This window comes from Cricetulus griseus, chromosome 2 (genome assembly GCF_003668045.3).
Source record: "Cricetulus griseus strain 17A/GY chromosome 2, alternate assembly CriGri-PICRH-1.0, whole genome shotgun sequence".
Lineage (NCBI taxonomy): Eukaryota > Metazoa > Chordata > Mammalia > Rodentia > Cricetidae > Cricetulus > Cricetulus griseus.
This window is the reverse complement of record NC_048595.1, coordinates 436856247-437094338: the sequence shown is the minus strand read 5'-3', so window position 1 is coordinate 437094338 and position 238092 is coordinate 436856247. Positions and strand designations below refer to the sequence as shown.

The 238092-nt window shown below is 42.0% G+C and overlaps 5 protein-coding genes and 1 pseudogene across 28 annotated transcripts; 4 read left to right on the top strand and 2 right to left on the bottom strand.

Moving 5' to 3' along the window:
* Positions 1 to 24200: 24200 nt before the first annotated feature.
* On the top strand, positions 24201 to 29900 carry LOC118238207 (the record flags this gene model as incomplete). Its single annotated transcript, XM_035438851.1, has 2 exons — positions 24201 to 25728; positions 29620 to 29900. Coding segments are annotated over exons 1-2 (1491 nt in total), but the record flags the coding sequence as incomplete, so codon positions are not given.
* On the top strand, positions 29332 to 31939 carry LOC118238429 (MLV-related proviral Env polyprotein-like). The gene has a single exon (XM_035441083.1). It carries the CDS (start codon positions 29903 to 29905, stop codon positions 31880 to 31882), a length of 1980 nt encoding a protein of 659 aa, XP_035296974.1. The 5' UTR covers positions 29332 to 29902; the 3' UTR covers positions 31883 to 31939.
* An 11459-nt stretch (positions 31940 to 43398) lies between these two features.
* On the top strand, positions 43399 to 61868 carry Slc16a14 (solute carrier family 16 member 14). Its single transcript, XM_035441082.1, has 4 exons — positions 43399 to 43657; positions 50016 to 50159; positions 55980 to 56954; positions 61717 to 61868. Exons 1-4 carry the CDS (start codon positions 43399 to 43401, stop codon positions 61866 to 61868), a joined length of 1530 nt encoding a protein of 509 aa, XP_035296973.1.
* Positions 61869 to 67621: 5753 nt separating this feature from the next.
* Fbxo36 (F-box protein 36) lies at positions 67622 to 120234 on the bottom strand. Of its 2 annotated transcripts, XM_027397416.2 has the most exons (4): positions 119618 to 119844; positions 82693 to 82801; positions 74323 to 74495; positions 67622 to 68116 (listed from the first exon to the last, which is right to left on the bottom strand). In XM_027397416.2, the coding sequence occupies exons 1-4, from the start codon at positions 119711 to 119713 to the stop codon at positions 67925 to 67927; spliced, it is 570 nt and encodes a 189-aa protein (XP_027253217.1). In that variant the 5' UTR covers positions 119714 to 119844; the 3' UTR covers positions 67622 to 67924. The 2 variants fall into 2 exon arrangements, with proteins under 2 accessions (XP_027253217.1, XP_027253216.1); XM_027397415.2 differs by lacking the exon at positions 82693 to 82801 and having other exon boundaries at positions 67623 to 68116; positions 119618 to 120234.
* On the bottom strand, positions 107251 to 119551 carry LOC100753863 (annotated as a pseudogene).
* Trip12 (thyroid hormone receptor interactor 12) lies at positions 119327 to 237357 on the top strand. 23 transcript variants are annotated; one of them, XM_027397409.2, is made up of 43 exons: positions 120260 to 120393; positions 146044 to 146190; positions 160534 to 160659; positions 161957 to 162612; positions 162700 to 162759; positions 171940 to 172045; positions 173737 to 173873; positions 179465 to 179548; positions 180564 to 180659; positions 188589 to 188737; positions 188909 to 188944; positions 189026 to 189121; positions 190104 to 190196; positions 190380 to 190541; positions 192005 to 192073; positions 192160 to 192325; positions 194776 to 194902; positions 194992 to 195151; positions 196838 to 196991; positions 197956 to 198184; positions 198465 to 198583; positions 202263 to 202470; positions 204575 to 204675; positions 204826 to 205000; positions 206114 to 206255; positions 207526 to 207717; positions 208966 to 209117; positions 211228 to 211400; positions 211698 to 211771; positions 212439 to 212638; positions 213371 to 213498; positions 214079 to 214230; positions 216215 to 216357; positions 217564 to 217720; positions 219649 to 219747; positions 223887 to 224001; positions 224271 to 224425; positions 225573 to 225737; positions 229519 to 229683; positions 232292 to 232405; positions 232750 to 232844; positions 233117 to 233220; positions 233808 to 237355. In XM_027397409.2, the coding sequence occupies exons 2-43, from the start codon at positions 146093 to 146095 to the stop codon at positions 234002 to 234004; spliced, it is 6129 nt and encodes a 2042-aa protein (XP_027253210.1). In that variant the 5' UTR covers positions 120260 to 120393; positions 146044 to 146092; the 3' UTR covers positions 234005 to 237355. The 23 variants fall into 23 exon arrangements, with proteins under 23 accessions (XP_027253202.1, XP_035296971.1, XP_027253210.1 ...); XM_027397401.2 differs by lacking the exon at positions 120260 to 120393 and adding an exon at positions 119327 to 119350 and having other exon boundaries at positions 161957 to 162759; positions 233808 to 237357; XM_035441076.1 differs by having other exon boundaries at positions 161957 to 162759; positions 194992 to 195148; positions 196919 to 196991.
* The last annotated feature ends 735 nt before the right edge of the window (positions 237358 to 238092 follow it).

The window sequence follows — 238092 nt, the reverse complement described above, 5'->3', positions numbered from 1 at the left end:
CTGACAATGCACATGACCTCTGTGTCTTTCCAGGCTCCAGACCTGCTCCCTGGTATATGGAGATGACTAAGAAACGTGTCTGTGGACAAAACTGAAGAGACATCCCCACACTATTGCAAGGGAAATTCAAGCCACTGGACCTGATGATTTTAAAACCCAGTTGTTACAACAACCACAGTGTGGTAACGGGCAAGAGAAAAGGCCATTCTGAGCTTCTGCAAGGGCGGGCCAGTACTTCCTGATTGCCAACACCTCAGCTTTAAACTCACAAGCATTAGTTACCAGCTGTCCCTCATAGGCATAGCCTTTCTCTTTGAAGTTGTTCAAGTTGTATGCTTGTTGTCCAAAAAATGTAAAGTACAAATGGTAAGCATTTTTTAAAGATAAGGATTTCCTCTTAGTGTCCCCCATTTGAAGATGAGCACTGAAGACATGACATATATCCTGTTCTCTCTCTCTCTCTCTCTCTCTCTCTCTCTCTCTCTCTCTCTCTCTCTCTCTCTCTCTCGATAAGGGATGTAAGAGTTTCAGCATCCTTTACATTCTACTCCATCAGTGAACACCCAGGGGATCTTGCTGTAATTTTTCTGTCCCCATCTCCAGTAATGGATATGGTTTGGGGGACCAGTGACATGCACTAGACCTAAGCCAATCTATGCATTATGCTAAAACACCCATGACTAGCCAAATAGTCATGTATGCCTGTAATCCCAAGAAGCTGAGCAAGAGTGCAAGGGATCATCGAATTGGCCTGGCCTAGCTTCCTTGAGAGGCATGACTCATAGGTTTTTCAGGTTAGAGTCTGTGGCTCCTGGGGCACTGTGCACCTTTCAGTTCTTGAGAAACTGAGGCACTCCCTCAGGCAATGAATCATTCATTGCCTCTGTGTTTCTCTGTGTTCCTTAGAAATTGTGGTAGTTTGAAAGAAAATGCCCCCCTAAGGGAGTGGCACTATTATTAGGAAGTGTGGCCTTGTTGGAGTAGTGTGGCCTTGTAGGAGGGAGTGTGTCACTGTGAAGGCCACCTTTCAGGTTTCTTTTGCTCAAGCTTCCTTCAGTGTGATTGTTAGTTGACGTCCTGTTGCCTGCAAGATGTAGGACTCTCAGCTCCAGTACCATGCCTGATTGCATGCTGCCATGTTCCCTGTCACGATGATAATAGACTGAACCACTGAAACTGCAAACAAACCACCCTGATTAAATGCTTTCCTTTATAAGAGTTGCTTGGTCATGGTGTCTCTTCACAGCAATAAAAAACCCTAACTAAGACAGAAGTCAATGAAGCTTAAGAAATTTGACAGGACGATTGGTCTTAGACATTAATCTTGTGTACTCTATACAGCTTGCAAAAGTCATTGTATGCTGTGGGAATTTGATCGCACTGTGAAATTCCAAGGCTGTGATAATAAAATTAACCTTTGGTCAGGGGGTAGAGTCAGTAGTCACAAGAATTAGCCTTAGAGAGGATGGAGGATCTGGGAAGATGGAGAAAGAGAAGCACAAGAAGGAGCAGGGAGGGACTTAGAGATTCGAGGGCCCTTTTGGTTTGTGACAGATGGAGAGATGCTTTCTTGCTGGGTCTCTGGCCTAAAAGGAAGATCAGGTGGTTGCTTCTCAGTTTCTTTGATCTAGCAGGTTTTCACCCCAACATCTGACTCCCGAGTCTTCATTGGTAAATAGAACAACTTAGATTAAAAACAACATTTGTATCCTGGCAACTGTCATTATATTTTATCTCTGATAAGGGTATAAAATGTCTGATTGCTTGCAATAAACTTGTCACAGCTTCAGTCTTGCTGTGACCTCCTCCAACCTGTACCTGACAATATTCATTTCTCACCTGCTGTATCAGGTAACCTTGGCCAGATAAGTTAAGTACTGACACTCACACAAGAGTTTCTCAAATTCAAGTTCAGCCTGATCTACTTAGACTATGTACTGTGATTCTATCTCAAATTCGAAAGAGGAAGGAAGAGGAGGAAGAGGGTTTGGGGGGTGGCTGTGTATTGACTCCATGGTAGAGTGTTTGTAGACTGGGTTTGACTCTTGGTTCAGCAAAACAAGGAAGCACATGATTAAGGCAGTCCAATCAGATGAAAGCCTGAAATCACCTGAGGGATGAAGAGAGCTATTCCTCTAGGTCTACAAGAGGCTGTCCTCAACACTGTTGGCCAACATCTCGTCACCATAGAGGAACAGTGTTAGGCAGAAACAGAGAGAGGAAAAAAAGATGAAAATTGTTGGGCCTGAGTCACAAGGATCCCCAAAGAGACCAGGGAGATAGACCACCCATGCAAATACATAAGGTTTATTAAATTGTTTATCCTACACCGAGGGAGGGACCCTGTCTAGCAAGCTGACATAGCAGCCTCCAGAAGGGGTGAAGTTCCCTGTCTACTGCTGGGTTTTAAAGACAAAAGGTACAGGATTACATCAGTAGATACTGGTTGGTTTCTGATTGGTTGACATTTGGGGAACAATCAAGAAATTTCTCAAAGTCATATTTTGGCATGAAATACCTGTGTATCAGGTATTCTCATTGGTCAGTGCTGAGAGGGAACATTCTGTGGTTTCTATGGCTTTGTCTTGTTACTTGTAGGTGGCCCATTGTTCATAGATATCAATAGTTTTCAGAACTGTATCCTGGAGACTATAGGGGAGGTTTTGGTTTCCCCTGGAGTTTCTTTTGTGGCCAAACAGTTCTCAGGAACCAAGTACGTAGGAGGCTGGGGGGGGGGGCATCTGGAGTTTCTTTGTGTTTAGTTTTGGTCCTGGGCTCCAGGAGGACAGAGAATCTAGAATTTCCTTGTGTCAGAGGTCTACGTGTCTTTTCTGTAGCCTGTCATGGCTGCTAAAGCAGGGGGCTGAGTGAGGGTCTGGTCCCTTTATTTTTAAATTACCAGAAGTGAAGCCTTTGAGTTTAGTTTTCCCCTTTCAAAATTAAGACATTAAGGAACTTTCTCAAGGAGTGGGGGGGGGGCTGGAGAGATGACTTACCAGTTAAGAGCACTGACTGCTCTTCCAGAGGACCTGGGTTCAATTCTCAGCATCCACTTGGCAGCTTGTAACTTCCTATAACTCCAAGATCTGATACCCTCACACAGACATATGTGCAGGCAAGACATTAATGCACACAAGAAAAAAAAATATTATTTTTTTAAAAATTAAAAAAAAAATTTTCTGAGTTGCTAAGATAAATTAACACCAAAGTCTCTCACTTCTGAAATTTCTAATGATAAGACTTGATTAATTTGATTGGTTGTTAAAAACAGCTTAAATTAGTTCATGCTGCTATTTTTATAAAAAATGCATGGCAGCCAGGCACAGTGGCTGATGCCTATAATCTCAGAACTTGAAATTTGGAATAGGAGGATTGAAAATTTGGGGCCATCCTGGGCTTCAGTGTGAGATTTTTTTTTAATCTCTAAAAAACTAACAAATTGCATGATCCCATCACACACACACACACACACACACACACACACACACACACACACACACACACACGTGCCTATGAGACTCATTCTCATTCAAACCACCACAGCCACTGTTATGATAATCTGGGTGGATTCCATGGCAGGCAAGGGTGACCAAGGCAGGGAACAAACCTACCAGGCAGACAGAGCTTAGTGAGTTTTATTAGAAAGGGAAAGGGGGTGGGGAAAGAAAAGAGGTAAAGAGACACAGAGAAAGAGACAGAGAGAGGACAGAAGAGAAGAGGGAGCAGGAGAGAGGGAAGAAGGAGCATATGTGGGCGGGGTCTTTCTTTTAAAGGAGTCATTCTTAACTTATGATGCAGTAGGATGGTGGCCTAGGCAGTCTGACAAAGAACTTGGAGCCACTGGCTTAGAGAATGTCTCACCTTACCTCACGTCTGTTCAGGCTAATAGACTGATTAAAAATGTGTAACTCCTTGTTTTTGCTAGCATTGTTAAGCTATTCTTGTAAACTGAGTCATACAAAAAGCTGTTATATTCTATAATAGTACTATGTAAGGATCAGGAAAGTTCTCAGTCTCTTTGTGGGCCATGTTCCTAAGTCAAAAAAAAAAAAAAAAGTCTTATCTTGATATTAAAAGAGCCTCAATTCAGAAATTGTCATTTTTATTATAAACTGATAATGATGATTAAGCCTTGAAATGTTCAGAACTATATTTATAGCCATGCTAAATACTAATGTAATTAAGTACAGTAAAAACTTTATTTGTTTAGTTTAGGTATACTTAATAGATAATGGTCCTCAAACTTTCAGAGATTTGCTGAATATGGCATTTAAGGTATTTAAACTTAGATGACAGAGACTTCTAGGTCCTAGCATCGACCTCCAAGGCCTCCAAGAAGACAATGGAAACAGTGACAGATGACTCCACCTGGATTGTGGTAATGATAACTACTAAGCAAGACTGGCCCAATGCCTCACCTGCAGTCAAGACCCAGCCCAAACTGTGAACAAGCAGGACACTGGAGAATTGATTGCCCCCACTTTGCCCAGACAAAGTAAGGTCAGTGCCTCCCATGCTCCTCCTCCATAGAAATGTCTCTTATCTTCTGGGCCCAGCAGTTGGAGACTCATGCTATCCTGGTACCTCTGCACCCAACACCATGGAGACCACAGGAGCCTGGGATAACTGTCTAGGCAATGGACTATGGACTAGTCTCTCATTGCGGTTGATCCTTCTCAAGTCTTGGATCACATTGACTGCTAGGCTAACTGTGGCTTTGTCAGCTAGGCAACAGCAGACAATCAGTTCATTGCTCCAAGACTGCAGCCACCTGGTTAGTTCATTAGCTAATGCATTAGTTAAAGCTACCACGTAGGGCGAGCTTGTTGGTTTAAGATACCTTTATTCAGATAAATACCAGCTAAACCCAAGCCAGATCGTGCCCAGGGGCAGCAAGGCAGGGAGGCCAGAGAGAAGGGGCAGCAGAAGGAGGAGAGAGGGTTCCATGTGCTCGTGGTCACTTAAGAGCCCATGCCGTGTCATTCTGACCTCACCTTGACCACGCCTTGACAGGTGTGCTCAAGCACACCTGTAGCCAGCCCTTAGGAGGTGTGGTTACGGTGTCTCCCTACAATTCCCCTTTTAGTCTAAAAGAGGATTAAAACTTAACAGTGTAAAGCATCCAAAATTAACAACCATAAAGGTGAAATACAAGAAATCTGCTATTGCACATACTAACCATGTCTATTCCAGCTAAACCCTAAAGTCATCTGAAAGAGGTGTCCAAACCTGAACACCTCCTTCCAATCCCAACCCTAAACAATAGGAAAGTCATTCTTAACTTGGCTTACACTACCCTAATAGACAATAATGGGGAACGGGGACTTGGCATCCTCCAAGTTACTTCCTGCTGAAATGGGACGATGGTAGCCTTGTGGGGTCCTGGGGGGGAGAATGTTAGTATAGTGAGTCTCCAATGGATTATATCTAGTCCATGTTAGATGGGATTTGCTTGATTGAAGATCTAGGTTGAAATCCTCAACTTGATTGAAGTCAGTACTCGAGCTCTAGTCGGAGTGTCAGTTGAAATGGAGTAAGTTGGATCTAGTGCAGTCTGGGAGGTAAGGTCCAATTCCTTTTCCAGAGCATCCAGGGATTGTTGTCAGGAGGGTCTTCATTGGCTGTGTGGGACTCAAACATAAGTGTTAGCAGAGAAATGTTTGCTTGTATATGTATGTATGCTAGAAAAGACAATCGTGGAAAAATAATGATTGTGAGACAGTGTACACCTTGAAGGAAAGAGTCAAGAAAGACAAAGACAGTCCCCAAATTCCTCTCTCGTTCTGTATGACATCAATTGGCTTCTTGATATAATACAGAAACTCTAAAGTTTAGTTAAACAACATGCTTGGATTTTAGGGGAGGAAAGCCAAGTCCAACTCTAAATCCAGCATTGGTTTACTTGAATAGGGACTAGGAAATGAAGAGAAATAGAGTTATTTGAGAGAGAGTTGTAAAGTTTACCGTATGGCACCATTCCTTTTGTTTGATTATTATAGCTACCTTCTCTTCTTAGGCATCTACCCATGTAGTGTTTTTGGACTTCTGGAGATGAGTTTTCCTGTGAAGATAGAAACAAAGCACATCCCTTTCCTTTGGGAGGTTTCTATTTAGTTTATGAGATATACCTCAGTAAATACCTGTCAGTCGTCCTTGTCAAGAGGTTTGTCTTTTTCAACTCGAATCTTTATCAACTTTGATGGTATCCAAAGTTTTTCTTCTCCTGTGGAAACCAATGCAAAACCTCTACCCCAATGTAACACATGTCCAGGCTTCCATACTGAGGTCAGTACATCTTTGAAGTATACTGGTTGATTCAGTTCAACAGTTTTTTCCGTAGTCCAGTCTTTCTGTAGCTGTTTGTCCTTTGTCGTTGGCATTAAGAAAGTTTAGTGTCAATAAAGCATTATGCAACCTATGTTTGTGGGATTTTGACTTACCAGCTTGTCTATGGAGCATCTCCTTAAGTGTCCTGTTGGATCTCTCAATGACTGCTTGTCCTGTAGGATTGTATACCGGTGGTATACCGGTGACATGTTTTATGTTATAGTATTTGAAGAACTGTTCCATTTTTGTGGAGACATATGTGGAGCATTGTCAGTTTTTATCTGTGCAGGTATACCCATAATTGCCATCACCTCTAGCAGGTGTGTAATAACAGAATCAGCTTTTTCAGAGTTGAGAGCAGTAGCCCATTGGAAACCTGAGAATGGTGTCAATGGTATGATGCACATATTTCAAATTTCCAAATTCTGTAAAATGAAAGACATCCATCTGCCAGATCTCATTCCTCCAAATGCATTTAGGATTACAGCCTCCTGGCAGTGGAGTTTGGTTATAAAAGGAACAAGTAGGACAGTTTCTCACTATCTCCTTGGCTTGTTGCCAAGTGATGGAGACGTCCTTTTTTGAACCTTTGCTATTTACATGATGTTTTTTTATGAAATTCTGAGGCTTCTGGCCCACTACCAGTTAATAAACAGTCAGTCTCATCATTGGCTTGTGCTAGTGGGCCTGGCAGACCCGTATGGGATCTGACATGTGTAATGCATAGAGGATTGCTTCTGTTTCTGATTGTTTCCTGTAATTGTAAGAACCACGAGGTTAATTCTGTATTATCAGGAACGAATTCTGTAGTCACTATGTGTAAGACGACTCTCTCTGTATATTGGGAATCAGTAACTATGTTAAGAGGTTTTGTAAAATCCATAAGCACCATGAGAATTGCATATAATTCTGCCTTCTGTACAGATGTATACGGACTTTGAACTACTTTACTTACCTCACCTGCTTTACCTGATTTGTTAGCATCAGTGTAGAAGGTAAGAACTCCAGAAATGGGAGTTTGTCTTACAATACGTGGAAGGATACAGACTGTCTTTTTTATGAATTTAATTCTGTCTGTTTTGGGATAGTTGTTGCTAATTGTTCCCAAAAAGTCAGTCAGTAAGACCTATTCTTTTTAAGAAAAGGCCGGAAGGTTCACCTTGTTCACACTTTCCACAGTGAAGAATAAACAGCTTTCAGACATAACTTTCCACTAAAGGAAGATGCTTTGTAATGGCTGTTCTCAGTACTTGTGTCTCTGGTAAATGATTAGGTGGACAGAAAAAGTGGTTCAAAGTCCATACAAGTCTGAGAATGTAAAAACTTAAATAAGTTATAAGGGTCTCAAAAATGATTTAAGATATACAAATACGAGCTGTAAAGGTATATTGTTATACTTGTATTTCAAGGGTTCAAAGGGATTTGGAAGGGAATGTTTGTTTTGGTTTGGTTTTTCAAGACAGGATTTCTCTGTATAACAGCCTTTGCTATCCTGGAACACTCTCTCTGTAGACTTGGCTGGCCTTAAACTCACTGAGATTCACCTGCTTCTGCCTCCCAAGTGCTAGGATTAAAGGCATATGCCACCACTGCCCAGACAGGGTTCAAAGTTTTAACATTGATAAATGGAGTTCTGATTAACTGGTAGAAGCCTGATTACTTACTATTTAGTCACAAGCTCAAGATTTTAAATTTCCTTCAGTTATCTTCTAAGTACAGACTTAAAGTGCTTTCATCAGGCTAAAAAATGTCTCTGTCCAAATCTATATACCTAGCTCTCTGAACAGAAAAAAAAAAAAAGCTCATACATTTTAACCCAAAGCCATAGCATTTGCTATGACTCCAGGCATAAATCTGTTCCAGCTGTTTTAGAGACACCTGTTAACTGCTTTTCTCCTACAATGTAGATTTCAATACAACAGAAATGTTAATATGCCTAGAACCTTTATATCTCCTTTGGTAACCCAAAATTCATATAAGCTTCAGGGAGCCAAAAAGGTCATAAGCCTTGGATCTACCTATCACAGACAGATCAAACGAACTCCAGATAAGTAAAAGTTCCAAATGCAAGGTTTTCCTTGAAGTTCCTAAACTTTAACTTCTGTCCCTAGTCTGTATTTGTCTCAGCAGATTTCCACTTGACTGACAGATACCATCCAGGGAGCACCTTTGGACTGCAAACTGCTGAGCCCTGGACTTGCAAAAAGCTGATATAATTGCTCCTTGTCTCTTCAGCTGGATCAGCTAATCTGATGTTTGTACATATCCCATTGCCCAACCTTTCACCAGTCCTTCAGCCTTCCTGGGCCCTGACAATTAACATCCCAGTTTCAGCTGGAAGCAGCTATAGAAAAGAGTACATCATCCCTGCCCAACCGCCCACCCCTCCCTGTAACAGGCTGAATAAGGCTAAGTCAAAAGGAAAAGCCCTGACACAGGGGACAAAATGGCTACCTGTAATGCCAAGAAAAGTGGGCTCAGATTTATCAACAGGTAGATTCAATAAATAAAATAGTTCTATAATATAATAGAACACTTGGCCTGCTTTATGCAGAACAGAGAAATATCTATCACAGTGCCTTGGGACCTTCTGCTTCTGCTAATTTCTGTTGACTCTTACATCATTGATATAATAATTAAATGATAATTCCCACCTGGGTACTGAAAAGTTTCTACAACCAATACGTCTCTCTGCCGATGCAGCAATCCAAATCAGAACAAATCAACCCAAATTTATTTTATTTTATTTTTGTTTTTTTTAAATATGTTTTTTAAGATTTTATTTATTATGTATACAGAGTTCTACCTACATGTATACCTGCAGGCCAGAAGAGTGCACCAGATCTCATTATAGATGGTTGTGAGCTACCCTGTTGTTCCTGGGAATTGAACTCAAGACCTCTGGAAGAGCAGTCAATACTCCTGACCTCTAAGCCATCTCTTCAGCCCCCTATTTTTTGGTTTTTTGAGGCAGGGTTTCTCTGTGTAGCTTTGGAGCCTATCCTGGCACTCGCTCTGGAGACCAGGCTGGCCTCGAACTCACAGAGATCTGCCTGCCTCTGCCTCCCGAGTGCTGGGATTAAAGGTGTGCGCCACCAATGCCTGACTCACCCCAAATTTAAAAAGCTCAACTTTAATGGTTACAACACTCCAGGATGGCTTTCCAGCTCCCCCACACACACCCGCAGAGAGGAGACAGAAAACCACACGTCTATTTTCTGGGGGGGGGGGGGGAGCAGTTTAAACACCCTGTGAGAGTGATCTTGAGCATCTCTGCTGGAGGGGTCATCAATTGCTGGGCTTTCTGAGATGCAGCAGGGCTTGAGAGAGATAGGGCCTTGGGTAGAATTTCCACTATAACATCCCAGACTCTTTGGGTATGTGGATGCCAGGGGATGGGGTAAAGTTTCCATGGTTATTAGATGCAGTACCCATCACTGAGTCATGGATTTGACCCAGGATACAACTCTAGATGAGAATGTAATACCCTAAATTAACTTGTAATTTCCACCTGCTCAAGTACCAGATAACTTCCTAGGACTCGGGGAGTTGTAGTTCTTGAAGGTAACAACAAAGCCCCATGGGAAAGTACTGTGATCTATTGGTTTTGTCTTTATATGCCCTGACACCACAAGTGTTGGATACACTCAGCTGGACGTTGTAGGGAGACACCGTAACCACACTTCCTAAGGGCTGGCTACAGGTGTGCCTGACCACACCCGGCAGGGTGTGATCAAGGGGATGTCAGGGTGAAGTTTGAGAGGTTTTAAAGGGATAGACAAGGCACATGGTCGCTCTCTTTCCTTGATGCTTTGGCAGCTCTGTCTTCCTGTTGGTTGGCATTACCTTTAAAAGATATCCTGACCTTAAGGGCTACACATTAGTTATTATTAGTTCCAGGGAGTGATCCTAACCAAAGTCCATCTTGGTCAATATTTAATAATTTTATAAAGTTTGCTTCAAATTTGGCCCAAAGTGGCAAAGCTCAGAATTCACACAGACTTCATGTTTGTTGTGGGGTGGGAATGTTGGGAGGTGGTTAAGATAGAGAAAAAAACAGTGAGTTGAGTGGGGAGGGAGGCAGGGGAGGAGTTGGAGGATGGAAAGAATATGATCAAAATATATTGTATGAAATCTTCAAAGAAATCATTCTTTTTAAAGGAAGACAGCATGAAGGGGGGAGGGAAGGAGAGACGAGGTGGGGCTGGGAGGAGGGTCAGCAGGAATACACTTGCAGACAAGCCTAATCTGAATTATACTTGATAAGTAAGAACCAACTCCTACAAGTTATCCTCTGACCTCCACACACAGAGCGTGACTAACTGAAGGGACCAGACCCTCACCCAACCCCCTTCTTTAGCAGCCATGAGGGCTGCAGAAAAGACTCAGCAACATGTGCTTGCCTGACCTTGCCAGTCTTCCCAGTCACTGGGAGCTCAGATACCCTCCATGTGGCAAGGAACCAATCAGAAGTTAGCTGGCAGGCTCTGGGTGTGCTTTACGGTAAAAGTGGTGTAACAGTGATGTGCAGAGCATAACAACCAGTTGACCAATCATCACAGGACAGGTCGCCCAAGCCTGGAAGCACACCAATCCTGAGACTGTTGGGTACCCCTAGGCACTCCCCTACACAACCCAATAAATTCTCCACCTTGCGGTTTCCCTGGTGCTTCTCACTCCACCTGCCATGAGGGACATTGGACAGAGGGCCCGAGTTAAGGCAGTTAACTCATTAAATTTAAAAAAGTCTCTTCGCTTTTGCATCAGAATGGGTCTCTTGGTGATTTAGGAGTTCGGAATTTGGGCACGACACTAACATGTGAACATGCATGCAGATAGATATGCATTAGTGCTCAAATTCACACACACATAAATAACACACTATTATTTCTTTTTTTAACTTTATTTTGCAAGGATACTTACAGGTGCTGTTTTAACACTCTTTTATAAAGGAAGAAAGGGAAGGAGGGAGGGAAAGAGGGAAGGAGGAAGGAAGGGGCCAGGGGACACGAGCTCCAGAGTTCTTGGAACTAAGCACCATTCAGCCTCTTTGGCTGGAATGAACACAGCCTTTCTCTGAGCCAGCCATGGCAGGAGAACAGGAGCTGCCACATTTGACTTAAACCAAAGCATCATCTATGAGAAACAACTAGGAACAGAGCCAAATAATCGAGGGGGTTTAGTCTTCTATGCCATCTTCACTATTGTTACCAGGTTTAGTAATTGATTTACTGATTGCTTTAAAACCAACAGCTGCAAGGCTGTGAAAAGCCCTGAATAGCAGATCAACAGACAGACAGATAGACAGACAGACAGACAGACAGACAGACAGATATTACATGTGTGTGTACACACACACACACACATATTCCTGATAACTTTACCTTCACTGTACGCAATTTTAGACCTGATCCATTTTTAGACCTTAAACAAGGAAGTCCAAAACAGTAAAAAATTGATTTTGCAAATAAGAAAAAGTCAGAATATAGCACAGCCAAAGGTCCAAACATCAGGGGCATTTTGCTCACTTTGTCTTGATGGCAGTAAATGAACCTTCACAAAGTCTGTTAGTCAGCCAGGAAATCCCAGGAAGCTGAGACAGGAGGAGTGCCAGGACTGGGATGGTCTCCAGAGTAAGAGTCTGTCTCTAATAATAATAATAATAATTAATATTAATAGTAACTTAAAATGAAGATGAAAATGAAAAACTGACATAATGAGAAATGTCTTGAGTTTTGTGTCCATCTGTCAGGTGTGGTGGCACATGCCTTTTAATCCCAGCATTCAGGAGGTAGAGACAGGGAGTTGGAGGCCAGCTATGGTACATAATGAGTTCCAGGACAGCAGAGAGACACAGAGAGACCCTGCCTCAAAAATGAAAAAAAAAAAAAAAAAAAAAAAGAAGAAGTAGTCAGCACTCAACCCTTAGCTGCCTAGCTTGGGGGAGCTCTCTCCTCTCACTTCCTTGGGGATGTCCCTGAAAGAACTATTTGCATCACCAGATTGCTTCCCACAAAACCTGCCTAGCAAGACACTGGTGAGATGAAGAACAGGTACCTGGCAAAACTGTTCATTTGGGTCTAATTCCACTCTTGGCCAGATAATCTTCAAGCTAAAACATCAGGTCCATGCTAAATAGAATGAAGGTGTTTTGAAGAGGGAGCATTATGTCTTTGTCCCTCAGTACTGCTCACGCCCCCACCCCACTCCCTCTCCACCCCCTCCCCACCTACGCCACCCCTCCCCTCAGTTTGAAGCAATCAGTAGAAACAAAGGAAGAAGAGCTTAAGGGAAAAGGTGTGGAGCTGGATTCAACAGAACTCTGAGCCAAATGTGATTTACAGCTGAAGGAAATGTTCCTGGGCCTCAAGCCAAACCCCTAAATAAAGAGTCTTCAGAGGTGGGACTTGGGAAGTCTCCTCTTTGTTTTTTCTTTTCATATAGGTGTGGTGGCACATGCCTTTATTCATTTATTTGCTATTTAGCTATATTTTTATGCATATGGGTGTTTTAACCTCTGTGTATGTTTGTACACATGTGCAGGCCTGGTGCTTAGGGTTGCCAGAAGAAGGCACTGGATCGCCTAGAACTGGAGTTACAGATTGTTGTGAACTGCCATGTGGGTGCTGGGAATTAATCCCCATCCTCTGGAAGAGCAGCCAGCTCTCTTAACCCGTGAGCCACCTCTCCGGCCCCACCAGGAAGTCTTTAAGAATAGCTGTAGTGATAGTCATGCAAATAATGTTTAGGTGAATTTAGAACATAAGAAAATGGTTCTTGCCAGGCCTCCTGAACTTGGGTGTCAGTTGGGAGACCTGGGCAGTCTATGGGGCCTCTGTCAGTGGAACCAGTATTTATCCCTAGTGCACAAATGGACTTTGGGAGCCCATTCCCTATGGAGGGATACTCTCTCCATAGCCCATTCCCTATGGAGAGATACACATACTCCCGTGTGTCTAGGCTGAGAGAGTATCCCTCCATATTGGGGGGGGGCCTACGTCCTGCCCCAAATGATGTGACAGACTTGATGACATGGGAGGCCTCACCCTCCCTGAGGCGTGGATGGGGGATGGGATGAGGGGTTGGTGGCAGAATGGGAGGACAGAGGGAGAGGGAACTGGAATTGGTATATAAAACAAGATTGTTTTTAATTTAAATAAAAATTAATTTAAATAAGAAAAGAAAGCTGAGCCAGGCCTTGGTGGCGCACACCTTTAATCCCAAAACTTGGGAGGCAGAGGCAGGCGGATTTCTGTGAATTCGAGGCCAGCCTGGTCTCCAGAGTGAGTGCCAGGATAGCTACACAGAGAAACCCTGTCTCGAAAAGCAAAAAAATAAAAGAAAGAAAGAAAAGAAAGCCGGACGGTGGTGGCACATGCCTTTAGTCCGGGATCTCTGTGAGTTCAAGACCAGCCTGGTCTACAGAGTGAGTTCCAGGACAGCCTCCAAAGCCACAGAGAAACCCTGTCTCGAAAAACCAAAGAAAAGAAGAGAAAAGAAAAGAAAATGGTTCTTCAACTCCAGAGTGGAAAAACTAGATGTTGGGTGTTAGACACTGGCAAACTACATCTTCTGCTCTCTTGATATCTGACACCAGCAGGGATTAGCCCGGGGCTGAGAGGAGAGATGAGCAGAGTGCTTGGCTCAAAATCAACTAGATAGAAGCTGGACTTGCTGATACAGCAAGCCGCATTCCAACACACATCAAGCTCCCAGCAGTGAGGGAGTGGGAAGAATTCATAACTCATGGGACAATCCTAGAGCTGGGTATATTCACACCCATGTGTACCTTTGTCTGATAGCTTCATAAAATACAGCCTCGAAAACTTTCTCTTTTCTAACTTGCATCTGGATTATGTCAAATTACAAAATTGCTTGATCATGTACAAGTAATGACTAAGATACTTATCAGTAAACAATCTATCTCTTCCTGCTCCAAGCCCATATCTCCTTCTTCCAAACATCTTGCTAAACACCGAAACTGCTGGTACAGGTTTAAAATACCATTTGTGGATTTACATATTTTTCATGAAAGACCCAACTCCCCCACAATAATTCCTCTAAAACTCTGAGAACCAATGGAATAGAATGGCTCGGCTAGGTGTGGTAGTACACACCTTTGGTCCTAGTACTCAGGAAGCAGAAGTAAGTAGATCTCTGTAGGTTTGAGGCCAGCATGATCTACATATTGGATTCCAGGACAGCCAGGGCTACATAATGAGATCTTGTCAAAAACAGGACAAAAGAAAATCTGTCAAGGCCTGTGCAAGTCAGGTTACTTGGACCATGCTACCCTGAAGTCCAGAGCTGGGTGGCTTTCTTGGGGTATGTAGACCATTTCCATTGAGAATGGGAAATGGCTCTTCAAGCCCTTCTGGAGAGTCTCCAAGAGACCTTCCAGAAAATGAGCAATTTTTCTCTCTGTTGTTGTCCAGCCTTGACACAAGCACCAGGAAGCCAAAGATGTTGAGCAGTGTGCGATGGAGGAGATGATTGTGCAAAGACAGAAATTTAGTATCAACGTAGAGAGAAGCCAAATGGCTCTGTTTCGGCCATGTGCCAGGCGATCCATTTCTACCTTCATTATGCAAGGAGGATGGGAAGCGATGGAGACCAAAGAAACTGAAGAATAAATATACAGAAAGCATCTTTCAAAGCTCCTCCCACCCACATTATATTTTGTGACACAGCTGAGGAGGCAGGAAAAAAAAAAAAAAATGGCAAGACAATACATGTGGCAAACTGCAGCTTCCTGAGATGGTCACAGAAGTATCTCTCATTCCCACCTGCTCTTCCAGAATGGGAATCAATATTCCTGTCATCAAAACGTAGGATCCACACCCTAACTCTCTTGTATCTGGGTAGGCTGATTACTGCCTCTACCAAAAGAGAACGCTTCTGTTGTGTTTTAGAACCTTGCACAAGGATCCCTGAGTACCTGTGTAAGTAGTCCAATGATGCCGCCCTGGGTACCATGCTAGAGAGGCCTTGAGTAGGAACACCAGTCAACACTCCAGCTGACCCCCAACTAGCCATAGAGGGCCATCCTTCAGGTCCAACCCTTGACATGTGACTATTTCCAGTTAAGACATCTCAAGACAGAACTAGCCAATTGAGTCAAGTTCCTGATCCACATAACCTCTAATATATATGTGTGAACAAAAGTCAAAACTGAATCTCAAGGGCTGGAGAGATGGCTAAGTGGTTAAAAGCACTGGCTATTCTTGCAGAGGACCTGGGTTCTATTCCCAGCACCCACATGGTGGCTCACTACTGCCTATAACTCCAGCTCCAGGGAATCTGACACCCATTTCTGACCTCTGTGGGCATGGCATTCACATGCACATATCCACACAGTCACACACATACACATATTTACAAAATAATAAATCTTTTTGTGAGGGAAGGGGTTCAAGACAGGTTTTCTTTGTGTAACTCTGGCTATCCTAGAACTTTCTTAGTAGACCAGGCTAGCTTCTAACTCACAGAGATCCACCTACCTCTGCCTCCCAAGTGTTAGGTTAAAGGCATGCACCACCACCACCCAGCTAAAAATAAATCTTAAAAACAAAAACAAAAACACCCAAATCTTAAACTTTCCAGAACTGAGGTTGACTTGAAATGGAAAAGGAGATAATTATCCATGCATGTGGTTTGAAAGGTGGTTCCTTCCTTTCTTCCTCATTAAGTCTCTTCCCCAATTTGTGAAGATACTCACGGTCCTATCACTAGAAATTACCTTTCTAGGATAATCTAATTTTTTTAGCTTTACAATTAAGTAGTAGAACAAAAGAAAATGAAAACCACCCAAGAAAATTAAAGAATTAAAATAATTAATAAAATATTGAACATTCTAGACTAAAGAATCAGTGGTTACAGGAAGTGAAAAATATGTTAGAGGGTAGTCAAGATTTGATGGTCACTTGTAGCAGAAGTAGAGTTATGTTAGAATAAGTGTTGGCAAACTTTGAGAAGGAATGACATGCTGAAGTGGAGGTGCCGAGGGATCATGATGGTAGAAATATCTAATAGGCAATTGGAGTTAGAGACATGTATATGTACATGTCTAAAAATCAACATATGGGGGCTGGAGAGATGGCTCACTGGTCAAAGCACTGGCTGTTCCTCTAGAGGTCCTGAGTTCAATTCCCAGCAACCACATAGTAGCTCAAAACCATCTCTAGTGGGATCTGATGCCCTCTTCTAGCATAAAGCCCTACATGCAGATAGAGCACTCATTCGTAAAATAAATAAATCTTTTTTAAAATCAGCATATGTATTGATATTAAGAGCTCTTAAGTTCATAAGGCATATCCTATCCTTTATTTTTTTTAATGTAATAGTTGTCTTAGTTTTGTTTTCTGTTGCTATAACAACACCCTGAGACTGGGTGATGACAAATTCCTTTAGTTCCAGCATTGGGGAGACAGAGGCCAGTGAATCTCTGAGCTCCAGGATGGCCAGGGCTACACAGAGAAACCTTACCCCCCCAACCAAAAAAGGAAGAAAAAAAACCAGAAACAAACAACAGCAGCAGCAACAACAAAAACACCCCAACAAAAGTAATTTTAAGGAAGAAAGCATTTATTTCACTCACAATTCTGTCATGGTTCATCACTTTGGAGGAGTTGAGGCAGCAGGAACTTGAAGCAGCTAGTCACACCTACTGTCAAGATCAGAGAGCGATGAGTTAATGCTTGGATGCCTGCAGTTAGATGGATTTCTCTACTTTTATACAGTCCAAGATCCCCTGCCTAAGGAATGGTGCCACCCACTGTAGGCAGGGTCCTCAACCTTAGTTGATAAATTGAGATAATCCCCTAGAGACAAAGCCACAGGCCAGTCTGATGTAACAATCCCTCTCCAAAACTCCCTTTCCACTGTATCAAGTTGACAATTAAAACCACCACAGTAGTCTTTATCTGTTTCTCGACTATTGTATTAGTTAACTCCCCCACCCCATGCAGGATACTTATGAAAAAAATGGATTCTCAAAATAGCAATAATATTCCTCTTTACTGCCAATAAAAATATATATATATCAGCTTTTCAGGACCTGTGGTTGATCTCCATTGCAATTATTCAGCTCTGTCATTTAACACAAAGACGACCATAGGCAATTCTTAAGTGAATCTCAATGATATTTTATTTCTCTCAAATGGGTAACAAGCTGTCTTGTTTAAAGTTTACTGGCACTCATGAATCTATCAACCCAACATCTCCTTAGACTCACAGCATGACGAGACTCACGAGAGACAGAACGTGACTAAGCCTGCCTGGACTGCTCTTTCGATCACTCTGCCTCCATGCTCACTCTTTCCTGGCTTTGACTCCCTTTAGGCCCAACGCTTTGTTTGGACTTGCAGCTTCCTAACGGAGACACCTCTGTTGTGCCCTGAAGGCTCTCTAGCTTGGCACATCCGTTCTGTATGAAAACACGCCGTCTGGCCTACACTGTATCAGTTTCCTGCTCTTTCCCAAGGAATTGAGCAGCTGATATATTTAACTTCTTCAGCGGAATATGGCTCCCCTCAATGAAATCAATTAATAAGAACTATTGGGGTGTCCCAAAAGGAAAGCTTTGTATTAGTCACTCTTACCGTTGCTGTGACAAAATACCTCACAAAAGTAACTTAAGGAAGGAAAGAATGGATTGTTCTGGCTCGGAGTTTTGGGGTATAAAGTCCATCATGGCAGGGAAGGCTGGCATCGGGGCATGAGGTAATTGATCACATCATATCTTCAGTCAGGAGGCAGATAGATGTAGACAGAAGTTTCCTGTCCCAACTGCCTGCTCCCAAATAACCCACAGCTGTTTCCCAAATAACTGATTCAGAGACTGAATATAAGTTATAAATGTTCCACCAACAGCTCAGGCTTGTTACTAACTAGCTCATACAACTTAACCCATTTCTATTAAACTATGTGCTGCCTGAGGCTGGTGGCTTTTTGTGTCTAGGCTCTGTCCCATTTTGTGTGTCCCACTTGTTCTCTGTCTGACTGGCGACTCCTCTGACTCCACCCTTCCTCATCCCATCATTCTCAGTTTGGCTTTCCTGACTAATTTTATCCTGTTGAGCTATTGGCCAGTCAGCCTATTTATTAAACCAATCATAGTGACTCATAGTCACACAGTGTAGAGAAGCATTGTTCCACAGCACACAGAGGAAGCATGGTTGTGCTCAACTCCTTTTCTCCTTTCTATTTGGTTTGAGATACCAGGATATGAGATGGTGCAGCCGACATTGAGGGTGGACTTTTCTAATTAACTTGAAACTCCATCACAGACATGCCTAGAAATTTGTCTCCAAGGTGGTTTGAATTTCCTGTCAAGTCATCAGTGCTAGCCATCATTGGTCTCCAAGAGCTTCTGAGGGGATTTTTAGGGAAGACGCTTCAACTTGTGCTACAGGGACAAGGAAAGTAGTGAGTCCTGTCCCTCTAAAGGTCTCACAAAATGCCTCAGGAAAAACACTTGCAGCCAAGTCTGGTGATCTGAGTTCAATCCCTGGGACTCAAACTGTGGAAAGAGAGAACTAATTCCTATAAATTGTCCTCTGACCTCTATACATGCACCATGACTTGAGTGTGCGCGCGCGCGCGCGCACACACACACACACACACACACACACACACACACACACACACACACACACACGATTTTTGTTTATTTGATTGTTTTACAAGACAGGGTTTCTCTGTGTGACTCTGGTTCTCCTGGACCTTGCTCTGTAGATCAAGATGGCCTCAAACTCACAGGGATCCACCTGCCTCTGCCTCTCAAGTGCTGGGATTAAAGGCATGCACCACCACCACTTGGCAAACATTTTCATTTATAAGAGCATTGGGGGAAGGCCCGGCATTGGTGGTGCACCCCTTTAATCCCAGCACTCGGGAGGCAGAGGCAGGCAGATCTCTGAGTTCAAGGCCAGCCTGGTCTCCAGAGCGAGTGCCAGGATAGGCTCCAAAGCTACACAGAGAAACCCTGTCTTGAAAAACCAAAACCAAAAAAAAAAAAGAGAGCATGGGGGGAGGGGAGAGGGAACTAGGAGAATGAGAAGGGGAGAAGAGGAAGGGTGAGGAAGACATGATGGGGCAGGGAGTTGGGGGAAGAACAGAAGAGAGCAAGATAAGAGATAATATAATAGAGGGAGACATTATAGGTTTAAAGAGAAATCAGGCACTAGGGAAATGTCTGGAGAGCTGCAAAGATGACACCAACTAATAATCTAAGCAATAGAGGAGAGGCTACCTTAAATGCCCTCTCCTGATAATGAGATTGATGGCTAACTTATATACCATCCTATAACTCTCATTCAGCAGCTGGTGGAAGTAGAAGCAGACACCCACAGCTAAACCTTGAACTGAACTGAAATCCAGTTGCAGAGAAGGAGGACTGATGAGCAAAGGGGTCCATACCAGGCTGGTGAAACCCACAGAAACACCTGACCTGAACAAGGGAAAACCCTTGCTCCCCAGACTGATAGCTGGGAAACCAGCATGGGACTGATGCAGACCCCCTGAATGTGATGTCAGTGAGGAGACCTTGGAAATCTATGGGGCCCCTTGAGGTGGATAAGTACTTATCCCTAGCATAGGAATGGACTTTGGGAGCTTATCCCACATGGAGGTATACTCCCTGAGCCTAGACACAAGGGGATTGGCCTGGGCCCTATCCCAAAGAATATGACAGACTTTGAAGACCCCCCTATGGAAGCCTTCTCCCTCCCTGGGGAGCAGAAAGGATATGGGATAGGTAGGGGGTTAGTTGGGGGGGCAGGGGAGGAGGGGAGAGAGAGGGACCTGGGATTGACATGTAAAATAATTTTCTTTCTAATTAAAAAAAGGGAAAAAATTAAAAATAAAATAAAAAATAAAGTTTCCCATTTAAAAAAAAGAAGAAGAAGAAGAAGAAGAAAGATACTGGATAACTTGGTAAATACCATGTAAAAAGTCGGTCAGAACCCAATTCTCATTCCTGGATTGAATGTAATTTTTTTTTAGTTTAAAAAAATGTTTCACCTGGTAGTGGTGGTAATCCCAGCACTTGGGAGGCAGAGGTGGGTGGATCTCTGAGTTTGAGGTCAGCCTGGTCTACTGAGGAGCTCCAGGACAACCAGGACTACACAAAGAAACCCTGTCTCAAAAGAAAAGAAAAAAAAAAAAATATATATATATATATATATATATATATATATATATATATCTTTTCTTTTCTTTTTTTTTTTTTTTTTTTTTGGTTTTTCAAGACAGGGTTTCTCTGTGGCTTTGAAGGTTGTCATGGAACTAACACTTGTAGACCAGGCTGGCCTTGAACTCACTGAGATCCACCTGCCTCTGCCTCCCAAGTGCTGGGATTAAAGGCATGCGCCACTACCGCCCTCTTTACATATTTTTTATAAATATTTATTTTATTTTATTTTATGTGCATTGGTGTGAGGGTGTCACATCTCCTGGAACTGGAGTCACAAACAGTTTCTCGCTGCCATGTGGGTGCTGGGAATGGAACCTGTGTCCTCTGAAAGAGCAGCTAGTGCTCTTAACCTCTGAGCCAACCCTCCAGCCCTCTCTTTACATATTTTACTTATTCCCACCAACAATTCAATGAGACAAATTCTATTTTCATTCTAATTTACTCAAAAAAAAAAAACTTGAAACCAGAAATGTTAGGTAAAATGCCCAGGATCACCCAGCTAATGAATGGCAGAGCTGCCTTGGGAGTTCAGGCAAGATGGACCCCAGGATCATAGCCACACACTATTATGCTTCTCTGCAATGATGGATTAAACCCTGGTCCCTTACAGAGACATCCGTGATGAAGAACAACTGGACCACAAGCTGACTGTGTCAGATGCAAGAGAAGGAACAAAGGTACAGGTCAGTTCAGGGCATAATGAGAACTCTCCAGCTGAGAGGCAGACTGAGGTCAGCGTGTCACTGACATCCACAGAGGACTGCGCCCTCCTACCGTCAATCATTAATGAAGAAAATGCCTCCCTCACTAACTAGCCCACAGGCTAGTCTGATAGAGGTATTTTCTCAATTAGGGTTCTGTCTTCCCAGATGACTCTAGCTGTGTCAAGCTGATAAAAAAAACAAAGAAACAAACAAGAATACCTGTCCTAAGCCACCGCATATTGTATAAACAGTGGGTTTTCAGGCTGTGCCTTGCCCTGAGTGGCTCCATTTTACAAGCAGCTTTTGACTCCGTTTTGAGTATAAATATAGAGGCAAGATGTGTCTGCACTTTGGTGGGCACTTGAGCGACATCATCTATCTGTTACTACCCACCAGACACAGAATCTATTTCTCAAAGAAACCCTGTCTCAAAAAACAAAACACACACACAAAAAGAAAACTATTTCTAAGTTGAAAGGTTGCCACCTTATAAATTTATCAAAGTAAATCGAGTTTATAAAAATGCATAGGCCTAGTAAAATCATAGCAGACAAACAAGGCCTAAGATTACCAGGCACACCAGACTAAAGAAGGGGTGTGAGTCCCTCACTTCAACCCCACAAAGAGGACTCTTCACACTGCAATGGCAGTGGCCCCACCAGCCTGTCCCTGACCACAGGGTCAAAGGACCAACTGATAAAGAACTCTCAACTATCCCAAGGACCACAGTTCAGGGTCTGTTAAACTTCTGCCCACCCACCTACCTGTTATCCCACCTGGACTTTACCTCTGTGGCTCCCACAGCCCCACACCTCACTTCTGTAGCCGGACTTGATGCTGAAGCTCAGATCAACTGTGACTCCACAGCCTGCCTCCACAAGGGCATATGGAGCCAGATCTCCCCAGGCTGACATTTGACTGCCTCCACCCCAGGCTGACATTTGACTGCCTCCACCCCAGGCTGACACTTTCTTCAGATCCATCAGTTTCCAGCTTCCACCTGTGTCCAGTCTCTTCTACAACTCCTTGAATTCCACTGTGGCTCCTCTAACTTCCCAACACACAAGCGGATACATTTACAGTGTGACATGTGATTAGTAGCTAAGGTTGGAATAAAAGAACCCATGTTTGCCTTGGCAGGCTATCAGGGAAATCACTGGCAAAAGGGATCCCGACAAAAAAACAACATATCTCATGAATTTATTCTTACTCATTAAGTTCTGACTTTGAGCTGGGCATTGGTGGCTCACGCCTTTAATTCCAGCACTCGGGAGGCAGAGGCAGGCGGGATCTCTATGAGTTCGAGGCCAGCCTGGTCTCCAGAGCGAGTGCCAGGATAAACTCCAAAGCTACACAGACAAACCCTATCTCGAAAAACAAACAAACAACAACAAAAAAGTTCTGTTTCTGACTGAATCACTCACAACATTTGTGATGTTTTTTCAAACAGTCTGGGGTGAACTTAAAGAAAAACACAACGCCTCTCTAGTCCCAGGATGGAGTCTCTCAAGAAACAGGGCACAGAGGAGCTAATGTCTGCTGAGGAGGTGAAATGATGTTTGCCCAGAGCGGCTGTTTGCCACCGGCATTGGGAAAAATTTGGTTCCTAGAGAAGAAAACAGAGGAGACAAGCTCAGCAAATACAGTGGGGTAACTCCTTTGGGACTTTGCCCCTAGTGTATACTTTTAGTTCCCTTTACTTCCCCTGCTCCTCCTTGCTCCCCCTCCCTTTGGACCTGCATTCTAAGTTTTAAAGGGAAACCCTGCCTAAATGGTTACAAAAAAAAATCACTGCTAAGTGGTTTAGATTTACAGAACCAGGCAGGACATTTGATGACCTTTGTTTCTTCTTTTTTTTATGTTGGTTTTGCCTCAAGTTTATTTGTAAAAACAGCACAGGGCACGATTACCCGCAGATAGTGTGTAGGTGTGTCCCACCAGTCCATCTGTCTTCACAGTGGCAGAAACCTTTTCTATGGGGCCTTCAAGGGGTCTGGACACCTTTGGGAGCCTGAGCTGGAGCTGAAACCTGGACCTTAGCTGGAGCCAAGGCCTCTGCCTTGGCTTGAACCTTGGGCTTTGGTTGGCAGAGCCTACGACCTGAAAGACCCCTCTCCCTTAGCCCTTTCTTTCTCAAGTTTGTCTCCTCTTCCTCCTGTCGGCGGCTTCCCCGATCCCCACCCCCGGTGGCCTTTCCCCGCCCGGCCCGAGAACAAGCACCGGGTGGGGCCGGCCCGAGAACAAGCACCAGGTGGGGCCGGCCCGAGAATGAGCACCAGGTGGGCCAGCCCGAGAACGAGCACCGGGTGGGCTGGCACGAGGGCGAGCACCAGGTGGGTCAGCACGAGGACAAACACCGAGTGAGCCGGCCTGGAGCTCTGCCCCTGAGCCCCCGCCCCGCCCGAAGAGAAACACTCCGTCCCAAGGTCTCCGCCCCCAAGGTCAGCCATCAGGAAAAGGGGGGGAATTGAGTCTGCTGTACCAGACACCAGACCTTGAGAATATGCTGATCTGGAATGGCTCTGTGTCTCATTTGAACCATCCAATGGAAATGATTCTGTATTTCGCCTCATTTGAAAGACTCTGTGTTTCACCTCATTTGAATAACTCTGTACTTTGCCTCATTTGAATAACCCTGTATAGCGCCTCATATACATTGACCAATGGGAATAGCTCTGTATAATGCCTCATTAGAATTATCCAATAGAATCCTTGCTCCTAGCTTGCGCCTTTTTCCTATATAAGGACCCCTTTTCCCTTGGCTCGGGGCGCTTAGCCACACAGAAGCTAAGTCGCCCCAGGTACCTGCGTCTCCAATAAAGCCTCTTGTTTTTTGCATCCAGTTCGTGGCCTCGCTGATTCCTGGGTGTGTGGGTCTCCCTCTACGAAAGTATCCCTTCGGGGTCTTTCATTTGGGGGCTCGTCCGGGATTGAGACCCGCCCAGGGACCACCGACCCACGTCTGGGAGGTAAGTGTTGTGCGGATCCGCTGTTTTGTCTTGTCTGGTCTGAGTCTGTCTTGTGAATTGCGCTTGCGTTTGTAGTATACAGCTGTGTACATTTGTAGGCGGATCCGAGGAGGGACTGACGGGTCCGAACTCCCGACCGCGGCTCCAGGAGACGTCCTGGTAGCGTTTGAAGCCCTCAGGAAGAGGGATTTGTATTTTGAACTTGGGAAGCCCTCAGGAAGAGGGATTTGTATTTTGAACTTGGGAAGCCCTCAGGAAGAGGGATTTGTATTTTGAACTTGGGAAGCCCTCAGGGTGAGAGATTTGTACTTTGAACTTAGATCTATGACTGGACATTTTCCCAGTCTCTTTGGAGAAGGCCCTCGGCTTGAGGGATTTGCAATCTTTACTGGGGACGAGGAAGGAGGGCCCCCTTCCTCGACTCTCTCTCAATTCCTTCTGTCGACTCTCTGTCGAAACCGCGCTGCGAAAGTCTGTTCTGTGTTATTCGGTCTTTGTCTTGTAGCTGTCATTTGTGCCCTCCTAAGCCTAGAAACTATGGGGCAAACTGTCACCACTCCTTTGTCCCTAACACTCTCCCACTGGAAAGATGTACAGGAATATGCTCATAACCAATCTGTTAATGTGCGTAAACGCAAATGGATTACTCTTTGTTCTTCAGAATGGCCGACCTTTGACGTAGGCTGGCCGCGAGATGGTACCTTTAACCCCCAGACTATATTCCAGATAAAAGAGAAGATTATGGATCCTGGACCACACGGGCATCCCGATCAAGTGGCTTATATCGTCACTTGGGAGGCTTTGGTTCAGGACCCCCCTCCCTGGGTACGTCCTTTCTTACATCCCAAGGGCCCCTCTCTCCTTCCCCCCTCTAACCGCTCCAACCGACCCATTCCTTCGGCCCCTACACCTCCCACTCCTTTGATTCCTCCCAACCCCCCTTCCCATTCCAACCTTTACCCTACCGTGGTGAAAGACACTAAGGCTAAAGAAAAGAAGACACCTAAGGTACTCCCTCCGGGAGAAGACCAGTTGGTTGATCTATTAACGGAGGAGCCCCCGCCATATCCGCCACTGCCGCCCCCACCAGAGGCAGAAGCGGACTCCGCCGCTGCCTTGGCGGAAGCGGCCCCTGACCCTTCACCAATGGCTTATCGACTAAGAGGTCGTAGGGAGCAGCCCGTTCCAGATTCAACCACTCTGCCCCTCCGAACTGGGCTGAACGGCCAACCTCAGTATTGGCCATTCTCAGCATCGGACCTCTATAACTGGAAAAATAATAATCCTTCTTTTTCTGCAGACCCCGTGAGGCTGACATCTCTCATAGAGTCGGTACTCACGACTCACCAACCCACCTGGGATGATTGTCAGCAGCTTTTGCAGGTCCTTTTAACCTCGGAAGAGAAACAGCGCGTGCTACTAGAAGCACGAAAAAATGTCCCAGGAGTAAACGGGCAGCCCACCCAGCTACCCAATGAAATTGATGCGGCTTGCCCTCTTGAAAGACCTGAATGGGATTTTACCACCGAAGCAGGTAGGACCCACCTGCGTCTCTATCGCCAGTTGCTGGTAGCGGGACTCCGGGGGGCAGGACGCAGACCCACTAATTTGGCCCAGGTGAAGCAGATAATACAGGGTGCGGAGGAATCACCTGCCGCTTTTCTAGAGAGATTGAAAGAAGCGTACAGGATGTATACTCCCTATAATCCGGAAGATCCAGGTCAGGCCACCAACGTTTCTATGTCCTTTATTTGGCAATCAGCCCCGGACATAAGAAACAAGCTTCAAAGGCTAGAAAATCTACAGGGATATACACTCCAAGATTTGTTGAAGGAAGCAGAACGTATTTTTAATAAGAGGGAAACACAGACAGAAAGAGAAGAACGTTGGAGGAAGGAAACTCAGGAGAGAGAGGAAAGACTAAGACAGGAAGCTGAGGAAAAAGAGGTTGCGAGAGACCGTAAGCGGAATAAAGAAATGAGCAGGTTATTGGCCACAGTAGTGACAGGCCAGAGACAGAATAGACAGAGGGATGACAGAAGGGGGCCCCACCTGGACAGGGACCAATGTGCTTACTGTAAAGAAAAAGGACATTGGGCAAGAGAATGCCCTAAGAACCCCCGGGCCAAGCTTCCACCGCCAAGGGTTTCTGACCTCCTGAACCTAGAAGATTAGAGGAGTCGGGGCCAGGAGCCCCCCCCTGAGCCCAGGATAACACTGCAAGTCGGGGGGCATCCGGTCACCTTCCTAGTCGATACAGGGGCACAACATTCCGTTCTGAATCGGTCACCCGGACCCCTGAGTCACAGGACTGCATGGGTACAGGGAGCTACAGGCGGAAAGCAGTACCATTGGACTACAAATCGGCAGCTCCAGCTCGCGACCGGTAAGGTTATGCATTCTTTCCTCCATGTGCCAGATTGCCCCTACCCCTTACTAGGACGGGACCTATTGACCAAATTAAAAGCTCAAATACACTTTGAGAGGTCAGAAGTCAAAGTCACAGGGCCAGAGGGAATTCCCCTTACCATCTTGACAATGTCCATAGAAGATGAATATAGACTCCATGAAAAGAGGACTAATTCGAACAATCAGGAAACCCTTGATCACTGGCTTGCGGAATTTCCCCAAGCCTGGGCTGAAACAGGAGGAATGGGCCTTGCCATTAACCAGGCCCCAATTATAGTAACCTTAAAAGCTGCCATCCTTCCTGCATCCGTCAGACAGTATCCAATGCCTAAAGAAGCCCGCGAAGGAATTCGGCCACATATTAAAAGGTTACTTGAACAAGGGATTCTGGTGCCCTGTAAATCTCCTTGGAATACACCCTTGCTACCCGTTAGGAAGCCGGGAACTAATGACTACCGGCCAGTGCAGGACCTGAGAGAAGTCAATAAAAGGATAGAGGACATACACCCTACTGTCCCCAACCCTTACAATTTGCTGAGTGGATTGCCACCTAACTATACCTGGTACACAGTCTTAGATCTTAAAGACGCTTTCTTCTGCCTCCGCCTGCATCCCACCAGCCAGCCTATATTTGCCTTTGAATGGCAGGACGCGGCCCTTGGAATCTCTGGGCAGCTGACTTGGACTAGGCTACCTCAAGGGTTTAAGAACAGCCCTACCCTTTTTGATGAAGCTTTACATCAGGACCTGGCAGAATTCCGGGTTAGGTACCCCGCTCTAATCCTCTTACAATATGTAGATGACATTCTCCTGGCAGCCAAAACCAAAGGGGAATGCAAGGAAGGCACTCAAGCCCTCCTCCAGACTCTTGGGAGCCTAGGGTACCGGGCATCCGCCAAGAAGGCCCAGATATGTCAGAAACAGGTGACCTATTTAGGATACAAGATAAAGGATGGACGTCGATGGCTAACGGAAGCCCGTATGCGAGCCATCTTAGACATTCCCACCCCACAAAATCCCCGCCAACTGAGAGAATTCTTGGGAACGGCAGGCTTCTGCCGCCTATGGATCCCTGGGTTTGCCGAAATGGCGGCTCCCCTCTACCCCCTCACTCGGCCAGGGGTTGCTTTTAAATGGGAAGAGCCCCAAAAGAAAGCCTTCACCGACATCAAAAAGGCTCTCCTTGAATCACCAGCCCTGGGTCTACCGGACTTAGCTAAGCCATTTGAACTTTTTATAGATGAGAAGGAGGGCTATGCTAAGGGAGTCCTCACCCAAAAACTGGGGCCTTGGAGAAGGCCCACTGCATACCTCTCCAAGAAATTGGATCCTGTGGCATCGGGATGGCCACCCTGCCTTCGAATGATTGCTGCTATAGCCCTGCTGGTAAAAGATTCTCACAAGCTAACCTTGGGGCAGCCTTTGACCATACATGCCCCTCATGCAGTAGAGGCAGTCATCAGACAGCCTCCAGATAGATGGCTTACTAATGCCCGAATGACTCATTACCAGACTATGCTGTTAGACAAAGACCGGGTCCACTTCGGGCCTTTGGTGACTCTGAACCCAGCCACCCTGCTCCCCCTCCCTGGGGAGCCCGAGGCTCATGATTGCTTACAGGTATTGGCCGAGGCCCATGGAGCGAGATCCGACCTGACTGACCAGCCTCTACCTAGCCCGGACCACATCTGGTTCACGGATGGAAGCAGCTTTTTGCATCAAGGAGAACGAAAGGCGGGCGCGGCAGTCACCACAGAGAATCAGGTCGTCTGGGCCCAGGCACTCCCCCCTGGAACTTCCGCACAGAGGGCAGAACTCATAGCACTCACGCAGGCTCTAAAATTGGCAGAAGGTAAGAGGCTCACCGTGTATACAGACAGTCGTTATGCCTTCGCCACTGCCCATATACATGGAGAAATTTACAGACGGAGGGGGCTGCTTACCTCCGAAGGGAAAGACATTAAAAATAAGGAGGAAATCCTCGCTCTCTTAAGGGCTCTTCATCTGCCCGCTGCCTTAAGTATCATACATTGCCCTGGACACCAAAAAGGGGATTCTTTCGAAGCAAGGGGCAATCGAAGGGCAGACTTGGCTGCCCGAGAGGCGGCCCTGACCACAGACACCACTAACCTCCTGGCTCTAGAGCCCACCAACGACCATCCCTTCCCCTCATGGGACTATGAACAAAGAGACATCCAAACCCTAGAGAAATTGGGAGCCGCAAAGGAACCAAACGGGGATTGGACTTATGAAGGAAAGACTGTCATCCCCTACCGGGTAACCAAGTACCTAGTGACATTTTTACATAAGATGACACATCTGAGCTCCAAGAAGATGCGGGAGCTCCTCGAACGAGAAGAGGAATTCAATTTCCTTTTGGGGAAGAACGATATTCTAAAACAGGTAACTGAGCAATGTGATGCGTGCGCCCGAGTCAACGCATCCAGACTGAAGCTTCCTCCCGGGAACCGGGTCAGAGGCTACCGGCCCGGAACACATTGGGAGATAGATTTCACTGAGATTAAACCAGGAAAATATGGATACAAGTATCTATTAATTTTTGTAGACACCTTTTCAGGATGGGTTGAAGCCTTCCCTACTAAACATGAAACAGCCAAGATCGTTACTAAGAAATTGCTTGAAGAAATCTTTCCCCGTTATGGGATGCCTCAGGTATTGGGAACAGACAATGGGCCCGCCTTCGTCTCCCAGGTAAGTCAGTCAGTGGCCACCTTGTTGGGGATTGATTGGAAATTACATTGTGCTTATAGACCCCAAAGTTCAGGACAGGTAGAAAGGATGAATAGAACAATCAAGGAGACTTTAACAAAATTGTCGCTTGCAACTGGCACTAGAGACTGGGTCCTCCTACTCCCCCTAGCACTCTACCGCGCTCGTAATACCCCTGGACCACATGGGCTCACACCCTTTGAGATCCTGTATGGAGTACCTACTCCTATCATTAACTTTCTTGATCAAGATGTCTCAGATTTTGCTAACTCCCCTTCTCTCCAAGCTCATTTACAGGCCCTCCAACTAGTACAACGGGAGGTCTGGAAACCCCTTGCTCAAGCTTATAAAGACCAGAGGGACCATCCCACCATCCCCCATTCCTACCAGATCGGGGACACTGTTTGGGTCCGGCGTCACCAGGCCAAGAACCTTGAACCCCGCTGGAAGGGACCCTACATCGTTTTGCTTACCACTCCCACCGCACTCAAGGTAGACGGCATTGCAGCTTGGATACATGCTTCACATGTAAAGCCAGCCCGACCCACCGATTCAGCCACTGCATCAGAATGGACCGCACACCGCACTCAAAATCCTTTAAAGATAAGACTCTCTCGTACACCCTCCTGTTGATTGGTTGTCTGTTTACCCCCCATGTAGCAACTAACCCCCACAGGGTTTATAATATCACCTGGAAAATAGCCAATCTAGGGACCGGGGAAATAGCCAACCTCAGCACTTATATAGGGACTCTACATGATGGGTTCCCTCCTCTCTATGTCGACCTATGTGACTTAGTAGGGTCTGATTGGGATCCCTCTGACCAGGAACCATTCCCAGGGTACGGATGCCACCACCCTGGGGGAAGGATAGGAACAAGAAGCAAGGATTTTTATGTTTGCCCCGGCCATAAACCAACTCATGGCTGCGGGGGGCCGCAGGAAGGGTACTGTGCAAGATGGGGATGTGAAACCACAGGGGAGGCTTACTGGAAACCCTCTTCCTCTTGGGATTTCATCACTCTCAAACGGAGGGAGATCCCAGGGTACGCAGGGAAAGGACCATGGAGATGTGGGCAAAGAGCCTGCGGACCTTGTTATGATAGTGCCGGAGGGGGAGGTTTTCAAGGCGCCACCCCCGGAGGAAAATGCAACCCTCTCATCCTAAGGTTCACAGATGCTGGAAAAAGAACTACTTGGGATAGTCCTAAGGTCTGGGGACTCAGGCTGCACCGAGCAGGGAAAGATCCGGTGACTTTATTCTCCCTGTACAGACAAATTACTCCCCTAAGCCAACAATCAGTTGGGCCAAACATAGTAATAGCGGACCAGAGATCCCCAACCCATTTTCAAGTCCCTAAACCCCCTACCGTTCCTAAAGCTATCACTCCTACACCAGGTGCTGTCACCTTCTCCCCCACCCCAGATGCCCTAAACATCGAGATAACCAGAGACCCTCCAGGTACCAGAGATAGATTATTACAATTAATCCAAGGAGTTTACCAAGCCTTAAATTTTTCAGACCCCAACAAGACTCAGGAATGCTGGTTATGCCTAGTTTCCCGGCCCCCATATTATGAAGGCGTGGCAATACTGGGCAACTACTCCAACCAGACCTCAGCACCTACCAGTTGCGGAGCTGCTATGCAGCACAAGCTCACAATATCTGAGGTCTCAGGAAAGGGGCTATGCATAGGCAGGATTCCTTCCTCACATCAAGAATTATGTAACCAAGTAGAGCCATTATCTCAGGACAGCCGATACCTTGTTGCCCCTTATGGAACTTATTGGGCTTGCAGTACTGGGTTGACTCCCTGTGTCTCTACCACTGTTCTCAACACCACCATTGACTTTTGTATATTGATAGAACTTTGGCCCAAAGTCACATACCACCAACCTGAATATGTTTACAGCGTACTAGAGAAATCAACCCGATATAAGAGGGAGCCAATATCCTTTACCGTGGCCCTATTATTAGGAGGAATAACAATGGGGGGCATAGCAGCCGGCATAGGGACCGGAACCGTTGCCCTACAGGGAATTAATCATTTTAAGCTTCTACAACAAGCCATGCACACGGATATCCAGGTCCTAGAAGAGTCAGTCAGTGCACTCGAGAAATCCTTAACATCACTCTCTGAGGTGGTCCTGCAAAACAGACGGGGATTAGATTTATTATTTTTACAGGAAGGGGGGCTATGTGCTGCCCTCAAGGAAGAATGCTGCTTTTATGCAGATCATACAGGAATAGTTAGGGATAGCATGGCCAAACTTAGGGAGAGGCTAAAACAGAGGCAACAGCTATTTGAGTCTCAACAAGGATGGTTCGAGGGATGGTTCGCTAAATCCCCCTGGTTGACTACCCTTATATCCACGCTCATGGGACCTCTGGTTATTCTATTTTTGATCCTCATATTTGGTCCCTGCATTCTGAACAAACTGACTCAATTCATCAGAGAACGACTATCTGTTGTACAGGCTTTAGTCTTAACTCAACAATATCATCAGCTAAAGCAAATAGATCCAGAGTATCTAGAGACCTCTGAATGAAAGATTCCATTCAGTTACAAGAGAAATGGGGGAATGAAAGACCCCTGTCCCTTAGCCCTTTCTTTCTCAAGTTTGTCTCCTCTTCCTCCTGTCGGCGGCTTCCCCGATCCCCACCCCCGGTGGCCTTTCCCCGCCCGGCCCGAGAACAAGCACCGGGTGGGGCCGGCCCGAGAACAAGCACCGGGTGGGGCCGGCCCGAGAATGAGCACCAGGTGGGCCAGCCCGAGAACGAGCACCGGGTGGGCTGGCACGAGGGCGAGCACCAGGTGGGTCAGCACGAGGACAAACACCGAGTGAGCCGGCCTGGAGCTCTGCCCCTGAGCCCCCGCCCCGCCCGAAGAGAAACACTCCGTCCCAAGGTCTCCGCCCCCAAGGTCAGCCATCAGGAAAGGGGGGGGAATTGAGTCTGCTGTACCAGACACCAGACCTTGAGAATATGCTGATCTGGAATGGCTCTGTGTCTCATTTGAACCATCCAATGGAAATGATTCTGTATTTCGCCTCATTTGAAAGACTCTGTGTTTCACCTCATTTGAATAACTCTGTACTTTGCCTCATTTGAATAACCCTGTATAGCGCCTCATATACATTGACCAATGGGAATAGCTCTGTATAATGCCTCATTAGAATTATCCAATAGAATCCTTGCTCCTAGCTTGCGCCTTTTTTCCTATATAAGGACCCCTTTTCCCTTGGCTCGGGGCGCTTAGCCACACAGAAGCTAAGTCGCCCCAGGTACCTGCGTCTCCAATAAAGCCTCTTGTTTTTTGCATCCAGTTCGTGGCCTCGCTGATTCCTGGGTGTGTGGGTCTCCCTCTACGAAAGTATCCCTTCGGGGTCTTTCAGACCCTTGGCCGGGTAGCTTCTAATCCACTTCCCAAGCTTGGAGTGAGTGATGAGAGCAAGGTGGCTGAGTTTTCAGCTGGGGCCCTTTGGCATCTTGGGCTTAACCACCTGGGGCTACACAAGGTCCTTGATGGCTTCTGTACTCATTGCCTTTGCATTGTTTGTCTGTCTTCTTCACTCTCTTGTTAGGTGTCTTGGCAAAATGTATGTTCCTCAGGAACTTGAGGTCCACCATTTTTGGAACTGGTTGTGCTTGCCGTGGTTCTTGAACCAAGCCGTGTCTTCACAGTCAAGCATAGCTGTCCAAGTCCCTGGGACAGGAAGGGGAAGAACATTATTTGTTTGTTTTGAGATGGAGTCTTACTTAGAGCTCTAAGTGGGCCTCAACCTTACTCTGTAGTCCAGGCCAGTCTCAAACTTGTGATCTCCCTTCCTCAGCTTCCTGAGTACTGGAATCGAAGGTGTGTGCCATCACTTGCAGCTCTGCTCTCATGCCCCAGGGCCCCAGGGGAGCTTCTACACAAGGAGCCGGAAAGCCACATGTGGCTTTAAGTAGTTACTTTTTCAGACACCTCTCTCATCCTCCACCTGACTATCCCATCCCACAGGGGAAAGGAACCACAGGAAACTGTGAAGGACTCTCCATGATTGCTTCTCTCTCCAGCAGCCTTCTCCACACTGGGCACAAGGTTGCTCTGCCAGGACCATGTAGTCTCAACCACGTCCATAGTCTAGCTGAGTACCACAGGTAGACTCACCTTCTAGATGCCCAGCACACTAAACTAAGAGCCTGAAAGGTGGTGAGATGAGAAATGCCCCCAAGGGCTCAAGTATTTGAGCAATTGATGCCCAGTTAGTGGCACTGTTTGGGGAAGTTTAGGAGGTGTGGCCTTGCTGGAGGAGGTACATCACTAGGGGTGGGCTTTGAGAGTTCACAGCCTTGCCTCGGTCCAGTTTGCTCTCTCTGCTTCATGCTCTCTGCTGAAGATGTGACCTCTCAGCTTCATGCTCCTATCACCACGCCTGCCCCACCAAGCCTTCCCCCCACCCCCACCATGATGGACACTTAGCCCTCTATAGCTATAAGCCTAAAAAAAACCCTCCTTCTTCCAGAAGTTGCTTTTGGTTATGGTGTTTTACCACAGTATCAGAAAAGAAAGTAATATAGACCAGAAGTCTCATCGTGGTCAGGAGGAACCAAGGGGCAAAGATGTGAAGCATGAGCAGGACAGAGCTTCCCGGTATTTTCTGGACCTGCACAAGATGAAAAGGCAAAGGCTGGCAAACAGGAAAAGCAAAGCAGGCAGACTACACTGGTTTCCTGCAACACTATTAATGAAGGTCAGCAGGTGTCTTAGTAAAGGTTTCTATTGCTGTGAAGAGACACTGTGGCTATAGCAACTCTTATAAGGGAAAACATTTAATTAGGGATCAGAGGATTAGTCCATTATCATCATGGCAGGAAGCAGGGCAGCATACAGGCAGACCTGGTCTGGGGAAGGAGTTGAGAGTTCTTATATTTTGACTCACAGGCAACAGGAAGTGGTCTGGCTCACTGGGCATGGCTTGAGCATTTGAGACCTCAAAGGCTGCCTCCACAATAACATACTTCTCCTAACAAATCACACCTACTCCAACAAGGCTACACCTCCCATTAGTGCCACTCCGTTTGGGGGACTTTTTTTTTAAACCACTACAGCAAGGGAACGTGGACCACTACAGGGATTTCAACACCGAGAGGGCGGGATGACTTTATTAAAATAACTGCTGAGTCTCATGGAGAACTAGTGCCTGGCATTATGTACTTGTCACACTTTGGTGAACATTTTACAGACATGAAACAGGAGTCTTCTTGAACCCCAGTACTAGTCATCACTTTCAAAGACAGACAGAACAATATCCCTGTTACCCAGTCCCTAGACCCCAGACAGACGAAGCCAGTGGACTCATCGGTTAAAGTGACCCAGGCCCACACACTGACACTAGATGTCATGTCTTATGTCTCCCTTAGTCTGAACCAGTTTCAGATATTGGTGTTTCAGGACACTTTAATCTTTTTGGATTTTGTTTTGCAGTCCTGGGCCTCATGTGAGCTGGGCAACTGCTCCACCACTGAGTCATATGCCTCATCCCCTTAACACTGAGCTTGTGGAAGAGTCCTGGGCAATTATTCTGTATAATGTCAATCAAGCCTGTTTGCTAAGGATCCTACACACCAAACTGGAGAACAGGCTCAGTGGTTAAGAGCACTGGCTGCTCTTGCAGAGGACCCCGGTTTGATTCCCAGCACCTACATGGTGGCTACCAACCACCTGCAACCAACTCCTCCTTCTGATCTCAGGAGGAACCAGGCACACAAGAGGTAAACATACAAACTACATACAGGCAACACATGCCTACACATAAACATAAATAAACCTAAAATTTAAAAAGACAGATAGAGACCAGATGATGATGGCACATGTCTTTAATCCCAACACTTGGGAGGTGGAGGCAGGCAGATCTCTAAGTTCAAGGCCAGCCTTGTCTACAAAGTAAGTTCCAGTATAACCAGGACAGTTACTTAGAGAAATCCTGTCTCAAAAAACAAACAAGCAAACAAGCAAACAAGCAAAAAGACACATAGATTTTTTTTTTTTGAGACAAGGTCACTCTATGTACCCCTGGTGGTCTTGGAAATCACTATATTGCCTCAAATTCAGAGATGCCACCTGCCTCTGCCTCCCAAGTGCTGAGATTAAAGGTGTGTGCCACCACACTTTGCCTAAAAGAACATTAAAAGGTGTGAAGAGCCTCATCCTTGCATGAGCCCTCAGGCCTGCAGTATTTCTGTTCATCAAGATGAGTGATAAGTCATACTTGTCGGAGGTGAAGTCTGACAGATCAAAATTGAAAATGAATACAAAGGAAAAAGAATTACTTTTCCCTCACATGAAACTGCAGTAGGAGAAAGAAGGCTTAAACATAAAATGGGGATCTTCTTTGCCCAAGAGCAAATATTCAGCAGGGCCCAAGAGTCTTGTTTTTAGGCTTGTTTTTGTAAATATTTGGGGAGATTTAGGCGTTTACTGATGGCTTTTCACCTGTACCGCCTGCCTGAGGAGTCAGCAGCAGCCAATGTACCAACATTCTTTATATTGGTTTTTAAGCTTCCAATTGGTGTGCAAATCCCAGTTGGCAATGTCACCTTGTTGGCCTTGGTGAGAGTCTCTTCCTTCACTTCCTACAAAGTGAACTGGCTTTAGCCTAGCTGGGCACCTCAGTGGCTTCTACAGTTGCTTCGTCAGCTCCTGGAGTTTACTCTCGTCACTAATGTCACATTAAACACAACCCCACTCCCACCCCTTACCCAAAGAAAAGATGTGAAGTAATTGATGAGAAGTGAAATTTTACCGAGGCCAGAGAGTCTCTGGTTTGTTTTTTGCCTTACTGTGTGTTCCCAGCTGCCCTGGAACTTGCTATGCAGACCAGGCTGGCCTCGAACTCATAGAGATCTACTTGACCTCTGCCTCCTAAGTGCTAGGATTCAAGGCATGTGCCAGCTGCCTTCAAGTCTTATGATTGCCCCGATGATTTATGCTGCCTATCAAAAGGACTATGGTACCAAAGGAATGTGGTTGAGCATGGTGGTGAGTGCCTGCAATTTTGGAACTCAGAAAGCCAAAGCAGGATGATGGAGTTTCAGGGTAGCTTGCACTACATAGCCAGATCCTGGGGAAAAAGTGCACCAGTGTTTTGGACAATTTTCTGCATGAAGTTTGTAGGCCATTCTTACTTTAGGAAAAAAAAAAAAACAACAAAAAACAAAAACAAAATACCAGGAGCTGGAGAGATGGGCCCAGTGTTTAAGAGTACCTACTACTATTAATTACACCTACTACAGAGAATGCAAGTTGGCTTCCTCATATCCACCACAGGCAGCTTACAAATGCTTATAACTCCAGCTCCAGTGGATTTGGCACCTCTTTTCTCTGTGGTCACTTGTTCCCAATGCACTCTCGTGTATGCACGTGCGCGCGTGCGCGCACACACACACACACACACACACACACACACACACACGGCTGCTTGGGTTTTTGTTTTTGTTTTTGTTTTTGTTTTTTGAGATAGAGTTTTTCTGTGTAGCTTTGGAGGCTGTCCTGGTACTTGCTTGTAGACCAGACTGACCTTGAACTCTTCTGCCTCCCAAGTGCTGGGATTAAAGGCTCGCACCACCACTGCCAGGTTAAAAAAAAAATTTTTTTTTTAAAGAAACAGAAGACTCCAGGTGTTGGTGGCGCGCGCCTTTAATCCCAGCACTCGGGAGGCAGAGGCAGGCGGATCTCTGTGAGTTTGAGGCCAGCCTGGTCTCCAGAGCGAGTGCCAGGACAGGCTCCAAAGCTATGAAGAGAAACCCTGTCTTGAAAAACCAAAAAAAAAAAAAAAAAAAAAATAGAGAAGTTGAGCCAGGACCAAAAGCAGATAAAATTTTCATAGTCTGCCCACAGCCACTCACTTCTTCTAGCCACACCACGTGTCCCAAGCTTTCCATAACCTCCCCCAAACAACACTAATGGCTGGGGACCAAGTGTTCCAAATCATGAGGGGGGGGATGCCTCACACTCAATTCAATCCATAGCACCTCTTTTAAAAACAGATGGATCCTCTGTACTTGAGATACTTGCTTGGAACTCACCACCTTAAAAAAAAAAAAAAAATGCTCTTTTGTAGCCCAGACTAGCCTTGAACTTCCCACCCAAGTGCTAGGATTCTAAGTGTGAGCCCCCACACCTGGCTTTCCCAGCTCTTGACTTGCTGTCAAAAGCCTGTTTGGAATGTATGACCTCAACAGCCTAAGGGAGTACTCACCATCCATTTGTTCTGCTGCCATCATCAGAGAAGTGTTCCTGCAAATGTCCTCATTTAGCCATCCCTCAGCTCACCTAGTTATTAAGATGAATCTAGGAAGGCTGGGAATGGAGCTCAAGCTGGAGGGCACTTGCCTAGCATGCACCAAAGACCTGGGTTTCATCCCCAGCCCTGTGTTAACTGACTGTGGTGGTCTGTTCCTGTAATCCCAGCACTTGGGAAGTGGAGGCAGGGAGATCTGAAGTTCAAAGCCATCCTCAGCTACTATCGGGCTAGCCTGGGGCAGATGAACTGCTATCTCTCAAAAAAAATAAAAAATAATGGCAACACCAATACAAAATCCAAACGAATGTCTTTTGGAAAAGAAAGGAGAAAGGAAAGGAAATCCATGGTGGGCAGCAGAATAGGTTCCCCCCTTGAGAAATCTATCTCCGAATCCCAGGAACCTGAGACTATGTGACCTTAAATGGCAGGAGAAGAATCAAGGTAGCAGATGGAAGTACATTGCTAGTCAGCTGGCCTTAAAATAGATGTGTGAATTATCCAGGCAGGATCAAGATCACCCCAAGTGGAAGAGAAGGGGCTGGAGACAAAGCTCAGCAGCGAAGGGCCTCTGCTACCAATGCCTGTCTAATCCCCAGAACCCACGAGGTGGAAGGAAAACCGCCTCCCGAAAGCTGTCCTTTGGCCTCCACACACATACGGCGGCATGCAAGCACGTACACACCCAGTAAATACATTTTACATGTTTAAAAGAATTCGAATGAAAAAGGAAGAGAGAGGGGCAAACAATGGAGAGAAAGTGACCTAGTACCAAGACAGACAGAATGATGCAATGTAGATGGTTCTGAGGACGAGGAAGTGGCTGCCAGCCAGGGCATGTGGGCAGCCTGGAGAAGCTGGTGGCTCAGCTGGAGCTGCCAGGAAGAACACAGCCTTCGGAGTGCCAACTGCATTTTAGTCCAGCAAGGCCCCACTTCAGGTTCTGACTGCCAGGAATGTAAAATAAGAAATTTGGGTTGCTTTCAGCCACTATGTTTGTGGTAATTTATAGCAGGAAAGAATAGAACCGGTCAGGTTAGGTTAAAAAGCGCCTGTTTCATTTATTTAACAAAACACTAAAAATTCTCCGAGAGCAAAGCATTATGTTGCCTGCCTATGAGTGCAGATAACAGGTACTACAGCAAGATGGAAAGCGAAGGTACCCAGGCTGGGACGAAAATGAGGGATTTTCAGTCCACTGTGACCATGAGTATTGAAATTCCTTTTCTTCGCTCTACAAACAGCTCTTTTTTGGCGGAGATTCATACGAAGGTCTTGTTACTTCCCTCCTGGTCCAGAAAAAAAAAAAAAAAAAAAAAAAAACAGGGGAGGGTACTTCTGATTTCCCACACACCCCTGAGATTTCTGGCCATTTCCTAAGGTTGCAAATGTGCACAGCATTGACGAATCTTAGCCACGGGATAAACTTCAACCGGCCACAAGAGTGTGCCTGTGAGGAGCCCGCAGATTCTTTTTTTTTTTTTTTTCCCTGCCAAACCAGAATTAGCCGGTATAGGGATGAACCAGCGTGGAGATCTGAAATTGCAGGGATTGGAAGGAAGCTTCGGGTAGGCTCGGATCCTTTAAAAAGGCACCCTTTTTAAAGGCTCCCGGACGGAAGCCTTTAGGCTCCAGAAGGTTCACCTGGCCAGACAGCAAGCGGAGGTCGAGTCCGGGAGCCCCTCACCGAGCGAGCGCACGGAGCCGGGCGTAGAACCGAGCCCCAGGCGCCGCATCTACAGGATGCTGGTTGATATTGCTACCAATACCCAAGCCCAGAGCCTAGGGGTTCTTGGAGTGGACCTTCAAGTTCACTGGTTGAGACTAGGAGCCGAGTGAGACCGTAGCCCTGCGGGGTGCTTGCGGTGAGTACCCTGGGGCTGTGCTGAGCCGAGGCCAGGGACTGAAGGGTTGGAGCATCTCCGAGCCGGCAGATACTGGTAGATACCGGTCGATACTGGCGGCCACGGCTCCACCAGGGACCCTCACCGGGCGAGAACCCGGGACAGGATGGGAGAAGACAGGGACCTGGGCAGGGCGGCGGTACTCCCTTGTCCCCCAGAGCTGCAGGCGGGGATGCGCACGGTCCAGGGCGTCGCGCGCCTCCCTGGCACCAGAACGCGCGTCGCCTCCGCGCCCGGCCTGGCGCTCCGGGGCTCTCGAGGCCCCGGTTTACTGCTCGAAGTAGACAGTGATGGAGCTACAGCTAGCGACCTCCGGGGGCGCGGGTGTCTCTGTGTCGGGGTCCCCTGGTGGAGATGGAGACTCGGGGGTACAGCATCGCGCGCAGATGGACCAGGGCGGCGGATGCTGAGCCCCCGCGAGCCGCTCGGATCCAGCATCTCCAGAGAGGAAAGGGGAAGACTCAGACCATTAAGGGCAGGGGCTGCCAGTCTGACGAGGTTTTATGAGCTCATCTCTTCTTACCAATTAAGCCCTTTCTTCCTGCGGAAAAGTTGGTTCAGCCTCAGGCTCATTAGCAAGGATGGCTCGGGGTGCTTATTAGGGATTAGAAAGATTCTCCTTCGCCTGGTCAAAGGAGAGGGGATGAGGGAAAGGGAGAAAGGGAGGGGATGGTGCGGAGAAGAGGTTAAGACTGAGTATAGGTTTGTTAATATTTGGAGGGCACCCATTAAACAACTGGCTCACTTTCAGGACGGGGTTGTACCTCCGTTGGTAGGGTGTCTGCCTAGCATGCATGAGGCCCTGGGTTCAATTTCCCCAGCACTGCCTAAATCCAGCACTGTAATACAGCATTCATCCTGCAGGGGGATGAGAAGTTCGAGGTCATCCTCCAACCTGAGGCCAGCCTGGGCTACGTGAGACCCTGTCAAACACACAAATATGTTTCAGTTGTCTTATCGGTAAAACGGGGTTGTTTGGTACCTCAATACCAACCGGCCAAGATCGTTGTGGCAAAAGCCACTGAGCACAGCCCTGGCTCATTGGTAGCATTTCTCTTACAACACCCGGTCCCCAACCCAATGGCAAGCTGGAGTTCACTGACTACACTAGGCTGCCTTTCTTTTCAGCTCCGCAGCCTCTTGGTCTGGAGCGCGCCCTCTACCGGCTTGAAATTCCCTGTGTTGAACTGTTTTAGACTAGAGCTGAGGAATTCACATGCCTACCGGTAGCTCTGACTCCTTTGGGAAGAGACTGTAATTTTAGTTTTAACTTGTCACGCACCCCCTTTTGCCACTCATTATAATTAGTTCATAGAATGTTCGACATAGTGACAGCCCAATTAAAAATGAACAACTTGGGACTGGAAAGAGGCTCAGAGGAGCCAGGCGTTGGTGGCGCACACTTTTAATCCCAGCACTCCCGAGGCAGAGGCAGGAGGATCTCTGAGTTCGAGGCCAGCATGGTCTCCAGAGCGAATGCCAGGATAGGCGCCAAAGCTACACAGAGAAACCCTGTCTCGAAAAACCAAAAAAAAGATGGCTCCGAGGTTAAGAGCACTGACTGTTCTTCCAGAGGCCCTGGGTTCAATTCCCAGCACCCACGTGGCAGCTCACAACCGTCTGTAACTCCAGTTCCAAGGGATCTGTTACCTTCACACCAATGCACATAAAATAATGTTAAATAAGTTATTAAATAAAAAACTTGCTTGTAAAAATTCCTCCGGTGACAGAATTGTAAAAAGTTAATTATATTTTAATATTATAGACGTTTTCATTTTCCCCATTACTCCATTATGTAGCCCTACATTTGTCGCTTTAGTGCCACCCCTCCCCCATTTATGACTTTTATTTTTTATTTAAAGATCTTTCACATTTTTTAAATGTGTATATGTGGGGCTGGAAAGATGGCTCAGCAGTTAAGAGCACTGGCTGCTCTTCCAGGGGGACCTGGGTTCAATTCTTAGCACCCACATGACAGTTCACAAACATCTATAACTCCTGTTCCAGGGGGTCTGACACTGTCTCACAGACATGCATGCAGGCATAACACCAATGTAAATAAAATACAAATAAATTATTATTATTATTATTTTGGTTTTTCAAGACAGGGTTTCTCTGTGTAGCTTTGGAGCCCATCCTGGCACTTGCTCTGTAGATCAGGCTGGCCTCAAACTCACAGAGATCTGCCTGCTTCTGCCCAAGTGCTGGGATTAAAGGTGTGCACACACCGGGCCTAACAACCATATTTTTAGCCCACAAAATAAATAATTCAGTAAGAATATAAAGTTCTTTTTTTTTTTTTTTTTTTTTGGTTTTTTGAGGCAGGGTTTTTCTGTGGTTTTGGAGCCTGTCCTGGAACTAGCTCTTGTAGACCAGGCTCACAGAGATCATCCTGCCTCTGCCTCCCAAATGCTGGGATTAAAGGCATGCGCCACCAACGCCTGGCCCGAATATAAAGTTCTTAACATTTCCACAGAAAAATACTTTTCTGTAGATTGGAAAACTATCCTTTTATTTTGTTTATGTATATGTCCGTGGCTTTGCACATATGTGTAGGTGAGTGTATTACATTTGGTCATGGAGATCAAAAATCAGTGTTAAGTGTCTTCCTTGATTGATCTCCACTTTTTTACTTGTTATATTTTCAGATGCTTTAATTTTGAAAAAATATGTATTGTGTATGTATGTATATATGTATGTGTGCATGTGTCTGAATGTCTGTGTACCATGTCTGCAGTACCTGCAGGGGCCAGAGGAAGGTACTGGATGCCCTGGAACTGGAGTTACAGGCAGTTATGAGCCTCATGATATGCGTGCTGGGAACCGAACCTATGGCCTCATGGAAGAAGAGCAAGTCCTCTTAAGCACTGAGCCGTCTGTCCAGTCCCTGGTTTTCCATCTTCTATTTGGTTTTTATGGTACTGGAAGGCAAACCCAGGACTTCACTCACTCTGGGTCAGTGCACTTCCACTCAGCCACAACCCTCTGTTCTGACATAAATCAAAGTTGATTTCAATTTCAAAGAAAATAGTCAAAGTGAGCGAACCATTGTTTTATATATATTGACTGAAAATGTCACTCTCCAGACCAGCCTTTCACCTCACAGCCTTGCTCTCCTTTTCATTATTTCTTTTTTTTTTTTTTTTTTTTTTTTTTTTTTTTTTTTTTGGTTTTTTGAGACAGGGTTTCTCTGTGTAGCTTTGGAGCCTATCCTGGCACTCATCTGGAGACCAGGCTGGCCTCGAACTCACAGAGATCCGCCTGCCTCTGCCTCCTAAATCCTGGGATTAAAGGGGTGCTCCACCACGCCTACATTCCTTTTCACTGTTTTAAACTTAAACAGAAATAAAATCTCCAGGCAGACAGGTAGGGTGCTGTGCAGTCAATAACAAAAGTGCTGCTCTGTTCACCTCAAGTTCATAGGCTGTAGCCCAGATCATTCTGAGGCAGGCTCCCATTGCTCAGCCTCTTAAGAGCTTACTCTCCAAGTAACATGGGACTTGGGGCCACTTGTGAGGTCAAACTAGGAGTTCTCTGAAATAGCTGCCATGTAAGTTTGCAGTAAAGATAAGTATAGGAGCTGTGGGGATGGTTTCCTGAGACCTGCCTCTGCCTCCAGAATGCTGGGACTAAAGGCATGTGCCACCAATGCCTGGCTCTGTGTGGTGATTTTAAAGACAGACTTCAAAGTGATCTGTAAATATGTAAAATGTGTCCCCAGACCCACCAGTGACAAACACTTATCTGAGCATCATTTGACCCTGAAGCCGCTTTGATCTCAGTGGGAGGTGGAGCTGTCCCAATACGAGGAAGGTATTTTCTGTGTCCATGTGTGATGAAATTATTTCCTTCGTGTGTTTCAGGAAACCTTAGAAAATGTATACAAGTCATGAAGATATCGGGTATGTCCTTGACGATGACCCCAAGGCTAAGAAGCCCCTGAAGCCCCACCCGGACATTGACGGCGGGTGGGCCTGGGTCATGGTCCTTTCGTCCTTCTTTGTGCACATGCTCATCATGGGCTCACAGATGGCCTTGGGAGTCCTCAATGTGGAGTGGCTTGAAGAGTTCCAGCAGAGCCGTGGCCTCACCGCCTGGGTCAGCTCCCTGAGCATGGGCATCACCTTGATCGTGGGTACGTTCACTGCCACCTGTTCTAAGAGGGGGTAGCTATAAAATGACAAGTCCTTGTTGAGAGTAAGTCATCACAGTCCTGAAACATTAGGGGTCAGATGCCAGTGACATCACCAACTTTTAAAGTCAAAGTAAAATATTCAGAACACAAAATTTACCATCTCTCTCTGTCTCTCTCTGTCTCTCTCTGTCTGTCTCTCTCTGTCTCTGTCTCTGTCTCTGTCTCTCTCTCTCTCTCTCTGTGAGTGTGTGTGTGTGTGTGTGTGTGTGTGTGTGTCCATGGCACTTATGTAGATCAGAGGACAACTTGCAGAAGTTGATTCTCTCCTTCCACCATTCAATCCTGGGGATGAAGCTCAGGTTTCCAGACTAGCCAGCCATCTCACTGACCGAAACACTGATTTTGTAATTATCGATTCATTTTCATCACTTTTGCTTGTTTAACCCTTCTGTTGGAAATGGCCTTAGCTCCGTGGTTCCTTAGAGTTTGCAACATTTCAGTTGTTTTGAGACAGGGTTTCACGTAGCTCGGGCTGGCCTTAAACTCAGTACATAGTGGAGGAGGACCTGAACTTCAGATCCCCTGGTTCACATTCCAGATGCTGGGATTACAGGCATGGTCCACCTCACCCAGTTTATTTAGCATTTGTGAATGTTTTGGAGGGCACTGCTGGGATTCAGGTCCAGGGCCTCAGACATGCTAAACACGCAGTCTACCACTGCACGGCATCTGTTGCTCCTCAATGAATAGTTTTAAAAGATTAACCAAGGTTGGCTACTTTTCTATTATTAAAAAAAAAAAAAAAAAAAAAAACTCATGGAAGAAAGTTTATTTTGGCGTATGGTTCCAGAGGATTAAGAGCCAACCATGGTGGCTTGGGGCGGCAGGACACAGTGGGTAAGGGGGCCGGAACAGGAAGCTGAGAGATCATGTTTCTGTGTGCGTGCCAGAAGCAAGGAGGGCAAACTGGAAGTGGGGTGAGGCTATAAACCCTCAAAGCCCGCCCCCAGTGACATACTTCCTCCAGCCAGGCTCCACCTCTTAAAGGTTCCATAACCTCCCTAATAGTACCTACCACCAGCCCAGGGTGAAGTGTACAAATATGTGAGTCTAAGGGGAAAATGTCCCATTCAAATCACCACAGAGGAGGATTAGGAGTTCAAAGCCAGCCTCAGCTACATAGTGAGTTCCAGAACAGCCTGCATACATGAGACCCAAGAGCACAAATATGTATGTGAAATGATTGTTGATAGCCAAGCAGTGGTGGTACAGGCCTTTAATACTAGCACTAGGGAGGCGGAGGCATGGAGATGTTCAAGGCATGTGAGTTCAAGGCCAGCCTGGTCTAAAAAGAGAGTTCCAGGACAGTCAGGACTGTTAAACAGAGAAACCCTATCTCAAAAAACAAAAACAAACAAAAAATTTTACAAATGTCTATGACATTATTGACTCCTTCATTTCTTCATTGGTCTTAAGACTAAGGCAGGGGTCTGGAGAGATGGCTGGGTGTGGAGAAATTAGAGGTTAGAACACTTGCTCTATCAGTTCCCAGAACCTTTGTGGTGGCTCACAACCATCTGTTCCCAAGCAAGAGTCATAATGAAATCACTGGATCTGGGTTTTACTGTTCTTTTGTCCCAAGAGTGTGGAGTAAGTGTTCTTTATTATTGGCCATGTGTGCATGCCTCTCTCTCTCTCTCTCTCTCTCTCTCTCTCTCTCTCTCTGTGTGTGTGTGTGTGTGTGTGTGTGTGTGTGTGTGTGTGTGTGCCCGCGCGCGCGTGTGTATTGTGGAAGTCAGTTCTTTTTATTTTTCTGGAATGGCAGTTGGCTCTTTGCAATGCCTGCTGGCCATTCACAAACAATTCTAAGAAACAAAACTAAGCCAGAAAGTTTGGAGTGGAGTTCCCGCCCCATACCTTTAATGTCTGTATTTCCTAACTACAGAGGATTTACAGCATTTCCAGTCTGACTTTGCTCATTACAAACCGTTAATGACTGAAGGAATCCTCAGCAAGCAGCAGTCACTTAACTGGAAATCCATACAGTTATCAACTAAAGGCCATCGGCTGTTATCAACTTAATGCTCTTGTCTGTACAGCAGCTAATACCTTCCCTCTGGCTTGTAAAATCACTCTGACTCCTGGCTTCCCTTTCTTTTTGTTTCCCAAATGTCTTAGGATATTTCATAAGCATGCATATCAGGAAAGCTCTCCTCTGGAGCCTTCCTGTTATGTGGGAAGCATCGTACTGTGGCCTACCGGTCTTTCATCTATCAAAGGGCCGTCAGCAGCAAAACTAGAAGTCACACATGTTCCATTATGGGTCACTTGGTCACCCAGCTGTGGCATGGTCGAGTGAATATGAATGTACAACAATTTTGTGGGGCTGGAGAGACGGCTCAGTGGTTAAGAGTACTGGCTGGAGCTGGGCGTTGGTGGTGCACGCCTTTAGTCCCAGATCTCGGGAGGCAGAGGCAGGTGGATCTCTGAGTTCGAGACCAGCCTGGTTTAAAAGAGCTAGTTCCAGGACAGCCTCCAAAGCCACAGAGAAACCCTGTCTCGAACCCCGCCCCCCAAAAAAGAGTACTGGCTGCTCTTCCAGAGGACCTGTCATTGAATTATTTTTAATGTATATAAAGAAATATCTTCAAACCTAAGGTATCTCAATTTCAGTTACTGCCAGAAATTCATCCAGATGTTCATAACAATGGGTTGATTTTATGTTATTTATATAATATACATTTAATATGTAGCATTGCTATATAAAACTATATTTAGTATGTAATAAGTGTAAGACATTAGCCCAATTGTTGTCATTAATGTCAGAACTCATTAAATTTTTTACATTCACATTTCAAGTTATGCACCAGACAAGGAGCTGGAGAGGTGGCTGGGTGGTTACACACATTTGCTGCTCTTGCAGAGGAGCTGGGTTCAGTTCCCAGCACCCATCTAAGGTGGCTCACAACTGCCAGTAGCTGCAGCTCCAGGAATATCTGACACCTCTGGCCTCCACAGGCACCTGCATGCACATGCACAAACCCATAATATACAGACATACACATAATTAAAAACAAAATAATAAAACTGGAGTGATGTCTGTGGCTAAAAGCACTGGCTGCTCTTCAGAGGACCTGGGTTTCATTTCCAGCACCCACAAGTACCTCATAATCTAAAACTCCAGTTCCAGGGGATCTGACACCCTCTGCTGGACCCTGCAGGCAGCAGGCGTGCACATACATACATGCAGGCAAAACACTCATACACATAAAATAAATAAATGCATTTTAAAATAAATATTGCTGGATGTTATAGTACACACCTTTAATCCTAGCACTTGGGAGGCAGAGGCAGGTGGATCTCTGTGAGTTTCAGGCCATCTTCGTCTACATAGCAAGCTCCAGGCCAGCCGGGGCTACATAGTGAATTAATAAATAAGCAAAAATAAAATAAATCTTTAAACACATACACACACAGCAGACAAGGCTGGGTTATAGCTGAGTGGTAGAGCACCTGCCCAGTGAGGTGATACTCACTCTTCATTATCAACTTGGCAGAGCTGAAGTCACTAGGAGACAAACCTCTGTACAGTTTCTGGGTTGATTTGACCCAAGAGGTAAGACCCACCCTAGCCGTGGGTCTGGAGGAAGCTGGCTGAGCACCAGTGTTGGTCTTTCTCTGCTTCCTGATGACAGACACAATGTGGCCAGGCACTGTGCTGTCCTTGATAAAGGAACCCCTTTAACCCAGGCCCAAACAAACCTCCCCATAAGCTGTTTTTATCAGGATTGGTCACAGCCAGAGAAAAGTAACTAATGCACCCGGCACGTGGGAGGCACTAGTCCTTCTCCTGCACAGAAGAAAGAGACCTCCCAAGGAAATGTTATTTTAGTTTGGGCTAAGCAGGGAAACTCCTGAGAGCTCAATTATTTTATTTATTTTTCTGTGTGACTGTGGGCAAAAGTGTGCCTCAGCCCGTGTGTAAAGGTCAGAGGACAACTTTCAGAAACCTGCTCTTTTCCCTGCTCTCCCCACTATAATTTCTAGGAATTGAACTCAGGTCATCAGGCTGGCACAGCTGGCTGTTTTTACCCACTGAACCACCTCTCAGACCCTAAATTAGTTTTTAAGTGGATCAGCCCCACTCAAGTGTAGCACTCAGTAACCACATAAAGTGATGACATCCATCCTAGGTCTCTACATCCCCGGGGGGCTGGAGGGTGCAGTTCCACTGTAGCACACCTACCCAGCATGCATGGAGTCCTGGGGTGCAGGTTCATCCCTCAGCACCTAATAAACCAAGCATGGTGGCAGATGCCTGTCGTCCCAGAATTTGGGAGGTGGAAGCAGGCGGATCAGAAGTTCAAGGTCACCTTTGGTTATATAGGCAATTCGAGGCCAGCTTGGACTGCATAAAGCAAAAATATCACGGCCTAATGGTCTCAGAGGAGAACTGGGGGAGAAAGCAGAGCCCGAGTGTGTTGAAGACAACAGGCCCTTTTAAGTTCTGTTTGCGTTGGGTGCTCTGTGATCAGCTGTAGGTCAGCATTTTCCAGCATTTCCTTTAGAACTGGAGTCAAGCTGGACAGTGGTGGTGCATGCCTTTAAATGCCAACACTCAGGAGGCAGAGGTAGATCTCTGAGTTCGAGGCCAGGCTGCTCTACAGAGTGAGTTCCAGGGCAGCTGGGGCTACACAAAGAAACCCTCCAAAACAAAACAAAAACCGGAGTGAAGATCTCTGATGTGGGTCAAGGAAATGGTTCAGTGTGTACTTGCTACCAAGCTTAACTCCCAAACCCATATGGTAGAAGGAGAGAATTGACTCCAATTAGTTATCCTCTAACCTCCACCAGACAGACAGACAGACAGACAGACAGACAGACAGACAGACACACACACACACACACACACACACACACACACACACACACACACACACGGTGCATAAACAAATGTTTATGTGAAATTTAGCCTCATCTGCATAAGGAATCGAGAAGACCAGGAAGACAATAGGCAAGGGTAGAAATTACTACCAACCTGAGAGGGTGTGGCCAAGCCGGAGTGCCAGCTATCACACATGGCCCCAGTCAGTTGTAGATAGGTAGGAAACTAGTCCTCATTGCTACTGAGTTTGTGTGTGTGTGTGTGAGTGTGTGTGTGTGTGTGTGTGTGTGTGTGTGTGTGTGTGTGTGTGTGTGTGTGATTTCTCTCATTTTCAAGTGTTTGCTTATTCCACATGTTTTCAAACTTTGTGTAAAGTAGAGGAAATGCATGCCAGGTGGGATCCTGTTAGAACACTGGCTGAAGGCTTGTTTTGTAGGCAGAATGAGACTGACTGCATGTTCCAGTCTAGAACCATCTGTTCTCTGATGAGATTATTATATCCATCTGCAAGGTTTGTATACTTTTAAGATTGTTGGGGGCACAAAGGTCCTTGTGCCCACAGATCTTGAAGGAAACCAGAATATTCATCACTCAGGGGTGTCTCCTCAGTGGACAATAAACACTGTGTTACCTCTCCTCAGTAAAATACCTGCATTCCATGCGGAAAGCTGGAGTGGATGTTGTTAATGACCTGGTGACCTTTGCAAACCATAGAGGCAGACCTCATCCAACCCCCAGAGTGATTATCCAGACTCTCCCTCCCTAGACCTTTATCTTTAGCTCCCAATCAATAGAACCCATCCTTAGGGGAGATGTCACATGTCCTTTATGGCCTGCTGACCTCTGTGCTGTCTTCATCAGAGACCTCACCGGACCCCGGGCCTTTTAGCTGTAGAACCCACCTTCTACATATGGTCACATGGACTTTGTAAAGGAGATTCTCTGTAGGCAACCCTTAAGCATTATTGTGCAGATGGAATTGGAATGATTGTAGCCTGGAAAACCATTTTCCAAATTCTATTGTATTTAAATATGCTTACAATTAACTGCCTGGCATCAGACTTCCCGAAGTTTGATCCAGGTTGACCTTCAAGTCAATACAAACTGGCTTTTCATTCTTAACCTCTTTTCAGATTTCTGCCGGTCTCTGTCACCTGCAGAGACCCCATCATAAGATGTTTTGGTTTTGCCTATGTTATTAAAATTTATATTTATTTGTTTATTGGAGGGTGCATGAGTGGAAGTCAACAACCTGTGGGAGTCTGAGATCTTTCTATCAAGTGGGTTCCGGGGGCTCAAACTCAGGTTGGCAGCTTTGGCCGCAAGCCCCTTTCCTGCCAAGCCGTCTAGCTAGCCCAGGTTTGGTCTTCTTTAAACAACCCTAGTGATGATTTATTAACTTTTGGGGGGGTGGGGGGACACTAAGACAACAAGGGGCCTCTAGTAAGTGTCTTTCCTACTGCTCTGTGGCAGGACCTTTCATCGGCTTGTTCATTAACACCTGCGGGTGCCGCCAGACAGCAATCATTGGAGGGCTGGTGAACTCCCTCGGCTGGGTGTTGAGCGCCTATGCACCCAACGTGCAGACCCTCTTTATTACGTTTGGAGTGGCAGCTGGTAGGTACGGTTTACAATTTGTGATTTCAGTGTGTTGTGCATTTCAATGATGAATTTAACTGTGGAGAGATATTCTGTTGACGGTCTAGAGAGACAGCTCAACAACTAAGAGCACTTGTTCTTGCAGAGGACACAGGTTCCATTTCCAGCACCCACATGGCAGCTCAGGGTCATCTGTAACCCCAGTTCCAGAGGTTTTGATACCCTCTTCTAACCGCTATGGGTAACACACACACACACACACTCTCTCTCTCTCTCTCTCTCTCTCTCTCTCTCTCTCTCTCTCTCTCTCTCTCTCTCTCCACTAATGTTACAGGCTAGCCATATCCAGCATTTTATTCTAATGTTGTGGATTCAAACTGGGATGCTTGTGTTTGCATAGCAAGCCTTCTTATCCATGGACCCAAGAAACACTTTAATAGATGCTAAGTGTCCCTTACTTGTGGGAAACTCAGTAACAACTGTATTTGATTTCCCAAATAGAACAAAATTCAAACTTTAAGCCAGCTGCTACCTGCTAGGGTTTCTCCTTTGAAGAATGGGGAAGGAGGGATAATGACACAAAGTGAGTGAACAAAAATGCTAAGGAAATGAAGACATCCTCTCATTAACAAATATAGGACCAAATGTGAACAATGGAATAGCCATTTATTTACCTTTTTCTCCATTCACATGAATGAATTGACACAAACCACAGGCAGGTCGAGATTCTCAGAAGCCAATCTAGCACACAGGCAGGGGACAGATTAAAACTGAACACCATGCAGAGTGATTTGCATTCTACAAAATGTATTCCCAACCATAATTCCCTTTACCCACAGGTTGTGGGGTTCACACAGTGAGTAGTCATTTCCTCTGACTCTGTGTTCTGCTGAAGCTGGTCCCAACCTGACTCTGTGGGAACAGAGCTCTGATCCTCCTCAAAAACCGAATCAGAGTTGAAAACTATTTTGATCAGGAAAGCTGGATGTAGTGGCACCTTCATTCACAGCATTTGAGAGGCAGAGGCAGGGGCATTGCCAGAAGTTCAGCCAGGCTATATAGTGAGACTCTTTCTCAGAAAATGAAAAGAAAACTTCCAGTGCTCCAGAGACAAAGGCAGAAGGATCTCTATTAGTTCAAAGCCCTGGTCCACAGAATGGTTCCAGGCCAGCCAGGGTTACACAGTGAGACCCTGACTCAAAAAAACAAAAACAAAATCACAAACAAACAAACAAAAAGATCCAAATGTGTGGTGGTATAGCTATAATTCTAGCTCTAAGGAGGTGGAGACAGAAAGATCCAGAATGCAAGGCCATCCTCAGCTACTTAGACAGTGCGGTCAAGGCCACCCTGGGCTACACAAAACCTTGCCTGAAAAAACAAAGCAATGAAAAAGTTATTTTGGTTGGGATTTGGTGGTGCACAGCATGTCTGTAGTCCTAACACTTGGGAGCTTGAGGCAATGCGATGGAAAGTTTAAAATTAGTTGGGACTATGTATTAAGAAAACAATGTGAAAACAAAAGGTTAATAGAAATTTATGGCTATTTCCTTATTTCTGTTATGAGATGGGTCCTTATGTATCTCCAGCCTGGCCTTGAATTTGCTGTGTAAAGAGAAGGACTTTGAACTTTTAATCTGCTCCCCATCCCCGCCTCCACCTCCTGAGAGTTGGGATTGCAGCACTGTGCCACCAGGCTTAGCTTATTGTTTCACTCCTGCTGGGCAAGAACACTTACCACTGAGCTGCACCCATCTGTGTCCACATGAATATAACCACTCAATATTCATGTGACATTAGGCACAATAGACTTATCACTGAAGTTCCTTACACCTCAGTTTCCTTATGTGCAAATTGGGGGGCAAATTAAGAGTACCAGACTAGCATGTTGAAATGATTGAAGTGATTCACATAAAATGCTTAGCATGATGGTACATACTAACGTGCCTGGTAAATGTTAGCTGACACAAAAATTATGTGTAGCATAAATATGACATAAACTCAAGTGTCTCCCTTACAACAAGAGGAATGGGACACTAAAACCTGCTGTCAATGTGCTGGTGAGATGGCACACAGGTAGAGGTACCTGCCTGTGACAGGAATGAGCCTGGACAGCCTGAGTGGCTCTTAGATCCCCAGATGCAAGGAAAAACCAACCTCCTAAAACATTGGTTCTGTTTTCCTAATGCTTCTGTTTTCCTCGTGTTGTGGTGACCCACCAACCATAAAACTATTTTGTTGCTAACTGTAATTTTGCTACTGTTATGAATTGAACGTAAATATTTTATATGCAGGATATCTGACCCCCGTGTGAAAGGGCCATTTGGGCCCCAAGAAGGTCGTGACCCACACGTTGAGAATCATTGTCCTAAATGTTATCTTTTGATCTCCACATGCCTGTTATAGTATGTGTGTGTCTGCACTCACACACTCATCATCATCATCATATTATTATTATTATTATTATTATTATTATTATTATTTTAAGAAGAGATTAGAAACTTTTTTGTTTTGTTTTGTTTTGTTTGTTGAGACAGGGTTTCTCTATGTAACATACCTGGCTGTCCTGGAACTCACTCTGTAGACCAGGCTGGCCTGCATCTGTTTCCCGAGTGCTGAGATTAAAGGCATGTACCAACATCCCCTGACTAGGATCAGAATTTCAAGACCATTCTTAACTACAAATTCCAGGCCAGCCTGGGCTACATGAGACCCTGTTTAAAATGAGTAACCTTATTTTGTGTTATCATCAAAATCCAAAGTATGAAAGCATCACAGAATAAATCACCTAGCGTCTTAAACAAATTCATCAAAGTAAACTGCAGGAGGTATTGGGGTGGGGTGGGAAAAGACTTAAAATAGGCATCAACAAACAGCAATGTGTAAAAGCCTTGTTGGATTGTGGTTTAAACATACAAGTTTGGGGGTTGTTTGTTTTTTTAAAAGAATAGTCATTTATGGAACACCTAGAAATTTGAGCACCTTCTGGATATTTAGCAGTATCAAAGGATTATTTTTTCCTATGAGAAAATGATATGAGAACTATGCCATTTAAGTGATTCCTACATTTGGAGATTTATACTAAAATATGCACACAAGAGATAATATATTCTTGATTTGCTTCAAAATAATATGTGGTATTTACAAAACTGGCTGTGAGTTGAGATTTGTTGACGTTAAGTGATGGCACGAAGAGTCATTAAATCATTCTGTTTTTTAAAGCTTCCCTGGGTTTGATTTAAACTGTTCCACTAGAAGCTGGAAAGATGACTTAGCAGTTTAAGAGTGCTGGCTACTCTTCGAAAGGACTGGAGTTCAGTTCCCAGCACTTACACTGGGCAGCTTACAACCTCTGGGGACCCAATGCCCTCTTCAGGCCTCCAAGGGCACCTGCACACTTACACAGGAGCACGCACGCACGCACGCACGCACGCACACACACACACACACACACACACACACACACACACACACACCCTAGATTTTGAGTTTTGTTTTGTTTTTTGTTTTTTATTTTTGATACAGGATCTCATGTAGCCCAGGCTAGCCTCAAATTCTGTGTCTAGGTGAGGATGACCTTGATACTCCCGCTTTGCCTCTGAACTCTGGGATTAGTGTTGTGTGTCACAATACCTGGTTTATGTGGTGATGAGGTCAAACCCAAGGTCTAGTGCATACTGGACAAGCACTTTTTCCAAGTATGATATCGGTATGCTTACTCTCAGGCACATCCCCTGTGGTTCATCCACTCAGGACTTTTTTTTTTTACTAGCCATAGACACACTCATTGAGGAGACTTTTTTAAAAATATACTTTACCTAGTTGTTTTTGTTTTTGCTTTTTTGTTGTTGTTGTTGTTGTTGTTGTTGTTGTGAGGGGGTGGTTTTTCCAGACAGGGTTTCTCCGTAGCTTTGGGGCCTGTCCTGGAATTGGCTCTGTAGACCAGGCTGACCTTAAACTCACAAAGATCCACCATTCTCTGCTAGGATTAGTGCTAGGATTAAATCCCAAGTGCTAGGATTAAAGGTGTGTGGCACCCATAGACAAAAATATACTTTATTTTTAGAAATGCAAAATTAATCTTTTTTTTTTTTAAGATTTGTCTTGGGCAAGTGAGATGGCTTAACAGGCTAAGGTGCCTACCACCAAGCCTGATGCCTGAGTCCCCGTCCCTTGGAACCACGTGATAGGAGAGAACTAACCAACTACCATAGGACCAGAGAAGAATACAACCAGATGAGGGAGGGGGTAATAAGGTAGGGGAGAAAGGTTTCCTCTTCCAGCAGTGTGGTCCAGGAGGCATTGCTGATGTCAGATGGGCTGGGAGCGGAGGGCATGAATGCAGTCTGTCTGTTGATAACATTCTGTAGCTTCTGAAGGGGCAAGATCTCAAAAGTCCACACTAGTCACAGAAATTGACTCCAAGTTTCTCCTTTCTTGAAGGATCAAGCTAGGGTTTTAGATAAACAGTCATCTAGATATTATATCATTTCTGTATTTTTTTTTTTTTTTTTTGGTTTTTTGAGACAGGGTTTCTCTGTGTAGCTTTGGAGCCTATCCTGGCACTTGCTCTGGAGACCAGGCTGGCCTCAAACTCACAGAGATCCGCCTGCCTCTTCCTCGGGAGTGCTGGGGTTAAAGGCGTGCGCCACCAATGCCCGGCTCCTCATAGCTTCTTTACACAGTCATTATTATTCCTTCATAGAATGGACAAGTACAATGGTGTAAGGAGATGGAGGTGTTAACAGTTTGAATCTGAATGTCCCTGAAGGATGTGTAGTGAAGACAGGCGGTTGAGAGGTGGTAACATCTTTACAGAATGGGATCCAGTGAAAGGAATAGGTAATTGGGAATATGCTTGCTGTTGTTATTTTGTTTAAATTAGAGGTCTCAAGATGGAGATGGAACATGAACGATGGAGGGTACATTAAACATAAGGTTTATTACAGGGCAGGAGAGCAAGAGAGGAGAGAGAGAAATGGAAAAACAGAGCAGGGCAGAGAGTAAGAGAGAATTAGTGGTCGACTGCCAGAGAGAGAGAGAGAGAGAGAGAGAATGTGGGCTCAGGCTTAAAAGGGGGGAGCTGGCGCATACACAGAGTCCCTATGCAGCTCCGAACTGTGTAATGAGTGACTTGACACGTCAATGTGAGCGACTCACCCTTTGTCAGGGGCGGGGTCTGTCTCTTAAAGGTGAGCATTAATGCCTGGACCTTTCACTTGCCCCCACCACCTTTAAACAGAGTCTTGTGCATCCCATATTGGCTTCAGACTCACTGTATAGCTGAGAATGACCTTGGCGTCCTGACCCTCCTCCCTCCTTCCTAGGGGTTAGGATTATAGACATGTGTCTCTGTAACCACTGTTATGTGGTGCTGGGAATTCATGCATGCTAGTGCAAGCACTCTACCAACCACTAGATCCCTAGTCTTCTCTTCTTTTTCTTGACTTCCCAGCAGCCGTGAGCTTTGCTCTGCCATGACTCTCTGCCGGGACATGCCCCAAAGCATCAGTAATTGAGTTCTCTAAAATCACTAACCAAAATAAACCTTTCTCCAGGCATTGGTGGCTCATGCCTTTAATCCCAGCACTCGGGAGGCAGAGGCAAATGGATCTCTGTGAGTTCAAGGCCAGCCTGGTCTATAGAGCGAGTTCCAGGACAACCTCCAAAGCAATACAGAGAAACCCTGTCTCAAAATAAAGTAAACCTTTCTTCTTTTTAAGTTGATTACCTCAGGTGTTTTTGCTACAGTCTGGAAATCTGCCTGACACAGCTGGTGATCTTTATGTAGTATGAATGCTGACCTTGCCTGGTGTTTTTTTTCCATCTCACCTGCAGGCCTCGGCAGTGGGATGGCCTACCTGCCTGCGGTGGTCATGGTGGGAAGGTACTTTCAGAAGAGGCGAGCCCTGGCCCAGGGCCTCAGTACCACGGGGACAGGATTTGGGACATTCCTGATGACCCTTTTGCTGAAGTACCTGTGTGCAGAGTATGGCTGGCGGAAAGCCATGTTCATCCAAGGTGCCGTGTCCTTGAACCTGTGTGTTTGTGGGGCACTCATGAGGCCCCTCTCTCCTGGGAAAGTAGAAAACTGCCCAAGAGAGGAGAAGCCCTGCGCCCTCCCAGCTTATTCCACTGAATCTGTGAAGTCAGGACCACTGGGCCTGACTGAAGAACAGGACAGGCAGCCTGGGAACGAGGAGACTGTCTGTGACCTCCAAGCACAGGAGTGTCAAGGCCAAACCCATCCCAGGAAGAACATGTGTGCTTTCCGAGTCCTGAAGACTGTGAGCCAGCTCACTGTTCGAGTACGGAAGGGCTTTGGGGACTGGTACTCGGGCTATTTTGGAACAGCCTCGCTCTTCACCAACCGCATGTTCGTAGCCTTTATTTTCTGGGCTCTGTTTGCATACAGCAGCTTCGTCATCCCTTTCATCCACCTGCCAGAAATTGTTAGTTTGTATGGCCTGTCAGAGCAAAACGACATGTTCCCTCTGACCTCAATTATAGCAATACTTCACATCTTTGGGAAGGTGATCCTGGGGGCGGTGGCTGACCTCCCCTGCATCAGTGTCTGGAACGTCTTCCTCATCGCTAACTTCACCCTCGTCTTCAGCATCTTCCTTCTGCCACTGATGCACACCTATGCGAGCCTGGCTGTCATTTGTGCCCTGATTGGATTTTCCAGCGGGTATTTCTCCCTCATGCCCGTGGTGACGGAGGACCTGGTTGGCACTGAGCACTTAGCCAATGCCTATGGCATCATCATCTGTGCCAATGGCATCTCAGCTTTACTGGGACCACCATTTGCAGGTGAGTGCCCCCAAGGTACCCAGAGTTTAGAGTGCACAGAGGGTAGGATGTGTCCCTACCCTTACAAAGTCCAGTGTCAGAGCTGGGCATGGTGGCACATGCTTGTGATGTCAGCAATTGGAAAATCTAGGTAGAAAGAGCACTAGCTAGTTAGAGGTGTTGTGCCCAAATTCTGAACCCCAAAATCACCAAGAGGCCCATTTCGATACAAAAGCAAAGAGTCTTTTATTGTAGTTGTTTAACAAGCTAACCCCATTAGCTTTTCATCCATCCACTGAGGCAGATTGCTGGAGAAAGACCCACAGAAAGGGATCTTACAGGGTAGCATAAGGGGAGTGTCTAGGGGTATGCAACAGTCTCAGGACTGTTGTGCTTCCAGGCTTGGACAACCTGTCCTGTGTTGGTTAACTGGTTGTTATGGCCAATAGGCCCTCCCAGGGCTGTTGCTATGCTCTGCACGTCACTGTTGTGCACTTGTCTGTAAAGCACACCCAGAACTGTAAAGCACAGCCCCACCAGCCAACTTCTGATTGGCTCCTTGCTCCGAGGAGGGCATCTGACCTCCTAGTGACCAAGACAGGAAGGGCAAGGTCAGGCAAGCACATGTTAGCCTATCGTGGCTGCTAAGACTGGGGGCTGGTCCCTTCAGAGGTCAGCCTAAGCTGTCTCAAATAAATAAATAAATAAATAAATAAATAAATAAATAAATAAAGGAAATTGTAAAAAGGCAAAACAAAAAAGCCAGATGTGGTAGTACACACCTATAATCACAGTATGAGGGTACTGAGGCAGGAGGATTGTGACAAATTCCAGGACAACTTCAGCTACTTGATCAGACACTATCACAAGAAACCAATACCAGGGGCCTGTGACTCAGCAGGCTAAAGGCGCTTGCCACCAAGCCTGATGAGCTGGGTCCAATCCCCAGAACCCATGTGGTGGGAGCAAAGAATGGAATCCTGTAAATTGTCCTCTGACCTCCGTGTTTATACTGTGGCATGGACCTATACACATACAAACATACACACACATTAAATAAAAGAGAAGAAGCCAAACACAGTGCTGGGATGTGTCTTGGATGGTAGAGTGTCTGCCTAGCATGCAGGATGCCCAGAGTTCTCTACCCAGAGCATCATACTCTGGGTGTGGTGGTCCATGCCTGAAGTCCTAGCACTTGAGAGGCAGTGACAAAGATCTAGAGTCAAAGGTGATCCTTGGCCACGTGAGACCCTATCTCAAAAACCACCAAAGGGCATCCATGCTTGGGTCTAGCTTGTGTTTGTTGCCTGTCACTGCTCAAATAAGCTGTCATAACCATTATCTTACTGTTCAGGTGGTCAAAAGTCTAGTAGAGAAAATGTGTCCCACTGGCTGGGCACCATGGTGGCACACAACCTTAATCCCAGCACTTGGGAGGCAGGGGCAGGGGGACTTCTGAGTTCCAGGACAACCAGGGCTACATAGAGAAACTCTGTCTTTGAAGAAAGAAGGAGGGGGGGGAGAGAGAGAGAAAGGAGGGAGGGAGGGAGGGAGGGAGAGAGAGAAAGGAAGGAAGGCAGGCAGAAAGAAAGAAAGAAAGAAAGAAAGAAAGAAAGAAAGAAAGAAAGAAAGAAAGAAAGAAAGAGCCTCAAGTTCAGGGAGAAACCCTGCCTCAAAGGAACAGATGGGGGTGCACACCCAGCACTGTCTTACGAGTACTTACGAGCACTTGAGAAAACACACACACACACACACACACACACACACACACACACACACACACTAGTGCACACAGTGCATTCACATGCATACGTGCATATGCTCTCAGGCATGTTTCTGTAAGCCTGTAATCATAGCACTTGCGAGGTGGGGGCAGGAATATCAGGAGTCTAAGGCTAGCCTGGGCTACATATGACCCCACCTCAAAACAAAGCAAACATAAACACTACCACAACAGAAATAATCAAGGAAAGAAGTGTAGTGTCCCCATCCGTCAGGTTCAAAGGGCCTTTTCTCCTTGTGTTTGTTCCTTCCTCTCCTCCCACTGGTTCACACACTAATGGTGAAGGACATTCATTGGCTGCCCACATAAGCTTTAATTGACTCTCCAGGCCAAGAAACTAAAGTCATAGTGTGATGCAGGCCTGGCATTCATGCACTCTAGTAGGGTCAGGGTGCCTGGCAAGAGGATCAACTAAATAACCACACTCAATTCTTGCTAGACATCCCAAATTGGCTTGAAATCCTACTTAATGTGCAGCTGAGAAAATTACTTCCCAATTACCTTTTTTTTTTTTTTTTTTTTTTTTTTTGTCTGTAAGTGGTTTCAGGAACAAACGTTGTTTCCCATTTTTCAGAGTGATTTCCAGTCTCATTTAAAAACCTGGTTCAATTTAGTGCCACATTAGACATTCAAGTGTTTCCATTTAGGGAAAGTATGCAATTCAAGACATTACACAGACATTTTGACCATGGCATTTGACAACACCAACTTCAATCTAATTCGTTTTTATAGCATTACTGTGTATTCACTTCTCCTTAAAAGATCTCATAGTAGTAGGTGATTTTTCTAGATGTTTCTAGAATACTTTCTAACAGAATCCAGCCAATCAGATCTGGCTAGCTGAATATCTACATGCATTTTCAGTGTTGCCCAAGAGCTGAGAACAATTTAATTGATATGATAAGACACCTATCCATTTCACTGAGCAAACTCAAATGAAAAGGGAAGGCAATTGACTAGGGAATCAGTTTTAAATTGATTTTTAAATTTAAAAATTTAAATTTTAAACTTTAAATTTAAAAAAAAAAATTTCAGTGTTCTTGGGCAACACTGAAAATGCATGTAGATACTCAGCTAGCCAGATCTGAATGACTGGGAAGCAGAGGCAGGCAGATCTCTGTGAGTTCGAGACCAGCCTCATCTACAAGAGCTAGTTCCAGGGCAGCCTCCAAAGCCACAGAGAAACCCTGTCTTGGGAGAGAAAAAAAAAAAAAAACAAAACAAAACAGAGAGAGTACTTGCTGCTCTTCCAGGGGTTTAGTTCTCAGCACCCACGTCAGGTAACTCACAACCACTCCAGCTCCAGAGAACAAATGAATGACCTCTTCTGGCCTCCATGGGTATTGAACCCAAGGCCTCTTCCAATGCCACCTAAACAAGTAAGCAATCACCACTGGGCTACATCACCAGTCATTTTTTAATTCTTTTTCCTCTTGGGGACAGGGTGTCACTGGATGGCTATAGCTTGCCAGGAATGCACTACGCAGACCAGCCTGGCCTCAAACCAGCAGAGATCTAGATACCTGGCTTCTGCCTTCCAAGTGCTGGGATTAGAGGTGTGAGGCAAGCTTGGCTTATTTTCACTGAGACAGGGTCTCCTTAAATTGCCCAGGCTGACTAGGCAAGGACACTCTGTAGCCCAGGCAGACCTTGAACTCATTCTTCCAGTAGCTAGGATGACAGGCCTGTGCCCCCAGATCCTGCCCTGATCTTCTAACTTTCAGATTATAGGCAATCCCCTCACCCATTCTGTTTCGAGGTACATCCAAAGCCCTCTACAGCTACACTGTCCTTGTTTGTTCATGTCGTCATCGCTCACACACACAAGTCCCATTGACAGCAGCTGGTGTCACTGAGCAGAAGTTGGTGGGGGTTTGTTGAGATCTCGGTGTTAGTGCGGCTTTCAGACTCTGAAGCTGAATTTTTGGGTTATGTGTTTAATCTCGTTTTAGATTGCAGCTGGAAAAAGGACAGGGCATTTTACTAAGCCACATCTAAAGAATATGACCTTTATTTTTGCCTCCTTTTCGTTGTTATTTGTTTTTTGTCTTTTGTTTTGTCTTTTGAGACAGGCTCTCATTGGGTAGCTCTGGCTGTCCTGGAACTTGCTATGGCTAAACTGTCCTCAAACTCACAGAAATCACCTGCCTCTGCCACATCTCTGCTGTCTCCTATTTTTAAGTCAAATAACACACTTGATAGGGATGATGAGCTGGCTTAGAGGGTAACGTGCTCACCACATAGGTTCAACATGAGGGATGACCCGAGTTAGGTCCCTGGGACCCACATAAAGTTGAAAGGAGAGAACTCACTCACTGCACAGTGTTATTCTGTGACCTTCACATAGTACGCTAGTGACATACACCAAGTTCACACACTTACCCAAAAATAAGTAAAATAAAAACAAATAATAACAGCCGGGCATGGTAACATACGCCTTTAATTCCGGCACTTGAGAGGCAAGGCGGGTGGATTTCTGTGAGTTCTTAGCCAGCCTGAGTTCCAGGGCTACACAGTAAGACCCTGTCTCAAGAGCAAACAAAAAAAATTAAAGACTAAATAATAGTGAAACAACCCATAGTGAATTTGAGACCAGCCTTGAGTATAGTATGTGAGATCTTGTATCAAAAAAAAAAAAAAAAATCTGAATGAAGCCTGTCTCTGTGGCCCAGGGTGGCCACATGTGGGATGCTCTGGGTTCCCCAAAGAAAAGTTAATAAATTGGAGGGGCAGTGTTGAACTGTGGCTTTAATATATGCTGGGCAAGTTCTCTACCACTGAGCTACATCCCCTGCCCAAACTCAAAAAAAAAAAAAAAAAAAAAAAAAAAAAGATTCTGCCTGATCTACAAATCCAGTTCCAGAGCTAGACAGAGAAACTCTCTTGAAAAACAAACAAACAAAAAAATGAAGTAGCAATAATGCCTGGTTTATAACATTGAATTTTGTCTTAAACTGTGTTATACTGAATATATCTGTATTTTTGTTTTTGTTTTTGTAGGGTGGATCTTCGACATCACACAAAAATATGATTTTTCTTTTTATATATGCGGTCTGCTTTACATGGTAGGAATACTCTTTTTGCTCATTCAACCCTGTATTCAGATGGTAGAACAATCCAGAAGAAAGTACACAGATGGTGCACACGTTTAGTGTCATGCAGCATTTCTGGCGGGTCCTCTCCTCATGACTACCTCACCTGGTCGCTAGAGGAATGCTCTGTCTGTATGGTAACCAGTGGTGTCAACTGTAAATGTCATTGTTGTTTCATCTGTGAGCAGCATGACCTCTCCGAGGAGGTGGCAGAAGTGATTAGAACTGTGTATGTTTTAGAGATGATGGTGTTCATAGCTTATGAAATAGTTGATACAGAAGCCCTGATGAAAACTTTTAAGCCAGGCATGGTGGCAAATGCCTGTAATCCCAGTTCTAGGTGGAGGCAGGGGGATTGAAGTTTCAGAGTTAGCCTCTGCTACCTAGTGAGTTCCAGGCCAGCCTGGGCCACATGAGAACCTGTCTAAAAAAGAGAAAGAAAGAAAGAAAGAAAGAAAGAAAGAAAGAAAGAAAGAAAGAAAGAAAGAAGGAAGTCCCATCTTCTTTTCTTCCTCTTTCTCTCCCTCCCTCCCTCCCCCTCCCTCCCTCCCTTCCTCCCTCCCTCCCTCTCTTTCTCACTCCTCTTGTCATCTGATGGGACTAAGGTTTTACATACAAAAACCAGAAATAAAAGCTTTGAAACTCAACCACTTCTTTGTAAGGTAAAACTGAGAGTCTATATTTCCACAAAGGGTCCAGATAAATGGACTTTAAGCATAAGAACATGACTAAGTGTCAGAAATTCTTACAATGAGTTATTAGTATGCTAATATATAAAGGCAGGATATCATTTCAAAAGTAATGTAATTTGTGGGCTGGAAAGGTGGCTAAGAGGTTAAGAGCACTTGCTGCTCTTTTAGCGGACCAGAGTTCAGCTATGAGCACCCACATGTGGGCTGATAACCAGCTGTAACTCCAGTTCCAGAGGCCCAGATACCCTCTTCTGGTCTCTGTGGCCACTGCACACTTGTCGCACATAAAAACACTCAGAAAAAACACCCATACACACAAAATACAAAAACAAATCTTTTTTCAAAAGTAATACGATTTAGTACAACTTTAAAACAGCTTATATTTTTATGAAAGAATTCTGTAGGTAAGAAGTACAGTTTCTAACTCTTCCTTTAAGAAATGAACTTGGCCGGGCATTGGTGGCACACGCCTTTAATCCCAGCACTCCCGAGGCAGAGGCAGGCAGATCTTTGTGAGTTCAAGGCCAGCCTGGTCTCCAGAGGGAGTGCCAGGATAGACGCCAAAGCTACACAGAGAAACCCTGTCTCAAAAAAAAAAAAAAAAGAAAGAAAAGAAAAGAAGAAGAAGAAGAAGAAGAAGAAGAAAATTGGCCATCCTTCTCACTCAACTGATCATGTCCTAGAAGATGAAGTCAGCAGTAAGCTAGACTCAACACAAATCTTTCCCAAGTGGTCTGTGAATGATGTCCTTAGCGGTATGTGTGTTTCTTAGTGCACATGACTTTGCATCAAGGGCTATGATTCAGACATTTTGATTCATGCTATTGTCTTAGAGTGAACCATCTTTTTTTTTTTTTTTAAGAGCTGGGCAGTGGTGGCACACTCCTTTAATCCCAGCACTTTGGAGGTAGAGGCAGGCGGATCTCTGTGAGTTCAAGGCCAGCCTGGTCTACGAAGTGAGTTCCAGGACAGCCAGGGCTACACAAAGAAACCTTGTCTCAAAAACAAAACAAAATAGAGTCAAGCTGTGAGGGCTATAGATGGCTTGCCTTATGGCTGTGAACGTAGCTGACACTGGGACAGTGGTGCCAAACAGCCCAGCTCTGGTGCCTCTTACCATATAGATGATTCTCTTGTCTGGACTGAACACAATTTTGAAAATAATTCTCTTTGTAGGTTTCATACATGACGATGTCTGATCTGGGACATCATAAAATTCAATACTCTTCCTTAGCCGAGATCTCTATTTTTCTAAAGCTAAGACATTTTCTGAATACAAAATGTTCCTCCCAGGGTCATTCTGAAATTTCTGACTGCCTTACCTATTTATACCTTTAAATGATGCCTTTAAATGACTTACATGTCTACGTGCTGGTTTGGCGGTGTGGCTCAGTGATAAGAGCACTTGCCTAACATGTTCAAGACCCTAGGATTCATCTCCACACCATAAAGCAAAAAACTTCAACTCACAATTTGCTCATCAAACAAAACTGCCAGTGTCTTGGGGCAAATTTACCCAAGGAATCCACCCCAGTCTCAATTATCTTTGGTAATTAAAGACAGGATTGCTAGAGACTGGAATTGTAAAATGCTTCCAAGGTCTAACTTTCAGTCAGAATGCAAGGGGAGCTTCCCAAATATTGATAGGTAATTAAATGAACAGTTGCCTTCTCCACTGTCTCCTGCCCTAAGGCCTACTGAAAGGACTGTACCATGAAACCACCCAGATGATAGCATTGGTGAGCAGGCTGGCAACAGAGAGGAGCCCCACTAAAGAACACACTTGATATTCCCTCCAATGATGTGAGCATTGCCTGGAGGTTAGACAGATAATGTAGATGTCATGTGCCATTTGGCTTAACACAAAGACATGTTTGGTTTTTGTTTTGTTTCGTTTGAGGCAGGGTCTCACTATGTAGACCAGGCTAGCCTCGAAATCATAGTGACTTGCCTTCCTCTGCTTCTCTGCCTCCACCCCTGGCCAAAGACCTGTTTGTTATCATTGCACCAGTAGCACAACTTGATATTTTAATAAAGGTGATATTAGCCAGACATGGTGGTGCTTACTTTTAATCCTAACACTTGAGAGGCAGAGGCAGGCAGATCTCTGAGTTCAAGGCCAGCCTGGTCTACAAAGTGAGTTCCAGGACAGCCTGAGGTACACGTTGAGAATCTCTTTCAAAAATGAATAAATAATAATCTTTAAAGCTGAAATGGTGATATTTATTTTCATGTTAAATACATACAAACGCAGACATGCACGTACGTATGTGTATTTACAATTAGGAACCGTTAGACATGTTATGTATTTTTAAAACTACATTACTTCACTACCCTCATTGTCTGCAACATCAGTTAACAGGAGGCAGTGTTAAGTGTGCTGAATGGTGCTATGGTCCATGACAGGGGATGTCTGCATTGCTTGCTATACATCAGAGATACAAACTTTCCACCCACTGACCCAACTGGACTTGCATCCAGGTTAGTTAGATTGCTCATGGTTCTATCTATAGACTTACTTTAATTGAAGGTGCAGTGGCTTCTACGGAATCAGTGGTCCCTGCAGGACTGAAGCAAGACCTGCTTGCAAAAAAAATTAAACAAACAAACAAACAAACAAAAACAGCTCCTATCTCCGTTCACACCTGCAGTGTTCTGAAGACATTCTCATTGGCTAATTGTGTGGTCACATCATATGCTTTGTCATTTGCCCTTTGCATACCTGTGTTGTTATTTACTTGTAACTAAATAAATGTTGTCCTCTTTAAAGGTGACCAGTGAGTTTCTACATGGAATCAATCTCTCCCTGTGTGTGTGTGTTCCTTTTTTTAACTTTGAAGAATGCGGGGATTACAGACAGGCATCATTTCATACAGAACTACTTATAGAACTACTCTGGGTGGGGGAGGCTGGAGAGATGGCTCAGAGGTTAAGAGCACTGTCTGCTCTTCCAGAGGTCCTGAGTTCAATTCCCAGCACCCACATGATGGCTCACAACCATCTGTAATGAGATCTGGTGCCCTCCTCTGGCCTCCAGGGATACATGCAGGCAGAACACTGTACACATAATAAATAAAATCTTTAAAAAAAAAAACTACTCTTGGTATATACAAAACAAAACTACTGGAGAACTACTCTCAGTATATTTAAGAATGAAACATTTCACTGGGGACAGTGGTGGTGCATGCCTTTAATCCCAGCACTTGGGAACTCCGAGTTCCAGGCCAGCCTGGTCTACAGAGCTAGTCCCAGAACAGCTAAGACTGTTACATAGAGGAACCCTGTCTTGAAAAGCAGAAAGAGGATGAAACATTTCAATCAATTTTAGATCTCTGTCCTCAATCAGTCATGTTCCTTCCATTTATTTGTTTGATTGATTGTCTGAGACAATCTTATTATGTGGCCTCAGCATGACCTTGAACTTAAAATCCCCCTACCTCTGCCTACCAGGTTCTCACGAGCATGTGCCACCATGTCTGGCCTCCCATATTAACTTTCACACTGCATTCTGGTCAGGTGCTGTCTACAGAGATGCTATTTTTAGTCTTTCAGCTAACTCTTCTTTTCCAATAAACAAGTGAGATCTGGGATTCTGTGGGCACCGGCAGGTTGACATAAAAATCCCTTGCAAGCCCAAATAAATTCCTATTACAGCCACTAAATCTGACAGAGACACAAAAGCTGAAGGCAATATCCTGTAACCTTTTCACATGGAAACTATAATCAATAATATACAACATGGGAAGAATTTTAAGTTGAGGCTGTAGAGATTGCTCAGAAAGCTGCTCTTCCAGAGGACCTGGGTGCAGTTCCCAGCACCCAGATGGTGGCTCACAGCAGTCTGTAATTCCAGTTCTAGGGGATGGGACATCCTCTTCTGGCCTCTGTGGGCACTAGGCATTGGAGTAATGCACAGACATACTGGCAGGCAAAATACACATATATGTAATATAAAAATAAGTCCTTACAAAAAACAAAACTTCCGAACTGCCAGTAGGAATAACTGCTTGTCAAATGAAAGACATGGAATAGAAGTACAGGATTTTCAATTCTCTTGGTTCCCAGGTGTCCTGAATGACAATGGTACTACTGAGATCTCTCCAATCTTCTCCCCGATGCTTTTTAGAGAGACATGGTCTCGTGGAGCTCTGATTGGTCTCTGACTTGCCATGTGTATCCCTGAGCCATGCTAACTAAATGCATGTTAACTGTGCACACTGGTTACCCACAGCCTCTGCTCTTAAAATCCCTTCTGCAGCTGGGCAATGGTGGCGCATGCCTATAACGCCAGTATCTGGGAGGCAGAGTCAGGTGGATCTCTGTGAGTTCAAGGCCAGTGTCATCTACATAGCTAGTTCTAGGACAGCCAGAGTTGTTACACAGAGAAACCCTGTGTCGAAGAAGAAAAAGAAAATCCCTGCTGCAAAGTGTGGTCCCACTGCATTCTCTTCAGAAAGCAGCGGTCCTCCTCTAAAAACTGGCAGGCTTGTTAAACGGTGCTAACATCTTCTGAGTAAGAGCTGCCTACAGAATGTCTGGGCTCTCCTAGCCACACTCTGGTGCCATATAAGGAGCTGTGTGGTGGATGACACCTTGGGCCCACAAGGACAGTGATTGAATAAAAACCCTGCTGGATGAAGTGGGGAAACAGCTGTCCTCTCCTGGGGGGCCACTGTGACCTGTACCTCCAAGTGCACCCAGCCACCTACTCCTCAGAGGGATGCAGATAACACAACAGCAGGAAAAAATTCAAAAGTTTTTTTTTTTTTTTTTGAATGCTGGATGGTAGTGGTGGTGCACGCATTTAACCCCAGCACTAGGGAGGCAGAGGCAGGTAGATCTCTGGGTTCAAGGCCAGCCTGGTCTACAGGACAGCCAGGGCTACAAAGAGAAGCCCTGTCTCAATGCAACAACAATAACAACAAAAGGTTATTTAACAAAACCCCAGCAGTGTGTTGTGGGGGTGTGACTCAGTGGATAGACTGCTTACCCTGAACTGGGCATAGTGGTGAATGCCTGTAATCCCAGCACTGGAGAGGAGGAGGCAAGAGGGTCAGAAGTTCAAAGTCATCCTAAAGGTCCTATTTGGGACCCCTGTCTGATACAAACAAAAAACACAAGCCTGAAAATAACTCTTTATTGTTAGTTCATACACACAAGAGCCTTTTTCCTCAGGGGTAACGGGATCGGGAAGGTGAGAGCCTGAGAGCTTCCTGTCTTGTAGTCCTAAATACTTGGGCCATGGGTTGGCCTGAGAATGACAGAGGTGGTTGTTCAAGAAAGGCACTAGGTGGGTTTTCATGTGTGTGCAAAATGTGGTTTTTCAAGTGATTCCAGGAATCAGCAACCGCTGTTGTTAAAAGAACAAGAATTGGACATGAGGAGAAGCACGTCTGTGGCCCCTCTGGAGGGAAGAGCCAGCCCCTAAGCATATTTCTTGTCCTTCTGCCTTCCCTGTCTCAGCTTCTTCCTGCGGATTTGCCTCTGCAGCTGAATCTTGTTGGTGAAGAACACCTGTCTCCAGCCCACGTCCTTCGCCAGGGCCCGCATGTCGGGGGAGACGGTGTCACAGGCCGCCTGAACTATCTGCTCCCACAATGAGTCACACTTGCACAGCTGCAGGTGGAAAGAGCCGGAAGTGGGTTAAGGCAAACACACCATCCACTAGCTCACACTCTCACTACCAAAGGAATGCTGTGATTTCGGGGGCCACCAAAGTTTGACATCTAGAAACTGTTCCCGTCAGAGAAGAGGCAAATACACGGGTATCTACAGATAGCCAGAGGGACGGTGGAACAAAACAAGTGCTGCACCCAGTTAAGACGCAAAACCCGGGCGGGAGAGGTGGCTCAGAGGTTAAGAGCACCGACTGCTCTTCCAGAGGTCCTGAGTTCAATTCCCAGCAACCACATGGTGGCTCACAACCATCCATTATGAGATCTGGTGCCCTCTTCTGGTGTGCAGATATACATGGAAGCAGAATGTTGTATACATAATAAATAAATAAAATCTTTAAAAGAAAAAAAAAGATGCAAAACCCAGAGATTGGAGAGAGGGCTCACAAGTTAAAAGCACTGGCAGCTCTTTCAGAGGCCCTGGGTTCAATTCCCAGCACCCACGTGGCAGCTCACAATTGTCTGTTACCCCAGTTCCAGGGGATACAACACCCTCACACAGTGTACATTCAGGCAAAAATACTGATGCACATAAAATTCAAAATAAATTATTTTTTTAAAAAAACGTGAAACACAGGGCTTAGTTGATAGAATGCTGGTCTGACGTGAAGGAGGCTGTAGCTTCCGTCCCCAACATTGCATTAACTAGACATGCAGGTGCTTAGGAGGTGGAGGCAGGAGGATTAGAAGTTGAAGGTTGCTGGGCGGTGGTGGCGCACACCTTTAGTCCCAGCTCTAGGTAAACAGAGGCAGGCGGATCTCTGTGAGTTCAAGACCAGCCTGATCTACAAGAGCTAGTTCCAGGACAGCTTCCAAAAGCCACAGAGAAACCCTGTCTCAAAAAACAAAAAACAAAACGTAAGTTGAAGGTTAGCCTCTAGTGGCTGGCGAGGTGGTTGGAGAGGAATCAGTCTCTGAGGTGGCTGGACTGGCAATGCTGTGCCCTGGTATAGTATGGCTGAGTCTATTCAGGAGTCCAGGGTTATCCTCATCTACATAGAGAATCTGAGGCCAACCTGAGCTACATGAGACTGGGCCTCTAAATATCTGTTTTAAGGTCCTATCTACATAAACAGCAATGGAGTAGCCATTACAGGTCACATAATTCAAGTTAGCCAGGGACACTGAATCACCCCCTAAACATTTGTGAGTATGTTGTTTGTTTTTAAGCAGGGTCTTACTATGTAACCTTAGCTAGCCTACAACTTGTTATTAGACCAGGCTGGCTTCGAACTCACAGAGATCTTCCTGCCTCTGTTCCTGAGTGCTGGGATTAAAAATGTGTGCCACCATCCATTTTTTAAGACAGAACCTTGCTATGTGCCCCTGGTCACCACCCCTCCAGAGTACAGGCAAGAGCCACCACCCCCAGCCCCAAAACACTTTTATGCTTTGCAGGTCATTCGTTATTTTACCTCTACTCGGGTACACATTCTAACTATGAATAGAAAAGGAAAAGTCTTAGGGAATGTCTTTTTTCTTTCATTGTTTAATTTTTTCTTTTTTCCATTTTTTATTTAAATTAGAAACAAGATTGTTTTACATGTCAATCCCAGTTCCCTCTCCCTCCCCTTCTCCTCTGCCCCCCCAACTAACACCCTACCTGTCCCATACCCTTTCTGCTCCCCAGGGTGGGTGAGGCCTTCCATGGAGGGGGGTTCTCAAAGTCTGTCATATTCTTTGGGATAGGGCCTAGGCCTTCCCCTGTGTGTCTAGACTCAGGGAGTATCCCTCTATGTAGAATGGGCTCCCAAAGTCCACACCTATGCTAGGGATAAGTACTGAATTACTACAAGGGTGCCATAGATTTCCGAGGCCTCCTCACTGACACCCACATTCAGGGGGTCTGGAAGAGTCCTATGCTGGTTTCCCAGCTATCAGTCTGGGGTCCATGAGCACCCCTTGTTCAGGTCAGCTGTTTCTGTGGGTTTCACCAGTCTGGTCTTGATCCCTTTGCTCATCAGTCCTCCTTCTCTGCAACTGGATTCCAGTTCAGTTCAGTGATTATCTGTGGGTGTCTGCTTCTACTTCCACCAGCTGCTAGATGAAGGTTTTAGGCTGGCATATGTCAGTCATCAATCTCATTATCAGGAGAGGGCATTTAAGGTAGCCTCTCCTCTGATGCTTAGATTGTTAGTTGGTGTCTTGGTGTCATCCTTGTAGATCTCCAGACATTTCCCTAGTGCCTAATTTCTCTTTAAACTTATAATGGCTCCCTCTATTATGGTATCTCTTATATTGCTCTCCTCTATTCTTCCCCCGACTCAACCTTCCTGCTCCTTCATGTCCTCCTCACCCCTTCTCATTCTCCTAGCTCCCTCTCCCTTCCCCCCATGCTCCCAATTTGCTCAGGAGATCTTGTCCCTTTGGCCTTCTCCAGGAGACCATTTTTGTCTCTCTTTGAGTCCTCCTTGTTTCCTAGCTTCCCTGGCAGTGTGGATTGTAGGCTGGTAATCCTTTGCTCTATGTCTAAAATCCATATATGAGTGAGTACATACCATGTTTGTCTTTTTGTGACTGGGGTCACCTCACTCAGAATGGTTTCTTCTAATTAGTTTCAACCATTTTCCTGCAAATTTCAAGATTCCATTGTTTTTTTTCTGCTGAGTAGTACTTCATTGTGTAAATGTACATTTACACATTTTCTCTATCCATTCTTCAGTTGAGGGGCATCTAGGTTGCTTCCAGGTTCTGGCTATTACAAATAATGCTGCTATGAACATCGTTGAACAGATGTCCTTGTTGTATGAATGTGCTTCTTTTGGGTATATGCCTAAAAGTGGAATCGCTGGATCTTGTGGTAAATTGATTCCCATTTTCCTGAGGAGTCGCCATACTGATTTCCAAAGTGGCTGTATAAGTTGGCACTCCCACCAGCAGTGGAAGAGTGTTCCCCTTTCTCCACATCCTCTCCAGAATAAACTGTCATTGGTGTTTTTTATTTTAGCCATTCAGACAGGAGTAAGATGGTATCTCAGAGTTGTTTTGATTTGCAGGGAATGTCTTTTTTTAAGAAAAATTTGGCTGAGCTTTGGTGGCACGCACCTTTAATCCCAGCACTCGGGAGGCAGAGGCAGGTGGCCAGCCTGGTCTTCAAAGAGAGTTCCAGGACAGTCTCCAAAACTACAGAGAAACCCTGTCTCAAAAAACAAACAAGTAAATAAATAAATAAATAAAAATTTTAAACTGGTGGTGATGGCCCACACCTTATATCCTAGCAGTCAAGAGGCAAAGGTGGGCAGATTTCTGTGAGTTCGAGGAAAGCCAGAACTACACAGAGAAGCCCTGTCTCAAAAAACAAAAAGCCTAAGGCCTTACTTTGATCCCTGGAATCCATGCTACAAGGATCAGAAATTCAAGGTCACCCGTGCTTACGTAATGAGTTTTTAAAAGGGCTCAGGAGATGGCGAAGGAGGTAAAGGCCATTGCCAATCACCATGCAAGCTTGGCCATCCAAGTTCAATCCCGAGTGCTGGGATTAAAGGCGTGCGCCACCAAGGCCCGGGGGTCCTGTACTTTTAGAAGATAGAAGTCAAAGATAAAAGTCAAGCCCAGCCAGGCATTGGTGGCTCATACCTTTAATCCCAGCACTCGGGAGGCAGAGGCAGGTGGATCTCTGTGAGTTTGAAGCTCTACAAAGTGAGTTCCAGGACAGCCTCCAAAGCAATACAGAGAAACCCTGTCTTGAAAAAAAAAAAAAATCAAGCCCATCACTTGGGATACTGATCCTGCCTCAGTTACATAGTGAGTTCTGTAGCAACTTATGATGGGATCAAGTCTTAGAAGTAAATAGAAATGCCGGAAGGTGGTGGTGCACACCTTTTATCCCAGCACCAGGGAGGCAGAGGCAGGCGGAACTTTGTGAGTTCAAGGCCAGCCTGATCTATAGAGTAAGTTCCAAGACAGCCAGAGCTGTCACAGGAAGAAATCCTGTCTTGAAAAAACAAACAAACAAAAAAAGAAATGAAAAATGAATTCTGCATACTAATAACTTAGATTACTGAAAATGAATTCAAATCATGAAGACATTTTACTGTATTATTGTGGGGGGACAATGTTGACTCTTCAGGCTACAGTGCGATTTGAGTCGTCTGGGCAAACCTGTTGTTTTATGTTGATGTTCCTCCACAACTTCACAGCTAAATACTGAGCTAGCCAAGACTCCTCAGCAGCCAGCAACACCTCCAACTCCGGTTGACTGGAGCCAACATGGGGTGCAATTGCACATCCTGAGGTGTCTGCCTGTGGGGCACAGCTACTTTGCAACTGCAGGAATGGGTGAAGAGGCAGGAACCCAGAGCCCTGTCCTAACAGGCTGCACGTGGTGTTATTGTGTCAGCACTTGCTGCTAAGGATTCAGAGTATCAAGGGGCGGAGTTTCTCTGATCAGCCTGAGGTAGGAAGACAGGAACACAGCGCCCACCAAAACTGACTCCATTGGAGAAAATGGAAATGGATCTGAGTCAGGTGCTTCTTGAAGTACTCTTTTGTTTGTCTGTTTTGGTTTGGTTTGGTTTTTTCAGACAGAGTTTCTCTGTGTAGCTCTTGGCTGTCCTGGAACTTGCTTTGTAGACCAGGCTGGCCTCCAACTCTGTCTGCCTTTGCCTCTGGAGTGCTGGGATTAAAGGCCTGTGCAACCACTGCCCAGCAAACATTTTTTAAAATGATTTATGTGTGTATATCTCTGTGTGGAGGTATGTGCATGTGAGTTCAGGTGCCCGAAAAGGTCAGGAAAGGTGAGCCTCCTGACATGGGTTCTGGGAACAGAACTCAGATCTACTGCAGGGCTTTACTATGTAGCCCTAGCTGGCCCAGAGCTCACTATGTAGACTAGGCTAGCCTCTAACTCCCCGAAATTCACCCGTCTGTGCCTCCTGAGAGCTGGGATTAAAGGCGTGTGGCACTAGCTGGCAGTGCATACTCTTTCTCGGCTCATCCTTGAAGTACCTTTTATTGCCACCATGATGCCTCTGCCTGTATTCCTTGTCTTGGAAGGTCCTTTGACTGAAAATGCCTCCTACTTTGCACTCAAAAACCCAGACAGAGAAATCCACTTTTAAGATGCAAGGCACAAGAAACCACTCTACACACAGTCCTTGTACCTTGTGCACATGTTTCTTGTCAAACCCATCACACTACACTGTAATCACCTATATCCGTTTAAGCAATCTCATATCTGATAGTAAATTCCTGGAGTGTGGGAATAATGCCATCTTAGTTGCTTGTGTCTGTCACAGAGCAGGACTCAACAAATGGCTGTGGAGATTAAACACAAGTAGAACAGGCATGGTAGGTCACATCTATAAACCCAGAATTTGGGGGGACTGAGGCAGGAGGATTGCCATGAGTTCAAAGTCAGCCTGGGTTACAGAAAGAGACACTTTTTCATCTATCTCAAATAAAAATAATCTGGCCATCGCGGCATGGCCTATAATCACAATGCTTGGGAGGTAGAAACAGGAAGATTCAAAGTTCAAGGCTAAACTGGGTATGGTGCCACATGCATTTAAGTTCAGCACTTGCAAGGCAGAGGCAAGCAGATCCCTGAGGCTACCCTGGTCTATAGAGTGAGTTCCAGGGCTACATAGAGAAATCCTGTCTTGAAAAACCTAACCAAACAAAAAAAGAAGGGAGGGAGGGAAGGAAGAAGGGAGGAAGAAAGGGAGAGAGGGAAGGACAGAGAGAAAAAGAAGTTCAAGACTAGCATGTACTACATAAATCCTTATGTCAATAGATAGATAGAAAGAAAAAAAGAAAGAGAAAGGAAGGAAGGAAGGAAGGGAGGAAGGAAGGGAGGAAGGATACTCAGGTATGGAGAGATGGCTCAGCAGTTAAGAGTACTGGCTACTCTTGCAGAGGACCTGGGCTCTGTTCCCAGCACCCATATGGCTTAGCAGTTCACAGATGCCAGGGGATCAGATGCCCTCTTCTGGCCTCCAAGGGTACTGCATGCACATAGCACATAATACACACATGCAGGCAAAACATTATATACATTAAATCAATGTATTGATCAATGATAATGAATCAATTAATAAATAAAATAGCAATAACCTAAATAAGGAAAAAGAGCAATATGGATCCCTGAGGCTAGCTCAGTGGGAGGGCCCTTGTTGTAGCAGTCAACACAGCAGTGGGAACTGTTACCTTTGCAAACCTGCTTGATGTCTGAGAGAGCCTGGCAATATCTTCGAGTTCCAGGAAGCAGATGATCTTCAGCAGCAGTTTGTCTGAGAGCCGCTCCAGGTAGTCAAATTTCCCTTCGCACATGTTGAAGACATAGTCTAATATCCTTGCACCAAATATTAAGGCGATTTGCACTGTAAGCCAAACCACAAACCAACAGTTACTTCGTTCAGTCACATGAAAACCATCAACAATAAGAAACAAGTCTTGGAAGCCAGGTGGTGCTAGCAGATACCTTTAATAGCAGCACTCAGGAGGCCAGCCTGGTCTACAGAGTGAATTCCAAGACAGCCAGAGCTACACAGAGAAAACCAGTCGTTCCTACTCTCACCAAGCTGTTGGTGGCACTAAGGGAGTGGATTTGGGAGGAAATTGTTTGTTGTGCTGTTGATGGGGTTGGCTCTGTTGTGGAAAAATGAAAACTCTGTCATGAATACAAATATGTAAGAATGGGCTGGAGAGATGGCTCAGAGGTTAAGAGCACTGGATGGTCTTGCAGAGGTCCTGAGTTCAATTCCCAGCAACCACATGGTGGCTCACAGCCATCTGTAATAAGATCTGGTACCCCTTTCTGACCTGTACGAATACATGCAGGCAGAACACTATATACATAATAAACAAATAATTTTTTTGTTTGTTTTTTTGAGACAAGGTTTCTCTGTGGCTTTGGAGACTGTCCTGGAACTCGCTCTTGTAGACCAGTCTGGTCTCAGAACTCACAGAGATCTGCCTGCCTCTCTGCCACCAATGCCTGGCTCAGCCAATCTGTTTCTTTAGACACAGGTTCTTTCCAGGAATTCTCTGGTTGAGTAGGGCTGCAAGATTCAGTGGAGCCGGGCGTTGGTGGCACCTGCCTTTAATTCCAGCACTCCCGAGGCAGAAGCAGGTTAATCCCAGCACTCCCGAGGCAGAAGCAGGCGGATCTCTGTGAGTTCAAGGGCAGCCTGGTCTCCAGAGCGAGTGCCAGGATAGGCTCCAAAGCTACACTGAGAAACCCTGTCTCGGGAAAAAAAAAAAAAAGATTCAGTGGATTAAAAGTCTGCACACCCAGCTGGTACTCGCTGCTGGCAGGAGGCAGAGGCAGACAGATCTCTTGAGGCCAGCCTAGTTTACAAAGCGAGTTCCAGAACAGCCAGAGCTGTCACACAAAGAAACCCTGTCTGGAAAAATAAAAAGTCTACAACCCCTCCCTCTGCTACACACACACACACTTGTAAAAAATATTTTAGAGAAGGAATGAAGGCTGGAGGAATAAATAGTTCAGCAGTTAAGACAATTTGCTGATCTTCCAGGGGACCTGAGTTCAGTTCCCAGTACTACTATCAGCCAGCTATAGGGATCCAACTCCTACTCCAACGGATCCAAAGCCCTCTTCTGGTCTCCTCTGTCACCCACACACATGTATCCTTAGCTCATACAGACAGAAAACTGGGCATACTCATAAATAGAATAATAAAAATAAATATTTACCTTCTTGCAGTGGCACAAGCCTTTAACCCCAATGGGAGGCAGAGGCAGAGTCTGAGGACAGCCTGGTCTACATAGCAAATTCCAAGCCAGCCAAGGCTACACAGAAAGACCCTGTTTCAAAGATAAATAAATAAATCTTTAGAGAATAATTTTAAAGGAGGAATGCAAGACTCTGGCTTTGGTGTCCACAACCTCCCCAGCTATGCAGAGAGTGATGGAGAGCTAAGGGGGGAGGGGACCTCAGAGACAAAAGCCACCTGGTCAGAAGGATAAGCCTGGACCTTGAATTGATTTCTTGGTTCTTCTCTATAAAAATGCTAATGAGGAGAGGATTGAGGAGACTGATTCCACTGGGGCTCTCCAGCCTGAGGGCTTTCTGAATGTGGCACTTGAAAGATTCAGTTCCCGGGGTTTGCCTCTGTGATGGACAGCAAGGTCTTGTACCCTTCCCTCCAGCCCCCAAATGATCTGAAGCCGCAGTATGCTGAGTTCGGGTTGACTCCGACTATTTTACTATTTCTTATTAAAATTCCTTCCTCTCCACCTTCTTCCATCCCCGTCTTTTCATAATTTAGCAAATATAAGGTGAAGATAAACAGCATTAACATATTTCACGAAAACCATGATAGCTTTGCTTTGTATATTTATTTTCCTTTTTAAATGGCAGTTGGGATTGAGACAGTATTTCTTTATGTAGCCTTGGCTGCCCTGGAACTACCTAGGCAGACCAGTCCAGCCTCAAATTCACTGAGATCTGTTTGTTTCTGCCTCACCAGCGTTGGGATTAAAAGCATGAGCCACCATGCCCAACTCTGCCTTGTATTTTTAGACATTTTAGTTACTTGCAAAGGAGACTGTAGCTCACAAACAATAGACTAATAGAATGCCTGACATAAACATAAATTCGCTGTAGAAGCAAAAAAGATGGGCCAGTTGTGTTTGAGGGTGTGCGGTAAAGAAACTGTGGACGTGACCACCCCATTAGGGAGCTGGTGGTTAAGAGAACAGGTCCAGAGGCCTCTGGAGGAGTCCAGAGCTGAGAGAAAAGCAGACTGGACACAGCCAGGGCTAGGAAAGCCAGAGAGAGCAGTGGAGATGGCAGAAGATGGAGTACAGTGAGAGATGAGAAGGCACCAGACGGCAGAAAATAGCCAGAGTAGTGAGACAGCTCGCTCAGGAGAGCCAGGAGTGGACCATTCATTCGGATTATAAAGAGTAGCTGGGAGAGAGGGGGCTTTGGACACTGGCAAGATGGTGAAGCAGATAAGGCGGCTGCTGAGTTCAGTCCCCAGGACCCACACGGTGAAAAGAGGGAGCCAATTCCCACTTTTGTCCTCTGACCTCCAGACTCATGCAGTTACTGTGATATGTGTGCTGCAGACACACATGCACACGAGTGTGCATGTTGCGTGCGCGCAAACACACACACACACACACACACACACACACACACACAGAGTATAATAAAAATTTTAAAATAGAAAACAAGACCCCTCTCACTCCTCAGCTCTCTGAATAAGCAAAGAATGGAAATGTGTTTTGCTTTGTTTTTTCTTTCTTTTGTGATGGGCTCTCTACAGAGCCCTGGTGGGCTATGTAGACCAGGTGGGCAGGCCTCAAACTCACAGAAATTTGCCTGCCTTGGCCTTCCAAGTGCTGGAATTAAAGGTGTGTGTCACCATGCTACCTTCTTCTACTCCAATAACACACTCCTTCACTTACGATACTACACACACAGCTCTCTCCAAACAATGCATCTAGCATCCTCAGGCCCCGCCTACATCTGGCTGCATCTACTCCTCTCTGAACAATGGAATAGTCTTCTTCTTTGTCAACCAGGAGCTGCTAGCTTATGCTTCATTGCCAGGCCTCCCTTGTGTCTCAGTTCTAACCCAGAAGATACTTTTCCTCCTTTTCTCCTCGCTGGCTCTTTTTTGGACACTAAGCATGTTTGCCCTGACACTCCGGTTCTTCTCGTTTAGTTCTACAGCTGCCTGCAGACCGCCATTGCTGAAGCTGCCTGCATCCCTGCCTGCCTTTTTCTTTTCTCTTCCTTCCCTTTTCCTTCCTCCCTTCCTTCCCTCCTTCTCTATCCCCTCCCTCTGTGAACCCCTGGCTGTCTGGGAACTCAGTTTGTAGCCCATGCTACAAAGATCTGCTTGCCTCTGCCTCCCTGGAACTAAAGGTGTGCACCACCACACCCACTTTCTTTCTTTTTTTAATTTTTATGTATGTCTCTGCACCATGCGCATACTGTGCCCATAGAGGCCAGAAGAGGGCATCAGGTCCCCTGTAACTAGAGTTACAGCAGGTTATAAACAGTCTCATTGGTACTGGTAATCAAAGCCAGGTTCTCTGGAAGAGTAGCCAGCGCTCTTATCAGCTGAGCCATCTCCTTGCCCCCCCCCCCCACCTGCTTGATTGAAACCTCCTCCTGGCCATTACCAGGATATACAGCTTTTATGCCCTGTGATTTTTCTCTCAAACCTTAATAAAATGGCCATTGAGTTTCTCCAGTTTTTAAATTCTTTTATCACTGAGACTAAGCCCACCAAGAGGAACCCAGATTCTCCAGTAACACACGCCTGCTCAGTTCTTCTCAGGATGCAGGGACAGAGCCACTGAGGTTCCCTTCAGGAATACCTCTTACTGCAAAACCACAACTCCAACCTCAAAGGAAGTCAGAGTTTACTCTGGAGCAAACAGGAGTGAACACGTTGAGAGAAGACAGATAGTCTGTGTTCTAACATGACATTTTCATTAAGCTTTTAGAGTATCAGGACATAGAGAGTCATAGATCAAGGTGTTTTTTGTTTTTGTTTTTCCAGAGAGTGTTTCTCTGTTTATCTTTGGAGACTGTCCTTGAACTTACTCTGTAGGCCAGGCTGTACTCAAACTCACAGAGATCCAATTGCCTCTGCCCCCAGAGTACTGGGATTAAAGGCATGTGCCACCACTGCCCAGCGATCAAGGCATTTTTCAAATACACTGGTAGGAATGTCAGGCAAGAGGGTGGCAGCAAGGTGGGGTGGTAGAAGGGCTAGGAAATTCTGCTACACACCTCAAAAGCTACCTGAGGACATTCCTAGTTGGTTGATGGAGGCCAGGGGTCTCTTAAGTTGGTATATTCCCAAAGATTGCACAATCAACCATCTATAACCATCAGAAGCTCTATTCTGGACTTTGGTGACACTTGTATGTACACAACCCCCCCCACACACACACAATTAAAAATAAAACAATGAGTTCTAAAAATCAAATAAGGCCAGGAATGTTCTTGAACACTTTTAGTCCAAGCACTTAAGAGCCAGAGGCAGATAGAGCTCTGAGTTCAAGACCAACCTGATCCACATAGCAAGTTTCAGGACAGCCAAGGCTATATACAAACGCCTTGCCAAAAAAGAAAAAGGAAAGCCAAAAAAGAACCCCTGTCTCTTCTTTCTCTCTTTCTGTCCCTTCTCTCCCTTCCCTTTCCAATAAACTTCCTTCCCATGAAAAAAGAAAGAAAGAAGAAAAAAAAGGGAAAAAAAACAAGAATTTTTCCGGGTGGTGGTGATGCATGCCTTTAGTCCCAGCACTTGGGAGGCAGAGGCAGAGGCAAGACCAGCTTGGTCTACAAGAGCTAGTTCCAGGACAGCCTCCAAAGCCACAGAGAAACCCTGTCTCAAAAAACAAAAACAAAAACAAAAAAACAAGAATTTGGGGGCTGGAGAGGTGGCTCAGAGGTTAAGAGCACCAGCTGCTCTTCCAGAGGTTCTGAGTTAAATTCCTAGCAACCACATGGTGGCTCACAACCATCCGTTATGAGATCTGGTGCCCTCTTCTGGTGTGCAGATATACATGGAAGCAGGATGTTGGATACATAATAAATAAATAAAATCTTAAAAAAAAAAAAACAAGAATTTTCTTCAATAATTCATAGGATAATTTATTTACTGAGTCGTGTACCAGCCATTGTTCTAAGTGGTACCAAAAGACCCATCAACAAGCAAAGTTCCCACCACAATAAAGGAGACAAGGAACAAATGGCTGAATGCACAGTGTCTCACTTGACAATGTGGAAGACATGGTGTTCCGGAGAAAGGCTGTGATTTTCTGTCTAGTGGTTCAAGGCAGCCCTGGCTAATGAGGCAGTGTCTGCACTGACTGAATGATGGGATGATAGGCACGCCAGTGGAGACATTGCAGAAAAATATCTCTTTTGTGTTTGTTTATTTTTGAAACAGGGTCTCCTGAGGTTGAGATTGGGACTGTGTCACTGTGTCATCTAAAGGCTTGAAAGAACTGGAAGATCTGCCTTCAAGACAGCTCCTGGCTTGTGGGGGGAGGCCAGGGGGCTATGGGGAGAGCACAACTTTAAGCCCAGCATTCAGGAGGCAGAGTCAGACAGATCTTTATGAGTTCGAGGCCAGCCTGGTCTACAGAGTGAGTTCCAGGACAGTTCTGGCTGTTTCACAGAGAAAGCCTGTCAGGAAAAACCAAAATAAAACAAAAAAAAAAGATTGGCAGCAGGTACCTTTGCCCAGTGAACCCGCTATGGAAACTATATTTGATACACTGGTGGTCTAGCAGGTATTCGCTGATCGTGTTGTTTAAAGAAGGTCAGATGAGAGACACTAACTTAGGACTTACCCCCCTGTGAGGAGCATGTAAAATGTTTATTTCTTATTTTTATTTATTTATTGTTATTATTCTCTCATATTTTACATCTGGACCACAGTTTCCCTTCCCTCCGGTTGCCCCAGTCTCTCTTCCCCTATCTCCTCCCTTCCTCATATCCATGTCCCCTCAGTCTCCCCTCAGAAAAGAGCAGGCCTCCCAGGGACATTAACCAAACAGGGCATAATATTCTACAATAACACCAGGTATATAGCATCGCATCAAGACCAGACCAGAGGAGGAAGTTGTGAACCATCTGACATAAGTGCAGGGAACTGAACTTGGGTCCTCTGCAAGGGCAGGATGTACTCCTCATCACTGAGCCATCTCTCCAGCCCTTATGGATGGCACTGCAAGCTAGAGATTGAACCAGATCCCCCAGGGCGTAATTATAAACAGACAGAAGAAAGGCACAGGTTTGAATTCCCAGTCCCATCATCATGATTTGAAGACTGAGGAGTCAATGAGGGAAAGGAACCAGGGGTGGAGAATAAAGTCAAATGACAGAAAATACCATCTCCTTACTGAGAGGCCCAGTCAGCAAGAGTGACATGCTCAGACCCTCTGCCAGGATCTCTGCACGAGAAAATCTTGTAGGGGATTTTAGAGGGAAGACCAAGAGACAGAAAAATAAGTCCAGTCCAATGCTGTCTGCTTAACAATACAGCAAACAATAATTAAGAGCTGATTATATAATGCGGAGCAAGTCAGGGAAGGCTCAAGATGACTGAATAAAGTAGCCATGATTATCCTAGCCCAGCACACGGGAAACCGACTCACAAAGGGGATGAGCTGTCACTGTGGTCACACCAGCTGGCTAGTGGCAGCACTGAGGCTCCAGCTGGCTGAATGACCTCTGAAACCTGCTATGTGTAGCCATAAGCATCCTCTCTGTCTCTCTCTCTCCTGCTGAGGGAGAAAGTCCTTCTGCATGGATCTCTAAGATGGGAGGGTCAAGATGAGCAACAATGACAACCGAGCTGTCTGTAAGGTATATGGGGACACAGCCTTTGTGAGTCATCAGTCACTCAGTGCTGGGCTTTTCAGTGACACGGATGTCTCTGAGTCACCATATATATGCCCATGACTAACCCAGTATATTCACTGTACTTGGGTGGAATCACATCTTGGGTCTGTTATTGTTATTCTGTCTGGGGCAAACAGACATTTGTTCGAACCTCCCCAGACAATGACACGACACTAAGAGATTTTGTTTGTTTGCTTGTTTGTTTTTCGAGACAGAGTTTCTCTGTAGCTTTGGAGCCCATCCTGGAACTTGCTCTGTAGACCAGGCTGGCATCAAACTCACAGAGATCCTGTCTCTGCCACCCCAATGCTGGGATTAAAGGTGACGACATCACCGCCCAGCCTCTAAAGAGACTTTTTTTTTAGATATTTATTTATTTATTTATTTATTTATTTATTTATTTATTATGCATACAATGTTCTGCCTGCATGTATGCCTGCAGGCCGGAAGAGGGCACCGGATCTCATTATAGATGGTTGTGAGCCACCATGTGGTTGCTGGGAATTGAACTCAGGACCTCTGGAAGAGCAGTCAGTGCTCTTAACCTCTGAGACATCTCTCCAGCCCCTCTAAAGAGATTTTTAAAAGATGTATTTTAGCTGGGCAATGGTGGTTCATGATCCCAGCACTTGGGAGACAGAAGCAGTTGGATTTCTGTGAGTTCAAGGCCAGCCAGGGCTACACAGAGAAACTCTGTCTAGAAAAAACAAAGATTTATTTATTTTTATTATGTGGGTGTGGGTTGTGCAGTTTCTCACAGCCATCAGAAGAGGTCACTAGATTCCATGGAGCTAGAGTTACAGGTAGTTGTAAGCCCCTCATCCTATGGATGGCTGGCAACTGAACTTAGGTCCTCTAAGTACCTCTTAAATCCTCAAAAGTAAAACTCAAATCCAACATTCTATTCTTTCTTTTGACTTTTTTATTTTTCTTTCTTCATGTGACAGGGTTTCTCTGTGTAGCCCTGGCTGTCCTGGAACTGGAACTAGCTTTGTAGACCAGGCTGGCCTCAGACTCACATAAATCTGCCTGCCTCTGCTCCCTAGTGCTGAGACTTAAGGTGTGTGCCTCCACTACCCTGCCCCAGCCTATTATTTCTAAGACCATAATTACACAAGTATGAAGTCTGTCATCCATCTCTGCCACAAGTGCTGGGAAGTGACTGCCTCCCTCACCTTGAAGATGAGAGTTCTCTAGAAAATCTTCATGAGTTTCCTTTGTCTCTCCAGGTTTTGCTGACCGATACTCGCTTCTCAGGGAAATCTTCCACCATCTAAAGATGATCTGTAATTAAACAGGAGTTGGTAGCAGTTAAGAATAACTCTAACCCTGACAGCTATCTTAAGTTTAGAGCTATTATTTCTTTGTTTATTTGAAGCAGGCTCTGACCTAGAACTCACTAAGTAGCGCAGGACTGGCCCTGAATGCTTGATTTTCTGTCTCTACCACATGCTGGCAGGCATGTTCTACTAAGCCTACTTAAAGTTAGGGTGATGAAAGGGACCTATGGTATGCACACTGAACTATGTTCCGAATATCAGCAATAACTTTACACTGTGAAGTAATATCTGGGCATCAGTGAACATTTCCCTTAGAAATTAGTGTTACAATATCATAGTGTTGGAAGGGGTTTTAAGAGCTATCAGGTTGCCGGGTGTTGTTGGTGCACGCCTTTAATCCCAGCACTCGGGAGGCAGAGGCAGGTGGATCTCTGTGAGTTCGAGACCAGCCTGGTCTACAAGAGCTAGTTCCAGGACAGCCTCCAAAGCCACAGAGAAACCCTGTCTGGAAAAACCAAAAAAAAAAAAAAAAAAAAAAAAAGAGCTATCAGGTCGAGGGGCGTTGGTGGCGCATGCCTTTGATTCCAGCACCTGGAAGGAAGGCAGAGACAGGCAGTAGTAGTTCGAGGCTAGCCTGGTAGACACAGAGAATTCCAGGCCAGCCAGGACTGTTACACAGAGAAATCCTGTCTTTAAAAAAAAAAAAAAAAAGAGAGAGAGAGAGAGAGAGAAAGAAACAAGAGTATAAAAAACAACAAAAATAAAATGGTGTAGAGTATGTAAAAAAAAAAATCTCTTATTTGAAACAGGATCTCATGTAGCTGAGATGATCTTAAACTTCTGATCCTCATTTCCACCTCCCAAATGCTGGTACTACATGCCTGTACTGCTCCACTAATGCCCTATTTTATCTTTTTTTTTTTTTTTTTTTTTTTTTTTTTTTTTTATTTCTCCCCCAAACCAGGCCACCCTGGCCCTAGCTGGCCCTAGCTGGCCAGGAACTTGCTATGTAAAGCTGGCTGCCCTAAAATTCAGAGACATCACCTGCCTTTGTTTTCCTAGTGTTGGGTTTGAAAATGTGTATCATCACCCCAGCTTTTGTGTTTTGGTTTGGTTTTGGTTTTTCAAGACAGGGTTTCCCTGTGGCTTTGGAGCCTATACTGGCACTAGCTCTGTAGACCAGGCTGGCCTCAAACTCACAGAGATCCACCTGCCTCTGCCTCCCAAGTGCTGGGATTAAAGGAGTGTGCCACCAACGCCCTGGCTGTATGGTTGTTTTTTGACACAAGATCTCATATGTACCTGTAGATGACCTGGATTCCTGATCGTCTAACTCCTGATTTTCTTGTCTCTACCTCCCTAGTGCTGGTCTGACAGGTGTGCACAATAAATGACAGGTCGTTTTTCCATTTATTTATTTATTTATTTTGAGATTTTGTCTTGCTTTGAAGCTCTGACTGGCCTGGAACTCACTACGTAGACTAGTTTGACCTCTTCACAAAGATACTAAACTTGATCCAATCTTATTAATGAACCTAAAGTCTGTCCTGAACAAACTGAGAAATGTTTCACCAGATTTGGAATTCATATTTAATTAAAAGAAAATCATTCCTTCCCAAATTAATAAAAATGTAGTGCTAATTAAATATTTGTTTATTTTTAAATGGGCCAAATTCTTGTCCTTGTGAATTCATATGGTAAAATAAATGTATTTAAGTACTGGGATAGCCAAAGAGTTAGGAAACTGGCAGACAAGGAAAGGTCTCCAATAGGAAGAAGCTTCAAGTTTTCAAATGCTGTTGGAGTGGTGGGTTATTCCTGTGCTTGAGAGACTGAAGTAGGAGGAATTCCTATTAGGCTACAGAGTTAAATACCATGTCTGACCTACAGCCAACAAAATGAAACACACACACACAAACCCCCAAACACCTCAGAGTCCAACATTTTACCATGGAGTCCTCAAGTTGTTTAAATCTGCGTAGTTAAACATTACCCAGAGGGGTTGAGAAAGCTCAGAGCTTAGGAGTGCTTGCTACTCTTCCAGAGGACCTGAATTTGGTTCCCAGAATCCACAAGAGAGGCTAACAATTGCCTGTAATTCTAGGAGATCCAGGACCTCCCAGGAGACCCTACACCCTCTTCTGTCCTCAGGCACCAGAACATATATGACACACATTCACATAACTCTCTCTCTCTCTCTCTCTTTCAAATTAAATCTTTTGTCTTTTTGTGTAACCCTCGCTATCCTGGAACTTGCTTTGTAAACCAGGCCGGCCTCAACTCCTCTTCTTCTCCAGTGCTGGGATCAAGGTGTGCCACCTGATGCCTGGCTTAAATCTTAAATTTAAAAAATTAGATGGGAGGTGGGTGGTGGCCCATGCCTTTAAGGCCAGCACTGTCAGTGAGTTCGAGGCCAGCCTGGTCTACAAAGTGAGTTCCAGGACAGGTAGAGCAGTTTTACAAAGAAACCCTGTCTTGAAAAACAACCCCCCCCAAAAAAAAAAATTGAAGACTCCACTTCAGCTACTTTCATTTTCGTATGGAAGTCAGTAAAAGCTCTTGGCCATAACTCAAGTGTCAAGTGTCATAGTGAGTTAATAATATTCCCTGCTCTTTTTTTGGGGGGGGGGGGCTGGTTGGGCTAGAAATGGCTCAGTAAGTAAAGGCATCATCTAGTTGTTCTTTGACCAACACAATCATGTGACGTGCCCCTCCCCTCCCTGGAGGCAGTGGTAAAACTCTTGGCAGAAGTTTGGTTTTTTTTTAAGTTTTTAAGTTTATGTAATTATATCTGTATAGGGGAATGCACACTCACTTGCTGGTTCCCATGGGAGCCAGAAGAGGGTGTTGGATCTCCCTGGCTAGAATTACATACAGATTGTTGACAGGGGTCTGAAATGGGTATTGGGAACTCAGCTCCAGTCCTCTGATAGCAAGTGCTCTTAACTGATGAGCCATCTCTCCAGTCACCCACCCCACCCACCAGACACAGAAAGGAGACAGGGTTTTTCTGTATTGTCCTGGCTGTTGGGATCTTGCTCTGTTAGACCCCCGAAAACTCAAGTATCCAGGGTCCCAGGCCACGTTCTCGGTCACCCCAATCACCAGGCGGATTCGAGAGCTTGCTGCAAACTGCACGAGGCTTTATTGTAATTTAACGAGCTAACCCCATGTTAGCTCGGGTCTTTCACCCACCCACCATGGCGGACAGCTAGAAAAGATGGTTTGAAGCTGCTGCGTACAGATCTTTATAGGGCAGCGTAAGGGGAGTGTCTAGGGGTACGGACAGGCTCACGATTGGTGTGCCTCCAGGCTTGCCCTGTGTTGATTGGTCAACTGTTGTTATGACCCTGACCCTCCCAGGGTGTTTGCTATGCTCTCTACATCATTGCTGTGCGCTAGTCCGTAAAGCACACCCAGGGTCGTAAAGCATAGCGCCACCAGCTAACTTCCGATTGGTTCCTTGTCAAGAGACAGGCATCTGACTTTCTAGTGACTAGGTCAAGGTCATAGAAGCACATGTTCGGCTGTTATGGCTGCCGAAAGGGAAGCTGGTTCTTTCAGGATCTTGCTCTATACACCAGGCTGGCCTTGAACTCAGATATCCATCTGTCTCTGCCCCCTGAGTGCTAGGATTAAAGGTGTGGCCCACCATGACCATCTTGAGAAACTGGAAATTGCCTGCAATCTCTTGGTAGGAATTGGATGAGACCCTGGCAACAGCAGAAGAAAAAAAAAAAAAAACATGTCAAGGGGAAAAATGATTTGTCAGGAGACCTCAAAAGAGACACTAGAGCTGACATAGTTGTACACACCTCTGCCTCCTACTTAAACCTAAATCTCATGTTAGGATCCTGAAGACAAACTGGGTGAGAAGATGCCACTTTATCTTTTTGTTTTCTTCCTGGTATTTGCTTTTCACTACAACTGGTTAAATTAGTTAATGTCCAGCTTTGGCTCTGACCCTGATTCCAGGAACAAAGTCCACCAGGCTCTTTGACTATGGGGCTACCTGAAGAGACTGTTGACTGACTTCACTTCCCTCTCAAAGTAGCTGAAAAGGAAATTGCAGGACTCCCCCAGGACCCAGGCGCTCCCTTTCTCTCATCAGCATCTTGGCTCTCCCCAGCAACCTCCAAGTTTGATGGCCCAGAGACTAGGGAGGCTCCCAGCATCTTCCAGCCAATCTATTGTCTTTGGTAGATATTCTGAAGACCCTATCCTTTACCCATAGTTTGGGTTTTAAATATTTAAAGTTCTTAGGCCTCTGCGTGTCAAAGGCTGGGTGAAGAAGTATATGCTTCGGAGACCAAAACATATATTGTTGGGAAAAGATGGCAAGCAGCTGAAAGGGCAAGTCCTTGAAGCAAGTCTAAATGCTACCTGGGCCTGGCCGAGCATGTGTCTAATCCAGGCTACAGTGGAGATTGAGGCAGGAGGATTGTGTTAGATCCCAAGAAATTCCTTTTCCCCAAGTGTGGCAGTTAGACAAAAGCCAGTATTCCCTCAGGGATTTGAGATAGCCCCTACTTGCTAAAAGGAGTCATTATCCTTATCTCTGGTCCTGATATGCCTATTTAACAAATCAAGCCTGAGGCTGGCAGCCAGTCTCAGCATCACCAAGACCTGCTCCTCAGCATTTCTCACCTCAGCCCCATCCCGAACCTCTCCAGCCCCTGAGCCTCACTCCCTTCCCCCAGCCTCTCAGATCTCTATATAATAACCTCAGACACTTTGACCTCTGCCCTCTAGGCCCTGCTGGCTCCACCCCTGCTCCTTTCTCTCTCTTGGCTACTTGGTCACAGGGAGCTCTCTTGGCTCCTGCTTCCTCTCTCTCCCTTGCCTTTCATGGCCTGGTTCAGCCTGGACCCCTGCAGATGCCTCTCTGGCTGTTTTCTCCCCTCGAATCTACAATAAACTTTCTCCCCCACTATACCTAGGAGCTGCCATGTGCTCATTTTTAAAAAATTTATATCGAAATTTCATAGTGTGACTAGGCAACTTAGTGAGACCATCTCAAAAAGAAAACTACAGAAGGGAGGTGGAGGTGGACTTTGGCCATGGTCAGTTACCTAGCAAGTGTAAGGCTGCGGGGTAATGTCCTCACCCACCCCAGCTTGACGAGAACTGCTAAGTGTTCTATTTGGCCACTCCCATTATGATACAAATCCCAAAAACATTTGAAATATACAGTTTCAAATGAATGCCTACACATATCTATATTAGGCACAGTGTTGAAATAATTTATAGCTGAGGTAGTGGCGCACACCTTTAATCCCAGCTAGAGGCAGGTGGGTCTCTGTGAGTCCCAGGCCAGCCAAGGCTACAAAGTGACCCTGTCTAAAAAAAAAAAAAAAAAAAAAAAAAAACTCAAGCCAACAATGTTTCACCTCCAGGTTATATCGGTGACTACAATGTCAGATTTGTCAATGACTTTTTCTCAGTATCTACAAGGTTCCATTCCCCAGCCTTTCTGTTCAGGCAAAATTGGAATTGTGTAAACATTGGGAAATCATGTATTCTGGAGCATTTTGTGTTCCTATTCCCTGTTGTCACCTTACCTGTTCATATCCCCCTCCCTCTACTGATTGCTTTGAAATTTGATTTGGGATGTGGACAATGGCTACCCCCTCTTTCTAAAGTCCCTGTGACTGGGACAGCAAAGGTTACAGTTCCAGAAACTTCCTTGATCCTGTAGTCCAGGAATGCCAGGAGGGAGCCTCTGGTTTCTCCAGGTGTCCCCTGTGGGAACACGTAGTTCCCCTCTGTCAATGGTTTGGGAACTGGACCTCTTGATTTTCATGCTGAAAATGGGTTATATCTACTCCTCAACTTCACCTGATCTCCTAAAAGACTCCGAGACAGGGGAATGATATCATGAAGATGGGAATCTACCTCTAGGTGGAGACATGCCTTAGGAGTTAATAGAGTAGGGTGAGTCCAAGGGACCACCCCTAGGGAAGGGGTCCACTGTAAGCCTTGCTAAAGAGATAAGCAGACTCCGAGATAATGCACTTTTCTTTCCCAGAATTCTAGTGCCGTCCTCTCAAGGCACTGTGAGGCCAGACTGCTGTTTAGCTTCTGAGTTCAGGCTCACAAAAAAGTCAGAGTTTCTCTGTGTGACTTTGTTTGCCATGGAACTAGCTCTGTTGACCAGGCCTCAAACTTACAGAGCTCTGCCTACCTCTGCCTCCTGAGTACTGGGATCACAGGCGTGCCCCACCACTGCCCAGTTCTTTTTTCTTGTTGATGCTGGCCAAAGCCTCTGGGTGCTTACCCCTGGTACCCTCTGGGCTTTGGTGCTCTTTCTTTAAAGCTCCCCCCCAATGTGCTTGTCGGTCATGTGCTGAAGACTTGATTCAAAAAAAAGTGTCCCTCTCTCCCCTCCCCAGCCCCCTTTCTTCTCTATTCTTCTCAGGGCAGCAACTGAGATGCACAGATTGTTAGGCCTTGGGGATCTTCTTTTAAACTCTGATAAAATTGCCTTCTTCCAGTGAACTTTGGCTTTGCTTGACTTCAAGCTTTCATGAGCAGCATGACAGTAACAAAATTCAGCCTGGGGGACTAAGGAGCTTATCGGGCTTCCTTACAGCAGCACATGAGTGAGGAACTGCTCACGGGAGTATGCCTGACTCCAAAGATGGAATGTCTACACCTAAAAGAAAGATGACTTCCCTCCTCCCTATAAGGGAGTCTCCTTCGGTTAACCTTACCCAGGCTACATACAATAGCACCTCCCAAGGGAGCCCCTCCCCCAGGCCTTGTGCAATTAGTGCAGGATAACATACAAATAGCTGGGAGGAACGTCTGGAATCCCAGGTGAGCTTCCAGAGCTCTTCCCCTCTCTTCTTATGAGGTCTCCTGCAAGCCTGCACTGGGGATCTGATGATCTGGTGATTGCTTTGCCTGGAGGACTGTGTTCTCTAACACCAAATCATTCGGTCCTCCCTTGGGTTTTCAGACTATATTTTAGTGTAAGCTTTTGGTCCCTCTGCTCTTGGCAGCTTCCCGAGGTGGCTCTTGGCAGCACTGAAACTACATGGAAGAATTCATTTCTCCTGAGGCCAGTTGATGTGAAATTTCCCCCAGTTGGCTACTGCCCAGTATGTTTTTCAGTCATGTTTTCCAGTGTAACCTGAAAGACACTGTCTTGAATTCCTCAATATTAGACTACACAATATTAGACTTCAAAATTAGCCTGGCTCCACACATCTTCATGGACACTTACTGGTTATGTGAACAATGATCTCTTCAGTAATTTAATGGAAAACCAGTAGTTCACCGACCAGGTCTATTAGCACCGGTAGATGACTACGGCTACTAGGGAGGCCGAGGCAGTCATTTCCTAAATCCAAGGCCAGTCTGAGTAATTTATATAAATTTAAAAAAAAATTAAAAAACAGACTAGAGATTAGCCTAGTGGGAAAGTACTTGCCTAGCAAGTGTAAAACTCTGGGCTGAATTTCCAGGACCACAGAGAGTGTATGCTAATTCTGGCTATGAAGGACCATGCATGTATTCCCAGCACTCCAGAGGCTAAGGTAGAATGTGATAAGTTCCAGGACAGCCTTGGCTCAAGGCAATACTGTACCAGGTTTTCTTTTATTGGACCATCAACCAGCTCCCCAAATCATGACAAAGTGACTAGGTTATGAATGCTTAACCTAAATTGGTGGCTCATGCCTTTAATCCCAGCACTTGGGAAGCAGAGGCAGGCAGATCTCTGTGAGTTCAAGAGCCAGTTCCAGGACAACCTCCAAAGCAATACAGAGAAACTCTGTCTCGAAAACAAAACAAACAAACAAACAAATACAAAAAAAAAAAAAGCTTATGCTGGTTAAGCAACACATCTTCACATAATTAAACCAATGTAGGATAAACAAAGGTAACAATTCTTTATATTGTTAACAAAGACAACAGAAACTAATGTATACCACACCTTCACATAAATATTATGCAGTATAAACAAATGAAATGCCACACATCTTTGCCTAGTTAAAATAATATTGTACAAAACAAGGCTCTGTCTCAAAGAAACAAAAGTGAAAAACAAAATTATTGAGTTTCAACCAGTGCCATACTGTTTGGGGTTCCAGGGAAACAAGCAGAGAATAAAATGATTAAAACCCCTGGTCCTGCCCTCCATGGTGACACACCACTTTAATCCCAGCACTTGGGAGGCAGACACAGGCAGATCTTTATGTATTGGAGACCAAGTCAACTAGGGCTTTATAATGAGTGTCTGTTTCAAAGAAAAAAATAAATAGAAAAATAAAATTCCCTGTCTCAATGAAGCTTGCATTCCATCAGTGAGGGAAGAAAGAATATATAGTTTTCTTTCTTTTTGGAGGGTAGGGACAAAAGGGTTAGATATGGTCTCTTGTATCTTAGGTTGGACTTGAACTCAATATTTCACTATGTGTTGAAGGGCTGACCTTGAACTCCTGAACCTATTGCATCTGTCTCCCCATTACTGAGATTTCAAGTGTGTAGTGTGTGCTACCGTTCTGTTGAACAATTCCAGGGATCAAACCCAGGGCTTCGTGCGTGCTAGACAAGCACTCTACCAACTGAGCTATACCCCCAGAACAGCCTTTGTATTCTTTGTTTCCATAATAGTGTAATCCCAGTCTCCAGAGGCAGCAGAAATCTGGAACACTTGTTCATCTTTATCCTTCAGCCAGCCAGTTGGAAAGAACCAGTGACACTCCTAAATTCTTCTCTAACCCACTCTACAGCCCAAGCTGATGATTCTCCTGCCTCAGCCTTCCCAAAGTGCTGGGATTACAGGGGCACAAACCATATCCAGCTACAAAGGTTTGCTGTGAGGCTGGAGAGATGGCTCTGAGGTTAAGAGCACTTGCTGCTCTTCTAGAGGTCCTGAGTTCGATTCCCAGCAACGACATGGTGGCTCACAACCATCTGTAATGAGATCTGGCGCCCTCTTCTGAACTGCAAGAAGAACACTGTATACATAATAAATAAGTCAAAAAAAAAAGAAAGAAAGGTTTGCTGTCCTATTCTCATTTTATGCTCCTAGCTGCTGCTAAGAGAATTCCTAAAAGATCCACAAGGGGGCTGAAGAACAGTGTAGCCCAATGACAGAGTGTTTGGCTAGCTTGTGAGCGGCCCTGGGTCCCATCCCAAGCACCGAAGAAAAATCAACAGTCTGCATGAGGCTCAGATTTCCCAATCCCTTCCGGTTCACCCTGCCTGTGTCCCACCTCAGGTATTATTTGGCCTGCATACCAGCGCCTGTGTTTGCCTGCCGGTGCTCCTGCTAGGAACATTTGGCCCCTCCCAGTCCTGGACTGGAAGGCAGCTTGTCGGAGCTCTTTCAAGCTCAGGCTGGTTTGCACGTCTGGAGGGTTCTGCACATAAATCTCTCATAGCTCTTAAACCACTGCACCCAAAATGGCTTCCTGCTCATATCCCCAGCCAACCTGCTCGGACTTTAGACCTTCACTCTGGTCCTGGAGAGGGATAAGGCTGTCTTGGTTCTAGCTGCGCCTCCCCCGCCCCCCCCCCATCTTCCTGCATGATGTTAGCTGCCCCTAAGCCTCCTTCCCTGGCTCCTGTATGCCTATGACTCACAATTCCTATCTCCAGCCCAGATCTTCTGGCTTATGAACATGTCTACCTGCATGTGCTATCCTAATATTTAAACCAGAAATCACTAATTTTTTTCCTCTTACAGGTTACAGCACACACACACACACACACACACACACACACACACACTTATTATACATCCCCAACACCAAACAACAGGTTTATGTTGTTGCTGACGATGTGTTTTAGATTTGGCTAGCAAACTTCCAAGGATTCCCTTGTGTCCACCTGGAAACTCACTTTAAAAGCACAGGGATTAGCTGGGTGGTGGTGGCTCAGGCCCATGCCTTTAATCTCAGTATTTGGAAGGGAGAGGCAGGTGAATCTCTGTGAGTTCGAGGCCAGTCTGGTCTAAGCCAGTTCCAGGACAGCTGGGGTTACACAGAGAAACTCTTCTCGGGGGACAAAAAAAAAAAAAAAAAAAAAAAAAAAAAAAAAAAATGAAAGGTAAAAACAAAACAAAGAAGAATATGTAACACAAACTGTATATGATCTACAAAGTCAAGATGTTTCTTATCTGGCTTCTTATGACAAGTCTGGAAATTCCAGGATTACATAGTGAGAACCTACCTCAAACAAGGTGTGACAACACATAGCTTTGTGATTCCAGCACTAGGGAGGTGTAGATAGGAAGATCAGAAGTTGGAGGTCACTCCCAGCTACATAGTGAGTTCAAGACCAGCCTGGGATACATGAAACCCAGTTTCAAAGCACAAAAGGAACACAGAGCCTTGTTTAGGGCCTGTGGCATAGTGGCTCAGTGGGTCAAAGCCAAAGAGGGGAGCAGCACTATCTGACTCCAGAACCCATGGTGGAAGAGGAGAATCACCTCCTAAAAGTTGTTTCCTGAACTCCAGGGTTTCTCTGTGTAATAGCCCTGGCTGTTCTGGAACTCTCACATTATAGACCAGGCTAGCCTTGAACTTACAGAGATCCATCTTCCTCTGCCTCCCAAGTGCAAGGATTAAAGGCATGTGCCAACACTGCCTGGCTAACATTTTTTTTTTCTATTTATTTTCATATGAACCTAGAACTGTGAGGATGCTTTTGCAGCCCTCCCAGGCTGACATGGAGTCTCGCCGGGAAAGACTCAGACACAGCAAGCTCTGTAGTTAAAGCTGTCATCAGGAACTTTGGCCTTTCTATTGTTCTGCTTTTCCTGGCTCAGGCAGTGTGGGTTTCAAGTAAAGGCTGGTTACTGCACAGGCACAGTTTGGCAGCGCCCATTGTGGTTACCCGTGTTCTCACCAACATCTGAGAGAGAAAATCTTACCCCTACACAGAACAGAAGGAATTCCCATTCTGGGCCACTAACTAATCAGGCCCGGAAGTCATCCCAGTTTTTACTGTATGGCTTTCTCTGTTAACTCAAATCTAAACAGTAACCAAGTATCGAAATATGTTTTTAATCAGGCTGGAGAAACTGCTGAGAGTTGAAACACATTTGCTGTTTTTACAGAGGACCAGGGTTTGGCTCTTTACATCTACACTAGGCTGCTCACAATGCTCTGTAACTCCAGTTCTGAGGGATCTAAGACCCTCTTTTCTGGCTTCTACAGGAACTGCATACACGTGGTGACCAGACAAGCAGGCAAACACACAAACCCTTAAGAAAATCCTTAGCTGGGTGTGGTGACACACACCTTTAGCAATACCATTTTCTCTAGATTTTCACAACGTAGTGTAGCTCACACTGGTCTTGACATAGATATGAATGAAGTGTAAGTTGGTCTTGAACTCAGATTTTCTGTCTCAGATCCATGTGTGCTGGAATAACACCATGTTCAGCAAATGAGTCTAATTATACCTGCAGCAGGAAAAAGTCATGGGGGAATTGTGTCGATATGGGGAGAAAAGGCTGAGCCAGAAAGAGGCTGAAAGCGATCTGTCTACTGCAGAGAAAGGCTGGAGTCTTCAGACCCTACTGAGGGGGACCCAAGGCCACAGAGACAAATCTATGTTTCCCAAAAGGCATCTCAAAAGCAATAAATACATTTCTCTCACACTGGATCAGATGGTGCTGTTTCTAGAGACACCTCAATCAAGGATGTCAAAGATGATAATTAGGCCATATTTACTTCGGGCTAAAATGATACATAACCTTAGGTTTCTAGCACTCTCCTCTTTACCCCAAACCTAAATAGCACCCCTCATAAACCCTCTTTGCAACCTTGTCTACTGAGAAAATTTCTTTAGCTTTTGACTTTGTATTAAATTACATTCTTTAGACAATGCTAGAGAGAAGGGGGAGTCCTTAGCAAGCTTTAGAGGTATAATTCAGAAAGCCACAAGAATATATATCCCCATTGTAAACACACTTAAAGGCCTCCCTTAGAGAGGTTCACACTTGTCCTGTCCCCTCCCTCCGTCTCAGTCCTCTCCTTCCCCATAGATCCAACTCTGCTTCATTTCTGGTACCACAAATCCCAGGTTTGCTTGACGGGAGGCTTCTAAGTACTCAAGTGACTGCAGATGTGGTGAGAAGCTGTGTCCCTGTCGCCAGTGACAGGGACAACACAAATATGAGTATCATCACTTCAGTTGTACCACGTTCCTCCTTGCTCCTGCCGGCTGGTCTCCATTAACTCCTTCCTTCCCGCCCCTAAGCATCCTCACATCCTCACACGACAGTCCAAGAGTTTGCAGTACTTGTTCTTCTGGCAGGGGACCCAAGTTCAATTCCCAGCACCCACTTGTTAGCTCACAACCATCTATCTATCCATAACTCTAGTTCCAGGAAACTCCATGCCCTCTTCAGACCTCCGTGGGTACCAGACACACATCACACATGCAGGGCTCGTTCACACAAGCAAAACAAAACAACAACAACAAAAAAAAAAACAAAAAAAAAACCCAAAAAACAAAAAACAAAACCCACACATAAAATAAAATAAATGAAAAGAAAAAATCCTTACACATTTTTAACAAAAACTGTATCAGGGGCTGGAGAGATGGCTCAGAAGTGTAGAGCACTGGCTGCTCTCCCAGAGGACCCAGGTTCAATTCCCAGCAACCATATGGCGGCTCAGGCTCACAGCCATCTGTAAGTCAGGCTCTAGTATTTGATGCCATGGGACTCAGAAGGCGGACTCACTGACTCATTCAGCTCAGTGCCCAGCTGTTGATGCAGTCTACTTGACTTCCTATGAGCCTGCTTATCTGCCTGTCTAGACCTGGACATGATCGGAAGCTTCCTGTTCCTAAAGTCTTAACTGGAGGCTGAGTTCTGCAGCTTTGCTCTCAAACCTGACTGCAGCAGCTCTTTCCTGGTGCTTGACTGTGTCTCAGCCCACTTCTAACCCTCTTGAGTGATGCTGCAGCCCTTTGAGCTTGTATTCACTCGAAACCCTTACGTATGTGCGTATATATGCATACCTATACATATATGTATGTACATATACATATATATAAAGACATATTGACTTGTGCTATGTAATGTGTGATATGAAGAGTTAATATCAGTAATTAAGATCATAATGAAGAACTTGCATTTGGCTTGGCCAGCCTACTCAGGTAGGCAGATTTTATGACAAATCGCCGTCGTTCGGTCCATTAAACCTTGTAAATGTATTGTTATTCAGTAATATTCTGACACTGTGGAAAGATGAACTTGTTTGCCTGTGTTTCTGGCATATGTGTATATGACCATTTGCTTTTTCAAGGTTGGCTCAGGCTTGCCTCAGATTTCTGGGGCTGTTACTCCCCTGTTACGTTCCCAAGTAGCTGGGACTGATCAGAGGCATGAGCCACCACTCCTGGCTTTATACTAATGAGTCTTTGAAGTCTTTGATCCTACTTTCCCTACAAGTTGAGACTTCTTTTTTAGAAACACACTTTTTTTTTCTTTCTTGTTTTTTTTTCCAGACAGGGTTTCTCTGTGTAACAGTCCTTACTGTCCTAGAACTCATCTGCAGACCAGGCTGGTCTCGAACTCACAGAGATCGCCCTGCCTCTGCCTCCAGAGTGCTGGGATTAAAGGTGTGCATCACCGTCAGGTCACATTTTTTATTCTAATTTATTTTAATTTTATGTGTCTGTCTGAATATTTATCTGTCACATCCTGCTCAGTTCAGGTCCAGGAACCCTGCTAGGAGAGCAAGAGAATGAAGAAAAGACTGATACAATATAGCTGGGATAAGTAGGGCTCTGTTATTGCTACTGCCTCAACTTGGAACCTTAGTATGTTTATTAGGTACAATATGGGGATTGGGGGCTGTGGGGATTAGTTAGTCTCAGTAGGAGGTCTCTATAGGGAAGCAATCTCAGGTTGTAAACATCCTAGAGGCTACAATTGCTGGTCTTTGCACACACTGATCCATAAATTCTCATACTCCAACTCCCGAAAAAGTTTGCCATTTCTTTGGAGCCTGGTACATATGAGTAATGGTTTTAAGAATTTCCCATGGGCCAGTTGGTCTCAGAGTTCTCCACAGGCTCTGCCCATGACAAGATACACATTTACTCAGGACTTTATTCAATCAGCGCTTCCTCTGCTTCATACATACATACATACATACATACATACATACATACATACCTACCTATGTATGTGTACCACATGTGAGCCTAGTGCCCTTGGAAGGCAGATAAAGGCATCGGATCCTTTAGAACTGGAGTTACCAATGGTTGTGAGCCCCTGTATCAGTGCTGAGAAGAGAATCTGCAAGAACAACATGAACTCTTGACCACTGAGCCATCCCTCTAGTCCAACAAGCAAGTTTCCTGGAACTACCTAATTTCCTTACGTCTCCGCCCCATTTTCCATTTACACCCATTGAAGGATGACCTTGAATTTCTGCCCTCACTGCCTGAGTGCTATGAGTACTGGCTTGTGCAACCACACCTGGTTTTCTTTGGTGCTCCATATGCTAGGCAAGCACCCTACCCCTGACCTTCTCACTTCTATTCTTCATCTGACACCCTACCTGGGTTCTTCCTCATCTCTGAGTCTTCCAGGGTTTTCAAGGCATTGGTTTGCGTCCTAAAGTCTCCTCACATGTGTTTAAGATGGCCTAGAGCCGGGTGTTAGCGGTACAAATCCCAGCACTTGGGAGGCAGAAGGAGAGGATCTCTGTGAGTTCGAGACCAGCCTAGTCTACAAGAGCTAGTTCCAGGACAGCCTCCAAAGCCCCAGAGAAACCCTGTCTTGAAAAACAAAACAAAAGATGGCCTAGAAAACCTTTTCCGAATCACAGTGCAGCATTTTAACAGCCTGAGCTGCATTAAGCTCTTGAGTAGCTACTGGAGAGTTCTGCAGCAGGCATGCAGCCCAGTGGATTATTTATCTTTTGGGTGCCACTGCAAGCCTCCAAAGCATCGTCCATTCTTAGCACTGCCTTGCATTATTTGTAGAGTCTAGTGTGGTGAAGGGCACAGAGTCAACAAGTGATTCTGCCATGAGTTCTAGAATAAATTAAGTCTCTCACTTATCTGATGGCACACAGCCATAAATGGAGGAAATCAAATCAGGAAAGGTCAGTGACTTTTCCATTAGACTATAGGGATCAAAATGACTGTAAGATTTCTAAGTACTAGGCCTCATCAATATACAGTTTATTTATTATAAAATTGGTATTTTAAATTTATAGATTTAGGTTTATGTTCATGTAAACGTTTAGAATTATTTACTATTAATGCATTTCTGCTTTGGGGAGGTTTATTATTTTATTACTATTTTGTTTTGTTTTTCCAGACAGGCTTTCTCTGTGTAACAGTCCTGGCTGTTCCGGAACTTGCTTTGTAGGCCAGGCTGGCCCCCAACTCTCAGAGGTCTCCGAGCCTCTGCCTCCTGAGTGCTGGGGATTAAAGGAGTGCGCCACCACCGCCTGGCCTGAGCAATATTAAGAGTCTAGGAAAGCCAGGTATGATGACACAGGCTTGGAAGGGAAGCTGAAGCAGATTGTGAGTTTAAAGGCTCTTGTCTTAAAAGAAACAAAAGAACAAGAGGTATTGAATACATTGCCACAAAAGCACTTTTTTTGTCTGAATGACTAAGAGACTATTTTAAGTGAAGGTAGTATCTTAATCATATTAAATACATTTAAAGATCTAGACCATAATAGCTATATTGCCTGTTTTCCAGAAGGCTACATTAAAGGGCCAGATCAAGCTTGCCCGCTGTTTTTCTGCTTTTGAGAAATGCTGAGTGCAGGAAGTGCTGGGAAACCCAGTGTGAGGAGAATGAGGAAGGGATTCTCTTGGTGTGTCGCTTAAGTGGTAATGAAAGAGAAAGATTAAATTCCACAAAAGGGCTAAAAATGCTCTTGCTGGGCTTCTAATCAAACTGACAGGGAGTCCCTCAGATAAAAAAGTGGGGATCACTGATTGTACAATACCACTTACAATATTTAACAGTCCTGAAGATCAAATCTATATCTTCATACAATTTTAAATTTGAGAAATACTGAGATAAATAGGCCTACAAGTTAATTTTACAAATGAATTTCTTCTTAAAACTTTTTTTTTGTTTTGTTTTGTTTTTTTTTTTTTTGAGACAGAGTTTCTCTGTATTGCTTTGGAGCCTATCCTGGAACTCCATTTGTAGACCAGGCTGGCCTCGAACTCACAGAGATCCATCCACCTGTCTCTGCCTCCCGAGTGCTGGGACTAAAGGCATGCGCCACCAAGGCCCAACTTCATAAAACTTTTTTTTTCTTCCCCTAAATACAGGGTCTCCCTTAGCTGACCTGGAACTCACTATGTAGATCAGGCTGATTCTAACTCAAACAGATTTGCCTGCCTCTATCTCCTGAGTACAGGGATTAAAGGCATTCCAGGACAACCAGGGCTTCACGAGAAACCCTGTCTTGAAAAATCCAAACCAAAACACCAAAAACATACATTCACCGAAAAGGGCCCTAGGACTGGAGGGATGTCTCAGTGTTTAGGAGTGCTTGCTGAGGCCCACTGAGATGGTCCACTGAAATTTAAGGTGTCTGCTACCAAGCCTGATGCCCCCAATTCAGTGCTCAGTACTAATAAAATAGGAGTCAGCTGACTTCCATAAATTGTTGTCTGACCTCCACATGCCTGCTATGGCACATCCACAACCCCACCCCCCACAGGCGCAGAAATTTATACAACATACAATATAATATGTTTTTTTCAAAACAGATGTGCAATTATGAAGGCCAGAGATTGGATCCTAGTACTTGAGTAACAGTCAAAGTATGGCCACGCATGCCTGTAACTCCATGGGTGAAAAAATCAGGCAACCCTGGGGCTCCTTTTTATCTCATGGCCAAAACCTAGCTATGTGGCTATATGTAGCTACAGGGTGGTGGTGGTGGTGGTGGTGGTGTGGTTTAGAAATGTTTCCTCTTCTTTATCTTTGTGAAGTCTGTTTGTTCGGCTACAAATCAGGTAGCCTTTCACTATTAAAAAGGAAAAAAAAATGGTTACAGAGGGGTGGGGGTGGAGACAATTAATTATTTCTGCCACAGGAAGAATGTCTCCAGTCACATTCCTGCGGACTTCTTACAAAAGAAACCTTTATGTCCCAGGTTTTAACCAAGACTGCTCTATCAGCCTGATACAGATACATTTTATCATTTATTAGGAGGGATATTTAACTCTAACCTATCCTTAACCTGTACAGAGGCACCTCCCCAGCCCAACAAGGATGTCCTAATGGGGATACACACCATACCTCTCTCTGCCTTGACCTTTTTTTTTTTTTTTTTTTTTTTTTTTTTTTTTTGGTGGGGTTTCGAGACAGGGTTTCTCTGTGGCTTTGGAGGCTGTCCTGGAACTAGCTCTTGTAGACTAGTCTGGCCTTGAACTCACAGAGATCCGCCTGCCTCTACCTCCCAAGTGCTGGGATTAGCTTTTCATTCTGTTTGTTTGTTTGATATTTTCTTTTTTAATGATTTATTTATTTATTTTTATTTTATGTGCATTGGTGTTTTGGCCGCAGGTCTGTGTGAGGGTGTCGGATCCCCTGGAACTGGAGTTACAGACAGTTGTAAACTGCCGTAATAGGCCCTGGGACTTGAAGCCAGGTCCTCTGGAAGAACATCCAGTGGCCTTAACTTAGTGAAGTTAAGTAACTTTGACTTAGTGAAGCTGTCTCTCAAGCCAGTTTTTTTTTTTTTTTTTTTTTTTCAAGACAGTGTTTCTTGGTGTATCCCTGGGTGTCCTGGACCTCACTCTGTAGATCAGGCTGGCCTCTAGCTCCTGAGAACTGAATTAAACAAAGGTGAGCTCCACCACCACCTGGCTTAGTTTTTCATTATTTTTGGAGTCCTTGTAAACCACCCAGCTGCTTAAAGTCGACACCCAGCTGCGTAATCCACAGGGATCTTATTTCCAATCCTATGAAACTCTCCTCTTCCTCTTGCTGCATTCCTTATTTTGGTGGCACTGGCTGAGTCATCCTAGATGCTCTCACTCTCTGTCATCCCACAATTTCAAGTTCATGACCAAATTCTATCAGCTTCATTTCTTTCACATTGCTTGCCATTCCTTCCATCTCCATGGTACCCTGAAGAAAAGGGTCCAAACTTCAGAAGACTGGTGCAAAGCCTCTTCCAAAGCAGTCCAAAGCCTCTTCCAAAGATGCCGATGTGAATGAGATCTTTGCTTATTCCTCCCAAGGCCCATACTTTAGTCTGGTATGCAAAGCCTAGCAGTGGACCCCTGCTCACCCTTCCTCAGGGTCCCCTCAGACTACTTCCTGCTCCTTCCCTGCACTTCATGGAGTAGCACTAAAAGTGCCACACCTAGTATCACAATTCAGTAACAGCTGAAACGACGGATGCCAGCTTCCTAAAACCGATTCCCACACCCTACTTCTGTCTCTGGAAAATATGGAGCAGCTCCACGTTGACTGTCCAGAGCCTACTGTTACATCCTGCCCACTTGTTTTGTATTGTTTAACAATGTTACAGTAGGGCCAATGGGATGGGTCAGTGGGTACACGGTGCCACTTGATGCCAAGTTTGATTCCCAGGACCCACATGGTGGAACGAGAGAACCAATTCTTAAGAACTGTGTTCTGACTGGGCTTTCAGGAGGCAGAGGCAGAGGCAGAGGCAGAGAGGCAGAGGGGCAGAGGCAGAGGGGCAGAGGCAGAGAGGCAGAGGCAGAGGCAGAGAGGCAGAGAGGCAGAGGCAGAGAGGCAGAGGCAGAGGCAGAGGCAGAGAGAGAGAGAGGCAGAGGCAGAGAGGCAGAGAGGCAGAGGCAGAGAGAGAGGCAGAGAGAGAGGCAGAGAGAGAGGCAGAGAGAGAGGCAGAGGCAGAGAGAGAGGCAGAGAGAGAGGCAGAGGCAGAGAGGCAGAGAGGCAGAGGCAGAGGCAGAGAGAGCAGAGAGGCAGAGGCAGAGAGGCAGAGGCAGAGGCAGAGAGGCAGAGAGGCAGAGAGAGGCAGAGAGGCAGAGAGGCAGAGGCAGAGAGGCAGAGGCAGAGAGAGAGGCAGAGAGAGAGGCAGAGAGGCAGAGGCAGAGGCAGAGGCAGAGAGGCAGAGAGGCAGAGAGGCAGAGAGGCAGAGAGGCAGAGGCAGAGGCAGAGAGAGAGAGCAGAGAGAGCAGAGAGGCAGAGGCAGAGCAGAGGCAGAGGCAGAGGCAGAGCAGAGGCAGAGAGGCAGAGAGCAGAGCAGAGCAGAGAGGCAGAGAGAGAGGCAGAGAGGCAGAGAGCAGAGAGCAGAGAGGCAGAGAGGCAGAGAGCAGAGAGGCAGAGAGGCAGAGAGCAGAGAGGCAGAGAGGCAGAGAGGCAGAGAGGCAGAGGCAGAGAGGCAGAGAGGCAGAGAGGCAGAGAGCAGAGAGGGCAGAGAGGCAGAGAGCAGAGGAGAGGCAGAGAGGCAGAGGCAGAGAGGCAGAGAGGCAGAGAGGCAGAGGCAGAGGCAGAGGTAGAGGCAGGAGAATGTCTTTGAGCTCGAGCCAGCCTGATCTACAAATCAAGTTCCAGAATAGTTACACATAAAGACTCAGTCCTGAGAAATAAAAAAAAAAAAATTGTGTTCTGATCTGTGCATATACCTCTATCCATCCACCCAAAATGAATAAATAAACAGCTCAGTGGTAGAGTATTTGCCTAGTGTGCTGAGACTGTGGGCTCAATTCTGAGTACTGAGGGAAATAAGATACACAGAAAAAAAAAAAAGCAAAATTAAATTTTAGCAAATAAGACTTACATTTATTAGGTCAACAATTATTCACTGAATTCACACTGTCCTCAGCTCTGTGCTAAGAGCTATCAGAGGACTGGATGCCACCTGAACATGGACTATCAGATTCTGGCATTTTTATTCTACACAGCTTTTTAAAAAGCCGATACCCACCCATCATCTCATTTGATGGGAAGAAAATCTGCCTGCATTTGTCTCACCGAGACGCCAAGAAACTGATGTCGCCTGCTGCTGATCATGTCAAGATGTACTTTCTTCATGTCTTGTCATGTAGCCACATGTTCATTTGCTTCAACTTTTATGACCCATGTGGGCTGCTGCCATTCAGAGTCACTTGGATGGTTAGGATTGAAATAGCGGAGCTAATCCTTATTTGGGGTCGGCATTTCCTACGGTTTCTCCTCCCACTCTTCCCTGAAAGGTCTGTGTTAAGGGGCAGAGATGGGCCAATCTGAATCTGACACCTGGGTGGGTGGCTAAGCAAACATTAGGGAAAGGGCGAGTGGCTCAACTGAAGACAGAGGTTCTGTGAATTCAAGACGACATTCACATGGGGAGTGGGGGGGGGAGAACCTTATTGATTATGTGTTAATTTATTTATTGTCTGTGAATGTAGGTGCAGGTGCACTTGTGCACGCACAGAAGTCAGAAGGGGATGTTGGATCCCTTGGAGCTGGAATTCAGAGTTGGTTGCAGGATGACAGGCTTGTGAAGTGGCTGGTGGGATAACAACATTGGTCCTTGTACCTGTGGCAGCAAGTGGTTTTAACTGCTGGGTCATCTCTCCAACCCTTGAAAATACACTATTTAAAGACTTCATTCTTTTTTAAGCATGTGTACATGTGAATCTGTGCTTGCTATATATGTACAGGTACCTTTGGGAGGCCAGAGGGGTCAGATCCCCTGGGACTGGATTAACAGGCACTTGTAAGCCAGTGTGGGTGCTAGGAATTGACTTGGGCCCTGTGGAAGAATAGTATGGCTCCTAACCACTGAACCATCAATCAAGCCCCAAAGATATTTAATGTAGTGTTTAAAGATGGACTGTAAAAACTGACCAGGCATGGTGGTGCATGCCTTTAATCCCAATCTACTCCTGAGGTAGAGGCAGGCAGATCTGGCCTGGAACTCTCTATGTAGACCAAGCTGGCCTTGAACTCACAGAGATCCTCCTGGCTTTGTTTCCTGAGTGCTAGGATTAAAGGCATATGCCATCACACCTGTATTTATTTTATTTATTATTATTATTTTTGAGACAGGGTTTCTTTGTGTGGCCTTGGCTGTTCAGGAACCAGAACTGTAGACCAGGCTGACCTTGAACTCAGAGATCTGTCTTTCTCTTCTTCCCTAGTGCGATCAGGGGAGTGTGCCTCCCCACCCCATGTATTTTTTTTTTTAAGATTCTATTTATTATGTATACAACATTCTGCTTCCGTGTATATCTGCACACCAGAAGAGGGCACCAGATCTCATAATGGATGGTTGTGAGCCACCATGTGGGTGCTGGGAATTGAACTCAGGACCTCTGGAAGAGCAGTCAGTGCTCTTAACCTCTGAGCCATCTCTCCAGCCCCACCCCCTGTATTTTTTATTATTTTTAATTGTGAATATATGTATGTGTGCACACGGTTTCTATGGAGGCCAGAGTCATTTTATCCCCTGGAAGTAAGCTCTCTGGCATGAGTGCTGGGAACTGAACTTAGGTCCTCTGGAAGAGCTGCCAGTCTCTAAGCCAGTTTTCCTGATGTTTGGTTTTTTTTTTTTTTTTTTTTGAGGTAAGGTCTTGCTATGTAGCACAAGCTGGCCTGCAACTAATTGTGTAGGCTAATCTGCCTTCAGACCTGTTATCCTCCTGGCTCAGCCTTCTGAACGCTGATAATTTGTTCATTTATTTATTTTGATTTTCGAGACAGGGTTTCTCTGTATTGCTTTGGAGCCTATCCTGGAACTCACTCTGTAGACCAGGCTGGGCTCAAACTCACAGAGAGCCGCCTGCCTCTGCCTCCCGAGTGCTGGGATTAACGTGAGTGTACTATTGATCAGCAACCTTTTTAATTTAAATGTTTATATGTTAATTTATTTATTTATTTGTGTATATATGTATGTCATGCAGACATGGAGGTCAGAGGACAACTTATAGCTGATTCTCTCCTTCTGCCATGTGGGTCCTGGGGACTCTAACTCAGGTTGGCAGGCAGGATGACGAGTACCTTTACTTGCTGAGTCATTTTGCTGGCCCAAGACCTTATTTCTTTGACAATCCCCAGGCACATGTGAAGACGTGGCCATGTCCACTTGGACCCTTCACATCCCTGGTTTACTTATCTGCCTCCACTCTCTTTCCCCTCCTCGGGCTACACTGCAAGATTTTTGCTTCTGTGTTACTTCCTGTTCATCTTCCTATTCTCTATTTGTCTGTCTGTCACACATTTGATCTTAACCAGAAAGGTCACGCGGCCACAGAAGAGTGATCCTGAACTACAATATATAAAATGTCTTAGGGTATTCAGAAGGAAATCCAAACGCACTGAATTTTGGACAGGCAGGGTTGTCCATTATTAGTCACAGTGCATTTGGGACAGCGCAAAGGCCTGGGTGCATTGGCTTAGGATCTTTGGCCTAAGGAGAAAAGTTCAATCCCACAAGGTTAGAGACCATTCTCAACCCATTTTAACATGGAGGTCAGTGCTAGGGCTGGCCTCAGGCACTACAAGACCCAGAGGTACCACTGATAACATCTGATTGTCAGCCCTTCTAGTTTGTTTTTTTTCTGTTGCTGGCCTCTTTATCTCTGATTTCAGAAGCATATTCCTTAAGCACCAGAGAGCTTAAGCCTCTAGGTGCACCACAGAAGATGAAATTGAGGGGGCTAGGAAGGCAGCAAAGTACTTGCCTAGTAAAGGTGAAGTCTTTTCGGGACGTGTGTGGGGTTGAAGGTGGTGTTTAACGCCCATCACCCCACATGAACAGCACTTGCGGTTGAAAGGGTGACTCTATTGGTTCAGTCTGAATTAACAATGTAGTTTCGTGGAGGCCTTGGGTCATGTGTCCATGCTGGCGATTTTTATGGAAATGGTAAGTAGGTAGACAGGCATAGGCAGGGCCAGTGAAATGAATTCTGGACAAAAAAAAAAAAAAGTTTGGTTGGAATAGACTATCTGGAGACCCATTCTGAGAACTGGGACCAGGTAATCTCAGCACGTGGGAAGTGGAGATAGGAGAGTTCAAGGTCATCCTTCCTGATGTGACTCTAGGCCAGTTTAGGGCCACAGGAGAACTATATCTCACAAACAAGCAAGCAAATCACTTCCAAACAAACAGAAAAATTCAAACAAACAAAATCTAACACACAGTTTACAACTACAACTCATACTCAAGAAGCTTTGATGTAACACATTTATTATCCCTAGGTCACACCAGTCTGCTGGTGTTTGGGAAACTGGATAGAACTCGGGGCTAATTTGGGGGTCTTGTTTGTTAAATAGCAAAATTACCTACAACCACAAAAGCCCCAAATGTAGCACTGGACAGAGCATGAAGAAGTTGTTGATTTAGCATCTGAGAGCTGAATAAGCAGCAGCAAAGCTTCTTGTTGGACCTCAGCTGGGAAAACACTGTGTGAGCCTTTTCTGAAATGATCAGGAAAGCCCTCCCTGTGTAGGTTTGGGTTAAAAATACATTTAAAATTTTTTTATTTATTTTTATCTTATATCCATTGGTGTCTTAGTGAGTGTCAGATCCCCTGAAACTGGAGTTACAGACTGCTACGTGGATGCTAGAAATTGAACCCAGGTCCTCTGGAAGAGCAGCCAGTGCTCTTAACCTCTGAGCCATCTCTCCAGCCCCCCACAAACACATTTCAGTTAATAGACAGCTTGAGAAATGCAGAATCTCAATGAATGCATAGCCCCCTCAGTAATTTTTGTATTTTTGAGACAGGCCTGTGTACCCAGTTTAGCCTTGAACACCTGATCCTCCTGCCTCCACTCCTCAGTGCTGGAACTACAGGCATGCACCACCATGCCTGGTTTTTATGTAGTGGTGGGGGTTAAACCTGGGGCTTTGTGAATGCTGGGGAAGCATTTTACCAACTGAGCTATGCCTATGCTAGTTCTAGGCTCTGTATATTTATGAGCCCATTTCTTTCTCAATGCCTATGAAGCGATATCTATTTTTTAACTTTCCTTTCTCTCTCTCTCTCTCTCTCTCTCTCTCTTATGGTGGTGAGGATTAGACCCAGGACTTTGAATATTCTAGGCAAGGGCTATACTACCATTGTGCTATTTTCCACCTTCAGTCTTCTTTGTTCTTCTAAATGTGTATGTGCAGGCATGTATAGCAGCCAGCGGTTGATGTTAGGTGTCTTTTTCAATTCCTCTTCACTTTTTTTTTTCCTTTTAAAACAGGGTCTCACTGGGCCTTGGTGGTGCACGCCTTTAGTCCTAGCACTCAGGAGGCAGAGGCAGGCAGATCTCTGTGAGTTCCGGGCCAGCCTGGTCTACAAGAGCAAGTGCCAGGATAGGCTCCAAAGCTACACAGAGAAACCCTATCTCGAAAAGCCAAAAAACAAACAAACAAAGGAAACAACAACAACAACAACAAAACAAAAAAACAAACTAAAAAACAAACAGGGTCTCATTATGTAGCACTGTCTGACCTGGAATTCTCTCTGTAGACCAGGTTTTATTTATTTTTAGGATTTATTTATGTGTATGTTGTGTGTATGTGTGGGGGGTATATGTTTGAGTGTGTGTGTGTGTTGGTCAGAGGGCAGTTCTGTCTGTCTTCCAGGTCAGATTAAACTTAGGTTATCAGCCTGGGATACAAAACTTACCCATTGAGACATTTGGCAGACCCTTATTCTTCATTATTTCATGCATAAAAAAACTGCTGCTTTTGCTAGCCTCAACCACCAGAAATTATTTATTTATTTATTTATTTATTTATGAGGAATGTGCCATTTTCTCTAATGACTATTAAATAAGTTGGTAGGAGAAACAGACCAAGTTGTGGGTTAGAATTCTGCAAAGAGCCCAGTCCTATCCCTCTGTACTCAAGATATGCTCCTACCAGGTCTGGGAGAGTTCTCCCCACAAAACAGGACTACAAAGCAGAAGATGGCTGACTCCTTTTGGGCTGACAGAGGAGAAACAATACCAGGCTCCTTCTCGGTGGCCTTGTTTCTACAGCCCAAGCATTCCGTTCTCTGTTCTTTTCGGAAGAGACCCTTGCCCTTCTGCCATCGGCTGTGAATGACTCTTCATACCCATGGCAGCAGGCCTACAAGGCCAACCAGGCAGCAGCCATCCAGTCCAGTATGCGCGCAGAACAAGTCTTGTCGGGGGAGGTGCTTCCAGTGCAGATCTTAGGCGCTCTCAGCTGTCTTCTCTCCTTATGCAGTGGAAGAGGTTACAGAACGCTTGTACCAAAAGAACATGAAGCCCATGGAGAGGGCAGCCTTCAGCAGGCTGGGGACAGGCCCTTGAAGAGGCCCTGAGTGCCTTCAGCTTGGAGCACCTGCTAGGTGAGGTCCAGGAGGCACTTGTAGCTCCGCACCTGTAGCTCTGCACCTGGCTAAAGGCAGACCGGGCAGGCTCCAACCCTCCCACCTGCAGGCACTTCTTGAAGAGGGTCAGGGGATATGTGAGGGTCTTGCTGATGACTCCAGATCTCCAGTCATAAGGCAGGTTTTTCTGGTTCCCTGTTTGTTTTCCATCTGGAGGTATGACCCAGTTGTAGGCATTCTTCAAGGACCAGTAGCAGGAGAACTGCAGGCCCACAAAGGGGACTTTGGCAATCATGGTGGGAAACAAGCCTTTGTAGAAGATCAAGGGGCCCTTGGTCCTGAACCTGGTAGACTCGGCCTCTTGTAGGTGTTATAGATCTGGGCTCCCCAAGCTTCGAGGCAGATGCACAGGACATCCACAGGGTGCACAGCAAAGGTGGCTGAGCCAGCAGACAGGCCACAACATACAAAGTGTGCTGACAATTCGTGAGTTTCATACAAGTAGGTTCTATAGAGCAATTCAGTCAGCTCTTCAAATGATAAAAATTGGATGGCTTCATAGGCTATGGAAAGGATCTAGGCTGGAATGTGCCCTTTCCAGAAAGCGGTCCAGATCTTCCTGCAGAATTTGCTTGGTCACCTGGAAGATTCTGTGGTATTTGGCATTGGGGTCACTTGGACACTGGTTCAATCCGAATTGGAAACGGATCTTGATGATGTCCAAAAGGCTGATCAGGGCACTAGTGACAGATCCAGACACTGATCCTGCCATGGCCACCTCCAACTTGTAGTTACTCCTGACATCTGCGTTGGCATCATAGCTGACTGTCACTGCCTCTGGTCCACCCAAGGTCCATGAGTATCAGGCTGATGGGGCAGGTTTCGCAGGACTCCACAAGCTCAGCCCTCCTTCCCTCTCAGTGTAGTCTAACAGCAAAACTCAACTGCACTTGCCCCAGAAATTTACTTATTTTAAAAATTAATTTTAGATGGCTCAGTGGTTAAGAGCACTGGCTGTTCTTCCAGAGTTCCTGAGTTCAAGTCCCAGGAACGACATGATGGCTCACAACCATCTATAATGAGATCCAGTGCCCTCGGAAGACCTGCAGGCAACACTCGGGCAGAACATTGTATACATAATAAATAAATAAATCTTTAAAAATTAATTTTATTGTTTTATGTGTATGGGTGTTTTGCCTGCATGTATGTGACTGGTACCCAAGAAGGCCAAAGAGGATATTGGATCCCTTGGAGCTAAAGATGGCTGTGAGCTGCCATGTGGGTGTTGGATTAAAACCTGGGTCCTTTGATAGAGCAGTCAGTGCTTTTAACCACTGAGCTATCCCTCCAGCATTAAAAAAAAAAAAAAAAATTGAAAGTAGTGAACCCATAGGCTCACACACTTGAATAGGCTTTTTTTTTTGCCTTAAGCTACCCATCTGATCTCATATTTACAAGGGTGACACTATTCTATTGAGTCAGAAGACCACAGTAGTAATCTATAAAATAGCTGTAAATGGGACAGCACAACAAACACATATATTGCTATTATTATTTGAAACAGGGTCTCACTATGTAGACCAGGATGGCCTTTAACTCAGAGCTCTGCCTGCTGTTGCCTAAAGACATGCACCACCATGCCTGACTAATGCAAGTATTTTAATGTGGAAGATAAACTTGGTGAACCATTTACACAAATATTCTTCCTTCTGCTTGCTTGCTTTTGGACTTCATTTCCCATCCATTCTCAAACACTGCTTGCTGGTTTTAAGTTGGAGAATCCAAGATACAATCTCCAAAGAATGTTTATAAGTGCAGGGGGTGGGAGTAGGTGGTGGTGGTGGTCTTATTCAGGTTATCCTGTCCTGTATGGGCTGCTGATGCAATACGTATTGTTGCTCTCAAGGTTTTTTTTTTTTATAAATGGATCTTGGGCCCTGCCTTTCAGTAGGATCATATATAAAGGTTCAAGGATAGGCAAGGTCATGGGGCTTGCAACAAGGCATGAAAAGGGTTGAGGTTCCAGAATACATCTCTTAGGAGGTGTGGTGGTTTGGATGAGAATGGACCCCATAGGCTCACATGTTTAAATACTTGCTCAACAGTTAGCAGAGCAGCTAGAGAAAGATTAGGAGGTGTGGCTTTGTTGGAGAAAGTGTGTCATTGGAGGTGGGCTTTGAGGTTTCAAAAGACTAGTGTCATTCCTACTGGTGCTTGCTCCCTTTGCCTCTTGCTTTCTTTGTCTAAGTAGTGTTTGTTTCCAGACGTGACCTCAGCTGTTCCTACTGCCATGCTGTCCACCCTCTGGAACTGTAAGTCCAATTATAAGTCACCTTGGCCATGGTTTATCATGGCAACAGAAAAGTAACTAATACAGAAGGTTTCTTTGGGGGGCGGGTGGGATAGAAATATAGTGGGCCTCAGGACCACACCCACTGTGACTTAATGGACTTTTTCATCCTTGCATGTCCTTATTTATATACCAAAAAGCTGAACTTCAAACATCCTGTTCCCAGGCACCTATTCTTGGATTTTTTTTTAAAACATAGTCAAGACTGCTAAGCATTTAAAAAAATTGTTCAAATTTTATTTTTGTGTTTTTGAGCATGTGTGTGCCACAATGATTGTGTGGAGGTCACAGGACAACCTGGTTCTCTCTTCCTTGTTTTGAGGCAGAATATCTCTTTGACTGATGCCAGTGTTAAGCTTTGGGGTGTTTTGCCTGCCTCTGTCTTCCATTTTCCTGCAGGAGTGCTTACATTATAGATGTGTGTCACTGTATCAGGCTGTTTATATATATCATATGCACACTTAAACACACAAATAATGAAAAGTAAAGAAAATAAAATAATGACAAGACCAGTGTGGGCTATATATTCTGACCTTGTTTCAGGGGAAAACAAACAAACAAAAAACTTTAGCCAAATTCAAACATTTTTGTGGTGAAATACTGAAAGTTTTCCCATAAGTCTACAAACAATCATTTCTATTTGAAATGTTAGTGAAATCTTTACGGGAATAAACATGGCAGGGACAAAGACCTAGAGTGGATGCAATGTAGAGTGAGACAGTGATCCCGGACCTTAGGAGGTGGAGGCAGGAGGATCAGAAATCCAAGACTAGCAGCAGGTGAATACATGGTAAGACTTTCTCTCACAAACAAAAGGGGCTGGAGGGACATCTCAGGGTTAGATCACTTGCTGTTCTGGTGAAGGTCCAGGTTTGGTTCCCAGGACCCCATGCTGGTTTACAATGGCCTGTAACTCCAGCACCGAGAATCAGAAGCTGCCTGCTGGCCTCTCAGGGCACCAGGCACACACATGGTGCACAGACATACATGCAGACCAACACTCAGATCCATAAAGTAAGTATCTTTTATTTATTTTATGTATATGAATCCTCTACCTGCATGCATGACTTTATGCCAGGAAAGGGCATCAGATTTCACTATAGATGGTTGTGAGTCACCATGTGGGTGCTGGGAATTGAACTCAGGACCATTGGAGGAGCAGCCACTGCTCTCAACCAGAGCCATCTGTCTATCCCCAAAGTAAATACCTTAAAAAACAGCCCAGCCGGGCATTGGTGGTGCATGCCTTTAATCCCAGCACACGGGAGGCAGAGGCAGGCGGATCTCTGTGAGTTCGAGGCCAGCCTGGTCTCCAGAGCGAGTGCCAGGATAGGCTCCAAAGCTACACAGAGAAACCCTGTCTCAAAAAACCAAAACCAACCAACCAACCAAACAAACAAACAAACAGCCCAAACCTGAAAAACCTCTCACAAAGTACCACCCCCAATACCAGGGACTAAATATGATTAGAAAGGAAATGTTCATAGATGAGATGGACTAGTCATAGAAAAATCTAAAATCATCTACAGATACACACTTTGAGTTAATAGCTGACTTAGGAAGATCTCTAGGCAGAAGAAAATTTACTAGAAACACAAGCCAACTTCAGGGAGCTGGGGTTTGGCTCAGTGGTAGAGTGCCTGCTTCACATCTGGAATCATTAGTGTCATCTACCCTTTGCTAAGCATAAACAGGACACACAATTTGGAGAAGAAGGAGAAGGAGGAGGAGGAAGAGGAAGAAGAAGAAGAAGAAGAAGAAGAAGAAGAAGAAGAAGAAGAGGAGGAGGAGGAGGAGGAGGAGGAGGAGGAGGAGGAGGAGGAAGAGGAAGAAGAAGAAGAAGAAGAAGAGGAGGAGGAGGAGGAGGAGGAAGAGGAGGAGGAAGAAGACCTACAAGAAAATAAATGTATTATTTCTACACTATCACCTAGTAAGATTATATACCTAGATATTTTGCAAGGGAAAGTTAAACACAGTATTAACAAGATATCAGTTTATGAAAATTTACCCATACACTAACTGCAATACCAATGAAAATACCACTTATTATTTTTGTGGAGGCATAAGCTGATTGTGCAAATATACAAGGAAAAGAAAATCACTGACAGTTGACTGATTAACTACTCCAGCTCTTTTCATGGAAAAGGTGATGTTGGCTGCTTTGGTATTTCCTGCTGTATTCCAAAGAGCATTTCAGAGTCTCCACTCCTGAAAAGCCTCAGGGAAGGATATTCCAGGGTCACATGACTGGGGAAAAAGCTTCAGCTGCAGTCTCCTCTTGGAGATTCATGACACAACAGGGTTTTGTTCTGTTTTTATTAGCATGTATTCATTATGCAAAGCAATAGGTTTCTTTGTGACCACTTCATGCACGAGCGCGTGTAACAACTTGCATCATAGTCACCTCTTCTACACTACCCTCTTTTATATGCCATCAGTCTGATTTTCACAGTAGGATTTTAAAGTCTGAGAAGTCCCAGAAAGCAGTAGCAAATATCATTTTGTTTTGTGCAGGACTCCCAATCTTGATCATGAAACCTGCCACTGAGAAACACTGGCCCCAAGTGCCTTTCCCCTGTCACTTGGTTCTTGTTCTGTAAAGCAGCCATGGTAGAACTGTTCATTTCACAGATGAAAAACAAGGGCACATGAGGTAGGTGAAGGAGGCCACACAGCTACCAACACAAACTCATTGTCAATCCAATTATTCTAAGGGAAAGAAAAATCTAGTGCTTTCTTTAGGACTGAACACCACTGTCACAGGAAAACCTTTTAGCGATGCACTCAACCTTAGTGATCTTTTAAGCCTAGCAACTTTAGTATGCCGATGAGGCAACTGGGGACCAGATAAATTAAGAGCCTTGCTTGCCCCAGGTCAAGAGCTTGCCCAGTAGCAGGAGGACTCGAAGGATCCATGACTCAGTGGCTCCCAATTAAGTGCTCTGCTGCCCCACATAATTATGTAGCCGATCTGTGGCAATGTGGGGTGAGAGCAGATTGAGTAGGTGTTCACAGGTGCTGAGTGAACTACTCACCTGCAGGAGATGGGGTGGGGGGGTGGAGGTCTGCGCAGGTGTTATGGAATTCTGAAGTGAGGGCTGAGGGGCCTCTTGGTGACTGTGTTATTACATGGCTAAGCACTGAACACTTACTTCCAAGAGTTTAGTCCTTTTAGTTGGACCAAGTCATCCCTCTTCCTCCCCAAAGTGCCCTATGCCACTTGAAAGGAATTTAAAATTTCTGATTAGAAGCCATTTCACAACTCTAATTAGGTACATCCTGGAGTGTCACAGGGTTGGGAACCATTTTTCTAAAGTGTGTCAGACATGAGGAATAGAAGAATAATGCCGTTTATTATTATAAACACCTGACCCAACCTGTGGGGTAGGGAAGGGTATTTATTGTGGCTGTGGCTGTCAGGAAGTGCAGGAAGACGTGAATAACTTCAGTGGGTAAAATGAAAACATCCCAGGAGGGATGGATGGAGCTGGGCTCTATGTTCTCTGCTACAGCGAAGGAGGAGGAAAGGGCTAAGAGGGTCAGATTGGAGGCTGGGCAAGTCACAGACAAGGGACAGAGGACAAGAGAACACAGCTGAGCCTGACTTTTGGACAGTAGTGTGTAGGTGGAAACATTTGGGCTGTGGCTGGTAAAATGGACATTAGCGCTGGGACATATGCAGACTTCCTATGGGGACATGGGAAAAGTAGGCAGAAGTAAAGAACAGATAAATCTCTGTGCTCTCCTCCCCCTGTATATGTGGCTCTGGGGACTGTGTGTGTGTGTGTGTGTGTGTGTGTGTGTGTGTGTGTGTGTGTGAGAGGATGGGGACTGTGTGTGTGTGTGTGTGTGTGTGTGTGTGTGAGAGGATGGGGTCCAGAAAAGCATGATTCTGATTCCTGGGTCCTCTTGGAAAAATACCCCCATATCAAGTCCACTGTGTCTATCCACCTCCCAAAATATTCAACCTATTGCTTGTTGAACGATTTCAATTTACCAGAGAAATCTCCTCATTTGGGACCAAGTCAAGCTAGTCAGATAATACTTTGTCCTGTTTTTTTCTTCCCAGTGGGTGAAGCACACTAAGCCACACCCCCAGCTCCTACCTAATATTCCACTTGTCTTATATTCAACAAAGCAGAAAGAACAACCCTTTACTTTTCTATTCTTTGTAGGCATAGGCGTAGAAAAGTGTTTCATATAGCTTAGGCTGGCCTAAAACTATGCTGCCAAGGTGGTCCTGAACTTCTGCTCCTCCAGCCTCCTTCTCCTTAGGTATGTGCCACTAGGCCTGTTTTTTGTGTTGGTAGGGATCACACCTAGGGCTCTGTGAAAGCCAGATAAATACAATATCAAGAGAAGAACATTCCTATAACTTCAGGTTTTTGTAGTTCTGGGTAGGGTTTCATAAAATAAAAAAGACTACATTGTTGCCCCATTCTCCTTTTATCTGTGGCAGTGAGCATTACCTGTTGATAGATAGTCCTGAGAGGATCACTTACTCATATTATTAGCTACAAGAAGTGGAATCAACCACTTCTGATTTCCTTAGTCCATGGTTATTGTTTCGAAAACTTTCTACATTAAACTTAAAGTCACTGGCTCTGGCCACCTGAAGCAACACTTCCACTTGAGGATAAAGAAGACAGAGGGTGTTTTTTTGTTTTGTTTTGTTTTTGTTCTTCATGACAGAGTTTCTCTGTGTAGCCCTGGTTGTAAAAGACAGAATTTTTAAAAGTGATTTATTTATTTATTTTTATGTGCATTGGTGTTTTGCCTGCCTGTGTGTCTGTGTGAGGGTTTTGGATCACCTAGAGATAGTTATCTATCAATTGTGAGCTGGAACTTGAACCCAGATCCTCTGCAAGAACAGCCAGTGCTCTTAACCACTGAACCATCTCTTCAGCCCCCAGATGATAGGAAGGCTACTGTTACAAATATTTTGTCTTCTGTGTCTGAAGGTGTAGCTCATTGGTAATGTTGATCTATCATACACAGAGACTTGAGTTTGAACCTCATCAGAACTCCCATGCATATAAAAATTCTATCTTTGTTGTTTTGTTTTTCAGAAAATGTTGGTGGTGGTGCTCACCTTTAATCCCAGCAGCTGGGAAGCAGAGGCAGGCATATCTCTGTAAGTTCAAGGCCAGTCTGGCCTACAAAGTGAGTTCCAGGAGAGCCAGGGCTGTTACAGAGAGAAAATACATAAATGAATCTAAAGTGGGGAGCTGACTTGTGGTGGGGAGATGTGGAGACAGCGTCTGTATGTAGCTCTGGCTGTCCTGGAACTCACTATGTGGACCAGGCTGGTCTCAATCTACCTATCTCTGCTTTCAAACTTCTGGGATTTAAGGCACGTGTCACATTGTCAGCTACTTATTTTTTTTTAATTGTGTATATAAAGAAAGTATAGTTGTGTTTGGGTGTGGTGCCTAGAGTTACAGGTAGCTATGAGCGACGTGCTGGGAGCCAAACTCTGGTCCTCTAGAAGAACAGCAACAGCAAGCATTCTTAACTATTGAGCCCTTTTTGTCTGTCTGTTTTTGTTTTTTGAGACATCGTTTTTTTTTTTTCTGTAGCTTTGGAACCTGTCCTGGAACTGGCTCTGTTGACCAGGCTCACCTCAAACTCAGAGATCCGCCTGCCTCTGCCTCCCAAGTGCTGGGATTAAAGGCGTGAGCCACCAACTCCCGATCTACTAGTTCTCGTAACATTAAGATTCAATATACACACTATTAAAACTAGAGTGAGAACAATGGATGAATGTTTCATTTAGAAAATAGTACATTGGCTACATATAGTGGTGGTGGCGGTGGTGATGGTGATAATGTCTCTAATCCTAGCACTCAGAGGTAGAGGTAGGTAGATTTCTGTAAATTCAAGGTTAATTGGTCTAGACCAGCATGAACTATGTAGAGAGACCCTATCTATCTATCTATCTATCTATCTATCTATCTATCTATCTATCTATCTATCTAATCTATCTATCTCCCTACCCCACTCCACAAAAGAAAAATGTCCCCCCCCCAGGGTTTTCTGTGTAAGTCCTGGCTGTTCTGGAATTTGATCTGTAGACCAGACTGGCCTCTTCTTCCCAAGTTTTGGGATTAAAGGCTTTGTGCCACCACTGCCTGGCTGTGAAAAATGTGTTCATTTTTCTAAGCCTTAGGATTATAATAATAAAGGCAAGATTTGAGAATAGAACACTGGTCTCAAGCTATGTTGCAAAAGTTGTTTTATATTTATGATAAAGTTTAAAATTGTATCTATTTGTATGTATATTTATGTGTGTGTGTGTATTATGTATGGTGCATATATAAAAGTCAGAAAATAACTTTAGGGAGTTGGTTCTCTCCTTCAATCATGTGGGTCCTGGGTTTAGCAAGTGCCTTTAACCATCTTGCTGTCCCTGTTTCTGTTCAGAGATGGTCTTGCTATGTAGGCTAAGTTGGCCTCAAACTTACTAAGTAGTCCTCAAATGCCTTATAGTTGAAATCTTCCCACCTCAGCTTCCTGAGTGCTGGGATTACAGAGATGTACTTTTATAGCTTTAAGTTATTCATTGAGAATGCCTCTGTAAGAATAAAAGCATATGCCAGGTATGGTTAGTGAATGCCTGCAATTCTGGTACTAAGGCAAGTTTGAAGTCAGCTTGGACTAAATAGAGACTGAGGACAAAATATAAATATGGTTAGGTGTGGTGGTAGTATTATATGCCTCTAATCCTAGTTCTCAGAGATAGAGGTGGGGGGCTTCTGTGAATTCAAGGCTACTTGGTCTATGATAGTCTCTTGTGTCTGTGTGTGTCTGTGGGGGGGCATGAGCACATGACGACAGTAATATACATGTGAAGGTCAGAGGGAAACTTGTGAGAGTGCATTCTCTCCGGATCAAACTCAGGTCTTCAGGTTTGTGGCAAGTGCCTTTAACTCCTGAGGCATCTTGCTAGCACAAGAAGTTTTTTTTTTTGTTTGTTTGTTTCTTAATTGTTTTTTTTTCTTTCTTTTTATATTTATTTATTTATTTATTTATTTATTTATTTTTGGTTTTTCAAGACAGGGTTTCTTTGTGTAGCTTTGGAGCCTGATCTGGCACTCGCTCTGGAGACCAGGCTGGCCTTGAACTCACAGAGATCTGCCTGCCTCTGCCTCCCGAGTGCTGGGATTAAAGGCGTGGCTATCATATTAATTTTTGAGACAAGGCCTCTTTAAGTATCCCTGGCTTGCCTGTGACTTCCTATGTAGACCAAACTTGCCTTGAACTTGGAGATTCTCCTGCCTCTGCCTCCTCTCCAGTGCTGCAATTAAAGGTCTGTGCCACCATTCCTAGTTTAAAGATCAGTTGTTTAAAGATCTGTTAATAAAAAGTGATTTTTTTTTTAAAGAATGCCAGACATTGTGGTTCATGTCTATAATAATCCCAGCTCTTGGGAGGCAGAGGCAGGATGATCAGGAAGGAGTTCAAGACAGATGGGCTAAAGGATGCCCTGTCTTAAAAAAATGAAAACAAAAGTTAATAACAAATTAGTTAAGAGGATAGCATGTAAACATATTCTCAAGTCACTGATCATGGGTGGGGTGAAAGGAAGAGAGGCCTCCTTGTGAGGCTAGATAATATTCAAAGAACAATTTTAAAGATACAGTAAAGACTGTAAACTAAAAATCAAATTAACATTTGAGCTAACATACAGTAGATGAAAATGGAAAAACATAATTCCAAAAGACTCCTATGTCTTAGGTCAGTCATACAAAGAGAGAAGAATTATTAGGATCAAAGATTTTTACGATAATAGGGGTGGGGGGATCCGGCTCACGAGTAAAACTGTCCAGCAAGCAGAAGGCCCTGGGTTCCACCCCTCACAGAACCAAGGAGAAAAGGAAAAAAAAAACCAACCCAAAACAAAAAAAATCAAACAAACCAAACTACCCAACAACATTCTCACCTCTCAAGGTGGGTGCAGTGCCTAATTCAGGAGGCAGAGGCAGGTGGATTTCTCTACATTCAGGGCCAGTTTGGTCTACAGATTGAGTTCCAGGCCACCCAGGGCTATCTAGTGAGATCCCGTCTCAAACCAAAAACAAAGAAACCAAACCGAACCAAAACAAAAACCTTCAAAATCTTAATTGTCAAATTCTTAAAGGGTTTAAAAAATTAAAAACTGAAGGCAGTATTACAGTTGCAGAATTATTAGGTCTTATGTGAAAAGTAAATGCACATATCATTATTGTTTTATAGGTTAAAATATATTAATTCATTACTCTTTTGTTTGAGGGCTCCTGGAAAAAAAAAAAAAAACCCTGAAGGGATAGCCAAAACGCAGACCCAAACAAACACAAGGTTTTAAACTTAATTTCATAGGAATATGGCCTATTAAAACTTGGGGTGCATGAACAGCTTAATGACGAGGATAAGCTTGGCCAGGAATGTGTGCAGTGTTCTCGGAGGAGGCCAGGCTCAACCAGAGCATTTCAAGGCCACAATACATTATCTAAAGCCCACCCCTGACAACCAAAACACTTGAAAAAAAAAAAAAAAGGCCTCCGGGGTTAGTTTACTCTAGCGATAACATAATCCCAGTTCTTATTGTTGTGGAGCAGATGTCATTATGGGTGGGGCTGATGAGCAGAGCAGCTGAAACATTTTTTGTTGTCCCCCCTTCCACTTTCAAAGGGATAGAAGGGGATCCAGCAAGGTAAGGGAAGACCTTTCAGTCAGCCATTCCTGTTAGAAAGAGGATTTTTGATGTGGTAATTGTAAAGGCAAACTCGAGGTTCTTTATTAAAGAAAAAAAAAAAATCCCCCAGGATTAAGTCCTACCCTGAAGAGACCGTCCCTTTCTCCCCCTGCCGGCTCCTCCTTGGGACACTTGGCTGAGTCTTTCTTTCCCTCCTTCCCACGCTGAGGTGAGGCGGCACGCAAGCAGGGACGCCTGTTTTTCTCCGGCGCGCGGAGGGAACGCAACGGGTAGGAAGCCGGGAGGTAGGAAGGGCAGCGGACGGCATTGCGGGGGAGGCAGGGAAGGCTCGCCAGGGACGAGCCGGCCTCGGGGAGAGAACCGACTCTCGGGCCGCGGAGCAGAGGTGACGAGGGGCGATCTCTCGCTGTGAGCTGGGACGCGGCGCTTCCGGCAGGCCACGGTGGCTGTTTGCCTGGAGCGGCCCGCATCGCGGGGGCCCGGCCGGGCGGGGAAGGGGGGGTCAGGAGAGACAGGAACCCGCGGCTCGTACTTGCCTGAGTCTGAGTGATCAACAACTGGTAATAGTCTTTGCTCGGCGCCGGGCCTTGTCCTACAATTTCGAACAGAGTATCCGGCAGCCACGACGCCATCTTGGGACGCCACCGCCGTCGCTAGGACAACCAGGAAGGGGCGGGGCTTGACCGGGGTCAGGGGGGCCGCAGCCCCACTTTGAAGCGAAGCCCCGCTTTTGCCTTGGCAGTGGGGGCGGGGGAGAAGCTTTAACTCGGGGTGGTGGCTTCCTCTACCACGGGTCACGAGGATCCCGGCCTTGGGAGGTGTTTTACAGTCAGGTCCTGGGTGACCCCAAGTGGAATTTAGTTCCTGCTGGCGCGGAGGGGCGGGGGTGACCCCAGCGGAGGGATACGGAGCGCAGCGCCAAGTCCCCTTCCTGGTCCCTTGAAGGGATCTTCGGAAGGAGACTGGAGGCTGCTCGCCGAGCCGAGCGGAGCCGAGCGGAGCGGAGCGCAGCGCTGGGGAGGGAGGGAGGGGCGGCGGCATGTCGGGCTGTAAATAGGGAGCGGGGCTGGTCCTGCGGAGGATCCCGCGGGCCGGAGCCTCAGGACAAAGTAGTCCCCGGCTGGAGTGGAGCGGGCGGGGAGGGAGGCGGCGCGGGCGGAGGCGCACGGCGGCGCGGTGCTGCGGCTCAGCTGATAATTGAAGGGAGGACAAGCCGCCGCCGCCGCCGCCCGCCGCTGGGGGGGGTGGGGGAGCCCGTGGAAGTTGCCGTCGCGCCACCGAGTCCGGACCGGAGACTTTGGGGCCTAACTAGGTAATTGGGACGCCGTTCCGAGCGGGCGGCGGGGTTGGGCCTCTGGGGGAGGGGGCTGAGGAAGGGACTGGGGAGCCTGAGCCCGAAAGTCCCAGGCAGCCCCGCTCGTGTCATCGTGGCGACGCGGCTCTCGCTCGGCTTGCTGGCGGCGGCGGCTGGCGGCTGGCGGCGGCGGCTGGCGGCGGCGGCGGGGCCGCGCAGGGACCAGCCCGAGGCTGACGGGTGAGGCGCTCGAGCGAGCCCGCGGCGGCCTGAGGAGCCGGGGCCGACCGGCTTGGGGGGGGGGGGGGCGCTGGGTCCCCGCTCTGGCCTCCCGCGATGAGGAAGGCCCTAGGCGGAACCTGGGTAGGGCGTGCGGGTCTGGGGGCGCCCAGCGGGGGCCGGGAGGGGACCGGAAATGGTCTTTGGAGCCTGGAGGGCGTCTAGGAAGAGAGAAAGTGGGGGGCCGGAAGTGCAGGTGGGGGGCGTGAAGACGGCAAGGGTTCCCCGGAAATGGGACGGGGGGCCCGGAAACAGGGAAAGGCAGGCTCTGGGCTGTGGACGGCCCGGAAATGGAAACTAGGGAGCAGCTCGAGTGACAACTGTTGTGAGGCAAGGGTCTGAGGAGGGAGAGGCGGGAGTGACCGGGGCCACGGTAATGGGCGTCTTGCTGAGGGGGGACGGACGGTTGGGGGCAGGCGAGCCGGGCCGAGCTGGCGCGGGGAGGGAGGAGGGTTTTCCAGCTGGGCAAGTCGAGGCTGAGGGAGGACGACGACGTGCCTGCCGGGCTGGCAGGGGCCGCGGTAGAGGCCGAGAAACTTGGCTGAGGGAAGCGGCATCCTAAGACGACCAGCAGGGGCCTAGGACGCCGAGGTTAACCGGGGCTTGGGTGAGGGAGGTGGGCCAATTGTCATCCCAATCGTATTAACATTCAACGCGAGTCGGGCGATTAATATGTGTGGATTACATAAAACCTATTACACCGTTTGTCCGTCCCCTCCACTCTTCCTTGAGATTAGGGAAACAAGTTACGGGGATGTTCAGAAAACGAAGGTTTCTTAAGACCCAGCCGTCTGTCTTTCACTTCCTCGGGAATAAGAGAAAGCTTTAATTAGTTAGAACGGAGAAACATTAGTAGAATTTAAAAAAAAAAATGAGGGTGGGGGTGGGGGTGGCTAACTTCTCTAGGTGGACGGGAGGGAATTGATTACCTCGGAGGTGAGAGGAAAACGGCTTCCCACCCGTCCAGCAGATTTGTTTCTGTTAATGCGTTTTATTTTGTCTGGGAGAGATTTTAGCTGTCGCTTCTTGCCGGGGTTCTGGGTTTTGGTGTCCTCGCTTCGTTAATTGGGGGCGGAATGTTACTAGGTAAACGTGGGGGTGGGTGGGGGTGGGGGGGCGGTTGATAGCGCAGTGACTCTGTTCCGAGTGGTCTAACCGCTCTCCTGTCTCCCTAGTCTGAGCTCGCGATCTGGCCTGGGCTGCCAAATCACCCGATCTCCAGGCTTTCTTCGGTTTGTAGGCCTTGTTGTGGTGTCTTTTAACTTTTACTTGCTCTTGACTCTTAGATATTTTTGGCATTAATTTTTTTTTTTTTAAAGACTCGGCAAGTTGAGGCTTAGAATCTCATCTCTAAAACCAAAACAAAAATACGTGGTAGAAAGCTGAAAGAGCTATTATTGAGTAGGGTAAAAAACTGATGCTGGAAACAAAGGTCTTAGTTGTGTTAGAAAAAAGGCAAGAGGCCTGTATATGAGGTCTTGTTGGTGTCGCATTTGGAGCTATTGCAAATTTATGGATAATAAATTGTGCAGGGCATTTAGAGCCCATTTTATGCTTATGCAGCTTTTTCGGTATTAAATTAAATCTTAAGACAGTAATTTACTCCTTGTTCCATGTTTATCCAAGACCTGGTATGGTTTTCTATTTTGTAACATAGTTGCTGCTGGGCTTTGTATATGACTGTTTTTCTACAACTGTACTGATAGAATTACAGCACTCTTATTATTGCTTCCATCTGCCTCACTGTGTCTCAGGATTGTGAGTAGTGTTTAAGTCTGCTCAGCTGACATTCACCTTTTCTCTGATGGTCAGGTGTTTTAGTTTTACATATACTTTCTACAAGTTTGAGAGTTCTGGGTAGTTTCAGAAAGTGCTATTGTAAAATTGCTGGGTGGAGGAGGCGCCTTGAGTACCACCACTCCTGAGGCAAAGGCAGGCGAATCTCTTGAGTTCGAGATCAGTGTGGTCTACAGAGTTGAGCTCTAGGACTGCTAGAGCTACACAGAGAAACCCTGTCTTCAAACAAACAAAAAGAGCAAGTATTTAAAATGGATGGGAGTCTAATTAGAGTAGAAGAAAGTAAAAATTAGTTCTTTGTGACTGAGGGAAGTAAATTTTTTTATTAAATTATTTGGAAGATATTTTACTCAAACTCCTAAAACAAATGAGTTATTTTGGTTCTGAGTTACTGAAATAAAGCCGAATTAAAGTATGAAAACAAATGACTTTCATTTAGTTAGAGCTTAAATTACTGCAGACTTTCTAACCAGACTTCTGTCCCATGCAGCTCTCTACAGTTTTGAAGCGTCAACTAGGTCAAGCCCTTTGCTTTGTTTCCCTTTTCTTTCAGTCTTTTCTGTCTCTTTGCCTTCACTCTTCTCTGCCTCTGGTTCATCCACACTGTTCATGTTCTTCTAGAAGAGTCTTTGTTTCTTTTAATCTCAGCCTCAATTTTCAAGTCGTCCTCCAAGACTTTTTCTCCTGCAATGCTTGGGTACCATCACAGTTACTATTTCTAACATCTTTCCTAAACACATCACTGTCTACTTTTGAGAATACTTTTTAAGTGTGTTATGTTCCTTTCAGGCATCTTTTTTTCTCTCTTCAGCACAAATTCCCTTTTCCACTTATTTTGTAACTCTAGAGCACACCATGCGAAAGACACCAACTGAAGCGATTTATTTTGGTTTTTCTAGATATGATTTCTCTGTAACAGCTCTGGCTGTTCTGGAACCTGCTCTGTATACCAGGCTGGCCTCCGAACTCAGAGATCTCTCTTCTTCTGCCTCTTTCACAATTGCTAGGGTTAGAGTTGTGTGCCACCACTGCCTGGGAATTTTTATTTATTTATCATATATTTATTTACTCATTCATTTATTTTTGCTCTTTTGAAGAAAGGGCTTATTTGTGTAGCCTTGGCTGTCCTGGAACTCACGCCGGTTGTATTATGTTGTCTGGTTAAGGTTTTATGGGTCTATATTATTTTTGAAAAATCTTGACAGTGTTTCTTTGTGTAGCTTTGGAGCCTGTCCTGGAACTTTGTAGACCAAGCTGGCCTCAAACTCAGAGATCTGCCTGCCTTTGTCGCCTGAGTGCTGGGATTAAAGGTGTGCACCACCACTGCCTGGCTTTTGAAAAATCTTTTATATGTAAAAATTTTGCCCATGTATGTCTGTGTCAATGTGTGCTTGGTCCCCATTGAGGCCAGAAGAGGGCATTAGATTTCTTGGAACTGGAGTTACAGACAGTTGTGAGCCACTGAGTAAGTGCTGGGATTCTCCATCCTGTGGAAAAGCAGCCAGGGCTCTGAATTGCATAGCCCTCTTTCTAACTCCTTATTCTATTTAAAAGAGACATCTCCTAGAGAAGACGAATTGCTAACTTGAAAGTTGACTGTAGTTGAGTGTCGGTGTGACATTAAACTAGTCCTTTCATCTACTTGGTCTCCTCCATTTATCCCTAAAATGTGAATAGGCAGTATTTTTCACTGGGTGGTTTTGGAAACCCAACAGATATAATGATAGATGAAAAAAAAATATCTCAGCCACTCAAGAAGGATGTTTATACTAGAAAATTATGGTAGATGTTCCTGCTCCTTGTCTGTAAGAATACTTTTTTATAACTGGTAGTGGAACTTAAAAGCCCCAAATCAGTGTTAAATTAAAACAAAACAAAAACCAATCTAGGTTTGCATTAACATTCCACCTACTACTTGATGTATGTCCTACCAGATATATTTGTTAATACTCTTTAGAAAAACTTCAGACCTTTTTTTTTTTTTAAAGTTTTATTATTTATTTGTTTAGTGAGTTTTGCCTGCATATGTGTATGTGTACAACATGCCATGTGAGCCTGGTGCCTACAGAGGGCTTTGGATCCCTTGGGACTGGAGCTGCCATGTGTATGCTAGGAGCTGAATCTGGCTCTTCTGCAAGAATAAGTGCTTTTAACCACTGAGCCATCTAAAGGACATCCTGCTTTTAAATTTTTTATTAATGACGGATTTTATTTTATACCTTTTCTGTTTTGTGACTCTCACATAATTTACTTTTTTCTTGTGTCTCATTTAGCCTAGGGTGGCTTGAAACTGTATTGATGATCACCTTGACCTGCTGATTTCTGGTGTCCATCTCAGGTGCTGGGCTTACCAGCTGACTTTTTAGTGTCAAGAGTTCATAGTTAACGGGAAAAAAATCTCTAGGGAGTTTTTTTTTTTTAAGATTTATTTTTTCATGTATTTTATGTATATGAGTATTCTACTTACGTGTATTCCTGCATGTTAGAAGAGGGCATCAGATCCCATTATAGATGACTGTGAGCCACCATGTTGTGGCTGGGAATTGAACTTGGGACCTCTGGAAGAGCAGGCAGTGCTTTTAACAAGACTGAGCCATCTCTCCAGCCCCCTCTTACATTCCCCAAGTGGATGAGTAGGGAAAGGATGAGCGAATGTGTTAACTTTATTATTTACACAGTTAATTTTTGAGAAAATGTAGCCAGGAAGACCTGACTAATGATCTTCCTACTTTATCTCCTACTGGGATTATAGGCATGCTCTGCCACACTGGCCTTGAAGAAGTAATTTGATCACTTAAGGTTCTTTTAGATACCAATCTGGCTTTCATGTTCCCCTCAATCAAACCCAGTAGTAACCCACTCAATCCTCCATGCTCTCCGAGATCCGCACCCCCCCTCCCCCCCAGGATTCTTTGTATAACAGCTCTGACTGTCCTGGAACTCTCTTTGTAGACAAAGCTGACCTCAGAACTCACAGAGTTCCACCTGCCTCTGCCTCCCATTCCCTGGGATTAAAGGTGTGTACCACCACCAACAGCTCCTTCAGCTCACTTTTTAAATTATCTTCTGATCTTTTTATTTCTTGGTTATCTGCCTGTATATGGTTCTATTTTGGGTTATAATGGAATACTTGTTGGTGTGTTCCCTTTTGTTTTCCCCAACTGAATACTAGACTTCTGAGTGCAAGGATTATTTCAGATAATGACAAGACAAGATATGTCTTGTCAAGTAAGCTACCAGTCTTCTGCTTGGATGGTTTCTTTGCTCCATCTAGTAGATTTTCATTTATTACTCAGCATGTTGTAGTAGTGGTCAACTTTGTGGGTCCTGGACATCAAACTCCAGTACATTGGTTTGTGTAACTAGCACCCTTACATGCAAAATCTGACTCCAGAGCATTCTTGAGGATGCTTCCTGTGGTTTGATAGAGGTTTTGACCTCTTTCTATCTCCTGATTTTCCAGGTACCAGGTTAAGATGTGTCACCTTTGTGGCTCATTATCGTTAATTATTTTGAGTCAGGGTCTAAATATGTAGCCCTGTGTAGCCGGACTGGTACTGAATTACCATTTTCTTGCTTTAGTCTCTGAGTGCTGGGGTAGCTCTGCAGTTAACAGGACTAGGTAGGCTTGAGAAAAAGGAGTTTTAGGCCACATAAGGAAAAAAATAGGACTATTACACTGTCTAATTTTAGTGCTTGTAGTTAGTTTAGTGCTTAAGCTTTGTGGACTACTAGTTCTTTACATTATCTACTTGTGCTCCCGGTGGATCTTTGGAATAAGCATGTTTTTCCCTGAGACCATTTAGATTTTGATTTTCTTAGTGCTTTCTTCAGTCTCTTTGGGTAGAAGAAAAAGGTATTTATGATTGAGGCTTATCTGCTTTGTTTTCTGTTGGTCATATTTCCTGGTTGTACTTAATTTAAGAAGGAATTCAAGTGTAGTTGTGCATGTCTTTAGTCCCAGGAAGAGGCTAGGGGATCTCTGGGTTCCATTCTGGTCTACCTAATGCGTCCAGGACAGCCAATGCTACATAGCAAGACCCTGTCTCCAAAATGGTGGAAGGTGCCAGGTGTTGGTGGCGCTGGCCTTTAATCCCAGCACTTGGGAGGCAGAGGTGGGCTGATCTCTGTGAGCTCAAGACCAGCCTGGTCTACAAGACCTAGTTCCAGGATATCCTCCAAAGTCACAGAGAAACCCTGCTTCGAAAAGCCAAAAAAAAAAAAAAAAAAAAAGGTGGAAGTTTATAGGGATGTTGGCCCATGCCTATAAACTCAGCACCTGTGAGGCCTCAGATTCAGGAGGTCAAGGCTAGCCTGAGCAACATGATGAAACACTGACTTGGGAAAGTCATTCTAGTTGCTTGTGCTGTGCTTAGTTGTAGTGAACAACTTGGTGTTTTGTTTTGTTTTGGTTTTTTTTGATTTTGCACATTGAGACAGAGTTTCTTTGTGTAGCCCTGACTGTCCTGGAACTCACTCTGTGGACCAGGCTATCCTGGAACTCAGATCTGCCTGCCTCTGCCTCCAAAGTGCTGGGATTAAAGGTGTGTGCCATCATAACCTGGCAATAATAATTTTTTGTTTGTTTGTTTGTTTTTTTGTGTGTTTGGAGACTGGGTCTTTGTGTATCTACACAACTGTGGTTTCTGGGAATTGGACTCAACTTCTGGAAGAGTAGCTACTGCTCTTAATCCCCCCAGCCCCAATAATAGATATTTTAAAAAAAGTTACTTGAAGGCTGGGCTTGGTTGTGTGTTTTGTTTTGTTTTTTGAGACCGGGTTTTTCTGTGGCTTGGAGACTGTCCTCGAACTAGCTCTTGTAGACCAGGCTCGTCTCTGGTCTCTAACTCACAGAGATCCCGAGTGCTGTAAAGGCCACCGCTGGTTGTAAATTCTTTATTTAGTCCTAGCATTGTGGAGAGGGAGAGGCAGGAGATCCTGAGTTCAAGGTCATCTGGTAAGTACTTAGAATTCCAGCTCATCAAAAGCCTGTCTCAGAAAAGAAAGTTTGTTGAAGGAAACAAACCTTGTAGGAACCAGATAACTATATTCAATGTTTATGTGAAGTGATTTTCTTTGGAGACAAACCTGAATTATAAAGCTAAACCAATCTCAAAATGTCCAACTTCTTGCCTCCCAAAGTGCTGAGATTTTATGAGTGTGTTACCTGGTAGCTTGCCCGATAAGTGTTCACTTATAGAGACTGTAAGTTAAATTGAAATTGTGTACTAAAAAACATTCTGGTGGCACACACCTTTAAATTCCAGCACTCTTCTTCAGGCAGAGGCAGGCTGATCTCTGAGGCCTGATCTCCAAAATACATTCCAGGACAGCCAGGGCTACACAGTGAAACCCTGTAGGGATGAGGAGGGGCATTCTGGGCAGTTGCATATTATTTTTTAATTACCCACTAATTGAATAGAGTAGTTGGCTTTTATTTTTGAAATGATGCTCTTGGCATGTAGCTAAGATGATCTCTCATTCTCTTGTGTAGCACATACAGTTGTGGTACCATTAGGGCAGGTTTAATAGTTGATCATTTAAAGCCACAGTAATGTTTTGGTATGTTGCAAAAACTTAGGTTCTGGGGCTGGAGAGATGGCTCAGCAGTTAAGAGCACTGACTCTTCCAGAGGTCCTGAGTTCAATTCCCAGCAACCACATAGTGGCTCACACCCACCCTGAATGAGATCTGGTGCCCTCTGCTGGCATGCATACATAAAACAAAACAAAACAAAACAAAACAACACCTTAGTTTCCCTCACCAGTTTATGTCAATAACTCAGCATTTTAGTTTGTTTCTTTTTAGTGGGATGCATTTACTTATTTTTGTAAATATAGTGTTGCCATACATGCATTTTGAAAGCTATTTATAAACTTAAGTGTAAGGCTGTCATTTGGGCCATCAACCAGCTCCCAAATCAGGAAGACTTAGTAGTTATAAATGTTAGGTCTTAGCTTAGGCTCCTGTCTCCCCTCCCCCCCCTTCTCGAGACAGGGTTTCTCTGTGGCTTTGGAGGCTGCTCTGGAACTAACTCTTGTAGACCAGGGTGGTCTTGAACTCACAGATATCTGCCTGTCTCTGCCTCTGCCTCTTGAGTGCTGGGATTTAAGGTGCTCGCCACCTTTGCCTCGATGGAATACAGTATTTATCATAGATTGGCACTCTATACATATTCTTTAGGCATGTTTTCTGCATTTAGAAATCCTGACATAAGAATTTTATAAGGGATTTATGCCAATTCCAGCATTTGCATTTTCAGAATTGTAAATTAAGGGTTAGTCTGGGATATGTAATCAGTTTGAGGGCAATTCATGCTACAGAGAGAGAGAGAGAGAGAGAGAGAGAGAGAGAGAGAGAGAGAGAGACAGAGAGACAGACAGACACACCCTGTCTTTTTTAAGAACTTAATTTGTGCTGGGCATTGGTGGCACACGCCTTTCATCCCAGCACTTGAGAGGCAGAGGCAGGCAGATCTCTGTGAGTTCGAGGCCAGCCTGGTCTCCAGATGAGTGCCAGGATAGGCTCCAAAGCTACACAGAGAAACCCTGTCTCGAAAAACCAAAAACAACAACAAAAAACTTAATATGTATAGGTATGTATGGATGCTTTGGTGTCCCTGGACCTGTAGATCAACAGTTGTACTTTTATTAAGATGTACAGGTGGGCTGGAGGTATGGCTCAGTAGGTCCTAGGTTCTCTTTCTATGCCCAGCCTGAAAGACAAATGAAAAGTAAAATAATAGTAATTTGAGTGGCTGGAGAGATGGTTCATTGGTTAAGTGCTCTTGTTCTTCCACAGGACCATATTCAGTTCCTAACATGTAGGTGGGTTTTTCTGTCCCAGCTTGCTCCCAAATAAACACATGGAGACTACTTACTAGTTATGGAAGCTTGGCCAATAGCTTAAGGTTGTTACTAACTAGCTCTCACCACTTTAATTAACCCATTTATATCAGTCTACTTCTTATCTTGTGGCTTTTTATTTATATTTTTGGTTTTTTGAGACAGGGTTTCTCTGTGTAGCTTTGTAGAGCAGGCTGGCCTCCAATTTACAGAGATCCACCTGCCTCTGCCACCCAAGTGCTGGGATTAAAGGCAAGAGCCACCAGCACCCGGCTGTCTTGTGGCTTTATTACATTTATACTCTGTACTGCTCATGCAGCTTCCTTTTTGAATGGTGACTCCTCCCCAATTCCTCCCAGCATCCTATGTACCTGAGAATCCTGGCTAGCCATTGGCTGTTCAGCTTTTTATTAATTAAAAAAAATTCTGTGCATTGGTGTTTTGCCATGGAATTGGTGTTAGACAGTTGTGAGCTGCCTTGTGAGTGCTTTTGGGTCCTCTGGAAGAGCATTCAGTGTTCTTAACCACTGAGCCATCTCTTCAGTACCTCAGCTTTTTATTAATCAGAAAGATACATCTTCACAGTGTACAAAAAGATTATTCCACAACAGCAGTACCCAAAGTCATGTGGCTCATACCTATAACTCCAGCTCTGAGGCTATCTCCCCCCCTCTCCCCCCCCCCCCAATTTCACTATGTAGCCCTGGCTGTCCCAGCTCTGTAGACCAGGCTGGCCAAGGTCATTCTTAACAGACTGTGGGTTATGTGTACTCAGTGCACATATGCAGACAAATATTGCACATGCTTATAATTAAAGCATAATAATCTTTAAAAGGGGCTGGAAAGATGGCTCAGAGGTTAAGAGCATTGGCTGTTCTTTCAGAGGTCCTGAGTTCAATTCCCAGCAACCACATAGTGGCTCACAACCATCTATAATGAGACCTGATGTCCTCTCCTGGTGTACAGGCAGAACACTGTATACATAGTAAATAAATTGTGGTGATATTTTAAAAAATAACTAGAATGCTAGGTAGATACTTTTAAAATTTAATATTAAACTGTAATTAAAAAAAATTATATTAGATATATCTGTTTGCCTTGTGTGTGGATTACTGTGGAGGCCAGAAGAGGGTATTGGATCTCCTGGAAGTGGAGTTACACTACAGTTAGTTGTGAGCCACCTGATACAGGTATCAGGTACTGAAAAGCAGTAAGTGCTCTTAAGCAGAGACGTCTTTCTCGCTTCAGAAAGGTATAATTGTTTTTGAGAATGGAACTTAGAGCTTTTCACATACCAGGAATGTATTATTATCTAAGTGATCTGCCTTCACTAGTCCTTAAGTAAGTAGCATTTTTTTTTTCTCTCCTTTTTTTTTTTTTTGTTTTTTCAAGACAGGGTTTCTCTGTAGCATTGGAGTCTGTCCTCAAACTTACAGAGATTCTACCTGCCTCTGCCTCTCAAGTGCTGGAACAAAAGGCGTGCACCACCACCACTTGGTCCCGCCCGGCAGTAGTATTTTTTAACTGCCTAATGCTTAAAAAAATTTCTTTCTATAATGACTTAAAATTACTAAGTGATGCTGGGCAGTGGTGGTGCACACCTTTAATCTCAGTGCTCAGGAGACAGAGGCAAGCAGGGGCATCTATGAGTTCCGAGGCCAGCCCGGTCTACAGAGCAAGTTCCAGGACAGGTTCCAAAGCTACAGAGAAACCCTGTCTCTAATTACTGAGTGAACAACAAAAATCAGGCATTAGGTCTTAAGCAGTACTCAAAATAACAACCAAAAATTTATGAGTAAATGGTAATTGAATATCCTAAGACAGCTTCCATTAAAGGACATTTGTGATTGAACAAAGGATTGATAGGAGTTTAATAATTAACCTGCTCTCTCTTATTTTATGAAACCTTTCACGCTATTTGGTACCCAGAAAATAAACAAGAAATGCTCTGTTATCAGGGCTTTTTTTTTTTTTTTTTTTTTTTTAAATCTCCCTTTAAGATGGTTCTTACTATGTTGCCCTGTCTGATCTCATTTGACTATGTTGCCCTGTCTGATCTCATTTGTAATTTGAAGGGATCCTCCTACCTCAGACTTCAGAATAGCCAGGGCTAAAGATAGGTACCACCTGTTCCAGATATACCTTCATTGTGTTTATCTTTGCTAAAGTTTAGCACAAAATTCGGTGTCTTAGTAAGGAAAGCAAGTTTATAAAAATAATAAATTCCAACAGTTTTTTCTTTTTAGTTCATTTAAAATTGCTAAAGATTTATTTATGTCTGAGTGTTTTGCCCTTATGTATGTGTGCACACCATGTACGTGCCTGGTGCCCACGAAGTTAAGAGGGTATCAGATCCCTTGGAACTGGAGTTACAGACAGTTGTGAGCTACCATGTGTGTTCTGGGAATGGAACTGTGGCTGTCTGGAAGAGCAGCCAGTGTTCTTCACCAGTGAGCCATCTTTCTAGCCCTTCTTTTCAGTTCATTTATAAATTAATATTTACATGTTTTTTATTCAGAGGTTAATGATAATTTAACAGTTTGTGTGTTAAGGATATCTTTAAAGATTTGTTTTTATGTATGCCTCTGAATGTGCACGTATGTATGGGTGCTTCAGAGACTAGAGTGAGATTCCCTGGAGCTAGAGTTCCACGTGCTTTAGAGAGCTGCTCAGTGTGAGTGCTAGGATGAACTCTGGTCTTCTGCCAGAACAGCACATGCTCTAAGCTATTTCCCTATAGTATATCAAAATTATTTATCTTGCACTGAAGAATTACAGTAAAGACTCTGGTATGATAGCCCATGTCTTTGTCCCAGCACTTAGGAAACTAAAGGGAGGAGGATTGTGGGTTTGAGCAAGTCTGGACAACATAGTTTCTGTCTCAAAAATACTGTAGTAATGTCATTTAGATTTCCTTATCATTAACTTTACCTCTAGCCTAGCCACAGGGAGACCATTTAACTTCCCATTCTTCTGTACCTACTCTTAAGTCTCTCCAGGAAGACTTTTGTTTGTTTTTTTGTTTTTCCAGACAGGGTTTCACTCTGTAGACCAGGCACTTAACAGCATTCTTTTTGTGGAGTTAGGAAGGCTGCATAGTCCAACTTTTGTAGGTTTGTGTGAATTTGAGGATAGAAATGTCTAAAGTGTATATTTTGCTAATATAAGAATCAGAAGTCTCTCTGTAGAAAGACTGTGCACTTTCAGGCTTTTCCTTTGTGAGGTATTTATTTCCAATATAGGGTTAGTCTCGCACAATTTCTTCGTGATCCTCCTCTATACCATATACATATGCATTTGTGCCTTTTCCTTTGTAGATGGCAATAATTCAGTTGAATTTTGAGAAGTTTAAGAAGGTTTAACTTGGAATAGACCAGCTTGATAATTGTCAGTTGTTGTTGGAATACAATTGATTTCAAAATACTTTGTAGAAAATTGTTGTTAAATATGGACATTATATTTCTTTGCTGTTCTTTGCCTTGCCCTTTTAATTTTGCCTTCCAGTTGCTGCTATGAGGTAAGACTTGGGGAATTTCAGTTTTGGCTGTGCAGTGTAAGATAATCTGCTCTTGCCTCTTTTAACCAGCTACTATTACCTTTCAGCTGCCTGTACTTTAGGCCATGCTACTCCTTTCCTCGTCCCTGAACATTTTGCAGAGATTAGAAGTGAACAGAATTAATGAGAGGATACTAGTCCATCATTGGAGTATTTTGAATTAGCTGAGAATATGAAGCTTAGCTTATCTTTGCTCCCTTGTTTTGTTTTCAACAGTGCTGAACTTATTAACCTCTCACAGTCTTGATCAACCCAGAGCCAGACTTGTGTCTCTCTACATATAATATATAATAAAACATAGGAGAGGCTTTAATATCAGCAACAACAATTAAATTCTTTTCAGTCCTTCCCTTTGTTTCCCTGCTTGGAGCATGGTAGACTGCAGAGTCTTGGGAAGTTAATGTGAGGAATTTAAGTAGTGGTTAAGAGCCAAGGCTGGCAATCAATTTAAATCCTGGCTCTTAAACTGCTAGCCACATAACTTTGGGTAAGTCACTTTTTTTGGCCTCAATTTCCTCTTTTCTTTTGTTTTTCTGAGACAGGGTTTCTCTGTAGCTTTGGAGCCTGTCCTGGAACTCTGTAGACCAGGCTGGCCTCAAACTCACAGAGATCTGCCTGATTCTGCTTCCTGAGTGCTGGGATCAAAGGTGTGTACCACCACCGCCTGCCTTCCCCTCTATTGCCTAGGCTGGCCAGAATTCCTGAGCACAAGCCTTCATCCTGTTTGTCTTTGGAGTAGCTGGGACAGTTCTGTGCCATATTTTTTTTTTAGCAGGGGTAGGGTGATGGGAATATAGAGGGTGAGGAGAGATGGAATTTGGGTAGGGGACATTGTCCAGTGCTTTCTTTTACCTATGATTTCTTCCTCCTTTATTCTTTTTTTCTTTTTTTCTTTTTCTTTTTTTTTCTCTTGAGACAGGGTTTCTCTGTATAGCTTTGGAGCCTATCTTGGCACTCTCTCTGGAGATCAGGCTGGCCTCTGCCTCCCAAGTGCTGAGACTAAAGGCGTGCGCCACCAACACCCGGCTCCCTCCTTTATTCTTGCCTTTGAGTATGTAGTTTCTTGATAGTACTACCTGATAGCTTCTGCTCCATTAGAATGTAGGTTTTTCCAGGGACAGGTCTGTTTTGTTTATCCCTTTTGTAAAGGTTAAATAATATTGGTTAGAGACTAGAGATGTATCACTTGTCAAGCTCTTGCTGAGCCTGCACTTTGTGCTTGGTCCTCAGATAGTACTGTCTGAGTGTGTATGATTGGTTATCAACAGGTCGTGTCTGCTGATAGTGAGCTTTTCATTTCAGTGATGATGCCCCAAAGAACAACTTAGTATTTTTGAATATTTGTGAGAAAGGGTTTTCTGTATCCTAGACTGTCCAGGAGCTCATATAGCCAGAGGATAATCTTTAACTTCATTCAGATCCTTCAACTTTCCTCCCGAATGCTGATAGTAGAGGTGTGTACTTGCATAGTCAGTTATGTGGAGGTGGGGATCAGACCCAGAGCTTTCTGTGTGGTAGCCAAGCACTCTAATAGCTGAAGTGTGTACCCAGCCCTGAAAGATAATTGAACAGGAAAAATTTATATTCCAAGGCTGGCTGCTTTGGGCCTGAAACATGTGGCAGAAGTTGCTTGCCTGCTGCCTTCTAGGAAATAGAGGGTGATGGGAGAGGGGAAAAAAATGTGTTTTTTGGAAGTTATGTTTCCAGTATTTTTTGTTGTTGGTTTGTTTTTTTGGGAGGGTTTCTCTGTAACATCCCTAGCTGTTGGGGAACTAGCCCTGTATATCAGGCTGGCCTGGAACTCCCAGAAATCTGTTTGCCTCTGCCCCAAGTGCTGGGATTAAAGGCATGTGCCCCTACCTTCTGGCATTTTGAGTAATTTTATTTTTTTTTTAATGCTAGGCTTCACCTGTTTTTCATCCCCCCCCCATGCCACCTTACTATGACTCCATCAGTGGAGTAATTGTTTTATTAGATTGGAACCTTCTGGATCCAGGATCCAGTCCTTTTTCCAAAGTAGTTAAGCTGCCAACCAAATTCCCCAGTATATGAGCCTATGGGGTAAAGTTTTAAGACCTCCTCCCAAGCAAACAAATCCAATTGTTATCAAAGAGCAGGTGGGAAAATCATTGCTATCTAGGTGTTGTGAAACACACATTTAACCCCAGAGATGTGCCTGCTTCTGCCTCCTCAGTGTTGGGCTTAAAGGTGTATGCTACCATGACAGGCCATTTTTTCATTCTTTTGTGTTTGTAGTGCTGGCTGTCCTGGAGCACTGTGTAGTGCTTGGGATTAAAGGTCTGCTTCACTTTTTTTTTTTTTTTTTTCTGGATTTGTTTTTCTAGAAGGGATGTTTCTCTGCACCTGGCTGTCTTGGAACTCACTTTGTACATCAGGCTGGCTTTGAACTCAGAGACTCCCCCTTCCTCTGCCTCCTGAGTGCTGGGATTAAAGGATTGCTTGCATGCAGCACCACTGCCTGGCTAGATTTTTCGTTCTTTTTTTGTTTTGTTTTTTCGAGACAGGGTTTCTCTGTGTAGCTTTGGAGCCTATCCTGGCACGATCTGGAGATCAGGCTGGCCTCGAACTCACAGAGATCTGCCTGCCTCTGCCTCCCAAGTGCTGGGATGAAAGGCGTGCGCCACCAATGCCCAGCCTTTTTTTTTTTTTTTTTTGTTAATCTTTTTTTTTTTTATTTTCAAGATTAAATATAGTGTTCTGCTTGCATGAATGCCTGCAGGCCAATAGAGGGCACCAGATCTCATTGCAGATGGTTGTGAGCCACCATGTGGTTGCTGGGAATTGAACTCAGGACCTCTGGAAGAGTAAGCAGTGCTCTTAATGGCTGAGCCATCTCTCCAGCCCTTGATTTTTTGTTCTTAAGGGTGATTATTGAAGTATGTTACTTGAGAAGCAAAGTTAAGTGGTTAATTTGAGAGACTGGTAATTGGGAGGTGGAGGAAGGACAGCAAAATGGAGGCCAACTTGGGCTAGTTTCAAACAAAAGTCTAGGACTGGTGATACATAGTTGTCTAGATACAAGTGGTCCCAAACTTGTCTAGAATTCCTGAGGCCCACAGTTTGATTCCTTGAGCCATGAAGTGTCAGTTTGTTTATGGTACCTTCCAATACTTAAGTTTTGGCATAAGATCTGTTGACAGAATTGAAGATTTAAAATAGACTTACACAACTGGCAGTAAATCTCTTCTTTCCCCAAATAAATAGAATAAAACATCTTAAGTTTTTCCTTCTGATGCAGCCACATACTTTGGAAAGCCCTTGTTTCAAAATAAAATACTCACTTTTAAAAATTGATTTATTAAGCCGGGCGTTGGTGGCACACACCTTTAGTCCCAGCACTCAGGAGGCAGAGGCAGGCAGGATCTCTGTGAGTTCAAGACCAGCCTGGTCTACAGGACAGATTCCAAAGCAATACAGAGAAACCCTGTCTCAGAAAAACCAAAAAAAGATAAAGATAAAAATTTTAAAAAATGATTATTTTGGTTGGATGGTGATGGCAAAATTCCAATACTTGGGAGGCAGAGGCTGGGTGATTTTGAATTCCAGCCCAGCCTGGTCTACAGAGCAAATTCTAGGACAGCTAGGGATTTACTCAGAGAAACCCTGTCTCGGAAACACACACACACACACACACACACACACACACACACACACACACACACACACGTACGTTCGCTCGCTCGCTCGCTCGCTCGCTCGCGTGTTCAGGCAAGGATGGGTTTCCAGGAGATAAATTGAGTATGGATTCTCACCCTTGAACTCAAATGGTCAGCCTTGGCACCAACTGTCCTTTACCATCTTGCTGGTTCTACAGTATCATTTTTTAAATGTTATCATTGAGATTTTAATTAATATTCCATAAGGCTAATCCATTATGAGTATTTTCATGCAGTTTAAACTATACTACCATATCATCGGTTTCTAATTTTTATTTCTGGAGTCAGTGTCTCACTTTGTAAGGCCAGGCCTCACAGATTTTATTTGCTTTTGCCTCCCTAGCACTGAGGTTAAAAGCCACTATCTGGTTTTAGAATGTTTTCATCTATTAGAACAAACCTGTACTCACATTTAATTGTAATAAAAGTGACAGTTCTTTTGTGACAGTACTTGTATTAAAAGTCTCTGGAGGTGGAGGCAAGGTGTGATTGTGAGTTTGTGGGTAGCCTGAATTGTTAAGGGGGATTGGTGGGCGTGGTGGGCGTGGGGCCTGGGGATAAATCTCAGGTGGTTGAGTGTCTAATAGGCGAGCACCTTTATTGATTTCTTTACCACATATAATGGTACATATCTGTAGTACTTGTACCAGATAGGTAAAGATAACAGAATCAGAAGTTCAAGGCCATCCTCATCCATGAAATAGGTTCAAACTATACCTGAGATATAGGAAACCCTGCTTCAAATAAACCTCCAAACTTAAAAAAAAAAAAGTGATATATATATATATATATATACATACATACATACATACATACATACATACATATATATATAAATGTCTCTTTCTGGTATGAACTGCCCAAGAAAAAGCGCTTCCTCTGAAGTAGCTTAGAAAATGTGCTACTTTCTTGCCGTGACTGGGTAGATACTTAGGGGAAGATGGCAGTTTTTACTACAGAACCAAACTTAAGAGGCTGGGGCAATTAAAAAACTCTTTGTATTACTATTCTAAGGTTGTGAAAGTCCTAACTTAAGAGGTAAAAGTTAATTTATTTATTACTATTATTTATAATAATATTTATAACAATATTATTGTTGTTGTTTTTGAGACAGTTTCTCTGTGTAACAGCCTTAGCTGTCCTGGAAGTAGCTCTGTAGACCAGTCTGGCCTCACTCAGAGAGCTGCCTGCCTCTGCCTCCAAAGTGCTGTGAATAAATGGGTGCACAACTACCACCCTGCTAAATTTATTTTGGTTGGGGTGTGTGTGTGTGTATGTGTTGGGGCGACGGGGAGGTGGGGAGGGGGTTATGTGTTGAACATTTTTCATTATACTATTGAATTACCTTTAGCTTTTTTTTGTTTTGTTTTGATCTTAGCCTTTAATGGCTAAGCCATGTCTCCCCACCTCTAAGAATTAGCAGTTAATTCCTATTGGTGGATGTGTGTGGTTTGCTAGTGATTGAACCCAGATTCTAAGACATGCTAGGCAAGTACTTTCCCACTTTCGCTACAGTACCACCTCAGTAAGAACTTGCATCTCTTTTCCAGTTTATATGATGTATTTGGACTTAAAAAGCCTGTAGTGCTTTGGAATGGAACTTCTTTGGAAGAGTTTGTTTTATATAATTGTTGTGTTGTCCTCTAGTGTTAAGGAAGCTTCAGGCTTTCTTCTAAAATTCAGCATCTGCTTGCTACTCATTTCTTTAGGTCTTCCTGAAATTGTTCCTATCTAGTACAAGTTCTTAGTCTCATATTCCAGACACCCTCACCCCCACCCTCTGCAAACAAAACAAAACAACAAAAAAAAAACTTCTTAGAATGTTTGCATTCATTTCTTGGCTGTTGTATTGCCTTGCTCGGGACTTGTACTACTATTTGGTAATAGTATTCTTTATGCTGTGGTATTCTGTTTTCCTCTAATCTAAACTGACTTGATTTTTTTTTTAAAATTTAAGGTTAACGTACAAGTAATATGTTTCATAATGTCATCTTCATACAACTGTGTCAGTACTTTGCCTTGCTCATTTCCCTCACCATTGCCTTCCCCTATGCCTCTTCCCTTATTTTTTTCTAGTTAGTTCCTCCTGCTTTCTAGTGCGTGTGTTCCACATTTGTTTCTTACCTCTCTTTAGGTCTTTTTCCTCCTCCTTTTCTAGTTTTGTGGCCTACAGACATGTGTATGAATATCTTTTAATTTGCTTTTGTATATGAGAGAAAACATGTGGTATTTGTCTTTTACTGAGTCTTGCTTATTTCACTTAATTTCAAAATGCATACATTCCTGTAAATTTTACGATTACATTTTTCTCTGTGGATAAAATTTCAATTGGCTTGTTTACCATATTGTATTTATTTATTCAATGTAATGGACACACCCAGGCTGGCTATATTTCCTGGCTATTGGGAAAAGCACAGCAGTAAAAATGGATGTGTAAGTATTTCTGTGGTATGCTGACTTAAAACCCTTATGGTTATATACTCAAGAGCAGGACAGCTGGCTCAGATGAAAGCCATGTACTTGTCCAGAACTCAAGTTGGGTGTATGTTGGAAGATGTAGATTTCCCCCAAACAGAGGTTAGGATCACACCAACTAAACTGAGAAACAGCCATCCTATCCAGTAAGAAATGACAAGATGATTCTGTTTTTAGTTCTTTGAGGAGCCTTCATACTGATTTCCATAGTGGCTATTCAATTTACATTCCTCTAAAATACTTGATTTTTCCCTAAATCATTAGCAGTATTTGTTGTTGTGTATGTGTGTGTGGGGTGAGGGGATGGGGGGGAATGGGAGTTGAAACAAGATCACACTGTGTAGCCCTGGCTGGCCTGGAACTTGATCTGTAGACCAGGCTGGCCTTGAATTTATAGATCTGCCTGCCCTCTGTCTCCTGAGAGCTGTGATTAAAGGGGTGGACCAAAACCTGGCTTGTTTTTTAGTTTTATGTTTTCAAGGTGTGGAAGTTACTTTTGTTTCTGTCTCTGCTTGTTATATAGAACTATTTTTCTATTTATTGTAGAGAAGTGATTGATCTCAGGAATTTTGGTACTGGTTCAGCCTTATCTTTCAAGTTTCATAATATACTTATTTTGCTAGAGAGAAAAGAGAATGTTAATATATGATATTTTTGAGGGGGCTGATGAGGGGAAGGTGGGTGTGAAGGGTCTCATAGCTAAGGCTGGCCTGGAATCTCTGCACTCTACTGCCTCTTTTCTTAGAGAAAGTCTTAACTTTGTACTAGGGTATGTATTACTTCTCACATATGGCTGTATGTGGCATGAACAAGGGGAAGCTACAGGATGAATTTGAATAAGGACTCATGATGTAAAGATCAGTGTAAGCAGGAAATGGTGGTACTGCACACCTGTAATTCCAACACCAAGTAGGCTGAAACAGGATAACTAAGGTTCAGGGCTACCATAAGCTACAGTGTGAGATGGTGTTTCAAAACAAAAGAGCAAGTCATGTTAACAATGGCCCTGGAGTCAAGACACCAGCCTTCTAACTTAACTTTAATTGTAAATATTTGAGTGTGGATGAGCTGTCATCTGTTAAGTGAGAAATACTTGTTCTTAGTAATCCGAGATTATTAGGGTTAGATAATAAGAAGTAGGATAGGAAATCTGTACATTGTTATCTTGTACACTGTGGCTTGATAGTTTCATTTGTGCCTGTTCTTGGAAGAAGTGCTGAGTCAGGTATATGAGTATCTGTTTTGCTATAGAGCCACAAAATATAAAGGCTTAATGCTGTGTGTGGGGGGGGGGGAGGGGGCTGGAGAGATGGCTCAGAGGTTAAGAGCACTGACTGCTGTTCCTCAGGTCCAGAGTTCAATTCCAGCAACCACATGGTGGCCCACAACCATCTATAATGAGATCTGGTGCCCTTTTCTGCCGTGCAGGCATACATGCAGGCAGAACACTGTATACTAAATAAATAAAAATCTTTAAAAAAAATGCTGTGGGGGTGGGGAGAATGAGTTATTTTCTGAGTGTGGCTATCTGTGTGTTTTGTGAAAATTGGAGGATGGTGTTAATATTAGGAAGTTAACTGAATTTCAGATACTCTTACCTATTATCTTCTATTATCTTTTCTGTGTTTATTTCACTTTTTCCCCTAAGATTTTTTCCCCCATATGTGAATGTGCCAAGTACAACTATTATAAAATGTTTTGCTTTGGCTTAGGTATTACCCTTAGAGTCTTGGGGAAAGATTTTGATTAATCCTGATTTGTGAGTGTTATAGACAATGAAGTATTGTCATATGTGAAAACTTGGCAGTCTGTGAGAACCCAGTATATATAGGGAGATAAAACTAATACAAACAATTTTTGGTTTCGAGACAGAGTTTCTCTGTGGCTTTGGAGGCTGTCCTGGAACTAGCTATTGTAGACCAGGCTGGTCTCAAACTCACAGAGATCCGCCTTCCTCTGCCTCCCAAGTACTGGGATTAAAGGCGTGTGCCACCACCGCCCGGCACAAACACTTGTAAGAAAGATCATGTTTTGAAGGATATTAAGTTTGCACAATGTCATCATGCACTTCAGAGTTGTAATATGTAGAAGCATTGAGGAATTTAATGTTAGGTGTTTTATTGTTTTTTAAAATAAAAATTTGTATTGACAGTTATTTCTTTTGTTTCCCTTTTGTCTTATTACTTATGGGCAAGAGTGTTTTAAAGCTTACTCTGGATTTGTTTTTTGTTAATTTCTTAAAATTGTGTTGCTAAAAATCCATCCCTGTTACTGTAACTGCTGTCAGGTGCTCCTTCCATTGAGCTCTAACCCAAGCTTCCTGGATTGTGTGTGTATGAATATTTTGTCCTTTGTTGTGAATGTTTGCTATCTCCACTACTTGTTAGCCCAAGGCAGAGATACTACAAGCTCAAGATTGGCTCTGACAGTTCCGATAAGTCCTAACTTAAAGCTGGAGGTGGGTGAAGGCATTTAGTGTTAGAGTTCTTGTCTTGAGGTCTTGGCTTCAATCCCTAGTATTTTGAAACAAATTCTTCTTTGAGATTATGCATGCCAGTTGTTAATAACTTTTTCTTCTTTTGGAGAAAGAGTTTCACTATGCAATCCTGGCTGTCCTGGAACTCACTGTGTAGATCAGGCTGACCTGATCCATCTGCCTTTGCCTCCAGAAGGCTGGGATTGAAGGAGCACTGAGATCAAAGGCCTGTGTCACTACCATCCAGCAGGCATGCACTATATACCTGGCTTGATAATACTTAATTTCAGGGGCTGGAGAAATGTGCTCAATAGTTAGGAAAACTTGTTGCTCTTGGAGAGCACCAGAATTCAATTCAACTTGGTGGCTCCTAACCATTTGTAACACTCATTCTGGTGGCTCAACATCTATATCATTTTTTTTCTTTCTGATTACTAGGCACAACATGATCATCCACACAGGCAAAACAATCATACACATAAAATAATGAAGTCTTAAAAAAATTTAATTTCAGAGTAAATTTGGTTCATAGAAAAATTAAAGGTACAGAAGTTTTCTAAGTAGTCTTTCCCGACAAGCTACCCTGATTTTAGTACATTGTTTTCCAAAGTCCATAGTTTACATTAGGGGTAGCTCTTGGATATTTTGTAGCATTAGAATAATTTATAATGAGATAGTTTATCCACTCTCATGTCAACATACTTTTATTTATTTTTTTACTACTTTTGCTATTTTTAAAAAAATTGAATCTTTTTTGAAAGTAATGTTGCTGCACTATTTTGACTAGTTATTTGCATATTTTCCATCTCCTTTCAGTGTACTTGTTCTTTAGGTTTGTCTCAGAACATTTAAAAATCCTATCTGAGCCAGGTGGTAGTGGTGGCACATGCCTTTAATCACAGCACTCCGGAGGCAGAGATAGGCGGATCTCTGTGAGTTTGAGACCAGCCAGGTCTACAAGAGCTAGTTCCAGGACAGCCTCGAACCCCCCCTCCCGCCCCCCAAAAATTCTTTTACCCCGGTTTTCTTTCTGGTGTAGTGCTGGGGTTAAAGGCATGCACCACGGCCACCTGGTTTTTCTTGGTCTTTTAGAAAAAGCTTGAAGGTTATGTATTCCTATCTTAAAGGGGTTTATTTTAAATCCTTGGCATTCTTAAGCAAGAATGACATATCACATTTTATTGTGGAGTTGTCACATTTGTACTGTGATTTATGTGTTACTTTAGTTCTCATTCTTATAGGTCTTAAGTAATTTTCTGCTTGCTGTAGTTACTCATACAATTTTGGTTATTCTCTGGTTTGGGGCTTTTTTTGGGTTTGTGGTTATAAATCCACATGTCGTTGTTACTGCAGCTCTTTACTTTTCTAATAATAGTAGTATAGGACTTATTACATATTGAAATTTTGCTTTTATTGTAACCAAGTGAGTATACTGTTTCATAGTTTGAAGCTCACGTGCTGGAGAAATGGCTCAGAAAGAAGTTCGAGCACTGGCTTCTCTTACAGGGGATCTGGGGTTTGGTTTAGCTGTCATGTGGCAGCCCACAACCATCTATAACTCTAGTTCCGGGATAACTAACCTCTGCAGGTACCAGACACTGTGTGTGTGGTACACAAACAAGCATGCATTAATACATAAAATAAAACATGTGCATTCTGAGCCAACATCTTATCTCAGCATTTAAGGAAGTGGAGGCAGCAAAATTAGTTCCTCGGTTACCTAGCAAGTTTGAAGACAGCCTGTGGGCTACATGTCTCAAAAACAAACAAACAAATAAAATGGAAATGAGGCTGTGGCTCAGTTGGTAGAGTGCTTGTTAAGTATGCACAGAGCCTTTACTTCAACCTCTAGTACTGTGCATGGAAGTGTAATTCCAGTACTTTCCTGTTACTTAGCACCTAAGGGAAGAAGGGTGAGAAGTTCGAGGCTTTGCTTCACGTAATAATGATTTGAATGAGCCCAGTCTCAAAAAGTATAACACATAAGAGCAAAACAAAAGGGGAAGATGTGTGACAAGTCAGATGTACATTAAATATCGATTCCATATTGAAAACCTCCTGGTATAGGCCTATCCCAAAGGATATAACAGACTCTGAAGATCCCCCCCCCCCCATGGAAGACCTCACCCTCCCTGGGGAACAGAAAGGATATGGGATAGGTAGGGTGTTAGTTGGGGGTGTGTGGAGGGGGCAGGGAAGGGAACTGGGGTTGACATGTAAAATAATCTTGTTTCTAATTTAAATAAAAAAGTGGAGAGAAAGAAAAAAACCTTTGTAGACATTATACGGGATATAGTAACTTATTCTCATTTTCTACCATTATTTTTTATGTTCATTGTAAAAATACTAAAGCTTTCCTTCACTTTTGAAAGTTGCTTCTTAAATAGGTGTTAGCAATTTCATGAGTCAATGTAATGTGAACTGGCTTTGGGGCTGCTGAAGACTGTTGTGGGTTGCTAAATTACAGGCTTGTCCCTTAGTCTATCAAATAACATTTTTGTGATTTAAAATTCTGTATATAAGTATTAGTAACCTTTTGTTCCTTTTCATGTTTTGTATCATTTGGCTGGGAAGTAGTATCACATCCTAAAATTATAATAGTCTCTAGTACCAAGAGAAAGGACTGAAATTCTTTATGAATTTCATAAACTCAGACTCTTGAGTGCTGGGATGAGCTATTGTGCTCGGGTAGTAATTTGAACTTCTTGATAGTTTGCTTTAAATAAGGAAGGATAAACAGTTCTTTTGTATGGAATTGGGCAAATTATAAACTCAACTGCTCTTTCCTGTCACAGGTTTAAAAAAAAAATAAAAGCAAGCCTCAAATTCATTTAACAAATTTAGTTATGATCTGGCAGTGGCCAGGGTAGGGTGGAGAAAATAAGCTATGATTAATCTGCATCCTTCTTTTGGGGTAAGCTTCTATAAAGATCATTTGTTCCCCTTGTAAAGTAGATTTACGTAAAGAACTGATTACCAGTTTGCTTGGAGGCTTTATAAATTATTGGACTTTGTGAGATGGTTCATTCCTGTATAGTACTATGCAAGTGGAAACAGGAGCCCAGTAACCCTGTTTATAGCATGTCTGTCTCAAAACAACAAAAACGAAAGCTTGGGGCTTATGATTTATTTATTTTATTTTTTCAAGACATGCTTTCTCTGTGTAGTTTTGGATCCTGTCCTGGCACTGACTGGCTCTGTAGACCAGACTGGCCTTGAACTCACAGAGATCCGCCTGCCTCTCCCAAGTGCTGGGATTAAAGGTGTGTACCACCATCACCTGTCACTGGGTTTATGATTTATTTTTTGAGACAGGTTCTCACTTTGTAGTTTTGGCTGATCTAGAACTCCGTATATAATATAGTCTTCAGAGTCAGAGATTCTTCGGCCTTTACCCCAATAGGACTGGAAATTAAGGATGTGTGCCACCATACCCAACTTGGATTTATTTAAACAAACTGTTCTGTGATGAAAGTATAGGCTTTTAAAAAATTATGTGTAGGTGTGTGTCTTCATGTGAAGATGTGCATTTGAGTGAAGTTTTTTTGGAGGCCAAAAGTTGGGTTCACTGGATAGTTATGGCCTGACTGACAAGTGCTGGGAGCCAAATTCTGCTCCACAGTAAGAACAGTAACTGGTCTTAACCCATGAGCCATTCTTCCAGCCCCATTTATTGGCTTTTTTAAATGAAATATTTCTTGAGAACTAAACTTTTTTAGCTGTAGCTTTTTATACCATACTCAAGCTTAATCTGATTTCACAAGAGCAAGAAGATCCAGTCCTGGATATTTGGGACCATTGCTCAGTTTACTGTAATGAATGCTTTCATGGTTCTATTAAGATACTGCAGTTTTAGTTTCCATTGTTAGCTACAGCAGAACCACAAAGTAGGCATGACTTGTTGCTATTATTATTATTAATTAATTTGGGTTTTGTTTTTCGAGGCAGGTTTTTCTATTTAACAGCCCTAGCCACCTGGAACTTCTGTAGACCAGGTTTCCCTCAAACTTGCAGAGATCCACCTGCCTCTGCCTCCCCTTGTGTGTCACCACTGCCTGGCTACTTACTTACTTTTTTTTTTTTTTTTTTTTTTTTTTTTTAAGTTTGTGTGTGTCCATGAATGCCATATGAGTTGAGGTCAGAGGACAATTGACTAGTTATTTTCTTCCAAGATGGTGGATCCCAGGGATTAAACTTAGGCTTGGCATCAAGTACATTGACCTGGTGAGCCATTTTGCTTGGCTCTTAAGTTTTTATTCATTGTCTGCTTGCACCCAAGGAGGCTAAAAGAGGGCATTGGATCCACTGAGCTGAAGTTCCAAGTGATTGTGAGTTTTCTAGTTGTGGGTACTAGAAACCAAACTCAAGTCCTCTACATGAGCAAGCAGCAAATGCTCTTAACCACTAAGCGATCACTCCAGCCCCAAATTTCTGACCTTTTGTAGCCCATTCATAGTCAAGTTACACAGTGTAATAAGGTGCCCCACATTTGGTGCCCCACATTTCTTCTCTGTTACACTGTGTGTATCTAATTAGACTTTTCCCCTCCTTTTTATCTTTCAGTGAATGGTAGTGTCTAGAAAGGGTATGTCCCTTCAAGAGAGAGGTGCCAATGTCCAACCGGCCTAATAACAATCCAGGGGGGTCACTGCGACGTTCACAGAGGAACACTGCCGGGGCCCAACCACAAGACGACTCAATAGGAGGAAGGTATGTATTTCATGGTAATTGGAAAAGAAGTTGGGAATAAAAAAACAAATAAAAACATCCTCATTAGACCAAAACATTGCACAGGGGTTGTTTCCCTAATTTCTGAGCAAAGTAATACAAAATTGTAATTTAAAGTAATTTCTCAGTCTGTCTCCAAATAAGTTAGGCTCCTCTAAAATTAGTTCCCAGCCACTGATATGAAGCAGTGATTTAAGGTTGTTAGTATAAGGCATATCATGTTTTGTTTGTCCTTTGTGTTTGCCTGACACATGTTGCAACATGTCTTCCAGCCATTTGTGGTACTTCCTGAAGACTCAATGATTTTAGTGAAAGGCAGTTTGATTTAGGTTTTGACACCAGCTGGAGGGTGGGTGGGGTGTGGACCATTCCTACCTCTGCACTCCATATGAATACTGTCTGAACAATGAGGCTGAAATGTTTTGTTAGCATAGCAACTCTCTGACTTTGTTGTCTGCTGTTTTAAGAGTAAGATACATTTCTTGAAAGTAAAATTATGGGTCTGATTTAGGGATGGGCTGCCACTGTTTAAGTACCAAGAACTCTACTTGTCAAGCTGTTTTGTACTCTAGTGATGGCAGTGGTTAGCTTGAAGTGGGTCAGAGTGAATTCTAGTTATTTCTAGAATGATTACTTAAATTAACAATTTGAGATAGTCATTTATATTGGTAAATCATTAAAAAGAAACTGAAATGTCAGATGTAAGTAATGAAGTATGATTTGTTGTGTTGTGTTGTGTAAATAGTTATGGGTATGGACTTCGGACTAGGGCAGCTTTGTGAGTTCTACCTTTGCTATTGAAGGTGCAAGTCTTTGGGTAAGGGTTACAGGAGAATCTTAGTCCTCAAGTGGGTCTGTCTGTCTCTTGGAGTTGCTGGTTATCTTAAATAATATAAAGCGCAAAATTAGTGTCACACTTAGAGACTTGTGCTTTGTTTTTTTACATTTAGCATATGAAAGTTAATTTACCTTTATGCTGATGGCTAAAAAATAGCACTTTTCATTAATTCGAGTAGCATTACTGTTCGAGAATTTATTCCTAACATCTGTGTTATTCACATTGCCGGCGCGCCCCCCCCCCCATAGTTCTGGTTATCCTGGAACTTACTCTGTAGATAGGCTAGCCTTGAACTCAGAGCTCTGCCTGCTTTTGCTTCCCTAGCATTGGGATTAAAGGCAAGCAATACTGTACCTGGCTCATTTCACATACTGTTATAAATGGAAAATTTCAAAGACTTCATCATTCAACACCACCACAATTTAGGTAGTAACAAAACATAAAGGTTTCCATGTCCAATTTTGAGGTATGGATAAAGTATAATTATGATCAGAACAGGGAATATACAAAAGTAAAATATAAAATATATTAATTCCACAGTCCACTTAAAATGATTCTATTGGCTTTGGCATGTTGTCAGTCTTTTTAAAACTGCAAATACATGTGTTTATGTTCATATAAACTTTTAAACAACTGAAATTGTACATTTTCATACATGGACTGTCAACATTTTGAGCCATACAAGAGCATTGCCTCTATTATCCATAGCAATATTTTGTCCATTTGTGTGGTACATCAGTGTTCTATAGAATTTAAGCAGTTTTTTACAGTGGGTGACATGTTTACAAGTGAGCTGTTTTAGACATAGTACTTATTTTCCTGTATTCTCAGTACTTGGGAGGGGAGGCAAGGAAGACTCCAGAATTTGATCCCATGATGGGTTGCACAGCAAGTTCAGGGGCACCTGGGGTATAAAGCTAGATCTTGTCTCACCCATATCCTCCCAAAAGTTAGAAACAAATGGAAGTCATTACTTTTTGTTATTAGAGTTGTATTGGTTTAAATAACTATAAGGATGCAATAATAGGAATGCCACTAGATTAAATAATGGTACATTTCTAATACAAACATTAAGAAAATAGTTATTATGTGCAAGAACTATGAGTATGGGCGCACATCATATTATGGTGTGTGTATAGATTTCGAGGACAACTTTGTGAAATAAATCACTTCTTCCACCTCCACACACACATTGTAGGAATGAAACAAAGGTTGCTAGACTTGTTTGTGTGTGTCAAATACCTTTACCTGGCCCCCATGTGGTTTTTAAGGTAATAAATACTTTTTACTTATTTAGTTTTTCCTTTTAAGTTAAATGCTTGTGTATGTGTCTGCATATGAGTTTATGCATGTGCTCTCGGAGTTCAGAAGAAGGTGTTGAATTTATAAGTATTTGTAAATCTTGTGATATACACAGTAGAAATTTTCACTTTATCTTAATGCTGGGAACTCTTCTCAAGAGCAGCAAATGCTTTGAACTCTCCAGCCCTAAGGCAATCTTTTGAAGGAAAAGAATAAAAATTTTAAATATTTGAAAATGGTGGTGTTTGTAGCCTTGCCTTCTTTCACTTCTGTAAAGTTTAGCTTTCATTTTTTTTTTTTTTTAAAGTTTAAAAACATTGTTTCTATGGATCTTCTACCCGCATGTGTGGCTGTCCACCACATGCATGCCTGATGCCTGTGAAGACCAGAAAAGGGGGGAGGGAGGAGTCAGGAACTTGGAACTGGAGGTAGTTCCAGATGGTTGTGATTCACTGTTGGGTGCTGGTTTGTCTAGAGATACAACCATTGTTTTTAAATGACCAAGCCATCTTTTCTGCTGATGCTCTCATACTTTTCAACCTTCAACATGTCTTTTAAAAAGATACTTGGCAAATTTTGTTTTGTTCCAGAACTGTCTATGTATAGTGCTTGTCCAGCATGCAAAAACCCTTGGGTTGGATCCCTAGCTCTGTGGGAACTGGATTGGAAGTTCAGGATCATCATCTTCTATTACATAACAAGTTCATGACACCCTATTTCCAAAGAAAAATCTCTTCACAGAGCAATAAACAAGAGGTCCTATTTGCTTATCTAAGTTTAGCATCATTTATCATTTCTTATATCATTACTTCTTGTTTGAGATACTTCTGTGTTCAATTGTGTAGTTTAATAGTAATTTTTTTTTTTTTTTAGACAGGGCTTATTTGTGTAGCTTTGGAGCCTATCCTGGCACTCACTCTGAGACTAGGCTGGCCTGGAACTCAGAGATTCCCCTGCTTCTGCCTCCTGAGTGCTGGGATTTAAGGTGTGCGTCACCACCGCTCGGTTTAGTTTTTATGTGTATAAATATAACCAAAGAAACAGCTTTAGGCCTCAAAGAACCCCCCCCCCCCTTTGCCCCTTTGCATCCTGGTTCTTTTGCTGGTTCTCAGCTTGAAAGAAATTTTGAGTGTTTTTTCATCAAAGCCAGACTTAAACTTTTGCTACTGTGTTCTCCAGTGTGTGTGTGTGTGTGTGTGTGTGTGTGTGTGTGTGTGTGTGAGGGAGAGTATTAAGTTTAATTTGAAAAGAGCAATTATAATTGTAGTTTGAAGCTGAAGTTTTGTGTTATGTGTGTGCATGTTTGTGTACATGTGTTTATGGAGGACAGAAAAGGATGTTGGGTCCCATAGAGCTATAGTTTTATAGGTGGTTGTGAGTTGCTGAAAGTGGAACCCATTCAGGTCTTGTTTTTTTTTTTTTGTTGTTGTTTTTTCCTCCTTTATTACAGGGTTTCTTTGTGTAGTCCTGGCTGTCCTGAAACTGGTTGTATATAGACTAGGCTGGCCTCAAACTCACAGACATCCACCTGCCTCTACTGCTTGGCTATCTCTTACACTTTTTATTTAAATTCGGTCTCTGTTTGCTGTTTCCTTTCATACAGGATTAAGTTGCCACTGTTCCTTTCCACTTAACCTGTCCTCCCAAATCAAAAATACCTCTCAAGCTCACTCTCTAGTTATTTGCTTTATCACTTGCTCAATAAGGCTTCTCTATTTAGCTTAGGCCAGCCCCATTTTGAATCCCTTTGTCTTAGCCTCTGAATATTGGAATTACAGGCATGTGCCACCATACTCTGGTTAGTAACTTAACCTTTTCTTTTTTAATATGTATTTTTATTTTGTGTCTCTTTTTGCTAGTATGCATGTATGTATGTGTGCCACAATGTATTCCTCTTAAGAGGCCAAAAGAGGGTACGAGAACCCCTGGGACTAGAGTTTTAGATAGTTGTGATCTTCTGTGTAGGTGCTAGGGAAATGAATCCTACATCCTTATCAAGAACAAGCAAGTGTTCTTAACTGAGAGCCCTTTACCTTTTAAAAGAATAATAATTTGCATTCATTCCTATGATTAGAGTCTTCTGATTGTTCCCTTTTCTCACATCTTTCATTGCTGTGTGTAATGAACTAGACATCTTACTCCCATTATTTTTCTTTTTCTCTTTCCTCTGAGTTTTTGGATGATAGCTGATCTGTTCCTCTCTTTTCTGTTCTCTTTTTCTTCCTTAGGAAAAACCTTCCTTCCACTGCTTCTCTGTTGGCTTGCTCTCAGGGATACTTCTAGCATTTTCCACTTCTAGCACAGGTATTTGTAGGCTATCCCTTCCCTCTTGGCCATGCAGTATCATTTTAATTGTACTGTGTGCTTTCACTTGTTTTTTCAGTGGGCAGTGGTGGGATTAAATTAAATTTCGTTTAAGATTGTATCAGTGCTAACTTCCTCTGTATTTTTTTTACTGTAAAATTATGTATGGAGATTACAAAATGGGGAGCTACAGGAAAATAAGATCATTTTAGTTTTATCACTTAGCTAACCATGGCATGTAGTTCTGTTCTGTGTCTTTTTTTTTTTTTTTTTGTATCTGAATTTTCACCATAAAGTTGGATAGTAGGAATAGTAGACTACAGTAACTGATTATTCTCAGGTGTGTAGTTTCCAGAATTCTGTAGTATTCTTCCACACAAGAATTTGAGATGCCTACATAATTTTTCTGGTTTGAAATCCCACGATTGTAGATTCTAGTGTTCCTTCTCACTTCCTGAAGGTTTTTAAATTTTTCTATGAAAGAATGGATGTGCCTATTACATTTGAGTGAGGTTCTGTTTGTATTAATTTCTGAAAATGATTTATAAACTCTAATAAGTATCTGAATATTTTGGTGACGTTAACAGATTATTAAATTGCTAATTTTTTTTTTTAAAAAAAGATTGGTTTATTTTATAATCTTACTACTTTGTGTGCACCCATTTATTAAAGTGCTAGTTAATAGAGCATAGTCTTATTCATTTAATTTGAGGGTCTCATGTAGTTGAATTGTCCTTGGTATAGATTAGCTGAGTATCTGATGATGCAATGCTGGGAATTGAACCCAGAGCCTTGTGAATGCTGGGAAAGCATTCTGTCAGCTTACCTACAACTCTAATCCCCAAGCAGTTTTTTGTTTGTTTTTCGAGATAGGGTTTTTCTGTGTAGTTTTGCAGCCTATCCTGGCTATCTCGAACTCACAGAGATCTGCCTGCCTCTGCCTCCTGAGTGCTAGGATTAAAGGCGTGCGCCACCAATGCCTGGCAAATTTAGCTTTTCTTTTTGATTGGTCAGATTGTTGCAGTGGATAGTGATTTTTTTCTTATTCTATAATTTTGTGCTTTGAATTTCTTTATAACTTTGTAGAATTTAAAACTTTTAATTTTTTATTTTGTGGTATTAGGAATTGAACCTAGGGTAGCAGGTAATCTCTGTACCACTGAGTGACATCCCTGGCCCTGAAGGGTTAGTCAAGATGGGCAGGCAGAGAAAAATAAGTGTGCTTATATTAAAATTTTGACATTTCAGCTTGTTTTGTTAGTTTTTCCAATTTACGTTACTGTAATTAAGAGAAGTGACTTTCATTGTTCTGCTCATGTTGTCTGAAAGTGATGGTTAATCTTCATTGTCAGTTTGCTAGATTAGAGTCATCTAGGAAGGAGATGTGTGATGTACACCTTTTACTGAGGAGAAGATCTCTCTCCCAATTCCCCAAAGTAGTAGCACCATCTGTGTGATGGGGTCCTCAGACAATAAAGGGGAAATGGGAGAAAGCTAGTTCACAGCTGACTTTTTTTTTTCCCTTCTTCAATCTTGAGTACCACATGATTCCTCTTTCATGACAGTCTTACTCAAGTATTTGGCAAGATAGGATTTTCACAGTAAATAAGTGAGATACACCCAGTAGGAAATCTAGACTTGAGCTCTGTAAGTCCTAAAACTTTATAGATACTAAGAATTTATAGCCGGGCGTTGGTGGTGCACACCTTTAATCCCAGCACTCGGGAGGCAGAGGCAAGTAGATCTCTGTGAGTTCGAGGCCAGCCTGGTCGCCTGAGTGAGTGCCAGGATAGGCTCCAAAGCTACACAGAGCTTTTTTTTTTTTTTTTTTTTTTTTTAAGGATAGTTTAGTAGACTATTTTAAGGTGTGTGACTTGTTTATGCTGCATTTGTTTACCTGTTTAAAATACCTTGTGGTCCCAGTAAAGAGCTGAATTGAATGGCAAATATCAAGGCAGGAGCAAGGATAGGTGGGGCTGGCAGGCAGAGAGTATAAATAGAACTGAGAAAGAAAAGAGAACAAGGACAGGAGGATGTCAGGGGCCACCCAGCTAGCCATGGAGTAATAAGTAAAGAAAGATATGCAGAAATAACAAAAGGGAAAAGCCCAGAGGCAAAAGATAGTCAAAATAATTTTAAGGAAAGCTGGTAAGAAACAAGCAAAGCTAACCAAGCCTCTTGAGTGTTATTTATTTGGGAGCTGGGTGGCGGGCCCCTCAAGCCAAAAGAGTAAAAGAGTAAAACATCAACAATAGAATATTGTACTATAGTATGTTTTGTTAATTTTCTCTAATTGTATCAGAAGCACGAACATACTTTGCACATTTTTCTTGCCAATACAATTGCTTACTTTCCCATATGAAATAATCATTTCCTTTAAAAAATACATTTCTATGTGTGTCTTGTATGTGTGTGGAGATACATCAGAGGACGACTTCCTGAAGTTGGCTTTCCCTTCCACTATGTGGGTCCTGGATTTCAAACTCAGATTGTCAGATTTGGGGCAGGTGATTTTACTCACAGAGTCATCTTTCAGGCCTGTTTTCCATTTTAATGTAGTATGTTCTCCCTTCTAGTGACAAATCTTGTGGAAATTTCAGAGCAACTTCTAACACATTTATTACAGTAGTATGTTGGGGATCACTAGGGTTTGCAGGTGGACTCATTATCTATCTAGCCTTTCCTGCTCGTGCATCTGTCATTATGTCCCTGCGGCTATTAATCATGTTGTTCTAAGTCTTAACTGACAACTGTGCATTCACTTTTCCTGTGTCCTTTGGTAGGCTTAATATTAAGCTTATATTCTCAAGTAGAGCAGGTCCTCTATGCTTTCATTTTAAACCACATTATATCACTATGTATAGTATCACATACCTGTAATTCAAACACGTCAGAAAGTTGAGACAGGAAGATCATGAGTTATAGGCCTCCTTGGACTAGGTAGTATGAGTCTGTTTGAAAACAAAACAAAACAAAATAGACTACACCCTTTTTATGAGGATGGATGGAATAACTGGTTTTATCAAACACCCCTCACAGTAGCTCTTCCCTGTCCAGTGGTTTCTTATTCATCTTGAATGGTTGTTCCTTCTGTTAACTAGACTCTGGTTCTAGTTAACCAAATGGTCTTTGACCATTGCCTAGCCTTTGGTCAAAGCTAAGAGAAAATACAAGACTTTATTTAGTTCATGTGCCCATATGAACATAAATTGGAATTTTTTCTTTTGATGGCAAAAGTATGAAGTTGTTATTGTAAAGTTGCTACTTCATGCATGAAAATGAGCAGACAGAAAAAAAGGAGTTATTAGAGTCTATGGGTCTTAAGGTACTAACACGTTCTACTTTTACAGGGCTTTTGAGCAAATGCTGACTTCTTGCTTTCTTCTGTTCTCTTTTTTCTAGTTGTGAAATAAAATCTATCAGTATAGTATGGCATCCTTGATTCTCCTACTTAACCAGCATTATTGTCTTCTAAATTTTACATTTTTTTGTTGTTGTTCCTCTCCCCGCCCCCAAAAGATTTTCTCTCAGTGTGTGTGTGTGTGTGTGTGTGTGTGTGTGTGTGTGTGTGTGTGTGTGTGTGTGTGTGTGTATAAGAGAAGTATCAGATATCAGAAATATCTGTGGTTGTGATCTTCCACACATAGATGCTAATTGGAGGGAGTCTTTTGATCATTTCTCCAGCTACATCAATCTTTTTCATTTGTGTTGATTAAAAATGGAACTTCCTCATGTTTGGGAGGAAGGGAATTTTATGAAGACATTTTATTAGTGCTTTCTTTTTGAAATAGGGTTTTATTATTTTTTAGTTTTTAGTCTTTTTGAGATAGGATTTCTCTGTAGTTTTGGAGCCTGTCGTGGAACTTGCTGTATAGATAATGGTAAGAAGACTAATACATTTCATCTTGGGGCCGAGAAACAAGATTTACAGTGGTTGCCTTGGTTACTCCCAGAAAGAGGCCACCATTCTCCAGTTGGAAACTACAAATGTTTGACAACCCCTTTTCCATTCCACTCTCTTGTGCTGGATATTGAACCCAGTGCTTTGAATATGTCTTAACATTGAGCAGCATTCTTAACTCAAAAACATTTTTTTTTTTAAGATTTATTTATTAGTTATGTATACAGTATTCTTCCTGCTGTATCCCTGCAGGCCAGAAAATCTCATTACAGATGATTGTGAGCCATCGTGTGGTTGCTGGGAATTGAACTCAGGACCTCTGGAAGACCAGTTAGTGTTATTAACCACTGAGCCATCTCTCTAGCCCAACATTTGATTCTTTAAAAATTTTTTATTTTGTATGCCTTGGTGTTTTGCCTGCATGTATATCTGTGAGGGTGTCAGATCCCCTAGAACTGGAGTTACAGACAGCTAGGAGCTACCATGCTGGTGCTGGGAGTTGAACCTAGGTCTTCTGGGAACACCGCGCTCCCCTCCCCCCCCATTTTTTTGAGACAGGGTTACTCTGTGTTTATTCTTGGCTGTCCTGGAACTCCCTCTGTAGACCAGGCTGGCTGTGAACTCAGATAACCACCTGTCTCTGCTTGGATCAAAGGCATGTGCCAACACCACCCAGCACACAGCTAGTGCTCTTAAGTGCTGAGACATTTTTCCAGTTCCAGTCATTTAATTCTTTTTTTTTTTTTTTGGGGGGGGTGGTTTTTCAAGACAGGGTTTCTCTGTGTAGCTTTGGAACCTATCCTGGCACTTGCTCTGGAGACCAGGCTGGCCTTGAACTCACAGAGATCTGCCTGCCTCTGCCTCCCAAGTGCTGGGATTAAAAGCGTGCGCCACCAACGGCCAGGCATCATTTAATTCTTAATAGTACTTTTTTAAGGTCTTTATTGGACATGCAAAATAGTATCTTCATATTTGTAAATGTTCTTGGCTAAATATATTAATATATTTCTTGTTAAAATTGAGTTCAAAAGCCATATCATTTACAAATTGAGAAACCTCTAAAAGTGCTCAGATGGTTTATTATCCTTTTTTTTTTTTCCCTCCTCCTTTTTACAGGGTTTCCCTGTGTAGCTCTAGCCTGCTGTCCTGGAACTCTGTATTCCACACTAGCCTCAGAGATTGCCTGCTTCTGCCTCCCAACTGCTAGAATTAAAGGCATGCGCCAGCACTGCCTGCCTGCTCGTTAAGGTGGTCCATTCTCCGAATTCTTGCCTAGGGAAGGTTCAGTATGACTGAATTGGTGTTTCTTTTATTTTTTCTTACATAGCATCTCCTTTTTAATGTACAATTAGGGACCAAGTACTGGAATGGTTAGGAACAATTATTTAAGAGTTACAAACGTCAGCCTTTTATTTTGATGAATGTTTTATTTTGAAAATTTTGGATGTTGAGTATTGGGCACAGTTTCATCTTTCTCACCTGGGAGCTGTGGGTGATAAGCCTCCTCTTACCAAAAAAAAAAAAAAAAAAAAAAAAAAAAAAAGGGACCATGGCTTTCTTGGTATCATTTGAAGATTAGGATTAGGTAAGAGAGTGTATTTAGTCATTATAATAGATTTTTACTCAGGCTTTATAAAGGTCATTGTAATTCATGAGGTGCTGAGCTCTAATGCACTAAATAAGCCATCTGTCATTTTTTCATTGTTTTGATGTTTTCCCTTTCCCCTGTACTTTATAAAATGTGGGAGTGAGGGGGCTGGAGAGGTGTCTCAGTGGTTAAGAGGACTGGCTGCCCTTCCAGAAGTCTTAGGTTTAGTTCCCAGCACCCACAGTTCACAGCTGTTTGTAATCAAGCTCCAAGTATTATGACACCCTTGCAAAGACACGCATAAAGGCAAAACACTAATGCACATTAAAATAAACCATTTTAAAAAATAGGGGAGTGAAACTAGGGTGAACTGTAAGGCCCCTCTCTCCCCTTTCTCCCTTTTTTCCTGAGTTTCTTTGTGTAATAGTCCTTGCTGTCTGGGAACTCTGTAGACCAGGCTATCCTCAACTCAGAGATCCCATCTGTCTCTGCCTCTTGAGTGCTGGAATTACAGGCATGGGCTACCAACTACCTGGCAGGCTCCAACTTCTTACAAACTGCTTTTCTGTTTTGTTTAGTTTTTTTTTTTTTTTCTCAGCAGCATGTGAAAGTTTTGTAATTTCTTGCCTCTATTTTGGCTGTTGACTGAAATGCTCTTTTTTGGGGGTGGGGGTTTGAAACAGGGTTTCTGTGTGGCTTTGGAGGTTGTCCTGGAACTTGCTCTTGTACTCAGAGATCTGCCTGCCTCTGCCTCCAGAGTGCTGGGACTAAAGGCGTGCACCACCACTGCCCGGCTTCAAAAATCATTATGTAGTTGAGTTGAAATTGTCCTTGAAATCCTTAAGATTTCAAATAAAAATAAAAGGTTTCAAATAAAAAGCTTAATTTTTTGGAAGACAAAATTAATTTTATAATAATAAACATGCTTCTGTTTTATACACACAAATTGGGAGATGTAATAAGTTCTTCAGTACACTTATATACTTGGCAATATACTAGTCACATTTCGTTTTTCTAATATTACGTAGTGGACTCTGTATGCATTCGTGTGTACATGTATGCCAGGTTAGGGGGGTGCATTTTTCTCTGTATAGCCCAGGGTAGCATCAAATTATGCTCGAAGTGCTGGGGATTATAGATCTGTGTTACCATATTTGAATGAAAAATACATTGTTATTAACTAGTCACTTACTTCACTTACTTCATTTCTCTAACATTAAGTGCAATACACTCATTGTTTAGATCTCTTTGTGTGGGCCTGGGTGTGGTAGGAGTTCTGTTTTGGTGCTGGGGATTGAACCCAGGGCCGCGATTATACTCAGCTGTATATTTTACCACTGATTTAAGTCCCAAGCCTTACAGATTATAGCTAATCCTTTATCTACCAAAGTTCTGATTAGCAGTTGCAGTAAATATTCAATATCCTGAAAGACAAGAGGTGTTTGAGACTTGCTTTTAAGATAATCTTGGAAGTACATAACCAGAGTTGATTATAGTGTTTCTCTTTTATAACTTTAATTTTTTGTTACAAACTCTCACTCAGGAGACTAGACTTGCTTTGTGTTTTCTCTGCTTCAGATTAAGAGGCATGTACCACTATGCTGGGCTTTTTGTAGTCTTTCTCCCCCCTCCCTAGCTTATCTACTTAATATTGGTGTCATATAGTGTGGAAGTACTGTTGGTTAATGGCAGTTCCCTCAACATACAACAGAAAATCAAATGGCGAAAGATGTCTTGATTAAAGAGAGAGAAAAGAATTGGTCATATGTGAAAACATAACAAAAAATTAGTTCAAGGATCACTGAACTTTACACAGTCAGAACCATAGGAAACTTAAAGGAATATAGATATAGATATATACCCCTGTGTTTGCCAGATCAAAAGGGAAGACCCTACCTGTTATGATGGTTATACTCATTTCTATGCTGTTGAGCTAGGGATAAAACCCACTTAGGCTTGACTACTAAGTTACACTCCAAGTCCTGCAAAACTGAAAATATTGCCTGTCATTTAATAAAGAAGAACTACTAACCCTTTTCCAAACCAAAGAGGGAAGATGACTAGTGTTTTCATGCAATTGCACAATGATTTAAAACAATTTTTTAAATTTAATGTGTGAGTGTGCCACAGTGTTTGTGTTCAGGTTTGATCTGATGGATATAGTTTCCTTTTTTGTGACCTGTTAATGAGAATTAATATGCTGTTTTCTAGATCATTGGTCTTAGTATGGTCATGATAAATGCATTTTTTTTTTTTTTTTCATCTTGACACAGGGTTTCGCTGTGGCTTTGGAGGCTGTCCTGGAACTAGCTCTTGTAGACCAGGCTGGTCTCAAACTCACAGAAATCCGCCTGTTTCTGCCTTTGCCTCCTGAGTGTTGGGACTAAAGGTGTGCGCCACCACCGCCCTGCTTGCTAGATGCCTTCTAAGTTTAGCACTGCAAATAAAATTTTAATGTGCTTTAATAAAAAATGAATAATTTATTGAAAGAATACTTCTGTTTTTATAGTGGATTAATTCTTGATGATAAAGAATTAGTTTTTTATATTGTGATTTATTGGAATATGTAACACCTTATTTATAATTAATGTATTTACTTTGTGTCATTCATATATATATATATCAATGCATGCACTTGTGGAAGCCAGAGGTTGACATTGGCTTTTCGAGACAGGGTTTCTTAGTGTACCCTTAGCTGTTTGAGAACTAGCTGTATAGACCAGGCTGGCCCAAACTCCCAGAGATATGCCTGCCTCTGCCTCCCTAGTGCTGGTGAAAAAGGTGTGCATCGCCATTCATGGTCAATATTATTTCTCAAAAAGATGTTTAGTTTTGAATGAATAATCCATGGGTATTGAATTACAAAATGTTTGCAGACAGCAGTGGATCACTTGTCTAGCATGTGCAAAGGCTCTGCATTCAGTCTCCCGTACAAATATAACAAAGTACAGGAAAACTATGAAATAATAATAGTATCTGGATGATATAATGTGTAAAATCTCTTTTCCAGAAAAAAATGTTATACCACTTTGTAAATAACTATGGAACAATTTGCAAAGTTAGACCAAACCCAGGACCCTACTGCATAATCAACCTAAGTTTTAAACCAAGTTCTATCTCAGTCAAGTTACTTTTAGAAAAGTAACTGTCTTTAGTATTAATAACACTGTGCTCTCATTCTTTACTAGCATATACTTTTATGTAGAATAAGGGGTGCCAATTGTTTTTATTAGGATGATATGTTTATATGCCTTTTTATTGCATATTTAAATGTTATATAAACCCTGACTGAAGTTAGACACAAAAGGTCTATCAGTTGACAGAATTTCTTTAAACTTGCTTTTAGAATAGTGATGGCGTTGATACTAAAATTTGTTGTAAATAATATGTAGGCATATCACCAGAGTCTTTTGAACATGAACTAATGTTTTGTGGTAATTGTTACTATCTTGAGGATGATATGTGTACATTTGCATACAAGTGTACATTCTATTAATACTGTCCTGATTTTATATTTTATCTGCTACTTGTTGTTCACATTGATTTTTCTATGCAAAACCAGGTTGAAAATGGGTACATTCAGTTTTGTATGTAATATCCTTACCTGAATTTTAATGTACAATTTGGAAACAATAATTTTATGAATCACAATTGCCTTTTTTCTACAAGTTGTTTTTTTCTTACAGGTTCTTCCCCTACACTCTGTGCTTGAGATTGAAATCAAGATCTTGTGCATGGTTGCTAGGCACATATTTGCCATTGATCTGCATAACCAGCTATAATAAACTTTCAAAAGCCATAGTCACTTTGCCCCTCCCCCATTTTTTCCCAAGTATAAAAACTGCACATTTATGGGATACTATGTAATAATTGTTTTGATACATACTGCATTTCGTGATATTGTTAAGCATATCAAAGTAAATATACGTGTGTTATTTCTTCCTCCTTAAAATATTCAGAGTTCAGTTTATGCAATATGTAGTACATTGTTATTTAGTCAACCTACTGAGCATTAGCAAACACTGTGATATTAAATGTAGTGTTTTTTGCTCTGTGTGTGTGTGTGTGTGTGAGAGAGAGAGAGAGAGAGAGAGAGAGAGAATGCGAATACTTGAGTAATGAAATCTGAAAAGCTTGCAAAGTAAGAACTTTGCATTTTGATAACTGATACTTAGGAATCTTAACCTTTGGGTATAACGTTGGCTGGTTCTAAGACAAAATTACTTTTTCTCAGATTATTTGATAGAATTACAATTTAATAAATATTTGGAAGAAGTATAGGTCAGCTATCATTTGGGAGGCTTTTTTTTTTAATGTAAAAATTTCACTTTGGATATTGTATTTGCATCTCAGTGTCCTGATAGATTTTCTGTTTTGATTTTCTGCTGACAGGTCACATTTAGGGCAGGCAAAACATAAGGGATATATCCCTCCTGAGAGTAGAAAATCTAATTTTAAGGCACCCAAAGTGCAGTCTAATACTACTACTGAACTGTCAAGGGGACACCTTTCTAAAAGGTAAATTTTCACATTGCTTGTACAATTTCAAGGGAGACTTAAATTGCACTTGAATTATTGCATAATATTAAAGTTTACAAGGTTATCTCAAATGTTTTCTTTTTTTCCTGAGTATATATTTTATTCCCTTTCTGGTGATATCTCTTATACATACCTTAGGCAACAAAATTTTTACTTGTTTAGGAGTGATGAGCTTCCTCATTTGCTTAACAAACCATGATAGGCATTTAAAATACCCTGTGTACGTGTGTATATGTGTGGCTATGTGCACATGAATGCCAGTGCCTTTGGCCAGAAGAGGACATTGGATTTCCCTGGTGTTTGGAGTTACAGGTAGTTGTGAGCCACCTGGTCTGGGTGTTGGGAACTGAGCTCAAGTCCTATGGAAGAGCGGCATCTGCTCTTAATTGCTTGTGCCCCATTGTTGGCATTTGAAGGTGTCATTCAATTAACTTTTTCTTTAATGCTGGTTGTCGGAGCCTGTTTAAGTCAGTATTATTTTTGTTAGTAAATGTATGTGTGATACATACATAGGTATGCTAGAGAAGGCCAGAAGAGGGTTTTGGATCTTCTAGAACTGGAGTTATTGGTGGTGGTGAGCCACCATGTGTGTGCTGGGAATTGAACAATGGTTCTCTGCAAAATCAGCAAGTGCTGTTAAACTAGCCATCTCTCTAGATTTCCAATTGGTAGGAGGCTTTGCAAAGAGATGTTACCATGAAGATTCTTTGTTTTATAAGATGGTGTCTAACCTTTCAGAAAATGTATTATTTATGGTTATTTCTACACATTGGGAAAACGTTTGCCTTTTAGAATGGAGCTTCAGTATTCTAACTTAGTGGTTATGAACCACTAAACTTTCTTAACGCTAGTGTTAATGTCAGTGATCTTTGAACCAAAGAGTACTTTTACTTTTGATCTGAGCATGGTGGCACAACCCTCTCTTCCTAGCACATGGACATAGAGACAGGACCAGTGTTCAGAGACAGTCTTAGCTGAGACTCTTCTTAGGTATAGACCATAGACCATTCTGGGCTACGAGAAAGATAATGCCTCTTCCTTCCCCTATAAGAAGCGTGCTTATTTTCTAGCAAGAGAAATTTAAAAATCACAGCCTTTTCCTTCCATTTTGAACTATTTGAAAATGTTAATATTGGGCTTCACAGGAATTGTCCCATCCTCCTTTCTCTCCCAAATACTTAGTTAAAGGATTTAGAGGAGTTGGGGAGTTAAGTGTTAGGTGGCAGGTTTGCTCAAGATAGGCTACTACTAACTCTTTTCTTATCTAACCTCTTAGAAGCTGCAGTTCATCATCTGCTGTCATAGTTCCACAACCAGAGGATCCAGACAGAGCCAATACTTCTGAAAGGCAGAAAACGGGGCAGGTGCCTAAGAAAGACAATTCTCGAGGAGTGAAACGCAGTGCTAGTCCAGACTACAACAGGACCAGTTCTCCTAGCTCTGCGAAAAAGCCCAGAGCATTTCAGCACATCGAGTCTGTCTCAGGAACCAATAAGCCACATAGTAAGTCAAAGAAGAGACATTTAGACCAGGAGCAACAACTGAAATCTGCACAATTGCCATCAACAAGCAAGGCTCACACCAGAAAGAGTGTAGCTGCTGGTAGTTCACGGAGTCAGAAAAGAAAGAGGACAGAGAGTTCTTGTGTAAAGAGTGGTTCTGGGTCTGAATCAACTGGTGCCGAAGAGAGATCTGCAAAACCTACCAAGCTGGCTTCAAAATCAGCCACCTCAGCCAAAGCTGGGTGTAGCACCATCACCGATTCTTCTTCTGCTGCCTCTACTTCCTCCTCATCTTCGGCTGTAGCCTCGGCCTCTTCTACTGTACCACCTGGTGCCAGGGTGAAACAAGGAAAAGACCAGAACAAGGCCAGGCGTTCCCGTTCAGCGTCCAGCCCTAGTCCCAGAAGAAGTAGCAGGGAAAAGGAACAGAGTAAAACTGGTGGCTCTTCAAAATTTGATTGGGCTGCTCGTTTCAGCCCTAAAGTTAGCCTACCTAAAACAAAACTGTCTCTTCCAGGGTCTTCTAAGTCAGAGACATCAAAACCTGGACCATCTGGATTACAGGCCAAATTAGCAAGTAAGTTTATTTGACAATCTTTCTTTACTCAAAGAACATCTTCTGGTTGGTCAAAATTGATTATACTTTCAAGTAGTTTTGTTTATTCTCTTAGATTTACTATTTTATCTCCATATAGAAGTACGTGTCAATTGAAAGACAAGTTAAATTTGCAGAGATAGACAAGGAATGTCTTATTACTGCTAAGTAATCTAATTTCAGTGTCTTTATGTTTGTCTTTACAATATCTGCTGATCAGTCATTTCCTAATGTCAGCTTGGGGGGAAAGTTGTTCTTACTAGATTTAAAAAGTGCACTATTTTATGACTTTTTAAAAGGAGCTTTTGAAGATGATTGCTTCATACATTCTACATAATAGTTCTGGGTAGCTAATTGAAAGAATATTGTCCTCTTGAAACTTGTAAGAGAGTTGAAAAAATATTCCAAGCAAATAATTCCTAGCAACAGATGGAAGAAGCATATAGAGTCCTGTGTGTTTTCCTTTTTGAACTAGCCTTATTGATGGACTCCCCTCCCTCCCTCCCTCAAAAGACTTCTTCAGTATATACACCCTACACCTCTTCTCAGGAGACTTTGTCCTTATAACTGGGGCGAAGAGATAACTGGCTTTCTAACTGCTGATTAGGCAATACTGAAGCTGTTCCTCCTTGTTCTGTTGTGAGAAAGGACAAAGAAACTAAGAGACCACTGAGCCATATCCATTTCACTGGGGGAGGGCGGTAGCATTTCTCTATGTAGTCCTGGCTGTCCTGGAGCTTGTGTTGTAGACCAGGCTGGCCTCAAACTCAGAGATCCACCTGCTTCTGTCTCCCAAGTGCTTGGATTAAAGATGTGGGCCACCACCACCTGGCCCTTTTTACATTTAATAACCGGATTAAAGGTCTTTTTTGTTTTTTGTTTTGTTTTGGTTTTTTTGTTTTGTTTTGGTTTTGGTTTTTGTTTTTGAAAACAGGTTTTCTCTGTAGGAGTGCTGGCTGTCCTGGAACTCACTTTGTAGATCAGGCTGGCCTCAGACTACCTCTGCCTCCTGAGTGCTGAGATTAAAGGCACGTGCTACCATGGTCTTAATTTTCTTTCTGGTTTTAAATTCTTTTTTGGTTTTTCAAGACAGCCTTTCTCTGTGTAGCTTTGGAGCCTATCCTGGCACTCGCTCTGGAGACCAGGCTGGCCTCGAACTCACAGAGATCCGCCTGCCTCTGCCTCCTGAGTGCTGGGATTAAAGGCATGGCCACCAACGCCCAGCTTTTGGTTTTAAATTCTTGACAAGAGTCTCAGCATGTTGCTCGAACTAGTATCAAGCCTTGTGATCTTCATGCTTTAGCTGGGATTGCAGGCAAATAACACAGTACTTTGGAGTTCAGGTAGTTTTCTTTTTTTGTGTTCTCTTATAAGACTGGCTAGGTAGAGCTATAGTGTTCCTTGATTGAAAGCCTTTGAGTGGTTGCTTCTAGCATTTTTAGAAAATTAATTTGTTTTTGTTTCCTGCCATTTTTATGTGCGTGTGGATGAGGGGAGAAAGAATGAGAATAGGGGAGAGGAAATGGTATGCCTATCATGACACACATGGAGGCCAGAGTTAGGGAGTCAGTTCTTGCCTTCTGCCTTCCACTTGGATCCTAGGGATTAACCACTGGTGTTTGTTATGAGGCATGAGCCATCTCCCCTGCCCCAAAGTATTAATTTCCCTCACCCTCTGCAGTGTTTGTTGCCTTTTGTAGGGTCCTTTAAATCTTTCAGCACTCTTTCCTAGTACTTTGATCAAATCAAGTCTGTGCAGCTACCATTGAGCAGTGCAAAGATGCTTATGTCACCAAAAAGCAGCACTAATCTATGAGCATAAGTTATGATAAGTATACCATGCCTATTTAATAAAAACAAACAAAAAACAGTAACTCCTACCAGAGATTATTCCACCCCCCACAACTAGTAACACCATGGGTTTATAGTAACAAATGTAAATTTTCTCTCGTGGAGTGATGGGGGATGTCCTTCTGTATATATGTTTCTCTTATTGGTTGATGAATAAAACACTGTTTGGCCAGTAGAGGTAGGAAGATAGGCGTGGCTAGGAGACAAGGATTCTGGGGGAGAAGCAGAGAGGTGCCTTGAGGAGAAGCCATGTAGCCGCCAAAGGAGTAATAAGTCCAGACATTTATCTGGTCAGCCACGACCATGTGGAAATACACAGATTAATACAAATGGGTTAATAATTCAGAGCTAGCCAATAAGAAGCCCTGGCCAACAGTTTTATAATAATATAAGTCTTTGTGTGTTTATTTGGGGCTAAAGTGGCAGAGGGATCTGTCTGGAAAGAAAATACAGCAACAGTGGAGTGATCATCAAATCTGGTCAGAAAGCCTTTTTCACAGACTTGCCATTATTGTGCCATTGTGTCAACTTGGCTCATCTTGACATAAGATCCACTGCTGAATGACAGCTTGCCCAACAGTCTTGATCAACTACTAGCACTATGAGGGCTAGGCAGTAAAGAGAAATTTTCAAGCCTAAGTGCCAGCTTGATTTTTCTGTATCCTCTCACCTAGGTGTATGGCAGCTTGAGCAATAAGGCTTTATTAGCTAATTCTGCAGCTCTCTGTATTGTTCTGAGAGTTTCATGACTATTGTATAGGAAGATAGCCCAAACTCTTTTTTAAAGGATTTTCCTAGAACTATCATTGGAAAAACACCAAGAATTCTGTCAGTTCGTTGGAACATGAACAGCTATTTGTTAGTTTGAGTAGATGATCAGAAACTTGAGTGTTCTCAGACTCTGTATTATTCAATGTCACTTTCTCAGTTTGTTGTATGTGGTCAGTGCATTGCCTTCCCAGTTTCACTGCTACTACCCTTGTACTAATATCTTTTTTGGGGGGGCAGGGGAGGTAGGATGTTTTAAGACAAGGTTTCTCAGTGTGACGATCCTGGCTGTCCTCGTACTTGCTCTGTAGATCAGGCTGGCCTCTAACTCAAGAGACCTGCCTCTCTCTCCTTCCCCTCACACCCTCCTTCCCCATCCTCAGTGTGAGGATTAAAGGCACCTGTAAACTTTGACAGTGTTGCTGAAATTCCTTCCCTCCCTTCCTCTCTCCACTCCCCTCCCTCCTCTCCCACTCCCCCCCCCCCCTTTCTTTCTTTTCTTCAGAGTTTCTCTATGTAGCCATGGCTGTTCTGGAACTATCTTTGTGGACCAGGCTGGACTTGAACTCATAGAGACCCATCTGTCTCTGACTTCTGAGTGCTGGGATTAAAGGCTTGTGCCACATTGCCCTGCTGCATTTTTGTTTGTTTTGTTTTTAAATAAGTGAAACAGCTTCAAAACAAAATATTAACCAGTATTTACTGTGCTTGTGCTTGACAGTCATGGATCATCTCATTTGTCCATCACCTTCCTATGGCAAGTATTATTCTCAGCTCACAGGTAGAACATGGAGTCATTGGTCTGGTTTCTGTCCAAGGTCATAAAACAAAGATGTAATAGTGCTAAGATTCAAACCTTAAGCCATTCTGAAATGGGCAGAGTGAGAGAAAGGCCTCTGAAATATTATTGTTTGGGGGAGAAAGTCCATAATAGAGATCAACAATCTTGTATGTAATTTTTTTTTTTTTTTGTGAAATGGGTATAATACCTGAAGAGTGAGTGCACATCTACATAATCACTATCTATTGGCTATTGAAGCATGTAGGAAGTACAACTGAAGATGAATAACTTCAGCAGCAAACACAGAATAGTGCTTTGGCCATAGTGCAAGTCTGTTTCTACACAGGGAACATTCAGATGTGAGTTTCTGTCATTCACATCAGTTTTGTGAATAATATAATAATACTAATTATAGTTAGAGCCAAACTTCCCTCTAATCATATTTCCAAGATAATATCCATCCTTCTTTTTTTTTGGATACAGGGTTTCTCTGTGTAGCTTTGGAGCCTATCCTGGCATTTACCCTGAAGACCAGGCTGGCCTTGAACTCACAGAGATCCGCCTGCCTCTGCCTCCTGAGTGCTGGGATTAAAGGCGTGTGCCACCAACACCTGGCTCAAGATAATATTCTTGTGAAACATTCATGTACATAAAGTGAATTTTATAAAGTTAAAGCAAACAGTGTGGCAGATTATATATTCATAGTCCTAGTCAAATATTTAGTGGGGTTTTGTATTTCTGTTTTGCTTGGTATTAGACTTAGGACCTTATACATGCTACCCCAGGCTTTTCCTCTTAATTTTTCTTAAGTATTATTTTGTGTGGAGGTCAGCTTTGTGTAGCCAGTTTTCTTTAGGCTTTGAGCAGAAGTTCCTTCACCTACTGAGCCATCTTGTGGGTGCCTTCATGGTTTTTGTATGCATCAAAATTTGTTTTTTTGGGGGCCTGGACAATTGTCCAAAAACAAAATAAAACAATCCAGATTATATTTAAGTTACCTAAGTGTTACTGTTAAAAACCAGTAGTTGATTGTAGTTGTCCGTATCTGTATCCCTAGCACTGACACATCTCAGTCAAGCAGATCAAGTTAAAATCTGTCAAATTTTAACTCCAGCCTGGGCTATATATAGCAAAATGGTTCCAAAAAAATAAAGCACCCCCCTCAACGAAACAAAACAAACACACAGTATTCTTATTGTCATGTGTTTTTATTGATTAATTATTTTTTTATTTACTAAATTGAGTTCCTTAAAAGTCCATTGATTGGTGTGATCTTTTATTTTTTAATTTTGTTTTTTTTTTGAGACAGGGTTTCTCTATGTAGCCTTAGCTATCTAGAATTCATTCTATAGATCAGGCTGGCCTCAAACTCAAAGAGATCCCCCTGCCTCTGCCTCCCAAGTGCTGGGATTAATGGTGTGTGCATCACCACTGCCTGGCTTGATCTTTTTTATTCCCCTCATGGAAAACGAGGACAGTCCTCAATATCCCTTAATTACCACAGATGGAACCTCTGATCTGAATTACACCATTTTGTTGTTTATCCTCAGAATTTGTCTAACTTCACCCAACTCTATGTCCACTGAACATGAACTGTGTTTTTGGTTTATCCTTGTTGTATTACATGAATGTGTAAATGTCTGTACTACATGAAGTATTTCATTTTTAAAACATTCTTTCCCCGAATTTAGTGCTTTTTTGTTGTTGGTTTCCTTACTTTTATTTCATCACAGTACTTCCTCTGTCCCATGTCCCATATTCCTTCCTAATGGTCTCCATACTTTGTTTCATCTTGCTGAGGACAAGAGACCTCCGGATGGTTGTTGCTCTTTGTGCCTGGTTGTGTCACTGTCTCAGCTATAGGGTGTGTTTTCATTCATTCAGCTTTTCATGTTTCAGTGACTTTCCCTATAGCCTTATGTTCATAGTTTTCCTGCCTCAGCCTCCTCGAGCTGGGACTATAGATGTAAATAACCATAGCTATTTCTCAGTTGTCAAATGTTTGTATAGTAACCACTTCACTTTTATTTTTCAATACCATAACTACCTGTCTTCTCTCTCTCTCTCTCTCTCTCTCTCTCTCTCTCTCTCTCTCTCTCTTCTCTCTCTCTCTCTCTCTCATTTTCGAGACAGGGTTTCTCTGTGTAGCTTTGGAGCCTATTCTGGCACTCATTCTGGAGACCAGGCTGACCTCGAACTCAAGAGATCTGCCTGCCTCTGCCTCCAGAGTGCTGGGATTAAAGGTGTGTGCCACCAACGCCCAGCACTACCTGTCTCTTAGTAATCTTTTTTAAAAAAACATTTATTTATTATGTAGACAGCCTTGTGCCTGCATGCCTGAAGAGGGCACTAAATCTCATTCAAGTTGGTTGTGAGCCACCTTATGGTTGCTGGGAATTGAACTCAGGACCTCTGGAAGAACAGTCTGTGCTCTTAACCCCTGAGCCATCTCTCCAGCCCTAGTAAATTGTTTTTATGGAAGTTCAGGCACTGTCTGTTATTTAGAAAGTAAAGCTATCTCATTGCTTTTGCATTCATTTTGATTCCTTGTTAGGTTGACCAACTGTCCTTTTTTCTCTGGATCTGGGACTTCCACTAGGTTTGGACTTTGAGCCTGAAAGTCATGATTGTTCCAGAAAAGCCAGGACTGTTACTAGTTGACAGTTGCCTGGTCCTTGTTTATTTTCTGCCTAGATTTCATGCTTATTTATGTATTGGGGCGTGTGTGTGGGGGGGTTTCCTCTTACACGATCCTTAATTTTTTGTCTTTGGTTTTCTCTTTCATTATGTTCTGGTAGCTTTCCTCAGCTTCACTTTCTAATCTTTCCTTCCTTCCTTCCTTCCTTCCTTCCTTCCTTCCTTCCTTCCTTCCTTCCTTCCTTTCTTTCTTTCTTTTTCTTTCCACTCCAGCCCACCTATTTACTTTCTTACTTTTGGAGAGATTGTTGTGTTAGGATTCATTTTTTTCCTATGTGTAATCTTGTTTTTGGTTTATTGACATTTGTTTCTTGACTACAGTAGTGGTTTCCCATGCTTGAATATTTTCTTTATCTAAGTTAAATGTATGTGTGTTTGCTAGTGTTTGATTAGATTTTGTTGGAAACTAGGAACTTTTCTTCAATGTCTTGTGGTTGTGATTGTGTCCTCATAGTCAAGTGTAAGATAGCAAAAATCTAATTTTTAAGCTGTGAGTACATGAGTTAGATTTGACCGAGATTTACCACCTAATGATTGGTTGGACTGTTTTCTCTGTAATGAAACTTCATCTGTTACTATTTTTAGCTCACTTTTTCTTAGTCTGGTAAAATTCCATGTCGAAGATTTGACACTCCTGTGTGAAAGTGAAGGTGTGTCAAACTTATGAGGAGCTTGAACTGAGAAGAGTTCTGGGGTATGGTGTGGGAATATGCCACATTTATTTGTAACTTGCTGCTTTAATCAAAGATTTCTGTAATTTACAAGGTGTAAAACACAACAGTCCTGTATTTTCTGGGTCTTGAAAGTTGCCCAGCTTCACAGTTGGTAATAGATAGGAAATCTGGAATCTGGATCTGGAAATTGGGTAGCTTCATAAATTTATCATTTAATCTTTGGTTTTAATCCACAAATTGCCCCAGAGGTTCTTGGCACCATCAGTTCCTGAGTTTTTAGTGTCAATAAGACTCAGTTCTATTGATGGTTATCTCATTTTTCTGCCTTTAGCATTTTGGACTGCAGTGCCTAATGTTTGCTTTTCACTTGGAAAAAACTGAGTTGTGATCGTAGCTTTCATTCTTACCACCTTTGTTGATGTATGTGTCAGCTTTCTTTCTTTCTTTCTTTCTTTCTTTCTTTCTTTCTTTCTTTCTTTCTTTCTCGTTGGGGTGAGGGTTCAAGTTGGGGTATGTGTGTATGTTGTGTCCCCCTAGATGTCAGATTTTTCTTTTAATGGCTATTTTGGTGGCATTTTGTGAAATCGTAGAATTTAGTGCATATCTTTTTAGTTTTTTATTTGGTTGTTTGTTAAATCCAGAAGGCAGGTGTTTTTTGTTTTTCTATGCATGTACACATACTTTTACGGCTTCTCATGATACTAGCCATTTTTCTTCTTTTTTTTGGGGGGGGTGTGGGGAAGTAAGACAGGGTTTTTTTTTGTGTAACAGCTCTGACTGCCCTGGAAGTAGCTTTGTAGACCAGGCTGATCTGGAACTCAAGAGATCTACCTACCTCTGTTTCCATAGTGCTGGAATTAAAGTGCCACCACTGCCCACTAGGCTTTTCTTTTTTCTGTTACTATCATGTTATATAGAAAGATATACATGTAACATGACATTATTAATATACTATGCAGTTTTGTTTTTTTTTTCTGTTTTGTTTTTCTTTTTTGTTTTTCAAGACAGGGTTTCTTGTATAGCTCTGGATGTCCTGGAACTCAATATGTAAAGCAGTATGGACTAAACTCAGAGATCTGTTTGCCTCTGCCTCCCAAGTCATAAAGGTGTGCACCACCACCTCCTGTCTCTAACAGATTTTATAAAATTATTGTTTTTATTTGCACTGGTATTTTGTATGTATGTGTGTCTGTGGTGAGGGTGTCAGATATTGGAGTTACAGATAGTTGTCTGCCATGTCGGTACTGGGAATTGAACCCAGGTCCTCTGGAAGAACAGTGCTCTTAACTGCTGAGCCATCTCTCCAATCCCTCTTAACAGATTTTTTAAGTGAAAGTTGTTTTGCTATTGTACCTCTGTATATATTGTACTTATCATCCCCTTCTCCTTGGTTTTGAGTGCTTCTGGTTTGAGACAGTGTCTAAGTAACTCAGACTGGCTTTGAAATTACTGTGTCGTGGAGGTAACCTTGAATTAAATTTTTCTCTTTTGTCTTGAGATAGGACCTCCTGCAGCCCAGGCTAATCTTTAACATAATTCTCCCGTTTCTACCCCCAAGTGCAAGGTTTATTGAATGTTTCACACATGGCTGGATTTTTTAAGATGCTGACTAAATATACTGTCAGCTGTATTGCAGTGTGCATTTCTGTTGTGTCTTTGGTGACCAAGATGTATCTCAAGACAAAGGCTGAATAGAGTACAAAGCATAGGTGTGTGATTATGTGAAAATTAACTGAAAAACAAGGGAAATTTCCAGAATTCTTAAGCCAGTCTTTATCAGTTATATTATAGTGTTCTGATTCTTTTGCATTCACTTTGTGTGTAGTTATTCTTCTACAAAGGTTATATAGAAACAAAAAAATCCCTGAAGTTTGGTTTTCAGTGTCACTCTGGCCATCAATTTTTATTTTTTTGGAGTAATTTTGAAGACTCATCACTGTCTTGCTCTCTCTGTGTTCTTTTTTATTAGCCTTATGTAAAGTAGACAAAATGATCAAGGGATAGTTAGTGTAAAGTTAATGAGATTTTTTTTTTTTTTTTTTTTTTTCTGTGTAACAACTCTTGCTGTCCTGGAACTACCTGTGTAGATTAGGCTGGCTTCAAACTCAAAAGATTCTCCTGTCTCTGCCTCCTGAATGCTGGGACTAAAGGCATGTGCCACCAGTGCCCAGTGAGATTAAATTTTTGAAGTACAGAGTACCAGGGAAATCTCAGAAACTGGAGGGTAGAGGACCTGGGAAAGGCAGGACTGCTACTGTGAGGTTTGGGTTGGGTGATTGCACTGATCCTAAAAGATCATGGAAAGAACTGGTAGGCTTTAAAAAAGCATGGGTTTGTAGACACTAAATTTATGATAGGTTAGAAATTTCAACTTTTCTGTTTCTTTCGTAGGTTTAAGAAAGTCTACCAAAAAGCGCAGTGAGTCCCCACCTGCTGAGCTCCCCAGTTTGAGGAGGAGCACACGTCAAAAGACCACGGGCTCCTGTGCTAGTACCAGGTAATTAATATTTTTGAGTTTGTTTTCATTTCCCTTTTGCTCAAGTGTTTCAACTTTGATCAAAAATCTTTCTGCATATCTTAAAATTACTAAAATACTTTTTCTTGCCCTTCTTTACCCTGCCTCCCTCCCTTTTTCTCCTCTTTGCCTTTTTCTTCTTCGTCCTTGCCTTGTTTTTTCTCTTCCATTGTGTCCAAGGTAGTCTGAAACTTAATATTTTCTTGCACAGAGGCATGCTACTACACTCAGCCCAGTAATGAATATTGATGCAATTTACATATTAAATAAAAATAATGGAATAACTTGATTCAAAATTAAAAAATAAAATGACTTTTTTTCTAGATAGGGGTATGTACCTGTGTCTGTCCGGTGTCGTGTCCCCCCCCCCCCTCCTTGCTCTGTAGGCCAGGCTGGCCTCAAACTGAAAGATCTACCTACCTCTAGAGTGCTGGGATTAACAGCATGTGCGCCCCCCTCCCCCCCAACGGACAGCAACAACAAAAACTTTTTCTCACTTGGTCAGTGTGGTTGTGTTGAGTAATCCTAGCACTTGGAGGAAGAGGCAAATAGATCTCTGGGTTGAAACCCAATTGGTCTATAGAGCTAGTTCCAGGGCAATAAGGGCTACCCTATCCCATAACAAACGAATAAAAAATATCAACATGAAAGCCAGACTTTCATAATCAATACTTCAAAGGAGTAACACAAACCATGTTACTTTTTGACACATTTATACTTTTTCCTCTTTTACAAAACATTTTTTTTTTTCAGTTATTACCAGTATCTAGACATTAGACTGAGCTGAACTTAGTGGTGGCTTCTGGCACTCTGGTAGTCAGATTTCTATTAGTTAAAGGCAATCCTGGTCTATGTAGTGAGTTCCAGGCCAGTCAAGAATACATAGTGAGAATAGAAAAAGGTACACCTTACTATTCCGAATAGCTCTCTAGTGAATATCTTTTGTGCAGATGTGACTTGTTTAAAGAAAGGTGAACTTTCCTAGTGATGTGATTGATGAATCAAAAGGAAGCCTGTTTTAATGGTTGTATCACCAGGTGTGGGTGGTGCACACCACTTTTAGTCCCAGCACTTGGGAGGCAGAGGCAGGCAGATCTCTGAGTTTGAGGCCAGCCCTGTCTACAAAGAGAGTTGCAAGACAGCTGGGGCTGTTAAACAGAGAAACCCTATCTTGACACCCTCCCCCCTTTAAAAAAATGCCCAAAGGGGGGGGCAACACAAGTGAGTGAGTGTGAACCATTTTGAACAATCATGTGGGTGCTAGGGACTAAATCTGCATTCCTTTTTTTGAGACAAGATCTCACTATGTAGCCCTGATGGGGTTAAAGGTAAGTACCACCATCGTTTGGTATTTATTTAGTAGGCAAATATCAACTTGTCCTCTTTTAAATGTTGTTTCTTCTAGGAAATGCAGTAATACCAGTAATGGGTCACTGATTTTCAGACTGATTTATTTCATTTCAGACTTTAACGGTCAGATATTTGAATGGCATTTGATTCTTCACTAAGACAGTAAGCTAGTCAGTTTTCAGTTTTGATCACCTGCAGTGATTAATGATGACAAAAGGAAAGAATTTAACTTATTATTTTTTTTTTTTTTTAGAAAATGAGACACAGGGTCTTTCTTTTTAGCCCTGGCTGATACTGACTGTGATGACATTTCTCTGTTGCAGTCGGCGAGGCTCTGGCCTGGGCAAGAGAGGAGCAGCTGAGGCCCGGCGGCAAGAGAAAATGGCAGACCCTGAAAGCAATCAGGAGACAGTGAATTCCTCAGCTGCCAGGACAGATGAAGCTCCCCAAGGAGCTGCAGGTAGACTGACACTTCTTAGCTCTAAGACACTTCTTTTCTTACAAATTTATTTTCTTATTCCCAAGTAAGATTAAAAAAAAAAGGGAGGGAACAGAATTACCATATATGTTACCATGGAATACTTCCCCCCCGTTGTATATCACTTCCTAGCTTTTCATTATTTATTTTGAGTCAGAATATGGATGTGGCCAATTCTCAATATATTGTTAGAGTTGACTATTACAGTAATTATGACTACAATACCTGTTGACTCTGCAGATGGGGTTTTAAACATTTCCCACATATCCCATTGACTATTTAAAACAACCTGCTGAGGTGTGAGTTCTGTTACTGCCATTTTATAAATGAGGGAAAATTGAGGCACACATTGGTTAAGCTTTCCAGAGTTCTAAGATGTATGATGCTTCAATCCAGGTCTTAAAAACCAAGTGCACAGTACAGCTGTGTACTCTCCCTAGGGTTAGAAGAGTTTAATTCATATGGATACATTTGAAGATTAGAAAGGAAAAAGGCAGTTGGATTTGGTCCTTTGATACATTATGTAAGAGGATAAATGCTTCAAGGGAATGTTGTGTGTTTTATTGTCATTCATATTTGATATCAGTGTGATAGAGCCTCTCCTTCCTTTCTGATAAAAAATGCACATGAGTGTTGACTGATAGAGAAACATTGAGTTTTAGTAAGCTTTGGGGTGGATCTTTTATGGATAGCAGAGATTACTCTGGTTTTCAGTATAATAGTTCTGGGAAAATGTACTTCATTTTCTCTGTGTAAAATACAAACAAATTTAGCACAAAGGACACATTTGTGATTTCACCTACTTTTTGATGTCTGTCTCTTGCACAGTAGTTCTGTAGTTGGTAGACTTTTTTCCAGGATAGTAAAATGGGAAGGAAAAATAGTGTTCTGGCATTCACTTTTTATATCAAGACTTCTCATAACTTCAAGAAGTAGTCAGGGTCATATCTTAGAAAGCATCTATCCTCATGTCTAGTTATTACTTTCCTCTGTTCTATCCTTGATATCTTAAGGCAGGAAAACTCCCTTCTTCACCAAATAGTGGAATTGGGTGTTACATATTTTTGTACTTTTTTTTTGAAGTTAAACGTATATAAAAATAAAGATAACAGAAGACAGTTTCTCACTTACTATGTAACTGTCTGGCCTTGGTGGTCACTTTGGCTTTCAACTCACAGAGCTCTCCTTGTTTTCTCTCCTAAGTGTGAGAGTACTAGAGGTATAAGCTACCATACCCAGCAGCCTGTTCCTCTCCTCTCCTCTCCTCTCCTCTCCTCTCCTCTCCTCTCCTCTCTCTCCTCTTCCTCTCCTCTCCCTCTCCCCCCTGGTCCCTCCCCCTCCCTCCCTCTCCTCCCCTCCCTCCCCTCCCCTCCCTCCCCTCCCTTCCCCTCCCCTCCCCCTCGCCCTTCCCCTCCCCTCTCCTCTCCCTTCTCCTCTCCCTTGCCGCCTCCCTACTCCTCCCCTCTCCTCTCTCTCCCTTTCCCCTCTCCTCTCCTCTCACTTCCCTCTCCTCTGCCTCTCCCTTCCCCGCTCTCCATCTCCTCTACCCTTCCCTCTCCCTCTCCTCTCCTCTTCACTCTCCCTTCGTCCTCTCCTCTCCTCTCCCCTTCCCTCCCGCTCTCCCTCCTCTCCTCTCCCTTCCCCTCCCTCTCCTTCTCCTCTCCTCTCCTTCTCCTCTCCTTCTCCTCTCCTCTCCTCCCCTCTCCTCTCCTCCCCTTCTCCTCTCCTCTCCTTCTCCTCTCCTTCTCCTCTCCTCTCCTCCCCTCTCCTCTCCTCCCCTTCTCCTCTCCTCTCCTTCTCCTCTCCTTCTCCTCTCCTCTCCTCCCCTCTCCTCTCCTCCCCTTCTCCTCTCCTCTCCTTCTCCTCTCCTTCTCCTCTCCTCTCCTCCCCTCTCCTCTCCTCCCCTTCTCCTCTCCTCTCCTTCTCCTCTCCTTCTCCTCTCCTCTCCTCCCCTCTCCTCTCCTCCCCTTCTCCTCTCCTCTCCTTCTCCTCTCCTTCTCCTCTCCTCTCCTCCCCTCTCCTCTCCTCCCCTTCTCCTCTCCTCTCCTTCTCCTCTCCTTCTCCTCTCCTCTCCTCCCCTCTCCTCTCCTCCCCTTCTCCTCTCCTCTCCTTCTCCTCTCCTTCTCCTCTCCTCTCCTCCCCTCTCCTCTCCTCCCCTTCTCCTCTCCTCTCCTTCTCCTCTCCTTCTCCTCTCCTCTCCTCCCCTCTCCTCTCCTCCCCTTCTCCTCTCCTCTCCTTCTCCTCTCCTTCTCCTCTCCTCTCCTCCCCTCTCCTCTCCTCCCCTTCTCCTCTCCTCTCCTTCTCCTCTCCTTCTCCTCTCCTCTCCTCCCCTCTCCTCTCCTCCCCTTCTCCTCTCCTCTCCTTCTCCTCTCCTTCTCCTCTCCTCTCCTCCCCTCTCCTCTCCTCCCCTTCTCCTCTCCTCTCCTTCTCCTCTCCTTCTCCTCTCCTCTCCTCCCCTCTCCTCTCCTCCCCTTCTCCTCTCCTCTCCTTCTCCTCTCCTTCTCCTCTCCTCTCCTCCCCTCTCCTCTCCTCCCCTTCTCCTCTCCTCTCCTTCTCCTCTCCTTCTCCTCTCCTCTCCTCCCCTCTCCTCTCCTCCCCTTCTCCTCTCCTCTCCTTCTCCTCTCCTTCTCCTCTCCTCTCCTCCCCTCTCCTCTCCTCCCCTTCTCCTCTCCTCTCCTTCTCCTCTCCTTCTCCTCTCCTCTCCTCCCCTCTCCTCTCCTCCCCTTCTCCTCTCCTCTCCTTCTCCTCTCCTTCTCCTCTCCTCTCCTCCCCTCTCCTCTCCTCCCCTTCTCCTCTCCTCTCCTTCTCCTCTCCTTCTCCTCTCCTCTCCTCCCCTCTCCTCTCCTCCCCTTCTCCTCTCCTCTCCTTCTCCTCTCCTTCTCCTCTCCTCTCCTCCCCTCTCCTCTCCTCCCCTTCTCCTCTCCTCTCCTTCTCCTCTCCTTCTCCTCTCCTCTCCTCCCCTCTCCTCTCCTCCCCTTCTCCTCTCCTCTCCTCCTCTCCTCTCCCCTCCGTTCCCTCCCCTCCCCTCTTTCCCCTCCCCTCCCCTCTCTTCTTTCCCCTCCTCCTTCCCCTCTCCTCTCCCCTTCTCCTTCCCCTCTCCTCTCCCCTCTCCTTTTCCTTCTCCTCCTTTTCCTTTTCCTTTTCCTTTTCCCTTTCCCTTCCTTTTTCTTTTCCAGATAGGTTTTCTCTGTAGCTTTGGAGGATGTCCTGGAACTTGCTCAAGTAGTCCAGGTTGAACTCAGAGATCTTTTTTTTTTTTTTGCCAACCTCCCCTTCCCCCCCAGGCCCCAAGCGCTGGGCTATTTATTTATTTTGAAACACGATTTCTCTTTTTAACTAGCTGGCCTTGAACTCACAGAGATATTCCTGTCTCTGCTTCCTGAATGTTAGAATTAAAGACCTGCACCACCACCACTTGGAAGCACCCAGTTTTTAATGCTTTCTTTTCCTGATTACTTTTGTTTAGTGCTACAAATTATGCTAGGACTACTATACCCAATGATGGAGACCGTAGTTTTTGTTGTTATTTTTTTTTTTTAAAGCTGCTTTTTTTTTTGTCTTATGTAAAGTTTACCTACACAAAGCATGTAGCAGTTTCTGCCAAATAAAAATTCTTCTGTAAGTCTTCTAATGTTATCCCTCCTTTTTAAGCAGTTGAAATGTGTATAAGTTTTAAACCTGTCATCATAAAGTTTTCTTTATTTTTATTTTATTTTATTTTATTTTTATATTTTATTGTTGAGATGGGGTTTCTCTGTGTAGTTTTGGGTCCTGTCTTGGAACTTGCTTAGTAGACCAGGCTGGCCTCAAACTCAGAGATCTGCTTGCCTCTGCCTTCTGAGTGCTGACATTAAAGGTTCCACTCTAACAGAATCATAACATCCTTTTGGTCTATTACTGTTACTGAGAATTGGACCTATGCCTGGCTTATACAAGGCAGGCACTCTGTTACTGAACAGGCCTCATAAATGTGTTTCAAAAGTTGTATTTCTTGGTTAATATCTTTGCAGAAATGTAATTTGATGTGTTTATTATGAAATTTATTAGAAATATAGACATCTTTTATTGATTATAGATTCTTGGGCATTTTACGTTTAATTTTGTTTGCTTTCCACACATATATAAAAAAAAGCCACAGGAACAGACTTGGTCTTATATTAGTACCTAAAACATTACTATTTGTTTATAGGACTTGGTACAATGACTATAACTGAACTAAAATTTCTGGCTGAGTAGTATGTTTAAGTAGCATTGTTCAGAGTGTAGGAATAAAGTCTGGCTCTTTGAGTTAGAGCCTGATTGCTATGTGGCATGAGCACTTGAAGTCAAAAAGCTTCATTTTTTGCCTCTGCATGAAGGATCTTTGGGTAGTTGTATGGAAACATGTTGACAATTCAGCATATAAGCATTTTAATGCTTCCTCATAAGTAGCTTTGTATAGTGTAGTTTGTTTAGTCCTTTTATCATCTGTATTAATATTAAAGGCTTTATTCTTAACTGTGAAATTGTTAACATTGGGATTGTAATATGAAAGCAACAGCCAGACAGCTGTGTTCTTACAGCTGTGTTCTCATCACTTATATTAAAATACTAATGGACTAGATTCGGGCTTTGGGTCACTGTTAGCTTTTTTTCTAACAGATATTTTTAAGAATTAAAAAATCCAATGAAGTTAAAGAATTTTTAAAATGTGGAATTAGTTGGTAACTAGCATGTTGGCATCTTTTAAACTGTTTTATGGAGGGAGGGGAGGGAAGAGAGTGTGTGTGTGTGTCCGTAGTCCGTCTGTCCTTCTGTCTGTCTGTCTCATATGCTGGTGATGAGCTTGCCACCATGTACTGTTTCAGAAGTACTATCAATTTATGTCAGTCATAAACCTCTGTTTTCTTGCCTTGCATACTGTCATCCAGTAAGCAGGCTGATGGTATTATTAATGATGTAGTCATAAGTAGATCAATCCTGTTTTTGAAGCTGAGTAAGTTAATGATTTAGCAGATGACTAGTAATTCCTCTAAGAATAGCATTTCTCCTTTGGTCAGATTCATAATATCTGCTGCTGTTAATGTAAACTGGTTTTGTTTTTGATTTGGTTTATAGATGTTTTCTGTAATAGAATCCTTCTACTTCATTCTACTTTAATTTTTTGCCTCTTAGGTTCTCTCTTTTTCATACTTCAATTCTTTGCACTCATGTGTATGTCTCACATTGTCCCATTCCAAAAGGAAGAGTATGTATAATCTTTTCATATTCTTGTAATTAGAGAAAACAGATAAACAATTATTTACATTTCTGAAATATCATTTAGAGCCCGATTTGACTGATGGATGGCAGCAGAATCCAGAAGAAAGCAGTTTCAAGGGCTTGAAGATTGAAAGCTTATGCTTGTGTTTATATAAAGTAGCTGAGCTTTCTTTTTTCTCATATATTTTGTGAAAGGGAATATAGAATGGCTGAGTGCATAGGAAGACACATTTAATTTATTATAGTCTGTAATCTTTGGTTTTTCTTTAACATAAGCCAGACATACAAGATTAAATGCTCCTCCTAATCCTTACCTTCCCCCTCTCCCCAAGCCTCTAGTTCTGTTGCAGGGGCTGTTGGCATGACCACCTCTGGGGAGAGTGAATCGGATGATTCTGAGATGGGACGATTACAAGGTAAAGACAGCTATTGACTTTGCAAGAAATGATTTTCACAGGCTGCACATCCTCCTATTCTTGAAGTTGCTTCATACATATTCACTTGAGTATTGTCTAGCAATTCTAGGTATTCCTGCACCTCTAGGAAAAAGTGTTTTATGACAACATGATGCTTTGGGTTCAGAGATGACCGGTCTGCGTCTTCATTTTTACTGTTTAACCAAGCAAAACCTCATAGTTTTTCAAAAACTTTCTTCACATGATTATGTGTGTAATTGGCTTTAGTAATAAATTACGAAGCACCTCAATATGTTGTTATACTCTCATATCTTAATAACATTAAATTACTAGGGTGGGTTTTCCCCTAGTCCTATGATCTTTTGTAAACTAGTCATTTTTTAAAAAAATGTTGTTAGGTCCTTTAAAACACAATCTTGTATTATGTTTGTTTCATGTATGAATAGGTAGGTTATATATATCTTATATCTCAGATGATGGATTTTTGATATATTTCCAACATAAAGCTTATATGAGACATTGTGTCCGTTTCACATTGCTTTACAGTTCCTGAGAGAAGTTTTTAAAATTTTCCCCATTATAACACTTAAAAACACAGCTTTTCTTTGTTAACTGGTAAAAATGTTGTTATGATTTTCATGTTTTTGGACAGGTTTACCAAAATCTCTCTGGGAAGTAATGTTAATGGGAAAACAAGGCAAGGGCTCTGAATACATGACTTAGCTAAAGTTATTTTACAGTTTTCTTACATAGTTTTTATCAGGATGTGTTTTAAATTCTCCCCAAAACTTTAACGTATTTGAAGATGGCATGGGGTGCTTTAATTTGTAGAAACTAAATTTATGTATGGCTGAGATCTTAGAAATTTAATGTAGTTTCTTTTAAAAATTCAGAGTGGAAAGTGACATTGAATTATAACTCAGTTGTGTGAGACAAATCAGTTCCTTGACATTTTTAGGTAAGATCAGTTGTTTTAAATCAACTCAATGACTCCCCTGCCCTCTTTTTCCTTTAGCCCTGTTAGAGGCCAGAGGTCTTCCTCCTCACCTGTTTGGTCCTCTTGGTCCTCGGATGTCCCAGCTTTTCCATAGAACAATTGGAAGTGGAGCTAGTAAGTGAATACTTTAAAATATTTCCTCTCTTGAAGTCTGTGAATAACTAGTAAGTGTTATTATTCTTTTAGTTACTTGTTGGTGTATAATTTAGCATCTTTTAGATTTCTTTCTGTACTTCTATTTTTAACTGCTCAATTGTCATAATAAGAATCAGACTTTTATAGAAAAAATTAAAATTTAACTGTAGAAAAGAATCATAGTTATGTCATCTGATTACATAGTTTCAATTTATTTTTTATCTGAATCTTTTTCTGGTAATAGAAAATTTATCCAGTAAGACAGTGTTAACACGAACCTGACAGGAGCGATTGCTCAGCAGCATTACTTCTCACCAGACTCCTATCAGATTAATTATAACCTAGATCTTACATATATAGTTGACATAACAGTGACTATTTATAGTCTTGTATAGTTAAAAGCCCAGTAAAAATAGCCTTTGACTTAATATTTAATCTTTTTTTATAACCTCATAACTTGTTTGTTGACTAATGTATGGCATCAAGTTTTTAAATAAAATCTTAGAGGTGTGGTATTAGTGTGTGTCAGAGTTGGCATATATGTATGATTTGTGTGGGTGCTAGTGTGAGGACAAGTACGTGGAGGTCTGAGGGCTACTTAGGAGTTGGTCCTCTCTAGCTTTGTATAGGTTCCAAGGATGGATCTCAGGTTACCAGGCTTGTATAGCAAGCATCTTTATTTGCTAAGCCTTATTTTAATTTTAATTTATTTTATATTTAATACACTTCATTATAAGCTGGGCATGGTGGCACATACGGATAATCCCAGCAATCGTGAGGCAGAAGCAGGCAAATCACTGAGTGAGTTCTAGGACAGCTAAGGCAACACCGAGAAACTCTGTTTCAACCAAAAAATGAAAAAGCATTGTGTTCTGTGTAATTTTAAAATCCGAATCTTTCCTCTGGTATGCCCCTTCCCCCCACCAAACAAACAAAAAACATCAGACTGGAGAGATGGCTCAGAGGTTGAGAGTAATGACTGCTCTTCCAGAGCACCTGGGTTCAATTCCCAGCACGCACATGACAGCTCACAACTGTTTGTAACTTCAAGATCTGGTACCCTCACACAGACATATATGCAGGCCAAAAGCAGTGCACATAAAATAAATTATTTTAAATAAATAAAAACCAAAATAACGAAACAACACAGCAACCCATTTCTGGTGTTTATTAGTGAGAAAACTCCAAAAGCAGTTGTGTTTTTGTTTCCCTACATCTCAGGTGACATACCCTGCCACAAAGTTTCCTCTATGAGAGTATTTGAGTTATAAAATCTAGCCCAGGTTTTATTATATACAACTCTGGGTCCTTGTGTCTCCCATGTATTGGGATTATATGTAGTCACTAGTGAATCTGTACAAAAATGTACTAGATGCAGGTATTATACTGATCATAAATACATTTAAGCAGAGTTGCTTTCTATGTGGAGCTACCTTGGCCACAAGTAATATGTTAAAAATGCACATAATAGTATTAGTACAGTGAAAGAAATCAGAGTAAGGTAGATTGGCTAGAGAAACTTGAGACATGAGAATTTCATAGAAATATGAATGTAGTTAGAAAACTAGCAGTATGTAGATCTCAAGGAATATGTAATACATGAGATGGGCTGAATTTGCATACTTAAGAAAACAGACCAGCAATAGGGAACTGTGGACAGTGATAAATGATGAAACCCAAAAGGTACATAACATCTGCCAAGTCATGGAGTAACCTCCTGGTAAGCCAGCCACAAGGTTGAGTGAATAGAAACCACTTTATAGTTTAGAGACAGGCAGTGGCATGAGATAAAAATTAAACACAACCCAGTCTAAAGTTGAGAATTTACTAATCCTCAGCAAATACTGTTTCATTTATATCTTCAGCCATTTCCTTCATACTGAAAGCAACTGTATGTACTTTAACTTAAGCTAAAAATAAGCAAGCATAGTTAAAAAGATTTTAGTTTGTGTTTTAGATATTGCTGTTCTCAAAATTGATTTGTATGAATCAACTAACTGCAGTCAGTTAATATGCTTTTTATTAAAATTAGCTTGCTATTTCCTTAAGTTGAAGATTGGCAAGGAAAGTTGGGTCAGGGCCTTATAAATTTGTTGACATTGCAATTCCATGTCTAGCTGGGTGTGATGCTGCACACTTAATTCATTTTTATTATTTGAGGGTTTTTTTGCATGTATCTATCTCTGTGCACCATTCACATATCTGGTGCCAGAAGAGGACATCAGATATTCTGGAACTAGAGTTACAGATAGTTGTGAGCCACTATGAGGGTGTTGGGAATTGAATATGGGTCCTCTGGAATACAAGTCAGTATGGTTAACTACCAAGCCATCTCTGGCCCTGTATGTATTTAATTTTAAGATTTATTTGTTGCTGGGCGTTGGTGGCGCACTCCTTTAATCTCAGCACTGGGGAGGCAGAGGCAGTCGGATCTCGAGGCCAGCCTAGAGCGAGTTCCAGGAGAAGCCTCCAAAGCCACAGAGAAACCTGTATTGAAAAACAAAACAAAAAAACATAAAAGAGATTTATTTGTGGTGTGCATACTATGTATCCATTTGCTTATCCATGTGTATGCATATGTGTGTAGGTGTTCTAAGAGTTCTGCAAAGGGAGATAGATTCTCTAGAGCTGGTATTAAGGCAGTTGTGAGCTGCCTGATGTGGATGCTGAGAACGGAACTTGGACTCTGAGATAGCTCTCCAGTCCTTAGCCTTATTCTTTATTCACATTCTCCTGCTGGTGTTTGAACTAAATTCCAGATATTACATAATTAAAACCCTTAATTATATGATTTCTTAACACAAATACACGTCATGTCTATTCCTCCGTATCTAGCATTAGATTTCTTTTAAAATAGTTTGTATATTTCAGATTTGTGTTTGTTTTAAAACTTACTTTGATCTTCTATGTCTGAGTGTTTTGCCTGCCTGCATGTATGTGTTTATATGCACCATGTGCATGCGGTGCCTTCAGAATTCGCTAGGACTATAGTTAGTCTCCTCATGTTAGACCTCACCTGTATTTGACACCTTCTACCACTCACTTCCCCAATGAAAAATGATTACTCAAGTGATACTGTGTTTTTATGCTAAGGATTACAGTGCCAGTTACCTGTCCAGAGGTACCTAATGACCTGAGTTTGATTCTTGGTACATACTTAGTAAAAGTAGAGAACTGAAAGTTGTACATTCTTCTTTAACATACTCTGTGCCAAATTAAAAGTCAAGTTTCAAGGTAGTGACACTTGCTAGATGGTAGTACTTTAAGTCAAATTTCTGAGAAATAATTTAGTGAAAATACATGAAAAGATGACTCTTTTTATTTGTTTGATTGCTATAGGGAAATATTTTCCCTGTTACTTGCCTAATTTTCATAATAGTGGTTTTTAACATTACAGGGGAGTTGTTTTTTTGTTTTGTTTTTGTTTTTGTTGTTTTTTTTTTGTTTTTGTTTTTTCTTTTGCTTGTTTTGGTATGTGTGTCTGGCTGGCTGGCTGGGAGCAAGTTGTAAGCATTGGATTTGTACTTATTCTAGATAGTGATTTTCATTTATGTTTACACTGTCCCATTTGATTGCGGGATCATTTTGAGGTTACTTTCTAATCTCTTTGTTCTGCTTCAGCTTCTGTTTTTTTGTTTTGTTTTGTTTTTTGTTTTTGTTTTTTTTTTTGTTTTTTTTTTGTTTTTTCTTTTAGTTTCTGAATGTCCTGACTAAGTAGGCTTGACTGTCCTCAACACTCAGGGATCCTAAATGATGAGATTAAAGATGTGTGTAACCACACCCTTCTAATCTCTAAGGAAAATAAATATTTGAAACAGAGCCTTAACTATCTGGCTTAGGGTAAATTTTATAGACCAGACAGGCTTTGAACTTGGCCTTCTAAGTCTTTTTGATAGTTCCCTTGCTTTCTAATATGAGAAAATGAGGCAAATTCTACAACCTTGTATTTCCCCCTTGTCTTAAACTAGGCATCTTGTTAGAGATTTTATGCTTTCTTTTCTATGAAAACAAGGTTGTGGGATCAAAAGGCAGATGTAATCAAAGTTTTTGTTAACTACTAATTCCCCACTTGGGGGCTATACCACTCTGTATTTTTGCTTATTATATATTTGCATGTATAACAGTGTCATATTTTAGGGCTTTTACAAAACTTAAGGTGAGAATTGTAAACTTAGATTTTGACATTAATCATGTATTTTTTTTAATACTTTTTCTATTCAACAAAATAGTCAGTTATGTGTTTTAATGGTTTCTCTAGAAATTATTACATATAGCCTTGGTTTATTATACTTTACTTTAATTCAGTGTAAAAATTGCAGTGGTTTAGTTCCTGGCCTCCTTTATTACGGCTGCGTGAGGCATTTCTTAGAAATTTGATAACATATAATTATTTTAGATGCATTGTAAAAAATGTTTATTCTTTCCATTGTACTTAATTTCTGCTTTCATGATTCTCTTCCAGCTGTATTTCATAGGAGTTAAGGGTGACCAATAATCATGTTTTTGTTTGAAAAATTATTGTGCCTTAAATTTCAAGGGATATTTTCTCATGTATACCATTTTTGATCAGCGCTTTTTTCCCCAATTGCCATAGTTTGCTTTCATTAATTTTTTCTTTTGACTTCTGTTTTCTTTTTGCAGGATTTTCTTTTTGCTGTGCGAAAGTGTGTGTGTGTGTGTGTGTGTGTGTGTGTGTGTGTGTGTGTGTGTGTGTGTCTCTGTCTCTGTCTCTGTCTCTGTCTCTGTCTGTGTCTGTCTGTGTCTGTGTCTGTGTCTGTTTTAGTTAGCATTTCTCTCTGTATCTCTGACTGTTGTGGAACTCTGTAGATCAGGTCTGCCTGCCTCTGTCCCTGTAGTGCCCAACACCAGTTTGCTTTTTCTTAAAGTTGTCTGCTACAATCATTTGTTACCTACTTGATTTGTATTGAGTTAATTTGAAATAATGCATTTTTCAGTACTAAGCAATTCATTGATTCTTTATTACAGATTTCTCTGTTGCAGTTCTGTAGTGTCCCTGCCCCTTGTTTTCTTTTGTTGCTGGGGGAATAGAACCTTGTGCATTATACTAAAGAGCCATATTCCCAGAGCATTCTTTGTATTTTTTAGAGTATTTGTCACAGTTAGTGTTCTAGAAGTGTTGCTTTTCTTTTTTCCTCTTCATAATTCTTAGCGCTGTATTCCTGATTTTTATGAGGTAAGCCTAGAATTTGTCTCATTTATGTATATCCAGTAGTTTGTATAAGAGAGCTGTAGAGGCTCGACCAAGTAACTTTTGGTTGTCATCTTTCCCTTTTTTTCCGTCATAAAATATAAAATGTTAGTTCTGCAATCTACTGATCCAGACCAACTCTAGCCCCTGCTTATTTTCATTTCGTTTTATTCTTAATATTTGTATGGGATTTTATGTGGGGGTCAGAAGAAAACTGCCAAGAGCCCATTTTCTCACTCCGTCATAAGACATAATAGACTTAGCTCAGTTCGGCTGTGCCACCTCACTGGCCCCTCCTGCTACTTTTTAATGTAGCATGAGAACTAAGAATGCCTTTTACATTTTTAAGAATTGAAAATTGAGTGAATTTCAGATTTTACTATCCATAAAGATTTAATGAATCAGAACCATGTTTATAAGTTTTGTACTGTTTTGTATCTACTCTTGAACTATAATACTAGAGTCAACTGGATTGATAACAGTGGAGATCATATGGCCTGTAAAGCCTAAAATAATTATTGTCTGGCTCTTAATAGAAAATGTTGGCCTACCAACTCCTGGTCTCCGGGGTTTAATGGAATGTTGGTCTGAGGCTGATTCAACCTTTCTGCTCCCTCATGCCCTCTGCATCTTTTCCTCTTCTTCCCTTCTCATTCACTTAGCTTCCTCCCCCCTCTTCCCAGGCCTTTACTCTTAAACTGGTGTTTTTAATCTTTGTGATAAAATGGAACTTTTTTCCCCACATATACTTTATTTCTGCGTAGGGGTAATTTATCCTATTGTTGCTAAATTTGACATTTGACTTGTCGGGTACATAGTAATATAGTTCTTATTAAGTTTTTGTTTTGGAAAAGGGTATTTTGAATTTTTTATATATCATACTATATAATGTATTAATTGCCAGGCATTAAGGACTTCTCTCTTTTAGTCTGGACCAAGGTTTGATAAGTACATGTAGCCTACTTAAACAGTGCTATGGATGATAATGGCTCTGCTTTTATTTTATTTGTTTTCTGGTATTGTTTGAATGCATGGCATCATCTATGCTAGTCACATGGTCTATCATTGAACCCCTAACCTGTTTAAGAGTACAAAATCCTACACACAAAATCCACTGAACTAGTAATTAGATTTCTTCATACATCAGAGGTACTTATGAGTTTGGCCATTGTTTTTTACTGAAGTCCTCTTTAGGAACACATAGGCTTTAGATAATTGCAATCTCAATTATACTTAGGATTCCCAGGTTTAGTGCTTATGAGACACCCATTGCATGGCATATTTGCCAGTTCTCTCTTGAAGTGATTGTGTTAAGATAGACTTGGTGTACAGCTTTTCATCCTTTTTAAGTGAAATTACTTTTTTCATTACTCTTTTTCAACTTAATGTATTATTTAAGCACAAATGATATTCCTGCTGTACTGATAACTAATATTTATTTTAGAATTTAGAGGTTGTATTCTTTTGAACATGTCTATGCATTTTGTTTTCAGATGGCCTTTTATTTATTGCAAAGTAATAGGCAGCAGTTATGCAATAGAGAAAACAAATCACAAGTCTTTTTGAGGGTTATGCCAACAGGAAGATCACTGAACATTAAGTATGATAAACTGGTTCTTATGTAAATTTCATATAGGTTGGAAGTTATTTTCAGGTATTTTTGTATCTGGTTTTATATATTTTAAAACTTAATGATAACTGAGATTAAAAGCCCAATATACAAATAATAGTTTGAATAGGAAAGCATCCATGAAGAGACAAAACATATTTATAGGTTTTGCTCATTTGTTTGCCATGCTGGGGTTTGAATCCTGAGAATCATAAATAGTAGGAAAGCACTGTAGCACTGAGCTTTTACCTCTAGCATTGGTTTAATTTTGAGTGCTTTCTTAACTGTAATAAATTTGCCTGATGGAATTGAGGCTTAAAAAAAGAACCAATCCAGTAGCCAGCACCAGCTAAATGTAATTAGTACTACAAAGGTTGTCTATTTTTATACAAAATACCTCATGTCTTCAGATGCATTATTCTGCATGTCTTAACTTTGGTTTCTTTTTTCTATTCTCTGTGGTCTTTTAAACTTTGGTGTGTATTTTTAAAGAAACATAGCATTCCTTTGACACCTGGATACTATTATTAAGAAATTTTTATTGGACTCAAATTGTACTCAGTACATCCATTTCTTTGAAAGCAGTTCCTGTTTTTTGATTTTGCTGCTAAAAATTAACTTGTTTCAGGTAAGAAGGCATAAACCAAGTAATTGAGGTCATGTTACGGCTGAGCAGATACAGTTAACTCTCCCTTGAGTGTTAAAGTAGCATAGACTTGAGTTTGCTTTTTGCCTTTATAACATCTGTCTACAAGAGTGGGTATTTCTTTAAAGTTTTCTGTATATTTTTATTTCTACATGGTTGGACAAAGTTTTTTTAATCTGATTTTTTAAAAAAGATCAACATTTTCCCCCATGTATTTGTGAGTGTTCTTACGTGTTTCTGTGCACACATACGTGAATGAATACCCCAGGAGGCCAGAAGAGGTGGTTGATTCCCTGGAGTTGCAGTTATTTATGGCCATGAGCTGCTTGACATTGCTGCCAGAAATAGAATTTGAAGTCTCTGGAAGAACAATAGTATTCTTAACTTCCGAGCTATTTCTCCAGCTCTCAGTGTTCAAAAGTAATGCCTTCTTTTCCCTTGAAGGTTCTAAGGCCCAACAGCTTCTTCAAGGACTACAAGCGAGTGATGAGAGTCAACAGCTTCAGGCAGTCATTGAAATGTGTCAGCTATTGGTCATGGGAAATGAGGAGACACTTGGAGGGTTTCCTGTGAAGAGTGTTGTTCCAGCTTTGGTAAGCATGCTGTTTTTCTATTAGTCTACTTTGCCTATGTGTAAATTTTTAATTTGTATTACTTAAATGGTTTAAAGGTATTCAACCCATCAGTAATGCTTTATTTCTATCTCAGTGAAATGCAAGAAATATTTCAAGCATGTTCCTAATACTTTGTTATGTTTTTAACAGATAACATTACTGCAGATGGAACATAATTTCGACATTGTAAGTACATCATGTATTTTTAAGGACAGTCCAAATTTTAATTTGAATATTTATTGAGTAAAAACCCATCTTGTTTTCTAGATGAATCATGCTTGCCGAGCCTTAACGTATATGATGGAAGCGCTCCCTCGATCATCTGCTGTTGTAGTAGATGCTATCCCTGTCTTCTTAGAAAAGGTAGTCCTGCATTTGCACAACTTGTTCATAAGAACACAGGGAGGAGTCAAGTTTTGAATTCATGTAAAACAGTAGTTTAAAGTTGAAACAGAAGAAGCCCCCCCCTTTTTTTTTTATGATAGCATTTAACACAGTAACATCGGATAACAGGATAAAGTATTTCATTAAAAATCACATTGGGGCTGGTGAAATGCCTTAGTGAGGAATAGTGTTTTCAGGGTAAACCTTATGACCTGAGTTTTTATTATCTCTGGAACACACAGAAAAGCCAGGAGCAGTCGCATGTATCTGTAATCTCAGCGCCTCTAAAACAGGATTGGTGAGACATGAGACAGTTGACCTTAAACAAAGTGGAAGGTGAAAACTGACTCCTGAAAGTAGTCCATTGACTTTTACATGTGTTCTGTAGCACGTTTGTATGGAACATAAACACGTATCACAGTTGGTACAAATGAGAGTTAAAGAGAACAACAGAACAGTAGGATTGATAGCTATTTATATCTCATTTGATATCTGAGAAGTTTGAAACAACGGATCTTGATCATTTTCACAAAATTGACTAGTGGAGAAAGGCAATTTTTCATATGCTCAGTGCTTAGTAGGTTGTGCTTTTGGTGTATATTATCTAGGTTTTTTTTTAGCTGCACAATAAAACTTAGATCCTGATAAAATATAATTACTCTGAAATATACTCTAAATTTTGAAGCCTGATTTTAAGAAAGTTGTTACATGTATCAACTCATTTGCTTTAAATAGAAAGTTTTGTCCTATGATAATATATTTTTCAGTGTCCTTAAACTGAGTAAGTTGTTGGGAGAAAACTGTCATCTATGCTTTTATTCAAGGGTGAGTTGTTTTCTAGTTGGGTTTCATGTTGAAGGTAGTTAAGTGGCTGTAAATAAAAGAAGTACAGTGTTTGTGTAGATAAAGTACTGTTGAAAAAATAAATAATAACCTTTGGAACCTACTTTAATATTCCTAGCTGCAAGTTATTCAGTGTATTGATGTGGCAGAGCAGGCCTTAACTGCCTTGGAGATGTTGTCACGGCGACACAGCAAAGCCATTTTACAGGCGGTAAGTGTTGTTGCTGAAGGACTATTTCTTTTGCTGATGTATCTCAGAACTATATTGTACAAGTTCATTGACTGTAGCTCTGTAAGATGCACATATTACCCTAAAGTGGTGTGCTAGACATTTTAATAGTTATTTTTGGTACAGGATATTTTCCCTTCAATTTAATAGATTTCTGTATTTTAGGGTGGTTTGGCAGACTGCTTGCTGTATCTAGAATTCTTCAGCATAAATGCCCAAAGAAATGCACTAGCAATTGCAGCCAATTGCTGCCAGAGTATCACACCAGATGAATTTCATTTTGTGGCAGATTCCCTACCATTGCTTACCCAAAGGCTAACTCATCAGGTAAAGGTTGAATTTGTTTCTTACTGTTTTGTTGGATGTTTATAATTCAAAAGTATTCTGATCCATGTTTCCTTTTAAGTGTTTTATCCAGTCACAAATTAATTAGGTTCTTTGTTTTAATAAGATTTTGACAAATTTAACCCAACGATATGAAATCTATATGTTCAGTATCTTTAGATTGTTATTAACCGATGACTTCTTATTGTAGCAATTGAGATTTTCCTTTGTGAGATCAGAATTTACTTTTAGAAAGATTCCTCTAAGAGGCATTGGGAAAGTGTGTTAAGAATGAGAGAGAGATGGGTTGTCCTGAAATAGAAAAGTATAGATTCCACATGTTTGGTTTAGAAAGCAGAGTAGGCCCATAAAAATAAATAAATAAACAAACAAACAAATATTTGAACAGCAGGATTCTTGTCAGCTGGAGGATATTGAGTTGCTACATCTGGAGGTCAAAGAGAAACTGGGTTTTCTTGAACCTATATTTTACCAATGCTATTGTTACTAGAGACACTTTATCAGGAGTTTTAATTTGCCTGATACATTATATTAAACTTTGAAAATTAGATGCATGAAATATTAAGGGATTATATAAGATGATGGGCTCACATTTGTCTCCTACACTTCTATAATGAGTAGAGGCATTAAATATTTTTCTTTGGAGGACAAGGGACAGCTTACAGTCCATTCAAGCCTACATCATACATGCCTAGACAATTTGTTCTTTATCTAGTCATTTATTTTACAATCTTACTATATAACTCTATCTAGCTTAGAACTCACAGAGATCATCTGGCTTTTGTTTCCCAAATGTTGTGATTAAGGTATCTACTACCATGACTGGTTTAATTTGTTTATTCTTAAAAGCATAATTGATACTGAGATAAAGTATGTTCTGTAACTCATTGTGATAACCAATACTGCCTAACATCCTTACTTCAGAAATGAGAACTGAGAATAACAGAATTTAAATTAGTTTGCCACTAACTTCTAGCTGTCTTTTTAGGGAATCTAGTAGCAGCAAAGATATGGGCTTTTATAATTTGATTTCTATTTTTACAGAAGGAAGCCTAGTTGCTCTATTAATGAAGAAAACAAAATGTTAGTTCTGCTGTTAATGAGGATCATTACAGATGTTTTTTTCCAGCAGTCTTTATTTTTAAAGCAATAGCAAGTTTTTAGTAGCCAACTCTTTTTTGGATTGTTTCTGTAGTGATGTAGCCATTGATTATCAGTAACTTCATTCCTTAGTGCTTAGTGGATTGGATCTTAATTTATTAGTGAATCTTCAAGCCTCCGTGCAAATGTTTACACATGCTTTTACTACACTTGGCCTGGGTTTTTCTTTTCAAAACTCATATCTAATAATGAGGTTACCTATATTTGGGGGAAAGAAAGAACTAAATGACTGATGGTACTAACATTTCATATTGATAAACTTTATTTTCCTTTGTGAAAAATAGGACAAAAAGTCGGTAGAAAGCACTTGCCTTTGTTTTGCACGTCTAGTGGACAACTTTCAACATGAGGAAGTGAGTATCATCTTTGGTAGTATATATTTTAAATTGTAGAATTGCTAAATTATAGCATAATAATTTCTCTTCTTCTGTTCATGAAGAATTTACTGCAGCAGGTTGCTTCCAAAGATCTGCTTACAAATGTTCAACAACTGTTGGTAGTGACTCCACCAATTTTGAGTTCTGGGATGTTCATAATGGTGGTTCGCATGTTTTCTCTGATGTGTTCCAACTGCCCAACGTTAGCTGTTCAACTTATGAAACAAAGTAAGTGTTTTTTTTATTATTGTATTTTAAGCCAGAAAAGTGGCTCTTTTGTCACTAACAAGTCAACCTAAGTCGCAAAAGTAAAATAAATCATAAATAGCATTGGATATTGAAGAGAAATGATGGGGTAGGAATGTAGCTCAATGGTAGAGACTTACCTGACATAGACGAGTTATGGGTGTTTGATATCCAGCAGTGCTAAAAGATCTTTTATGCCTTAAACTTCCAGAGATCCACCTGCTTCTCTTGTGCATAAATTAAAAATATATGCTGGCACACTTGGCTTGATCATGTACTTTTAGTGTTATATATTCTTAAAACTCATCTTTGGTGTTTCTGGATTTAAGATTGTTATGTATACAACATTCTGCTTCCATGTATATCTGCACACCAGAAGAGGGCACCAGATCTCATAACGGATGGTTGTGAGCCACCATGTGGTTGCTGGGAATTGAACTCAGGACCTCTGGAAGAGCAGCAGTCAGTGCTCTTAACCTCTGAGCCATGTCTCCAGCCCAAGATTGTTAATTTCTATGTCACACTAATTATTGATGATGTTTTGTTTTCTAGGCTTTATTATTTTAACCTCTTAAAATAACTCAATTCTCTTAGCCTATGTTTGATTTTTCTAGTGAATTATCTGAGTGCAGAATGCTTTCTTTTCTCGGAAAACTGGATCTCATTTCAGCTGATCAGTATCTCAATTTTAACTGATTTTACTAATTTGTGTTTCTTAACCAGTGACAAATTGTCTTTGACCCCTCTTGTCTCATAAGTTAATGTCAGAAGGTGGAAACATCTGTATTTTGATTATTTCTTAGAAAGTTAATAGTTGCTGGGATGTCTCTAATCCTGATTAATAATTTCATAGTTAGAATTTTGAAATTTTGAGGTACAATATTGAGAGTTAGTTTTGCCTTTTACTGAAAAACATAGCTTTTGGCCCCACTATTTCAGACTGTATAATATTTTGCTTTGGAGAAACCTAGTTTTTCTTTTCATTGCATTTCTTGTGAACTATTGCATCAACATAGACTTTGGCAAAAAGGCAGTATGATTGTAGTGAATAGTTGGACATACTATTTCCCTGTGATGAGCATAGTGCTCTCTGTCTCAGTGAAATTAAAAAATGTTTAACTCCTCCTCAAATAGTTTTGTCACTTTTCTTACTCTGAAATCTCTAGAACTTCTTTGAAGCTTGGTTGGCCCAGAGTTTCCTGAGTTAGAGAACAGCTTTTCACTAGTTAATTTGAGGCACAATAGTCCAGCTATAAACACCAGCTTAGGAAGTCAGTACTTTTTTTGAATACACGAGATACTTTGCTTTTAATATTACATTTTTATCTCTTTTGCATACTCCAGGAAAATTTCCGTGTATCATATGGAAGCCACTAGACACATTTTCATTCTACAGTGATAAAACACAGGAGGCACATTTACCTTTGGGGGAACGGGACGTGGTGAGGTGGGGTGTATTTTAACTACTTTCCTGATCAGTTTATGTGCTCCAGAGTGAAGCTTAAAGCCTCCTGATTTCCTCTGTATGCCTCTAAATTCCATCTTCATGCCCATTAAAGCATTCTTGTAAAACACTACACAGTGGTTCATACTACTTGATAAAGTTAATAAAACTGTACTTTTTAAAGATAGTAAAACAAGTACTAACGGTGGATTTGTGCATTTTTACATAGTTTTTAGAAGCACACTGCAGCTAGGTAACACACACAGCTTTGTCTTTAGGTTTTAGCTGTTAGAGTAAGTGAATCTCTTTACCTGAGTGATTATCATGTTAAATTCTCCAGAGACTGATGTTTTCTTGGAGTGGAAAGTTAATATGGAGAATAATTTAATAATGTTTGTGTTCAGTTAACATGTAAGTATCATGTAAGGCAGGAAATGTGACCTCAAAATGCTTACCTTATAGGCTATATGCTTCCAATATATTCTAAAGGAAGGTAGTATGTATATGAGTTTTATCAGAATGACAGCCTGTTGATACAAAATACTGTGCACTGCAAAGTAACAATAGATTCTAAATATGTTGATATTATGAGTAAGCTAGAGGATGTGTACTCAGAATGGCAGTCCATAGAAAGAAGTGGTTAAAATCTACTCAAATCTCTTCTGCTGCTCTTTTTACACATAAAATTAGTTTATATTTTGTAGTTTCCATATTTAGTTCCTCAGTGAGTAAATCAAATTTTTGTGCCACTCTAATGAGTGATTTCCTTTTTATATGCATTGGTGCTTTGCCATGGGTTGTCAGGTCCTCTGGAACTGGAATTATACACAGTTGTGAGCTGCCATGTGGGTGCTAGGAATTGAACCCAGATCCCCTGAAAAAAAGCAGTCAGTGTTCTTAACCACTGAGCCATCTCTCCAGCCCCAGGAGAGTTTTAAGTAAATTACTGCATCTAGTCTAATATGCTTATGTTGTTTTGTTGTTGTTGGCTTTACAGACATTGCAGAAACACTTCACTTCCTCCTGTGTGGTGCCTCCAATGGAAGTTGTCAAGAGCAGATTGATCTTGTTCCACGAAGTCCTCAAGAGCTGTATGAACTGACATCTCTGATTTGGTAAAAACGGGGTTATTTTCCTTGAGTCTTAACATCTATAGATGGTGCAGAAAGTTCCTTATTAAAATAATTGCACTTTTTATTTTCAGTGAACTTATGCCATGTTTACCTAAAGAAGGCATTTTTGCAGTTGATACCATGTTGAAGAAGGGAAATGCACAGAACACAGATGGTGCAATCTGGCAGTGGCGGGATGACCGAGGCCTCTGGCATCCCTATAACAGGATTGACAGCCGGATCATTGAGGTAGTAGTTTCATTGTACCATTTAAATATGCCTATTTTTGTGGAGAGTGGGTGTAGGGATGGATTGGGGAGGTGGTTGTATGTGCTTAGTGTGCTCAGTTTTGAATTAACTTAAGATTCTCTCATTTTGTCTCCTGAGAAAGAAGGTCCTCATTCTGTTGAGGTCAGAAAACATGATGTTCTAGTCCTGCTTCTGCTGCTAACTACCTGCTTGGCTTGGAGCAAGTAATCTAAGTTCTTTCTCCCATAGTTTTGTTTCCAAAAGGAAACACTGGAGGGTTAGACTATGTTTCAAAGCAGGTCTATTCCAACCTAGAAGAAATCTCCCATTGTGCGCTTTTTATACTGAATGGGGATAAAAGTGAAAACAAGTTAAATACCTGCTCAGGGTGAATACTAAAACTGTTTTAAATAGATTAGTATGTAATTAAGCATTAGTGAAATAGTGTTCAAAATGATGGAACTTTTGTTAACTTGGTATAAGAGAAGAAAATGAATAATACAATGGAGGAATACACAAAAATGTTAATGATGATTTTTCCATGACAGTTCTTGTGTGATTTCTGTTCATCTGATGTTGTTTGTATGCGCTGGAATAATCTTAAATTTCTCAGATGACAAAAAGACTTGGTGCAAGAAAAGCATTGCAGTACTCTAATGTCTGTACATTTTCTGCCAGCACAATTCTTCTAAATTTAATGCAGGTTTTGAATTGCAACCATCTTCATTCCTCTTGTAAAGCTGTTCTTTTAAGATATTTTCCTCCAATTAGTTTCTAAAGTCAGGAGTCATTATAAAGGAACTTAGTATTCAGAACCAGCTTGTGCTTTTATGAGAGCCAATCGTTGACTAGTCCCTTTTGCCACAATTGCTAGTGTTCTTAATTTCTAACTTTATTTTTCTTTTTAGCATTCTCCTGATAATTATATTTGTTATTAGTTTACTCTGTTTCCAGATAGTTACTCCATTCTGTCTAGAGTCTGAGTTTAGGCTTGTCATTGTATTAAAAGTATTTTTTGTTTGTTATTAAAGTGATAGGTTATTGGTGTAATATAGCCTAAGCTGTCTTTGAACTTGTAAACCTGACTTAATCTCCTGAATGCTGGGATTCCAGGTGTGCAACCATCATATATAGCATATTTTGCAGCTTCTTCAGGGTGTCTGAAGTTAAAGAATAGTCTCTTCTGTGTAATGCTTGCATTGTGTTTATTAGTCTTAAGTTTTTGTTGTGTTCCTTACAGTCTTACAATAGCATGTAAATGTTAGGTTGTCTTGTTTACCTAAGGAAAATTATATAAGTATTAGGCTTAAAGGCGAATTTTAATACGTTACTAGATATTGATTAGTTAAAAAATGTTTTCTAACAACTAGAGTTCTAAGTATGTATGTAAAATTTCTTTCACTATATAATTTATTTATAAAATACAAAGGGAGTTTTCATGTCAATTATGCTATATCACTTGTATTTTATGTTCCTGGAGCTCATGGTTTGGTTTAATTTAAAATGATGTAAATGATTTGTTAAACCAATGAGTTTTGTCGTCAACAGTATTAAAATTTCCACATTCTGTCAGTTTGCGAGCCACATAAAATAGATATATAAAGTAGCATGTGTGGAGGGTCCCTGCTGTGCTTAAGGTAAACAATTTCTACATGTTTATATTCAAGGTTTCTCTCTCTTTGCTCTCAGGCAGCCCATCAGGTCGGTGAGGATGAGATAAGCTTGTCCACTCTGGGACGAGTTTATACTATTGATTTTAATTCTATGCAGCAAATCAATGAGGACACGGGAACAGCACGTGCCATTCAGAGAAAACCTAACCCCTTAGCCAATACTAACACTAGTAAGTATCCTTTGAGTTAAGTAGAGATGCACTGTTGGGATTTATTTATTTAACATCGATTTTCAGTATGTTGTGTGGGCATACATATTTTACAGCATGTACGTGGAATCAAAAAGTAACTTGAATGAGCCATTTTTCTTCTGCCGTGTAGGTTCCAGTCTTTAGCCTTGTTGTCAGGCAACTTTACCTTCTTGCTGGAACCTGTAATAATTTCTCTTTACATAATAATAGTTTTATTGAGTATCCTTAGGGAAGGGTAAGATAGTTGAATAATGGTGATATATTTCACTAAAACCTGTGCCTCAATTATAAATGAGCCAGTATTGCTACATGCTGGATGTCTTTCCCACAATTTTTTTTTTAAGCGGTGTGGTGCCTGTTAGAACTAATGAAGATGTTCATTTGACCCTGCCCTACCCCACCCCACCCCACAAGAAAAGCACTAGGTAGTAAATGTTGGAAGCTTCCATAGGTTATACAACCTTTGCACTATTTTATACTATTTTAGTCTCAAAGCTGTCATTATAAAATGTAAACAAATGTATTTTATGGGTAAAGGGCAAGATATGTAACCATAATTGGCCAAACCCTTGTTCATAGTCTTCATCAGTTCCATTTTTCTTACACATATTCTTTGTGAACAAAGTAGCAAAATCAGCTGCTTTTTACAATTCCATTTTTTTATACTCTCATTTTTTTTAACCTGTGCTTTAGTGGGTTAATATTGAAATTTCCCTATTGTTTTTTAGACTCTGCTTTAGTACAAAAAAGAAGTATACTTAGTACAGTGATGCTTTTAGCTAGTGAGAATGGTCGTGCTTATATCAGGTAACTTAATGTTTGCTCTATAATGAAATTTTTGCATAGTATTTCACACTAGTTGTTTGGCTGAATACTTGGTTTCACTGGGCTCTATAGTAGTTGGTAAGTCACTTCAGGGCTGTACATTTTTTTTAAATAACAGGTGGATATTCAGAATTAAAGAAGGATGATGCTCGAGCACAGCTAATGAAAGAAGATCCGGAACTGGCTAAGTCTTTCATTAAGACCTTATTTGGTGTTCTCTATGAAGTGTACAGCTCCTCAGCAGGACCTGCGGTCAGACATAAGTGCCTTAGAGCAATTCTTAGGATAATTTATTTTGCTGATGCTGAACTTCTGAAGGATGTTCTGAAAAATCATGCTGTTTCCAGGTTTGTTCATGAAAATGGTAAAAAAGTTTTAGAAATTTAAATCTGAAGTAATCTTAGAAATTTCCAAATCATAGTACAGAAAATATGAAGTAAAGTTTGCAATGTTGGGAATCATTTTGAATGTCTATTTTAATATAATGTTAATTTTAAAAATCTAACTGAGTTTAATAAAATTATAATTGTTGCAATAGAATGGAATTTTGTTCACAAATTTTAAGTAGTTTGGTAAAAAGTAATCACCAATTTCAGATAGTTCATGCATAAATGTTTTGTTTTTTAGTCACATTGCTTCCATGCTATCAAGCCAAGACCTGAAGATAGTAGTTGGAGCACTGCAGATGGCAGAAATCTTAATGCAAAAGTTACCTGATATATTTAGTGTTTACTTCAGAAGAGAAGGTAATGCCTCCACCACACCTTCCTACCACCCCTCCTGAGACAGGGTTTCTCTGTGTAGTCCTGGCTGTCCTAGAACTTGCTTGGTAGTAAGACCAGACTGGTTTACTACCAAGAGATATGCCTGCCTCTGTGTCCTGATTGCTGGGATTAAAGATGTGAGCTCCCACCACCTATAATGCCTTTTCTATTTTTGATAATAAGTTGATGAGTAAGTTAGCCTAGCTAGAACTAATGTGACCTGTTCAGTGTCTACAAGGAAAGTATTAGCTGTTCACATGGGAGTGTTTCATGTGTAGTATGTGTATTTTGTGGTAAGTACATGATGATTGATATTCACTGTCACTGATGGCTGTTAGTCATTTTCAATGATATCCCTTCCCACCCCACATAAGTCTGGCAGCAGTCAGACTTCTAAAAGTACAGGTACTATATGTCAATCTATAATAATATCTTGAATAAAGTTGCATCGCCTCGTAGCAGTAGATCAGAAAGTTCAGGAATTATTTTATCTTGGTTGAGAATGTACATGACACAAGATTCTCTGGAACTGGATTTAGCAGATAGTTGTGGGCTTTCATGTGGATTCTTCGAATTGAACTCAAGTCCTCTGGAAGAGCAGTGAGTATTCTTAACCACTGAGCCATCTCTCCAGCCCTTGATTACTTTTTCTTTTTTATTGAATATAATTTTTCTCTCACATAATATGTCCTGATTACTGTTTACCCTTCCAGTTCCTTTCCACTTCCCCTCCCATCCAGATCACTGCCTTTCTATCTCTCACTAGAAAACAAACAGGGTTGTAAATAACAATCAAGTAAAATATAGTAAGATTGAAAACTAACACATCAAACGGGACAAAATAAACAGAAGGAAAGAGCCCAACAAAAGACACAAGAACGTAAATACATAGAGACCCACTTGTTAATACACTTAGGAATCCCATAAAAACACTAACGTGAAAGCCGTAATATATACAGAAAGGATCTGTTGGGTAGAAAGAGAGAAGAAAAGTATATAAATAAAACAAGAGTGTGTGTGTGTGTGTGTGTGTGTGTGTGTGTGTGTGTGTGTGTGTGTGTGTGTGTGTGTACGTACGTACGTACGTACGTACGTACGTACTTGTAGGGGCATAAAAAGGAAGAGCTCTATTATGACATTGATATGATGATCTCCAAAGATGTTGACTATTTGCTACTGGGCCTGTAGCATTTCCTTAGGAGTTGTTTATTTCCAGAGTGAGATTACCTTGGAGAATACTAAATTATCATTTGAAAGTGGTTCTTAGTTGGAAAAAGCTCCTGGGTTAGAGGGTTAGAAGATGGCAGCATGTGTCCACTTCTTTCAGCTCTAGAACTCCATGTGGTGGAGACCCTTACAGGCCTCTGCATTCTGCCTCAGTCTCTGGGTTGCATGTGTATTTACAGAGCCTTATTTCCATGGTGTCCTCCTTTCCCTTTTGCTTTTAAATTATTTCTGTCACCTCTTTTACATGACTTCCCAAGCCCTGAGTGGGGGGAGGGGGAGATTTGTTGGAGACATCCCATTCAGGCTGAGTGTTCAAAGTCTCTCTCTTTGTATAATGTCTGGCTGCCGGTTTCTGTACTATTACCATCTATTGCAGGAGGAAGCTTTTTTGTTGTTGTTTGTGGGGTTTCTTTTAGTCCTGGCTTTCCTGGAACTCCCTCTGTAAACCAGGCTGGCCTCAAACTCAGAAATCCATCCACCTGCCTCTGTTTCCTGGGTGCTGGTTAAAGGCTGCCACCACCACCACCAGGCTAGGAGGAAGGTTCTGATGATCCTGAGCAAGGCATGGTTTGCTTCCCTGGCTAGAGTCAGCACTTCCTATATTAGGTTTTTAACCTTCCCATGTTTTGAAAATATTGTAGATAGACCAATATAGAATAGGAACAAGTAGGAAGAAGTTTTAACCATTTAAATTTACCTTTGGGCATGGTGGTATATACCTTAAATCCAAAGGAGGGGTAGATCTTGATTTCCAGCCCAAGAACATAGTGAGACACTATCTCTAAGTAACTAAATAAAATTTGTTTTGTTCAACTAACAACATGCTAAAAAATACAACAAAAGGTATTAATGTTAAAGACAAAGCATTATTTTTCCATTACCCAAAGTTGACTGTTACTAATAAATCAGGTCGGTGTGTGGGTGCACACCTAATTTTTTGGTTTAAAAGTAAATGAGATCTACTTGCCCACTTTTATCTCCATCCTATGTAAAGTGATTTTTGTTAAGTTTAGAGAATCTGTTGTACTATAATGTTATATTTTCTATCGTCAAGTATTTGTGCCATATACCTAATGGTGTGCATGGCTAGGTCATGCTGCTCACAAAAGACTAAAGTTAACTTCTTCTTGAAGGTCTCATTTTCCTTCCAGATTGAGCTTGGTTCTCCTATAGTCTTGCTCTAGCTTGCTGTATTGCTTTTTTATGAGTTCATCTTTACTTACTGGAATCCTTGGGAAATATATCATTCCTGGTTAGTCTCCTAAGTGCTTTTGTCTTGCCTTTTACTGTGTCCTCAGTACCTAGCATAGCCTGACCTAAAACATATTTTTTGTTGCAAAGTGTCTGAAGTATAAATTGCCTCTCCCCCCACACCCTCACCACTCTTTTAAAAAACAAATCTAATGGAAGCCATTTATGGGAGTGCCTGCTTTTAATCCCAGCACTTAGGAAACAGAGGAAGGTGAATTTCTGTTAGTTTGAGGCCAGTCTGATCTACATAGAAAATTCTAGGAAGCTAGTGTTACATAGAGCCCATCACAACAAACAAAACACCCTTAGCAAAGTAAAGCAAAAAAAAATTCAATGGAAGATAAGGACTCCTGAAAAATATTTGTGCAGTTATACATAATTTCATCTACAGGGTTTCTTGGATATCTGTGACCTGAGTATCTCCTATCACAGAAACTTTTCAGTTCTCCTTACTTTGACAATGTGGTGACCACCACCTTTTATAACCCTTTATGGGTAGCAGTGTTATTACAGTGTTCCCCTTGTAGTCTTTGAAGCTAATTTTCCCTTTCTGGTCATATTGTGATGTGTGCTGTGTTTCTTAGATTTACTGTTTATAAAATGGATTATTTTCTGCTTTGTGTAGCACTGTTTTATATGATTTTTGTTTGAAGATTAGAAGACAATAAAAATTCCTTTGTTTTTTTTTTTTAATTTAATTTTTGAGACAGGGATTCTCTGTTGCTTTGGAGGTTGTGCTGGAACTCAGTTTCTAGATGAGGTTGGCCTTGAACTCACAGAGATTCACCTGCCTCTGCCTCCTGAGTGCTAGGATTAAAGGTGTGAGCCACCAATACACAGCAAAAGATTGATTTATTATGTAGTGTTCTACCTGCATTTATGCCTCATTATGAACCATATCTCATTGTGAGATGGTTGTGAGCCACCATGTGGGTGCTGAGAATTGAACTCAGGACCCGTGGAAGAGCAACCAGTACTGTTAACCTCTGAGCCATCTCTCTAGCATCCTGAATTTTATGTTTTCTGATGAATTCAAGATGAAAACTTGGGTTTTCCTCCTTTGCTCACTCACCTTCTTGACTTTTTCTAGTTTATTAGGATTAACATTTAGGAATTTTGTAGTGGTAGGTGTTGTTCTTGACTCCTGATTAAACTGACCTCTTTGTTCTTGTTGCTGTTGAAGGTGTCATGCATCAAGTAAAACATTTAGCAGAATCAGAGTCTTTGTTGACAAGTCCACCAAAGGCGTGTACAAATGGGTCAGGATCCCTGGGGTCCACAACACCAGCCAGCAGTGGGACCGCCACAGCTGCAACCAATGCCTCTGCTGATCTGGGGTCACCCAGCTTGCAGCATAGCAGAGATGATTCTCTGGATCTGAGCCCTCAAGGGTGAGTTTTGTTGTGGTTCTTAAAGTACTTTGTTGTTATCTGTGTTGATACCAAGATGCCTACTGAGAATGAAATACCTGAGAAGTGGACTCTTTGTGGATTGAATCTGCAGCCTTAACAGTTACTCTACCACTGAAGTATTTCCTCAGTTTTCTGTTCTTTGGAATGGAAAGAAAATAACTTTAGGAAAGCTACTTTGCTGGGTCCTGTTTTGTAGGTACACTAGATATATGCACATTATTCACATTGAAACCCAAATGAAGTAAGATGGAGACAAGTTTGTTTACACGTGATAGAGTATCTTAGCTTTTGTTTCTAATTCCATAATTTTGTAATTACTTTGTATCACTGCATATGTGCCTTTGATATCAAGGTATTGATGGAGTAAAATATACCAAATTACAAACTATAGGCAAAGTAGCCAAACCTGACTTCTCATTAGCTTTAATCCCCAAATACATGGCTATTTCTTAAAAGTAAATCAATGGTAATTTTAAAGTCATTTGTAGTTGTTCTGCTGTATTGCAGGATGTTGGGATGTTTTTAATTGTCAGTGAATTAGAAGATAACACATTTAAGTGGTCTTACTTCTTTTATGTTAGAAACTAGAATGTTGCCATCTGAGTTGTATATAATAAGGCACATTCAGTTCTGAAATTTAAATTGTATCCAGCATAATCATGCATGTGTTTTCCTTTTTGCTGTATAATATTTTTTTTAAATTTATTTACTATGCATACAGTATTGTGGCATGTAGATGGTTGTAAGCCACTATGCAGTTGCTGGGAATTGAACTCAGAACCTCTAGAAAGAGCAGCCAGTGCTCTTAACCTCTGAGCCATCTCTCCAGCCCAACTGTACAATATATCTTAGGGTTTTTTTTTTTAATTATATGTATATGGGTGTTTTTGCCAGCATGTATGCATCGTGTTTGTGCATTGCCTTTGGAGACCAAAAGAGGACAACTTTTTGAGACTAGGTTACAGATGGTTGTGAGGCGCCATGTGGGTGCTGGGAATTGAACTCATGTGTCTGTTAGGAATCAAAGCCAGTGCTGTTAACTCTGGAGTCAACTTTCCATATCCTGAAAAATACATACTGGTAAAATATTCTCACTGGGATTCTAAAATTTTGTATACCTTGAAGAACCATAAACTTATATAGCTAGCTAGATTGTTTGAAGGAAGAGTCACTTTTGCTGCCACCTTGTGGCAGTAATATACTTGAGTTTAAGTAAAAAGTCTTGCTTGGGCTAGTTGCTAATTCAGGAAAGTGGGTGAGTTTATGCTTTTCATTGTGATAATTGGCCAAGTATTTTAAATGGGCTTTGAGCCTGTTGGACTTGTACTTTCCTACCAAGCTGTTGTGCTTGCTTGTTTTCCCATTTACCCTTCTACCTTATTGTTTCTCCATTCTCTGGTCATTACCAAAACCCTAAATTATTACAGTTTTACTATAAAGTGTTTCCTTGATGCCTGAGATGTCTTTAAGTGACATCTGAGATAGCTCAGATAATGTAATCTTTATTTCTTTTGCGTTTAGGGATGGTGGAGATAGAGTTTGTCTCTGTAGCTTTGTCTGTCCTGGAACTAAAGTATAGTATTTCTAAGCCAGTTTCAATAAAGGAATAGGTTTTTTCTTTTTTTTAATACAATCTAATAGTTTATTATTCCAAAGAAAGCCTTTCTTTGAAATACTTTGTCTTAGGTTGTTCCGTATTCCAAGTTTTAAATGTTGGTATGTAGCACTGGCTTGTTCGGAACTCACTGTGTATGAACATTAAGTTCCATGTATATTCTTTTGTAAGGTTGGGGAAGAAATATACTAGTTTGACTTAATTATTTTTAACTGTTCTTTGTATTTTGTTTAGTGCATTATGTTTTGTAAAATTGGATAGGAATAAAATTAAGCCTTTAGTTTTTATTTTTAGCAGCTAGTAATTCATTTTTTGTCTCTATACTCCCTATAGAATATGACATAGATTGCATATTAAAGCACTCTGCAAATTGTTGTGACATTTTTATTCGTGTTACCGCCTCTACTATTTTACCTGGGTTCTTCAGTGGTAATTGCTAACCTCATCCACTGTTTTTCCATGCAACAGTCGATTAAGTGATGTTCTCAAGAGAAAACGACTGCCAAAACGAGGGCCAAGAAGGCCAAAGTATTCACCTCCAAGAGATGATGACAAAGTAGACAATCAAGGTGAGTCCCTTGTGAATTGGTGGGAGATGGAGAAGATGATAAACTAAGTTTCCTCATGATTTTGTGCTCTTAATTCCTATGTTAATACTGTGAATTTTTTGATTTTTCTTCAGTTGAAATGATTTGAATGTAATTCTTTTCTCTTTATAGCTAAAAGCCCCACCACTACTCAGTCACCTAAATCTTCCTTTCTGGCAAGCTTGAATCCAAAAACATGGGGAAGGTTAAGTGCACAGTCCAACAGCAACAACATCGAGCCTACACGATCTGCAGGAGTCAGTGGTCTTGCTCGGGCAGCCTCAAAAGACACCATATCCAATAATAGGTGAAGTTTGTGCTGGGATTTGGAGTGGGAGTCCTTCAGTCTGAAAGGTCTCAATATGGTTGTATTGAGTACATTGATTACATGGAAGTGATACGTGAACTTGGTTCAATTTGTTCTCAATTCCAAGATAGATCTTTATTAGGATGTATATAGCTTAAGACTCACCTGTGGTTTCAACTCTATCCCATGCATATAAAAACCATAGCAATATTATAACCACCTGACAGCTTGTGTTCTACATGGAACCTTTTACTCAGTTATGCTTGCATTTTCTGTTTATACATTTTAATGAAATTCTTCTACCTACTTAATGGAATTTGAAGATTTGTAACTGAGAGCAGTTGCTTTTTAAAAAGTGCTTGGATCTATGTCAGATACTAATTTCTTACAGTGTATGAGTCATATGGCAGTGCCTTTCTTGAGCACTTGTGTAGAGTACTTGTGTAGACTATTTTCTCTATAATTTTCCTAGTGGCATTTTATTTTAAAGATAACTTTTAATCTGATTGTGTTGATTTGCTGATTCTCTGAATTAGTTGTAAAGAATAGCTAAGCAAATGTATTTTTAAAGTTTATAGACTGCCTTGTCACATGTTTCTGGTTTACCATCACCTCATCTCTTTAGGGAACAGTAATGGACCGTGTAGAGATATCTGTCCTTTAGTCAATTATTATGTAAATTTTTATTTGGATATGAACACTTAGAAATTTAGAAGATCTTGTCAGTGATGACCTGAAATATATTCTAAGTATGTAAGCAGTTCTATCTTATACATCTTAGCCTGTTTACAGAATGAAGCTAAACTTTCTTAATCTGAATTACAGTAATGATCATAGGCCAATAAATGTTTTAAGTGAGCTGTTAGTTATTCTTAATAAAAGTTACAATTTTATTTCCTTTATATCTATATGCGTATCTCAGTAGTTGTGGAAGTCAGAAAACAACTTGTAGAAGTGGGTTCCCTCCACCATGTGATCCTGGGGATTGAACTTGGGTCATTGTGGCAAGCACCTTAACCTGTTGAAATACCTTATATATAAGTTCCTAATCTGATTTTCAGTGTAGCATTTTATCTACATGGAGACATTAATATCTCTTTTTCTTTCTTGTAGAGAAAAAATTAAAGGTTGGATTAAGGAACAGGCACATAAATTTGTTGAGCGTTACTTTAGTTCTGAGAACATGGATGGGAGCAACCCTGCCTTGAATGTACTTCAGAGACTTTGTGCTGCAACTGAACAACTCAACCTCCAGGTACTGCGTGCAGTGTGCATCTTGTTTACTGGTGGACAGTTGGGTGTTATTTGTAGAAGCATTGGTTTCTACAACTAATTTCTTCTGCTTCTTGACCCTTGACTTGCCATTGCTTTGTATTCTTTGTGTCCCCTATTTCTTGACACACGACAATTTCAGAATGCTTCTCAAGAATGTCTTTTCTGAATGCTCATAACTGTCTTCACCTCTAGACGCATAGCATTTATTTGGAAAGGCTTGAGCTTTGTCATGACCATTTCATCTAATTCTTTATGTACCTTTTGTAATTTCTGTTCTTGTTTTCTAAGCTAGTTCATAAGTATGTATTTACTTAAAGCCACAACATATTTCATTATTTTTAATCTGGCCTTACTCTAATTTGAGAAAGTTATTAAAATACTAATAGTACAAAGTCATGTTCTTCATCATTAAATGTTCATACATATTATGTTCATCATTAAATGTTCATACATTAAATGTTCATGCATATTATGTACTTTGTACTCAAATCCCCCTCCTATTCCCCTCTCTTGTTCTAAATTTCTTCTTGTTCTCAAGTAGTCATTGTTCTACTTCTGTGTTTACTTTTTGTTTTTAAATATATTCTGCATAGTAGAGGTAGCATGTCCTATTTTGTTGAAATAATGACACAACTTTTTGTTAGCCCCTCTGTCTTGAGTTTATAGTCTTACATTTTTTAAATCCCTAAATAGATTGGTTGGTTAAATGGAAGACATTTTGTGTTATGAACACCTGTTTTTCATCATGAGATACCTTTTCTGTGATGTTCTCTGAGCTTTATAAGGAGTGGTAATAGATGTTCTGCTTTGTGTTGAATGGTAAAAAGATATTTTTCTTAGCACTTTTACCAGTTAAGACTGCATATCATTTCCTATTATGAACAAATCTTCTCTTAACAACACTGGGACCAGCACTGATCTGATTATTTTGACACTGGCTATTTAACAAACCAACAGTAATAGAGCTTTTGATCATCATTGGATTTTAACCAGGTTTATAGTACTAGAAATAAATTCTCTCTTGTGTGGAGTGGGCTTCAGATCCAAGCAAAGAATCAGCTCCGTAATGGTCGAGCCACTATTGTACCAGTAGGCACATCTTTCCTGGCAGGTTGTATTGTAGTTCATAGGGTTCATAACTGGCCAGTGTTTGTTGTTTAAAATCATTGAGAATATATTTTGGTTCCTTTTGGGGAAATGTAAATTGTACCATTTAAATCAGTATAGAATCCTCTTTCCCACTCTTTCAGGTGGATGGTGGAGCTGAGTGCCTTGTAGAAATCCGTAGCATAGTCTCCGAGTCAGATGTTTCATCATTTGAAATCCAACATAGTGGGTTTGTGAAGCAGCTGTTGCTGTACTTGACATCTAAAGGTGAAAAAGATGCTGTCAGCCGAGAGATCCGGTTAAAGAGATTCCTACATGTATTTTTTTCTTCTCCAGTAAGTTAATAATGGTCACGTCTTAATAGAGTTGGTGCTAGCAAATGCATATGTGTGTGTCCCAGTAAGAGTATACTGTGTGTTGCCTATTCAGTTAGATTCCTTTGACATTTATTTATTGAGTTTTACCATGTAGACGAGGCTGTCATGGAATTCACAGATCTGCCTCCCAGGTATGCTGGGGTTAAAGGTATGAGTTACCATGCCTGGATTCTTATGTGTCAAAAATAGTAAAATGAAACCAGACATGAAGCCCATGATTGAGATCTGAGCACTTGGAGGGCAAGGCAGGATGATCATTCACTGGTACAAAGTGAGTCCTATACCAGCCTGGGAAGCATTAAAAAAAAAAAAAAAAAAAGAATCTTCTCTTAACCACTAGTGACTCAAGGCCCACATCAACTTTGTCAAGTGTTCCTCCCTTCCCAGTTTGTGTTAGAAAGATAGCCGTTAATAGCATTCTCACTTATTAATGCTTGTTGAGGTTATGATAGGAAGATAGATACAGTATTTCTGTTTGTTTCCATGTTGTTCATAAAAGATGCTTAACAACCATCTCTATAATACATGTTACAAGGAAAGGTCTGTAAGCTCTCCCTTTTGCCCCTAGTAGGTAAGAGTAAGAGCTAACTACTCTCACGTACTGTTGATTGGGCCTCCTGTTACAAGTGCTTTAGAGAAGTCATTACTCAGACTTTCCTGCATATTTGGTGTAATGACCTTAATGTTTACTGCTTATTAGCAATAACTACTTAGCAACTTAACTATGCCCCTTTTAAGTATTTTTGAACACTCTAAAGGCAGAAATGGTATTGTTAGATACTGATTATGTTTTGTTTTAAGTCTCATTTTCACATGCATATGGGTGCAAGTGTGGGATATACCAAGTGTTTTACACCTTGCTTAAGGTTATGTATATGGACACTGGAGAGATGGCTCAGCGGTTGCAAGAGCTTTGCCTGTTCTTCCCAATGAGTCAGGTTCAATTCCCAGCACCCACATAGCAGCTTAAAATTGTCTGGAGCTCCATTTTGAGATAATCCAATGCCCATTCACAGACATATAAGCAGGTCAAACAACTAATGTGTTCATAAAATAAAAAAGAAGGAAAAAAAAGAGAAAACTTATTTGGAAACATTGTATATTATAAAGGATCTCCATATGTCAAACTTCTTATTTAAATTTTTGGGTGTGGAGAGAGCTGACTTTTAAGGAGCATGTTTAACGTTGGTTTATTTATAACTCTAGCTTCCCGGAGAAGAACCCATTGGAAGAGTAGAACCAGTGGGCCATGCGCCTTTGTTGGCACTAGTTCACAAAATGAACAACTGCCTCAGCCAAATGGAACAATTTCCAGTCAAAGTGCATGATTTCCCTAGTGGAAATGGAGCTGGAGGCAGGTAAGGACCATTACCTGGGTATGTCCACTTGCTACCAGAATTGTTAAAGGAAACTTGGTGATAGCTCTGGTAAGGTCTTGGTAAGATCATGCTGTATATTCTATTTTTTGTTTGTTTGTTGTTTTGAGACAATTTCTCTGTGTAGTCTTGTCTGTCCTAGAACACAATAGACTAGGCTGGATTTAGAGTTCTTCCTGCTTCTGCCTCTCAAGTGCTGGAATTAAGCATGTGACACTACTCTTAGCTCATACTATGTGCTTTTGGTTTTTCAAGATAGGATTTTGACTTTATGAGCTGACTGACGTCCCTTTTGTACAAGGGGCCAGACTGAAACAGAAGAGCTACAATGGATAACCACTACTTGTGAAATGGAAATTACTTTTTTTTTGGTTTTTTGAGACAGGGTTTCTCTGTGGCTTTGGAGGCTGTCCTGGAACTATCTCTTCTAGACCAGGCTGGTCTTGAACTCACAGAGATCCGCCTGCCTCTGCCTCCCGAGTGCTGGGATTAAAGGCATGCGCCACTATTGCCTGGCTCATACCATGTTTTTAAACTGCTAATATCTTTAAAGTAGGTAAATCAGTGACTGTGTTGATGATATTTGAAACACATTATTAGTTTTTCTATATAGATAAGTTTTAATAATATAATGCTTCTCCAACTTTTTCATTTTACTATTTATTTATTTACTTATTTGGCAGGGTTTCTCTAACAGCTCTGGCTGTCCTGAAACTTACTTTGTAGATCAGGCCAGCCTCAAACTCAAAAGAGATCTGCCTCTGTCTTCCTAGTGCTAGGAATTAAAGACATGTGCCACCACTGGCTGGCCCAATAAAGTTTTGTTGGGTTTTAGCATGTAACCAATCATATTGAAGTTTGATAAATAAAAATTTGTGTTTCTTACTGGTGTTAGGGAATTCTGAAATCTTCATTGAAAAAAGCAATATGTTATTTTTTAAAATCCATGTTTTCTTGTGTTTAAAATGCATTTCTTAAAATTTGAATCTAAGCAACAACTATAGTCATGTGTAGAATAATGCTGTTCATAGTATGGCTGAAGTTTTCTGCATAACATGCTGCATCAGTATACTATCTTGGAATAGTGTCATGAAACAAAGGGTGTCACAAAACATGCTGGCATACCCGTAATGTCATCTAAAAATCAAGGAAGATGAATTCTATTTTCTTTTTGTGTGTGCTTTAGATTTCACTTATAAATAAAAGCAAAATTAAAAAAAAAAACAAAACTTTGCTGCATCCTTTTAAATGAATAGCTATAAGAAGCCGCCATTCTGAACTAGTCTGGGATATTTGAGTATCAAAAACATAAACCAGAACAAAAAAGACTTGAGGCATTTCACTTTTGTCTTAGTTTATATGAACTATGCTTTGAGTGCTTCATGGAGTTGTATAATTAGCCACATTTTAAGTTTGACTATATTTGACTTTTGTCAGAACTTTGAACAGGAAGAAACAGTTATCAACTGATGTAGCCATTCATTTAGAAGTATGTAGCAAAGTAAATGTGAAGGTTAATTTTTATTTATTTATTTAGTTTGATTTTTAAGAAATTTATTATGTATATAACACTCTGCACACCAGAGAAGGGCACCAGATCTCATTATTACAGATGGTTGTGAGCCACCATGTGGTTGCTGGGAATTGAACTCAGGACCCCTGGAAGAGCAGTCGGTGCTCTTAACCTCTGAGCCATCTCTCCAGCCCCTAGTTTTTATTTTTATATCATTATTTATTGTTTTTATTTTTGCAAGTGAAATTAAAGTAAAATTAAAAACAATAGAGGGTTCTTTCCCTCTTTTGAATTTAGTAGGGAAGCACAAAATACATCAGGAGTGAGTGTGCTCAGATAGTAAGCCACTGATCACATGAATTCACAGTGGCCAGAGATCATTTTATTTTATGCTTTTACTTGAATTAAAAAAACTCATTTAGTTGCTGTTTATAACAACTTGTATTGAATAATTTGATTTGTTGTTAAATCTTTTAAGTACTTTGAACCATAAGAAAAGGAAGTTTTTGTTATCTTTTTAAACTACTAATATGTTGACTGCAAATAATAGAATAACCTTTTTTCTTAAATTATCTTGAGCTTTTCTCTCAACAGAGGATCACAAGCTTTAAAATTTTTCAACACACATCAGTTAAAATGTCAGTTACAAAGACACCCAGACTGTGCAAATGTGAAGCAGTGGAAAGGCGGTCCTGTCAAGATTGATCCCCTGGCTTTGGTGCAAGCGATTGAAAGATATCTTGTGGTTAGAGGTAAGATATCTTGTGGTTAGAGGTATTTTCCATCTACCTACTTTACCTGTGTTGTTATGAAATTAGCATTAGAGAGTATATTGCTGTTTCTGATATACCTTAGGTATATCTGCTTCTACTAGAAATGGACATATGTTAAACTTCCTTAATGGGCAGTATTTCAGAATTTTGTAGCTCTTTCTTTTTCGTATAGTAGAATGTCTACTTCTTTTTAAGAAAATAAAAGTTTAACCAATGTGTATAAACTTCTATCTGACACCTAAAATTTCTAGATAACTATCTACTCTCCCCCCTTAGGATATGGAAGAGTAAGAGAAGATGATGAAGACAGTGATGATGATGGATCAGATGAAGAAATAGATGAGTCTCTGGTAAGTTATTTTTTACATAGTAGTATTGTAGTATATGCTCATCATGGCTTTCCATGGATTCAAATGGCCTCATGTCAACCATTGTTGGAAAAAAATCACAAAAATGAGTAATTGTTCTAGTAATTAGTGACTTATTTTAGTGTATTTATATAATCATTTTGTTACTAATTTCTTGTTGAATTTGCTTATAAATTGGAATAATTTTTAGTTGTGTATGTAGAGGGAAAAAATAGACTAATATAGGTTGAGTATCCCTAAAATGAATTCAAAATCTGAAATCAAATGGATGCTGCATATGCAATATCTGCATTTGCGAATATGTGGTAGGTTGTAGAAAAAAATGGAAATTACATTACTTGTACCAATATTCAGTTGGCTTCAAAGCTGTGGATGCAAAATACGAATTGTCTAGACATGGGGTCCCATCCTTGTGTATATGCAAGTATACTTAAAACAAACAAACAACAAAAAAACAACACTTCAAAGAAAAAAATTTCAATTTCTGAGCATTTCTGTCTTTAAGCATTTCAGGTGAGTGATTTGGGCTTCCGGAGGATCTGTAGTTTTAAACACCCACCACAGGTCTTGTTTTCCCAGCAGATATGTCTTGGTTAATACACAGATGTCAGTACTTATGCTTATATGGACCTTTCTTTGCTTTATTCAGGCTGCTCAGTTTTTAAATTCAGGAAATGTAAGGCACAGGCTACAGTTTTATATTGGAGAACATTTACTACCATATAACATGACGGTGTATCAAGCAGTGCGGCAGTTCAGTGTACAGGCTGAAGATGAAAGGGAATCTACTGATGATGAGAGCAATCCTCTGGGAAGAGCTGGTATTTGGACAAAGACTCATACAATATGGTAAGTCTGAACTGGTTTCTCTTGGAAGTATATGATCTTTGTTTTGGAATTCTTACTAAATTCATGGCCCTATTCTATGAGGAGAGGAGAACCTAAGCCTTTCCATATTTAATATGCATGTGTGTATTCCTCATTCTGTCTACTAGAAAACATGTTTATAGGCAGTAGTCTACTTTTTGATTCATTTCCGGTCTTTTTTTTTTTTTTTTAAGATGTATTTATTATGTATACAGTGTTTTGCCTGCATGCATGCCACACACCAGAAGAGAGCACCACATCTCATTATAGATGGTTACAAGCCACCATGTGGTTGCTGAGAATTGAACTTGGGACCTCTAGAAGAGCAGCCAGTGCTCCTAACCTCTGAGCCATCTCTCCAGCCCTCAGTTCAGGTCTTTACTGGAGTCAAAATGATGTGGTATTAGATTATAAGTTTGATAGCTCTGAGTCCTGTGGCATTTGGACACAGCTTTTGTGCTGCCTTTAGTGTCTGCCACTAGTAGAAGAGAACATTTCCTAACCTGGGAAAACTTGCTTACTTAATATTTTCTTTTAGGAAAACAAACTCTTGAAACCCTGAATCCAGATAGGGAGGGAGAGTGTAAACTTCAGAGAACTCTTAGGAATTCTGTGACTTACACATTAGCTTTGTTGAATATAGACATTAGCTTTTTTGAATAATTTTCACATTTAAAATCTCCATTTGATTTTTATACCATCTTATTCCCATAGGTACAAACCCGTGAGAGAGGATGAAGAAAGTAGTAAGGATTGTGTTGGTGGCAAAAGGGGGAGAGCCCAAACAGCTCCAACAAAAACTTCCCCCAGAAATGCAAAGAAGCATGATGAGCTATGGCATGGTAAGGTGGCACACTGAGGGAAGCAGATTGTCAGAGGGCCTGACCTCAATGCATTCCTGCTTCTTAAAACTCATTCAGAGCTTCAGAACGCTTTGGGTACAATTAAGAAATAAATTACTATAGTGTGATTACTTTAATTAAATCTTTGACTTTAATGTCTAGCAAACAAGAATTAAGTATCTATAAAATTAAAATGAAAAATTAGTTCCTTTTAATATTTTAAGAATTCATGGCTTCATAAAGGGTTAAATGCATTCAATCACTAAAGAAGAGACTGCTGGAGGCTTTGTCTTGTCACCAGCAAACAGATTGGCCCTTAATCTCAGATGACAGCTACAGGGTGGGAATGCAAAGGAGTTACCTTTTCTCCTGTTTGGGTGTGTGTGTCAGTGGAAGTTGAACATTTTATATGCCTGTGTGTTATATATACAAGGTTAAAAGGGAAGAAATGTCTGATAGCATTGAGATACCAAGAAGTTAAACATGACATAGCTTCAAATGGTAAAGATGACTCTGGGCCTGAAGGTTTAGTTATTGTTACTTTAATCAATCAAAACTCAAACTTTTTTTTATTCTTTAGATGGAGTATGCCCGTCAGTAGCAAATCCTTTAGAAGTTTACCTCATTCCCACATCACCTGACAATATCACCTTTGAAGACCCATCCTTAGATGTGATCCTCCTCTTAAGAGTTTTACACGCCATCAGTCGATACTGGTATTACTTGTATGATGTGAGTAATGTCTCTTCATAAAATCCTGTGTGTCCCCTTACAGTTTTCTGTTTAGTAAATGAATGTTCTATTACTCTAGAAATAGAAACAATGATTCATGTATACAATGAACTCATTTGTGGAACTTAATATTCCTGGATTAAGTCTTTATTTTTTTAAAGAAATAGCCAAACATTATGTCCTAGTTAGGATTTTTATCAGTGTGAAAACTGTGAACAAAAGCAAGTAGGGAGAAAGGGTTTATTTGGCTTATACTTCAATATCTCTGTTTATTATTGAAGGAAGTTAAGGCAGGCACTCAAGCAAGGCAGGAACCTGGAGGAGGCTGCAGCTGATACAGAGGCCATTTAAGAGTGCTGCTTTCTTTACTGACTTGCTTCTTGTCGTGGCTTGCTCAGCCTGCTGTTTTATAGAATCCAGGACCACCAGCCTGGTGGTGGACAAACCCACAATGGACTGTGCCCCCCACATCAGTCACTAATTATATATCCTGTAGCCCAGTCTTTTGGAGGCATTCTTTTCAATAGAGGCGTCTCCCTCTCAGATGAGTATACCTTATGTTAAACCATAACATAAGTCACTGTTAAACCACAACATATTAATATTTTCACAATATAAAACATAAAGCCCACAGTCTTTTAAAAAATAACCATTCTCTTTAAAAATCCAAAATCTCTTCTAGAAGTTCAAAGTCCTCAATTGTGGGCTATTGTATAAATCAAAATTAAATACTTCTCTTTCTTCAAGAGGGAAAAACCAGAGCACAGTACCAATCTGAACAACTCTAGAACTGAACTTCAACAGTGTAAAATAACTCAGTTTCCAATATCTGGGATTCACTATCTTATGGTTCCTCTAAGACGATTGGGTCACTTCTAGCTTCCTCTGTTGGGCAGACTGCCTGTTTTTTAAGCTCCACTCCCAATGCTGCTACTATCCTTGATGATCATCCCATGGTACTACATCTCAAAAATGTTGGGGTCTTTTGCAAATGGGCTGCACTTTCACCAACAGCCTCCTCTGGTCTCCAGTCTCTTCAGTGAATTGAGCTATGCCACAAGGTGTTAAGCCTCAACCTCTCTTTATAACCCCTTCATGTGTTCAGATACTACCTGGGTGACTGTCAAGTTCAGTTGCCAGCCTAAGGTAAAACCTTGGTTACCTCTGGAACACAGCTTCTGTGTGTTGACTCTGAGGAAATACTTCGTAGAAGATTTCACCTCAATGATTCTAGTATGTTTGTAATCACTGCTAATTTCTCAGCTCCAGGTAACAAGCATCAATTGTCCCTGTTACTCAAAGGTTTCTTTCCGATGGTGCTGGTCTCTTTGTTAGTCACAGCTGAGCTAACTTGAGCCCTATCTGACAAGAGCCAGAGGTTTTTAATTCAGAGTATGCCGTGGTCCTGATACAATAGTCTTTACGTGTCTCTCAAACTTCCCCTGTAAGTTCACAAGCCAGGCTTCCATCCTCTGCATCTCTAAGCATTCCTTTCCTCCACACTCCCACAGCTCAGCTCACCCAGGTTTGAATGCTTACTGGTTGTTCAACCCAAACACGAAAGGTCCTTCCATGGTTCTTCACAAGACAACACTGTCAAGGTCTGTTGCAGCAGTACTTCACAGTCCCGCTACTAATTTCTGTCCTGTTCAGGGTTTCTGTTGCTTGGATAAAATACCATGACCAAAAAAAGCAAGCTAGGCTCCCTCCTCTCAGATGACAGTTGCTTGTGTCAAGTTGACAGAAATCTAGCCAGCACTCATTTCTTCATGTAAAGATTTATATTGAGTAACCAAGTGGTATACCTCATTTCTTATATAGTGTGGGGAAGAATGAAGGAAACAGCTTTGTGGGGTTTGGCTACAGGAAGTTTCAGAAATGGGAAATACCATTGAGGGACTTGGGATTGTATGTGAAAACTTGGTGAAATCTACAGGCCTACCTACTTACGAATAAAGAAGAGGTTTTTTCTTTTGTTTTACAGAATGCTATGTGCAAGGAGATTATTCCAACTAGTGAATTTATTAATAGTAAATTAACAGCAAAAGCGAATAGGCAGCTTCAAGATCCTCTAGTAATCATGACAGGAAACATCCCAACATGGCTCACTGAGCTAGGAAAGACCTGGTAAGACAGTTCCTTTGATAAACTTATAAATGTTAACATGGTGTTGATCTTTATTTGATTTGATTGGTGTAGATGACTTGTTCAGATCTTGACCTAGTGTAATATATGTTGACAATTTGGCAAACTCATTGAAGGATATTAGAATAAGGGTAGTAAAGTCTTTTGCCTTCCTAACAGTGATACTTCAGCGGTGTGGCTGCTTGGTTTTCTGAGCCTTTCTTGATCTAGATACTTTAGTTATGGTAAAAAAAGTCAAGTTAGAAATTGAGTTTTTCACTTGGAGTCACCGTATTCCTACATGTTACTATATTGTACAAAACAAAGATTCAGGTTGACAAATCAAGAGCTTTTTTCAAAAAGGAAAATAAAATTAAACCCTTAAAGTCATTGTAGGAGGTGTCTTGGCTGCAGGATCTATTCATTGAAAATAATGAGCTTGTTCTTGGCAATCATTTTCTTTTTTTAATGCTAAGCCTGTGATGAATATCATGAAATGGTAAAGCCATTAATTATTATATGTGGAGCCTGGAATGTTGTTGAGCTTTTGTATGGCATGGGGGTTTGCATGTCCTTAAAGCTTTGGAATAGGTTTAAGATGATTATGGGTAGACAATTGTAGATTCCATGTAGAAAGGCATATAGAATACATGATTGTTCAACATTTAGAGATCTCATCAAGAGCCAGTGTGATGTTGTAGGCCCACCCGTTTGAGAAATATTATAGATCCCCCCCCCTTTTTTTTTTTTTTTGAGACAGGGTCCCTGGCTATCCTGGAGCTTGTTATATAGAACAGGCTGGCTGAACTCAGAGATCTCCCATCTCTGCCTCACAAGTACTAAGATTAAAGGTGTATGTCACCAGTGTATTATATCCTTAAGTTTTTTTTCCAATATAGATTTTTTGATGTGTTTTTTCGTGTTTTTGTTTTGTTTTTTTGTTTTTTTTGAGACAGGGTTTCTCTGTGGCTTTAGAGGCTGTCCTAGAACTAGCTCTTGTAGACCAGGATGGTCTCGAACTCAGAGATCCGCCTGCCTCTGTCTCCCAAGTGCTGGGATTAAAGGGGTGCGCCACCAACGCCCGGCAGATTGTTCCGAGTGCTACAGTGGTGCAATCGGTTAGCGCACGGTACTTATACGATTTTGATGTGTTTTTAAATGTCTTCTGATTCTCACGCAGATGGTAAATTTGTATTTTATCTTTTACAGCCCATTTTTCTTTCCTTTTGATACCCGACAAATGCTTTTTTATGTAACTGCATTTGATCGGGACCGGGCAATGCAAAGATTACTTGATACCAACCCAGAAATCAACCAGTCTGATTCACAAGACAGCAGAGTCGCACCTAGATTGGATAGAAAAAAGGTAAGTATTTCTTAAGAGTATTTATGCTGAGCTTTCTAAAATAAAGGCAGGACCTAAAGTGCTGCATCTGATTTTGCCTGTGGAGTAACAGCCTTCACTGATCTTATGTCTGTGTGTAAGTGTGCTTATGCATTCGACTATAAGAAAAGATGTGGGTTTGCTGTCAACTGGAGGTTGTGAGCTTCCTGGTGTGGGGGCTGGGAACCAAGTAGCAAGCACTCTTTAATTGCTAAGCCCTATCATTTATCTTTTTAAGAATCACCTCTGTTAGTATATTTTCCCACAAGCCTCCTGAAACTGTATAGTCTGTTTTGTTTTTTTTTTTTTTTTTTTTTTTTGTCTTCTGTTATTTCTGAAGTAACATCCTTCATTTAGTTACCATGATGCTTACTAACACACCTTAATTTACTCGCTTAGCATGTCAGCACATTTGAAAGAGAGTGGAACAGAATCCCTTATATATTTTGAGTCTGTCCCAGTCAGCTCCATATTTGCTTCTAATCTTGGCATGTAGTTGTACCTAAACCATTTCATGTGAGATCAGTACCAGCCTTTTGACCTTCGTGGGTGGGTGGGTGGTGGGTGGGTGGGTGGGTGGGTGTGTGTGTGTGTGTGTGTGTGTGTGTGTGTGTGTATCCCTGGTTGTCCTAGAACAAAAGGCATGCATGACCACTTGGCTGACCTTCACTGTTCTTTCGTTTGTTGTTTTTTAATTTTTTTTTTCATGGCTTTTCTGTGGTATCTTCAAGTTTTTATTTCAAAAGTCTCAAAGAGCCATAAGGGATAGCAAAAGAAGCAAGGAGGGCTTGCAATTAGAAACACACACCCAGTGTGTTTAATTAACAGCAAATCATGTTACTTCTTTATCTCATTTTCTCATGAAAACTGCATCATCAGTAGTGTTGCCATATTGAAATGGTAGGACCTTTATCATCCTCATGGTCCTGTTAGGAGGCATCTTGTTCTCATATCAGGGCAGTTCAGAGCCTAGTTTTCCAGCTTGCATCTCTCCTTAGTCATCTCCACACCTACTTCTTTGTCATCAAAGTATAAATGTGCCCAAGGATATTTCATGTGGCTGGGACTCTGAATTGTATCAAAGTATAAATGTGCCCAAGGATATTTCATGTGGCTGGGACTCTGAATTGTATCAAAGTATAAATGTGCCCAAGGATATTTCATGTGGCTGGGACTCTGAATTGTATCACTGTTTGGCAAAGCAGCAAAGATCTTTTCTCTAACTTGAATTTTCTAAATTTGCCATGGATCAGGCTATATTAGTAATTATATCTAGCTTTCTTTCATATATGGAGAATACTTGTGTTGTCCAACAAAACTTCCTGTGAAGACATAACTCATGTCTATTCATCCCAGTTAGGGAATCCACAACAGAATGAAGCACAGATACCACCAAAGTCTAATGTGGTCAAAAAGAATTTTATTAGGGTTACTTGGGCAGAAATTACTCAAAAGATAGTTGCATTATCAAAGCCTACCTCAGCATGGGTGGGTAAAAGCTGGGACACTGCACAGCCTACAGGCAGCTCAACAGGTTGGAGAGTGCCACAGTTGGTCTAAACCTCTTCCAGGCAGCTCAGTTGGTTTCTCTTTCTTCTAGGTTCTAGGTTTCTTCTAGAACTTCTTCGAGTTCTCTTGCAGCTCTTCTCCTTTGAGAGTGTTTTTTGCATTTGAGCTTTACTTTCCCTGAAAGGGATTTTTATGTTTTTACTGTTTTTAATCTGGCATGGAGAGTAGTGAATCTGGTCCCTGTCAGGGACTTGTTAGTGTCTTTACCAGTGCAGCTACTTTAGCCTTCCTGAGGGGTGTGCTTAAAGGAGTGATTTTATTTATTTATTTATTTTTATTACTGCAGTAAGTGCTACCTGGAACATTATTCATTATTTCTTCACAAACATTTTCTTTGTTAGCGCACTGTGAACAGAGAGGAGCTTCTTAAACAAGCTGAGTCTGTGATGCAGGACCTTGGTAGTTCTCGGGCCATGTTAGAAATCCAGTATGAAAATGAGGTGAGTTTTGGACTCCATGATGGTGTTTTAACTTGTGCTCTTGATAAAATGTCATTTGTGCATATTGGCACTATGAAATTCTGAAAGGCAGTTGGGAAATTTGTTTTAAAACAACAACAACAACAAAAAGATTTGTTCTTCTTTCTCCTTAATTATATGAAGTTCTCCATTTTTCCGGGGTTTAAGTGCAAAATAAGAAACAGGATTTTTCCTGGCATCATTATGCACATACTTACTTGTTCATGAAAAGAAAGTCTGGGAAATAATAAGGGTCAGTGCTGGGAAAATGAAGCAACCTGCTCAAGGGGATAACTAAAATATTTGTGTTGGGGTTCTGAAGATGTGACTACATGGTTCCACAGGTAAAGGAGGAAGCTACTTGCTTTGCAGGCCTGACAGCCTGAACTTAATCCTCTGATTTACATACATTCATCTTGACACACCAAACACTTGTATTGAACATACACTGAAATCATTCTTGCTAGGGCCATTTTGAGCTACAGATTAAACCCTCATTTAGAAACAGTTTTTAGAAAGTTTTATTTCCTTTTTATGGTCACCAAAATCTGGTTTATATAATTTTTTGACATCTTGAAACACACCATTCAACATGCTTACCAGTCATTTAACAAATATCCTTAGCTTTTATACATTAATAAGGCAGGCAGTGGACTGGCTGAAGTTTGGCCAGTCCAGGTCACAGACCTATGTCCTTATGTTGTGTAAATTGCTCTGTCGTCTGTGATTAAAAATGTTTTACTACTCCCCCTCTCTCCCTCTCCCCTCTCCCTCTCCCTCCTCTCTACTCTCTCTCTCCTTCCTTTAAAACAGAATTAGAACACTATAAGTTTAGTAGTTTTGTCTACAATGTTACCAGTAGCTATTTAAATAATTTTAGTCATGGCTTTGATTTTTCACCCATTTTCTCAAACATAATTTTTAGAAACACTTTCTTGAAAATTCCCTTTGGTCACCAGAATAAAAATATAGAGGTCTGTGCTGTGTCCTGAGAAATATATTATGTGTTAGTGATCTAGGTTATGGCAGAACTGCCACATTCTTACAGGTCAGTTGGAGATTCCTAAGAAGAGAAACAAAAACAAAAGGACATTGCAAATGATTGGTATAGATGCCACATGAATGGGGCATTTAGACAGGGACGTAAGCCTTGACAAGACAAGAACTTGATAGGACAACTCTTTAGTGGAAAGAGGACATTTTCCAGCAAACTGGGACTTGAACTAAGGGATTGGGCTTTGCTGATGAGTGACGTAAGCCAGTGTTGTTTTAGAAGCAGAGGAGATGGAAAAGGAGGGAGGTAATGAGTTTGGAAGCCTTTTAGTATTGGTTTGGATTTTTTGTTTTGTTTTTTAAAACCTTCTCCCAAAATAGCTTTTGCTCACAGGATGTGGTACTCAGATTTCTTATTTGTAAGAATGTGTAAAACCTTTCCTGTGAATCACCAGGTGTGTTTAAAATTGCTTTCTATTTTGTTACTCTAATGTTTTTTGTTGTTGTTTTTTCTGAACAATGAATTATTTTTTTCACTCTGATCTTCAAATTGTAACTGGGATAAAACCTAGGGCTAGTGAGATGGCTCAGTGGGTAAAGGCACTTGTCACCAAGCCTACCTGAGTTTGATCCCTGAAACTCACATGATGAAAAGAGAAAAGTCTAACACAGATTGTTCTTTGAAACCCAAACAGTTGGGTTGTACATACATGCATGCATTTGCACATGCAAGACACACATGTATGAACTATACATAAATAGTTATAATTAAATGAGACCTATAAGAGTTCAGAACAGCTTTTCTCTGACTCTGCTTAGGATTAAGGTTTAGTGGGTCTTCCCTATTCTGAAAAAGTTATGGAATCCAACATCACTGGGAAAATATATTCATCACATCATGTTGCTAGAATGGCTAGCAAACTAAAATAAATAAAACAGAACATTTCCTGGCATATAAATATGCTGGTTTGTGTTAACCTTGAGGTAGAAAGACTATTTTAAGCCAAGTTGTTCATGTTGGTTTTCATTCTAGTTTTTATATTTGTTTGTTTGAGACATAGTCTCCTATTCTGTATTTTTATTCCTGGAATATCATATTTTCCTCCCTTTAAAAATGGAAATAAAGGCAGACAATTAAATAATTGTGCATTTAGTGGAATGCCTAGGCAGAATACTCCTGACCAGCCTCAGTAGGGAGTTGCTTTGCTTTAGTGGGTATGACATAAACTTTCAGTAACACCTGTAGAATTTCATACTTTTAAGTAAAATCCATTTTACTTTTAGAAATAACCATTTAAGAGAAAGTAATAGACTTACCATTTTGGGGTGATTTTGTGAAAAGGGAATTAAATTGCCCTGGAGTGCCACCCTGTGGACAGCATGTGTCACTGAATGTCCTAATCTTTTCCTTTTCTCCAGTGGCTGGAAATGAATGGAGAGCAAAATACGCAAGATCCCTACCACTGTGTAGGTTTTCTTTTAGTTTTGGAAGGCTTCCCCCTCCCCAACCCCCTACTCGTGTTTACACACACACCATGTTAAACTATGTGATCAAGAAAGATAGAACATGTTGGGTAAGGTGTTAAAGTGGTTTTAAGGTGACATTTAACTTGGAAACAAGTCCTTGCTGTTAGGGAGAATGGTTCTCTGCAGAAGAACAATGTGTTCCAACTATCATGGTATCAAGGTGGCTAGAGCTTCTAGTAAGTTAGGCTAGAGCAACAGGAGTCACAAGATCAGTGATGCTGGAAGTAGGGATCATATAGACTATTAGGCTATGATAAAAATATTGACTGTGCTTTGAGTTTCATAGGAAATGTCACTGTTAATATAGTATGTAGGATATTAGGAGCACTATTGTATGTGGTCACTGAGCAAGCACAAACAGATCCAATAAAAGGAGAGGATGTAGAGAATCATCAGTTTAGAAATGTTTTTAAGGCAGAACTTATTTTGTATATTGACTTGTTTTGATTGTGGGGAGTCAGAAAAGCCAAAGGTGGACTACCAGATTTCTGTTGGAGCACTCACTTGTGGTTAAATAGTGATACCCATTTACTCATGTGGACTTCTGTGAACATGGTGGGAGCCAATCAGAAACGACTTCCTGTGTATAAACAGTCACTCCTTTGAAAATTGGAATTAAGATGGTAGACTTTATCAACTCTTAAGATGGTATGGACCATTTTAAAAGTAAGTGAAGTAATAGTAAAATAATACCCTTTGTTCACCCAGAGTTTGTGGTCACTTGAACAGATTGTTGTTAGATTATGATTTTGAACTGTGAGACTAGTTTATTATTGCTTGTCTTTGTTTATTATGGACTAAACTGGTGGAATCTTGCTAGAACTTGGAGGAATGCTGAGTCTGAACACTGCTGCAAGCATGTTGATAATGGTGCTGTCATGTACAGGCTTTATAAGCGGAACAATCTCCTTTGCATTTTTTTTTTATATAGCAAAGCCTAGTCTCCAAACTAAACTAATGGATCAGAGCTCCAGCCCCCCCCCCCACACACACACACCACCACCTTGATGGAATGCTCTTGTGTGTGTGACACTGATGATTGTCTTGGGGTTCCAGTGTACCCTTGGACTTAAAGGGGCACTGACTAACCCTTCTGGTTGCTGACATGAATTCAGGCCTTGAATTTTACCCCTTAGACTCCTATTAAATGCATGTTAGACTATACAGGCATTCAGGGCAGTCAAAATAATTCTCATTTAAAACTTGCAAGTATGTAATGGAATAATGTTAAAACCCAAAAATGTCATAGGAAAGAAACTAGTGTTTGGGGGAGATTGGGAGGCTTCATCTGAGAAAGTGGAACTTGAGTTGGCTTGGCATATGTAAAGGATACCATGTTGAACTCTAAAGGAAAAATTTATACCTGAGGTAGGAATTTTGAGCCATACAATTGAAATGTTGGGTTCAGAGAGGATGATAAAGGGTTTTTGATGACCAAGATTCAGGGAATGTCTGTTCTGGAAAACCGTCTCATGCTTTCTGCCAAACACTTTGTGTGAGTATGCATGTTGCCAAGAGATTTCCAGGGGAAAAAGGCACCACAATTTCTAAAATGAATGTTTTTTTGTTTGTTTTTGTTTTTGTTTTGTTTTTCCTTCTAGGTTGGTACAGGTCTTGGGCCAACGCTGGAGTTTTATGCACTTGTTTCTCAGGAACTACAGAGGGCTGACTTGGGTCTCTGGAGAGGTGAAGAAGTAACTCTTAGCAATCCAAAAGGTAATGTACAGCTGTGAGTTGGTCAGTTTGTGTTACTCAGATCAGGTAAGGGGGCGCCTCCATCCTGGTTAGTTTCTGCTGGGGCTGTTTTCTTTGCCTCTCATTCCCCCCCTCCCCATTTTCTCATTTCTCCAGTGGGAAGACTTTTCTAATTTAGAGGCTCTTGCTCTAGTTTTGTGAATACTGAATTTCTTATTGTTCTTAGTTACCAGGCTTTGTTTTGTTCGTTTTGGAATACTTCATCTGAAGCTGACTTGCTTATTTTACAGGAAGCCAAGAAGGGACCAAGTATATTCAAAACCTCCAGGGCCTGTTTGCGCTTCCCTTTGGTAGGACAGCTAAGCCTGCTCATATTGCAAAGGTTAAGATGAAGTTTCGCTTTTTAGGAAAATTAATGGCTAAGGCTATCATGGATTTCAGATTGGTAAGTTTAGGACTGTTTTCTTATCTATAATTTTGTACAATATTCTTTGAAAGTACCTCAGTCCCCTGCATTCAATTCTGTGTTTTAGAGCAGGCTGCTCTGATTTGAATATGAGCACAAAGTGCTTGAGAATTTTGTTTAAAATGTCAATTCTGCTTCTGTAGCACACATGTAAGGCTTTCCTGTGTCCAAGATGACATCACCCAGCCTCTAGTCTTTGTAGCATTCTTTTTAGTAGCCAGAGCTCAGAGTCAGGCAATGTAAAGATGGCATTAATTGTATTTTTGGCAGGATTCAATTTGACTTTTTAATTCAACAAGAAAGCAATGTGCTTTGTAGGTAAACACATTGTATTTCTGTTAGAATGCTTCTATGAAAATAAACCAAGTGATCAATATTTATGGAGGTTTGAATATTTCTGGACTTCATTTCCTCGTCTCACATTTTTTTGAGATAATTAATTTATCAATATGGCTAAAACATTTTCATTTGGTAAACGTCACAAGTTTATGTTCTCTTTAAAGAGGTGTATACAGATTATCAGTTATTTTAGAAGTACCATTCATTTTAATTTTTTGTTTTAAGTATGTTCTTCATTTTACCTTTTCTGATTTCAATATTAAATTGTATTGAGTTTACTTGGTTGAAAATAAAGTAAAATTCCATTGATAAACACTTCATAGTGTTTCAGAGGTACTCATGTAAAATACTTTAATGTATGTTCATCATTGGTGTTCTTTTTTGTGTTATGCTTAAATAGGTTCTTTTATTATACTTCCTTTTTATGAGCATTGATTGGTGTTTTGCCTATATGTATGCCTGTAAAGGGATATCAGATCCCCTGTTGCTAGAGTTACAGACAGTTGTAAACTGTCATATGGGTGCTGAGAATGGAACCTGGTTCCTCTGGAAGAGCAGCCAATATTCTTAACCACTGAACCATCTCTCCAGCTTACTTAAATAGGTTCTTTAGCATTCTAAAATGTTGACAGATATTAGGGCCCCAATTTGTGGCTCTCAGTTTCAAGTAGAGAAGAGTTTCTAAGTTTTTTTTTCTTTAAGAGTATATTTGACCTTTTCAAATGACCTCTTATAAAATGCCTTTTACATCTAGTTATGACAAAGTATGTTGCTTGTTCCCTTTCAGGTGGACCTTCCCCTTGGCCTGCCCTTTTATAAGTGGATGCTGAGGCAGGAAACTTCACTGACATCTCATGATTTATTTGACATTGATCCTGTTGTAGCCAGATCAGTATATCACCTAGAAGACATTGTCAGACAGAAGAAAAGACTGGAGCAGGATAAATCCCAGGTAGGTCTGGAGGCAATGCCAGGTATTTGATCAGTTCTTATTCTAGAATCATGAGGCTTCTTAACTGGTTAATTTCATAGTAATATTTATTTTTTTAATTAAAAATGTATTTATGGGTGCTTTGCCTGCATGTATGTTTGTGTACAACTTCATGCAGTGCCCTCGGAAGCCAGAAGAGGACATCAGATTCTCTTGAATTTGCCTGTTGTCATGTGGACCTAGGAACTGAATCTAGATCCTCTGAAAGATCAACAAGTGCTCTTAAGCAATGAGCCATCTCTCTATCCCAGTAATATTTCATTTTAATAGAGATGCTTAATATGTCTTTTAAACTAACAGAAGCACGATTTCTCAGTGTCCCCACTGTGATCTTTAATAACAGCAAGTGGACGTCTTGATTTCCAAATAAAATATACTTCTAATGGAAGTTCTGATACCACTTATCTTAAATTGTAGATAATCAGATACCCTCTCAGTAATTCTTCAGAAAAGAGCTTCTCTATTTATCGGTCTCCCTTTTCCTCTTCACCACAGGTGTGTTTGCATTGCGAGATTATACTACTACACCTAGCTTAGAAATAGTTTTTAATGGTTGTTGTCAGGCTGGGTCTATACAGCTCAAATGTAAAGCACTTAAACTAGCATGTATGAGTTACTAGACTGACTACCCAGCATTATTAATCTAGAAAAGGTTCGTGGAGGTTTCTGTTTCATCTCTCAGATAATCTGGAGCTCCATATCATTACTGTCTTTCAAATATATGTGTTACCATCTCTTTAGACTCTATTATATGTATGGGTATTAGATAGCAACTCATCTTATAATTTATTTGTATTATGTATATATGACTGCCTGTATTTAACTTGGTATACTGCATGAGTACCTCGTGTATAAAGAGGCCAGAAGAGAGGGCATCAGGTCTCCTATAACTGCAGTTATAGGTGGCTGTGAGCTACCATATGGATTCTATGGACAGAACCTAGGTCCTCTAAGATCGGCACTAGTACTGTTAATAGCTGAGCCATCTTTCCAGCTTTAAGATTATTTAAAGTAAGACTAACAAACTAATAAAAGACAGATTGCACCTTGATGGGATAAATACAGTAGATCCTGGAAGATGATTTGGAAGGATATTCATTTCATCTCCTAGTTATGTTTATGAGGAGATAATGTTTTTAAACGTTAATTGTGAGCACCTAGGAGGCAAGCCTCTGGATATACTTGTGTAGGGTTATCTAGATTAAGTTTAGCCTCTGATAGTGTATCTGTGTTGCTTGTCGTGGTTATGTTAATTGACGTAGAAAGACTAGCTCACAGTGAGTGGCTCTATTCTATTAGCAGAAGATGTTGGATTTTGTAAGAGTGTAGAAAGTGAGCTGAGCATTAGCTTGTATGTTATTCTACTGCTTGTGACTGTGAATGGTACTATTAATAGTTCAAGTTCCTGCTACTTGACTGTCCTGACACAGGCTATAGTCTGCTATAAACCTTTTCCTTTAAGTTGCTTTTCTCAAAAAAAAAAAAAAGTTTTGTCACAGCAGCATCAAAGAAACTAAGTGTAGGTCCATTTTTTTTTCTATGCAAGAATTAATGTCATAATTATGTTTAGAATTTGAGCTGAAGAGACAGCTCAGGGGATAAGAGGACTAGCTGTTCTTCCTAGGGGATCTAGATTCAATTCCCATACCTACATGATAAGTCACAGTCATCTGTAACTCTAGTTGCAGGGGTCTGACACTGACTTCTGGAATAGACACACAATGCACACATGAGTGTTTCTATTTTTCGAGACAGGGTTTCTCTGTGGTTTTGGAGGCTGTCCCGGAACTAGCTCTTGTAGACCAGGCTGGTCTTGAACTCACAGATATCTGCTTGTCTCTGCCTCCCGAGTGCTGGGATTAAAGGCATGCAGTGCCAATGCCCAGCGCACACATGAGTGTGTATTCAAAGAGATACATTTAAACACATAAGTAAAAATAAATGGATAGATACTTTTTAAAGTTCTTTAGAGTACTGAACAACTGCAAGATTTTTGTTATGCTTATGCCCGTGGAGTCCAGAGTTTGATTTTGGATGTTCCTTAATCATTCTGATGTTTTGAGATACATCTCTCATTGAGCCTGAATCTCACTGGTTGGCTAGACTAGCTGTTCACTGAACTAAGGGACTCTGCCTGAGTCCGGATTCCTACCCTAAACTTCACAGACACTAATACTTTAAACTTCTATCACATTGTTTAGCATGTATTACATAAGTAAATAATGGGAAAGAAAGGGAAGGAGATAAAACTCATAGCATGTTTTGATTGCATCACATAAACCGAGTCTTCTAACTTTATTTACACAAACTTACTCTGTAGCCAAGGATCCTCCTGCCTGTCAATCCCAAATGCTGCAAATAAAGGTGTCTGTCACAATGTCAGATTTATGCAGTGGCAGTTAAAACCAAGTTACACAACCAGCTGAGGTACATCCCTGGCCCACTGCCCCCATGTTTTATAAAACATACAAATGGGGCCCATTTTTCTGGTTCAGATTTGACCTGTTTGTTTATAATGCTGGGGACCACACCTGCTACTTTGTGTCTGCTAGGCGCTAGGCGAGCACTCTGTTACTGAGCTAGACCTTTAAGGCCCTTGGCCTGGTAGATTAAATTCTCTCATGATTGTTAGGAATGTGTTAAACTTAAGTTTGATCTAGTATATAAGCCAGAGAAACTAACAGTTCATTCTTTTTAAACATGTTCTAGTTGTACTGCATGTTACAAATGACTATGTAATCAGGGAGTTGGGATCACTTTGGTATGTGACAGGCTGTTTAGCAACAAGATGGCTTTATTTATTAAAAACTTGTGTACACAATCATAGGTTTCTTAAGAAGGATATTTTGATATGCATCATTGTACTTTACACATTTTTTTGCCCTCATACCTTCCCCCACTCCACTTTCTTCAACCAAGGTAGTGTCTTTCTGCAGTCATGTCTGTTTCTGCATGGGCAGGTGTGCAAATGTTCTAGAGAGCCAATGAGAGCAAACCCCTAGTATTTCCTTTGTCCCTCTTCCTTGACTTTTTCATATTCTCTTCACTTGTTCCTCCATAATCCTGTCTGCTTTAATGAAGGGTAATTTGAGAGCTTCCTAATGAATCAGCATTAATTAAATACCTTCATTTTCAGGACTTAAATTTTTGTGTTATTGATCCTTAATGATTAAAAAAAAAGTAGCATTTTATGTAGACCCTTTAAGTTGTAGACATTTAAACAATCCTCTGGGTTTGATATAAATTAGCTCAGCTTTCTTAGATGTCCCTCCCTCCCCCTTTCCCCCAAGTACAAAGGTGTGCTTTACACTTGAGCCTTGTAGGGGATGGGAAAAGTTTATTGCTGTTACTAGGTAGTACATTGCCTATAATTTTCCAAATTATATATACTCTTGGGTATACAGTTAGGTTCATCGATATTGGCCTAGAATTAAGAAAAGATATTTTGTTAAAGCTTAACAAAAATGCATAAGGACTTCTAATATGTGATGTGAGTGTGCTTACAGGGAATAACTACTCAGTATGGAAACTACTCCAGCAATCTTGATCCTCTACACAAAAATAATTGTATCCTGAGGTGTTACAATGATTTCCTTTGTGATTCCAGTGACCTTTAATATGTAGACTATGACCAAAAATCTAACCATGAACTAAAGAAACCATCAGTTGTTATAGGATGTTTTATTTTTGTAAATACAATATAATTTTGCATGAATTTTTGTGCTCTTCTCTCCATTAAAAGACCAAAGAAAGTCTACAGTATGCATTGGAAACTCTTACAATGAATGGCTGCTCGGTGGAAGATCTGGGACTGGACTTCACACTGCCTGGGTTTCCCAACATTGAACTGAAGAAAGGAGGGAAGGATATACCAGTCACTATCCACAATTTAGAGGAATACCTAAGAGTATGTATTGCTTCTTTTCTGCAGAGCCATAGGAATTTGTCTTCTGTGTTTCTATGAGGAGGAGGGGATTTAGGTTGGTGGAACTTGGTCCCTGACCTTCTGCCTGTGTGGACCTTTGCTAAAGACTTTGCACATCACTGGGACCACTCTTAGAGGCCCTTTCAGCCTTTGTAAGCTTCTGTACATTTTGTAGAGAGCAAATATTTTATGCTGAAACAACAACATAGAAACCCTAAGAAGTTAACTTTCTTCACACTTTGAAAATACACACAAAATTCTAAACATAGGAGGTGAGACTTGTGGATAGACAGATGGACTTTGTGGATTATTGAAACACAATCTTCCACCTAGTCTCATAACCTGCTACCAAAAGCTGCATGTTGAGTAGGTCTAACATGATCCACTTTTAAGATGACCCTCAACATTGTGAGCTCTGTCTGCTGCTCACCTCAAGGGTGACTTGGAAAAGGGACCTTATATTTTATCCTTTCTTGCTTCAAAGGACACGGTGGATTTCCTTAGCTGTTGTTCACCCATCAAAGGCTCCCATCATGATGGTGCAGCATTGTATAAATGCCCTTTATCTTCTCTGAGGCTGGGGGGAGCTCCAAGGCTGGAAGGTTGCACATTGCATCCCTTTACTCTGCAGAAAACATGTTTGTGTTAAAAGTTTAACACTTCTTTCTCGGTGCTTCACGTAAGCTTACATTGACCCAGTCTTTAAGCTTGATTTAATACTTTCAGGAAAAACAATGTGTAAGGTATCAGTGAAAAGGAGCTGCATTTTTGCCCTTGTTTTAGGCCAGATGCCTTGGCAGAATTGTTTTTAAAACACCAACATAGGCATACATAGCCACACTTTGTGTTTGTTGTGTTCACCCCAAAGTGCATTTACAACTGTAGACTGAAGTTTGCTAAATGTAGGAGAAACTATTTCCTATTGCATGCAAAAATTAGAAGCTATAGCTTTTCATTACCATTGTTTAAAACTTTGCATGAGTTTCTTTCTGAACATTGGATTCAAGCTAGAATATTCATTTCGAAACCCTGACCTTTCTTAAAATATTGTGTGGGACTTTAGGGCCTCTGAAAACTTTAGCTCTAGTTTCTTTGTTTTCTTTCAAAAGAAGGTAATCCAAGATCCTTGGCTTCCCAGCACTCTTGTGACTCAAGTAGTTCCTTTTAATAACTAATCGGGCTACATTACCTGTTTCTTGTACTGTCTTTGGGGAAGCTGCTTTTTAATCTTATAAATAATGCGTAAACATCCATACCTTTGCTTTTCTAAAAATCCTTTATAATTGTTTTAAAATAGTTGTTAGTGTTCAGGTGTCTGTACTGGCCTTCCCTTTGGTTTCTGACATATATGTCTTCAGCTGCAGCCAGTAAGAGTACCACCTGTACACATTCACCACATTCCCCTTTTTAAAGGGGCCCTATCCAACTCCTATCCTCCCTCCCCCACTTCCTTGTCCCCAGGAACCAATCTCTGCCTCCTTTTCTTCCCCTTCTCTCGTTGCCCCTCCAATAAACCTCCTTTGTGAGTCCTGTTGTATGGTGTGGCTTCTGGTTGTTTTTTAAATTACAGCAATAGTAATGATTTCGTCTTAATCTGAATATCCTATGTACCAGTAAATTAACCAGGGTCGATGGGCTGAGTAAGTTTAGAGCTGCTTTTTCTCATCCTCAAATTTTGTTGTCTTGCATGTCCAAGCTGTATCTGTTTCTAAAAAGAGACATACACTGCAGAAGATGGTTATCAGGACTTCACAGGATTTAGAAGTCAACACTCCACATTAAAAATTTGGCTGGTTGCTAATTAAGGATCTTGAAATGTTAATCTTTAATTTCAGTAACATTTTAACCCCTTGGGACATTGTCTTTGGCTTTTGGTAAGACAATGTGATTCTCTGCTGGAGGGAGGGTTTTCTATAAATGAAGTTTTAATACAATGTAAAAATGTGGCAGTTTTGACATTGTCTTACTGGTCAATCCCCAAATGAGAAGTTTACCTCACTGGCCTTTTACTTTGAGATAGTCTGGACGTTTAATCGTGTGTGTGTGTGTGTGTGTGTGTGTGTGTGTGTGTCTGTGTGTGTCTGTCTGTCTGTCTGTCTGTCTGTCTGTCTGTCTGTCTGTGTGTGTGTGTGTCTCTGTCTCTGTCTCTTGCTGTCCTACAACTCACTCTGTAGACCAGGCTTGCTTGCGTGCGTGTCTCTCTCTCTCTCTCTCTCTCTCTCTCTCTCTCTCTCTCTCTCTCTCTCTCCTCTCTCTCCCTCCTCCCTCTCCCTCTCCCTCCCCCTCCTCCCTCCTCCCTCTTTCCCTCTCTCTTCCCCTCCCCCCTTCTCCCTTCTCCCTCCCTCCCTCCCTCCCTCCTCCCCTTCTCCCTGTCTCCTTGCTGTCCTACAACTCACTCTGTAGACCAGGAGGCTGGCCTCAGCTCAGAGGATGTACCTGTCTCTGCCTTCCAAGTGCAGAGTGCCCAACCACCACCTGGCTTAATTACGTTTTGTTTTGTTTTAGTTTTTAAAGTAATTCCAGAAGGTCATTTACTATAAATAGTAAATTTGGAAGTTTGTGGAGTTTTAAAAATGGCTTCTTTTTGCAGTTGGTGATATTCTGGGCACTCAATGAAGGTGTTTCTAGGCAGTTTGACTCGTTTAGAGATGGATTTGAATCAGTTTTCCCACTCAGTCATCTTCAGTACTTCTACCCAGAAGAAGTGAGTAGATCACATCTAAAAGACCCAAGTCATTTCTGTCTGTGTAATGATCATACCAGAATAGTTTACCATTCTACAGCCTTTTGGCATAAGGGATTGGGAGTTTGGGGAAGGCTTAAGAAAGTTTGTTAAATATGGGTGTTCGGAGGTGTGGGGGGGGGTGTATTGGATACTTGTATGGAAGTAAATTACAGCTGCAGCATTGTTGCCCAGTCCACCATGCTGCTCAGTGTGAAGGGGACTTGGTGGGGTAGCACCCTGGAAGCCATGTTCTTAGACAGCTACTTGTCACCACGTATGTGGGTGTTTCTTTACTAATTCTTTATCCTTATTTCATCTCAAAGTTGGATCAGCTCCTGTGTGGCAGTAAAGCAGACACTTGGGATGCAAAGACATTGATGGAATGCTGCAGGCCTGATCATGGGTATACTCATGACAGGTAAGTGTGGGCTCTTCATTTCTTCAGTTAATAGTGAAGAGGGGTCAACTCATCAAAGTTTGTGGGAAGATTTTTCTAGAATTGCATATAGTTAAGGTTGTTCCATTTGAATTTCAGCTATGACAACAAAATAAACTTTTAAAGTGTTGTAATGAGAATTCATGTACAACCATATCTGAAAATAGATGTCATTATCAGTGATTATAAATGAGGCTTGGAATATTGTCATAGTATTTCAACACAAAATAATTCTGTTCTACTTCTTGTTTTAGTCGGGCTGTGAAGTTCTTGTTTGAGATTCTCAGTAGTTTTGATAATGAACAGCAGAGGTTGTTTCTTCAGTTTGTGACTGGTAGCCCACGATTGCCAGTTGGAGGTGGGTAGTATCTGTGCTTAGTCTTAATTCTAACTGTGAGTGAAACAGTCCATTACTTGGGTGGGGTACAGTGTCTCTTAGTTATTACAATAAGCTGCTTAGGAGTATGTGAAGAAATACTGGCAGGGAGATTCAGAGACTGCTTTAAAACATACACAGTCACTAATGTACAAGAATGTTGCTTAAATTCTACAGTGTTTGCAAATTTTAAATTCTTAGTTGACTTAGAGAAGATTAGATTCTAAAAATTCAGTTGAATGAGTCTCTTTTGCTTGTTCGGATATTTTAATGTTTATTTTGTATATGAGTGTTTTGCTTGTCATGTTTGTCTGAGGCCAGAAGAGGGTGTTGGATCCTCCTTGGACTGGAGTTAGATGTCTGTCAGCTGCCCTGTAGGTGCTGGTAATTGAGCCCAGGGCTTCTGGAAGAGTGGCCAATGCTCTTAGCCCATGAGCCATCATTAGCTAAGGCAGAGAAGTACGTTTTGTGGCAGTTTAACACTACAACAAATCAGTGATGTGTCATGTGATAGTAATGGCATTTTATAAAATGAATCAAATTTCTTGAACTCTTTTTCTCTTAATTAGGGTTCCGGAGTTTAAATCCACCTCTGACAATTGTGCGGAAGACATTTGAATCAACAGAAAACCCAGATGATTTCTTACCCTCTGTAATGACTTGTGTGAACTATCTTAAGTTGCCGGACTATTCGAGCATTGAGATAATGCGTGACAAACTGTTGATAGCAGCAAGAGAAGGCCAACAGTCGTTCCATCTTTCCTGATCACAACAAGAAATCAGTGTCTGCCTATTACAGCAAAAGAAAACAAATCATGATTTCTTTTCTATGTGTCACCTGAGTCAAGGAAACATGTTCCTCCTTCTTGTTGTAGGAAAACGGCTTGCAGATTATAATTCATAATGGCCCCGTGGACTTCAAGTGATCAGGCCCTAAAGCGTTGTTGTGATGAGGTTTCTTTAGCAAGTTCTTGTTTAAATTATCATTTATTTGATGAGTGAAGTTTTTAACTTGCTTTGCTGTGTGAAATTTCAAAGGGATGTTTTTTCAGGCTGGAACAATAAATGTCGCTGTGCAGTTTAATTCTGGGCTGTGTGTATCCATCTAGCTAAGTTTGCAGTATGTTTCTTCCAAAGACAACTCTTGTACATAAGTACAGACATTAAACTCATGTGTATTTGACAACTCTAGTTTAGTAAATGGGTTCTGTGTGTTTTCCACCTCTCTAATTATCTTTTCACACACTTCATTGCTGCCTCTGCAGTTCACAGGTTTTGTTTTGTCTTTGTTTTGTTTTTAAATAATACAACATGAATAGTTAAGATATTTTCATTAGCCCTGGGCCTTGTCATCTTAGGTTCTTTCAAATTAAGATAAAATTTAAAATTCATTGAATTGAAATATATTCTCAATATAATTCCGCCTTTGTAACTAGGTAGGTAGCCTTTTCTTATAGCTTAGTTTTAATATAGTTACAGAGCACTCCTGGCTTTTTGCCAAGTGACACACTAGGTCTGTTTACATGGCATTCCCATCATCCTCTGCAAAGGAGGAAGGAAAGCGCATTCATTTTTCTGTGTAGGTTAAAAAGGTCCATTGCTTGGGCTGGCCAGTATTTATCCTGTAGCCAGACCATTTTAAATTGATGTAAAGTTTTAGATGAATTACTTTTCATTCCGTATTGGAGTGGTTTTTTTTTTTTTTCCTTCCCTTGCTCCTGTTTTTAAGTTTTGTTTTCAGTCTTTATCTTACTCTCATCCTCTCCCAGCGTTAATTGCAGACAAACTGTTCAGCCTTTGTCTCCACACAGATCATAGCACCTGTAAACAATGCTGTCTATTTGTTTGTGTGCTCATTTCTCAGATCTGCAATAATCCATCAGGTTAATGTTTTTTACCTAAAAATAAAATAAGTTTGCTTCACCGCTTTTGTTTATAGTTCTGTGCTGTACACATGCCCACCTGTCTAAGATAAGCAGTATGGTTACATTTCAGTTGAAGTTGAGTGGCCACAAGTCCAGCCATGGTGGGTCTTGCTGTTTACAGCTAGCTTCTTGAACATAAAATGTGGAAAGAAAATGGGAGCTGGTAATTTTCTTCCTAAGGCTCAAATGAAGACTAATACATTTGAACTCTGCGCCTTTATCTCCTTCAAACCGAGATGTACCATTTTTTAAAAAAACTGAACTTTGAAGAAACTAATTGTGCTGATTCTCTTGACATAGAGCCACCCTCTTTATCCCATTGCCCCAAGGGAAGATAGTAGCTTAGTTTACTACTGTAACTCATTCTACATTGACCTTGCCTTATGTGGAAACATCCCCTGCTGACAGAAATATCTTTGGTAGTTTGCCCAGTCAGTGTGGAGGAGTTGGGTCCAGTAGGTCTCTGCTCACAGAGGCTTGTAAATGAGCAATGTTACTTGGAGGAGGGAGAGAGTTGGGTTCTGTAACTTCACCCTGTTGTCCAGAAGATCTGGGCCCCTTTGTCTCCAGTTCTGGTGTTTTACAAACAGCACAAAGATTTTGTGTGAACATAGTAGTTTGTTCCTCACTTTTTAAAGATCTGTTAAAATGTAGACATCTGTACAAAACAAAGTGATGTTTCATATTAAAATAATCTGTATTTGCATTTTATACCTGTGGTGCTGGCAGATTTGGCTTCATTGATTCCTTGCATAAGTTGAATGCATATGATGGTTCTGACTGGAATGTTTCAGAACCCCAAGTCATTGAAAAGCTTTCAGTCATCAGCTTTCTGTTCTTCAGTATAAGAGACCTGTGGTTAATTTGGGATCAGGAAGACCACATTTTGAAGCACTCTCAGCAGAGGCCTTAATTTTGCACACTAGGGGAATGTATACCTGGCTTGCTGTGCTCCAATCTCTCTAAAGGTTTGATTCAGGGGCCAGCAAGCACCATTGGTATGCTTTTAAACACAGCCAAATGCATTGTCAGGATGTTAACCGAATCTCTTAACTTGTCCCAGGAGAGTAGACTGCTTAGAGGTCTAGGTGGCAGTTGGTGTCGTGGGCCTGCCCAGCAAAAGCATATCAAATAACCACCAACATTGGGAGAGCAGTGAGAGGTTCTGCTGAGTCTGCCTGTTGTCAAACTGGGCACACCTCATGAGGAGTGGTGCCACCCATAGCTGACCACCTGTTCTAGAGTGACTTCCTTGGGCATCTTATGCATGAAGGCCACGTACTAGAAAACCAGCTTCTGCATCTCACAGGCAGGTTGTCCCCACTCCCCCCAGCACTGTGCAGCCATGCCTAATTTTTTTTCTTTTTTTAATGTGGTTGCTGGTAACCTAAAATAGGTCTTCATGCTTATGGCTCAAACACTCAACCCAATGAGCCATCTCCAAGTCCATCACCGGCGGATTGAATTCACCTTGTTGTGCAATTCCTTTTTCATTTCTTACAGTAAGTACAAGTTGAAGAAATAGGATGGTCACCATTACCCCAAGAAACAAGTGCAACTGGTTGGGAGGAAATGTGTAAAAGTATGTTAATGTGCCTAGGCTTTCCTGAGGGGTTCTAGGTGTTCAATTAACAGAAGTGACCTCCATTTGTTTCTTTTACACTTTGGTTTTCTGACCCATTTTGCTTTCCCTGTTGTAATGAGAATATTGTCTTGAACTGTTGTGCTCTGTATGATTCTTTGAGAAGTGGTGTTATATAGGTGTTAGGTTTGACATTGCTGTAGCTGGTATCCATAGTAAGTAACCTGGTGACAGGTCACTGGAAAGTCCCAGTTACCCAAACAGAATACCAGGCAACTCATAGCACTTAACTATGTCTAAAAATTGGCATATGCCAAGAAGTTCAGATGAACAACTAATGGCAAGAAGAAATTCCTTAACGCTTACAGGCTTGTTCTGTATCAAGGTGACGTTCTTCAATAATGGAAGAGGAAGATTTATTTTTACTACAAATGGACTCACAACCAAATTGATAAGCAACTGCTGTACTCTGTAAAGTGTTCTTTCTCTTTTGATCTGAATCATTTATATGAACTGCTGGAATAATGGAACTTCAGACTACAAATGTGTATGTAAAATTGCATCGATGTCCCGACTCCTGACTATATTTTTAATAAATGGCATTATCCTTCATGGTTAATTCTGTTACATTATGTACAACCAGAGGGTGTTTTCTGACAGATGGTGTGTAAAGGTGTCTTTGAAAATCTGCTTCTGGTAAGTAGCAGTAATCATAACAATATTGGAGGTAGGTTGCCTAGAACACCAGGAGACTGCCAGCTCAGATGTGGAGCAAGGTGTTCACTATTAAGGGAGTCCTATGCACTTGGTAAAGCCTTTTGCCTTCACCTATAACAAATGCCACATAAGTCTTATTTCTAAAACAAACAAAAAAATGGGCTAGCAAAAACAGGTGGGTTTAAATACAAACTTGTCTTGGTATTACTGCCTAGGGGCGAAAGCACTTTCCTATAAAAAAGGCTGTCACATTTGAGAGGTGCTGTTAAATAGTTTGCAGTGTGAAGCTGTACATCCAGCCCTGCTTGGGGCTTGGGGAGCAGCACTTTGGGGTTGAAGTAGTTCTGGGGATTGGTATCTGAATGTTATGGACTTTGTAGATGGTGGTTTAGTTTTAATTTTTAGTTATGTACATGTGTATGGGTACACAGAGGCCACAGATGTCTGGTTTCTCTGGATCTGGAGTCAATAGGTGATCGTGAGCTGTGTGGTATGGATGTTAGGAACCAAACTTCGGTTCTCTGCAAGGACGGTGTGTGCTCTTAAATGTATCCAACAACGACCTTTATTTACTTTTTGCCTTGTTTTTATTGAGCTATACACTTTTCTCCACTCCCCTACTCCCCCCCC

Excerpts from the sequence above, each read along its gene's own strand:
- Trip12 (XM_027397401.2), top strand. The coding sequence starts at position 146,093 with ATGTCCAACCGGCCTAATAACAATCCAGGGGGGTCACTGCGACGTTCA. Across the intron at positions 188,945-189,025 it reads TGGAACATAATTTCGACATT|ATGAATCATGCTTGCCGAGC; the intron begins GTAAGTACATCA and ends CTTGTTTTCTAG. Across the intron at positions 232,845-233,116 it reads CATGGGTATACTCATGACAG|TCGGGCTGTGAAGTTCTTGT; the intron begins GTAAGTGTGGGC and ends TTCTTGTTTTAG.
- Slc16a14 (XM_035441082.1), top strand. The coding sequence starts at position 43,399 with ATGTATACAAGTCATGAAGATATCGGGTATGTCCTTGACGATGACCCC. Across the intron at positions 43,658-50,015 it reads GGGCATCACCTTGATCGTGG|GACCTTTCATCGGCTTGTTC; the intron begins GTACGTTCACTG and ends GCTCTGTGGCAG. Across the intron at positions 56,955-61,716 it reads ACTGGGACCACCATTTGCAG|GGTGGATCTTCGACATCACA; the intron begins GTGAGTGCCCCC and ends TTGTTTTTGTAG.
- Fbxo36 (XM_027397415.2), bottom strand. The coding sequence starts at position 120,122 with ATGCCGCCGCCCCTCCCTCCCTCCCCAGCGCTGCGCTCCGCTCCGCTC. Across the intron at positions 74,496-119,617 it reads TGTTGATCACTCAGACTCAG|TGCAAATCGCCTTAATATTT; the intron begins GCAAGTACGAGC and ends TTTGGCTTACAG. Across the intron at positions 68,117-74,322 it reads CATCAAGCAGGTTTGCAAAG|CTGTGCAAGTGTGACTCATT; the intron begins GTAACAGTTCCC and ends TTCCACCTGCAG.
- LOC118238429 (XM_035441083.1), top strand. The coding sequence starts at position 29,903 with ATGGACCGCACACCGCACTCAAAATCCTTTAAAGATAAGACTCTCTCG.